Source organism: Heloderma suspectum, chromosome 5 (genome assembly GCF_057233095.1).
Source record: "Heloderma suspectum isolate Gila_16-S chromosome 5, 16-S_ref, whole genome shotgun sequence".
Classification (NCBI taxonomy): Eukaryota; Metazoa; Chordata; class Lepidosauria; order Squamata; family Helodermatidae; genus Heloderma; species Heloderma suspectum.
In genome coordinates this window covers 59760432-60048789 of record NC_139462.1, presented here as the reverse complement: position 1 = coordinate 60048789, position 288358 = coordinate 59760432, and the positions used below count along the sequence as shown (strand labels likewise).

Genomic DNA, 288358 nt, shown 5'->3' with positions numbered 1-288358 from the left:
ATGTTGGCGATTTGATCTCTAGTTCCTCTGCCTCTTCGAAACCCAGCTTGTACTTCCGGTAGTTCTCGGTTCATGTACTGCTGAAGCCTAGCTTGTAGGATTTTGAGCATAACCTTGCTGGCATGTGGAATGAGCGCAATTGTACAGTAGTTTGAACACTCTTTGGCATTGCCCTTCTTTGGAATTGGAATGTAAACTGACCTTTTCCAGTCTTGTGGCCACTGTTGAGTGTTCCAAATTTGTTGGCATATTGAGTGTAGCACTTTAATAGCATCATCTTTTAGGATTTTAAATAGCTCAGCTGGAATACTGTCATCTCCGCTAGCTTTGACACTAGATCATTGTTTTGTATTATATCATTTAATCAAAAAGTATGTAATATAGTTGAGGTCTAAACTGTATGTGGCATTTCTTGACATTCATGCAGCTTTTTATTCAACTGATAGAAATCTGTTGATGGGCAAACTAGCAGATTTAAGCATTCTTCTGGTTTTGTTGCAACTTCTACATGAAAAGTCTAATATCCAAGTGAGAATCTCCCCTGTAGGTCACATGTCTGATAATATTTCGGTGACTTGCAGTGTCAAACAAGGATGTGTTTTGGCCCCACTCCTCTTTAATCTGTTTGTCAACAACACTGCATAGATTTGAGAGATGACTCTTTTTTCTCTATGAAAATATGTGAAAGAAAGCTATCTTTTCTCCTTTACACTAACAATATGTTTCTCATATCCCATACCCAGATTGGCCTATGTAGATTATTATCAGCAATGGCCAAGTATTCCCCAAATATCCACTGTTTATCAACTACAGGAAGACTAAGGCTATGGTCTTCAGATGTAGGACCTTGCAACATAAGTGGAGAATAGGTACTCAGCGTATTGAGAATGTTTCCTCATATTGATATCTGGGTTTACCATTCTCATCATGTGGTTGCTGGGAGGGCCATTATAAGTCTCTGAAATTAAAGATAAACAGGCAACTAAATGCAATATTAAAGTTCTGGCACACAAGGGCTGGTCATCAAATCCTGCCAATTCAGCATCTATTGAATGCAAAACTCTTATCATGTTTTGCCTATGGAGGAGAGATATGGGGTTTGAAAATCTCCTTGGATATGGAGTTTTTTCAAAACAAATTGTTGAGGATGATCTTTGGCATCTCCAGGGGTACCCCTATGTCTTTCCTCAGAGCAGAACCTGGTGTGATCGTGATGGCAGTAAAATTTATTATTATCATTAGGTCTTTTAATTACTGGCTCAAAGTACTTTCTTTTTCCAGTTCCTGTTTACCCAAGTTATATCTGGAAGAGCAAATGGGAGCCAAGCCAGCCAACGGTACAACCTGGCACCAAGGGCTAGTCCACCAAATCCCTCATTATGACTTTTCTTTGGAGTATTTTTTCACTTTGAACCCCACTCACTGTAAACAGGGTTTTGGCAAATGGGTCTGCCATATTTCCATTCCAACAAGATCGCTCCCTGGAATGCAAGATTTAAATACAAATTTGAATATGAGAGCTATCTAAAACTTATCTCCAATCCTACCCTCATAATTGCCCTGGCCAGACTCAGGATGCAACAAACATTAACTGCCATTTTAGAAGGGCATTTTAACAAAGCTCCATACAATTCTAGATTATGCCCATGTGGCAGTAGGTTCATGGAGAACTTCCTTCATTGTCTATTTAACTGCCCTATTTCCTCCACAGTTCAAATAAGTTTTTAGATCCTATCCTTAGAGGAGAAAATACTTGGTCTGATTTGGAGAAAATAATTTTCTTGTTTACATCAAATAATAAGGTGACTTCATTGGAAATGGCGGACTTTGTTCTTATAGCAACTAAACTTTGAGCCGATGTTTTACTCTTTATGAGGAATGATAAGTATGGTTTACTATTTTTTACTGTTGTTTCTGATATATTTTTCTTTTTCTTATTGTATTGTACTTTTATTGTATTCTTTGTTTTGTCTTGTAACCAATGGTTGTAACAATAAAATTTATTCATTTAATAAACATGGTGAGTAACAATTCCAATTGCCAGACACATTTCAACCTTACTGTCTTCTTCAGCAGCCTGTAACGGTGGCCTAGTGGATTAGCTGCTCCAGAGTAGAGTCAGATTCAGACTCGCCTAAACCAGGAGTCATGTTCTTAAAATGAAAATATTATGTTTCCATTATTCCAAGTATAAATCTTATTTGCAATCTGTGCCGTTAGTGATTTGTGAACTGCTGCTTTAATGCATTAAGTGCAAGTGTTAGCTGCTTTGATGGACCCATATGTGGACAGAATGGCTAGACACAAATACTTTAAAACAAACAGGACCTGCATTGGGAAAGGAAGCATTAATAACACAGGGGCAAGGATTAACAAACAAACAACATCTATTCAGTTTTTATCCCAATCTTTATCCAAGGAGCTCAGGGTGGCATACATGGCGACTTCCCTTTGTCTACACAGCAACCCTGGGAGGTAGGCTAGGCTATAAGTGAGTAACTGGCCCAATGAGAGATTAATGGCCGACAGCGGACGTGAACTCAGGCCTCCCTGGTCCTAGTCTGTTACTCTAAATACTAAACCATGCTGACAATAAAATCCTCCTCCCTCAGAGTTGCAATTCTGATAGCCCCCCTCCCCACCCCTCGTGACTGTTTAATTCAAGTTTAATGCAAAACTAATGGGAGAGCTGATCACAGATCTCCCACTGTCTGGCTGTGTCCTCAGTTTCAAAAGTGCCATGCCATGCAGTGGGGGCAACTGGTAGTGCTTCCAGACAGAGAGCTCCTAGTGCTTCCAATCAAAAGTAATTGTGGGTGCAATCCTATGCATGTTTAGACAGAAAAAAATGTCCTACAACTCCCAGCATGCTGAGTTTTTTCTGTCTAAACACACATAGGATTGTGCCCTGTGCAGTTTTTCCATCTTTCCCTCCTTAACAGATTTTCTCTGTTAAGAAAAAAAGATAGACAAAGTGAGGGGAAAATATGTGAGGGTTATAAATGGAAGACAACAATATCTGGGCCCCCGCATAAAATTCTATGGATTAGACAGGGTGATTGTACAATAAAAGCCTCAGCTGAAACTGGGAGTACCCTGGTTTTCAACAAATACAAAGCCACGGTGGATCTAGTTGTACAAGTCTTTGAATCCTGACTATTGGTTATTCAAGATAATATGGGTTTGTTTGTTTTAATTATTTTACTTTTCATGAATAACATTACATAAGAATTCATGTCCTTGCTAGCTGTTTTCTGAAAATATGTTGTTTGCGGGGTTATTTCCTCTGGCTTCTGCTCATATAGGATAATTCATCCCAATGCAAAATCATCTTGGATGACCAATACTCTTGTAACAAATTTCCATATACTTCTCTTATTTCTTCTGTAAATATTGTGACAGAGGCAGAGACCCTGAAAGAAAACCACAAAGAGGAAAACTCTTTGTTGCTTATTCAGTTAGTACAGTCTAGTAGATTACATGTACACATACATATCTTTGCAGTTGGGAATTTGCTTAGAAAAGCAGGGTTATTTCATGCTTTTAGCAAAACAAGTGTTTTCACACATATATCTTCTGCATAACAATGTTTTCTGACCACGTCTGCCCATTCTAGAGTTTTGGAAAGGGTATGTTTTAACCTGAATTACAACATTTCTCTCGGTATACTTTCTGAAAATTCAAATAAAACCAGCAGTAAACATAAGGAGAAACAGACTGCTTAATTTCCAGAAAAAAACAGATGTCAGGATTAAAGTTCATTGGACTGGAAATTCTTTCCCCAAATACCTGTAGTGTGTGGGGCTTCTGCAGTTCCTCAGTGGTGAAGAAATGCACCCTGCATCTCTTCTAGGCCACTTTCAGCTGTTCTTACTGCTTGTACTCCATGGTGTTGGAGGACTCCACTTTCTCCTGCTAGGAGGCTTACCTCACACTTGGGCCAGATCTACACCTTGTATCATATTATTAGGATTCCATCATGGTAATGCTATATCCCTGTTGTGCATTTATGCCTCGTAGGACACACAATGACATTATTTATTATTATTATTTATTTATTTCATTTCTATACCGCCCAATAGCCGAAGCTCTCTGGGCGGTTCACAAAAATTAAAACCAAACAACACACAATAAAACAATTTAAAATATATAGAACATTAAAACCACAATATAACAATACAACCACAATAAAACCTAGCAGCAGTACAGGAGTTTAAAATACAGATTTAAAACAGCAAAGATAAAAATTTAGAAAGCTAAAATGCCTGGGAAAATAAAAAGGTCTTCACCTGGCGCCGAAAGGAGTACAATGTAGGTGCCAGGCGAACCTCACTAGGGAGTTCATTCCAGAGCCGGGGTGCCACAACTGAAAAAGCCCTCCTCCTAGTAGCCACCCGCCTCACTTCCTTTGGCAGGGGCTCACGGAGAAGGGCCGCTGATGATGATCTTAAGGTCCGGGCAGGCACATATGGGAGGAGGCGATCCTTCAGGTAACCTGGCCCCAAGCCGTTAAGGGCTTTGAATGTTAACACCAGCACTTTGAATCGGGCCCGGAAACGGACTGGCAGCCAGTGCAGCTGGAAAAGTACTGGCGTAATATGAGCTCGCAGGCCAGTCCCTGTTAACAATCTTGCTGCCCTATTTTGGACCAGCTGAAGTTTCCGGACCGTTTTCAAAGGCAGCCCCACGTATAATGCATTGCAGTAATCCAGACGAGAAGTTATCAGAGCATGGATAACTGTAGCTAGGCTATCTCTGTCCAGATAAGGGCGTAGTTGGTATACCAGCCTAAGCTGATAAAAAGTGCTCCGTGCCACTGAGTTCACCTGTGCCTCAAGTGACAGTTCTGGATCCAAGAGCACCCCCAAACTACGAACCTGATCCTTTAGGGGGAGTGCAACCCCCTCCAGAACAGGTTGAATATCACCTAGCCGGGCAGACGAACCACCCACTAACAGTACCTCCGTCTTGTCTGGATTGAGTTTCAGTTTATTAGCCCTCATCCAGTCCATTACCGTGCCCAGGCACTGGTTCAGAACAGCCACTGCCTCACCTGGTTTTGATGAGAAAGAGAGGTAGAGCTGGGTGTCATCCGCATATTGATGGCACCTCAGCCCACACCTCCGGATAACCTCCCCCAGCGGTTTCATGTAGATGTTAAACAGCATGGGGGATAGAATAGAGCCCTGTGGAACCCCATGGCACAATTGCCATGGCACAGAGCAATAATCCCCCAGCACCACCTTCTGGAATCGGCCATCCAAGTAGGAGCGGAACCACTGTAGTGCAGTGCCTCCAACTCCCAACCCAGACAACCTATCCAGAAGGATACCATGGTCGATGGTATTGAAAGCCGCTGAGAGGTCCAGGAGAATCAACAGGGTCGCACTCCCCCTGTCCCTCTCCCGGCAGAGGTCATCCCACAGGGCAACCAAGGCAGTTTCCGTTCCAAAACCAGGCCTGAAGCCCGATTGAAATGGATCTAGATAATCCGTTTCATTCAAGAGTGCCTGGAGCTGTCCTACAACCACCCGCTCAAGCACCTTGCCCAGGAAGGGGATGTTGGCCACTGGCCTATAATTGTTAACATCCTCTGGGTCCAGGTTAGGCTTTTTCAGGAGTGGTCTAATTACTGCCTCTTTTAAAGCAGCAGACACCACTCCCTCTCTCAAGGAGAAATTTACAACCTCCTGGACCCAGCCGGACAACCCCTCCTTGTTTGATTTAATAAGCCATGAAGGGCAAGGGTCAAGCACACAAGTGGTCGATCGGACTTGGCCAAGCACCTTGTCCGCATCCTCAGGCCTCAGTAACTGAAACTCATCCAATAAAATTGGACCAGATGGTGCTCTGAGCGCCTCTACCAATGGAACTGCATTAATGGTGGTGTCCAATTCATGACGAATCTGAGCGACTTTATCCTCAAAGTGCCGCGCAAACTCGTCACAGCGTGCTACCGAGGGTTCCACCGTCTCTCTCCCTGGCCCAGAATGTAACAGGCCGTGAACCACTCGGAAAAGCTCCGCCAGACGACACTGAGAAGATGCAATGCTGGTGGAAAAGAACTGCCTCTTTGCCACCCTCACCGCCACAGAGTAGGCTCGATAGTGGGCTCTTACCTGTGTTCGGTCAGACTCAGCACGAGTTTTCCTCCACCTGCGTTCTAGCCGTCTCCCCTCTTGCTTCATTGCCCTCAGCTCAGGTGTATACCAAGGAGCTGGCCGGGCTCTGCTCAGAGGGAGAGGGCGCTTGGGTGCGATCGTGTCAACCGCCCGAGTCATCTCTGCATTCCACAGAGCGACCTTGGCTTCGACAGGAGCACCAGCCATACCAGCAGGAAAATCCCCCAGAGCCCTCTGGAATCCATCGGAATCCATTAATCTCCAGGGGCAGACCATTTTAATAGGTCCCCCACCCTTGCAGAGGGGAAAGGCCGCCAGGAGTCTAAACCTCAGCAGGAAGTGATCTGACCATGACAAAGGGACAGATGTTAATTCCTCTACTTTCAGATCACCATCCACCTGCCCAGTCGAGAAAACCAGATCAAGCGTGTGTCCTTTTATATGCGTTGGGCTGATGACATGTTGGGACAGCCCCATGGTTGTCATGGCGGCCATGAAGTCCTGAGCCGCCCCGGATACAGCGGCCTCGGCATGGAAGTTGAGATCCCCCAGGACCATCATCCTGGGGGTCCTCAACACCAAGTCCGAGACCACCTCCGTCAGCTCAGGCAGGGAGTCCGATTGGCAGCGGGGTGGGCGGTACACCAACAGAATCCCTAATCTGTCCCGGGTACCCAACACAAGGTACAGACACTCAAGATCTGCACTCGAATGAGCAGGAAGCCTGGAGAGGGAGATTGAATTCCTATAGACCACGGCAACCCCCCCTCCCCGACCCTCAAGTCGGTGTTGGTGCTGCACCGAGTACCCAGGAGGGCACAGCTGGGAGAGAGTGACCCCTCCCAGTTCCCCCACCCAGGTCTCAGTAATACATGCCAGGTCAGCCCCCTCATCCACAATCAAATCATGGATGAGGGAGGTCTTATTTTGGGCCGACCTGGCATTCAGCAGCAGCACCACCAGACCCGAGGGCAGACTGGTAAGGCTGCCAGGAACCATCAGGTTGGGGGAAGAACCAGAAGAGGGGACAGCTGTAAGGTGTCTAGCCCCTCTTCTCGTCAGCTGGCCTGTTAATCCCCCAACGCCATACCTCCCCCTGCCCGTGACCACAGTTATGGTGGCACCTCCCCCACCCCTTGAGTTGTCCAATAGTCCTCCCAGGCACATATTAAAATATTAAGATATAAAATTTGTTCCAGCATATTGGATAATGTGGGATAAAAAACTGGAAATAACACTACAAAAGCGCTATATCCAATATGTAATGTGCCACAACCGTTATCAGTGCACTTCAGTACCGCTATAAAGCAGTAGTGTAGATCTAGCCTTGATGTGGTAGGGCCTCAACCTTTGGCATTAGATAGGTAGGCACTTTTTCCCTGGAATACAGCTGGTTCCTTTGGGCAGGAGAGTTCACATCGTCATTGTCCATGTGGATTCAAGTCTCAGATGTGTGTAAGTAGTAGGGATGGTGGAGAATTCCGCCACGGATCTCAGTGAGGCTGAATGCCAATGCATTCGGCCCCCTGAAATCCGTGGCGGAACAAAGCCCCCCCGCCCCCCGTGAAAGGCGCACGAAACAGAGCACCTACCTGGTGCCGTTCACGCTGCTTTGCGAACGGTGGCTGCGTCTGCGGCCACCATTCGCTTCACGATTTTTCCCGTGATAGGCTACGTATGTATTTACGTAGCCTATCAGGTGAAAAAAAGGGAGGCAAATGGTGGCGGCTACGGCAGCTGCCATTTGCGTCCCTGCGCAGCCCAGCAGCGGTCGGATACGGGTGGCCCTGGACGGCAGCTCCGTGGAGTCGCCGCGGAGCTGGCCAGCGAGGATTTGGGGGGGAGGGACAGAGCACCTGCCCCCCCCACCGCGGATGTCACGAAATGAAACAGGTGAGTCATTTCGTATATCTCTAGTAAGTAGGCACTTGTGAAGGTTCCCACATACACAGTCCCACCAAAGCCCAGTAACACTGTTGGGCTTTTATCCAAACAGTTTTCTACCCAATGTGATAAATGTATCTGCTTTCCTTGTCCCTTAATCTCCAGTGCCACCAACCTCTTCTCGTTATACCTTATTCCCCTTATCACATACGCACAGTAGCTGGATTTAGGCTATAGGCATAAGACAAATATGCCAGGAGATGTACTTTAAAGATGAAACAAATATAGTATTATTTATTTAAAATTTATTCACACTGTAGGATAATTTATGGTTTGTCAGGTTACATATGCATTGTTTGTTGCTTACTTAAATGGCACTGTTACTTTAAGGAAATAGCTGCACTTCCCTAATGAAGACAAACAGCGAGTTGCCTCCTTCTACTTTTTCCCAGTTAGCATTCACAGAGTTCTAAACCAGGGGTCCCCAACAGGGCTTCTGAGGGCACAGGTGTGCCCTTGAGGCCTTTAAGTGCACCCTCATGATGATTTTTAATGTCTACAAGGCATGTCTGCTAACATCCTGATTGCTCTATATTGTAAGTCTATAGACCTGGTTTCTTTATATTTGAAGTCTATGTACCTCAACTTGCTGTTTTGACATGCCCCCTTGCTCCCTAATTGGCCAATTTAATAGGTGACAAACCCATGTCCTTAATCCCATTCTGTGTCTGCTAGGTGCAGGAGTGAGCAGTCGGTGGTTGTGTCAGAAGAGAAAGGAAACTGTTCCTCTTGAATGCAAACTGGCAGTACAGGGATGGGACCAAGTGGGCTGGAGGGGGTTCCATCTGAGATGGGAGCACAAGCAAAGGGAGGGCATTTCTCACCTGCCCTACTATCTGCATTTTGGGGGGTTATGGGGATGGTGCTTGGTCTCCACCCCTTTATTTGTGTGTGTTGGGAAGTGCAGTGCTTGTCCTCTGTGCCCTTCCATTTGTTTGTTGGGGGGGGGGGTAAAGCAATGGAATTTCCAGCATGTTCACTTATCTACCTACATTGCTTTACCTCCAGGCTTTTTTGTTTGAAGTGGTGCTGATGTAGGGGCATTTCCCATTTGCCCCCATGGCCACCTGCCTTGGGTTTGCTGTGGCACTCTGGAAGTTGTTTGGTGCATGTGGGCAGCACATGCAAAGTTAAGGATTTTGCCACAAGCTCACTCACATGCCTGCACTATTTTTCTTCATTGTGCGTTGTGATTTCTAGGCTCACTGGTTGCCCCAACCAGCCATGTCTGTTTTCTTCTCTTTTTTTGGTGGTGTGTGGCAGCAGAAGTCATTTATGGGGGAAGGGAGAAGCTAGAGCCTTTCCCTGCTTCCTTGCCAATCTGACTCCTTCCTGACCTCCCCCCCCCCACATTGGTCATTTTTGTGAGTAGCCATGCCCCCACAGTGGCCATTTTGTGAGTAGCCACACACCCCATGGGCACCATTTTGTGAGTGGCCATGCCCCCTCCATGGCAGCCGCTTTGTTACTAGTGCCCATGGCACTTTGTCAGGATTCCAAATGTGCCTACAGGCTGAAAAAGATTAGGGACCCCTGGCCTAAACCATCTGGTCAGGGACTCACTGGTAAGGATATAGCACAGAAGCCTCTCCCTGAAGACTTACAGCTTCTTGCAAATCAATGTAGCTCAGCTTTCCTGTAGAACTGCTGCTAGAGTTTTCCTCACACAGTGTTGTGCTTGGCCTTTTATTCTCTCTGGCTGGTACCCTCTAACCAAACACATTTTACCAGGTGGCAGTCCATTGGATAAAAATATACATAAGGGCCAATGAGTGAAGATAAAATGCTTGCATATGGCCCTATTACTGCCTGACCCAGGGCCGGCCCTACCATTATGCAGGCTCATGCGCCTGCATCAGATAGTGCAGTGGGAACAGCGTCAAACTGTGCCACTCCCCCCCCCCCACCAGGAGGGCCCACAGCTGCCTCCCCGCCACCTCAAGCAGGTGCTCTGGAGAGCTCTGCCAGCCGCTCCCCCGCTGTGGCATTTGGCACTGCAAGAGAACAGCTGTGGGGTTCTCTGGAGTAACCCGCTGTCATGTGCTGCCACTTTTCCTTACCATGGCTGCAGGGGCCTCATGAGAGCTCACCTGAACTCTTGTGACCTCTTGTGAGAGTTTGGCCAATATCTTGTGGGAGCGCCACAGCTGGAAAGGGGCAAAAGGCGGGAGCAAGTGAGCAGGTGAGTGTGGGGAAAAGCAGCAGGGCAGCAGTGGAGGCTGCCTTGCTTGAGGTGGCAAGATACATTGGGCTGGGCTGGGCCAGGCCTGAGCTTTGCTCTCTTTTTAAAAAATCCACGGTCCAGTATAAAAGCAATGGTAAACCTCCTAAGACACACAGTCTCCCTAAGATACACAGTCACTTCTTTGGTAACTCTAACAGCTCTGCCGTTTATGTAGCAGCAGCTACATATACAATGCATCTTTCTTTTAGGCCTCAGTTAGAAGTAAACTGCCAACCTTTTCACCTCACACGGTTAACCATTCACAATACAAACAGCGCTTCCATAAAACATTCTTATTTATTAGACTACACTATGTTTAGGTAACATTTCTCCTCAGGGTTTATTGATTTTCCACAGTGCCTCCGGGATGTTTTCTCCCCATGAGTTCTCCTTCCTGTCCTCTCACGACTTTCCGGCTTCTTCATCCAACTTCTTTTTATTGCCTGCCTTAGGAGGGGTAGGAAAAAGCCAAGCAACTATTGCACAGGTCCCTGTGGCTCGCAACCCAGGGCTAATCCCTGGCAATGCAAACAACTTTCAGGACTGAGCCCTGCCACAAATTAAGCCCTGGAGGTAAAAGAGAAAAGTAGTTCAAGCTGAATTATAAATGGCATTTTCCACTGCCCTCAGCTAACTATGCATAAATAGATACATTTTTGAATATCTTGCCTGGACACATTTTCCAACTGAGAAGATAACATGGTGGGGGTGACTGACAATGCTCAGTTTGTTCCGTCATTTGTTTCCTCCAGGTTTTGGTCTCAGGCATTTTGACTTACTTAGGTACAAGTAGGTGCTGGCTGGAGAATGCTGGGGGTTGTAGGACTTTCTGTCTCTCTAAATGCACATAGGATTGCACATTAAAATATGTAGATTCTCAATGCAATCCTAGACGTGTTTACGCGGAAGTAAATCTTGTTGCACTGAAGGTAGCTTATTCCCTAGTAAGTGTGCTTTAGGACTGCAGCCGGAGTGCAGCCAAAACTAACCAAAACTAAGCACCTTTCTGATGGGGGGCGGGGGCGGGTGCAGAGTGAAGGCAAATGGGGGGGTAGGAGCAGAATCACAGAGGGAAACTCTGCCTCAACCTATGTGTGTTTGTTTGAAGGCCATAGAAGTCATCCTCCATGTGAATTCTGAGCCACATACCATATCCCCCGCACCCCAAATCCTTCCAGATCAATTCTGTGAGTACAAATCAATTCTGTGGCTTTGTTCACTCATGCCACATGGAGTAGCAGACACTAAGGAGCATGCATGTGTAGGCTCAGCAGCCTCACTTAGAGCAAAGCAAAGACTGGGGCAGGGGGGAGAAGGAGGCTCCAAAAGGGATTTGTGCACACCAAAGATGCTTCCCCTTCCCAGGGGGGAAGATGTACGAGTGGCTAGGTTCACAGGCACAGGCCCTTTTAGAGTGACAGAGGAAGCCTTGGGCTGAATTCCCATGGCTAAACTAGATGAGCTGTTGGAGGTCTTTGATCATTTCCCATCTCTTTAAACCACAAGTGTTAAATCTCAGGCCTGGGGTCCAAATCGGGCCCTCTGGGATTCCCCAGAGGCCCATGGGCCTTCCCCATCTTACCAGCTGGTTCCTACCCACCAGCTGACCACTTATCATTTGGTGGTTTCCTGGCTTTGGTGTGATTTCTTCCCCAGTCTAAAAGGTTGAAATGCCTTTCCTAAGGCTTAGCTGACAAGAAGAATTTTAGGGCACAATCTTATTGGGATAGGCGGCTGCCTCTGAACTTGGAGGTGACTGCCTATCCAATGCAGGGCAGGAGAAGCACGGAGGGGATCATTCCCTCTGCGCTACTCCTGCCCTGCATTTGTCATTACTCCTGCCAATTTCGGCAGTCTAGCCACGGGAAGGCAGAGTGGAGGAGGCTGCCGGATGTCACATAGGATATGTTGTACTGGCATTTCCGCCTTCCCCACCCCGGAACGCCCCTTGGAACACCCAATTTTAGCTGCTCCCTGCTCCTCTTCGAAGTGCGGAGCACGGGGCTGTTCCGCGCTGCCTGTGAGGCAGTGCAGAATGGGAGGAAGGTCAGTTTTCCAGGAAAACCACATATCCTATGGCTACCTAGCTGCTGACTAGCGGGCATAGGATTGCTCCCTTAGGGCGCAATCCTAACTAGATAGGCGGCCGCGTCTGACCTCAGAGGAGACTGCCTATCCAAAGCCAGGCAGGAGAGGCATGGGGGGATTGTTTCCCCCGCACCTCTCCTGCCTTGCTCTTTTTCGCTAGCCAGCTGCTTTCAGCTGTCTAGTGGCGTGGGGCCGACCAGGAGAGGAAGCTGCCATACGACACATTGGATGTTTTGGGTGCGCAGCTCCCCTCTCCCCGCCCCAGAATGCACCCCAGCCCCACTCCTTTTCAGTTGCTCCATGCTCCTCTTGCGAGTCCAGAGAACGGGGCTTCTCCGCGCTGCCTCTGAGGTAGGGATGTACGAAAGTCCCTTACCTGAACCCGAAACTTGATTCGCGGTGGGGGGGAGGCACTCCGTCCCTCCCCCCAAAATTCTGGCCGGGGGGGATGCGCCCTGTCCCTCCCCCCCTGAAATTCTGGCCGGGGGGGAGGCGCCCCATCCCTCCCGCCGCGAATCCTGGCCGGCCGGGACGCAAATGGCAGCAGCTGTAGCCGCCGCCACCGTTTGCGTCCCTGCAGTCAGCCGTGATAGGCTACGTAAATGTTTACGTAGCCTATCACGGCTTAGTGAAAAAACAAAAACAAAAAATCGCGCGTACGCAAATGGCGGCACCCATGGGCGCCGCCATTTGCATTCCTTATTTTGGCACGTGTAGTCTACGTAAACATTTACGTAGACTACGGCGAAAATAAGGGGAACGCTATTTGTGTTCCCCTTATTTTCGCCATAGTCTACGTAAATGTTTACATAGACTACACGTGCCAAAATAAGGAACGCAAATGGCGGTGCCCACGGGCGCCGCCATTTGCGTATGCGCGGGTTTGGTTTTTCTTTTCACTCAGCCGTGATAGGCTATGTAAACATTTATGTAGCCTATCATGGTGTTTTTTTAAAATCTAGCCGTGATAGGCTACGTAAATCTTTACGTAGCCTATCACTTTTTTTTTTTTAACTTGGAAATGGCGGTGGCGGCAGCCGGTCGGAAGACCGGCCGCCGCCGCCGCGCCGCCGCCGCCGCACTGCCGCTGCACCGCCGCTGGAGCTGCCGCCGCCAGGGACATTTGCACAAGGTAAGTCCCATCCCGGGGGGGGGGGGGCAGACCGTTTCGCTACCAATTTCAGGGGGCCGAATGCGCTGACATTCGGCCTCCCCGAGATTCGTGGCGAAATTCTCTGACATCCCTACTCTGAGGCAGCACAGACAAGACAGGCAGGCCGTTTTCCGGGAACTGACCTCGGAGCGCATGCTTCAAGAGTGGTTCCTGGAAATGAGCATATCCTATGGCCCGCTAGACAGTGTCTAGCGGCCATAGGATTGCTCTCTTAAGCTACTAACCCCCACTGAAAGCAGTCTGCTGGCAGAGCTTCTTACCAAACATAAAGACACCTCACTATTTATCTTTGTAATATGTGGTACACAGCAGCATGTTAGGCAAAACAAAGAATTGTGTCAATTTTAGAGAAGGTGTTGACAAACTATTCTACACATGCAACAGGATTCCTTGACCCTCTTAATAAATTGCAGCAGGAGGAGGAGCCACATAGATATTCTATTTACAAACCAGGAAGGCAACAGCAAATATCTTTCATCACTGTCTGTAATCTTTCCAGCATTTTATTGCTCCAAAGACACTGAATATAATTCTTTTATTATTTCCCAAATTATAGTATACTAAGCATGCCAATTCAGCATGCTACTGGCTAGAAAAAAGTCATTTATTTTGGATGGACAAATATTGCCATATATATATAAATAATATATTTATTTATTATATATATATAAATAATATATATTATTAATATATATAAAATATATATAAATAATATATTTATTTTGGATGGACAAAGTGGGTGGAAAAGTCAGTGGCTTTGCAACAGAGGCAACCAGTTTTGGTGACAATGATACAGGACTGCACAATGGAAACTGAGAAAATCTCCTCTGAGCGTACAGCCTGTGATTGTAATAATGCCAATTTATTTTCAGTAGCGGAGATACTAAAAAGACACATGAGCTATGTGCTGTGTTTAATTCACAAAACGTATTGTTCCTCTAACTCAGCCTTCCCCAACCTAGCGCCCTCCAGATGTTTTGGAGTACAATTGCAGTCATTCCTGACCATTGGCTATGATGGCTTGGGCTGATAGGAATTGGAGTCCAAAACATCCAGAGGGGCCAGATTGGGGAAGGCTGCTCTAAATGTTTACAGGAGGAAAATTAATTGAGGAAAACACCAAGTTCATAAAAAGTTCACAAGGAAAGGGAAGAGGTGATCCCATCCATTGTTGCAGAGGGAACATTCCAGCAACAGCCAACTTACACATCCCAATTTGTACAGAGTTTGGCACGGCCATGTGCTCCCCCCCCCCCGCCCCGCTACCAGCTATGCTGCAAGTTGCAATCATGAAAAGAGTCATGTGCAGCCTGAACTTCCATGGTCAATGAAGGCTTTTAATTTAAAGCTGGAAGTTCAGACTGTGTGGGGTTCTGCATAAATGTGGGCCTGTGAATTGGTGAACTTTACAGCAACTGATGTTATCCACTTTTTCTTTTCTTTTTCTGTCTCCTTTTTTGGTGAACTTGACTGTCCCCTCCATTAATTTTTGCTTCCTGTAAAACAAAAAGGTTTAGAGATCCACAATAAATTAAGTGCACCAAACAGAGGACCCATCTTATGTGGCTTTTAAATATCTGTGACATGGAAAATCAATGGGTTGCATGCTCAGAGGAGAGACTCTCAATTTTAGCACTATGAAGTTGTACAAATTGGTGTCACTCCATCCCTTCTGGCCACCAGTCCACTGAATACCAGAGGTGCCATGTAGCACTGAAGACGACTGTACCCTCTTGACGGCAACAGTGTCTACTGCTGTGTGGTGCTGTAGTGGAGCCAGAGCTCACAGAGGTGCAGCACCAGCACTTTATTAGCAGGGGTGCTGACAGCATCTGCCTCAGGCTTCCCTGTTCCCTCTCAGCTTAGCTGCAGTCCTCACAGCAGCTGGGAGGAAATGTATTTTCCCAGCAAGAATATATGTAATGTAAAGAATTTTGGAATGGCTTGGTCTGGAATGGAATTTAGACACATTAGCTGTACGAAAGACCTGTTGGTAGAGCTGGCTTGTTGATATGGATGAACTCAGCTGCCTGAATGTTTGGACCCTCCTTGGGGGTGTGGCTATGGGGACTGTCATGATGAGTGCCTGCACTTCAAAACTTACCGCTACACCACTATATCTGTGTTACACTGAACAGCTGAGTCTCATGGGGTATCCTTACATTGGCCTAGCTTCTGTGTGTGTCTTGCAATCTACCCTACAGTGGCTGATAGTGCAAACTAAAATGACTGGGCTCATGATGATAAAAATAAATAAAGCAGACTAGCTACACCCGTTGAGAAAAAATTTGCAACTGTGTGTGTGTTAACTTACGATTTAGTAACTTCATTCATCCGCTATTTTATCCGATCTTCAGATTTCACAAGTTCGTATTAAATTGCTTCATGTTTTAATATATGTCACGTGGTGAAAGATTTCATAATGGAGGTGCATTTAAAGATTCAAAGTGCTAATTCAAGTAGTGAATGTTGATTTTACCATTATTTATTTATCTCTAAACATGTTTGACATTCCGCATCTTCAGTTAGTAAGTTACATGCTTGAGCTGCTTCTTTAAAAGTATCATATACTACCCCATTATGTTCTGATATCTTCATAACTGGTGGCACCAACAATGTGTAGTAATAGTAACCTAAGAAAATATCTTTTTGTATTTGAAGGAGATACGCCATACATTCTCCCCAGACAGGGACAGCTCAAGGCACTGGGGACTGCCCAGGGGCCAAACCCAGCTCACTTGGGGTCCCAATCCAGCCCTTCAGGGTTGTGCAGATGGCCAAATATCCTTTCCCCAAACCACTGATTGTTTGGTAGTTTCCTGGCTTCTGTGCAGTTTTCTCCCCATTCTAAAAGGTCAAAATGTGTCTCCTAAGGCTTAGTGACTGGCAGTTAAGAGCTTTAAGCTACAATAGGGTGGTATTTTTGGTCCTTTGGGACCTCCCCTTTGCCTTTGGCTCTGCCCACCACTGGAATGCAGCCCCCAAGAGCTTTTCTGGAATGGCATTTGGCCCTTGGGCTGTAAGAGGTTCAACACCCCTGGCATACTGTACATCCTATAGCATGCAGTAGAGTTAGGGATGTGGAACCTCGAATCCATGGGCCAAATGCGGACCTCCAGGCCTCCCAGTCCAGACCTCCAGGCTCTTCTGAGGCCACACCCCTTCACTGGATCCACTCCAGGATACTAATATTATTTACTCCAATGACAACTATTGATTCCTTTCAACTACAAAGGGGGGCTCACATACATTGGGAAGGAGAATGCCTGGATGCAAATGTCTTGTTCCCCTGGATCAAATTAAGAGTCACTTCTGTGGCCCTGCCCACTTTTGGCTCTGGCCCCGCCCAGTGCTGGAATGTGGTCAGGGAAAACCCTGGACAGGTTTTCACTGAAGTAATGTGGACCTCAACAGGAAAAAGGTCTCCCACCCCATCCATACAGTAAGTACAGTGTGGGAGTTAAAATTGGGAGGTACCAGTCTATGTACTCAGTGGAGTACATACCCCCAAGCTTTCTTGAATGTAATATTAAATGAATATTACTGTTCATACTGAGCACGACCTGCAGTAGCAATAGTCAGGAGCATTAGCAATTGTAGGTAGCATACGTAGATCAGCATTGCAAGGTAATTGCAGTGAGAAGGGAGACCGTGTCTAAATTTAAAAGTTTAACATTTAATTATCGACATTTCCACTAATTTTAAAGAATGGGATTATTTTTCTGCAATTCTGGATGGAGTTTTATTATTTATTTATTTATTTATTTCATTTCTATACCACCCAATAGCCGAAGCTCTCTGGGCGGTTCACAAAAATTAAAACCAAACAACACACAATAAAACAATTTAAAATATATAGAACATTAAAACCACAATATAACAATACAACCGCAATAAAACCTAGCAGCAGTACAGGAGTTTAAAATACAGATTTAAAACAGCAAAGATAAAAATTTAGAAAGCTAAAATGCCTGGGAAAATAAAAAGGTCTTCACCTGGCGCCGAAAGGAGTACAATGTAGGCACCAGGCGAACCTCACTAGGGAGCTCATTTGGAGCTCACATGGAGTTCAACAGCAAATGCATGCAATTTTGTATTGCGTACCTGTTTGGCTCTGCAATACAAATTATTATAAACATTAACAATTAATTGCAAAGCTCTCAATTTTCAGGAGTGCAATTATTTTTCTGCAATACTCAACTTAATTTGTGACCATTCCAAACTCAATTGGATAATATTTAGGGGTTGAAATGGAGTGAACAAAAAGTCATGCTCTGTATTATACATTGCATGTCCACATGATGCTGTTATTGTGTACTGTGCATACTGGCAGAAGATATATTCAGTCTGCAGCAATTCCCATAAGTGTCATGACTCAAAAATGCCACCTCAGTTGCAAAAACTGCCATGTATTCATGTAATGCTGTCATGATCCCCTGATCTTTTGAGCTGCGCTCTGGAACTTTTGAGATGCCCCAATGACATCACCTGCCTTAATACAAGGTTGCCTCTTCCCCTATTCCTCTGAAGTGCCACCTCTCTGAAAAGAGCTACTTGGCTTGGGGAGTTCTCCCTCTCCCCACTCCATTTTCCTTATCATTCTTTTTTTCTCTTCTCCCTGGCCCCCCACCCCTCCCCACCTGTAGCCTATCCTGGCCATTCTTTCTCTTCTTTTTTCCATCCACAGCAAGTCTTGGCATTCTTAAGAGGGGAGGGTGGTAGGTAAGAGATGTTCTGAATTGTATTGCACTTTATACAAATTAACAATTGGATTTATGTTTCTCCTTCTCCTCATCCAACTCTTTGGGGAAAATGGGTTCACATGGTTTCAGAGCAAGGAATCTGGGGCTATTTTTTGTTTGTCAGTTGCCATTATCCAGCAATGGAATGACAGGCTTTAATGAAAACAGGAGTTAATAAGGGAGAGCGGACAGATAAATACTGCTCACTTATACAGTCCTGTATATGTCTACTCAGAACTAAATCCCGTTATGTTCAATGGCGCTTTCTCCTAGGAAAGTGTACAAAGTACTGCAGCTCAGATTAGTTTTTGCAGACTGATCGTCTGCATGTTTATTCAGAAATAAGTCCTGAGTTGTGAACATAGTACTGCAGGTTTAATGAACTGCCCACCCCATGCCACTCCACTGACTTGGCTACCCTTTCCACTCAATGCTGTGCATGTTTTGTCATTTGTGTTTGTCATGGACTCTAGCTTCTGTGGTGAGGGAAAGACACTTTGTACATGCACAGAACTACTTTCTCCATACCTTAGTCCTAGTATTGAAAACAGACTCCTTGGCTGAATTATGGTGAAGTCTTGGCACAAATTAAGTTATGGGGAGAAAGCAACAAAGAGAGCTTACCCATATGAAGCATTGTTGGGGGATGGAAAAATGAGGAAGGATTGTTATTGGAGGGGAACAGAATGTATATGATCTGGTTGGAATTTTCCTTCAACAGTGTGGGTGGTGCTTAAAATCTAAAAAGGGTATGCTGAGTCTTTAATGTGTGTGGGATATATTCCATCACTACTAAGTGTATGGGGCGGGGTAAGCTGCAATTTCTCAGTAGTGAGAGAACAACATTCTGCATATGCTCAGAGACAGTCTTTATTTCATGGTTATTTTTTGCTAACATTAGCAAAACATTAACATCCAGTTAACATCCAGTTTCCTGAGAGCAAGCCCCGTTGAACCCAGTGGGACTTACTTTTGAGTAGACAGACGATTGAGCTGTAAGTTTGTGAAATACCTCATCTATTAACAGCTGTAATCTACAGACTGGGTTTTTCCCGTCATGCCCACCAAATCATCTCTTCCCTCCACAAAGCCACAGACACATTAGTTTGTTTTTGCTGAACGTCAAGCCTGAAGAAGAGGTCTAGTGAACTCAGAAGCTTGTTCACTACATTGCACATTTCAGTCACTCAATACTGCTATCTGCAGTTGTTAACAACTCTTATTTGTTAGTAGCTAGGAAGAAAAAAAAATGAATAAAAACCAATGCAACACTTGTGGTACTTTCTTCAAGTTAGTACTGTGGAAGTGACATTGATCACAAGCAAATTTTCACTGGGAGAAGGGGAAGCTTTCTCCCCTCCCTGGCCAATCAAACCCATGCAAAGAAGCAGAACTGCCACAATTCCAGATAAGCCGCATCATTTGAATCATTTCATGGTTCAACTCATCACCATACAGCTAGATGTAAAGATGTCATGGAATTTCTGGTTAGAAGTATGTGTCTGATTTCTGAACACAGGGCTGCTGTTGTCACATGTACACACCCTGCCTCCGGAGATGGACAGTGCTGCCCTAGCTTAAAATTCAAACAGTTTTAGTTTGTGGCATTTAGGTTTAAGCAAAAAAAAAAAAAAATAACAAAACCCAATTTTCCTGCATTTCTCTACCTCCTGTTGGGAGACATCCTCATCCCTCATATATCTCATCACAATCAGTTTAAAATTCAAAAGCGCTTAGTTAGCAATCAAAATAATCTAATGCAAATTTCAGGGAGTAGATATAGATCTAAGCACTTCTGCCATTTTAAAATCTCTGCATGATCAGTATATAACATGTAGCTTGTACTTCAAAGAAAAGCAGAGCTGAAGTTTTAATAAGAGAATTGCTTGAAAGTTTGGGGAAGGCAGGGGTGGAGGAAAAGAGAAACTCATCAGTCCCCCAAAGCAGATGAATTTTATTTCCTCGTAAACACTCAAGACTAGGAGCCACGAATTTGCAAGCAATGAGCCGCTCTTTTTCATTAACTTCTTGTCAGACCCTGTTTTCAAAGATCCTCATTTGTCCTCGGAGAGGTTTAACTTTACATGATGCAGATCCTCTCTTGGCAAATCCAACCTCCTCCAAGCCACCTTCTGGCTGAGCTTAGACTGAATTGGTAAGAAAGAGAGACATCTAAAGGCTTGTCTAGGAAATGAGCGTTGTAGTTACCATACGCACACCCGTCTCTCTGTTTCTGGCAGCCCCTTTTAAATGATAATGGGAGTAGGCATCATTGTTTCACTAGAAATGAAGCAGCTACAAACAAAATGAGCATCGTGTACCTTGTAAGGAGAAGACAAGGAGGACAGACGTATGCAACTTTTTAACATCTGCAAAGCACAGAATCAATTCTATAATGATCTCCTATCATGATCTCATTATCATAGAGCTATCAGTGGCATCTTCTATTCTTTCTAGCTGCGATCTGCAAGGCAGGCCCTGCTGTTAGACAGAGTGAAGTGGCTGCCTCATGCAGCAGATTATGGGTGTCCTGAAAGGGCAGCAAATTTGTTATTATATTTTTGCTGCCAAGGAGATGTACTTGTGGAATGTTCTGCCTCATGTGCCAAAATAAGTTGCTTGGCACTGGATATTACACACCTTGACTTGGGCGGGTGGGGCAGCACCATTTCCTATTCTGGTGATCCACTTTTCCTTTTATATCTAGTGCTCACCATACAGAGCCTTACCTCATTCATCCTCACAAAATCTCAGTGAGATGAGTCAGAATTGCCCCCACTTGGCAATCAGAAAAACTGGGATTGAGTTACTGCAATTTGCTCAAAACCATCAAAGGAAATAATGCCAATCTTTCTTTTGGAAACTATTCCAGCATCCATACAAACTGGAACATCTTCTTGGCCGACCTTAAACTTCAGAGGTGTATGTGCAGGGTCCACAGGGGACGAGGGAACCTCTGTAAGAATACAGCTGCAAGTGCAGAGGGACAGTGCCGGCTCTGGATTTTGGAGGGCCCTTGGGCAAGACACCCTCAATGGGCCCCCTCCCTCAGTGAGTCTACCTTCTCACCACCATTGTCACTAGCTGCTATTGCCCCTCATCCTTTTCTCATCACTGCTACAACTTGCTTGCGTGACAGTCAGAGAGCAAGTAGGCAGTGGCATCTACTGCTCTTGCAGTGGTGAAGAAGAAATGGGGTCGACTGGGGTGTGGGCCCTCAGCAGCTGCCCAACCATGCCTATCCTTGATGCTGACCCTGCATAGGGCTTCCATGCAGTCCAGAATCCTGTGCCTTCAAGGTTCCAGATGCACGGAAGTCCCGCTGGGGGATGCCAGGGAGTTGTAGGGTTTTTTTCTGTGCAATTTGCATTTCAGTTTAGGTCAGGCCTCTCCAACCTTTTTGGGTCCTTAAAGGTGATGTGCACATCATTTTAAATAAATAAATGTGGAAATTGCACAAAATGGCTGCCATGGGGGCAAGGCTAATCACAAAGGATGAGTCACTTGCCCAAGAAACTGAGTATAAGGCAAAGGTTGCATCTGAGATCCAAATGCCAAGCCATATAGTTCATTCCATGTATCACAATAAAATACCAATTTCTCTCTTTTCAGGATCACTCCACAATCTCTCCCTCTCTCCCTCACACACAATCCATCCATTCACACACACGCGCATGTACCTCATTCCTGCTGCCTCTACCTTGGTCAGTCCACAGCCCTACCCAGTCCCTTTCTCCTGACCACCCCAATCACACGCAAGCGCACACACACCAGCTTACCAGGTACCCGTCGGAAAGGGTTCCTTCCCCATCTTTTTCCCCCCTATTTTTTTTTCAAGGGCAGCTGGGTGCACTTAATTTTGCCCTCCCCCACCCCTGTGCCTCTGGGCTCATGTGGGATCCCATGTGGGCCCCAGAGTAGAAATTAAGAGCCTCAGCTGGTGCTGTGCTTTTCAGCACATCCATAAAAAAAGAAAAAGTTCCAAGGGTAAGGTGCGATGCAGGGCAGGGCAGCCTTGGTCACAGCAGGGCTCCAAAGGTGCCTTGGTGCCTTCAGGCACCACACAGGGGAAGCCCTTTTTAGATGGGGAGAGAGAGCTGGGAATTTAGGTGGATTTGGCTAAACTAGAGAACAGCTTTAGGTCAACAAAGTGCGCCTTGACTTATAGTTTTCCTGGGAGCTTGAGTATTCAGTGACCTGGTTCACACCTCACAAGAAGCCACTGTGGGTGAATTTCCCTGTCGGGTTTTTGTCGAGGCAGTCACCACCATTTTGAATATTCGGGGTGCCGCAAGGGCACACTGTAGCTTGCCGTTACATAGGAACCTGGCAAGGATGGCTTGTGGTGGGGGTTGGATTACCAACCTGGAGCCCATGGGTGCTGCACCCCACCATGGCTAATAAGCCATATTGGGCTGCGGTGATTGTGTGAACCAGGTCAATAGAGACATCAAGTTCTGGAGCCTGGTACATCGACATGAGCATGCTGAGCAGTGTCCCAGGTACAAGAAGCCCTTTGACATGTATTTTCTAGTGCACTTGTTGTCTGTATGGAGCAGTTAGGGAACATGCAGCCTTCCAGATGTTGCTGGACTACAAGTTCTGTCATTGCTGACTGTGGAAGAAAAAGCCATTAGCTTTCACTGACCCTGCATGTAACCAAGCAAACACACAGGATATGTGGATGAAAGGGAATTTGTCCTGCCTATGTAATGTTCTGTCTCCAGTGTTAGCCACGACTGTGCTTCATTCATTCAGCGTATAAAAGCTTTGTTTGAACTGTAAACGGGAGAACCTCCTTACAAGATTCTTGTAGGAATCTCTGCATACATATGCTTCCTTTCTTCTTTTGTTTTCTTTCAATAAAGAAGTGAATGCTCAAAAAGCTGTGAAGATTTCTTTGACATGACCATTAGCCATGCTGGCTGAGGTTGGTGGGAGTTGAAGTCCAACATCATTCAGAGGGCCACAGTTCCCTTCCCCTGATTTAGGGAGCAATCCTATTGAGATAGGCGGCCGCCCCCAAACTCGGAGGTGACCGCCTATCCAAAGCAGGGCACGAGAAGCACGGAGGAGATCGTTCCCTCCATGCTTCTCCTGCCTTGCTTTTTCAGCTAGACAGCCGACTGCAGCTGTCTAGCCGCGGGAGCGCGGAGCGGGGAAGGAGGCTACTGTATGACACATAGGATGTGTCGTACAAGCAGCTACGCTCTCCCCGCCCCAGAACCCCCCCAGCCACGTCCCTTTCCAGCTGCTCTGCACTCCTCTTGCAAGCACGGAGGATGGGGCTGTTCCGTGCTGCCCCGCAGGAAGCGTGGAAGTTGGGGGAAGTCAGTTCTCCGGGAACTGACCTTGGCGCGTGGGCTCTGAGGTCAGTTCCCAGAAAACACCATATCCTATGGCCGTCTAGATGCTGTCTAGCGGCCATAGGATTGCTCCCTCTGGCACTCAAAAACTACAGGCCCCAGGTTTCCTGTTTCAATATCCTAGTTATCAGGTAGGAACTGAGGCCTAACAGAAAGGCTCCCATTCAGTGCAGCTGCTACTGCCACTATGGCTGCCAGGCGAGAAGGAGGCAGTGAAAAGAAGCACAGAGGAGACATCCCCTATGGGCTTGTGGATGGGAGATTTGGGGGCTCACAGGAGAGTTTTGGGAGCTTACGGGGCAGCTGAGGTATTTGGGCCTCATTGTGCTCCCAATTCTGTCACTCAAAGCACAACAGGATTTCCACATTTCAGAGTTGGGGTGGGAAAAATGAATTTTACCTTGTGTTAGACAAGTCCTAATTGAACTGAGAAGAGTTTGCCCGTGTGTCAGCTGTGAAGGACTGAACTGGGCAGAACAAGCAGAATCCAGACAAAATGGAAATAGCGTTGGTGGGATTGTCTGACTCAGGTTTTGGTGTGAGGGCTGGCTGAAGACATTTTGCTGCCTGAAGTAGAGCAACAAATGCCCTGCCCCCACGCCCAGCGCAGCGCAGCCCAGCCCAGCGCATCCCAGCCCCAGCAGCTGGTAAAAAAAACTTGACTGTAAAAAACATATAGCTGGTTGGGTTTTGATCTTTTTCCAGGGTTGGGGGGAGTTATTGATCTACAAAAATGGTAACTATTTAATTATATTAAATACGCAGTTTTAAAATGATTTTCATTGTTAGGGATGAGGGGTGGGATATGAGGATTTAAAATATTATGTGGTGTTGCCTTGAGTTCTTCTTTGGAAACAAGACAGGACATAAGTTTTTAAAAAAACAGCATAATTAAAAGTAAAGCAAACAGAAACTTTGTAAGCTTCCAGCACCCAAGTAAACTATACTCTGTAGCAGTCAGAATGGGAGGGAGGGGGAGGAAATCTAATCTAAAGAACTATATCACAGCACTTTAGAAATAATTAAAATGTAAAATTCTCATACTTGCTGAAGCTATTACACTCCTTAAAGGTTTGTTGTATTTTTAGCAAAGCAGCTTGAACTGTAATGGATAATTTAGTTTCAAATGTTCTCGGAGAAAGGAAAAATGTAAAGACCAAACAAAAAGAAAGGGCATTTGTTTGAGCATTCATGTGTTCCCAAATTTTATTCTAATTGACTTTTGGAAAACACTGTATATTCCTTTGTTTAAAAAGGCAAACGGAAGCATTATAAAGCAGCAAATGAGTGGTCACAAGTCATCCAAATCCTCTTTCTCTGTCTCAAAAAAAAATGGGGGAGGACAAAATCATAGCAGTGGGGCCTCAACTCATTCAGTGTGCTCCCTAAACTGCTAAATTGGCTTTTATTTTATTTATTATTGTATTAATTTAGATCATGCCATCTATGTTCACACTACTTTACAAAATATGAGAGGACAGGTCCCTGCACCAAGGAGCTAACAATCTAAAAAACAGACACAAGGGAAACAGAGGAAGGGAACAGAAATTGAGACAAGGGAAAACAGAGAAGAATATGTAAGTATTTCAGTTACACATACGTAGGCTTCGTTAGCATACAGCAGGGATGGGACTGTGGACTTCCAGATGTCATTCGACTGCAACTCCCATCATTGCTCGCCATTGGTTGTGCTGGCTAGGGTTGGTGGGAGTTGCAGTCCAACATCTGGAGGGCCACATGTTCCCCACCTCTGCAATAGGGTATTGGGTCTAGTGAGTTACTCCAAAGGCTTAATGGAAGAGATGAGTTTTGAGAAGGGATTTGAGAGCAGTGATGGAGCTGGTCTCACGCAGCTATTCTAGGGCAGCAAGGGAGAAAAGTCTTTCCAGGAGCAGAAGATTTGCAGGCATCTTTGGGTGCTTGCTCTGAGCCCCATAACTCTACTGTTTTGCAAGATTATGCAGGCTGGTATGAGAGTTTTATCTTCCTGTTAAATCTGTGATGGCCGATTCATACATGTAAGTCATTACTTGATGTTGCAGCCAACAAGTGATGAACGTACACGCATGAACCCACATTGGATTGTATCTAGAAATGTTTATCTTCTCATTCCCATTTCTTGTCTACCTGATTACTGAATTTAAGGCTCAATCCTATGTTTGGCTGGCTGGGGATGCTGGGAGTTGTAGACCTTTTTTCTGTCTAGACATGCATAGGATTGCACCCTTAATTAATCTACCTGAAGGAGTGCCTTCTCCCATATGTTCCTGCCTGGTTGCTAAGATTGTTTTTGGAAGCTCTTCCCTGGGGGCCACCATCCACAGCGTACAACAGGTGGCTAGCAGGAAAAGAGCTTTCTGTGTAGTGGCCCTTGTCTGTGGAATGCCCTTCCCAAGGAGATCTCCCTGGTGTCTTCACTGTATAAATTTAGTTGACACATTAAGAGCTTCCTCTTCTAGCAGACATTTAATCTTTAATATGTTGATCTGAGTATTTTTTACTCAGTACTATATTACTGCTGGCTCCTTAGGGTGCAATCCTGTCTGGATAGTCAGCCGCCTCCAAACTTGGAGGCGGGCAACTATCCAATGCAGGGCAGGTAGAGCATGGAGGGGATCCTCTCCTCCGTGCTCTGGCCACTCTGCTTTTGTGACTAGACAGCCAATTTTGGCTGTCTAGCTAGGGATGTCAGAGTGGGAGAAGGGGAGGCTGGACAGCGCATAGGAAGCCTCATAACAATGCTTCGGCGGTCTCCTCCTCTCCCTGCCCCTGGGAGTGCCCCCTTTTCACCTGCTCTGAATTGCAGTGACGAGCACAGAGATGGGGAAGAACAGTGCTACCTGGAGAGCTAGTACCTGTAGGAAAGCCACCATCCAGGAAGAGGGAGTGCTTGCTGCTGCAGCCGCTGCCACCATCTCCGCTCTTCCTGTGGGCTTCTGCCTGGCAGACTGCCACTCCCTGCAGGACCAGGCCCCCAGGTACTGAGCCAGCTGCTGCTGACTGCCGCCACCTGTTCCTCCTGGAGGGACCATATAAGCTGGCTGGCTGGCTTGGGAGACCCAGTATTAGTAAAGGAGATGTTTTGTTTTTTGTTCAATGGGGGTGTGTGTGGGATTCTGTTGTGTTCTTGGGGGTGGGTAGCCTGCCTGATAGGTGGGAGTGAGGGGGCATGTGTCCACCTGACGGAGGCAGTGGGGGGAGAGTTGGGGGCCACACTATACAGAGGCTGGGCAGCAGGTGCTGGCAGAGTGCTAGGGGCAGGCCATGCCAGGTAAGGGGAACAAGGGAGAGATGTGTAATATCTGTCCTCTGTTCTGGGCCTGTCCAGAGCCAAAGGATGGCTGGGGGAGGCGTGACTCCATCTTCTGGCCTTTGTTTGCTGCTCTGCAATGCCAGGTCTGTTACCCAGAAAACATCCCTCATCCACGACATGATCCTGGATGAGGGTGCAGACCTGGCATGTATTACAGGGACCTGGCTGGCTGAGGCCGCTGCTCCAACTCTGGCAGCCATGTGCCCAGCCGGATTTTCGTATGCACAGCCACCGAGGGCTGGGGATCAGGGAAGGGCTGTTATCTACCAGGAGTCCTTGGTCTTCACCAGAACCCCTCTCCAGGAGACTAAGGTTGCTGAGTGCATGTACTGGAGGTTGGGCCCAAAGGGCAGTCTGGGGATTCTGCTCGGGTACTGTCCACCCCGCTGCACCACTGACTCCCTGGCCGAGGTGCTTGAGGTGGTCTCTGATGTGCGTGTGCAGTCCCCTAATTTATTGGGGTTGGGGGACTTCAATGTACATTCAGAGGCCGTCCTCACAGGGGCACCTCGGGACTTCATGGAGACCATAGCTTCTTGGGAACTGTATCCTATTCTAACTGGGCCAGTCATGCACTAGACCTTATATTTGTTTCTGGAGAAGTGGGGAGTGATCTGGAAGTCGGGTATATCCACCACCCCCTTGTCATGGTCAGATCACTATCTGGTGATGTTGGACTTCTCGGTTCCACAACCCCTCTGCAGGGGTGGAGGACCCATTAAAATGGTCCGCCCCAGGCATCTTATGGATCTGAATGGATTCCTGAATGCGCTCGGGGATTCTCTAGAGCATGCAAATTGCCACTCAGTCGAGACCCGGGTGGGTGGATAGAATGCTGCAATCACTGGGGCATTAGATCGGGTGGCTCCGAAATGCCCTCTCCCCCTGAACAGAGTTTGAACTGCACCATGGTTCAATCCGCAGTTACAAGCCCTGAAACAGGAGGTGAGACGGCTAGAGCGCCATTGGCAGAAGTCTTGTTCCAAAGACGATCAGACATGGGCTAGAGCTGTATCTTCAGCCTATCACGTGGTGATGAAGGCAGTAAAAAAGGAATACTATGCTGCCTCTATCGTGTCCGCAAAGTGCTGTCCCAGGAGGCTGTTCCAAGTGGTCCAGAGCCTGGTTGGTCCAGTTGCTCCGGAACTGCTGGAGCATTCTAAGGCCTCCTGTGAGGTCTTGGCAAGGCACTTTGTAGATAAAATTGATTGGATCAGGAGTGTTATTCTGTGCGCCGTGGATACAGTTAGCAAGCGAGAGGCAGCCTGTGGCAAACTGGTTTTGTGGGATCGGTTCCAGCTTCTTCCTTCTGAGAGATTGGGTGAGGGGATCAGGGTGGTAGTGAATGCCTCCCTTGAAGAGGGAGTGATGCCATCAGCCCTCAAGGACACAGTGATAAGACCACTCTTAAAGAAGCGCTCCTTGGATCCTCAAGTTTTGAACAACTTTCCCCCAGTCTTGAATCTGCCAGTTTTGGGCAAGATCATTGAGTGGGTGGTGGCGATGCAGTTGAAGGCACACTTGGAAGAAGCCGATTATCTAGATCCATTTCAATCGGGCTTCAGGCATGGGCATGGGACAGAAATGGCCTTGGTTGCTTTGGTGGATTATATGAGGAGGGCTTTGGATAGGAGTGAATGCTCCCTCCTTGTTCTCCTCGACCTCTCAGCTGCTTTTGATACCGTTGACCACTGTATCCTCCTGGACCGCCTGGAGGGGTTGGGCATTGGAGACATCGTATTACGGTAGTTCCTGTTCTTCCTCTCCGGCAGGTACCAGAGGGTAGCACTGGGAGAGGAGGTGTCGGAACCGTGGCTGCTCACGTGTGGGGTGCCACAGAGTTCCATCCTCTCCCCGATGCTATTTAACATCTATGTGAAGCCACTGGGGGCTATCATCAGGAGGTTTGGGGTGCGGTGTCATCAATATGCGGATGGCACGCAGCTCTGCCTCTTGTTTAAATCTTCACCAGGGTTTGCTATGGAATCCCTGTCTAAATGTCTGGAGACGGTGAGTATCTGGATGGGGAGGAATAAGCTGAACCCTGATAAGACTGAGGTACTTTTGTTAGGAAACAAGAGTAGGTTGAGGGATGTTGACCTGGTGTTGAATGGAGTACAGCTACCCTTGAAAGACCAGGTCTGCAGCCTGGGTGTCATTTTAGATTCCCAGCTATCCATGGAGGCTCAGGCGTCAGCCGTGAGCCAGACAGCGTTGTACCAACTCCATCAGATATGGCAGCTGCACCCCTACCTTCCCAACCATCTGCTCCCATCGGTAGAACATGCCCTGGTCTCCTCTCGTCTAGATTAATGTAATGTGCTCTACGTGGGGTTACCCTTGAAGATGGTTCAGAAGCTGCAAGTGGTGCAGAACACGGCAGGTTGCCTAATTAAAGGCAGCCACTGGTGTGATCACATTACTCCAGTGCTGAAGGAGTTGCACTGGTTACCAGTTGTTTTCCAGGCCAAATTCAAGGTGTTGGTTTTGACCTTTAAAACCCTATATGGTTCTGGCCCAGCCTATCTCAAGGAGCACCTCCAGCAACACCAGACAGGCCACTTAACAAGATCAGCCTCGGATGGCCTTCTCTCTGTCCCATCAGCCAGGACAGCTAAGCTGGTGAGGATGAAGGATGAGGCTTTCTCTGTGGTGGCCCCCACTCTGTGGAACTCCCTCCCTAGGGAACTCCGCCATGCCCCCTCTTTAATGAGCTTCCGCCACGCACTGAAAACTTATTCAGGCAGGCATTTGGGGTGGGTTAGGGTATTTTTAAATAATGTTTTAATGTATAATTTTATTTTTTTAAATTGTACTATTGGGCCCAGCTCTTTTGCCTTCAGCTGCACCCACTACTGGAATGTGGTCCCTGAGAGCTTCTCTGAAATGGAATTTGGCCTTCGGTGTGAAAGAAGTTCTGCACCGCTGCTGTAAACTGCCAAACATGGCTGCTGAATGCCAGCTCAAATAAGGTTTGGGATAGTCCTGAAGATATTCAGGCTCACCTTTAGGGAGTCAGCAGAGGAAGTGAGTTCTAGAATCATAGAGTAGCCACCCATTAATGCTCTCAGTCAATATAGGAAGACAGTGCAGAATATGGAGAGGAGAAGCAGTCTCTTGAGTACAGATTTCTTTAATTAAAACTCCACCTTCTCAAGGAGAATACCTTCTGGATTAAGTAAGTATAAGAATAACACTGAAAAGTTGTCGAAATTCTGCCATCTAGGTATATCGATCACATGTTGCAGCTTGGTTCTTTTTAATACCCCTTTTTCAGGTTAAGCAATATTGGCATGTCAATAAAGACAACCAAATGCTTGCCTTTAATACTTCAAAAGTCTGTTGCCTTTATTGACTTTGCACCTGTCATTCTCAGACAAGAAAAATAGTCCCAAGCTGTGTGCTTTGAACTAAATTATATTACTAGAACAGCCAAAACAATTCATCCGGTGTTCCTGCACTATTTTACGTTTTATTAGTTTTGTATTCTGTTGTTACTTCTGAGCTATCTACAAAGTAAGTCAATTGAATCTGAACATGTATCTTAACCTGAGTTCCCATTTAATCATCTGGCTGCCTTCCAAACCCAACTTAAAGTACTGCTACTCATTATAAGCCAGTTATATACTTATTAAGTAAGTGTCTTTTCCCATGACAAATAAAGAACAGAATCTTAGTTAGTAAAAGAAAACAATTCTGATATTTCAGAATTCTGTATACAAAACAGCACCTGTTCTGGGCATGGAATCTCCAGTGTGTATAAAATATATGGAAGTATTCCAGTTGTAATACCATGCCCTTTTTTTCAGGAGAAGCCAACCCATACTCTAATTCTCTGGAATTACTGAATATTATACTATACTGAAACTCTGAACACAACCCAGATGGTGTTGTCTTCCCCAATCCTCAGCCAAGCTGGCTAGGGATGATAGGAGTTGTAGTCCTACACATCTAGAGGGCACCAGGTTGGGAAGGTTTAAGGCATGGCTGTGTCCTACTGAAAGGAGCAGGTTGTGTTCAGATGAAAGGTTCCTGAACCTCCAAACCAGCCTTCCCCAACCTGGTGCCCTCCAGAACTTCCATCAGCCCCAGACAGCTTGGCCAATGCTCAGGAATGCTGGGAGTTGTAGTCCAAAATATCTGGAAGGCACCAAGTTGGAGAGGGCCGGTCCAAACCATCAGCTCACAGACAACCTCCTTCCCCTTCCCTTTTGTCCTCCACTCATTTATTCAGCTTTAGTTAGTTGCTTCTTTTATAGCACAAACTATGGTTTGCCATTACATTTAAAGCAGAAAATTGGATCAGCACATGCTGAGATGCTTTAGATGCTAAGTAAAAACCTTGCTGTTTTTCTGGACTTTAATGTGACTTAGATCCTGCTACTTTTTTTACTTATCTGCTTTTGGATTTGATATGCCATATTTTAGTTTATATAATATACATAATTAGTATTATATATACCATACAACACTACATATTAGTACATATTTTATAGTATTTTAATTAAATTTATTACTTTATACGATAGTGATTTTAAATTGTTGTAAGCCACCCTGAATGGTGCCCTTATGTCAGGGGTAGGGAACTGCTTTCAGCCCAAGGGCCAAATCCCATTTCAGAGAAACTCTTGGGGGCCACATTCCAGGGGCGGGCAGGGGCGAAGGCAAAAGGAGCGGGGCCAAAACATTTAAAAATGCCAGGATGTTTTAGCTTAAAGCTTTTATTGTGAGTAACAGAGTCTTAGGAGAAGCATTACAACCTTTTAGAATGAGGGCAAAAAACTGCACAAAAGCCGGGAAACCACCCAATGATCAATGGCCAGGGGAAAGGGGCTGGGGCCAGGGGAAGGGCACATGGCCATCCAGGAAACCCAGAAGGCTGGATTGGGACCTCCGTAGGGCCAGTTTGGCCCTGGGCTTCAGTCAGCCAGAAAGCAATCAGTGGTTGGGGGAAGGGGAGCATGGCAATTTGGGGAATTCTACAGGGCCAAATTTGGTACCAGGACAGCCGCATTTGGTCTCCAGCCAGAGGTTCTACACCCCTGGCATAGGTACTAAAAGATAGAAATACCCATACACACACACACACACACACACACACACACACTACATTTTAGATTGTTTTTATACTTCACTGTTCTTAAATGCACTGGAAGCCAACAACCATGATTTATGACTGAAAGGCAGAATTAAATAAAATACACTACCAAGACCAGCAAAGAACTAATGGTAAGAAAAATGCTGAGAGAAAAACTCTGAAGGGGAACCAGGCAAAAAGAGGTCAAGGCCCAAGGGCAAGCAGCCAAGATCAAGAAAGGGAGATCTCTCTGAAAGACATAATCTATTAAACTATTCTGCTCATTATTTTATTATTTGTTATTATTTAGTACATTTCTATTCTGCCCAATAAATAATGTTCTCTGGGTGAATTACAACCAGTCAGTGGAGGCTGGTGGCTCCAACTTCTGTGGGCAATGAATCTGCTCTGGGTTTCAGTCAGAACTCTAAAGGAGCTATCCAAAGTGTGAAGCACTTTGGATAGCTCCTTTAGAGTTCTGACTGAAACCCAGAGCAGATTCACCACCCACTGACATCGGAGCCTCCAGCCTCCACTGCAACCAGTTAAAAAAAATAAAATGCCATTTTAAAACAGAATTAAAAATATAATACAAATATTTAAAAGAATAAAATACAATATAACACTCATAGCTTCTTCCTGTTTTAATTAATAGGCGCTTCAGAGTATGGTGGCCACTTAAGTATATCCAAAAAGGAGTAAAGGCATCACCAAAAAAGGCAATTAGGTTTGCATAAAAATCAGGTAGGCTAATTTATATGTTTAGATGAAAATTTAGAAAGAATTACTATGAGTAGAAAACCATAGCGGGTGTGACCTGTGTGTCTTCTGCTCAGTCTGATATCCGGGTGCACACTGTTGATGGGTACTTTCAAGGCCCCTGGCTGCTCTCCCCTATGGTTCTTTATCTTTGCAAGAGAATTGGACTGGACAGCCCTTCAAAGAGGGCACTTTCAAATACAGGACTGTCCTCTTTAAAGTGGCCACTCTACTACAGATGCTTTGTCTAATGAAACCAAGACAACCAAATTAGACCCTTTCTTGCCTCATGTCATGTCTGCAAAGCAGAGCAGAGAAGAATGTTCTAGCAACAGGGCCAGCCCAAGGCATTTTGTTGCTTGAGGCAGAGCAGCAAATCCACCCCCACTCCCCAATCCAAGTCTGGGTGCATAGTACCCAAAGCCAGCTAAGTTAATTTGGCATGTGAGGCAGAAAATCCTACAAGCACCTTTCCCTATACCTGGTAGTAAAAATACAATAATAAACTGAATGACTAACAACATTAGTTGTCATGAGACTCAAAATTTGGTGCCTGAGGCAGTAGCTTCATGGCTTCATGACAGAGGCAGCCCTGTATGGCAAAAGCTAGCTTGCATTTGCCAAATACAGGGTGCCTTCCTCCTTGAAGAATGCTTCAGAGGGATGGTTGCTTCTGAACTGATGCGATCGCAAGCAAATAGAAATAGGATAACCATATTCTAGCAGCAAGCTCCCACACATCTGCGCACAACCAAAACAGCAATAAGCTTTATTACAGCTCAGCAGGATCAAGTTGGCATGAGAATAGAAGGTGTGTTTCCTCCCTACCTACATATTTATTTCTATCCACACAATGTTTTGGCCACCTATCAAACAAAAAGCAAAAAGTGCCTAAGCTAACCGAAATTAAGGGCCTTCAGTGTGCTCAGCTAGATGCTGGAGTGCGGCCTTTAGAGGTTTTGCAAACTCATCAGCATGACTTATTTATGTCACAAAGGGAACAATGTCACCCTGTTGCTCATCTTGCTTTACTTCTGACACTTCCTCAGGCATTGGTGGCAGGTCAGGATTAATTAGCTCAGTGATATATTGATGCTGTAGTTCCTTAGGCTATCCCTAGTTCAATTTGCTGCGCTACAGAGCAGAAAGTGCCAGCTATTGAAATTAAACGAGATGTCACTTTTGTCTCCTATGCTGCTTGAACAATTTTGTAAAAAAGAAGTGCTGAATCACAAATAAATAATTTGCAATTGATTTACTATTGATTAACATGAATGTCAATATTAATAGTCTCTAGTTACCTCAGCATCTAATATCATAATTAAGAGATGTGTCAGCTGTCCTTTGAAATATGTTCCACCATGCATCCTCCTCCTCCTTTCAAGCCTATTGGCATTAGCTCCCACACTGAGATCAAGCCAGAGCGATGCACATGCTGAAACAGAGTTCTATATAGACACATGTTTATTTACCTTTTTATATAAGAACTTAATATGAAATTCAGGACTTGCAGATAAAGCCACCAGACACTATAAGGTGGCAGAAAGAGTATCAATCTCTGCAGCTTCCTGGAAATGCTTGCTGGATATCGAAGACAGAGGAAATATCATTTGAAAAGCTTGACCTACATCTCTGTAAAACAGTATCCACCATTGTAGATGTGTTCAGACATCATGCAATAAGAACTTTGTGTCAAATAGACTGAGGCTTTATTGCTTAGTTGCTCTCCCCCCGCCGGTAACTCTACAGCCTCCATTGTCAGAATGCACTACAAGAGCGTCATATAAAAATGAAAAACAACAAGATGCTAGGAAATGGGGACATGTGGCCATAGGGAATATGCTTCCTTGTCCAAGTCACATCAATAGCTTTTTAATGGAGCTACAGTGAACAAAGACAACAGGACTTCACCTGCATGTTTCCTGCATCTTAATGCAAGTACATCTTCAGGTATATTTCCCCATGAAAGCAAAGTGCTAACTACCATTTTCTGCAAGAAACTGATGCCTGATGTTAAGAAATCTAAGCATAAGCAAAGAAAGTAAAAATTAAGTGGCTACCGTTGCTGATTGGGAGAGGTTTCATAAGCTGAGAAGCTTCACAAGAGTAGCAACAGATATGGTGAAAGAATATAGGATAATAAACAGTAGTGCAGTGGCAAATTCAGAGGTGCAGGGTCCCTTCATGACAGACACAGCCACGCCCCCTTCTAAGATTGTATGACCTTGTAAGATATACAGCCTTCAACTGGGATCCAGACACAGTGCAGCTGAGAATGAGGCAGTGGTATTTCAACTGGATGTCTGAGAAAAAAAATGCAGGGTCGTTAATCTTTTTCACCCACTCACTCAAACACAAACATTTTAGGTTTTCAAAATATGATACTCTATGGAAGCTTCACCCTCTCAACTCAGCCCTCATGGACAGATCCCTTCTCATTTAAACAGCCCCCTTGCACATTCCCTTGGCACCCCATCATTCCCCATTAGCCTTTCCTAAGCTCCTTCATTATATCTCTCCCATCCCACAACAGAAAGGTCCACACACCCAGCTGGATTGAACCACACACACACACACACACACACCTTCTTTCTCCTCTCCCCCCAGCTGATTTTTTTTTCTGTTTCCCTTCCCTCCACCAGGTTTTGTTTGCCCAGATACATGCCAACCTTGTACCAAAAAGTGTAGCTGACAGAGCAGGTTGCATTCAGCAATTGTGCTTACTGTAGAAATTAATGTTCAAGAATTAACAGTGCAATCTTATTCCAAATTAAATTTACAGAGATCTTGGGAAGGCAGGGAAGGCTGCAGTCCTGTGCACACTTACCTGGGAGAAAGCCCAATTCGCAACTGAGCATAGTGGGACTGACTTCTGAGGAAACATGCATAGGATTGTGTGATAAATCCTAAAAACTGGCACAAACCAGCCACCTGCCCTGCCCCGTAAGTAAATAATGGTGGTGGCAGAGCCCCCCCACCCCTGCTGCTGCTGCTGCTGCTGCTGCTGTGGCCAGCAGAAGCAGCAGCCCTGAACGGGTGGCCAGTGCTGCAGGAGACAAGGGCAGCGGAGGGCGCGCAGGCACAGAGCAGGGACGGGTGGAGAAGCCAAGAGCTGAGGAGGAGAAGGGGGGCCAGAGGAGGCTGCAGAGCTCCCTCAGGCTCCCTCTCTCACTCCCTCGGTCTGGCCAGCAGCCAAGAGGCAGCCGCCCGCACTCCCTCTGCTCCCTCCTCCTTCTCTAGCAGATTGCAACCCGGCTGGGAGGTGATTTCAAAATAAGTGCCTGAGCAAAGCCCCCGCGCAACCCGCCACCACTACACCACTGATAATAAAGCATATTGGAAAGAGGTTAAAAGGGTGAGGCATTTACCATTTCACCCAAGAAATGGACAAAAAATATTCCCCCTCCCCAGCCCCATCAGTGCAGTTAATTCTACGGATGAATAATTGGCCACCAGCTGCAGTGATAACAAATACTACAAATAAGTTCACTAATAGGCTATCAGTGGCTACTAGTCACAGCTATATAATATTGCCTCCAGTACTGGCAGCAGGATGCCTCTGTGTAGCAGTTGCTGGGGAACATCTGCAGGAGATGCTACTGCACTCATGTCCTGCTTGTGGGTTTTCTATGGGCATCTGGTGGTCACTTGTGGGAACAGAATGCTGGACTAGATAGGCCTTTGGTCTGATCCAGCACAGCTCTTCTTTTCTACTTAATAGGCTATGAGTCTTCCATGGGACAGTGGGAGGCAGTGGGAGAATAAATGGCTGTTAAGTAGAGCCGGGTCATAATGCAAACGAGTGAGTTGGGGAGAAACCTGGAGCAATGCAGTGGTTTAGAGGAGGGGTGGGCAGAAAGTAGATCTCCAGATGTTTTGGATCAAGAATTATAATGGTAAATAGCCTAATTTAGCAGGGAAAATCCTTTTTTTAGTTGCTGTTGTTGAGTAATTGTGAAGTGGAAACACCAATCTACAGCAAACCACCCAGCAATCTCTCTCTCTGTCCCTCCCTTCTTTAAAAACAGCCAGAAACAAGAAGCAAGGGTTAAGGAACATAATGCTACTAGTATCCTGTGCTGTGAGAACTTTCTGGAGCATTCTTATCTGACTAAAGTCAAAGTTAGATCCAAAGTGTCTTTACACATGTAGAAGGAATGCTGGCATTGCGCTTGTCACTCAAATGTTGCTTTAGAAAAGTGAAATGAAACCTAAAGATGTTCTTCCTTGCACAACAGGTTCTGGAAGAGCTGGCGCAACCTCTTGCACAAGCAGAAGTGTGAGAACTATTCAGAAGCATAGGAACTAATACCCTCCTGGCTTTTAGAAAGGGTGTGAAGACAGCTTTTTAATTTTGCCTGTCAAATTATGTCGTTTTAACATTTTACTGGGTTTTTTAAAATTGTTTTATTGTTTTGTACTATTGCACACTGCCTTGATGGCTTTTTAGCAAATAAGGTGGCATATAAATGGTAACAATATAAAATAAGCTATTTCAGAACTTGTGTTATAGCACCACAAACATGTACAAACTACTTCTAACAGCTTTGTCCCTTCCACTCACAGTTCTTTGAAACGACCCCTTGCCACATCAGGTTGTTGATCTACATCAGCTTTCCCCAACCTGGAGTCCTCCAGATGGGTTGGTCTGCAACTTCCATAATTCTGGGACAAGATGGTGCCCCCTCTCTATTCCTCATACAGAAGCCAAATGGACTTCCAGTTAACGGGATAGTATCCTCCATGACACCTAAGGCAGCAAGCTAGTTTAGTGTCACCAGAACAGGCCTGGTAGAATCTGCAGTTCTACCCTCCAAAAGATGGGAATGGCTGGGGGACTCAGGAGGAACAGCTGGGGAGCTGCTGTTGCCACCTCCCTGCATCTGCTACCTGAAGCAGTTGCCACACATTGCCTAATGGTAGGGCTGGCCCTGTCTTTACTATTTGTTTTGTCACAATTTTAAGGAAAACATACAAGTTACAAAGATTTCCCGCTCCATCAGTGTTCACAGAGTACCCTTTTATTTATAAAGTACTCTCTCCAATCATTACTATAGCAACAATTCAAAGGATCTTAAGTTTGTTTCCCCTTAATATTTGTACTGTTGCTATCGTCAATATTCCATACTCAACCCCCCCCCCAAAAAAAAGAGCGAGCAAGTTATTGCTTAGATATTGAGCGGAGACTTTTGTAACCGCCTTAAATTTGCACTTTCACTTCCTGATGCAGCCTATAAATAGGATGTGTTGAGCTATGGCTTCAGCTCATTTTGTTTGTGCTCCTATCTTGCTCTACAAACAGCTAAGAAGGATTTATTCTACAGAGAGGTCATCAATGCAAGACTATCTCAGAAAAAAATGCAACAATATTTTACACTGATTGGGATGATTACGTTCTTTTATTATCAGCAGCCCCTGACACAACCAATGACAAAAACGGATTTCATAACTGGAATATTTGGGTATTGAATATTAAGTGGAAATTTAGTTCCACTGATAGAGTGGAAAAAACATGTAACAGTAAAAGACTTTAAAACTAATTAGCACTTTAAAGATAAATCAGTAATTATTGGATGTGAATGTACATGTACCTAGTAAAAGTTTTTTTTAAGTATAGTGGTTTTACTGAATAGTATGTCTCAACATGCTGGAACAAAGATTTTATTTGTAAAAAAGGCCAACGCATTTCAGCCTATTTTTATTTTTAAACCTTTCTTCAAGGGGTTGTAAAAACGTCTGCAGAAATTCCTGTAATAAATGCCTTGGGCTTTTTTACAAATAAAATCTTTGTTCCAGCATCTTGAGACGTCTCTTCCATTTGTGGGTCCATTTTGGATGCTCTCTCACTTTTGCACCTTTCCTGAATAGTAAGCAAGATCTGCTTTTGTCATCCTATGCTACAAAGGTTAGCCCATCAGTACTTTAAATCAATGGGGCCTAATTTGCACATGATATTTATCCCTCAGTTCTTGCCTTCTTTTGCCTGAGTCCACTCTTCCTTTGTTTTTTTCTGAGGGTCCAGAAGGAAAATATATTAATCTCAGACAAGGAGGAAAGGAAGATGACAGTCAAGAGATCATATTGAAAGCCAGACCAATTATGTAGAACAGTGGTGGGAACCTGTGGCCCTCCAGATGTCAGTGGGCTCCATCTTCACTGACTATTAGTTATGCAGGCTGGGACTAATGGAAGTTGGGAGTCCAACATCTGGAAGGTCCCCACCCTGACCTAGAACCACCATGTGTTATGCAAATCAATTTCCTATCCAGTGCATTGTTGTACACCAGCCTTCCCCAAGCTGGTGCCCTCCAGATGTTCTGGACTTCAATTCCCATCAGCCCCAGCCAGCATGGTCAATAATCAGTCATCCTGGGACTTGTAGTCCAAAACATTTGGAGGGCACCAGGCTGGGGAAGGCTGTTGTACTCCTAAAGCATCATCAAACATCATAGTGTTTGTGCCATAGGACTTCCCAAGTGGTGGGGTGAGAACATTCTACTCTTCATATTGGATCAGCCTGGCTCCAAGGAAGCGAAGAATATTTTCCTTGTGAATCAAAACAAAAGAAGTCAAGACATTGGACTTGTGTGTTAAAATATTTAGCAGTCCCTCCATCCCCTTGTTGCTTTCTTAATGAATAAATAAAACCAACAGTTACTGTCCCCAATTGCCTTATATGGCCATTTTAATAAACACACAATGCACCATGGTTTACAGTAAGGAATTGTCCAAGTCTTTAGTGGAAGCCTTTCTCAAATAAACATAGTTAGCCTTCCCTATTCTACAAGAGTTCTTTTCTGAATTATAGCCTCTCGCCCCAGATCTGCTCCCTTTTTAAATATAATTTGTACCCTGCTTTTCTATCAAAAATGGCACTCAAGGCAGGATACAAATTAAATTTTACATTAAAATGAAACAAACTCTAGGTGAAGATAGGAAGGTATGATATAATGTAGAGTTTCCATAAACCAAATTGCTCCTATGTAATGTATGGACTGTTTCTCCCGTGTTCAGCCCAGAATTCATCCACATTTGCAGGAAAGAAATGCAGTGGGATCAAGGCAATAGAAATCTACACTTGATATAACTTTTGCGGCTTAGATAGACAGTCTTATTCATTTGCACAACTGATCACTGTTTTTAATTGAGACTGCTTCGGTTTACTGAACCCTGTGATCAAAACTAAATGCAAGATACCAGAAGGGAAGGGCCTTAACACCATAGCAGACTGCATGCATTCCTGTGCAAAAGGTCTAAGGTTCAATTCCTGGCATCTCCAGATAGGGCAGGGAAGGAGCCCTCTTTGAAACCCTGGTTAAGCTTTCATCAGCTATTGTTTGTGCAGAGGGCAATTATGTATAATTCCTTGCCGTTGCTTTAATGGAGTAGAGCAGATCAAGGAAACAAGGAAGCAAGCATGCCAGAAAGAGCACGTTCAACCCATATTGAGATAAACCTGGTTTGCCTTATTCTTAAATACATGTAACACTCTCCCATTTTAAACAGATACACTCAGTGGTTAATTGCATTGGTTAATTGTCAGACCCCTTCATGGATCACTGCCTTGTTGTGGCGAAGGGGCTTGCGTAACTCAGTGAAGCCGTAAGCTATGCCGTGCAGGGCCACCCAAGACGGACAGGTCATGACAGAGAGTTCTGACAAAATGTGGTCCACTGGAGAAGGAAATGGCAATCCACTCCAGTATTCTTGCCAAGAAAACCCCATGGAACGTATCACAAGGCTAAAAGAGACGACGCCGGAAGATGAGCCCCTCAGGTCGGAAGGTGTCCAATATACTACTGGGGAAGAGCAGAGGGTATTTCCAAGTAGCGCCAGAAAGAGTGAAGCGGCTGGGCCAAAGCCGAAAGGACACTCAGCTGTGGATGTGTCTGGTGGTGAAAAGAAAATCCGATGCTGTAAAGAACAATATTGTTTAGGAACCTGGAATGTCAGATCAATGAATCAAGGTAAGCTGGAGGTGGTCAAACATGAGATGGCAAGATTGAACATGGACATCTTGGGAATCAGTGAACTAAAATGGACAGGCATGGGTGAATTTAATTCAGGTGACCATCATATCTACTATTGTGGGCAAGAATCCCTGAGAAGAAATGGAGTAGCACTCATAGTCAACAAAAGGGTGGGAAAAGCAGTACTGGGGTACAATCTTAAAAATGATAGAATGATCTCAGTATGAATCCAAGGCAAACCATTCAACATCACAGTAATTCAAGTCTATGCCCCAACCACTGAGGCCGAAGAAGCTGAAGTTGATCGGTTCTATGAAGACCTACAACACCTTCTAGAACTAACACCAAAAAAAGATGTCCTCTTCATCATAGGGGATTGGAATGCTAAAGTAGGAAGTCAAGAAATCACCAGGATAACAGGCAGGCATGGCCTTGGTGTACAAAATGAAGCAGGACAAAAGCTAATAGAGTTTTGCCAAGAGAACACACTGATCATAGCAAACACTCTTTTCCAACAGCACAAGAGACGACTCTACACATGGACATCACCAGATGGTCAATATCGAAATCAGATTGATTATGTCCTTTGCAGCCAAAGATGGAGAAGCTCTATACAGTCAGTAAAAACAAGACCTGGAGCTGACTGTGGCTCAGATCGTGAGCTTCTTGTTGCAAAATTTCGGCTGAAATTGAAGAACGTAGGGAAAACCACTAAACCATTCAGGTATGACCTCAATCATATCCCTTATGAATATACAGTGGAGGTGAGGAATAGATTTCAGGGATTAGACCTGATAGACAGAATGCCTGAGGAACTATGGACGGAGGTCCGTAACATTGTTCAGGAGGCAGCAACGAAATCCATGCCAAAGAAAAAGAAATGCAAGAAAGCCAAGTGGCTGTCTGATGAGGCTTTACAAGTAGCTGAGGAAAGAAGGGAAGCGAAAAGCAAGGGAGAAAGGGGAAGATATACCCAACTGAATGCAGAGTTCCAGAGAATCGCAAGGAGAGACAAGAAGGCCTTCTTAAATGAACAATGCAAAGAAATCGAGGAAAACAACAGAATGGGAAAGACTAGAGATCTCTTCAAGAAAATCGGAGATCTCAAGGGAACGTTTTGTGCAAAGACAGGCATGATAAAGGACAAAGAAGGCAGGGACTTAACAGATGCAGATGAGATTAAGAAGAGGTGGAAAGAATACACAGAAGAACTATACAGGAAAGATCTGAATGTCCCTGATAGCCATGATAGTGCGGTCACTGAACTGGAGCCAGACATCCTCGAGAGTGAAGTCAAGTGGGCCTTAGGAAGCATTAGTAACAACAAAGCTAGCGGAGATGACAGTCTTCCAGCTGAGCTATTTAAAATCCTAAAAGATGATGCTGGTAAAGAGCTGCATTCAATATGCCAACAAATTTGGAACACTCAACAATGGCCGCAAGACTGGAAAAGGTCAGTTTACATTCCAATTCCAAAGAAGGGCAACACCAAAGAGTGTTCAAACTACCGCACAATTGCGCTCGTTTCACATGCCAGCAAGGTGATGCTCAAAATCCTACAAGCTAGGCTTCAGCAGTATGCGAACCGAGAACTACCGGAAGTACAAGCTGGGTTTCGAAGAGGCAGAGGAACTAGAGATCAAATCGCCAACATTCGCTGCATCATGGAGAAAGCAAGAGAATTCCAGAAAAACGTCTATTTCTGCTTCATTGACTACGCTAAAGCCTTTGATTGTGTGGATCACAACAAACTGTGGCAAATTCTTAAAGTGATGGGAGTACCAGACCACCTTACCTGTCTCCTGAGAAACCTGTACGAGGGTCAAGAAGCAACAGTAAGAACCAGACATGGAACAACCGAGTGGTTCCAAATTGGGAAAGGAGTACGACAAGGCTGCATATTGTCACCCTGCTTATTTAACTTATATGCAGAGTACATCATGAGAAATGCCGGGTTGGATGAATCAGAGGTCGGAATTAAGATTGCTGGGAGAATTATCAACAACCTCCGATATGCAGACGATACCACCCTAATGGCAGAAAGCGAAGAGGATCTCAAGAGCCTCTTGTTGAGGGTGAAAGTGGAGAGTGCAAAAGCTGGTTTGAAACTCAACATTAAAAAAACTAAGATCATGGCATCTGGCCCTATCACTTCCTGGCATATAGAAGGGGAAGAAATGGAAGCAGTGACAGATTTTACTTTCTTGGGCTCCAAGATCACCGCAGACGGTGACTGTAGCCATGAAATTAAAAGACGCTTGCTCCTTGGGAGGAAAGCTATGGCAAACCTAGACAGCATAGTAAGAAGCAGAGACATCACCTTGCTGACAAAGGTCCGTCTAATCAAAGCGATGGTTTTCCCAGTAGTAATGTATGGCTGTGAGAGCTGGACTATAAGGAAGGCTGAGCGCCGAAGAATTGATGCTTTCGAACTGTGGTGCTGGAGAAGACTCTTACGAGTCCCCTGGACTGCAAGGAGGTCAAATCAGTCCATCCTAAAGGAAATCAACCCCGAGTGCTCATTGGAAGGACAGATACTGAAGCTGAAGCTCAAATATTTTGGCCACCTAATGCGAAGAGAAAACTCTCTGGAAAAGACCCTGATGCTGGGAAAGACTGAAGGCAAAAGGAGAAGGGGACGGCAGAGGATGAGATGGCTAGATAGCATCACCGATGCAATGAATATGAACTTGAGCGCACTCCGGGAGAGAGCGCAGGACAGGAAGGCCTGGCGTGCTATGGTCCATGGGGTCACGAAGAGTCGGACACGACTGAACAACAATTGTCAGACTCAGTCTGGGGAGCCCAAGGTTCAAATCCACTTAGTCACAAAGCTGTGTGAACTTGGGCCAGGCAATTATCTATCAGCTTGGTATGAGACTATAGGTACATATAGGCTACCTGGAGCTCCTTTGGGAAGGGCAAAAACATTATTTGGAGGAAATAATACTAACAGCTATGCATACCTGGCAAAAAGTTGTCAATGTGTACAAGAAAGGAATGGGTATGACTTAAACCAGGGATGGGAAGTCTCCAGCTCACAAAACCTCCTTGGATTCCTCCAGGGGGCGGGGCTTGGCCTCCAAATGAGGAATCCCCATTGTTATCTACAATTTCAGACTGGAGATAACAGCGGTGGGGCAGGGCAAGTTGCAGGGGACTCGCCCAGCACTGGGAGGAGGAGGTCCTCCCAGCCAAGTCCGTTTGTGTGGTACCCCCCATGGGGACGTTGCATGCCACGTGATGCTGGGGACTCATCTTAAGCACACATACAGCTTGCTCTTTGTTCAGGGTCATGTCCCAGTAGACTCTCCAGAACTCTCAATCTCACTTATTTCAGGAGCTCTTTGTAGGGAGATATTCTGCTGGTTTGTGCCCCTTATTTCCACTGACTTCTCTGACCGTGTATCCATTGATACTGCCCTACCCCCAACAGCAAAACACAAGGATTCAGGATTGAAGAGCGCTACGGACTTTATTCAGGTAAGGAGCGTGCAGTGATATTTTTATGGTGACAAATAGAAGATCAAAAATTTATTTCAGTCACTCTGCAACTGGTTGTGAACTCTACAACTACTGTATAGCATTCAAAAAGGCACGAACTGATAATGCTCCAGAAGTGTGTTGTAAGAGAATATATTGATCAGTCTTGCTTACACAAAATGTCAAAGTACATTTAATTTCAATTTTTTTTTTTTTTTTTAGTACAACTGCTTGTAGCAAAAGCATTTCCCCAAAGTGCTCAAGCTGGATCAATACTTATGAAAAAGAGATCTAGTTTTCACAGGAGATAGCTTTCAATATATAAAAATAGTAGATGTCCCATTGCCACCAATACTTCTATAATTTATGAAACATGATGACACAACCCACCATCAAAATATTCAAGAGAAATAACTTCATTTCTGATGAACACATGGAAAGAAAAATGGCCATATTCTCCTCACACTTCTGACTCATGCTGTGGAGGGAGCATTAAATTCCCTGGACCAATGTTAGCCCACAGCCATTTTACTCTCCAAACTTTCTAATATCTTTACATATCTTTTCTTGATCTCCTGCAACTGTTCCATTCCCTTTGATTTCTAATAAGCTTTGCTACTTGAAAGCCTTGTTGAGTTATTCCAGTGCGAAACATAACATTCACTAAGCACACACAGAGTTCCTCTCAAATGCTAGTTCCACCATAAGCATGGCTTACAGTCAGCTCCTGAGCATGTTTACTGGGAAGTTAAGCACCACTATGCTCAAGGGGACTTACTTCCATTAACTGTGTTTAGGGCTGCAGCCTTAGTCAGCGGCCTCCTCGTAGTGTGCATAGCCACTAGCGTAGGTCCTTCCTAAATTCAAGTTACTGAACACATCAGCTGTCTCTGTTTCCGAATCCTTCCCTCCTTCCTCGTTGTCATCCTCTTCTTCATCATCCTCTGCTTCATATTCATCGTATTCTTCATCGCGGTCACCTGTATCTTTGCCAGCTGAAAGGTTCTTCCAATAAGCATCATAGCCAGAAGCGCCATCTGCTTCATCACCTCCCGTCTGACGGCCAAACCTCAGAGAGCGCGCTGGAGAAAGGAAAAAAGATACAGAAGTTCTCATGCTGACATATTGTCTTTTTCACAACTTTTACTCTGTATCAAGGAAGGTGGGTGTTAAATACCCCATACAAAATGATGACAAGCTCATAAAACTGTTTCTACATATCTAATTTTGATGGTTGCGCCAACAAATATTCTAAATGTAGATCACAATTTGTAGCTGTCATACAAAGTTATGAGTGTAAATCCAAAAGAAATAGATTAATTCAGTAGATGCCAGAAGAGATCCAATATCAATACTCGCTCTCTCTCTTTTTAAGTATCGGTTCTGAATTACTTAGTCCAGTAGACTCCAGAGTTGTCCCGAGGAAGTAAGGCATAGGGCAAGGGTGGGCAACACATGGCCTGTGGGCTGCATTTGGCTCCCTGCTTCCACCCACATTAAAAAAGGGTTTTTAACAAACAAAATGACACTCCGTAGTGGCTATGGAGAGTTAAAAGGGTCAAATGAAATAAACAAATCTAGCTTGCAAACAAGTTAAATTTAACCCTTTCAACACTACTGAGTGCTATGCAGTGGTTTGCTGCCAAATTTCAATGACAGCAACTGGTTTCTTTAAAAAAAAAAAATTCCTAGTTAGCTGTGGAGGGGAGAGGGTGAAACTTGCCCATGAACTTCCTGCAGTTAGCACAGGGGCTTCTCTGCAGGCTGCTCCCAGCCTGACCTACATGGGTTCATCCTCATCGAGTCACACTACTTACCAGAGGCAGGGCGCGGGTACTTCAGAATGGATTCCCAGGTTGCTAAGAAGCTTCAATTGCCCCCCCCCACACACACACATGTGCAGTTAAGTCTGAAGGATCTGGCATCACGGAGACCTATGGAGTTGTATCCAATGTTAGTACTACTTAGATTAGACCCATTAAAGTGGCTGGGACTTAAGTTAGACTAACATCGGACCCAACCCACAGCAGCCCTTCCTGAACAAAAATAGGCTGCTCCAAATCTGATGGGTTCATCTGAATCCAATCAAAAGCTGTCCTATCACTTACAAAATTTCATACGATTATGAAATGGGGAGAAATGTCCAGAAAAGCAGAATTGGACATAGTCATCACCAAATTAATCTTTGGAGTTCATTAAAAAGAGTGGTGAAATGCACGTCACAACAGTAATGTACTTTACATAGCCATGTAAGTTTTTCTTCAGTTTTTAGCTTGGTAGATCTAGCATTCCAATATTCTGGCATGACAAATCAGGGATGAGCAGCTCAACATGCTAACTGGGCATTCCCATGGTGGCTGTATCAGCTTCAACTTGGCTACAGGACCTGGTTCTTTGGGTGAAAACTCGCACTTGCAAGATCCAAGAGCTCCTTGCAGAATATGACCGCCTGGCCGCACTGAAAGCTTGTCCATGGAAGCCATGGATATGTAATGAGGGCTGCATATTGGGGCAAGGAGGGAGCTGCAGTCTGCATTACACCAGTAAAAAGGCAGCTATGCCTAGCACCTCATAATGGCAAACCAGTAAACCACACATACGATGCCCAATACAAGGCATACCATGCCCAATACAAAAGCCATACGATTCCCGCTCAGACATTAAGACAGGGGTTTGCAGACTGTCTGGAGAACTCTTCTGTTTTTAGCTTGATATCTCCAGCACTCCTGTAGTGCCAGGTCAGGGATGAGCAACTCAGCATGCCATCTGGCATGTTGATAATGGCAGCTTGTCCACCACTGAGCTTCCCTTGCATTTGCTGGGGCATTCAGCGTTTTGAAAGTCACATTCCCAGCTCAAGCAGGGTAACAGTGAAGCCCAACAGGTCTTGCCAGTGCTCCACATGAACCAGGTGCATTCACTAAAACATGCCCCAGAATCCTTTGCAATATCAAACCAAAGTGTTATGGAAGGAGAGAGGTCAGATTAGGTCAAAACTATTGCTCCTGTCTTGCGGATAGTGAGCATTAGTTTAGGATTCTTGAGTTTTTTTAAAGATAGATTGAAGTTCCACAAAACTCTTATTTTACACAGAGCGGCGTTCCGTGCACCTCGGTGTTCAGTCATGCCGGCCACATGACCACGGAAGCGTCTTCGGACAGCGCTGGCTCTTCGGCTTAGAAACGGGGATGAGCACCGCGCCCTAGAGTCGGACACGACTGGTTGGGGACACCTTTATCTTTACCTTTACCTTTCAAAAACAGTATTAGAGGCATTTGAAGTTAAGACTTTGAAATAAACATTCCAGCAGTTCTCATGTTTTGACAGAGTTTTCATCCTGGCATTATAATAGTCCTGTTTTTTATCTTCACTCAGTTTGAGGAGAGCTGGCCCATTGCAGTAGGCTTCTCAGCAGGGAAGTCGATCTGAGAAAGATTCCCGATAGGTAGGAAGTTTGAAAACCACTGTTTTAAGGCAGCTGTCTTTCATCTGGTACCCACCAGATGGCCATTGCTGGCTGGGAATGACAGGCGTTGCAGTCCAACACATCTTGGGAGCACCAGATTAAGGAAGGCTGATCTTAAGGTCATGAGAGCATTTCCAACCCACTGACTATGCTCTGTGCCACACGCTCTGCTTTCTTAACCAAGTGTCCATGCCAACATGAACCTTCCAGCCAGTGCCAGCTCCAGGTTTTGGAGCCACTCTTTCTCAGTAAGTCTACTTTCTCGCTGGTATTGCCACCTCCTCCTCCTCACCACTGTTACCATCTGCTTGCTTGCCAGGCAGAGAACTAATAAGCATGCAGGCAGTGCCATCTGCTGAGGCTTCTTCCCACTACCACTGTTGTCTGGGCCAGAGCGAGAAGTGGATGAACAAGCAGGATGCAATGGAGAGGAGGAGGAGCAAGTCCAGGGATTCTTGTCGAGGGCCCTCGGCAGGTACCCAACCACTCCCACCCCTGATGCCAGCCCTGCTCCCAGTCCATGGGTTAGAGCAGGCCTTTGGAGGACAAACTTACTGGACATGCTCAGGTCCTTGGTCTCCTGTGTTTCATGCCCACACTTAGGGCAGGGAGGCTCCCTTCCCTTTTCATGTTTGAAAACCTTGCTCCGTGTGTGATCATCACAGAAGCAGGCCTGCAGGGTAGAAAAGGGAGATGCACACTGTTTTAATCAGAAGGGAATACACTGCAGCCAGAAAAAGATCAGAAAACATGACCAACTGCCCAAGATGAGCGATGACAGGATACATACACTACCCATCTAGCAAATGTCAGAATGCAAGAGCCTTGCCAGATCAGACCAAAGGCCTCTCTAGTCCAGTATTCTGCTTCCACAGGAAGCCCACAGGCAGGAGGTGATGACAATATCCCACTCCTACAGTTATTCCCCAGTTCAACGCATCTGAAGTGTTATTCAGACGATTGCTACCTCCAGGATCAGAAACAACATAGAGCTGTGATGACTAGGTGCTTCTGGTATCCTTGTCCTCCGTGAATTTGCCTAATCCTCTTTTACAGCTCGTCATGTTGGCAGCCATCACCACATCCTGAGCAAGCCAAATCCATAGTGTATTTGTTTGTTTATTTAATTTGTGAATCAGCCTATGGCCAAAGCTCTCAGGGCAACATACTTAATAAAAACAAATACAATAAAACCCATAATAAAACCCATTTACAAAATTAAAGTAATTTAAACTATACATATTGCACAGTTTAACTGGGTCAAGATGTACTTTCTTTGGTTTGTCCTGAACCTCCCACCATTCAGCTTTATTGGATGGGACTCCAGTTATTATGAGAAAAGGAGAAAAACTACTCTCTGTCACTTTCCCTGCACCAGGCATAATCTTATAGACCTCTATCATGTCCCTGCATACTTGCCTCCCCCACCCCTAAAATAACCGCATATATCCTGCAGTTTGCACCAAAGGCGTTTCAAGACAGTTAATGATATTAAGGGAGAGAATAATTCTGCCTCTAGAGTATTGACAATTGAGTTAAAAAAAATTCTAGTGTAGCTGGCTATGAAAGACTCTGCATAAATCAGTAAATAGGGAGTGACTGACCTGGTCACATGATGGCCAGGTGGTTAATAAGCCACAGTAGCTTGATAACCACCCTGCCCCTTCCAGTTGCGTGCCAGTGAGAATTACCCTTGTCGGAGCAGCCTGTTGTGACATCTGAACCTGGTGAGGGTGGGTGGTTAACAACCCAACCAGAATCCATGGCCTGTTTTTAGGGTTGCTGGGTGGTTTGTTAACCACCCCAACCACCCACTCTCGCCAGGTTTGGACATCACAAGAAGCTGTGCTGGCAAGGGTAATTATGCACAAGGTGGCATGCACAAGGTGGTTAACAAAACACCTTAGCTTGTTAACCACTCTGTGATGATGCAACCCAGTCACATGTGCATGTGTGCATTAGATGCTTTTGCACAAGGGCCCAACTACAGCCGAGGTGTGAGCAACTGCTAGGGTAAGTAGGAATCCTTGACACCTTCATATCAAGGGTACCTGTATATGTGTGCATGCACACAAACAGAGGATCCCCACTGTATCCCACAGCACAATCCTAACAACAAATCAAAGGTTAACTCTGGGTTGTTTAATATATAAACAATCCAGAGTGTCTGAATTCGGATGTCATGCTAACAAGCTACGAACGATGCATTTGTAGGTTCATTATGCAAACCGGAAACGGCTCGCATGCAGTACACATGCCAGCAAATGGTAGGTTAATCTGCAAACTGGCCCATTATATGATTTGGCTGACTGATAGAACAGGGATGGAGGGAATAAATCCTTTATCAGAACCATGTGCAAGATAATGCCTGCAGAAACAGAGACAGTGCTGCATAATGAGGTATGATCTCAGCAATGCAGGTGGAAGCCGACTGGTGCTGGAAATATCCAGGCAAAGATGAAATATTTTGCCGTTTGAATAAAAAGGAAACCAGCAGAGGGAAAAGACAGCAGCAGCAGCAGCGCTGTGGCTGGAACAATGAGCAAGGAAGGCATTTTAGCTGCTGTGGTTGAGAAGGACTGGAGGGAAAGAATGTTAAGCATCTAGGAACACAGCGCGGAAGTTACATTAATCAAAGTGTGATAGGAACAGCACACAGATAGCTTCTGTGGAAAAATCAGAAGAGAATTTTGATGTATTGTGGAAAAGGACATGACAAGAACTGCCAGCAGCTTTAAAGTATAGGAATAGCAAAGTCAATACATCTCCTTTAAAATATTTTTGCTTTTACCTTACAACGGAGACATGAATGCTGCCCAAGTCGATTACAGGAAACACCTATTAGGCGAGATAAAAAGGCACGGCTGAATAATGAGATCTTGTGGCTTTGCACTTTTCCTTTTGCCTTCTCAACAAAGGTCAACTATTCAGTTCAATGGACAGCCTCAGGCTTTTCCTGACTGTGCCTCTTCCAAGCACAAGGAAAATGAACACTTGGCCTCAGCCTAAGAGAGTGAACAGGCATTTTTAATGATGTCCCCAGATCACATTCTCCCCCACCCACTCCCACCCCCCCCCCTTTGGGAAGCTGAGGGAGCCCTTGTGGGTTTGTACCACGAGAGAAAGCAGTAAGACTGGACTACAACAAAAAAAAGGTGGAGGGAGTACATAGGCAACACTAGAAGAGATGCACAAAAGGCATGTTGATTAAGATAAACCTGGCGCTAGCGCAAGGAGTACCTGCACATACTGGTGATCCCAAACCTGGAGGAAGGCATGGGTACAAGGAGCTGCCTTGCACAGAGATTCATGCAAATGGCTTACTGAGCCTAGCTCACATACATTGGCAGCGGCTCTCCTTCTTTCTCAGGCAGGGGTCTTTTCTGGCCTTCCCACTATGACCCATTATCAAAGAAACTAGAAACTGAGACACATAAAGCATGCACCCCATCAGAAAAAAAAACTTTTTCCTTCCCATGCTGGACAACACTGCCAGGATCCATGCAATGTCCTGAAGAGGTAGAGGCCAAGGAAGGTGCCATGCATTGGGCAAGCGACAGCGAAGACTCCAAGAGGTTTTACAGTTTTGCTTTTCCTATGCTTCTTGTATAGAACAGTGGGGTTATGGGGTCACTCTATTGAACAGGATACTTAGATCCTAATAAACACATCTCACTAATTGGTTTCTCTTACTGCCTTCCTACTTTTTTTGTTCATAAACAAGCTACACATTTTAGAACTTGAAGAAAGGTCATGGCCATATGCGTCAACTTGGCTGTAATGAAACTGTGCCACTAGGGACCAGAAAAAACAGCTGTAAGGCTGGAAACCAAAGTAAAAAAAGAAACAGTCTTCTGAAAAGTCTTATTTGAAAGAAGTAAGGGAGAGGGAATCCTCCAAAAGAATCTCTAAGAGTTTTCCCCTTGATAAAGGTCAAGTGTCGAAACGCGCTGGGAATTCGATTAGTGCAGCTGTATCTTTTTTGACTTTGGCTGTAATGAAATTGAAGATGGAAGCCAAGAAGAGGAAATGACAGAATCTACCATTAGCTGGACATAAATTTGAATCTCCCAATTCTTAATGGAGCCTGGCTGCCTTGAATCCCATCAGGTTGTGTTGCCTGCTTAGACCTCTCGGTCTTTCTGCAAATGACTGTTTTTCATTATACCCCCTCCATAAACTCGTATAAAAGCTGGCTTTTATCAATGCAGAGGACACACTGAAAATGTTAAAGAGGAAATTGTGCCCACTGCCGAGAGCACAACAGGACCTCTGATCTTCCATTTCACTCTGCAAAATGCCAACTTTGATGGAGGGCGGCAGGCTGCCATTCTCAATCCCTCAAGCCCAGCTCCATTCCATAAGCCACCAACTTCAGTAGTTATCTTACTGAATTAGAGGTCTAAAATTCACTGCAGGGCTGCCCCTCTGGACTTGAGCTGTATTCCAGAAACAGTTAAAGCTGGTTCACCTTTGATAAAAGAGGTTTTAGCGGAATAGCTTACATTTAAAGGTCTCGGCTTCCAGAACCTGGCAACTGGCCTGATGTTCAAACTGATCATCTTCACAGAGGAAATTATGGCAAAACGAGCAGCTGAATATTCTGCCTCCTATAATATTCAGTGAGAAAGAATATAACTTATTAAAAAAATCAAAACCAGTCTCTGCACCTACCAAAAAGTGATTAGGCACTATGAAAACTTGACTTGCCCATAAAGAAAACACAAATTTTTAATTTGCAGAGTAATTCTATTGCAGTTTACTCAGAAGTAAGTCTCAATGTGTTCAGTGGTGTTTACTCCCAGGTAAATGTGCATAGGATTGCAACTTTATTTCTGTCCGGGCCCAAGGAATTGAGAGGACCAGTTTGGTCTCTGTTCATTGCGCCCAGGCTGCTATGTATAGCAAAGCTCTCTTGCAGAGCTTTAAGAAATGCAAGTAAAACAGGGGGGAACTCACCATGATCCCAGACACCTCTCTCACACTCGATACATTCTGCGTCGGCAAGAGGACAAATACAAGCATGGGTGCTGAGGCATTTCCTGCCATGGCAAACCCAAGCTTCACAGAAATCACATATAGCCCCCTGCAAAAGAAGACAGAACAGATTACTGCATACCTTGGCTGACCTCTGTTGAAAGAAATTCTGCTTAATGGGGGGACTATGTGCACATTCTAAGCAGCAACTGGTTGGAATTATTCTGAGGGACAGGACTACATCCCTAACGTTTCCCAATGTGTTCCATATTCTCAGTGCCCATTTTTGCAAGACTGCTGAATCTCCAATCCTAAAATAATCACATGAAATTGAATCCTGTTGATTTTTTGGAATCCTACACCCCACTTTGGACATGCCGCTCACCAGCAAAAAGTGCTCAGAACAAAATCCGGTGGAGCTTAACCAGCTCCAACCTGGACCAAACACCCCAAAGTTCACCAACAGTCCTGCACTTCACTGGTCACCTTCCCCAATGGATGAGCCCCTCCTATACTGCCTGCCTAACCCAACTGACCATAAGCTTGGTGAGAACAGGCCTGATATAGGCCAGTTTCCAACTTCTTGCCTGGTCTCTAGGCCCAAATCCTAGTCTCTGGGTCTCACAGGACTGAGGGTCTACCCAAGGCTGCAGGCCTCGCTACATGAGGCCAAGGAAGCTACGTCTTTTCCCACCTATTGACCTGCAATAATGGCTGGGTTTACACATGACAACCACATCCAAGGATGAGTATGGGTAGCGTGTCGGTTGTTGTTGAGCCATGGGTTGCTGTTGAACGGTAGGTTGTTGTGTTGTGTGAACCCAGTCATGCTAACAAACCATAGCTTATTAACCACAAACAACCCACAGTTCACAACCCAACAACAAGCAGTGGGTTCTCTTCATGGGTTGTTCATGGTTAACAAACCATGGTTTGTTGGCACAGCTGGGTTCACACAATACAACAACCCATGGTGCAACAACAACCCATGCTCAACCTTGAGTGTCGTTTGTCGTGTTGTGTGAACCTAGCTGGTCTCTCTTACTGCAGGCTATGCTGTGAGGGTGAGGAGACCTCTACTTAGCATTTTGCCCCTAGTCTGACCAAATACAGCTGTTGAGCTAGTTTAAAAAACATCTCAAAAAGCAATGTTATCTACCCATATTTGCGGCATTCAGATATTCTGGCTTCATAAACCATGGCTTACAACAGGGGTGGGCAGAAGGTGTATCTACAGATATTTGGGACTTCACCCCCCAGAAGACCATGCCAGCATGGTCAACAGTTAGAAATGCTGTGGGTTAACACCCAAAATATCTGGAGATCTACTTTTTGCCCACCCCTGTCCTACACAGTTAGAGACTAGCACCCTGGCCACATGCTTTCCCCATTCCCCTTCCTGTGCTTCAGAATGGAGAACCAAGAATTTTATTTCATTGATTACATTTCTACACTACCCAATAGCCAGAGCTCTCTGGCTGGTTTACAAAGATTAAAACCCTAAAAATACATAATATAAAACCAATGTACAAAAATATAACAATTTTAAAACAATCAACAATAAATCCCAGGACCCATTAAAAACCTTATCATATCCTGTCAAATGCCTGGGAGTAGAGGAAAGTCTTAGCCTGGCACTGAAAAGATGACAATGTTGGCTCCAGGTGGGCCTCATTGGGGAAAGCATTCCAATCAGAGGGCCACCACAGAGAAAGCCTTCTCTCCCTTGTTGCCATCCTCCTGGTAGGTTCATACCAGGAGGGGTGCTCCATTAGGTACTGTGGTCCCGAGCTATGTACAGCTTTATAGGTCAAAACCAGCACCTTGACTTGGGCTCAGAGATGTACAGGCAGACAGTGCAAGTGGCTCAGAATCAGTGTTATACGTTCCAACCTTCTGGTCCCTGCTATCAATCTAGCCACTGAATTCTGCACATGCTGCGGCTTCTGAACCATCTTTAATGGCAGCACCATGTAGAGTGCATTACAGTAGTCTAACTCGGAGGTTACCAAAGCATAAACTACCAAAGCCAGGTTATCCCTATCCAGATAGGAGTATAGCTGAGCCATCAAACGAAGCTGGTAGAAGACGCTCTGTGCCACTGAGGCCACCTGAGCCTGACAATGATGAATCCAGGAGCACCCCCAAGCTATGAACCTGCTCTTTCATGGGAAGTGAAACTCCTCCAGAAAAGGTTGAACACTCTCAATCAAGAACGACCCACCAACAGCATCTCAGTCTTGTCTAGACTGAACGTCAGTTTATTAGCCCTCATCCAGTCTATTGTCGCAGCCAGGCACGGATTTAGCATATCCACAGGCTCACCCAATGAAGATGAAAAGGAGAAATAGAGCTACATGTCATCAGCATACTGATTTGATGTCAGTTAACAAACCAGGATAATAAATAGCCATGGTTTACAAACCTGGGGATGAATATCCAAACCCGGCCACTGTGTTTGCGTGAGTGCATGTGTGTGTACAACAGATGCCCAAAGCCAGAGTCAATTTCAGGAAACTTTTACTTATTTGTGATTTTGAATTTTAGCCAACAACATGCTAGAATAATTACTCAAAACGGCAAAGACCACACACACACACACACACTTTTAAAGTTACACAAAGAGAAATTCCAAAATCCAACTTAGTGCCCTCCAAATGTGTTTGAGAACAACTCCCATCATCTCCAGCCAGCACAGCTATGCTGGCTGGGAATGATGGGTGTTGTAGTCAAACCCATCGGGGGGGGGATTGGGTTGAGGAAGGCTGCCTTGGAATATGGGATTATGCTTTTAGGTTGAGGTGTTGGAGGCCTACCCTGTTACTCTTCTCTTCCTAGTTTATTCCTTCATGATTCCAGGTTCAGCTGTTACAGTCTCACAGAACTAATATGCTATCTTTCTTGAAGTCCAAGATCTGGATTTTTGTGACTTGGGTTGCAATCTAGCACCCAGCCAGCCATGGTTCGGCCTCACTGGATTTTAACTTTAATTAAGCACACACAATTATCTGTGCAAACATTACGATTTCTGCATTTTGCTATAGCACAGAATAGACAGGTATCATAGCAAGGGCCAGGAAAGCTGCCAGGCAAGTCCTAGCAGTTATTAATGTTTTCAGATACATACCACCATTGCAAGGCCAGTGCTGTACACACCAGCATGTTTTATGACACAGTCTGAAGATTTCATCATACACTTTGTCTTCCCTATTACAGAAGAAAAAGATATAGAGAGTTAGGACTGTCATCCGTTTAAGAACTCCCAATAAGTCATTTGAGTTTCAATTGCTAAAATCTACATATATCCGATTAAGGTAGCTTTGAAGAAAAAAGTTAACTTCCCTTGTTTTTAGATGGTGCATACATGTCCACCTGTCTGTATTTAACCAAGCATCCCCTTCTCGTCAATGTCCTCCTCTCTGGTGCTTCACTTGCTTGTGAGCGCCTTTTTTTAAAGGATCGTTCACGTTACACTGAAGCAAGCTCCCCGCCACCCGCCATCCGTGCGCCTTCTCTTCTGCAGCCACCAGCTTGGTTGCTAGCGGTCAGATGTACATGAGGGTCACAGAGCAGTGAGTGGGACCACAAAAATTATGCCACATTTATGGCCAAGTAGTAGAATGGAGAGGAAATGGGCACAGATTTCGTGGCAGGAAAAATAAAGTAAGTTTGCAAACACCTTCCCATGTTCAGAAGGGCTCAGAAAATTATTTCGTTTTTGCAATATGATTGGGGGGGGGGGATTTCCCTTGTCAGCTGGCAGCCCCAGTGGACCAATTGCAGAAAGGGTGCTGATGGACAAAACGAGGATTTCTGCTGCAGAGGCCCCTGGAATACGTGCAGGCGTCTAGAAGGACTGAGAGGGACTGAGGGAGAAACAAGCCACGGGAAGCTGCCAAGCAGGCGATCGTCTGTTGGGAGTAAGGGACAAGCCACCTACTCACTGTGGCTTATCAAGGTGGTTTAACATGACATGCAAACACACCCAGTGCCCTGACATCTTTTAAAAAACAAAAACAAAAAACAAGTCATTCCATAGGAAGGAAGAAATTTAGAGCACAGAAGCAGGGGGTTGGGCAAGAATGTTGCATATCCCCTTTCCCCACTTCAAATTATCCCCACCCTGGACAGATAAAAATGATCCCTTCCCTGTTGTTTTACCATTCTAACCACTTTCAAGGCAGCTTTGCTTTTTAAAAGATGGCGCTGCATCAACTTTCATAATGCCTACAGAATCAACAGAACCAAAATATGAATCACCATGCTGAATGTTTATTATAGACACAGACCTATTGTAGTAACAAATAAGTTAAGATTAAGAGAAATTCACCTTTAAAGCAGGTAACACTTACCACACTGTGCGCAAATGGGTAACTTCTGAACAGAGCTACAAAAGTAGCAAAAAGCTCTGTTTTTCTGCCGTCTGTCAAAATAGAAAACAGGTGAAACAAATCATTGCTCAAAATGTATTTTAAATGGTGCCAAAAATGTTGCATTGAAGAGAAATACTGAAAATGTGTATTTACCTTTGACATTTATCACATTCCTGCAAGAGAACGACAGAGTAATTTTTATTTATTTATTTATTTGGAATTCCTATTTAAATTTAGAGTTGACAAATTTGTGAATTAAACCAACATTTTACAGGATCATGTACATGAAAATAAAGTTACACTTCTCTTTGTAACAATACAACACAGCTAGAGTATCAGTCATCTACAATTTTCTTATACCTTGTCCAACCTGGTGCCCTCCAATGTTTTGGACTTCAAGCATCCCTGACCATTAACCATGCTGTCTGGGGATGATGGGAGTTGATGTCCAAAACATCTGGAGGGCACCTGGTTGGGGAAGGCTAGCATATACCATTCTGCACTTTGATAGGATTTGAACTATCTTCTCCATATTTGGTGCAGAACATGGTATTTCCCACACTGCTGTTTCACTTCTATTAATGTAGTTCAGTGGCCCTTTGTCCCTCTCTAGGGCCCCATCCCAGTCAAACACATCACGAAGGTGGAAAGGTCCATGCTGCTACAGGTAGAATACCTGCTTTGCCTTAACATCCCAGCTTCAATTCTAGCATCTCCGATTAAAGCAGGGGGGAGTAATGTTGTCATGACTGCAACTTCCCATCAGCCCTGGCCAGCATAGCCAATGATGAGGGATGATGGTTGAAATCCAACAATATCTGGAAAGTTGCACATTCCCCTTCCTTGAGGTAACAGACCTCAGCAAGGGTCCACAAACTTTGGCTTGGACCAGTACCCAGCTATTATTTGAACTTGCCACTGACCTTCCCTTTCCTCAAGTCCTCTGTACATGCCAGAGAACTTGGAAGGTTGTGGCGGTGGGGTCTTCCTTTTTGTACCCTGCTAGGCTTTAGAAGAAGTTTTCCCTGCTCTTTTTTGTGATGTTACTTACATTGTTTCAGAAGATCTGGTAACATCCAGGGTGTTTTGCAAGATCTCAAGGTTACACACTTAGGAGCTAGCTTTGTTCATTTTATTCCAATAAAGAGTTTGAAACTTGAAAACGTGCAGAGGAATTTTAAAGCCAAGGTTTATGTTTCAGTTTTATTATACACTGTCATAGAAAGATAAGAAATGCATCTTCATAATTTACCATTGAAGCATTGCAGGGATGTTTAGCCAGATCAATGTTGCCCCTTGATGCTCTAATCTGTTTCTCGCGTTCTTTACGACTTTCAGCCTTCTTGCGAGCGCCTGTCTTTTTCTTAGGCATCCTTCACTTTCTGGAAGACAATATATTATCAAAGTTTGTGGGAAAAGTGATTAGCATCCTCCAAAATGCATTCTTCTCCTCATTTTTTAACCATAACATATCCCCCCCTTTCGGAATTTAATTAACATATCCATAAATATGTTCAAATAGGAAACCTAATTCTTATCCGAGTTACGTCAGGGGTAGTCAACCTTTTTGGCCATGAGCACATTTGGCAGTCTGAGAAACTGTCCTGGCCACCATCACATGGGACACATAGCAAAGGATAAGCAGCCTGCCCAAAAGTCTGCATGTGAGGCAGAAGTGGGGTCTAAGCGGCAGGCTTAACCTGGAGCTGTGGCACAGAGTAACACACAATGCTTGCTCCCTACCCTTTAGTTTGCACAGCCCTCTGAAGACGCATATGCTCCATGACTGTGGCCTGGGCAAGTTGGGATGGAGTGGGTTGGCTATATCCAACAGGCCATATATGCTGCCCAACGCTGGATTAAAGAGTTGCCATCAGAGGATAAAACTAGTGTGTAAGCAAGACTGCAGTTTGTGTCTTCAATTTGTTCTCTTAATTGGAGAGAGAGAGAGAGAGAGAGAGACCAACTACCTTTGAGGGGATTGCATTCTTATACTTAAGAAAAAGATGAACTAGACAGCATTATTATAGCTTTAATTATAATGACAGAATCTAATTTTCAAAAAGGTAGTTTCCTCAAAAGGGAGTCATGTGCACCCTACTAAAGAAAGTCATATATTTTTTGTTGTTACTAACATTGTTTTTTGGGATAACCCATATAAATTGGTTACCTTGCTCCTTACCTTCTCACATTGTGTTTAAATTGCATTAAAAAGTCATATTTTATATTCAGAATTGCATACTGAGATGCCTGCTGGCAACAATCATTATTCTGTAGAGTGACATTTATGACACTGAATACCCAATATCACATTATAAACTAGGTTTTCTTCCTGTTTAATGTCAATTTAGCAATACGAACTTCAATCTTTAGTATTTATACATATAATTCTAGGCATTTATTACATACGTTGAAGCACTGTCATGGTAATTTGTGAAAAATTGGACACTTCAAAAAACCTTGAGTCAGACAGTAAGCAACATTAACGTCTAAAATGCTTTCCTCTGTCATCTACTCAGGGAATTGTACAAACATTAGGACTTGTTAGTTAGGCAATAGTGGCTGCTAGAATCCTTTATGCAAAAAAAATGAAAGACACCAAATGTACCCAATCTAGAAGAATGGATGACAAAATTATGAAATTATGCTACAGTGGTGGGGAGAACAATCCTTTGGGGCCACTGGATAGTTCAGATCTCTGGATCTGAGGTTGGAGCCCTGCCCAGAAGTCTGAGCTCTCCATCCCATCCCCCTCGCAGCCGGTGTGGAGAGAACCACGCTAGCTGCCTTTCTGCACAAACAGCATTGAAGAGGACAGAAAGGGGGCGTTTCTCTGGGCAGGGAGGGGACTGTGGAAGTGGGGATACGAACTCACCCCAACCCTCCCCAGCCTCCTTTCTTCCCCCTCCCCAGAGCTCTAGCCAGATGGGCAAAAAACACCTGTCTAGCAAAAATGCAGAGTGGGAGAAGAGCAGAGGTGATGATTGCCTCCATGCTCCTTCCACTCTGCAACTGGCTATGTTTGCACCCGAAATTAACTAAGTGCGCAATCCTATGCATGTTTAGACAGAAAAAGGTCCCAAAGTCCTACAAAAAGCCATAAATGGTAACCAATTAACAATGTAGTCATTCCATCTTTGCCTTTCCCCCTGCAGTCTTATGAACATATCTTTATCAAAGGATCCCATATCAGGGGATGCTGATCAAACTTGCAGATAACACAAAATTGGGCAGGATAGCTAATACCTTGGAAGACAGAAACAAAATTCAAAGTAATCTTAATAGACTGGAGCACTGGGCAGAAAACAACAGAATGAAATTTAATACGGATAAATGCCAAGTTCTGCACCTAGGAAAAAGAAACCAACTGCACACTTACAAGATGGGGGATACGTGGCTCAACCACACTACAAGCGAGAAGGATCTTGGAATTGTTGTAGATCACAAGCTGAATATGAGCCAACAATGTGATGTGTCTGCAAAAAAAGGCAAATGCTCTTTTGGGCTTCATTAATAGAAGCATACCTTCCAAATCCCAGGAAGTACTAGTTTCCCTCTACTCAGCACTGGTTAGGCCTCATCTGGAGTACTGTGTCCAGTTCTGGGCACTGCACTTTAAGAAGGATGGAGAGGGTTCAGAGGAGGGCAACAAAGATGATCAGGGACTGGAAACAAAGCCCTATGAAGAGAGACTGAAAGAACTGGGCATGTTTAGCCTTGAGAAGAGAAGACTGAGGGGAGATATGATAGCGCTCTTCAAGTACTTGAAAGGTTGTCACAGTGAGGAAGGCCAGGATCTCTTCTCGATCATCCCAGAATGCAGGACACGGAATAATTCTGAATTCAGATTCTGGCTGAACATCAGGAGAAACTTCCATTGCTGTTAGAGCAATACGACAATGGAACCCATTACCTAGAGAGGTAGTGGGCTCTCCCACACTGGAGGCACTCAAGATGAGGCTGAACAGCCATCTGTCAGGGATGCTCTGACTTGGATTCCTGCATTGAGCAGTGGGTTGGACTCGATGGTCTTGTAGGCCCCTTCCAGCCCTGCTATTTTATGATTCTATGAACTTAGGGGCATTCCTATGCATGTTTCAACAGAAAAAAAATTCCTACAAAAAGTCCTACAACTCCCATCTTGTAGGACTTTTTTCTGTCCAAACTGTTGTAGGACTTTTTTCTGTCTGAGCACTTTTTTTACTACAGTTGTAGGACTCTGTCCTATCTAAACATTACACCATTAGGGTGCAATCCTATACCTGTTTAGACAGAAAAAAAGTCCTACAACTCCCAGCATTCCCGAGCCAGCCATGCTGGCTCGGGAATGCTGGGAATTGTAGGAGTTTTTTCTGTCTAAACATACATAGGATTGCGCCTTTAGTGACTGAGGACCTGGGGTCAGAGGCTGCCTGGGGCGATTAGGGGCAAGAGCTCATTGCCCTAACAGTTTTTTTATCTTCTCCTTTTTCTGTAGTGGACTGGACTAGCCCCACATCTCATAAGTTCCTGTGAGTAGTTTCTAACACAAAAAGATGCAAGTATGTGTCTAATCTGTGTGTGAGAGCCAGTGTGGCATAGTGGCTAGAGTGTTGGACTGGGAGCCAGGAGGTCCGGGTTCTAGTCCCCACTCGGCCATGGAAGCTCACTGGGTGACTTTGGGCCTGTCACAGACTCTTGGTACAACCTACCTCACAGGGTTGTTGCTGTGAGGCTAAAATGGAGAGGAGGAGGATTATGTACGCCACCTTGGGTTCCTTAAAGAGGAAAAAAGGCAGGATATAAATGTAATAAATAAATAAATAAATAAATAAATAAATAAATAACCAACCTCACTGCTGGCTGGGGAATGCTGGGAGGTGTAGGACATTTTTCCTATCCAAACATGCATGGGATTGCACCTTAAGTACTTAAGAGTGCAGGGGGAAAGGCAAAGGAATAATTACATTGATAATTGGTTACCATTTATGTTTTTGTGTACTTAATAATATTCTAGATACTTTTATCTGTATCAGTCATCTCAGGACTACTATGTTTAACCCTGAAGGCTGATAGATTTTATCCTTCATATAGATATATTGGGCTGGACACAGGACCTGCCTTCTGCAAGGGCATGGGCTCTGCTCATGGCAACGCCCTCTGTCTGATTTATGGGGATCCCCCTGCCCCCCACACCTCGCCCCATTCAGCAGTGTCTGCAGATTCTGTGTGGCATTTTCAGGGAACTGGATAGGCTGCTGCAGGAAGAAGAGGGTGGGGAAGTCCACTTCCGCCAGCACAGTAATCCAGTGTAAATCTGAATCCAATGCAGTATACTTGTCAAACTTATATTAATGTATTATGTATTATTATTGATGTTATTTTGTAAGGAATGTACTTACATTGTTATTGGTATAGCTAGTTGTGATGCGCACAGAACAGAACAGACCAGTGATTGCTTTTATAGTGGCTTACTGCCAGGAGAAAGAGCACCCAAAGGAACTGGAAAATACACAGCAAAACAGCCCAGTGTCCTCTACAGAGGGGTTTTGTTATCCAGAACCAAAAAAAAAAATCATGGATTTAATAACTGCATTTCTCCTGTGTCTTTTTAGGAGTTGGTCCCTGACATTTAGTCTTTGCCCTAAACACATACATTATGACTTTGTTCAGATTCATTGACACAATCCTGGTTATGTATCATTAAGAAATGCTATTAGAGAAGATTAACAATAATAATGTATTCCAATAGAAAGGCCTAGAAGCATTTTAACAAATCATTCAGGTATCACTGTGAAAACTAAATTCATCCATTAATCACTTCTGGGTAGGAATCACTGGATTATGTCTATTATCAGAATCTAATTCCTACTTTGAATTTGGCAGTCCAGAAGTTACAACATACCTACAGTTTAAAGGGACAACTCAAGGCACCCAATGGCATGATTGCTGTGGACACCTTATTAATAAGAAGGAAGTCAGGGCTAACCACAAATCTCTTTGAGTTCTGTATAAATATGAAAGTGCAAAGTTTCCTGCTGGTCCTCCTGGATCATAGAAATGAAGGTAAGAAGGCCATTGTGCCTGTGTTCCTGTATCTGCTTCACACACAAAAAAACAGTACAGCTACCAAACTATTTATATGCTAGCCACCATGGCTTTGTCTCAGGACAGAACACATAATGAGTGCCAAATTTCAGTTCTGAAACATAAAATGACCCTTTCCCAACCTGAAGATGTTCTGGAATACAATTGTCAGGATTCCTGAACATTGGCCATGCTTGCTGGGGCTGATGAAGTCCAAAACATAAGGAGGGCACCAGGTTGGAGAAAGCTAATCTAAAGTAATAAATGAGAGAAAACCCATGAGGGTGACGTAAGTAACTATTGACAACCCACAGCTAACCTCCATACATCTGGGATTCGCAGGAAGGCACTTTCAGATAATTGTTAACCAGGGTGTATTTCACAATAAGGGCACGTAGACAAAGGGGAAGGGTGCATTGTTTTGTTAGTACTCAGGGTAAATCTACTGCACATAAGCTGTAAGGGTAAGCTCAGTGGTACAGCACATTCTTGCATGCAAACGCCCCAGAATTCTCCACCTGTGAAGCCATTGTCCGTCAGCAGCGTAGAGACAATACTGAGTTAGATAGACTAATTATTGTTTTTATTGTAGAATTTTATTGTTTTAAACTGTTTTTATTGTATGTTGTACATCGCCCAGAGTGGCTGGGTGACCAGCCAGATGGACGATTAATAAATTTAATAATAAATAAATAAATAAAGGTCTGACAGTGACTCCATGTAAGGCAGCTTCCTACATTCCTAACTGTAAAGCCCCAGCAACCACTTTGGAGGTTTAACTGCAGCCAGCATAAGCATACAGACACCCTGCTTTCAGTTGAAGATACACCTCACTCCAATAAATAAATAACCCTGCTATGTAATTTATAAACACAAGGGCAGAACTGTTGGGGTTTAGAAGAGCAACCTAGATTAGTCCCAACTCCTATAATTCCCAGCCAGCTGGAGGGCACCAAGGTTGGGGAAGGCTGATCTAGATCATGAGTTGCCTGGCTCCTTCCAACCCCTGTCAAACCCAGAAACAGGCTCAAGAACTGGGCTCTGCCAGTGCCACAGAGCAATGGGATATTCTTCAGATGCAGCTAGCTGCAAACGTGCATGGAATTTCCAGAACTGCCCAATATTCAGGCAAGGTTTTGATGTGTTTCTTTTAAGGCCTAGCTTACTGACACAACCAGTCGAAGCCACGCACCAGACTGAATGAAGGTCATCATTTAAGCCTATGGGGGGAAAAACTCTCGGGAGGAGGAGAAGAAAGAAAGGGGGGGAAAGGGAGGGGTAAGCTGAAACATCTCTTCTGGAGGCAGCTGGTCCACCACGTTGCAGTAACAGCCAGACAACAAATACCCCCGAGATCCCGAGTGGCTACAAGTTAGTTGCAAGGCTCGCTTTCCAGCAATGACTGACCCTCCTAACACATCGGCGGGGAGGCCCCCAGATCCCTTTCCCTGCCCCCCATGAGTCTACCCCACTGGAGCCCCCCCCCCGGTTAACTGAGAAACCACTACGCGTGACAGCCGGTCCGTGGAGATCCCCGGCTCGAGAGGCGGCGCCCTGCGTTCTCCGCCTCTCGCTCACCTCGAGTTGCTTCGGCGGCCACTAGCCAGCACCAGGAGGGAGCACGAAAGCCGGCGCGGCGAGTTCTACCACCTCCTCCAAAACTCATACCTTGGCTCTGCGGAGCATGCTCGGAGGACGTGAGCGTGCTCGCTAGTAGCAGCTGAAGCTTCCTGCCTTCGTTTTGCCCTCAGTTCGTTGAAAGAGCGAGGTACGAGAGCTGGAGGCGTCGCAAGGGCTGAGCATGCTCAATGCGCCTGCCAGGTCTCTCTTTCTCTCGGAGCCCCCGCCCTCTCCCCTCTCCCGAGCAAAATCTGGCAGTCGTTATCTACGACAAATCACGGCTTGGCTGTCCTGCATAGCACAGAAGCAAACGTAGCGGAGGAACCAACGACCTGGATCATAGCAAGAAAGAGGGACAGTCCGCCCCTGTGCATGTTTACTCGGAAGAAAGCGCCACGGTGTTCGCCGAGGGCTGCCCCCAACCCAAAATGTGCAGAGGATTGCAGCCGTACCTTTTTGCTAAGAGCACAGACGTGTCTCATGCACAACACAGTGCTTTGTTTTAAAACAAACAATGTTTTACATTTCTAGAACAGTCTTTCCCAGCCTGGTGCCCTCCAGATGTGTTGGACTACAACTCCCAGAATCCCCCAGCCAGTAGAGCTGGGAAAAACTGATTAGATGCTCCACTTTAGGTTAATTCCCATCCGCGACATTGTAAGTTTCAAGACCTGCTCTTTTGCTTCTAGATCGTTGTGGGATGGGTGTAGATAGTTGTACCCACCTCTCGCAGTGACACTGAGCTGTAGCTTTCCTCGTGTGTGCTCGCATTATTTGTACACTGTGTGATCCAGTTATATTATTCTACAGATAGTCACAAGGAAAGCACTTCCACGTTGTTCTGTGTAAACACACAACTGGAAATGACCTTCTAGGTTTCTTGCAGGAAACTACTGGGTTCACAGCCAGCATTATGTGGCCCTGTGTATCAAAAAACAAAACAAACCCCAAAAGAACCGCACATTCAGCATTCACAGTTATACAAAGTATACTTTCAAACATACACTTTGCATTCATTCTTCTATTTCTAAAGTTACAGTTTTCAAAGTATTTAGGATTATTTATAAAACCATATGTGACAGAAGATAAAGGAGTGGAGTTTGGGAATGGCATGGAAATTGCTGTGTAGCCAGTAAGCAGGACAGAGAACAAGTGAACCACCACTGGAGAAATCTGGGAAATTTAACAGTGTGGGTCCTCATCATGACAGCCCCCATAGCCATGCCCCTACAAAGATTATACAACAAACAATGAACTTTATATTTCTTATCTTACAGAGAGACTTGTTGGGCCCAGTTCCGACACCACCCAGAGGGAGAGCATAGGCAGATGGATGAAGTGGCTGCTCATGACCAACCCTCTGTGCTGCAAGGTAAGTGAGAGGACAGAGAGCCTTTCTATGTGAGGCTTTTATTGTGTGCTTGTGCTTCCTCACTCATGGTAGTTTTGCAGGTCTTTTACATGACATTCTCATCCTCCAGGATGTGCTTTGCAACCATTATGGCAGGTTTTTTCCTAATGGGGAAAGTCTAGTTTTTTTGGTCAATGGTGTTATAGAACCCCTGTGTAAATTGCACAGTACTGCTATACCACAGTGCCACCCAGTGGTTGTGTAATGGAACATATAGGAAGGCAGGGAAATACACACCCTTCCCAGGAAAACATCATGTGTAAGGGAGCTGATTTTATCCCGCAAAGAATCCAGAAGCAGAAGCCTTGGTAAAGGTGTGGGGTAAAAGCCTCATGTAGAAAAGCCCAGAGGCAGCTGCTTGCACTTTCTCTCTAGGCAGCACACATGCCTAATCATTGCGTCCCCCCACCCCAGAGGGTTAGCAAAAGAGAGGAGACAGGATTGGCCCCTACCTTCTCTTGCTTGCACACTTCCCTATCTCTTCTTCAATGCAGCAGAACTCAGAGGAGAAGCTGCTGCTGCATGTGTATTCCAGGGGCTCTTCCTCACCTCTTTTGTGGCCTCTGCTGCAGACAGAGTGAGGAAGGAGAGCTTGCTATTGACTGTTTTCTTGATTGCCTTTCCTCACTACCAGCAACAGCTGCTGATCGGCTGCTTTTCCATCCAAATAAAAGAACTGTGTGGCCTTTGGCTGTGCACACTAATGTAACCTACTTAAACAAGCTGGAAATTGGGATGCTTTAAAGGACATTTTCATTCAGTAGTACAGCCAGGGCTGGATCTTTGGGCCAAAGTTCAGGGCCCTGCAGCTCAGGGACCCCCAAATGCCTGCCCAGTGAGTGACAGGTGAGTGGGACAGCAGAAGCAATCTCCATTTTATCTTTTGTTTATTGCTCTCACATATCAGGAATATAGAAGCAGTATGATGGTCGTGGGGGGCAGGAAGAGAAATGTTAGTTGTGTGCTTCACGACTGAAGAAATACACATGGCCATCTAAAGCCACCCCCACCCCTTGCCATTAGACCATGAAGTTCAGGGTCTAAAATAAAGCTAGTACCTAGCTGCACTACTACTTTCATTCACTTATTACTCTGGGGATTAATTTATTTATTTTATTTATTAAATTTATTAATCACTCATCTGGCTGGTCACCCAGCCACTCTGGGCGATGTACAAGCATATAATAAAACAGTTTAAAACAATAAAATTCTACAATAAAAACATTTTCTAAAGTACCCTAACCCACCCCAAATGACTGCCTGAACATCCACGTTTTTAATGCACGGCGGAAGCTCATTAAAGAGGGGGCATGGCCGAGTTCCCTAGGGAGGGAGTTCCACAGAGTGGGGGCCACCACAGAGAAGGCCCTCTCCCTCGTCCCCACCAGTCTAGCTGTCCTGGCTGATGGGACAGAGAGAAGGCCATCCGAGGCTGATCTTGTTAAGCGGCCTGTCTGATGTTGCTGGAGGCGCTCCTTAAGATAGGCTGGGCTGGAACCATTAAGGATGAGCAACAGGATTGCAGGGGGCAGTGAGGCAGAGGTGAGGGTAAGAACTTGCTCTGGAGGCTCAGGGAATATTTACAGACCCAACTACAATGCCTTTAAAAAGCTAAAAACTGTGCCTGTGAACCAATAAGATGAAGGCTTCACTGATGATCCCTTCCCTCACTTTTCTACCCAGTCCCCACTGGAATCCTGTTTTTCGATATATCATGGGTAAGAAAGCTCGCGAGAGCTAACCTGCTGATAATGCTTGTTCCAAGCTGCCACAATCCAGACTTCACCTCAGAACACAAGGTTGGGGAATAATTTGACGAGCTTCCTATCAAATATTTGTGTATAGTGGGGCTATTGGTAGGTTGACCCTGAGGTAATACCTGGCCAGAATCACAAACTTGACAGAAGAAAAGAATGATTTCATAGCTGTATGCTGTGTTTCAGTGGGCACCGATTTAAGGTGTCTCTACATGAGTGATTTACTGCATGCTCATGACTGGTCACTCATGGAATTTTGCAGATCCTTTACATGACGTTGTCAATCTCCATTGGAAAATGTGCCTTGCGCACATTTTCCCATTTATCGCACTTTCAAAAAGATCAGAGATAAACTAGTAATAAAAGTTAATGGCACCATATCAGCAGTGTGTAATGCTGGCTTAGCACCATGAACTTCCCAAGGAAGGACTTTCCTCGATTCAAACCACATGTCCCTCTATCGCCAATCAGAGGGAGAACAGAGTAAAATGTCTCCCTGCAACGAAAGGAGACAGATCTGATCCCCCACCTCACCAAGCTCAGAATCAGTGTCCTCTGTTGATTAAGAGTACCCCATTAAATTCCATGGGGCTTACTCCCAAGTAAGTGTGCCAAGGGTTCCAGACCTACAGCATGATCTTATGTCTACTCAGAAGTAAGTCCCATTTACTTCACTGGGGCTAACTCCCAAGTCAGAGTGCCTAGGGCTGCAGGGAAACAGTACAGCCCAAGTTAAGCTATGAAAGCAAGACTCTTGCCACCTCCACCCTCCCATTTCCACACATGCCAGGGAGGAAGGGAGGCACTTCCTCTATGCACACCACATGTCTGCTGTGTAAAGAAGCACATTGTAATCCCACAAAGAAAGTGAAAGCAGAAAGCCCAGGAAAGGATGCAGGGTTTTTTGCTTAATGTAGCGACACCCTTAGACCCAATAAATCTCTCTCTTCCTCTGCTAAACTTATTCAGTGGTTTCTCTCCATTCCTAGTGTCACTCTTGTGAAAAGGTTTGTTCCTAGAGGGCCACAGTAGAGTGGAGGCAGAGACAAGAGTGGCAGACAGAGGGAGAGAGGGAGAAGCAAGGAGGAAATGAGCAGAAGGGAAAACACAGCAAACAGGATTTTCAAAATAAAGTGAAGTTCTGTTTACATTCAAACCTTGTTTCTGGGTCCTCCTTACTGTGAAGAAAACACAAAAGTCATCTAGCTGCCTGCCTAGATGAGCAGCAGGCAGAAGGCAGATCAGATTCTACTGGTAGATCTCTGAGTGATTTGCAGTAGATCAGCAAGGCTTTCTGACTTCCAAATGTCCAACAATAGCAACAACTAAAAGGTCCTTCCATGCTAAATTAGTCTACTGAAACAAAGCTGGAGTGGGCGGAGCGGATTTTTGTCCTGGCCTGAGCATCTGCTCAGAGGCACTCTGTCCATTCTTATTATATCCCCACCCTGCTGAGCCACTATTTTTCACCTGGTGCTGGTGACAGATTTCAGAGACCTAGTAAAATAAACAAACAAACAAACAAAATCCCACAAACCTAAAGTCTGCCCACCCTGGGCTAGAGTATAAGCATATTTATTTGACAAGCAGAGGATTGGTAAATAGCACTCCAGGGATGATATCATGACCCTACAGTGAAAAACTTAGGGAATGTAAGGCAGGTCACAGCTCTCTCCTCCAACACTTTTCTGCCACCTCACAGCATCTGCTGCCTGAGGCGACTGCCCCACTCTGCCTAATGGTAGGGCCAGCCCTGGATACTATCCACATGTGTTTGAAGTTTTCTTCACAGCCATAGGAAACAGAAACATGCTTTAAAAAAAAAGAAAAGAATGAAAACTGAGCTTCTCTGGATACAGATTCTGCATGTCAATGGTTGCATGCAATTTTAGTCTAACGTAAGCCCCATTCATTTCAGTGGATCTACTCTAAGTAAGACTAACATTGGATGTAACCCAAAATATACACAACCCTATTTATAGCTTATTTCACTTTTGCATCAGTACATAGTCCCCAATGTATTTCTCTCTCTTGCACTTTTTGTTTTCATGCCTGCAATTAAAGCTCAGTTCCATGTGTGTCAATGCATGGTAAAACAGATTATCACCCAATTATGCTAGGGTCAATGAGGCATCATTAATGCTTCTTACTGTAAATTTTCTCAAACATTAAAAAAGTGGTAAGCCTTGATAAACCGCAGTTGAAATAACAACAACTGTTGACCTCAATTTGTTTATAATTAAGTACACTTTTCCCATTTTTCCTAAACAAGGTATGTTCCCATCTACACTAAACCTATAATTAATTTCATTATAGCAGCACTTCTTTCATCATTCAGCAAGTTTGGGCCTGGAGAATTATACAGGTGCTGAATGTACCTTACTAGCTGACCTTTGAAGCAGCATCCATCACATGTAATTTGCTTTTCAGCAGGTGACCTTAAAAGCGATGCCACTGTTTATTTGCTGGAAAGGTCTCTTTGTCCAAGATGTTTATCTCAGTTGGTCCACCTATTACAACACAAAAGCAAATAAGAGTAGAACATCTCAGGCTACACATTTCAAATCAACTGATAAAGGTGAGGTGCCAATAGCATGTTTAGAGCAACATACATCAATAAAGCATGTTTGACTGTATAGCAACTTACATCAGTAACTGGGTGCAGCAAAGGAGGGCTGCATACTGAGGCCAGGCGTCTTCTGCCTCCAAATTCTCTTCAGGATTGGGTCCTACACATGCAAAAGGGTTTCATATTTCAGAGCCCCAATCATTTTCGATGATCAGCACCATCCATCCTGTAGGACACCCTTACCCAACCTGGTGCCCTCCAGGTGTTTTGGACTACACATCCCTTCAGCCCCAGCCAATATGGCCAGTTTTTGGAGATGATGGGGGGTTGTAGTTCAAAGCATCTGGAAGGCACCAGGTGGGGGAAGGCTGCTGTAGGAAGAGCCATTGGAGAGCACATGGCCTGCATACATAAAATCCCAGGTTCAGTCCCTTGTATCTCTCACATAGCAGGGTTGGGACTTTGCCAGCCACTGCAGTTAGAGAAAATAATACTAAGGGCCCATAGCTGACTCAGCATCTTCATATCTTCAGAACTGACACTGCCAAATGTGTTTTCATCATTACACTTACAAACATCTGCTTACAAAATAAGGACATAATTCAGCCAACTTTTACAGTGCACTCCTGTACATGTCTACCAGAAGTAAGTCCCATTGTGTAAGGATGTATAACATTGCAGCCTTAAATCTCATTGGGTTTGATAGGAGACACTTAGGGCTTCTCCACATGGGGCTTTTATCCTGCTACTGAGATTGGTTCCTCACGGAAGTTTGTGGGTCCTTTACATGATGTTGTCAACCTCCAGGGTGTCTCCTGCACTAAATGACCTTGATTCCATTTTTTAAAAGATCGGAGATAATGAGCTATCAAATTACAGCATGTCGAGTTCCCTCTGAAAAGAGGAAATCCCCCAATAAGATGAGCTAGACCACTGCACTATCTAGTTGCTATATAATGAAACATATAGAATGCAGATAAGGGGGAGGAAAGGAAGCGCTATTTATTTATTTCATTTCATTTCTATACTGCCCAATAGCTGAAGCTCTCTGGGTGGTTCACAAAGATTAAACCCCAAAAGCGCAGGATAAAACAATATAAATATCAAAGCTTTAAAACCACAACATAACAATTGTTGTTCTTTATTCGTTCAGTCACTTCCGACTCTTCGTGACTTCATGGACCAGCCCATGCCAGAGCTTCCTGTTGGCCGTCGACACCCCCAGCTCCCCCAAGCTCGAGTCCGTCACCTCCAGAATATCATCCATCCATCTTGCCCTTGGTCGGCCCCTCTTCCTTTTGCCTGCCACTTTCCCTAGCATCAGCATCTTCTCCAGGGTATCCTGTCTTCTCATGATGTGGCCAAAGTACTTCAGTTTTGCCTTTAATATCATTCCCTCAAGTGAGCAGTCTGGCTTTATTTCCTGGAGTATGGACTGGTTTGATCCCCTTGCAGTCCAAGGCACTCTCAGAATTTTCCTCCGACACCACAGTTCAAAAGCATCTATCTTCCTTTGCTCAGCCTTCCTTATGGTCCAGCTGTCACAGCCATAGGTTACTACGGGGAATACCATTGCTTTAACTATGTGGACCTTTGTTGTCAGTGTGATGTCTCTGCTCTTAACTACTTTATCAAGATTTGTCATTGCTCTCCTCCCAAGAAGTAAATGTCTTCTGATTTCCTGGCTGCAGTCAGCATCTGCAGTAATCTTTGCACCTAGAAAGACAAAGTCTGTCACTGCCTCCATGTTTTTCCCCTCTATTTGCTAGTTATCAATCAAGCTGGTTGCCATAATCTTGGTTTTTTTGAGGTTTAACTGCAACCCAGCTTTTGCACTTTCTTCTTTCACCTTCGTCATGAGGTTCCTCAGCTCCTCCTCGCTTTCAGCCATCAAAGTGGTATCATCTGCATATCTGAGATCATTAATGTTTCTTCCAGCGATTTTAACTCCAGCCTTGGATTCATCAAGCCCAGCATGTCACATGATGTGTTCTGCGTACAGGTTGAATAGGTAGGGTGAGAGTATACAACCCTGCCATACTCCTTTCCCAATCTTAAACCAGTCCGTTGTGGCGTGGTCTGTTCTTACCGTTGCTACTTGGTCGTTATACAGATACTCCTTTCCCAATCTTAAACCAGTCCGTTGTGGCGTGGTCTGTTCTTACCGTTGCTACTTGGTCGTTATACAGATTCCTCAGGAGGCAGACAAGATGGCTTGGTATCCCCATACCACCAAGAACTTGCCACAATTTGTTATGATCCACACAGTCAAAGGCTTTAGAATAGTTAATAAAACAGAAATAGATGTTTTTCTGAAACTCCCTGGCTTTCTGCATTATCCAGCGGATATTGGCAATTTGGTCTCTAGTTCCTCTGCCTTTTCTAAACCCAGCTTGTACATCTGGCAATTCTTGTTCCATGAATTGCTGGAGTCTACCTTGCAAGATCTTGAGTATTACCTTACTGGCATGGGAAATAAGGGCCACTGTTTGATAGTTTGAACATTCTTTGGTGCTTCCCTTTTTTGGTATGGGGATATAAGTTGATTTTTTCCAATTTGTTGGCCATTCTTGTGTTTTCCAAATTTGCTGGCATATGGCATGCATCACCTTGACAGCATCATCTTGTAAGATTTTAAACAATTCAGCTGGGATACCGTCATCTCCTGCTGCCTTGTTATTAGCAATGCTTCTTAAGGCCCATTCAACCTCACTCTTCAGGATATCTGGCTCTAACTCACTGACCACACTGTCAGATCTATCCCCAATATTATTATCCTTCCTATACAGACCTTCCCTATATTCTTGCCACCTTTTCTTGCTCTCTTCTGCTTCTGTTAGGTCCTTGCCATCTTTGTTTTTGATCATACCCATTTTTGCCTGGAATTTACCTCCAACGTTTCTAATTTTCTGGAAGAGGTCTCTTGTCCTTCCTATTCTATTATCTTCTTCCACTTCTGCGCATTGCTTGTTTAAAAATAATTCCAGCTAACCTCTGGAATTTTGCATTTAATTGGGCATATCTCCCCTTATCGCTGTTGCCTTTTGCTTTCCTTCTTTCTTGGGCTACTTCTAGTGTCTCAGCAGAGCCATCTTGCCTTCTTCGTTTTCTTTTTCTCTGGGACGTTTTTTGTTGCCGCCTCCTGAATAATGTTGCGAACTTCTGTCCATAGTTCTTCCGGGACCCTATCTACTAAATCTAGACCCTTAAATCTATTCTTCACCTCCACTGCATATTCATTAGGAATATTAGTGAGCTCATATCTAACTGATCTGTGGGTCTTCCCTATTCTCTTGAGTCTGATTCTAAATTATGCAATAAGAAGTTCATGATCTGAACTACAATCATCTCCAGGTCTTGTTTTTACCAACTGCATAGATGTCCGCCACCTTTGGCTACAAAGGATGTAGTCAATCTGATTTCAATGTCGACCATCTGGTGAAGTCCATGTATAAAGTCGTCTTTTAGGTTGTTGGAAGAGAGTGTTCATTATGCACAGTGAGTTGTCTTGGCAAAATTCTATCAGCCAATGTCCCCCTTCATTTTGTTCTCCCAGACCATGCTTGCCTGTAATTCCAAGTATCGTTTGATTACCCACCTTAGCATTCCAGTCTCCTGTAATGAAAATACATCTCTTTTTGGTGTATTATCCAGTAGGTGCTACAGATCCTCATAGAACTGATCTACTTCTGCTTCTTCAGCATCTGTGGTTGGGGCGTATATTTGGATCACTGTGACGTTAAATGGCTTACCCTGAATTCAAATTGAGATAATTCTATCGTTTTTTGGATTGTATCCAAGCTCTGCTTTAGCCACGTTATTATTAATTATGAAGGCTACTCCATTTCTTCTGTGGTCCTCTTGTCCACAGTAGTAGATCTGGTGGTCATTTGATGTGAAGTGGCCCATTCCAGTCCATTTCAGTTCAATGACACCCAAAATGTCTATATTTAATCTTGACATCTCCCCAATAACCACATCCAATTTGCCCTGGCTCATGGATCTTACATTCCAGGTTCCTATGGTGTGTTGATCTTTAGAACATGGGATTCGTTGTTCACCACCAGCCCCGTCGGCCACTAGCCGTCCTTTCAGCTTTGAGCTAGCTGCGTCATCACATCTGGGGCTAGTTGAACTTATCCTCTGTTCCTCCCCAGTAGCATTTTGACCATCTTCTGACCTGGGAGTCCCATCTTCCGATGGTATACCGACATATCTCTGGTTGTACTGATCCATTTAGTTTTCACAGCAAGAATACTGGGGTGGGTTGCTGTTACCTTCCCCAGGGATCGTATTTAGTCTGACCTCTCTGCCATGACCTTCTCGTCTTGGGTGTCCCTTCATGGTTTAGCTCATGGTGTCATTGAGGTGCTCAAGCTCCAGCACCACGACAAGGTAACTATCTCCTTTGCTGGAGCAATATAACAATACAACCAGAATAAAACCTAGCAGCAATGCAGAGATGTAAAATACAGATTTAAAACACCAAAGCTAAAAGACTAGGAAGCAAAAATGCCTGGCAGAATAAAAAGGTCTTCACCTGGCGCCGGAAGGAATACAACATAGGTGCCAGGCGAAGCTCTCTACAGAGCTCATTCGACAGCTGGGGTGCCATAGCAGAAAAGGCCCTTTTCCTGGTGGCCACCCACCTCACTTCTTTTGGCAGGGGCTCATAGAGAAGGACTGCTGAGGATGATCTTAGGGTCTGGGCAGGCACATATGGGAGGGGGCGATCCTTCAGATAACCTGGCCCCAAGCCGTTAAGGGCATTAAATGTTAATACCAGCACTTTGAATCGGGCCCGGAAATTGACTGGTAGCCAGCACAGCTGGAAAAGTACTGGCATAATGTGATCTCATTGGCCAGTCCCTGTTAACAATCTTGCTGCCCTATTTTGGACTAGCTGAAGTTTCTGGACTGTTTTCAAAGGCAGCCCCACGTTCCAGTAATCCAGATGAGAAGTTATCAGAGCATGGGTAATGGTGGCTAGGCTATCTCTGTTTGGATATACCAGCATAAGCTGATAAAAAGTGCTCCATGCTACTGAGTTCACCTGTGCCTCAAGTGACAGTTCTGGGTCCAAGAGCATCCCCAAACTACGAACGTGATCCTTTAGGGGGAGTGCAACCCTCTCCAGAACAGGTCGAATATCACCTAGCTGGGCAGACGAACCACCCACTAACAGTACCTCTGTCTTCTCTGGATTGAGTTTCAGTTTATTGGCCCTCATCCAGTGCATTACCGTGCCCAGGCACTGATTCAGAACAGCCACTGCCTCACCTGGGTTTGATGAGAAAGAGAGGTAGAGCTGGGTGTCATCCACATATTGATGGCACCTCAGCCCACACCTCTGGATAACCTTCCCCAGCGATTTCATGTAGATGCTGAACAGCATGGGGGATAAAATATAGCCCTGTGGGACACCTTGGCATAACTGCCATGGCGCAGAGCAATAATCCCCCAGCATAAAGGGAGCCCATTGTGATCCTGCATTTAAAATGGAAGCAGAAAGGCCTGGTAAAGTTGCAGGATTTTAGCCTGGTCTAGAAATGCTCTTAGGCTGTTATCTTATAGATACTTACTTGGGATTAAGGCCTATTGAAGTCGATGGGATTTACTTCTAAGCAAGAACTGCAGCACCCAAAATAGGGTTGTGCTGTGCATCATGTGCTTCGTTTCCCCACTGAAGTTGTTAGGGCTTTTAAAAGCTTACATTTGGCTATTTGTGCCTAAAATTTTTAGTTAGACCATTCAGTATTTTTCATTGCAACCATGGGGAGGGGTGGGGGAACAGCATGCACACTTCACATAATATACTTACACTGTGACTTGGACAAAATATATAGATTTCTATAGTTGCGTCATATTAATAGAAAATCAAATTCATACATTGTAATGTTAAGTGCCTTCAGGGCGGCTCTGTCTCTTTAGCACTGGTGTGACATTATGTTGGTAAAATACTCTGTGTTAAATTCTATGCTGTTCACTACATATGTGGAACAGAATGCTACTTTCAATTCCATGTTTTACCTTCCAAAAATCAACACAGTGGCCAACCAGCTATCGACCAGGAACCCACAAGCATGGCATGAGTGCAACAACACCCTCCCACCCATGTTCTCCAGCAACTGGTGTACATAGGCTCACTGCTTCTGGTACTGGAGGTAGCACATAGCCATCAGGACTAGTAGCCATTTATAGCATTTTCCTCCAGGAATTTGTCTAACCCCCTTTTAAAGCCATCCAGACTGGTGGCCATCACTACTTCCTGTGGTAGCAAATTCCACTATGTGCTGTGTGAATGCAGTCAGGAGACTTCCACCTCTTAATCTTATGAATTACTTTCAATAATTGAGTGAAGTGCCATACTGTATTTATCCAATTCCAGCTTATAAGAATCATAGTATTTCTCCATGTTTAGCAATAACTACATTTGTAGTTTTAACAGATTAGAAACCATTGGCTGATTTCTAATACCCCCTTTCTTGAATGAAAGACTTCCAATAACATTGTTTTTTAATCAAATATTAATTCTCTTATTATCTCTTTTGACTTTTTCCCCAAAATATTTGAATATATATCATCCTTCTTCCAGAATATCCTAATATCGAACAATTTTATGTTTTACCTACAGAGTCTATACTGGCAATAGAAATTTATTCATTATAAATAAAGGCACTTAACAGTAAAATCCTATGCATGTCTACTTGGAAGTATGTCTCACTGAGTTCAGTGGAACTTACTCCCAGGTAAGTATCTATAGGATTGCAACCTAAAGGTGATATTGATAGACTTAAAACATTTCTCAAAGTAAACCATGTTTGCATTACTGCTGTAATGATTAGAGTATCCTGTTTAATTATCTTCTTTTTATTTGTTATTAAAACTCTGTTATGTCCAAAAAATTCCAGAAAGAGATAATTTGCAACTATTTTGTTCTGAAATATATCAAGGATTTGAAATATCAGAAAATGTCCACTTTGGAATCTCCTTTAGCTTCATGGCTTGGTAATATTTTAGTGTATTTGGACAAATAATACCCGCTTAAATACATTGGGACTTACTTCTGAGTAGAAGTGCATAGGCTTGAGCTGACAGCCATGTAGAAACATTACCACATCCTCTCATCTGAACTGAAAGGAGAACAGACTATTGTAGTATAACTCAAAACAGTTGACTTAATCTAAGAATTGTTATTGCTCCCAGAGGTTGATGAAATGACAGCGCAATCCATCACATAGAGTTTGATACAATATCTGTTGGATGACAAATACTATCTGCTTGACAAATAACATGTCTGAAGGTAGGCAAGGTAGACAATTATACACTTAAAGAACTAGAATGACAAACTTGGGACAATTTTTGAGGAGTTTTCCAGAATTTCTTAGCATTAATATCTACTGTCCAGTTCATTTTCAGAATTGGTATTATTATGTTTTGCTGCAGCTTAGGCCTAATACATTCCCACTGTATTTTGGCTTGGATCCAAGCTATGTTAGTTGCACTTACAGTGTAATCCTAAGCATGTCAGTTCATAAGTAAGTCCCACTATATACATTTCTCATATACCTTTAAGCTCGCTGTTATTGTCAGTGGGCATCACAGTTGGTTTCTGTGCAAAACCAACTATTCACTGGAGTTGACAGGGATGTTGGCCATAAGTCAGCCTTCCCCAACCAAACTGGTGCCCTCCGGTTGTTTCAGGCGTCACCTCCCATCAGTCCTAGCCAGGAGGGCTGATGGTCAGGAATGCTGGGAGTAGTAGTCCAAAACATCTCGACAGCACCAGGTTAGGGAAGGCTGCCATAAATTATCTCCTCTACAGCCCGATCTTATCAATGGATTCCACGCCTATCCAGCTACAAACAATGGAGGCTGGTGGCTCCGATGTCAGGGTGTGTGTGTGAATCCACTCTGGGTTTCAGTCAAAACCAGTCAGAACTCTAAAAAGGTTATCCAAGGTGCACCTTGGATAGCTCGTTTAGAGTTCTGACTGGTTGTGACTGAAACTCAGAGCAGATTCACCAACCCACTGACATTGAAGCCACCAGCCTCCACTAGCTACAAGCCATCATATCTTGTCTTTAGTGGAAAGCATTTTTCCTCCCAGCCCTATTGGGAAAGGGGGACACTACTGTCCTAATCTCTCCCCCATGCACTCCACTCCAATGTTATTCCCTCCCCATTAAGTAGTTACAGCCACTCACCCCCATCTGGGATTTGGAGGAAGGGCTTTGTGGAAACATCACCTGGGTAGCTTTCCTCTTAGAAATTAACTACAGTGCGAAACATACTGCTTGCAAAGTACTTACAGTACGTTGTCCCATATATGAGGATGGTTGCCTATTCCTTGCTGTGAAGAAAAGTAAAGTGCTGCATTTGGGGATACTGTTGTGGTGAATGGCAAAACATGCCCCCACCCCCAGGCCATAAAATTGGAGGACCCACCTTCATTGGCAGGGATCTTGGGGAAGGGTATGCACAGTGAATGGCATCTCTCCAGGGATCTCTGGAAAAATATAAGCGTCCCATCTGCAAATGCAAATTATGGGAGGTCTCAGATGAAGTGGAATAAGACACATCTTTTTACAAGCATGTGATTTAAGTATAGACCTGTAGTTAACTCTTTCTTTTAAAATATGCTTTGGACAAACAAGGTTTAGTGGGAATCAACTAGAACTAACTGAAAGCAGGCGTGTGACCCCTACATGTCCACAAAGTTTGAGATATTTTAAAGAATGGCGGAAGGGCACTCTGAGCACTCTGAGAATCCTGTTATGGAACAACTGCACCCTCCAGTGGCTGCTGTGACATTAGCATGATTTTTCTTTCATTGTTTTATACTAAAATTTTTGGCTGAGAAATATACATCTCCCCCTTACCACTCACTCTTTGCTGCATTTGTAGACCTTCGAGCAGCCTTTGATTCTATATCTATCTATCTATCTATCTATCTATCTATCTATCTATCTATCTATCTATCTATTTCATTTATATCCCGCCTTTTTTCCCCTTGCAAGGAACCCAAGGCGGCTTACATTATCCTCCTCCTCTCCATTTTATCCTCACAACAACAACCCTTTGAGGTGGGTTGGGCTGAGAGTCTGTGACTGGCCCAAAGTCACCCAGTGAGCTTCCATGTCTGAGTGGGGACTAGAACCTGGATCTCCCAGTTCCCAGTCCAACACTCTTGCCACTAAACCACACTGGCTCTCTAGACCACCACACTGGTCTCTATCTAGACCCCGTCTTTGGCAGAAGCTTAACATTTTAAATATTGATCACAAATCGCTTAGGAGAGTACAAGGGCTGTATGAGAACTCTATCTTGCGTGTGAGAGTGTCTTCAGGTGATCTTTCAGATCCCATTATCGTTAACAAAGGAGTGCACCAGGGATGTTGGCTTGCACCTCTTTTATTCAATCTATATCTTAATGATATAGTTCCCTACTTATCTAGCCCAGACTTCTTCCCACCTCTTTTAAAGGACAGGTGTACTTCAGTGTTACTATATGCAGATGACGCTGTCCTCCTATCATACACCCAGGTGGGGATGCGAAGGCTCTTAAGAGCCTAATATTGCATGAGAGAAGACCTTCAAGTCAATTATGAAAAAACTAAAAATTTTGTCTTTGGCAATAGGAGGAAAAAATACCGATGGCAGCTGGATAACCACCTGCTTGATCAGGTTAACAAATATAAATACCTAGGAGTGACATTTCAAAGTTCAGGATCTTGGTCTGAACATTTGAAGGAAATAGTTTGGACAACTAATGTAACAAGTAATGCTAAACTTCGGTTTGCTACAGGACCAGGTGGTAAGATGGTGGCCCCGTTAATAGAGCTATATAAGGGTAAATTACTTCCCCAAATATTATATGGGGCACCTGCCTGGACCCCTGCAAATGCAGCTTCACTGGAGTCAGTGCAGCATAAATTTCTTTCTAGAGTACTTGGGGTTCCTAGATCAACATGTAGGGCCATTGTACGACTAGAAACAGCTTGTCACTCAGTGGGAATGCTTGTCCAAACAGCTGCCATCTTCTTCTGGTTAAAGATAATGTTTCAGCTGCCCCCCCCTCTTGGTTCTATTAGCATATGAAGCAATGGGAAGGAGATTGTGGGCAGACAAGATAATTACATCTATCTCTGAGTTGGGCTTTTCACAATCATATTTGCTAGCAAGGGGATATGATAGAGCTAGGGATGAGATCTTAAAGAGATTACAAGATGTGGATATCCAAATGGCTGGTGCTGCTGGATATCCAAATGGCTGGTGCTGCTGAAAGCCACTCAAATAAAATCTATAAAAGTCTCATGACCTCTCCGGGGAAGATTCCCCCGTATCTAATATCTATCACCTCACATGAATTGAGATGGCTCATGACTAGGTGCAGACTGAACTCACTCCAGTTGATGGAGGTGAAGGTACGTTACAAGACCTATCATGGTATGAATGCAGATTGCCCAGCTGGCTGCCCCAAGAAAGGGGACTTGATACACTTCCTAGCAGAATGCCCACTATACACTGATTTGAGGAAGCAATACCTCGAACCTCTATTAGCTGTGCCTGAGGATACCTCCGGTGTAAGCATAACCCGATTATTATTAGCCAGAACACATCATTATATATCATATAGGACTGCTAAGTTTGTCAGCCGAGCCCTGGAGAGGCGAAAGACGTTAACTGTTATAAAAGAACAAAATCTGTAAATATGGTAACAACGTGCCGGCAAATATAGTTTTAGGAGTTTAAAAATTGTTTTTAATTTGTTTTTATTAGCTATTTATTAATAATTTGCATCCTGGTTTTCCCTCTGGATGTTATGGAAAATTGTGCCTGTTTCTCCATGCAGATGGCCTGGTTGGCTAAAAAGCAATAAACTATGTATGTATGTATTTTTCTTTTAGATATTGACAAAGAGAAATTTGTTCTTCAAGGATTAGTAGAATGCTAACTATGCTGGATATGATAGGCGAGGTAATGCATGGCAAGAGCCATTTGAATCCGGTACAGAAATTTACACCAAACTAAACGCTTATTATTTTATTTATTTGTAACATTTGTATACCACTCCCCAGATTCCGGAACAGGGAACACACAAAGTACAATAGTAAAAAAGATTAAAGATTAAAACACCATATTAAAATTATTATAAACAGAACACCAATAAAAATCATAGCTGGTCATTTAAGAAATGCTTCCTGGAATAGAACTGTTTTCAGGAGGCACCAGAAACAATACAGTGTTGGTGCCTGCCTGACCTCCAGGGGCAAGGAGTTCCAGAGGAAGGGGGCTGCCACACTGAAGGCTCTTCTCCTGGTAACAATAAGCACATTATTAGATGTGCTTTGGAAAATACCGTATTTAGCCATTGAGGGCAGAACCTACCACCAGACCAGAGGAAGATTTTCTATAACCTTAAGAAGAACTGAGGTTTCCATTCCCTCGAATGACTTGGTAATGCTCACAATTTTGCATCAATTGACTTTTTATCTTAGTGCACCATCTAAGTTTAATCTCTGCCTGTGCTAATATAAGAGCTGTCATGTTGTCCTGTAATTCCGCTCCATGCCAACTCAAGAACCTATGTGTTTTGCCCAAGGCAAGGGACAGATCAGAGTTACAGTTGTTGTTGTTATTCAGTCGTTCAGTCGTGTCTGGCAGCTCTAATGCTTTCAGAAACAGAAGAGCAGCACTTTCATATCTCTCCTCTCCCAGAATACATCATTAGGTATTAGGTAGTTAGGTAGTAATCTGATACTTGCTATACCTTGTTGTTGTTGTTGTTGTTGTTCAGTCGTGTCCGACTCTTCGTGACCCCATGGACCATAGCACGCCAGGCCTTCCTGTCCTGCGCTCTCTCCCGGAGTGTGCTCAAGTCCATATTCGTTGCATCAGTGATGCTATCTAGCCATCTTATCCTCTGCCGTCCCCTTCTCCTTTTGCCTTCAATCTTTCCCAGCATCAGGGTCTTTTCCAGGGAGTTTTCTCTTCGCATTAGGTGGCCAAAATATTTGAGCTTCAGCTTCAGTATCTGTCCTTCCAATGAGCACTCAGGGTTGATTTCCTTTAGGATTGACTGATTTGACCTCCTTGCAGTCCAGGGGACTCGTAGGAGTCTTCTCCAGCACCACAGTTCGAAGGAATCGATTCTTCGGCGCTCAGCCTTCCTTATAGTCCTCAGGCACTCTTGTCTATCAGGTCTAATCCCTTAAATCCATTCCTCACCTCCACTGTATATTCATAAGGGATATGATTGAGGTCATACCTGAATGCTTTAGTGGTTTTCCCTACGTTCTTCAATTTAAGCCTAAATTTTGCAATAAGAAGCTCATGATCTGAGCCACAGTCAGCTCCAGGTCTTCTTTTTACTGACTGTATAGAGCTTCTCCATCTTTGGCTGCAAAGGACATAACCAATCTGATTTCGATATTGACCATCTGGTGATGTCCATGTGTAGAGTCGCCTCTTGTGCTGTTGGAAAAGCGTGTTTGCTATGATCAGCGTGTTCTCTTGGCAAAACTCTATTAGCCTTTGTCCTGCTTCATTTTGTACACCAAGGCCATGCCTGCCCATTATCCCCGTTATTTCTTGACTTCCTACTTTAGCATTCCAATCCCCTATGATGAAGAGGACATATTTTTTTGGTGTTAGTTCTAGAAGGTGTTGTAGGTCTTCATAGAACCGATCAGCCTCAGCTTCTTCGGCATCAGTGGTTGGGGCATAGACTTGAATTACTGTGATGTTGAATGGTTTGCCTTGGATTCGTACTGAGATCATTCTATCGTTTTTAAGATTGTACCCCAGTACTGCTTTTCCCACCCTTTTGTTGACTGTGGGTGCTACTCCATTTCTTCTAAGGGATTCTTGCCCACAGTAGTAGACATAATGGTCACCTGAATTAAATTCACCCATGCTTGTCCATTTTAGCTCGCTGATTCCCAAGATGTCGATGTTCAATCTTGCCATCTCATGTTTGACCACCTCCAGCTTACCTTGATTCATTGATCTGACATTCCAGGTTCCTAAACAACATTGTTCTTTACAGCATCGGACTTTCTTTTCACCACCAGACACATCCACAGCTGAGTGTCCTTTCGGCTTGGCCCAGCCGGTTCACTCGTTCTGGTGTGACTTGGAAATTCCCTTTGCTCTTCCCCAGTAGTATACCGGACACCTTCCGACCTGAGGGGCTCATCTTCCGGCGTCATATCTTTTAGCCTTGTGATATGTTCCATGGGGTTTTCTTGGCAAGAATACTGGAGTGGGTTGCCATTTCCTTCTCCAGTGGACCACATTTTGTCAGAACTCTCTGCCATGACCTGTCCGTCTTGGGTGGCCCTGCACGGCATAGCTTATGGCGACACTGAGTTATGCAAGCCCCTTTGCCACAACAAGGCAGTGATCCATGAAGGGGCTTACTATACCTACCAATGACTAATTCATTCAGTCTGCAAATCTCTATTTTGAGACTTGGTCTAAAACTGCACACTTCATGGCTGCAACATCTGGACAAAAGCGTTTTTGCAGTTTACTGTTTCTTCCCACAACTCCTACTTTTTGTACCATCTAACTTGATGAAGAGTTCTAGAGAACTTGAAAGCTTACACACTGTTGTGGGATTTTGTTTGGTCCTGGTAAAGTTATTTGCCCAACTATGGATTTTGGATTAAGTTCAGCTAACTTAGCCTTGTTAACCATGCAGTGTGGCTTATTTTTCTCAAACAAGCCACCTTGAGAACCCATGGTTTGTTGTTGGGTTGTTCAGAGTGGTTAACGAGGCATATGGTATGGCTAACAAGCCACCCTGTTGAAAATATCCTGGGTTCAGACAATATGCCAACCCACGGTTCAACAAACAACCCATGGTTCAACAACAACCCACACTCAGCCACCGAGTGTGGGTTAGCATGCTGTGTGAACAGTCCCAATGTGATGTTTTTCTAAAGATAACCTAATTAAGACAATTGGATCCAATTGTTAGCTGGTTGGCCACTGTGTGAACAGAATGCTGGACTAGATGGACCTTGGTCTGATCCACCACAGCTACTCTTGTGTTCTTAAGTAATTAATAGTACCTGGGGAAACTGGGAGAAATTCCACTGGAACCTTTTAATATTGAATGGAATTCATGGCTGGTTAATTAGTAAAAGAAATTTCCCATGAAATTTCCCTGAAGAGTTTCACATTTCTCTATTATAAATGTAATGGGAGGAGGGGGGACCCATTTGCTCCATTTTCATAATTGCAACACTTCCCCTTGTAACATACAAGTCAATGAACTTGTGAAGTTAACTGAACTGATTCATGAGCATCCTAAGAGAATTATCTTGGAGGAAAAACAGTAACAGATGCTTGATCTTCTGCTGGAGAAAGGAACTGTTCATTATCCAAAGAAACATTGATTTTATAAATATGGGATTTATCCAGGCTTAGTTATACATAGAGCAGATTCACTGAAACCCATGAGAGTTATACCAGTCCTGACTAATTTAAGATCCATTGATTTCAGTGGGTCTAAGTATGACCAAGACTGGATCCAACCCATTAAGGCTATCCTGGATTATTTATTTATTTATTTATTTATTTAAAACATTTGTATCCCACCCTATATCAATAAGATCTCAGGCGGCGTACAGATAAAATCAATTTAAACAGTATAAAACAATAAATAATTTAAACAGCTAAAAGCTAGGGCTATGCACCACTACAGCCTGAGGCCCAAAGCCAGAGTCGAAGCAGGTTGCTTCGGGTCACTTCGAGCCCCTTCCGAGGTGAAGCGGAGGGGCATGAAGTGACCTGGAGCGGGTCGGGGGCTCTCTGAAGCACCTCGGTGCGCTTCACAGCTTCAGCACCCCCGGCCCAGCTGCACCGGCACCTCCAGTTCCTTACCTGAGAGCCACCCGTCATCGGCACTGCCGCCACTACCTCCACCACCGCGCCGCCACCATCACCTGGAACTTCCAGGATGTTGCCATTTTAAAAATGGTGACCCCCTGCAATAAGAGCCAGAGCACATCCAGGCCTCAGGAGCTGGCAGCGGTGATGACAGTGGCAGTGGAGGTGGCGGCGACAGAGGCGGCGGCGGTGGTGGCAGCAAGGTGAGGAGCTGGGGGTTTGCACGGGGCCTTCAGGGTCCCCTCCCCGAAGTGGGATTTGGCCATCCAAATCCCACTTCGGGTTCAGGGCCAAGTCAGGTTGGGGGGCCCCCAAATCAGCCTGATCTGAATCAGGCCCGCCTCCGAAGCCATGAAGCGGCTTCCAAGACAGATCGGGCAGTCCCTGCAGAGCCCTACTAAAAGCATATTAAACCATTAAACAAGCTAATACCAATGACAAAATCTAAAACAATAGAACAGTTAAAACAGTGTGCAACTTTAGGGAATTCAATTAGCCCTCAAAGGCTTTGGTGAAAAGCCATGTTTTAACTTGGCGCCGAAACAAAACCAATGTCTGCACCAATCAGGCCTCCAAGGGGAGGGTATTCCATTCCATAACCGGGGTGCCACAGGAGAGAAGGCCCTTTCCCACATCCTACTATACTGTATGTCTCCCACTTGTGGGATGCGGAGGAGGGCCCCCCCAGCAGATCTCAATCCTCAGGTAGGCATATATAGGGAGAGACGCTCCCTCAGATATTGAGGTCCCAAGCCACTTAGGGCTTTAAATGTCATCACCAGCACTTTGCATTCCGACCGGAAGCATATTGGCAGCCAATGCAATTCCTTTAAAACTGGTGTTATATGATTTTTATTAGATGTTCCAGTCAGCAGTCTAGCTGCTGCATTTTGCACTAGCTATGACCTCCGAACTGTCTTCAAGGACAGCCCCATGTAAAGTGCATTGCAGTAATCTAATTGGGAAGTTACCAGCGCATGCACTACTGTGGCCAGGTTATCCCTGTCCAGGAAAGGCCATAGTTGGCAGATCAGCTGAAGCTGGCCACAAGTGCTCCCACGGAGTCCACCTGGATGCCTTCATCCAGCCCATTAGAGCCTCCAGGCACTGGTCTAGCACATTTGCCACCCCAGCTGACTCTGCTGACAAGGAGAGCTGAGCATCATCAGTGTACAGGTGACACCCCACCCCAAAACTCCTAATGACCTTACCCAAAGGCTTCATATAGACACTGAACATCATGGGGGATAGAATAGAACCCTGTGGCACCCCACTGCTTAATAGCCATGGGTAGAACAGGAATCCCCCAATACCACTCTCTGGAATCAGCCCTGCAGGTAGGAGTGGAACCACTGCAGCACAGTGCCCCCAACACCCACCTTGCAGAGCCTATCCAGTAGGATATCGTGTTCGATGGTGTCAAAAGCCACTGAGAGATCCAGGAGGAGCAACAGGGTAGCACTCCTCCTGTCTTTCACCTGGAGTAGGTTGTCAATCAAAGCAACCAAGGCCTTGTCATTGCCGTACCCTGGCCTGAAACCAGACTGAAATGGGTCCAGATAATCAGTTTCTTCTAAGAATGTCTGAAGTTGCCCAGCCACCACACGCTCAAGCACCTTGCCCCCAAAGGGGATATTAGTGATGGGGGCGGGGGGGATAGAATTTTTCGGATTACTGGATCCAAGGCCGGAGACAGCGCTCTAACCTCAGACCCAGGAGTCCGAGCTCCCCACCCCTTGCCCTCCCCCTCCCAGCTGGCGCATAGAGAACCACACTGGCTGTGAGCTTGCAAACGTGAGTTTGGAGAGGAGGGAAAGGGGGCATGCGGGGCAGGGAGGGGACTGGGGAAGTGGGGATGTGAGCTTTCCTCATCCTCCCATAGCCTTCATCCCTCCCCCTCCCCGATGCCTCATCTAGAAGGGCAAAACACCCGTCTAGCTCAATCGCAGAGTGGGAGGCGCGGCAGGCCTCCCGCTCTGCTTCAGATACTCGAAATCCTCCGAGTTCAGGGTCTTATGAGTACCCAGGGCGGATCTGACAGGACTGTGGCCTTAGTGCACCTTGTGCTTTGTAACTGTTGCTTTAAGAGACTAGAATGCTTGCTGCAGATCTGCTTGTTTAACTGTCTTTTTAGTCTCAAGGCCTCCAATTCCACTTAAAGCATCTGAGGAAGTGAGTTGCAGCCCACAAATGTTCATGCAAATTTGTTAAAACATATGAACGAGTAAAATAGTTGGTCTATATGTGTGCTACACATAACCCTTTAATTTGTAAACTAACACAGTTATACTATACATCTAGAAAAGGTGGTAAAGGACACATCTAGATCTAGGAGTATGCAAAGTGTTTCAGTGCCACGGAGATTTTCACTGAACAATTGCAGGTGGATGATCTGTTTCCATTCCCCAGTGCCTATGGCTTGAATGGTGCAGGGGTTTTCCTCCTCACTGTCTAAGGGTGTCAAGCATCCTGTGTCCAACTGGGCTGCTGCCGGTAGGCCGGACAGAGTGACAGAGCTGATTTCCACCTCCCCGTTGTTGTTGTTCAGTCGTGTCCGACTCTTCGTGACCCCATGGACCATAGCACACGAGGCCTTCCTGTCCTGTGCTCTCTCCCGGAGTGTGCTCAAGTCCATATTCGTTGCATCAGTGATGCTATCTAGCCATCTCATCCTCTGTCATCCCCTTCTCCTTTTGCCTTCAGTCTTTCCCAGCATCAGGGTCTTTTCCAGAGAGTTTTCTCTTCGCATTAGGTGGCCAAAATAGTTGAGCTTCAGCTTCAGTATCTGTCCTTCCAATGAGCACTCAGGGTTGATTTCCTTTAGGATGGACTGATTTGACCTCCTTGCAGTCCAGGGGACTCGTTAAGAGTCTTCTCCAGCACCACAATTTGAAAGCATCAATTCTTCGGCGCTCAGCCTTCCATATAGTCCAGCTCTCACAGCCATACATTACTACTGGGAAAACCATAGCTTTGATTAGACGGACCTTTGTCGGCAAGGTGATGTCTCTGCTTCTTACTATGCTGTCTAGGTTTGCCATAGCTTTCCTCCCAAGGAGCAAGCGTCTTTTAATTTCATGGCTACAGTCACCGTCTGCGGTGATCTTGGAGCCCAAGAAAGTAAAATCTGTCACTGCTTCCATTTCTTCCCCTTCTATATGCCAGGAAGTGATGGGGCCAGATGCCATGATCTTAGTTTTTTTAATGTTGAGTTTCAAACCAGCTTTTGCACTCTCCCCTTTCACCCTCAACAAGAGGCTCTTTAGATCCTCTTCACTTTCTGCCATTAGGGTGGTATCATCTGCATATCGGAGGTTGTTGATAATTCTCCTGGCAATCTTAATTCCGACCTGTGATTCATCCAACCCGGCGTTTCTCATGATGTACTCTGCATATAAGTTAAATAAGCAGGGTGACAATATGCAGACTTGTCGTACTCCTTTCCCAATTTGGAACCACTCGGTTGTTCCATGTCTGGTTCTTACTGTTGCTTCTTGACCCTTGTACAGGTTTCTCAGGAGACAGGTAAGGTGGTCTGGTACTCCCATCACTTTAAGAATTTGCCACAGTTTGTTGTGATCCACACAATCAAAGGCTTTAGCGTAGTCAATGAAGCAGAAATAGATGTTTTTCTGGAATTCTCTTGCTTTCTCCATGATCCAGCGAACGTTGGCGATTGGATCTCTAGTTCCTCTGCCTCTTCGAAACCCCGCTTGTACTTCCGGTAGTTCTCGGTTCGCATACTGCTGAAGCCTAGCTTGTAGGATTTTGAGCATCACCTTGCTGGCATGTGAAATGAGCGCAATTGTGCGGTAGTTTGAACACTCTTTGGCGTTGCCCTTCTTTGGAATTGGAATGTAAACTGACCTTTTCCAGTCTTGTGGCCACTGTTGAGTGTTCCAGATTTGTTGGCATATTGAATGCAGCACTTTACCAGCATCATCTTTTAGGATTTTAAATAGCTCAGCTGGAATACTGTCATCTCCGCTAGCTTTGTTGTTAGTAATGCTTCCTAAGGCCCACTTGACTTCACTCTCGAGGATGTCCGGCTCAAGTTCAGTGACCGCACTATCATGGCTATCAGGGACATTCAGATCTTTCCTGTATAGTTCTTCTGTGTATTCTTTCTACCTCTTCTTAATCTCATCTGCTTCTGTTAGGTCCCTGCCTTCTTTGTCCTTTATCATGCCTGTCTTTGCACAAAACGTTCCCTTGAGATCTCCAATTTTCTTGAAGAGATCTCTAGTCTTTCCCATTCTGCTGTTTTCCTCGATTTCTTTGCATTGTTCATTTAAGAAGGCCTTCTTGTCTCTCCTTGCTATTCTCTGGAACTCTGCATTCAGTTGGATATATCTTCCCCTTTCTCCCTTCCTTTTCGCTTCCCTTCTTTCTTCAGCTACTTGTAAAGCCTCCTCAGACAGCCACTTGGCTTTCTTGCATTTCTTTTTCTTTGGGATGGATTTCGTTGCTGCCTCCTGAACAATGTTACGGACCTCTGTCCATAGTTCCTCAGGCACTCTGTCTATCAGGTCTAATCCCTGAAATCTATTCCTCACCTCCACTGTATATTCATAAGGGATATGATTTAGGTCATACCTGAATGGTTTAGTGGTTTTCCCTACGTTCTTCAATTTAAGCTGAAATTTTGCAACAAGAAGCTCATGATCTGAGCCACAGTCAGCTCCAGGTCTTGTTTTTACTGACTGTATAGAGCTTCTCCATCTTTGGCTGCAAAGGACATAATCAATCTGATTTCGATATTGATCATCTGGTGATGTCCATTTGTAGATTCGCCTCTTGTGCTGTTGGAAAAGCGTGTTTGCTATGATCAGCGTGTTCTCTTGGCAAAACTCTATTAGCTTTTGTCCTGCTTCATTTTGTACACCAAGGCCATGCCTGCCCGTTATCCCGGTGATTTCTTGACTTTCTACTTTAGCATTCCAATCCCCTATGATGAAGAGGACATATTTTTTTGGTGTTAGTTCTAGAAGGTGTTGTAGGTCTTCATAGAACCGATCAGCCTCAGCTTCTTCGGCCTCAGTGGTTGGGGCATAGACCTGAATTACTGTGATGTTGAATGGTTTGCCTTGGATTCGTACTGAGATCATTCTATCGTTTTTAAGATTGTACCCCAGTACTGCTTTTCCCACCCTTTTGTTGACTATGAGTGCTACTCCATTTCTTCTAAGGGATTCTTGCCCACAGTAGTAGATATGATGGTCACCTGAATTAAATTCGCCCATGCCTGTCCATTTTAGTTCGCTGATTCCCAAGATGTCAATGTTCAATCTTGCCATCTCATGTTTGACCACCTCCAGCTTACCTTGATTCATTGATCTGACATTCCAGGTTCCTAAACAATATTGTTCTTTACAGCATCGGATTTTCTTTTCACTGCCAGACACATCCACAGCTGAGTGTCCTTTTGGGTTTGGCCCAGCCGCTTCACTCTTTCTGGCGCTACTTGGAAATACCCTCTGCTCTTCCCCAGTAGCATATTGGACACCTTCCGACCTGAGGGGCTCATCTTCCGGCGTCATATCTTTTAGCCTTGTGGTACGTTCCATGGGGTTTTCTTGGCAAGAATACTGGAGTGGGTTGCCATTTCCTTCTCCAGTGGACCACATTTTGTCAGAACTCTCTGCCATGACCTGTCCATCTTGGGTGGCCCTGCACGGCATAGCTTATGGCTTCACTGAGTTACGCAAGCCCCTTCGCCACAACAAGGCAGTGATCCATGAAGGGATCCACCTCCCCACCCTCCTGTTAAATATTTCCCACTAGATGTGCCCCTGAGCCCACCTAGAGGAGTTGCACTGGTGGGGGCAGCCACAGGGCTGGAGATGCCACACAATGCAGTACATCCTGCCCCCCCCCCCAGCACACCCTCCTTTTCCTCTCCCTGAGGTCATGACACAGACTTTGGAAGAGAAGCCACTGCAGAACTTTCTGCATTGGCTGGGAGGGGTGTGGGGGTGTAGATCCAAGCAGGGATTTTCACCTCCAAGGTCATAGCTCTGTCTGCAGCCTTGGATATGAAAATCCCCAGTATCCTATGGCCCCTCAGACAATGTCTAGGAGCCATAGGATTGCGCCCTAAAGCATTGAGGGTGCAATCCTATGCATGTTTAGACAGAAAAAGTCTTAGAACTCCCAGCATTCCCCCAACCAGCTCTGCTGGCTGGGGAATGCTGGAAGTTGTAGGACTTGTTTTCTGTCTACACATGCATAGGATCACACCCTAAAGAATCTTTGGCATTTGTTCCCCAGTTCTCTGAGAATTCCTATCTCTGTGGGAGTGCCCCTTTACATGGCCCAGGCTGCTGGAAATTTCAAATTGCTACTTTCATTTGTCACATAGGCTGATGTGTGCAACTGATTGTAAAGCAGTTATTTTGATGCTCACAATGTGGTGGATAAAGATCTTATTTCTTAACAAGTTTCCATTCTCAAGGGGCATTTTCACAGTTGCTTTATTCCATAATGGGGTATTCTGCAGACCATACAGCAATTTTGTTTTCAAATTCAAAATTTTGAAATAAAAATGGGCATAACATAATTAAGGCTAGTCACCTGGAACAGCAGGAAATTACCACTGCTAATACTCTGTTGTGTTCCAGAAAGATCAACGTAACTGTTGATCAGTTATGGTTAGCTTGCTTCGCCTAAGAGTCGAGAATGGATGCTTTCTAAATAATATTTTGGGCCTTCTCAGATGATTGGTTTATAATATGACAAACGTACTTCTCTTTCTGGAATGTCACAGTTTTGCAGCACTCACATTGTTGTTGGAGAAGAGTCAGTTCTTTCCCCAGCTAGTCAGGCCATTGTGATTTAAGGGTGTTGTCTGTAATGTGTTTGCATGACCATCACAAGCACCTATTGGGTAGTGTTTGTGCCCTGCCTTGTCCTGTGTGACTCTAACCCCAGATTCTGCTTGCAAAGGGATTTTCTCAGGGGATGAAACTAGCTAATCTCAAAGCAAAGCATGTTCCTTGTCACTTCCCAAACCACACAAAACCTCAACTGAACTGAAGCTTTGAAGCTGTCAAAGAGTTTCTCCACACTTTGCCTTGAGACAGTTTCACTTCCCATAGAATCTCCTTAGAGGGAAGACTATCCCTTCTATCAAACTGCTTAACTACAAGCAAATAATAGGTCTGGGGTGTCAAACCACTTTCAGTCCAAGGCCTTAATCTAATTCTGGAGAATCTCTTGGGGGATGTATTCGAGCGCTGAGTGGGACTGAAAGCAAAACGGGCAGGGCCAAAATAGGAAAAAATTTTAAAAATCCCATTGCTAACAACTTACAGCCAATTTATAGCTGGAAGCAGTTGTGCAAGCTACTCAGTATTAAGCCACAGCAAACCAGTAAACAATTGGTTGGGGTGGGGGGAACCACCTGATGACATGGGGAAGAGGGTGTAGCCGTCTAGGAGAACTTGTGACCCTAGGTGAACTGGATTTGACCTCTGGGCCAGAGGTGCAACAGCCGTGGAAAAGGTGAATCCCATCTTTCATCAGGTATTATTATAGCGAATTAACAAAGGGCAATGCATATCTGCTGGTATACATGCTCAGTGTTGTTGTTTTTTAAGACTTTGGACAGAAAGAAGTTCACCCACAGTTGTTATATTTGCCATTTTCAATCTTTCAAGTAACTGTTGCAAATTAAGGCTTCAATCCTATACCCACTTACGTGGGAGTAACATGAACTATACCTAAACGTATGGGACTTACTTCTGAACAGACACATGTAAGATTTTGTTGATATTATCCCAGTCTGAGGACACCAAATCATCTTGCTTAGAAAATCTAACATATAAAACCAATTTTAACAGTTACCTCCAGCACCTTTCATCATTTTAAATTAAAAATGTAATTTCTTATTTGCGAAAAGAATTTTTTTTGGTGAAACTCCAGTGGCTAGTTTATTTATACTAGGGTTACAGATTTTAAGAAAGATTGCTCAACAGAAGATATAGTTAGGATATGCAGAATATTGCTGTGTATATTACATTGTACTGAGCAAATGACACCTCCTAATGAAAGTCTTAATATAAGGTTAACTTTCATTGATGTAATGGGATAAAATTCAAATGTGATTTAAAGCCAAGACAGGATGTTGTAAAACAGTCAATGGAGGTAATAGAGGTATGTAAATGTGGATGAAGTATTAAAATAATCATTTGGATTTCACAAGGATTATGGCATAATTAACGCCACTAATGGTGAAAGAGCTTATCCCTCAAAATGCACCCTCTGGATATTTGTTCAAAAGTAATCCCACTGAATTCAATAGATCTTACTCCCAAGTAAGTGTGCACATGATTGCAGATTTCCTGTACATGATTACCTGGGAATAAAGCCCTTTGAATTCAATGGGACAGTCTTCTGATTAGATGTGTTTAGGATTGCACTGCCACCGTGGCAGTATCCAATGAGGCCTGCCTGCAAGCGACCATCATTTGCAAGAAATTTTAACTCACCTGCACGTAGTCTGTCAGATTTACAGTTGCTTCCAACTGAACAAAGGATGCTGACATGCTTGACAGAAAGGAAAACTTCTGGATCTACAGACTCAGAACTCTTAGTCCATATGGCCTTAATCTGGAGGACAATTCATAAGCTTTATATCACTCATACCTCTGTTGTTTTTTGCTCCTTAGGAATTTTCATCTCCCTGCATTCCAAGCTGTCTTGGTATCCATTTAACATCACAGCTACTGAAGAGGGTGGAAGGTGAATCATTTAGTGCTAAATATATTTTGAAATTACTCTGTTGTTAGTCTGTATTTATATATATATATATATATATATATATATATAATCTACACACACACACATATACATATAAACCTTAAGAATAAATGCAAGATATAACTTTATTTCTATCAAATAATTATCAGGAGGGATTAAAATACTTTAAATATTCAAGAATTTTGCATTCCCCCCTTCCTCCCCCATGCATGCCTCAGCTGCCACCAGAAACAGTGAAGACAACCAATGAACCATGACTCAGCTACCTCTTACTGTTGTTACTCCTTCACTCCTCCCACTGTTCAGAGATGACATATGGCAACAAAAGCTATTTCTTTTCCACCCACTTATTTTTTTAAGCCATTTTAGCTTTCTCTTTGTTGGCCATGGCCATTGTGTAAGACGTGTTCTTTCTATCTCCTTTATACTTTGCTATCAGTACAGAGGTATCCAAAATTAGTATTAAAGTACTGTTCATATCCAAGTCAGGGCTGGCCGAGTGAGGCAACTGCCTCAGGCAGGAGATGTCAAGTGTCTTGAAAGGGTAGTAAATTGTTTGTTATTTAGTTTGTTGTCATTGCATTTTTACTGCCAGGGATGGGGAGAAGTGTCTGTGTTGTTGTTTTTTGCCACAGGTACCGAATAAGTTGATTGCTCTTGGGCACTATATGCACCTTGATAGGGGGAGGGAAGGGCTGCCATCTGGTGCTCTGCCTTAGGCAGCCAAATGTTTGAGGCCAGCCCCAAAAGCTTATGACTACATTACCTTAGTGGCATGGCAGCCACACCAAGTTTGGTAATATGAAAAGCCCTGGACCATGTGGAAGGACCCTACACTGTAGTTCCTTCCCACACCAGCATCAAGCCTTGGAAAATTGGGAGTGGCACTGCTCCTGTGCTATAGAGAACCCAGTTTAAAAGGAAACCATCCCTCTAATTATGAAAACATTAGCCCTTCTAAAAAACATCTAATCAATGAATTGTGGGTTATATCCATGCTAGTCCTACTTAAAGCAGACCCACTGAAAAGAATGGGACCTACGTTAGACTAATATTGGATACAGCCCTAACTTTTTGCTCTCTGTGTGTAAGCTGCTTCTATTCACAGAAAGAGAGTTGTGCTCACAGAAGGGGTCCATACACTCACTGTCATCCTCAGGGCATCAGCAGCTTGGCAGCAGCCCAACAATGCTGATCACCAATGCCAGCCCTAGCTGCTGTGGCTAAAGGCACCAATGGGGATTTCTTCCAAATGCAAATACCAGCTTCCAAGGAGGGATTTTCCTCAGGACCACAGTAGGGGAGGAACGGGTTATATTCCTCCTCCATGGCTGCTGTGATCCCAGTGATTTTCAGCCTCCCCAACTGATACTCTTTGTATCTATAAAAAACAAACTTGCATGTCCAATGCAAAGATGCATTTAACACGGGTGGGCAACTTGTGGCCCTCCAGATGTTTTGGCCTACAGCTCCTGTCACCCTCAGGCGGCAGCATAGCAAGTGAGGAAGGATAGTTGTTGAAAACATCTGGAGCGCCACAAGTTGCCCACTCCTGATTTAATGTCACACCTGCGTTGGCCCGAGAGTTTATACACTAGTCTGAAGAACTATCCTGGGGTGAATTCTCTCTCCGTGGAAAGCATGGTCATCTGTATCATCATCCTGGCAAGTAGCAAGAATTTTGCCACACATCAGGTGCAGTTGTGTGGTACAGCGTATGAGGGAATTGTTGGTATCCATTCAAACAGCTAATGTGGATGTTACTTTTGCTAAAGGGATCAGCATCCTATTATAATATAATATTTAATAATAAAATTAATTAATAATAAAACTATTCTATGTTTTATTATTGCAGCTCTTGTTTTAAATATATTGTAAACTGGCCTGAGATAGATATTATGATGGGCAGTATAAAATGCCTTAAAATAAAATACAGCAACCTTTCCCAACCTGGTGCCCCCCAGATGTTTTTGACTTCCACTCCCATCAGCTCCACAGATGTGAACTCCCTCCCCCATTTGCAGAAAAGGTGTGGAGGTCTAGCACATATTGACCTAAGACAAAAGCAGGCAAGAGCTGAGGTTGCATGCAGCAGAGACTACTTTTATTTACAGGTTCCTTCCAGTTCCTTCACTGGGAGCAGTTTCCCTTACTAGGGGAGAATGATTCTCCTTTCTCCCCTTCCTATAAGTCCTATTCCTATTTGTTACGGGACCAGGAGCAGGGAGAGAAGTTTTCCTCCTGGTGGACCCCCTCTTTATGTGGGTTCCCCATGTAAATAATTTCTGATAGGCTGCCACCAGTCAGGATGAACCTCTTGACACACCCTAGTCTAGTCTGTCCAGCTGCTTGGGGAGTTTCTGAGCCCTATTGCCAATGACCCCTCCCTTCAGCTCAGCTCTAAGGAAAAAATAAAAATGGTAGGTAGTTTGGACTTTCTTTCCCCAAACCCAGAAACAAAAAACTTCCCAAAACCCTGTTAAGGAACAATCCTATGCATGTTTAGAATGGCTGGCTGGGACATGCTGGGAATTGTAGGCCATTTGTCTCTTTAAACATGCATAGGATTGTTCCACTTAAAAATCTTAAAACACAAGCAGTAGCTTTGTAACCATGCAGTCTTTCATGTAGAGAAAAGTTCAGTGAGAAATCCCTTTTAAAACAACAGTCAAATATCCAAATATAAAAAAGGAGTTTATTTAGGAAAAAAGGGAAACAAAGGGAAGGCAACAATCACACACATACACAGAATTCCAAATAAAATCAAAAAGCCAGTCTAACTTATCTAATCACATTATCTACTTGAGTACAGTCTTGGGTCCTATAGTGTATATGCTGAGTTTATTGCAGAAAGGATGGTCTGAGAGAGAGTGGGAGAGAGCATGTGTCTTCAAGTTAGATGGTATATAAGAAAGCTTTAGGAGTGAGGGAATCTTTTTTATGAGGATCTCCACTCAGTAAAAGCCAGTCCCTTCGCAGAGACTGATAGCTGGTCTTTCCAAAAACGCAATAGCTTTAATTTCTGATGTCTCTAGTCTATCCAGTAAATCAGAATATTACTCGGTGGCTGGACCCACCTTTTTAATGACTGTAACTTATGTCTCAAAAGCCAAAGGTGGTTGGAAGAACCAGTCAGGCTATCAAGAAAAGGGATTAAGGTTTTGTTCACATTTGGGGGGACAAAGAAGTGATATAAGGCTAGATAAACTATTCAGGTTGTCCAGCAGGGTGCCAAATGACTAGCTCTAGGGGGCACTGTGGATTTATTATTAGAAGTAGTGGTTTGTCATATAGCACTCCACATCAGGCTTTACTTTATAATTTTTCTTGAGCTGCTACTTCTTGCTTCTCTAGAGGACACTTGAAGGATTAGAATCTGCTAGAAAGGGGGCCCCAGTTCCAACATTCCCCTTTCTACTAACCTCTTATTGATAGCCAACACTAGGTGTGGGTCGCTAGTATTCTGGAATTGTGAACAGATAGCTCTCAGATGGCTGCTCTGATAGAAAGGCTATGGCCAGGTTTATTGAAAGTGTCGCTGTGGTTTGTCTGTAATACTCGGATGGCTGAGAGACCTGCAGGGAAACATAGTGACACTGTTCTTGTCTCTCCACAGAGGTCACCCTCTGTGCTGTCCTTTCCTCCAATCTCTTCTCCCTCCCGAATTCCCAAATGAAACACAGGATGCAATTTCATACTTATATGAAATCCCCACTCACAACTGTAAATCTTGTGATTTACAATCTCTGAACAGTTCCCCAATTGTGTACAAAAATAGGTAACTTACAAGATAATAACTTCTCGGAAGTTAAGGCTTCAAAACTAATCATAGATAACAGGCAGTAAGTTCCGGGTGACATTATCTGAGCAAACGTTTTAGCTGAAGATGTATGCATGTGTGCTAAAGAGCCACACACACACACACACACACACACACACACGTTATATACACATATGTACATATACACACACAAAGAAAGAGTGATGTTAACTGTGCAATAGGAGTGATTATGTTTTCTGTGCATAGTAAATAGTCAGATCAAAGAGTTCAATCTGAATCCCAAGACAAAAGACCATAACAGAGGAATAGACGGGACAGTCAGCAGCAGTGGTAGGTCTTTGAGTGACCGCTGCCAATGGTGAGGATGTGGTTAGGGCTGGAAATGGAGCAAGTTTTGGAATCAGGCCAAATATTCTCTCTCAGGGTTTCTCTGCAGCTGTTTAAAATAAGATATTGGCAGCTGATGGGGTTCCTCACGGCTAATCCTAGTCATGTTGTGATTCACTGTGATTTTACGGAATAGTCAGGGGAAATATTTTGCGCATGCTGAGAGGTACCATCTTCATTATTCCTTCCATATTCCAGAGCTGAGTCCTGACAGTCAAAGCCAATTCCAGGGCTGAATCTAGGCTGAAATTAAGTGCTGTCAAGGGCCAATACTGCTACTAGAGGCAGAGCAGAGGGCAAGAAAAAGGTAGATGGGGACACAGCATAGACATTAATGTTTATATTATCAATCATACCATTAAAGTATCATGAGAAGTCTGTCAAGCTGAGAAATATTCTGATTCACACAGAGATATTATAGTGGTAGTGTCTGCAAAGGCAGCTTCTATACAGTCGTCACTGTCCTAACCTTCAACTATAGGTCCCTGCTTGTACATCATCACATAAGAACTGCCTTGCTGTATCAGGCTGAAGGTTGATCTAGCCCTGCTTCCTGTTCCCAGCAGTGGTCAGCCAGGTGGCTCTGGAAGTTTGCAAGGAGGGCACCGAGATGATGGCCATATATTGCCAATGCCCTTTGGAAGGGGTGGGCAACCTGTGGCCCTCCAGATGTTTTGGCCTACAACTCCCATGATCCCTCAGCACCAAGGAGCCTTGGTTATGCCAGCTAGGACAGATGGGTATTGTAGGCCAAAGTATCTAGAGGGCCATGAGTTGTCCGCCCCTGGCCTATAGAGTGGCTGCATGAGATGAGCCTTCTTCAACTGGGCTTCTTTGAGAAGATCAATCAGAAGGATGGGAAATCTCGGGTTCACATACAGTGCAAATGTATATTTAAGGCATCTCTACTCAGAATTAACTCCCACTGAATTGAAAGAGTCTTACTCCTGGGTAAGTATGTCTAGGATTGCAGTCTTAAAGCACAATCCTAATCGTGTTTAGACATGCTGGCTGGGGAATGCTGGGAGTCATAGGACTTTTTCCTGTCTAAACATGGATAAGATTGCACAGTTAGTGACTGAAAGGCTGGAGTCAGAGGCTGTCTGAGGGGATTGAGGGCAGGAGCTCATTGCCTTAACAGATTCTTATCTTCTCCTTCTCCTGTAATGGATTAGACTAGCCCCACATTTCATACGTTCCTGTGAGTAGTTTCTAATACAAGAAGATGCAAGCATGTGTCTAAACTCTTTGCTATAAGGGGGCAAAATGCAATCTTTCGAACTTGAGTTTGGAAGAAAGATCAGCCGAAGTCATGGTTTTGCAGCCTTGACTTACTTTTCCAGTCCTTGACTTACTGCAGAAACTACATGCTGTGCATTTGATAGACTGAATCCTTGAATGCTGCTTCCAAAGGGCTGATTCACACATACATCCTCGCATGACTCACCATTTGATGATTCACAGCCAAATGTGTGAAATGTCTGTATTGAAGACTATTGCTCTAAAGGTGGTGGGAGGCAATAGGAAAGCTTTATTGGTTGGTGACCTGTTGTTTTTCACGATTTGCGTTCTTCCCACTGCATCATAATTCTCTGTTCAAACATGCACAAAGACATGTACAAATGATAGTGTAGGTCTAGTTAACTCTACTGCATGCATCCTCTGCTCCTGTGTGCTTTTGTCTCAGGTCAGATGTGTTAGACGGCCACACCTCTGCTGTAAATTGGGGAGTCCTTTCAAAATCTTTGTGGGTAGACCCCACGCACTCACCATCAACTTAAAAAAAAACACCTTGGAAGCATTTCAATGGAAAAAACAAAACAATAACATTACAGTAGAGGTAAATATTGCAATGTTACTCCAGGTGTAAATGTTTTGGTAAAAAAGTTACCTTTTCTGTGATAGATATGAGTTTTTAAAAACCCCAGCCTTCACCAAAATGTGAAATAATGAATGGAGATCATGGAACAATAAATTAAAACTTGTATGAATAGGTATTGAAACAAAATGAAGAGATGCCAGGCGAAGGCCCCAGTTTTGGACAGGTTGGTACAAACATACCTTTGATGTTGTACTCATTGCGGCCTGGTCTAGCATGCAGGAGAAATGAGGTGGTAGGGTCTTGAGGTGATAAAATGGACTGTACCACTTCAGCCTGCAGGGTTTTAGGGTGGTTGTTTTGCCTTTTTTAAAATGTTTCCCCACCAAACAACAAGTCCCTGCTAGCGAATCGGGTTTAAAAGTTCTAGATTAGCCCTCACTTACTACTATGTCTGTTGGCTTTTGTCAGGGAGCCACAAGTCTCAACACATTGCGGTAGTTTATCTATAATGTGACCACCAACTTTCAGGGGGCGCCAGACAATTAGTAAATAAAAGTACTTCTACATGTGTGGCGCTTAGTTTTCTTCTTGCAACTGATCTTTTATGCCAAGGGAAAAAGAGCCCACCCGCATTCGAAGTGGTACAGTCCTTTCTACCCGCTCAGCACTCTTGCCGCCAAATTCCCTGCTGCCGGAGTAGGCCAGGCTGGCGCGATGATCAGGAGCGTGTGAACTCGCCCCTGGCTTACAGAGCGGGATTACTCTTGGCTCCTTCCCGCCCCACACTCGCCAGCAGCCACCACCCGCCACACCGGCGCGTTTCTCTGCCTACCGGCAGGTGTCCTCACCGCCCTTCCGAGTCGAGCAGCCTCTGAAAAAGCCGAGCAGCGGCAGGAGCTCTTGACATCACGTCTCCAAGCTCCTCCTGCGCACGACCCCTTCCAGCCTCAGGCTCCCTTCTTCCCTTCCCCTTCCACCAGCCGGCCCCCCAAACAAAACATTTCCGCTGGCGAGAGTCGGCTGTAAACCTAGCCGCGCTGGGCTAGGGGAGGAATGAGCGAGAGGTCAAGAGCAGGAGAGCCCGAGGCCGCCACCGCAGCAGCAGCAGCAGCAGCGGGGGGCGGCTGCCGCCTCTCCGGGGCTTTTCCTTCAGCTGCCAAGAAGGCCGCCTTGGCTCGCCTTTTCTTCCAGAAGTCCTGCTGCGGCTGAAGGCACCCGTTTGGCCGTGCGCGCCAGCTAGCTCGCCGCCCGCCCTCCTTCAGCAGCAGCAGGAGGGGGAGGACGAAGCAGCTGCCTGCAGGGTGGAAAGCCAGGCAAACGGGGGGACGGCCGGGCCGGGCCGGGCCGAGGAAAGAGCCTTTTATTTATCTCTCCACACAAAAGCAGTCACTCCAAGCGCACTCGCAGAGGAGTTGAAATGCCGGCCGGGCTGCAAAGGTGAGGCGCTCGGCCGGCCGGGCTCAGCGGCTTCGTGCGGGCTGGCGTGTCCCCACGTACATCCACGCGCGAGCGAGCGCACCCGCACATGCAGACACGCGCGCGGGGGGGCGGGCAGCGGCAGCAGTCAAAGATGGCAATGTCTGTGATCCAAGCGTGCCGCAGTCTGGCTCTCTCAACATGGCTGCTTTCCTTTTGTTTCGTGCATCTGCTGTGCCTGGATTTCACGGTGGCCGAGAAAGAGGAGTGGTACACGGCCTTCGTGAACATCACTTACCCGGATCCTGGAGGCGGCGGCGGCGGCGGCGAGCTGCGCAGCGAGAAGAGCGAGTGCGGCCGCTACGGGGAACACTCGCCCAAGCACGACGTCTGGGGGCAGGTGGCGATGACCTCGGCGGCCGCCGACAGGCAAGCCTGCGACCCCAACGCCAGGTTCGCCGTACCGGGGCCGGGCAAGATCTGGATCGCTCTCATCCCCAAGGGGAATTGCACTTACAAGGATAAGATCCGGCACGCCGCCTCCCAAAACGCCTCGGCCGTGGTCATCTACAACGTGGGCTCCAGCAACGCCAACGAGACCATCACCATGCCCCTCGCAGGTGAGCCCCCTCCCCCCCAACACCCTTTTCTCTTGGAGGGGCCCCCTCCCCATCGCACCCCTTCTGGGTCAGGCCACCAAATCTCCCAGGATGTTCTTAATAGCCCGGCCGTGGTCAGGATTACTATCCTAAACTCCGGCTGGTGGCGTGGAAAGCAGGCAGCTCTGTACGCTTGACTCACCAGGAGGCGAGTTTAGGTTATTTGTTTTTCTCGCTCCCCCCCCCCCTTCCTTGAGTTGTGATGTTGGGAAAAGAGAGACATCCTGAAAACAGGGAGGGGTGGGTGGCTGTAGTTGTGCAAGGGAGGGGGCGCATCTTGGGAGAGCTGGTCATTGAATGAGTTCAAGCTGAATGACAAATGGATTGCAAAGGACTATTCTGAATGCAGAGAAGCAGGAGCGTAATAAGGGCAGGGCAGCTGCAGGTGGGACGGAGAGAGAGAGGCATGCACACGCGGCCTTCTCCACCTGGTGCCATCCAGATGTTTTGATGTTCAATGCCCAGGATTCCCCAGCCAGCATGTCAGTAGTCAGGAATGCTGGGAGGTGTAGCTGAAAACATCTGGAGGCCACCAGGTCAGGCATCTTGTGATGGGCAGAAAAGGGAATGAGTGTATGGAGTGGGAGGTTAGAAGGAGAGTGTGCCTGCCTAGTGGAATGACAACATAGGGGAGTATTCCCAGATCCTGTCCTTTGGCTTCACTCTCAGCTTTTTCAGTGGATGTTCCAGGTATGCCCATTTGCTTTCAGTGGTCCTTCAAATTCAGTGAAGCTGGTTTGGGGCTGCATTTCTTTGTAATTATTGAAGCATTCACTATCCTGATTATTACATCTCTTCTGCCTTGCTGGACTTCTTCACCCAAACTGAAGTATTGCCCCCTACATGCATCATGGTTAACTCATATTGTAAACCTTCCTTTCTAGCTCTGCTGCAGATGGCAGGAAGCAATAAAATAATAGGGCAGTAAGCAGACTGATAAAAAATGATGTCTTTCAATATGACTGGGAAATTTTTGAAAGTTCTGGAGTTTGGGGCTACTTCCTTAGTTCCAGGGAGTTTGTGGTTTCTGTGCAGAGTGGTGGTGGTGGTGGTGTAAGCATTTTAGTGGCTTTGGCTTCAGTTACTCTGGTTGTGGAGCAGCTGTGTTGAGAATGAGCTATTCAGGATGCCAGGAATGCATTTAGGTTAATTGCTGCTACAAGATTTTACAGGGGAGATGCAGTCTTGGTACAGTATCTGTGATCCTGTGGTATGAATTATTATCTTAATTTCATGTAATACACTCATGCAATGACTTCTTTGCATTCTATATCTTTTGCAACATGCATAGTATTGATGTTATGTGATGGTGCCCCTGGAGATAATCTAGTTTGTTGTCAGAGAGGAAAAAATCATTACAAAATGGCAAAGATGGAAAAGCAGTCTCTATGATGGAGTTGTGTTTTTTATTTAATATCACTCTTCGGAAATAATGGATTTAAACACACACACAGAGCTATAGCTTGTTCTTTTTGGCAGGGTCCTTCCTAGTCTGCCAAACGCTACTGGCTTTTTATTCAAAAAGATCTTGCTCTGCAGAATCAAATGCCACTTACTAATTTGGATTGCATGCTTCTCTCTATTGAACCCAGCTGTTTCATGCCAATTTGCAGCACAATAATAAAGATGTTCCTTGGAAGTAAGTGCCACTAATGTCAATGGGGCTTACTCCTACGTAAGTGCACATGAAGTTGCAGTTGTTCTTCAGGTTAGGGAAGAATCTAGAGCCAAGATTGGTAACAAAACCTTAACTTTATTTTTTTAGTAACCATAATCCTTTGCCCCAAATGGAGTAGAATTTAGTTACAAGTGCATGAGATTGGCATAATGGTGTCTTGCAATAAGAAAACCAAAGCTTCCTATGTGATTCAACAGCTACTGTACAGGCCATATTAGACTGTGGGGTTTAGATCCTTGTGATCCGCAATTTTCTGTGGAGAACAATATTGTGCGTTTTAGCTGAGGGGGTTGGGGAAACACTTCTAAAAAAAATTAATTAAACCATGTATAATTGCTTAGATGTGTTTTGATGGCTTCCAGAGATTTCTTGATTTGCTTAAAACTTTTATGTAAGTGCCATTTGGATTTCTCTTTAGATCACTGCCTTCAGGTCCTCAGGCAATGAATGATAGCTTTCCGCACCCTGGTGCCCTCCAGATGTGTTGGACTATGAGTCCCAGAATCCCCATGCTGTGCAACCTTGTAGTCCAGCACACCTGGGGGGCATCAAGGTGAGGAAGGCTTGACTTACAGCATCATATATTTACCACTGGTATGAATTGCTGGTTGCTTTAACAAGAAATGCGACAAGTTTTTATGAAACTGAAATACTGATTCTATTCTTTATTTATTTACAATATTTATATACCCCTCCATATCTAGAACAGATTTCGGAGCAGTGAACACAAGAAATAAAAGATTAAAACACTATGTTAAAATTATACTTGTTTAAAAACACAATGCCAATAAAAACTGTAACTGGTCAATTAAGGAATGCCTTCTGGAACAGTGCTGTATTCAGGAAGCGCTGGAAACAATGCAGTGTTAGTGTCTGCCTGACCTTCAGTGGCAGGGAATTCCAAAGACAGAGGGCCACCATGCTGAAGGCTCTTCTCCTGGTGGACTCCAGTCGGGCCATAGGTCCATGTGGAACCACCAGGAGCAAACCCTCTGACGACCTCAGTGACCAGGCAGGTTGGTAAGGGAGAAGGTGCTCTCTTAGGTATCCTGATCCCTGTGTTTTGGTTTCAGTGTTGGTTTTAGAACACAGTAAACTTTATATTTGTCCCAAACAAATGTTTGTTAGGAAACACTTGGTGGTGATGATATTAACAATATATAGGTTTAAAAATTCAGAATTAAGAAAATACTTTTCCAATTACCTCATGTAGCCTATATTGTAAAAAGTGTTTTTACTGTATCAATTAATATTGAGCGGCCTCATTAAATGCTTTTCACAACATCATAGCTTCTTTGGATGCTTGTCTTTATGGCTGAACTTATTTCTGCTTGGCTTTCTGTTGGTATATGCAGCAATTTGTTTTGAAGTAAAACAACGCATTGATAGTGCCTAAAAGTGCTTAATTTTATTTCAATGGGCTTTACAATAACCCTGGAAGGTAGCCTTGTATTATCTCCATATTGCATATTTTACAGCAGCACATGTCAACATTCTTGATTAGGATCCAGAGGGCCACATGTGGAATTCTGCACACATGATGGGGCTTTTGCGGCCTCTAGCCACTACAGTCTTTCACCCTTCCGCAGCTGTTCCTAAAGATGAGAGGCCCTCCAGAGCACGGGTGGGCAGATGCCAGGCTTGCAGCAACAACTTAGTTTGTTATTAGAACCCAAAGATCCACCAACCAGATCCTGGTACAAAAGAGACATACTTAAAACTAAATAATTCTAAGCCCAGGAGCTTCTTCTGAGTATGAGAACTGAACTGTGCTCACACACTTTCCACATTAAAATCCATTCTTGGTTTCCTCAAGCTTTCTTAATTTCAGCAGTGTAATTTATTGGGGTGGGAGGAGTCATTTTGTTGCTGCTGTTGTTAAACAGTTGGAAGTCAGAAATCCTTAAATGTTCTACTGCAAATCACCCTACCGGCTAGGTATACTTTCTGCCCACCTCTGCTCTAGAGTGAGATTTAATGCAGTTTGAAGGGCTGCAGTTGGAAAGGAAACCTGTTGTGCACACCAAGACCAGATGTATTTCCCTCTTACACATAGGGCGCTTTGGATCCCAGCCATTATCCTCACATTGCAAGGGCTGAGGCTGAAAAACAGTGGCTTGCCATAGGTTATATAGTGATTTCATCATAGCTAAGAGACTTCCTGACTCACACTATTGGCACTCCACCAACAATATGACAGGGATGCACTGCTGCCTTTGGGGGAAAGCTTTCCTTTTAACCTGGGAAAGAGATAGCAACGTTTGGTCCCCACCCCTTTCAAAGGCTGGATTGTGCATGGTCTAGTAGGCAAAAAGCACATAACCTACACAGAGGAGATGGGATCAAATTACATGGTACATCAAATACGTGAATCAATGCATTTGACACATCCATTTTTACTGGTTAAATAGTAGTGAGGGAATGATCAGGAGGAGGCACACATGGCACACATGGAGGAGGGGTTTAACTCTTTTCCCCCTGTGTCCTGATGAAAATTGACCCCTGAAGCTGCTGTTTGCCCCAGAAGAGAAGCTGCCATTGGCACAAATGCACTTCATGCCCTTTCTAGATTGGGTCTCAAGCCTGAGCTGAAACTAGGCAGACTTTCTGGACAAAGTGTGGAGAATTTTCTTGTGAGTTCAGCTAAAGTTTCAAGGGAAAGTTTGCAGGTTTGCTGCTGATCTCCAGTGGAGAACTGGAATGTGATTGACGTTAAGCCCAACATTGCAGGCACATCCCAGAAAAATGCTAAACGCTGTTCTATGCTTTAAAAAAAACCTGTTGGCTTCTGAATTGCCTTCCAAACAAATAGGGGCAGCATTTTGGACCATTCCTAGTATTGCCTTATTTTGAAGCTTGCTCTGTTAACTCCTGTCTTGGCTACTAGCTCGGACATAATGTATTCCACATTTATTTTTCATGTGGGAAGCATTACAATGGAATATTCTAACACATTTTTCCCCATTGCTATGGCTACCTCTCCAGACAAAAACAGTGATGCATTCATGGAAAGCGTCTTGTGAGTGTGGATGTTAAGGGGGTTGGATGAGAGAGCCTATTGCACTGGACAATAGAAATAAGGGCTCCACTGTAGATGTATGTGCATAAAGGTATATGGTGGCTGAGGGAGGAGAAACCTCACCTTCACAGGACGGGATGCTTTAGACTATGTTCTTCAAACTGTGGAGGAGGCCTTTACAAATAGATAGGGCCAGAAAATTAGTAAAATGCAACTTCTACCATGGCCCCAGTCCTAATCCAGATCGCCTACTTATTTTTCTTTTTCAAAGGCTTTGGTGACCTCACACTTTTGTGCATCCCAGTAGAGTTCATTTCCTGTATCTAATAAGGTATGTTTTGGGCTGTTTAATAGTGAAAATTAGTCAGATTCCCATGCACCTGTGGAGAGCAGTATGCACCATCTTCAGAATCTAAGTTTTAATTTTTAAAAGAGTTTCCAGCTTTCTTAGGTGTAGGGGGAAAAAACCCCAGAAGGTGTAACACTTCTGTGATGAAAGGCTTAGTCAGGAAGCTAGACAAGCTATTGCCTCTTCCTGGCAAGAACAGAACAGGAAACTCCTGCCTCCACCCAGACACAATGATGTTCAGTGCCACCTAGTGGCTAAACTATATAATGACACTATCCATACATTTACCCCTTTTGTTTAAAGAAGCAAATAAATCAGCACTGCTGAAATGTTTAATAATTCAGGTAATCATCTCTAAATCTCAAAGGCTTCCAAATAACTTGATCGGAGCAAGTAACAATGTGTCAAGTCTTACAAGATAACTCTGGCAAAGTCTCAGTAGCTGAACTGCACCTTCTCAAGTAGGAAGATGTCAGTTTCTGTTAAGTATTCCACATGTGGTCTCGAGAGAAAATGATCTCAGGTGTTTCAGTCTTTCCTTGTACAGTAGCCATTTATTTTCTTCATCAAGTTTGATATAAACTTTCTCTCCCGTTTCTAACACTGATTGAGCCAGTTATAGGAATGTCCATAATTCCTTTCATCTTGGTAATCTGAAGAAGCAACCTTTTCCAGGTCAGGCTGCCTTGGAATGAACTTATTTTCTAGGATTGGAATGGGTGTCCTGATTTGTCTTCCTGTTAACTATTGGATATAGCCCAGCAGAATTGTTTTCAGTGATGTTGACCTGTAGCTTAAAAGAGCAATTCTGTCTCAAAATTTTCTTTATAGCCTATACTTCTCTCTGCCTTACCATTTGTTTGACGGTAGCTGGGACTAGTGGTAATATGGCAAAAGTTGTAATACGTCCAGAATGACTAGAATTCTGCTGCTGTAAATTGGGTTACATTGTTAGTCACAAGTTCCTCTGGAATGCCAAAGCCAGCAAAGGTATTCTTCATTTGTTCGACAACATTGTGGCAGGTAATGTTAGGGAAGGTAAGTATCCCAGTATATCTTGAACAACCAAATAGCAGATCACGATCTTCTAAGGTCAGCTGCTAGCCTTTTCTAAAGCTTATCAGATAAAGATACAGTAATTAATTATTATTTCCATTGTACTAACCTATTTCTTCTGCAGTAATTACAGGATAAGATTTTGTTATTAATGTTACTTCCAGTGCCAGGCCACCATACTGTGGCCTGGTTCACACACAGCACTAACCCATGGTTCATTTAAGCCATGGTTAATCATCTGCCAGGGTTTGTCTGGAATATGATCAAATAAACCATGGTTTGCTTTCTCAATCCCTGGTTTGTGTGTTTGCTTCCTCCTTCACTTGCTCCCTCCCTGTATCCCAAAAGCCTTTGCAGCGCTTTAATACCGGTATGTAGAGTGACTGGGTTTGTTTTTTTTCTGCTTTCACTTGCCATCTCTGCCAGAACAGCCATTGAACTGAGTGATTCTGAGTTCAAACTTAACAACAACCCATGGTTAAACAACCCAGAGTTCATAATCCAGCAAACCATGGTTTCTTGTTCTGGGTTGGTCATGAACATATTGCCATGCTCACACATCACAAAAACCCAGAATTCAGCAACCCAAACCATGGGTTAGCATTATGTGCGAACCAGGCCTGTATGTTTGGCTCATGCAGAGCATTTAGTCAGACCATGATCTCCTTGGTAGATAACGACTTTTTTTTCTCATAGATTGTGGTACAACCATTTGGTTCACTTTCGTTATTAGGCCTTCCAGTTCACTCAGTTTTCCATAGTCGGCTAAGTACTTTCTAGTCATTTCTGATGGATTACTATTTGGGTGATCATGAGCTGATACAGTGTAAGACTCCTTGGAGTTCTGGCTCTCCATGAGTAGTATTTTGGATGTGATAAAGTTTATTTTTAGATGATAGCAGAAAAGCCTGCATAGCATGAACATAAGTCTTAACATCCTCCTCTACCTTGTAAGAATGTAATTGTGTTGTGAGGCTTCATGATAAGGTGCTATAACCAAGTTTTTTTTCCAGGAACATACTTGGCTACTGGATTGAATCTCATAATTCTTATTAGAAGATGTTGGCATTGTAATGGGACTTTTCCTTTTGTTGAGGTCACGAAGGGTTTGTGGTCTGTGAAGAGCCTGAAAGAAGGTAGACTACATATATATGTTAAAAAGATACCCTGTTTCAGTTTGTTACAGTGTTTTCTGCTTCAGTAAGAATTCTGGAGCAGAATGCAGCTGACATCCATTTTGAACCATGCAGTTCTGGTAGCAGTCCTTATCTGCTTGCATTGGCACTGTCCATTGTGGGCTTGTTAGCATTATTAAACTGTAAGGCTGGAGCATGGAGATGGTGCCTTTTATTTTTTGTAAAGTCAGCCTCCCGATCTGGCCCTCCAGATGGGGATGTGGTAAATTTCAGTAACAGGCATAGCGATTGCGCCTCTGTTCCGCTGTCTTGCAAATATCAACCTAGATAGTTCACCATTCCTAGCAAGCATCTCAGTTCGGTAATGTTATTTGGTGCTTTCAAGTTCTCTGGTGGCGTTTTCTCTGAGCGTGGCTTTGTCCCGTGTTGTCTGATTACTTGCCCCCAGAACTATATTTCACTTTGATGACAATGCTTTTTTCCTTGCCAAGGCAAGGCCCCAACAAATTACTCTACAGTTTCTCCAGGCTCAGGCTACTGAGCTCTTTGATAGAAGCAGGCCCTTTCATAAGCAATATTCTTCATGGGAATGGAATGGGCAGCTAACTTGGTTAGAGCAATACATAGTTGTGCTTAAGGCCCTCTTCAGCAAAGGTGAAGGATTTATAGACATTGGTGGCATGTTTCCCTACAGCATAAAGGAGTGAACTCACTTGTGTTATTCCTTCAGTCATGGGGTGCTTTGTGGTCAGGCAAAAGCAAACGTGTTTTTCTTTCAATTTAGGTTATTCTGAAGGAGTATTAAAAGCTTCTGGTGCAGAGCTCTATGCCATGCAGATAACTATTCCTAAAAAGACAAAGAAATGGGTAGGTTTAAAACCTGACTTTGGATTAGGGATGTACAAAAGTCACTTACCTTTTCGCAGGGGTGATTCGCGGTGGGGGGGAGGCACTTCGCTTCTCCCCCCGAAGTTCAGTCGAGGGGGGGGAGGCGCCCCACCTTGCCCGGCCGAAATTCAGGCCGGGGGGGGAGGCGCCCTACTTCGCCTGGCCGAAATTCAGGCCAGGGGGGGGAGGCGCCCCGTCTCCCCGGCCGCGAAAGAAAAATTAAAAAAAAAACCCGTGATAGGCCACGTAACGGTTAACGTAGCCTATCATGGCTAGATTTCCAAAGTCAGCCGTGATAGGCTACATTAATCGTCACGTAGCCTATCACGGGTGACTTTGGGGGGAAAAAAAAGTGCGTACGCAAATGGCGGCGGCCCATGAGCGCCGCCATTTGCGTTCCTTATTTTAGCATGTCTAGTCTACGTAAAGATTTACGTAGACTACGGCGAAAATAAGGGCAACGGAAATAGCGTTCCCTTATTTTCGCCGTAGTCTACGTAAATCTTTACGTAGACTACCCGGGCCCAAATAAGGAACGCAAATGGCGGCGCCCATGGGCTGCCACCATTTGCGTACGCGCTTCCCCCCCCCCCAAAGTCACCCGTGATAGGCTACATGAAGATTTATGTAGCCTATCACGGCTGACTTTGGAAATCTAGCCGTGATAGGCTACGTAAATTGTCACATAGCCTATCACGGGTGTGTGTGTGGTTTTTTTTTTACTTACTTTTTTATTTTGTAATGGCAGCGGCGGCAGGCGGTCGGGAGACCGGCCGCCGCCCCCGCTCCCACGAAACGTCACCGAACCGCCGCCGGGACCCGCCGCCGAGAGGGACATTCGCTGAAGGTAAGTCCCATCCTGGGGGGCGGCGGGGGGCCGGCAGAGAATTTCCCCAACACTTTCGGGGGGCCGAATGCCTCGGCGCTCGGCCTCCCGAAGATTCGGGGAGAAATTCTCCGCCATCCCTACTTTGGATACTATGTCATGAAAGACCTAGAGGATGCTCCAGTCAGGAAGCTAGGCAAGAGCTTCATTGTGTCTCTCCAGCATGAACAGAAAGCAACAGGAAACTTTTGACTCCATCCACCTACAACAAAGTTTGGTGCCACTTAGTGTTTAATGTATAGTATGTACATTATCCACACTATCTTTCTGTTTCCTCCAATGATAAATGAGTGATGTGGAGGGAAGGAGGACTTCGTTAAACCTCCTTTTGTTTTTGCTATTGTTGGCTTGAATCTTTGGAAGCTTTAAGGAGATAGCAAGATTACTTAAGGCAGCAGTGTATGTGTATACTGCAGCTCAGTAGTGGAGCACATGCTTTGCAGGCAGAAGGTCCCAGATTCAATCCCTGGCATCTCCAGGTAGGGCTAGGAAAGAATCTTGCTGGAAACCCTGGGGAGTTGCTGCTAGTCAGAGTCGACAGTACTGGGCTAGATGGACCAGTGGTCTGTCTAAGTATAAGGCAGCTTCTTATGTTCTAGGGAAAAAATGTACATTTCAGCCTGAGTTTTTATGATTCATACATTTGTCAAATGGCTAAGAAGGTACATAGTATCCCTGCTGTAGCAATGACGCAGCGTGTGAGATGCAGAGCTATAAAAATGCTGGGGAGAAAAAAATGAAGGTATGTGGAGCTAACAAGTAAGTTCATTGCTCAAAGGAGGATTTGCTGGGGCTTCTTCTTTTGTTGTTGTTGTTGTTGCCAAATCTCTGTATTTGCTCCACTAAGCAATTTATTCAGTGAACTGGTTGCTGGCTGTGAGAGAATAATTTATCTAGCCTTGTCACTGCATTTGTTTCAGCTATACACTCTGAACCAACCATATTTAGAATCGAATCATAAAATCATAGGGTTGGAAGGGGCCTACAAGACCATCAAGTCCAACCCCCTGCTGAATGCAGGAAGCCTGATTCCCAGGAGATCTCCCATCCAAGTGCTAACCAGGGCTGACCTGCTTAGCTTCTGAGATCAGACGAGATCACGTGCATCCAGAAAAGCATTTTACTCTCTCAATTTCATGTTGCTTGCACATTCCCTCTCTTTGTAGTTGGGGAAGGTTTTCTGACTGCCAGTTTCTACATCTTGTTTGTGATTAAGCATATATCCTTTACTAGTTTTATTTGGCTTGTACCCTCTGGAGTTTTTTGTGTTTTTTATATTACACTCCATGTGTGAAATAAGCTTTTTCTGTTATTAACCGAGAGAACCAGTGTTCATCAGGTGCAGGAATAATGGCAGGAACACAAAGATAACTACCCCATCTCTAGCAAGCATTCTTGTATGCTAACCCTACTGATTGTCTCTGTCTGAGACTCTGGTCCATGACTTCAGATCAGAAGTGGTGACTTGATGAATTTAAGCATATTAGTCAGTGGAGGAAAAGAAACCAACTGGGATTCCTTCAATAATGCTGGGTTAACAGGGAAAAGTCCAGTGCCAAATCGCTGTCCCACTGTGGAATAAACTCCATCTAAGGCTAAATACTAGCAAGATATTCTTGTCTTAACATAAAAGAAGAAGATGGAAATGGATGGCTTTCTCTGACAGTGGTACCTGACTGGTACTGAGATAAACATCCTGTTGCAAATAACACAAGTGAGAGATGCTACTTAAACATGCATCACTTGCATATTCATAGAATAATTGACCATGCATAATTTGCATAATATGGAAGTTATGGTGCCTGGATCTGTGGATCTGAGAGAGGGCAACTATGAAGTGCTCAATACATCAGTAAACATAGGCTGTAATCATGCATGGTTTTTAGGCTGCTTAACTTGAAGTGAACTTGTACTATACTCTGCTGAGATTTCTATGATACCATTTCAGCACTTATAAAACATGTTGATGTGATCATGAAAATCACAGGGAAGTTAGTTGTTTAGAGATGGTTTGTCATTAGTTAATTATGTTTCTCCAAGTCTTTCCCTATTTAGAAATATGGGGAGGAATCACATGGAGGAAAAATAGTAATTGGCTTGGCAAATGTGATTAGCCCTTGGTCTGCATGTGTTAGTGCAATCCATAATGTTCTGAAGATGTTGTATAGACTCGATTGTGTGCATTTCACTCTGTCTCATGATTTTTTAATTGGTCTCTTGCATGGCTGCAGCTTATAATATCTATTCCCTTAAAGCAGCCTTCCCCAAACTGGCACCCTCCAGATGTTAGACTACATTTCCTATCATTTCCAGCCAGCATGGTCATTGACCTTGTTGGCCAAAGATGATGGGAGTTGTAGTCCAACATGTGTAGAGGGCAGCCAGCATGGCTGGTTGGGCAGTGCTGGGACTTGTCGAACATTTTTCTGTCTAAACATGCATAGTACTGTGGCTTTAAAGGGTTAGTGCTGCCATGATGATATTTATCATCACTTTCTTAACTGTGATCATGATAGCTAAGCGTTACTTCTGTTATGACTGTGTTCTGTTTATGGTGCCCCCCAAAACCTTTACTACAGCCCCCCAAAGGAGCCCTGCCCCCCCACTGGTAAATTCCCCCCAATTTCCTTGCTGTCTGTACTCTTCACTTCCCAGCCCCCAGATTCTCATTTGGATCACTCTTTCCCCAGCACTGCTAGCAACGAGGAAAGATCGATCTGTATCAGAATTGCTGGTGTGTGCATGTGCATATGACTGCCTGTGCACATGTAGATAGCATCACATCTATTCCTTGGGTCTGAACAGCTTGTGCACCCCTGCTTTATATGATCAGTTTTTACAGGGCAATGTTACCACTGAGTTATTTTTTAAATGCTTTATTACAATTTTATCCTGCCTTTCCTCCAAGAATCTCAGGAGGACTTCATTGGTTCCCCTCTCCCATTTTATCCTCGCCACAACAGCATCAACCCTGTGAAGTAGCATGGGCTGGATTGAGCCAAGAAAGCAACTGGCAACCAGTGCAGGTCTTTCAAGACAGGTGTAATATGGTCCCAATACCGTGCACCAACCTAGCTGCCACATTTTGTACCGATTGAAGCCCCATGTAGAGCACATTGCAGTAGTCTAAGCATGATATAACCAAGGCATGGATAACTGTTGCCAAGTCAAACTGAGTCAGGAAAGGTTGTAGCTGGCACACCAAACGTAATTGTGCAAAGGCACTCCTTGCCACCACTGCCATCACCACAACCTGAAGATCCAGGGACAAGGTAGGACTGAGGAGCACTTTCTGCTACAGACCAGATTCCTCAATGAGAGCACAGCCTGTTTCACAACAGGTTGAATCCCAATCCTCAAGTCACTCTTTCCACTGATCAACACCACATCCATCTTATCTGGGTTTAAGCTCAGCTTGTTCACCCTCATCCAGGCCATTATCAAGCCCAGACAACATTCAAGGGTTTCTATTGTGTCTTATAAATGCAGTGCAGTGTGGCAATCATGAGAAATGTTTTCTGTGGATGAATTCACATAGTTGTGTCTTGACCATTTCATGTGGGAGTGTATTTTTCAAGTATTTCCCTTAAAAAATGTTTGTAGTAACTCTTCCTGAATATGTACATTTAGTAGAACTATAGAATCACAGAATGATAGGGTTGGGTAGGATTTGCAGAATGTTAAAGACCAAACTCTCTTTCCACTTCTTGGTAGGACTCATTAAATTGAAACCCTTCTTTGCCAGATGTTTCCCCAAGCTCTCCTTAAAAGCCAAGGTACAGGAAGTTGTTGGAATTTCCAGCCCTAATAGAAGGGTCTTCTTAAAGATTATATTTTTCAGGGAAAAGAAAGAAATGCATTAAAGCCCAGAAAAAAACCAAGCAAAGTTAAAAATATTCAAAGCCAGGGTTTTAATTCTGACTTCACTTATTTTGTGGTAGCTTTTGCATCCCACATAATGTATGGCACCACAATAGCAGGGAGTATCAGTCACAGTCAGTTTGTATGCAAAAAAAAAAAAAAATCTTATATGAAATAATGCCCACATTCAGGTTACTAAACTGAGGTTATTTGGAAGAATCATTATTGTATGAAGTTGCCTGTTGGTATATACATACTGTCATTCTTTGATGCAAATATGTATGTACGCATTTTTGGAAAAGTATGCACACAGGAAAAGATGAAGCTGCATTACCTGGTCGGACTCCTGGTCCATGTAGACCAGTACTGTCTACTCTGATTGGTAGTGGCTCTCCAAGGCCTCAGGCAGAGCATCTTCTCTATTACCTGTTAACCTGATTCTTCTAACTGGAGATGCCAGGGATGGAACCTGGAAACTTCTGCATACAGAGCATATCCTGCATCATAGGATCCCTCCTAGAGATGTGAAGGCCGAGGAGAAAAACAGGGAAAAACACTGTTTTCGTCTTAGGACTGTTTTTTTTTTTCCCCCAAAGAACTGAACAACTTTAGATTATGAAATATTTTCTTTTAGGATTTAAGACAAAGTATTTATATATTGTTACCCAGCCTTTACTCCCCCCAAGATGATTTCTAAAAACTGTGTAATAAGAATACTTTTATAGAAAGACTAGAGATGTAAAATGTCTGGAAATAATGAAGCCATGGAGAAATTTTTTTTAAATCCTCTTTATAAGATTCCCCGCATAGTTATTTCATTCCTCATTAAATTTATTGATGTAAAGTATATTTTACTGATAGACATCTATGCTCAGTTTCCCAACATGTGAGTAGAGTCACCATTGTGCATTCCTGACAGTAAATGTGCATTCTTGACAGTTTGGATTTTGTTCTATAGAGTCCAGTGTTTCTGATGCTGTAGCAGTCATTTAATGTAGTTCTAATCTATTCATACAATAATTAAAAATTTACTGCGTTTACTTTTAAAAGTTTTAAAATATAATGATTTTATGAGCAAACTAAGTTATACATAAAAAACTTTAGGAACAGAAAGGCTGCTTATGTTCCTAAAGCAGCCCTCCCAACCTGGTGCCCTGTTTCAGACTATAGTGCCCAGCATTCCTGACCATTGGCCATCCTGCCTGAGGCCAATGGGAGGTGAAGTCTAAAATATCTGGAGGGCACCAGTTTGGGGAAGGCTGCCTTAAAGCAAGAAAGTGACTTTAGATCTGTAAAGAGCACTTAAAAAAAAAAAAGTATTGCTTATTTTTCCATTTCCCCCCAGATTTCCAGGTTTTTTCCTGGAAAACCCCCCGAAAAAACCATTATTTCCATGGCCTCAACATTTCCAGAAATTTTACATCTCTAGTCCCTCCTTGTGCAATCTGAGAATTGCAGTACTACAATTCATTCTTAATGTTACCCCAGACGAACCACAAACAGGTTAGCATTGCTTTCTGCATTCACCAGGCACTGTCTTTGAAAACCTGCGGGTACATAAAAGGGTAGGATTGTTCAATATGGAGGAGGGGACATATGGAAAGGTATGAGTTAAGTGAAGGCCTCTTTCCGGGGGAGGGAACTTGTGGCCCTCCAGATGTTTTGGGCTGCAGCTTCCATCAGCCCTAGCCAGCATAGCCAGTAATGAGGCTTGATGGGAGTTGCAAGTGAAAACATCTGGAGGGTGACAAGTTGCCCACCCATGGTCTGTTTAGATGTTCTACATTATTTTTAAAAATTATATTTTTGGTCCTTTTTATTGCTGCCTACCAAACACGCACACAATGGATTGCGAGATATTTATTTACTATAAATACATTTATTCTCTTTTGTCCAACTATTTATTCAAGGTGTTTTATAAAAAGCTTTAGAATATCAGTTCCAATATAAAACATGCAGCATAAATTATTATGCTGAACTAAGTTCTAACTTAATATTACCAAAAATATTGAACATCTTGATAAAAGACCATCTGTGTAATTCGTTAGATTTTCACAAAATGTTTCATATTATTACAGGCTCAATCATGTGCATCTTTCTGTTTATAGTATGTATTCTAGCTTTGTTTAGCCAACATATTGTTAAGCAATGCAACAAGTCAAGTCAAAACCCATGGGTTTAAAGATGCATCATATCCAGCTGAAATTTGGGCAGTGTCATATGCTGTTATATTACAGATGAGTCCTCATTTTCTCAATCTGTAGCTGCAGTTGTGTTAATCCTTTGATGTAGGGTTATGCTTCCTACCCCATACATGTAGCAGCAACATTGAGAGTTAGCCATGCCAAGCAGGTACTAAACTATTGTAGTGCTTTTAATCCCAGGTCAAATTGAATGCATGAACAAGTGAACTAGAATAATGTTTAGTAATGATAGTTCTGAATCTGGATCTTAAAGCATCACAAATTATATCTCCGTATTTGACTGTTGTGCATTTCTGTCTTGTATACTTCAACTGTTTACCATATATCAGAAAACTCTTCTTCATTTTGCTTAGGATAAGGCCATGAAAAACTGTACGATCATCAATACGCATCAAACATTGATATTTGTAGTGCCAGTTCAGATAATAGTTTCAAAATCTGGTTTCTTTCCCAGCTATTGCTTGATGTCTGTATTCAGTTTCCAACGTTCAAGTAGTAAACACAGATATTTTATTTCTAATTTTACATTTCAGGAACATGGACTAAAATAATTCTGGATCTGCATGGAAGCATCAGTTGATGTGACAATAGTTTATCATGTATTCTGATCTTGTTATTAACTCAGTACCCCAGTTTAGGAATACTTGGAGATCAGATGCCAATATATAATTACATTAGTAGTTAATTATTATTTGTTCTAGCCCTATTGGTATTTAAGCATCGAAAGAATACCTGCTAGTTAAGGCTATTGCAACATAGTGGTGGTGTATCCTGTCATTATTGTGTTCACACAGTTGCGGCTTGTTGATTTGTGCATATGGACTTCCATGACAGGTCATGCAATATCAGCCTTAGCATCTGAAATGCTTTCAGAAGAGACAAGGAAAATATAGCTGCGTAAAAGCTGATAAGGAAATGGGGTCCCAAAACACCATGAAAAAAGGAACTCTGTTTCCAAAAACAAGGAAAGGGCTGAGTAATACAATTGTTTGGGCCAGGTGCTGATCAGGTGTTCGTATGACCCCCCTCTCCCCTCTTTTTCTCTGCCTGTCTCCTACACCTGGAGCCAGACTGAGGAACACTCCCATCATTATGAAATAATAGCTCAAATGCCTTCTCCACATTCCACTACCTCTTGCATGATCGTGCTGCACAAAGGCAGCATTCAATCCTGACAAGGTGCTTTTTCTGCCCTTTTCAGCTACATTGGATTGCTGATTATTTGGTTGCTGGAGGGCACAATACATTCATTGATTTATTGAAACTAGATATGTAAAAGGTCCATTAATCTGTGTAATTCCATCTCTCTGTTAATGGAGTATCATTCCTGCAGAATACATTCTGGTCGTTTTGTACTACTTCAAAGCATATATATAATTTCTTTGGTAGTAAAATGGGTAGCTAGCATGAGGAAGTGCTTGGCGTCAAAACAGGTGAAGGGAGAAGGCAAGAGTGGGTCCCTAAAAATGCATAGGGGATTTTGAGGGGTGCAAGACCTGTTTTTAAATATCGCTGAACTGTTAGTTATGGAGTAGTAAAACATAAATACATATTAATTTCCACACCACAATTGATCCTCCAGTATGAAAGAAAAGGACTCCAATCTTTACAAGTTTAGGATTTCCATCTTTTAGTCTTACTGTCTCACTGAATTTTAATCATTACACTAATTGGCAAAGCTTACTTATCCAACCTTTAGACCAGACTTCCCCAAGCTTGGGTCCTCCAGATTTTTTGAACTACAACTCCCAGCATTCCAACTCCTTGGCCATGCTGGCTGGGGCTGATGGGAGTTGAAGTCCAAAACATCTGGGGGGCACCAGCTTGGAGAAGGCTGGCTTAAAGGATCATGGAGGAGGGGGACACATCCTCTAGCATTCATTCCCCAAGTACCTTTTCCCGCTGCCATCCTCAAAATTAGGATTCTGTAACCACCCTAATGGCAGAAAGTGAAGAGGATCTAAAGAGCCTCTCATTGAGGGTGAAAGTGGAGAGTGCAAAGGCTAGTTTGAAACTCAACATTAAAAAAACTAAGATCATGGCATCTGGCTCCATCACTTCCTGGCATATAGAAGGGGAAGAAATGGAAGCAGTGACAGATTTTATTTTCTTGGGCTCCAAGATCACCGCAGACGGTGACTGTAGCCATGAAATTAAAAGACACTTGCTCCTTGGGAGGAAAGCAATGGCAAACCTAGACAGCATAGTAAGAAGCAGAGACATCACCTTGCCGACAAAGGTCTGCATAATCAAAGCTATGGTTTTCGCAGTAGTAACATATGGCTGTGAGAGCTGGACTATAAGGAAGGCTGAGCACCGAAGAATCGATGCCTTCGAACTGTGGTGCTGGAGAAGACTCTTACGAGTCCCCTGGACTGCAAGGAGGTCAAATCAGTCAATCCTAAAGGAAATCAACCCTGAGTGCTCATTGGAAGGACAGACACTGAAGCTGAAGCTCAAATATTTTAGCCACCAAATGTGAAGAGAAAACTCCCTGGAAAAGTCACTGATGCTGGGAAAGATTGAAGGCAAAAGGAGGAGGGGACGGCAGAGGATGAGATGGCTAGATAGCATCACCGATGTAATGAATATGAACTTGAGCACGCTCCGGGAGAGAGCGGAGGACAGGAAGGCCTGGCATGCTATGGTCCATGGGGTCACGAAGAGTCGGACACGACTTAACGACTGAACAACAACAACAACAACAACTGATGATGAAGTTTTTATCACTGTTAAATGGATCCTGGGAAGGGAGGAAATGGACCTCAAGGAGTGCATCCTCCAAGCCTAATTTCATCTCCCTCCACAGTAGAACTACCACAGCCCATTCGCTTGTATGAGGTGCTACCATGAAGCTGACTCAGGGGAGCTGGGAGCTCTAACAGATAGCAGGTGGTGATAGCTGCAGCCTCCCAGAGCTGGCTGCACAGACACAAAGCCAAGGTAACCAGGTACTTCCTAGCCTGAAGAAAGGGTCTGTAGGTCCATGGAAATGAGCCTAGGGAAATTAGTTACAGTCACTCTGCTTGAGCTGGTACTTCCTGCCTGGAAGTATGGGAGAGAATGCCAGAAGGATAAAAGGAGGAAAATGTCCTCCTCTTTGCCCTGTCCTTCTCCCAGTTTATGACACCATTGCAGGTCCTCAACTTTGTAAGTACATGAAAATAAATATATAACATTTGCTGAACCTCCTATCGGAGAGTCGTGATAAAACACTTCAAAGCCTATACTTTGTAATAGGTGGCAGTAGGGGGATTCACATGTTGTTTCTTCTGCAGTGTGGTATTTGTGCCATGAGTTTATCTTCTGCTCATTCTGATATATAGGGCTGGGTCTTATGAAAGATCCAGAACTTGCAGTGCAATCTTATACATATCTACTCAGAAGTAAATTGCACTGAATTCAAGGGAATTTACTCATAAGTAAATGGGTGTAGGATTTTGCAGGTTTGTAGTATTTTACTTTTCCTGGTGCTTTCCTGAAGATGCGGCTACTTTGGAAAGCCAGCACACCAGGTGGCTTTGAAAACTAAGCACCCACACAGTTGGTTTGAAAATTAAGCACCTCTCAGATAGTTCCATGAGGGTTGATCTTTAGAAATAGGAAAGAAGTCGGTGCCTGAAAATACTATATTTACCTTGATGAAATATGTGTCATAGGTATGGTCATAAGCCACAATGGTTTATTTTTCTGAATTAACCATGATGGCTTAGCGTGTCATCTGCAGGGTGGTTTTCCCAACCACGGTGGGAAAGCCACCCTGGTAAGCCACCGTCTGTGGTGAGTTTTATTTTAATTGTTGTGGCTTATCGTGTTGTCTGGTGCTCCAGCATGGTTTAAGCACATCGCCTGCAGATTGCCTGGCAAGAGCGTTCAAAAGTGCTGCTGCCGCTCTGCTTCTCTCAGGCAATCTCTGTTTCCAAGATCTGCCTAGCAACTAATTGTGCTACCGCCTGACTACACTCTTCCTCCCTCCTTCAAAGATGCGCTCTGCAAACTTTCAAAGTCTCCTTCATCCACACCTCGCCAAGACTTTCACATGCAGTAGTTTCCCACAGAGAGGCATAGTCGCACAGGGTTTTAGTTGTGCATTGGCTGCCTCCCCATGAGGGGAGCCTGTGTATGAATTTTCATCCCATTCCTGCAAATATTCAAGGGTTTAGAACCCCCACTCCCTTTTGGTGCAAAGGTGTTTTCACTTGCATATGTTTGTAATCGCACAGTTTTCATTGTGTATCAAGTGCCTCCCCATGAGGGGAGGCTGTGTATTAAATTTTGTCCCATTCCTGCAAACTTTCAAGGGTTTAGAACCCCCACCCCCTTTTGGTGCATGTGGCTGGAGATAAGAGAGAGGCTTGGGAAGCATGGCAGCAGCGCAAAGCATGGCAGGATATGATTTTGACTGCAAAGGAAGCTGGGATACCATCCAGGCTGAGAGGGAGGACTATACAGAGAGGAGGGGTGAGGAGGGAATAAACCATGCTGCATAGTTTAATTATCCAATCATGTGAGGGATCACAGTAGCTAATTTTCAAAATAAGGTACTATGAGTAGCTTATAAATCACCATGGCTTAAAGTGACATGCGAACTTGTCCAGTAAGATGAATTTCAAATCTTACATGCTTCTGTTATTCTGAAATGACTCTTTTCTGTATAGTTTGTGTGTATGTGCAATGTATTGACAGTTTGGAGGCTTTGCCTCTAAAAGTTTAGGAACAATTTATTCTGCTCTTGTTCATCAAGGATGTGCTACTTACATCATTATAAATGAAGTTCTTGTAATTCAAACCCAGCCATAATGTTGTCCAGTTATACATATTGTTCCTATGGGCCAATCAAAGCTTCTAAGATACTTATTGCTAGATTTAACTACACTTTGGGATCAATGGGTAAGCAGTCTAATGCCACAGGAGTTGTGTTAGTCAAATATGGGTGACTCTTCTGTACATAGTCCCTAACACGCCCCAAAAGCCATTCCTGAAGGTTTAGGGGCACTCTTGAGCTGGATTCAATTGTCTACAAGGGGATGCAGCTGGAAAAAAAAAACATCAAGAGCTTCCTTCTATGTGCATGCAGAAGTGCTTCCACTCACATATGTACACAATTCTTTAGATCATAGTGTTCAGATACATTATGGGCAATGCAAGCTGAGAAGGGGCTCTTTAAAACTGATACTAGAAAATGTAACAAAGAAATAAGCAGATTTGACAGTTACTACATTACATATCTCTATTTTAATAGAGGTAATACAGGGGCAGGCAGACTTGAGCCTTGCAATATCTTTTTTATTTTTTACTAGAATCCCTAGGTCCGTCAACCAGCGCCAGGTACAAAATAGTGGCACAAGCAGGTGTACGCTTAAGAAATAAGGACTGATCAAATGCTCAGGTCTGAAATTTGTGATCAGTACCAGAACCTAGCTCATAAGTCCTTCCACACAAAAATCCACTCCCAATTCTTTTTCAGCAACCTAATTTAGGAGGGAAATACTTCTTAGTTATTGCTATAGTTAGACAGTTAGGAGTCAGAAACCCATGCTAATCTACTGCAAATCACACAGAGATCTCCAAGAAGATCTAGTTCTACCTTCTGCCCACCCTTGGTTTAATAGAACCGAGAGATTAAGTTTTGAAACACAAAAACTATATTTCTGTTTTTAGGCCCCTTTTTAGTCGGTTTCTAAGATCAGTGTCTACAGATCTCACCATCATAAAACAAAAGTCAGTGTTGCTTTTTTGAAAGAAAAAAAAACCGGGTCACTGACCTGGTTTTCAAGACAGCCCACCGTAGCTTAATTTACCTGCAGGGGCTTTTGCATCATGCTAGGTGCCATTTTTGTATGGCACCTGTGGGTACCCAGCTTGCTGTGGCTTGTCATGTCATGCAAACCCAGGCAGTATGGGTTGTTTGAGGTTTAGACAATCCTTAAATAACCCATGGCTTGTTTTAGGGTTACTTGTCAAACCCTCAAACAACTCCTGCCACTTGGTTCAGACAAAGTTACAAGCCATGGGCAAATGGGGCACCTGCAGGCACCTTACAAAAATGGTACCTGTAGATAAATTAACCCACAATGGACTGTCGTGATGTGCAAACAGGCCCACTGTCTTAAATTAGATTCATAGAAAAGTAGTTCAATCCAGTCCCAAGATTTCTAAGAACATTTTCAAAATAACTGCAGCTTAATCTTAAGACTCCCCTTCATGGATCACTGCCTTGTTGTGGCAAAGGGGCTTGCAGTGAACCCATAAGCTATGCCGTGCAGGGCCACCCAAGATGGACAGGTCATGGCAGAGAGTTCTGACAAAATGTGGTCCACTGGAGAAGGAAATGGCAACCCACTCCAGTATTCTTGCCAAGAAAACCCCATGGAACGTATCACATGGGGTCACGAAGAGTCGGACACGACTTAACGACTGAACAACAACAACAACGAATCTGTTGATTGTTTCACTATGGCTGTTCTCCAGCAATGCTGACTCTAGTTAATCACTTGAAAAACTCATGCTTGATCATAAATCATTTCTTTAGATTCAGTAAATATCAAAATTGACAATTTTTATAAAGGAAATACTTTAGAAGAGAAAAACCCCCACTCGTAACAAAAGAAGGAGCGGATTATATAACACTGGTGTTTGTAGAAGCCTACTAGATTGCAAATCCAGGAATGAAATGTCTTTTCTTTCTTCCTACCCTGTCATAATCTAATATAAATAGTAAAGATGAAGAAATTGACCCATGTCCTAGCTTTTATAAGACCCCTTAATTAAGAGAAATTTTGTGATAAACCTTTAACCTCAGTGGAGACCTCTCTGCTCTCATTAGCACAAAAATCTCACATCATAGCACATTGTTCTGCAAAGCCCCGGAAGTATTAAGATGGAGCGGCAATGGGACAATAGCTGATGTATGACAAAGTCAGAACAGCATTCTACAGTTTTGAAAATTAACAATTGGCCCTTGATGAGGTGGCAACCTAGATGTGATATATTTGAACTGTCTAACTGAGGATATTCTGAACTTCATGTTCCTATGAGTTTAATAAGTACTTGATCTGCTGTTTTTTTTACCACAGGTCTGTTAACACTTCAGTCTGCACCATGCAGTAGGATTGCCCCCAAGTTCTACAATGAAATTTTACCCTGAGATCACCTCATGGCATTGAGTTTCGGTGCTTTCCAAAAATGAGACATAAAATACTCATTTTTAAAAAATTGAAATCAATTTGGGGGCCATTAGGCAGAGAGAGAGATTCTCTTCCTTAGATTCTGTCTCTATTATTCCACTCAAAATCTAAGCAATTAAAATCCCTCATGAGCACAATTCTTGCTGTTTTACAGGATTCACTTATCTGGAACTGTGTTTTCCTAATCTTCTGTTATAGCTTTATAGAGGGAGGTCTGTAGTAACATCTGTGTGTATGTGGGGGTGGGGGTGGGAAACATGCTGTTGCTGTGCTAACTGGGCCAAATCTGCAGGCCAGATTTTGACAATCATTTGAGTGTCCACAAACCATGGTTTATGAAACGGTGAACAAGCCTTGGGGCCAAGTATTCCCCCCTCCAACCCCATCGCACATGAGCTTCTCTGCAAATATCCTGGTTTGTATTAAGCCAAACTTTCCAGTTTGGATGTAACAAATCCAGAGGAAACTCTGGCTTATGACAAGCCAGGAACCTCAGGCAGAGGCCAGTACGCAATAGCAGAATGTGTTGTGCAATAGCACTTTTTCCTTGATAAACACAATGTGGCTACATGACTGGTGTTAGGCAGTTGCATCATTATTTTTTTCCAGTTGAGTAGCTATTGATCTGCTCTTCACTGGTCAGCGAGCAATTACTTTCAGACATCATTGTTTGCGTACACCAGCCTTCACCAACCTGGCCCTCTCTAGATGTTTTGGACTACAACTCCTGTAATCCATGAGCATTGGCCATACTGGCCAGGGTTGATGGGAGTTGTCATTCAAAACATCTGGAGAACACCTGGTTGGGGAAGGCTGGTGTATGCATTACAGCAGCAAGTGTGGCATCTCCTCTTCCATGGGTTCATCCCATGGTGTGTTGTATCATTTAAAGGCCCATAAGCACATGGCCTTGGCCAATCCTGCAGGCCTGTTCTATCAAATCAATACCCAGCTGGGAAATGGCACAGAATTTAGGTCCTTACTTAGAGAAGAGAGTGATCCTGTGTTTAGAAGTGTACTTTTCATTATAATCTCTTACACTTTTTTCTTGGGTTCTTGTGTTTTTTCTTTCTCTTCCCCCCACCCCCATTTATTTTATTTTTATTTGTTTAAGGTATTTTCCATACCACCATTCATAAATATTTATCTCAGGTCAGTTTACAATGTAGTTTAAAATCCAAAGGAATATATAAATAAAACAATTAACATCAATGAATGATAATATCGTTAAACAGTCAACCAGATAAAATAGCTGAGTGGAACTCACCTCTCCACTGTTGGTGCGTACATATTGGCCCAGTCTCTTCAATACAGCTGGTGGATCAGGAGCAAGCTGAGGGAAAGGGTAGTCTTTCCCTAATGCGCCTCCCCACCTTAGCCAAGATTAAGGGATACAATAAGCGGATGGATACAGTAAGCTGGTTCACACAATCAAACAAGCCACTGTGACTTCTTTAAATTGGCAGCACATGCTGGCATGTGCTGGGCATCATTAGCCAGATTACCCACCCAGGCACAGCTTTTTGTGTCATCCAAACCTGGTTGGCATGGCTTGTTTGAGGGGAAAACAACCCTCAAATAACCCAATGACAGGCTAGGCTTTATGTGTGGGTTCCTGCCCCCCTCAAACAAGCCATGTGAACCCAGTCATTGGCTCCATTAATATTAACCATGTTGCATGCTGGTTACCAGATAGGTTCTTAAAGTAAGAACCTGTTTAGCTTTCACTACAGTAGGATGGGCTGCTCCTCTTTCTGGGATGAAGAATGTTTGTAGGCAAGGAGTGTGTCTTCCTGCAGCCAATTCCCAGTCTCTTAATTACCATTAAAAGATCAGTACCGTTACATGTACACTGGCCATTAGTGGTCCTTCCTTTCATTTTGATCCTTTCTGTTTGTGAATCTTCATTCCTATCTATTTTATGTTTCTTTTCATGTGTCTTCATTGAGTATGCACATACATATACATCTGTATTACTAGATCTACGTACATCTAGTATGTGTTGTGAACTGTATAATAAAGTCCTTTATTCCTCCAAGTTTTTTTATATATATTTGTTCTTCAGCTTTTCACAATTATAAGCTGTTTGGAACATTTTCCCTTGCCTAGAACTTTGCAATCAAGCGTATATGAATCAAGGCAGCAATCCGTTACAACATCAATAACAAGTGCTAATCCGGTCTGAGTTTGGGCATAATTGAACATAGCCTGCCTACTAAGTTAAGTGCCTGCAGTTTATATAGTTTGGCCGTGAAGGAGAAGTGCTGTTTTTTCTTCAACTGAACATACCAACTTTTCCAAAATAACCAGAATGGTGTTTCTAAAAGTTAATTCTGTAATAGTGCATGTCCCCAGCCATTCCATGTTCTCATGGTTGTTTTGGATGGTTTCCAATATTATCATAGCCATATCAGTCCCTGGTCTTGCGGAGTCTAGAAAGCATCTTGTTAGGGTCAAAAGAGGGAGAAAGAAATACGTCCTATGAGATTTCATTCAAAAAGGAATTAATTCTGTCACTGCTTATCTTTATCACTTGTATTTGCTCTGCTTCTATTATTTCCATATTGAGATCACCAAACTCATGTTCTACACACATTTCTCATTCAATAAGAGGGTCTGGCATTCTCAGGTTATGTCTGCACAGCAAATTAACAATTCTGGCAACAGTTATCCACATATAAGTACCCTGACGTCAATAAGACTTGTGCGCAGGCAAATATTTGCAGATTTACAACCTTCGACCATATAAAATGGATGTTTGCATTTCTTTGCCCCGATATAAGCTGCACCTGTATCTGGTCATTTACAGTTTAAACATAGTAGAGGAGACAGGAAGCATGAGTCATTCGTACTTCCTGTTCCTCCCTGTATCTCCATTGTGTCCAAAAGGGTTCTGTCGTGGTTTCTTCCAAAGAACCCGTGAAACTGCATTTTGCTGAGAATTCTGTGTTTGGGATGGGCCATCAGAATTGGAAGGAACTGAAGCACCATCTTATCCAACTTTCTATCCAAAGATGTAGTTGTCTACCTGTCTACACAATCTAGATCACAGAGTGCCACAAGCAGAGAGCAGATGCACTGCAAGAAAGTGCTTTCAAGGACAACAGGCTTCAAATGATTCTTGCAATGTACATCTTGGTTAATTATTTTCAAGGGAAGCTGGGAAGGACTGTAGCTCAGTGACAAAGCCCTTGATGTGCATGAAAAGAGTCCCAGTTCAGTTCCTGGCATTCCCAAGTAGAGCTGGTGAAGATTCCAGCCTGAAACCTAGATAACTGCTGATAGTTCAGTGACTGTCAGGGAGCTTTTTCAAACCATGGAGACATTTGGAATTTTGAGAAAGTGTCATGGGTGCCATCACAAAATGGCTGCCATGGGGGCAAGTCTAGTCACAAAAACATCAGTTTCACAGAAGGCAAACTGAGACTGAAAAACAAGTAATTTGCCTAAGTAATTGAGCACAAGGCAGAGATGGGGTCGGAGCCCCAAAATATAAAACCACTCCTTTGAACCCAGAATTTTCTGCTCCAACAGAACACCCATTTCACAGAAGGTAAACAGTTTCCCCAAACCACCTGTAAATACTTCTAAAGTTAAATTTACACCAAATTAATAGGAAGATCACAGTCAAATTAATTTCTCCCAATTTACTGCTCGCCCAGATTGTGCCCTAAATAAATTCCTGTTCAATTAACTCTAAATCTATTCATTTCCCCCTGCTAGCCAACTTGCACCCCCGCTCTCCTAGTCAACCCACCTCATCTCTTTTTTATTCCCCCACCCCCATGGTTGCTCTGTTCCCCTGCCCTCAGTAACTTACTAGATGCCAACTGGAACAAACCAAACCATTTTTTACAGGGTGGCTGAGTGTACTGGGAAGTACTTTACCGGCTGAAACTCCAGCTATGTGCCATCTTAATTTTCCCAGAGTGCCTCTGGGCTGTCGTGTTTGTGTTTTTTTCAAAAATTGGGTTGCAAGGGGAAGGGGCAGGAGAGCCTCCCAGGTGCCACAGCCACTGCGTTGGAGAGGCCTGGTGTAGGCAGTACTGAGTAGGATGGACTAATGAACTGACTTGCTATAAGAAAGCTTCCTGTGATAAGGAAAGCTTGTTCGCTTTGAAATCTTTAATTACAAGGTGGTGTTGATAGGACTCTGGGACCTGGCAGGTGTTGTAAGGCTTAATTTATCTTAATTCCTGGAGGGAACACCAAATGTGATTATAGAAGAAAGCCTTTATGGAGCCATACGGTTCCTTACCTTGTATCTTCTCATGCTCAGTGGAAACCTGAGGCCACAAAGGGAGATCAATCTGAAGTAAGATTCCAACAGAACACAGATGACACCTAGCTCTTGCTGATCTTTGGCACCAGACCTTCCGTCTCTGGTTTTAAAGTGTCTGGCTTGGGCTGGAGACTAGGACTTAAACCCAACATTGTGCTAGCGGATGTCTACTAGTGCAAAGGGACTTCCTTCCCCTCTTCTCCTCTCCTCCCTGCACCCTTTTGCACTGCCCAAAAGCCTGCTCCAGAGGATGACCTGTCTTCCAGAGAAGGTTTTGATGGGTGGGCTATGGGGGGAGGGGGATGGAATTGCCTTGCTTGCAGTTCTGCTCCCATAAGCAGTCCCATCAGTGGAATGACAGTGGCTGGGTTCGCACAATCAGCAGATCATTAACAAGCCACGGTGGCTTGTTAACTATGCTGCATGTGCCAATTGCGTGCTAGGGGGATTTGCATAATTACCCTTGGCAGCGCAGCTTGTCATGTGAATCTGGCCTGGGTGGCTTGTTGCCATAGATAACAAACCAGCCAGAACCCATGGGCTGTTGTAGGGTTCTGTGTGACTTGTTACCCTGCTGAGGGTAATTATGCAAATCCCCCCCGGGACATGCACAGCATAGTTAACAAGCTATCTGGCTTGTTAACTGTCTGTTGATTGTACAAACTGGTGCATTGTTGGATCCCACCCTAGAGGGAGATAAATTGACATCTATTCAAGCAAGTGTGGAGGTAATGGTGAGCGAGACCTGCCTTCCCTGCTCACTTGGGCTTTCCAGCTCAGTTTTGCAGCCAGTCACTAAGACTGCAATAGTAGCGAAGTGGGCTTTCCACCAGCTCCATCTTCTGAGAAGACTGTAACTCTCTTTATGTCGTGTTCAGTTCCCTTCTTAACTCTGCAGTGATTGTCACATTGTATTGTCTCACCTTCTCCCTTCTGCCATGTCTTTTAGCCTATTGCCTCCCTCTCCACCCCACCCACCACCCCCATTCACTTTATCCTAGGTACTTCTTAAGAGATTCTGCCTACCAGCGGGCATTCCTTGCTGTTGATCAGGATATAAAATTTCATGTACGCTTCCGCTGCTATTTAATAGAGCTGCAAGTGCTGCTGGACCAGTGCCCTTTCATTTTGCCTGTAGTGTGGAGAGCAGTGCTTTGATAGTGCTGGACGCAACTCAGTATGCTGGACCATATCCAGAGAGAACAGCTGATAGTAGCAAAGGAATTCCCATCGCAGAGATTAAAGGTAATTTTACAAAAGCTAGAAACTTTTGTTGGGGAATCCCTAATAATGGATCCTCTTGGAATTGTTTCTCCTATCTGCCCTTCTATGTCTCTTTATCAGCAGCAATCATTTGCAATATCTATTTAATACTTGCTTTTCCTGGATGATAAATTAGTAGAAAGATGCTGTCTCTTACGTATTGGAAACTCAAATGCCCTGATGATACCGATCCATACGCTTTCTACACACTTACCAGACATGGTTGTGTATTTGAATAAAGGCGAAGGACTTGTCACAACTTGCCACATGCTCATCCTGGCTAGTAAAGGCCCATGAGGAGGCTTTAGTCATGGTCCCCAAGAGATCTTTATCAGAGAACATATGCCAACTTCTCTCAAGTAGGTGTTTTGTTAGATACCTCTTCAAAAAACCAAAAAAACACCCTTGTTCGATCCTCCTGATGAGGAATGATTGGCCACTTTCCAATCTGCCTTTTTGGGCAAGGCACTTGAGAGAATGGTGACTGGTCAGCTCACGATACTTTTAGATGAGGATGATTATCTGGATCTGTTTTGATCTTTGGGACCAAAGGCTGTCTCTTTGCCAAGAGAGATATGGAGTGTGGCCCTTTTCATTCTCCTTGAGCTCTTAGTCTCTTTTGATACCATCAGCCATAGTATCCTTATGGACTACCTTCTGGGATTAGGGGTCGGATATGCCTCTTTGCAGAGGTTGCATTCCTTCCTGGAGGGTAGGTTGCAGAAGGTGGTACTGGGGGGACTGATTCTTGGTGGTTCCTGAAGGATTGATATCATTAGCAATGCTATTTAACATCTACATGAAACTGCTGGGAGAGGTTGTCCGGGTGTGTGCAGCTTGGTGTCCTCAGTGCACTAATGACACCCAGCTTTTTATCAAAATGAGGTAAGGAAGTCTGGTTCTGCATGAGTTAAGGAAGTCTGGAAGTCTGCAAATACACTTTGCAGCTGATGGACTAGAATGAGGGTAAATAAGCTTCAACTCAATCCAGCATTGATGATAGTCATGGACTCCGTATGTAGACTGATTGGCTACAGACATATGCCTGTTCTGGATGGGGCCACACTCCCATAAGGACCAGGTTTGTAGCTTGAAGATTCTGCTGGAGCAGCATTGCTCCTGAACTCTCAGCTGGCAGCTGTGGCCTAAAGTGCCTTTTATTATTTTTGACTGAATAGGCCAGCTACACCTCCTGCTAGAAGATAGACTTGGCTACTGTCATCTGTGCTTTGGGGGTCTCTGGATAAAAATATTGTATTGCACTCTGCATAGATCTTCCTTTGAAGGTGGTTGAGAAACTCAGTATAGAATGAGGCAGCGTGCTTGTTAACAAGGGTAGACCAATGTTAACATATATTTCCAGTTTTGAAGCTCCAGCACTGGCTGACAGCTTGTTTCTGAGCCCAACTCAAAAGTGCTGGTTCTTCTTACTTATAAAACCCTAAACAGCTTGGATCCAGGACCAGGGCCTTTTCCATAAAGGTCTTGGTTTCTAATATTGGCAGGCAACCTGGGACCCTCCAGATGTTTTGGACTACAACTCCCATCAGCCCCAGTCACTGGGGCCAACAGTCAGGGATTATGGGAGTTGTAGTATAAAGCATCTGGAGGGCACAAGGTTACTACCCCCGGATTATAACAACAAAGGCTACTCAACAACGCTTCTTCTCGAGCTGGACAGATGTATCTTGGTGCTGTGGAACTTGCTTCCAAGAGAAGTTTGAACGCCATCCTGCCTGCTTGCCTTTTGAAGGCAGGTAAAAGATTTCTGTTTCAGCTGGTCTTTGAAAATCAGCTGCTTGCGGGGGGGGGGGTGTCACCTATGTTAGTTTTTGCTGTGCTATTTTCTTGTCTCTTTTTTAAAAAAATCAAATGCGTTTTTATTGTATGCTTTTAGTTGTGTGTGTTGTTGCTTTTTAACCCTGTAAATTGCTGTGTGTGTTTTTAGTGTAAAAATAGTTGTAAATAAATTACATTTTAATTAAAATCATTTAGCATCCCTTAAAAATAACCTCATTTATGTGCAATATCAAAATGCAATATAAACAAACATGTTAAAATCTATACACATCATCTCTTCTACTTTAATCCATGTCCTTCTGTGATACATTGAATTAAAGCCTTCTTTTGTGTGTAAAAGAATGAACCAGGATCAAAACTGTGACTCTTGATGCCATACACTAGAAATAGGACGCATATGAATTGTAGTCTAGTGTGGGCTGTATGGCCAAAGATTCTGGATTATGCTTCTTGGTAGTATAAAGGCTGTATTTAGTTGCAAACAGATATGTTGTATTTGTTATAGAAACCAATTGGTATGCATGCTTGTTCAGAAAAAAAGTATTAATTAGAAAGATGGAAAGTTGATTTAAATCTGTGAGTTAAATTGGCCGTTTCCCTTTGTGTTTTAAATCATTATTTAACAGTGCAGTCATATACATATCTACTCATAAGTAAGTACAATTGAGTTCAGTGGGGCTACTCACTGAATAATGAGTACAGGTTTGCAGCCTAAATCATTTTGCTCCAAATCAGTTCATTTGGTTCAGGAACATTTAAAAATGGACACCTTTGTTCTAAAACTGCTTTGTGGGTCTTTTGAACTTTTGAATGTGGTAAAAGGAGGACATGCCCTAGAACAAGGCAGTGGACACTTGAAGATGGTTTATAAACATCAGGAATGTTATGAACGATGTACATGATGATATTCTGTAGGTGGAAGGAAAGGACAGTGCCACATTCCCAAAGCATAATAGACACATTCCTAAAGCCACATTCTCAAGGGCCTGGTTTGCACATAATGCTAAACCATGGTTCGTTTAACCGTTGGTTAACCCGTGGTTTATTGCCCTACCCAGGGTTTGTCTGGCAGACAATTGAACAAACCATGGTTTGCTTTCTCACTCCCTAGGTTGTTTCCTACCTCGTTTGCCTGCTCCCTCCCTGTATTCCAAATGCATTTGTTGTTGTTGTTCAGTCGTTCAGTCATGTCCGACTCTTCGTGACCCCATGGACCATAGCACGCCAGGCCTTCCTGTCCTGCACACTCTCCCGGAGTGTGCTCAACTTCATATTCATTGCATCGGTGATGCTATCTAGCCATCTCATCCTCTGCCGTCCCCTTCTCCTTTTGCCTTCAGTCTTTCCCAGCATCAGGGTCTTTTCCAGAGAGTTTTCTCTTCGCATTAGGTGGCCAAAATAGTTGAGCTTCAGCTTCAGTATCTGTCCTTCCAATGAGCACTCAGGGTTGATTTCCTTTAGTATTGACTGATCTGACCTCCTTGCAGTCCAGGGGACTCGTAAGAGTCTTCTCCAGCACCACAGTTCGAAAGCATCAATTCTTCGGCGCTCAGCCTTCCTTATAGTCCAGCTCTCACAGCCATACATTACTACTGGGAAAACCATAGCTTTGATTAGACGGACCTTTGTTGGCAAGGTGATGTCTCTGCTTCTTACTATGCTGTCTAGGTTTGCCATAGCTTTCCTCCCAAGGAGCAAGCGTCTTTTAATTTCATGGCTACAGTCACCGTCTGCGGTGATCTTGGAGCCCAAGAAAGTAAAATCTGTCACTGCTTCCATTTCTTCCCCTTCTATATGCCAGGAAGTGATAGGGCCAGATGCCATGATCTTAGTTTTTTTAATGTTGAGTTTCAAACCAGCTTTTGTACTCTCCTCTTTCACCCTCAACAAGAGGCTCTTGAGATCCTCTTCGCTTTTTGCCATTAGGGTGGTATCGTCTGCATATTGGAGGTTGTTGATAATTCTCCCAGCAATCTTAATTCCGACCTGTGATTCATCCAGCCCGGCATTTCTCATGATGTACTTTGCATATAAGTTAAATAAGCAGGGTGACAATATGCAGCCTTGTCATACTCCTTTCCCAACTTGGAACCACTCGGTTGTTCCATGTCTGGTTCTTACTGTTGCTTCTTGACCCTCGTACAGGTTTCTCAGGAGACAGGTAAGGTGGTCTGGTACTCCCATCACTTTAAGAATTTGCCACAGTTCGTTGTGATCTACACAATCAAAGGCTTTAGCATAGTCAATGAAGCAGAAATAGATGTTTTTCTGGAATTCTCTTGCTTTCTGCATGATTCAGCGAATGTTGGTGATTTGATCTCTAGTTCCTCTGCCTCTTCGAAACCCAGCTTGTACTTCCGGTAGTTCTCGGTTCGCATACTGCTGAAGCCTAGCTTGTAGGATTTTGAGCATCACCTTGCTGGCATGTGAAATGAGCGCAATTGTGCGGTAGTTTGAACACTCTTTGGCGTTGCCCTTCTTTGGAATTGGAATGTAAACTGACCTTTTCCAGTCTTGTGGCCACTGTTGAGTGTTCCAAATTTGTTGGCATATTGAGTGCAGCACTTTCACAGCATCATCTTTTACGATTTTAAATAGCTCAGCTGAAAGACTGTCATCTCTGCTAGCTTTGTTGTTAGTAATGCTTCCTAAGACCCACTTGACTTCACTCTCGAGGATGTCCGGCTCAAGTTCAGTGAGCGCACTATCATGGCTATCAGGGACATTCAGATCTTTCCTGTATAGTTCTTCTGTGTATTCTTTCCACCTCTTCTTAATCTCATCTGCTTCTGTTAGGTCCCTGCCTTCTTTGTGCTTTATCATACCCGTCTTTGCACAAAACGTTCCCTTGATATCTTGATTTTCTTGAAGAGCTCTCTGGTCTTTCCCATTCTGTTGTTTTCCTCGATTTCCTTGCATTGTTCATTTAAGAAGGCCCTCTTGTCTCTCCTTGCTATTCTCTGGAACTCTGCATTCAGTTGGATATATCTTCCCCTTTCTCCCTTGCTTTTCGCTTCCCTTCTTTCCTCAGCTACTTGTAAAGCCTCATCAGACAGCCACTTGGCTTTCTTGCATTTCTTTTTCTTTGGGATGGATTTCGTTGCTGCCTCCTGAACAATGTTACGGACCTCCGTCCATAGTTCCTCAGGCACTCTGTCTATCAGGTCTAATCCCTGAAATCTATTCCTCACCTCCACTGTATATTCATAAGGGATATGATTTAGGTCATACCTGAATGGTTTAGTGGTTTTCCCTACGTTCTTCAATTTCAGCCGAAATTTTGCAAGAAGCAGCTCATGATCTGAGCCACAGTCAGCTCCAGGTCTTCTTTTTACTGACTGTATGGAGCTTCTCCATCTTTGGCTGCAAAGGACATAATCAATCTGGTTTCGATATTGACCATCTGGTGATGTCCATGTGTAGAGTCGTCTCTTGTGCTGTTGGAAAAGAGTGTTTGCTATGATCAGTGTGTTCTCTTGGCAAAACTCTATTAGCTTTTGTCCTGCTTCATTTTGTACACCAAGGCCATGCCTGCCTGTTATCCCGGTGATTTCTTGACTTCCTACTTTAGCATTCCAATCCCCTATGATGAAGAGGACATCTTTTTTTGGTGTTAGTTCTAGAAGGTGTTGTAGGTCTTCATAGAACCGATCAACCTCAGCTTCTTCAGCATCAGTGGTTGGGGCATAGACTTGAATTACTGTGATGTTGAATGGTTTGCCTTGGATTCGTACTGAGATCATTCTATCGTTTTTAAGATTGTACCCCAGTACTGCTTTTCCCACCCTTTTGTTGACTATGAGTGCTACTCCATATTTTCTAAGGGATTCTTGCCCACAATAGTAGATATGATGGTCACCTGAATTAAATTTGCCCATGCCTGTCCATTTTAGTTCGCTGATTCCCAAGATGTCGATGTTCAATCTTGCCATCTCATGTTTGACCACCTCCAACTTACCTTGATTCATTGATCTGACATTCCAGGTTCCTAAACAATATTGTTCTTTACAGCATCCGATTTTCTTTTCACCACCAGACACATCCACAGCTGAGTGTCCTTTCGGTTTTGGCCCAGCCGCTTCAGTCTTTCTGGCGCTACTTGGAAATACCCTCTGCTCTTCCCCAGTAGTATATTGGACACCTTCCGACCTGAGGGGCTCATCTTCCGGCCTCATCTCTTTTAGCCTTGTGATACGTTCCATGGGGTTTTCTTGGCAAGAATACTGGAGTGGGTTGCCATTTCCTTCTCCAGTGGACCACATTTTGTCAGAACTCTCTGCCATGACCTGTCCGTCTTGGGTAGCCCTGCACAGCATAGCTTATGGCTTCACTGAGTTACGCAAGCCCCTTCGCCACAACAAGGCAGTGATCCATGAAGGGGAATGCATTTGTAGCACTGTAGTATTGGCATGAAGAACAGCTGGGTTTTTTTTTTACCACTCTTGCCTACCACTGCTGTAGCCTGTAGCCATGAACAACCCACAATTCAAGCAACCCATGCTCAGTCTTTCTCTGGATTGTCATTACATGTGAACCATGTGGTAATGACAACCCATGGTTTAAACAACCTAGAGTTCACAATCCAACAACAAACCATGTTTTTTCTGTAATTAACAAACCATGGTTTGTTAGCATTGCTGAGTTCACACATCACGACAACACAGAATTCAACCACCCATGGGTGTGAACCAGTCAAACTGGAAAAGTAAATCTCATTAAAGTCTCTTTGGCTTCTTAGACAGAAGCATGAGAAAAGGTGAAGACCAATGACAGGAAAGGATGGGGAGAACAGATAGGAGACAGATCTCATTTCCACATAACAATAAGCCATGGTTTATTTAATTTATTTTAGGGTTTGACCTGGTTCACATGTAATGACAATGCAGAGTACGGGTTTAATTGTGAGTTGTTGGTTTAACTGTGGATTGTTAACCACAAACAATGCAGAGTTCACAATCCAACAACAAACCATGGGCTCTCTTCTTGGGTTGTTTGTGGTTAACAAGCTATAGTTAAACCTTAGTGCAGGATTTGGATATAACGGCAACCCACGATTCAACAACAATCCATACTCAACCTATACTGTGGGTGGTTGTTATGTATGAACCAGGACACAGTCTTGCAGGTGATCAAACAAAACATGGTTTGTTTTCTCAATCCCTGGGTTTATTTCTCTCCTCCGTCTGCTCCCTCCATGTATCCCAAAGGACTTTGCAGCACAGTACTACTGGCATGTAGAATAGCTGGGGGGGGGGGTACCACTCTTGCTCACCACCTCTGTAGCCTGGCAAAACATCCCACAGATCTGGGTTCACACACAACGACAACCCATGGTTTAAACAACTCAGAGTTCATAACCCAACAACAACCCATGGGTTATCTTTCTTGGTTGTTCGTGTTTAGCAAACCATGGTTTGTTAGTATGGCTGGGTTCACACATCATGAAATCCCAGAATTCAACAACCCATACCATGGATTAGCGTTATGTGCAAACCCAGAGTGAAAATAAACAATAAAGGCAAAGTAAATGGCCTGTTCACGGCTCCTATGAGTTCATGTCATAGGTCTAATAGTACTGATAGTATTAGGAACTGATAGTATTAGGAATGTTCTGCGCAGCCCCATCAAACTCCAGGCATTTAGGGCTTTCCATTACAATCTCTCTAATCTGATTTGGTCTTGCTTTCTGTGATGGAAGAGGATTTATAATGCTGGTAATATATTTATACCCATGTTAACTATATTGGAAAAGTATTTAGGTATTCAAATGGACTAGCTTCACAGTGGATTCTATCTTACTGTGAAATCACACCCTACTTTCCTGATACTTTTCCTTTGCGCTCAGCACACTTCCTTTTTGTTTTTTGAAAATACGAGTGAACTGGACTTCATCGTCATAACATTTCCACACTTTGGGTGTTAGTTTTGGTCTGGATGCCAGTAGTTGAATATCCTTACTGACTTGTCAGCCATTAATGGTGGCTTTCACCTCCAAAGTACCAGATGTCCAATTATCTAGCTTCATTTTACTCATTTGCATGTTAAAATGTGTCTTAAACTAATAGAAAATGAGGTTTAGACTGTAATCCTAAGCATAGCATAGAGTAAGCTGCATTGAACATGGTGACTCAGAAGTTGAGTCCTACTGTGTATAAGATTAAGCATCTTACTTCTTTATGTGACTGAGATTTGTCTGTATATATGTTTATGCTTCAACCCCTTTGGAAACTTGAGATGGTTAGCCTAAGTTTGTTTATTTAATACCTGACTTTGTGATATCAATAAAGTAACCTCTATATTTAGTTCAACTCATACTACTCTTGATCTAAGCCACTACCCATGAAGCCTATTTAACCAATATCACTATGTTATGATTGACTTCAAGAGGCAACACATATCAAGAATGATTCCCCCTCCACTGCACTCTTGCTGAAACTTTACTTAGAAAATGTATTTCAGAACAGCTTGATTTCTACATAGCGTAGTGTATGTGTAAAACACAATGTATCTTTCAATGTGAATGGTATTAGGTAGAAAATAAAGAAAACTGTACAAATAATTGCCATTTCACTTAGGCATCCACACCATTTAAAAATGGCCTATTAGAAAGAGGGTGTAAGAACATAATACTTACAAATAGTTGTAAATCAGTGAATCACCAGAAGTGGAATTTATTCAGATACTGTGAGAATATTCAGAACAAGTTTTAGTATCTGCAGTAGTGATCGTGTAATAAATGGATTCTCATGAAAATAGCTTTAGCAAGAGAGGAGGAGGAGTGGTTAATATTTTGGCAACAACGAGAGATGGTCTGCACACCTCTTGGGTGGCCAGGATGTTTGTCTTGCCCAGGCAATACTTAATTTGAGTCAGAGGTGGTTAGTAAGTTATATGTTGTATACCTAGTATGCTAGTATATCTGGTCCTCTAACAACATGATCCTATTCATAGGAACATGTATACATAGGAACTCAGACCTAGCAAGCTGTCTTATAACAAGTTCAGACCATTGGTCTGTCTAGCTCAATACTGACACCAGGTCTCATGGGCTTTAGACAGGAATCTTTCCCAGTCCTACCTAGAGATGTGAGGGATTGAACCTGAGACCTTCTGCATGTACAGCATGTGCGCTACTACTGAGTTATAGCCCTTTCCCCAATGGACTCTCAGGTTAGTGGGTATAGGACTGCATGTAAAATAACTTTTTATTTATAGTGCAAGAAGTTTTTCCAATATTGTTACGCATTATCATTATCACCAATGCTCACCATCGTATGGGTCAATGCATTTATTGTGTAGTAACTGCTATTATAGCATGATGATTTCCTGCTATAGTGATCCGCCCACATACACAATTTTAGCACATGATAACAACTCTCTTGTGAAAACGACTAGTGTTTGTTGTGTATAAAAAGTATAGCACCTATGATTATCATACTGTTGATGTCCTGGCCTATTTAAATACTTGGTGCTGAAGGCTGCATACAGTTGTTAATTCCCATCTATTTCAACTGTCTGTACTTGTGAGTAATTGTATAGCCCTGTTTTGTTTGGTAACAAGGCAGAGATTTGCATGAACACCACTTAGCGCCTCTTAGTGGTTTTCATTTGGAACTATGATACCCAAGGTTGGAATCTCTTGTAAAGCAAAGGTTGTGTGTTCCATAGAGATCCATGGTTGCATCAGACTAAAGGAGATGAGGTTTTTCACCTGAAGTGCTGTTAAATGAAGATGTTAAAAGAGTTCTGCTTGTACAAACCTGCCATGGGACCAAGATGGTGAGAGAGAGCAGTAGACCTGAGAACAGCTGCAAACCATAAGTCATCCTTCAAATAAGAGCTTACAAAATGTCAAGCAGGTGTTAGTTGAGTGCTCTGGAAAGAAAATATACCATATTTGAAGGGCGATCAGATAGCAGAATAGCTTCCTCACCGTTCCTTTCCGAGTGATCCAAAAAGCAGGAATTGCTAGGAAAAGGATTACACCGGAGGATGTGTAATACAATGAAAGCTCGGGATCTAACAAATACAAAAATCTTTGAAATGGGGAACAAAGCGGGCAGTGGCTGCTAACCAGATCCAGGAATGAGTTTGCTGGCCATATGTGATGAAAGCTAAGACTCAGGATACTAAACCTTACGTGTTCGTGTGGCAAAATCATGCCTGTTCTGAATACATATGATCTTAAGACCACTGGAATGCATGCTCATGGTTTAATTACTGTCATTCATCTAGCACTTTTCCTTCCCACCCCCTTTCCTCCTTTTAAATCTCAAATGAGAACACTCCACTTCTTAGCTCTTTCCCCCTATACTGATTGATGCAAGGTAGGTTAGCTAGCTGCACAGGGCACTGATGGAAAAGGGGTAATCCAGACGTCTTTTAAAAAGCTAATTAGTCACTTGCTATATTCATACATTTTGGAATGTATGGTTATACAGATTTCCTTCAATCCCATGTTCCCTACAATCCCTACAGACTAATGATCTGTAAATGACCATTAGTATAACCATATTGGAAACTATGGAATCATCACACTGTTAGAACTCTGAGAGAGGATGTTGAGAACCTCAGAAGAGAGGCTGGAAATGTCCTTGTCATCTGTAAGGTTAAAGCTCCAACAGAATACAAAATACCTTTTTAGACACTCTTAATTTTGAAACATTGTTCCATAGCTGCCTTGTGGAACCGATGTAATTTGGCAGAAGAAATAGAGGGCAGTCTCCAATGCTACCTGTGAGAAGCGGGACCCATCAGCCTTCTGCAAGCTCCACTGACCTGCCCCATTCCAGAAATGAGAGTTTCCGCTCATTTTGGGTTGCCCTTGGAAGTGCTAAATCACCATTGCACAAGTGGTGGGCATAGCTTGCACAATAGAATCTGGGGCTGGCCACTCACAGGCGATCACCAATAGATACTGCCCAGAATTTATATTGAATTCCTTTTTTATGAGAGCGGGTGTTAGGAGCCTAACTCTGTATAGGTATTGATATCAAGGGTTACAGACTGAATAATAATGATTTCCTCTGCCAAAACAGAACATGTCCCCTGACAACAAAATAGTCTTTGGGGAACCTCTTCCTGTAATGATGAGTCATTACACAAATGTTTATTTTAAGTACTGCATATATTATTTGGTGCCTAAAATAAATTTTGTACAAGCTAAGTATTTCTGCTGCGAAGCAGTAACTTTTATTTTATTTCTAGCTCCTGGTTAATATTTTTAACAAACCATATTGCTTGCCTATTTTTGTAATTTTTGTTTCACAGAAACTTCAATACTTTGCAGGCACAATGTTAATATTCTGAAAAGTATACCTTTAAGAACTAGAGCTAAGGAAAGATTACATTTAGATCATTTAGAAAGCATGTTGTGCTGAGGTATATTAATGCTTTATTTCATGGTTAGGCAACCTGGGATGAAATCCAATGTTAGTCCTACTTAGACTATATCCATTAATTTCAATGAGTCGAAGTAGGACTGACATTGGATTCAACACATATTGTCATTGAGATGTTTGGACTACAACTTGCATAATCCCAGACTATTAGCCATTCTGACTGAGACTGATGGGAGTTGTAATCCAAAACATATGGAGAATACCAGGTGGCTTACCTCTGCAGATGATTATGAAGATTTGCTCAGTCATTGGAGTCCTGCTCCAAGAACGAGTGTGCATACAGCTAAATAAGGCCACAGAAATTACTACCTTGCAGAAATCTTTGCTGGTTTACTAGCTACATACCTGTTGCATAGCACAACACTATGCACTTTGGAGTTGCTTCTTCCAAAGTAAGTGTGCATAGGATTGCAACCCAAGTCAAATCCCCAGAGGAAGAAAAGTGCTAAAACTTGCCTGCCAGGCTCTCCAGACCATTTTTCCTTGCTACAAGTGACCAAGTGAGTAGTTGTCTGCATTCTTCACTAGGATAATTTTGTTTTTCTTTCTTTGCCTCTGATTATAATGTGTATTCATGAGCGTCTAGGATTCTGAATAACTTTATTTTACCATTTCTTTGTTGTTTTCCATGGTCAAGACAGTTAAGGTTCATCTAGCAAAATGGTATAACCAGGTTTATATCTTATTTATTTATTTATTTATTTATTTATTACATTTTTATACTGCCTAATGGCCGGGGCTCCCTGGGCAGTTCACATTTAGAACCATAAAATACAACTTGATAAGACATAATATAACACTTTTAAAAGTCTAAAAGTACCACGTAAAACCAAAGTAAAACCTAGCAGCAGTTACAGTCAGGGAACGTCAGTGTAAAAAGGTGTGTTTTTAGCAGGTGTTTAAAAGATGTTATATTTTCTGCCTTCCGAACTTGGTCTGGCCTTCAAGTCTTTTACACTCAAATCCTATAAATATATCTGGCAGGAATGGAGACAACATGCTTTGGCTGGAGACCATTTGACAGGAGCTGTGCTCCAGAGTCGTCTTGGGCTCTTGGGCACAGGGCTTATATCATTTCAGTGTTCTACGTCAGGGGTCCTCAACCTTTTTGGACCCATGGCCACATTTGGGAATTTGAGACCATGCTGTGGGCACCACCACAAAATGCCTAATCAGCAGATTGCCACTTTGGCTCTACCTGTCGCTTCTGTGGATCTTAGGCTGCATCTTATTCAGCAAAAACTTTTCTTTTGTGTCTATTGGACACTGCAATGTTTCTTTAATAAGGGATTGTCTAGTTTGGCTAATTGTGGGTGGTGCAGTACAGCTAATGCTTCTTTTAAACATATGTTTTCACAATGTCCGGTAGTTGCTTCTTTTTGGGAAGAGGTTATTACACAGATAAATTTTGTAATGGAACACTGATTTTAATATTCACTGATATACACACTCCTTTAAATTATTTACCTGCTTCATGGACATTAACAAATGGTCACCGTAAATGGATTCTCTGCACCCTTTTGACAGCTAAAAGACTGATATTACAACATATCCTGAGCCTCTCAAAAATTCAAGTGCAGCTGCCCATGAGATCAGGCTCTTAGACCCCTAAATAAATTCACAAAGTATTAAAATCTCTTCTTAATGTGTACTAAACTTAAATTTTACAATACCATAGTAGGAAATAGACAGTTAAGAACTATATTGTTTGGGCAGGATAATGAACAAACGTGCCAAAATCCATTTTCTGACTGAGATCCTCTGAACTATTGTTTTAATCTTTTTGAGGACTTCGGTGGGAATCCAAACATATCAGTATGCTACAGCAGACTCCCTGTTATAATTAGTAGCTAAAAAAACAACAAAATAAGTTTAGTAATTTCATTAGTGCCATGAGAGATGTGAGCCATAAATTAAAACTGACAGGCTATAATGGCAGTATACTGATGGAGGCTGGAAACCATCACTGCCAAGTATTTGATTGGCTGTCATTTTCCTTGGTTATGATACTTTGAGTCTCCTACAAAATAGCCTGATCTAATAATTAACAGATATTTAAATGAGGCAGTGGCACGCACACTTTATGGTCTCGATTTTGAACAGCTTCACTAGTCTGAAATTCTATTCATAAAATAGCTGCTTGTTTAAAGATCCTATCTTGATGGCTCTTGCTCTCATACTCCTTTGGTTACTTGTTTTTTGAAATAAAGGCAAAGATGTTTCGGATAACACAGTAATAATTATGACAATATGGCACAATTTTTTCCTCACATTAATTCTGCTGAGATACATTTTAGGGTATCAAAACAATGCGGCAAAGTTTTTGTTAGTCACCTCAACCCAAGAATTAATTTGGACCGATTCCTAATGCTTTGGGTTTGTATCAGCAACCAGTGGAATGGACTCTTTCAGATATACAGTTCTGGATACTCTTAGGGCTGCTTCATGTGTGATAGTTTTCCTACACAGAGATGATTTCCATTTTGACGAAGGGCCAGGTACATCATTATGTTTGAAGTGGTGCATGTGTTGCAGTATATGAATCAGGAAGCCGGTGCAGAAGCTGATCCAGGAACTTAAAACAAGTAAGCACCCATGCTTTAGAAGGGACAGTGTACATGTCTTGTTATGCTGAGTGTACTTGGCTTGTTATTCTATGTAGAAAAACATCATGTTTGAAGCAGCCATATGAAGGAACCTTGGACAGGGAAGGAGATGCTAACAACACTGAGATGCAGTCATCTGTTTTTCCATACACCGTATTGTGCCAATGTAGACCTTCTTGAAAGTTGTGTATAATTTCAGCAATATAGATCACATGTACCTTTATTTTACTTATTTATTAAATTTACATACCTCCCAGCTGGCAGATGCCCTCAGGCTGATTTATAATAATCAAAAAGCCAAAGCAACTAGAACAATTAATACAGCAATTACAGTATCAAAAATATTTAAGAGCCAGCAGTAAAGTTAACAACAAAATAAAGAGTAAATGCCTGCTGGAAGAGAAAGGTCTTAACCTGGCTTCTAAACATATACTGTGAATATACCTTATTTTGGCATAGTGTGTTTTTAAAATACACCAATGCTTATGCAATTTCATTACCTTGCTGCTTTCATCTTTGGAGATGGAAATTGTTGTTATTCATCACGTTACAAATGGAAATCTCTGGCACAAAGATAGATGATCGGCATTCCCAGGATCGCACAGCAAATCTGTGAAAGAACTCTTAGTTCTAGGCCAAGGCCATCCTTGAAATGTTCATAGCATCAAGGAGCTAGAGCTGCATGAATAACCTATTCCAAGCCTGGACATCTTGTAACCTCCTAACTGAATGCAGCCGACCAGAGGCTGAGGCTGAATCTATACATAGCAGTTATACTGTTATCATACCGTTATCATAACTATTGGTACGCATGACACCAATGGGCACCGATAGTTATGATAACGGTATAACTGCTATGTGTAGATTCAGCCTTTGGCTTTTGCTATCTGCCTGGGGCTGCAGGTATCAAGTCAGGCTGCTAGTAGGCTACAGTGCATGTCTTCTGGGCTGCATTTGGCTTGATGGGTCACAACATGAGGATGCCTGAGCTGTTCCAATCTATAGTCCTACGTCAGAACACTCTAACATACTTAACCTTGACAGATGACTTTCAACTATGCCAGAAGGACATAGTTAGACTAATGTGCCCAAGTACGTCTTGTTGCTTCCCCCAAACAGTGGATTTTGGGAAGCACTTCCATTGATATTATTTTTACACATATAGTTCTGTTTCATTACCAAAAGTAGTTATCTGTTTGACATTCCATTGTAAGTTGTTGTTTTTGGTGTAAACTGAAGGGTCTGCACCAACCCTGTTGTGCCTTACCAAGTTACAACGTTCTGAATGCTTTGAATCTTTAGCTGCTAGGTAGGGCAGACTGATTCCATCTTGCAGTAAGGAGGTACAGGATGGAAAGTGTTTTAATTATTTACACGAAATTGACAATTCTTCACTTTGGATATGTGGAACCAACTGCTAAATGGATGTACTTGATTTAAGTATAGCTCTGAGATCTCAGTAGTCCAACAATTTATTAAAGCTGCAGAGTGCTAATTTAAAGAAATAATCCATTTGGATACATGTTTCTTTTATAGGCTAGTTTTTGATGATGTTCACAAATTGACTTGCAATTAGTTTGACTATTAGAAATGACTGCTCTCCAGCAGAGACAATCTGAATATTATGTCTGCTATGGCATCTGTTATGGGAAGGAGAAAGACCTTTGCAGTTGTATATCTTTCTCTTCAGTAGCCAACAATAGAAAAGCTCTAAATTATGGGCCATGTGTTTCTTCCCAAAATGAGAACAAATATTGCATGACGAAATCTACAGAAAAACCGTAATCATCTTCACTAAAGGGAAATTTTGAGAGAAATGGCTTGAACACCAATAAGTTTTGTTTTGGTATAGAGAAACCATCACTCACGACTTCTATTATTTTTCATTTTCAGTAGGCATTTGACCTAGTAAGTGTTAATCTCCCTGGTGTATTATTTTGAACTATGTTGATATGCTATTTTTATATTAGTAATTTTGTATCTTTATTTTCTATGTTGTTAAAATCCTTGGGGATTTTTAATGGAAAAGCAGGATAAAAATATTGTTAATAAATAAAATTATTTCATTTATTTAGTTTCATTTACTTTATTTATTTATTTATTTATTTCATTTCTATACCGCCCAATAGCCGAAGCTCTCTGGTCCTTTATGGTCACATTATGGTCCTTTCAACAAACGTAGGCATCTTTCTCTTCTTCCTTTTACCCAGAGGTCCATCCTTGGATTCATGTCCAGGAATAGATCAGATCTTTTAAAAATACAGCACAGTTTCCCATTGGTTCATACATGATTTGCGCATTATAGAAGGACAGTATAAGCAATAGCCTTAATTTTTCTTTGCCAGATGATAACCAGGTTGTGTTTGTGTTTTTGGCAAATATAAGCATCTGCCCTTGGCAAGCATATATTGTACAAAAACAGTGCATTGAATTGTGATTAAATCAGATCCCCTTTCTGGAGATGCATTATTCAAAGTATAAAAATGTCAAGAAACATATTATTGCTTTTTAACACACCACAGTGTAGAAAGACAGGATAAAAAAAATCATTTAAATATTTTTTTAAAATCTAGATCTGTGGTGAAGTGCTTTCTTTTATTTTTAATGTGATTCTAGGCTGATTTTTTGCAAAGTTTACATTTTGTTACTGCATTACCAGGCTCATTGAAGGATCTGTGTAATTTTAATGAACATTTTAGCAGTGGGGAGTAGCCCAGATCACCAGGGTAAGCATATCTATTATGAGGAAGGACCATAGCTCAGTGGAAGAGCACATGCTTTTCATGCAGAAGGTCCCAGGTTAAATTCCTGGCATGTCTAGGTAGTGCTGGGAAATGCTCCCATCTGAAAACCTGGAGAGCTGCTGCTCAGTAGGCAATACTGAGCAAGAAGAAGCAGTGGTAGGCAGGTTAGGAACATCAAGCTTCCTTCCTATCCTGACAACTTCATAAATATATTTGAAACAGAAATCCAATCCACTGCTTCACTGGAACTGATTGCAGACATAATTATCTCAGTTTAAGAAACCATGGTTTATTTGATTGTTATCTTAGATTATAAACCATAATAAAATCATAGTTTCATAGTATGTTTTTTAACCCATGATTAAACCATGGTATGCTTGTTCAGATGTAACGGCAAACTGTGGTTTAAACAAACTATGGCAGAAACACCAAAGCTGGTATGTAAGGGGAGAGAGAAGCACATGGGCACAGTGCTCATTTTCAGCCTCATAAATCATGGTTTATTAAGTTGAGATTGTAATTTCTGAACTGGATTTATGTATCTCAAATTCTGGATTGGTGAGGTTTTTTTCTATTGTAGAAGCTTTATTCATTTGGTTCCCTTGCAATATTGATAGCCGAATTAGCAGAGATTTAGTTTTCTCAGTGGGAAGAGAGCTAGTAATAGGAAGGGGAACAGAGATACCTCATCAGATAATTCATATCACAGGGATGCTGCCGTGGAATATAAAACTTCTGCCACCACCAAGTATCTATGGATCTTAGGCTATGCCTTATTCAGCAGAAAATATTGTTTCAGGTTTATTGCACTCCACAACATCTTTTTAATAAGGGGTTGTCTAATTCTCATAATTATTGGATATGTAGTACACCTACTGCTTCTCTTATCCATATATTTTGGCAATGCCCAGTAGTTGCCTCCTTTTGGGAGGAGGTCATAATACAGATAAACTTTGTACTGGAACACTCTTTAATATTGAATGATGTACATGTACTCCTAAACTATTTACCGGTTTCTTGGAATTTAACATATGGTTAGTGCAAATGGATTTTCTGAGCCCTTTTGACAACCAAAAACATTGGCAGGATAAATGTTCACCTTCTATAATGCAATGAACACTAACAACACTATCAATATTTGAACAGGTGCTATATAGGCACCACCCATGGATAAATATATTGATATTTGGTTTGCTTTTCTTGAAGCTTATGCATAATCTCCTGGTTGGGGGGGGGGCATTAAAATGTTTTATTTAATGGAATATTGATATTTCTACATGTGTAATTTCTTGTTTTACTTTTTTCATGAGTTTTTCTTTTTTCACGAGTTTTTCTTTTTTCACGATTTGTTTTTTCACCGTTAAAAAGATTAATAGGAAAAATAACCGCCACCACAAGCATCTGCTTTTCCCTAGTCTCAATTAGGGTAGGGCTGAAGAGGGTGTAATGGAAGTTGTGTCAGTTAAAGAATGGTAAAAGAAAGTGAATGAGAATTAGTTGCTGCGAAAGGGAGAGGAAGTGCTATAGAAGGGAAGATGGAAATGATGGGTATACTAAGACTGATTCTCACTTTAAGTTACCTTTTCATGTTATGGCCTGAATATGGAGGCTGCTGAAAACCACTTTCATATGGTAATGCTCCATACAGTAGCTAACCCATGAGGAAAAAAGCTTTTAAATATCTCAGTGTAAAATGCTACAATGTGGAAACAATTTTTAGACTTTGGGGATAGGAGGGAAGGCTGTAATGCTTGAATCCGTTCTTAATATCACTTCTATGAAGGAACTCTTGCTGAAAACAACTTGCCCATATGAGCCAACTCCGGCAGTTGAGTTGATGGAACTGGCTCCCATGTTCTGTAGTTCCCAGATATGTCAGAAAGGTTATTCTGCATTTACTCCTTCGCATAGAATACCTGAAAGCTTGCAGAAGTCACTAAGGGACATAGTAATGGATGAGATCTTCATCCATAGTAATGGATGAAATCCTCAGGTTCAGGGCAACCTCCAACACAAAAATTCTGGAATAGCCCTATGTCTTCCATCTCAGTAAGCAGAAGGCCAAATGGGTGGGGCCCAAAATAAAAAAGATACCTACATATTTGAGCTTAAAGCTCTTACGACCAGCAACTAAGCCTTAGGAAGGGCATTTCAATCTTTTAGAATGGGGGAAAAACCGCACAAAAGCCACTAAATGACTGGTGGTTGGGGGGAAGGGTTTGGGGCTTGGGGAAGGGGGCATGGCCATTTAGGGAATCCTGGAGGAGCAGATTTGGCCCCCAGGCGGGCCAGATTTGGCCCCCAGGCCTGAGGTTCTTCACTCCTCTGTCTTTGTCACTTCCTAAAATCAGAGAATTGACTGTTATATTAGCTTTTGCTCATCTAGTCTTGCCACCTTCAATAGCTGGATTCTCTAGGCTTAAATGATACCAGCTTAAAAAGGAGGGAGGAAGCAGGAGGACTGTTAAATGGTTCACTACAATAATAGTTTCCTGTGTTGAATGAAATAATTTTTAAAGGAACTGGATTTTAGGCTTTAGTAAAATTAATCTAGGGTGCATTGCTTCATTTTCTCCTACATTCCCCTTGAATTGGCAAAAGCAAAGCAAGAGAATCGTGCAGCCGCTGTGTCTGGCATCTGTACTGCATAAACATACAATCTATTTTTGTCACTCTCTTGATCATCTGCATTGAAGAGAAATGGAATTGTTTTAGCTGGAATTTGGCTCATGTTATATATCCCTGTTCGAAGGAGGAAAACAAGGACTGACTTTGTCTTGCAAAGTTACTGTGATGTTATCCAAGACATTGGCTTTTAAAAAAATGTAAATATTGTTATAACACCTTTATTATATTAGGTAATCTTAAAAGATTAGTCCCATGTGTCAATTCCTAGTACAAATTTAGCATCAGTTTGTCAACATTTCTGTGAATTCAGTAAATCCAAAGTTCTAATATTGCAGATCCTTAACATGAGCAAAATTTATATATTGTGATTTGAAACCCTACCGCAAGAATAATACATTGCTTGTCCAGAATCAAAAAGAGAAGTTATTATTTTGGTATCATATTTAATAATTGCCCTCAGGGTTCATTTCCTTTTTATTCCTAGTGTAATTAGTTAGATCGCCTTTATCGCATTTTTACAGAAGTTGTTGGCTGCAATCTTTACATAAGGTGCTACATTCCCATTGATATCAATGATATATTTGCCAGTTTGAAGTCTTTTTTATATAATTCTAACAACGATGGTTCTGGCTGTATCATATATTGAGGTTCAATTTCAGGGCTAAGCCTAGAATAAATAGTGCCCTGGCTGAGGAACACCATCGGTGCCCCACTGCCCAGGTCAATTTCTTCTCTCATTATCTGTAGTCCTTTATAGTATTCGTAGTTTTAGTAGTGCTTGGTAATGTTGTCTCAAAGTAAAGCCATGTTCTGCTGATTTTTATCTAAAATAAATGACATTAAAATGGAAGTTGAAAAAGGGACATACTTTAAAGCTAATTGATGGAAGTTCATTTTTATAGTTAGTACCAAACAATCTGGGGAACTTTGGGGGAGCAAAAGGTTAAAGACTTACTGCTTTCGCTGGCTGTAGCTCACTGCATACAGTATACTCAACAAACACCAACTCACCAAGCTCAGCTCAGCGCCCCCTTCAACTTGGCACCCTGGGCGAACATCCAGGGAGCTCACTCCTAAGGACGGCCCTGCTCAATTTATACAAGATGGCTGTAAAAGTTAAAGTGCTTACCATGTAAGCGTTCCATGTGTCCTGTCACAATTAAATGCACTTTACATGTGCATTGGACTTTTTGCTTCTAGTATTAGCATACTGGCAGCATTTCTGCCTAGGCTATCTGTTGTTTGTATGTTAACAGTACAGTGATGCACAGTGCATTTAAACATGACAGGACACATATAGAACTCTTACACCAATATGTACTTTCCCAGTAGACTCCATTGTGTATAGGCTGGGCCGCAGGTGCTACATGATCATTTTATTTTAGCCATTTGGAGACATTCTGATGAATATTAATAAGTATTGCTAAAATAAAAATGGATAGAAGATGATTTCTGTTCAAAACCCCCATATTCAATAGCATTGTTATGAAGAGTGGGCTTAAAGCTAGTCATGTACTTCCAGAAATTTCTTAATCAAATTCTAAAATGTATTTTTTTTTAATAAATTCATTTGAATTGAGTATCTTTCCACCCAAGCCTTCATCTCCTCACTCATGCACAGTGTCTAGCAATGACATCAGCATTCACTCACCCTTTTAACCAGAAAGGCAGCCTTGGCTTAAATTTTATTACTCTCACTGCTTTTCTCCCTGTATTCAGTCTGTTGCCAAGTCATGTTTCTTCTCTTCATAGAATATTGAAAAAATCTACCAATTCCTCTCTGCCTCCTCAGCTACATCTCCAGGTCTTGCGCCCATCACCACCTGCCTTGACTACTGCAACCCTTTTGTTCTCTGGGTCCTTTCACACCTCAATCCTTTTACCTCTGTCCAGAACTCCACTGCCAAAATCAAGCACCATTCACATAGCTCAGACCATGTGACTCCCTCAAATCCCTTCATTGGCTTCCCATCTCCTCCTGTGTCTAGCACAAATGCCTTGACATTTTACCTTGCAACAGTCTTGATAGCCTTGCCCTATATTGCCTTTTGGCCCTGGTTACTCCTTATATCCCCTGCCCATGACCTTCACTCATCTATTTGCTACCCTTAACTATTCAAAGGTCTCTTGTGCTCATTCTGCTTGACTCCACCCATTCTGCTTGACTTCACCCATTCTCCCTTGCTCCCCTTCCTGAACATGTATATGATGCCACCTCCATCCCTTCCTTCCTATCCCGCCTTAAAATCTACCTTTTCTTTTTAGCTTAATCCGGGGATGGGAAACCCATGGCCCTTGAGATGTTGTTGGAGTTCAGCTCCCATCAGCTCCAGCCAGCATGGGTTAATAGGACATGTGGTCCAACATCCTCTGGAAGGCTTCAGGTTACCCACTAGTAGCTTAATCCTTTGATCCTCATTCCTGACTTCATTCCCAAATTTTAAGTAAATTTACTGTTCATGTTCATCCCTTGCTACCCTTGTCTCTTCCTCCTGTGCCTCTGTTGTTGTTTTTCCCCATTGTTTAATTTAGGTTCCAAGTTCCTTGGCCACAGGACTCTCTTATTTTTTGCCTATGAAACTGTGTAAGGTGCCATGCACACTGACTATGCTGTACAAATAAGAATAAAAGTCCATCCTGCCAGAAAGCAACTAGTTTTGCTGTGGTAAAAGGCTTGCATTTTGGCAAATTGTATATGTTGTTCTGCATAGTTTCTCCAGCTCTTCGAAGGCTTTCTGGCAACTCTCTGCTTTGTCTTTATACTGCCAGGAAAATAATCTAATGAAATGGTATGTAGTACAAATTGCAGAGCTGTTCCTCACTCCAAAAAGGGTGTGCACAAACAAGAAAGGAGAATGGGACAGGGAGATAGATACCTGTTAGAAAACTAATTAAAGCTCCAGGGCATAATATTTGAGAGAGGCTCTAGGCTGTGGTGGTGGTGGTGGTGGTGTGGTGAACAGCATATAAAAGCAGTCAACTGGACTCAGCTTCTTTATGTTCTCAGTTCTGGAGCAGAAAAGAAAAGGGAATAATGGGATTATTGCTGCATGTAACGGTCATTTGCAGAATGTACTTTTTAAAAACAAAGGTTGTCAATTAGTTTTTATCTTCCACCAACTTTTAATAAAGGATTGATGATAAGGCAGTGTTAAACTTCTGAGTGCCCCAGTAAAGGAGGGAGCCAAGACCAGGAGAAATGACCAAGCAGGAGATGAAACGTGCTCATGCATTCAAATCTGAAAGTGCACGTGTTGTCTGCCCCCTATAGGATGCTAATACTCCAGGTCTCCAGAATGGTCTCCTTGAGTCTGAAGTGGGCACTCTGCCACCTCTCTGTCTTCATATGGGAATAATGGGATTATTGCTGCATGAGAGCCAGTGTGGTATAGTGGCTAGAGTGTTGGACTGGGAGCCAGGAGATCTGGGTTCTAGTCCCCACTCAGCCATGGAAGCTCATTGGGTGGCTTTGGGCCAGTCACAGACTCTCAGCCCAACCTACCTCACAGGGTTGTTGTGAGGCTAAAATGGCGAGGAGGAGGAGGATTATGTACGCCACCTTCGGTTCCTCCAAGAGGAAAAAAGGTGGGATATAAATGTAATTAATTAAGGCAGTGGCATTAGTGACCTGCTCTAAGGAGCAAAAGAAAGGCTTTATTACAGCAATGCCTTGGCCTGTGAAGCTTTACTTGCAGACTGTTCAGTGGTAGAGGTGGCCTTGGTGGCCTTTTCACCTCTTCTACCTCTCTGGTTCTGGTGCATAAAAAGTCTCAATTCCCTGATAGTTACATTTGCGACCAGAGTGGCCTCATCAACAAGCCTGCTTTCATTGTGGCTTGAAATATCTCTCTGCTGATGCTCTCAAGTTCATTTGCATTAAGGAATGGTACGTGAAGTCAAAAGCAGGTTAGCTGTGCAATGAAAAGACAAAGATTTTTTTAAAAAAACCCAAATTAAATCAAATCGTAATCCATTGTGTTCCTTTTGAGGAAGAGCTGCATTTGGGTAATAAGGCTTTCGTAGGAGAAAGTGCTGAGGTAAGCAGTTCCACTGTTCAAAGCAACTGTTCTCAATGCCACATTTACCACAAAAATATAAAATTATAGGGGGGGGGCAGGGTGTGCCTTCCAGTAATTTATCCTGGTTTGTCCTCCTTCCCTGGCTGCTTTGCTCCCAGCCAGGCTTATTTCTTGTTTTGGGGCTTGACCAAGGAGGAAAATAATATTGGAAATTACTTGAGTGACATTTCCAGGAGAAATTTGTGGGTGGAGGAAAGGTTAAGCAGCCGAATACATTGGGGGTGGGGGGAACAGGACACTGGGTTGGGAATCCCATTTTCCTAGGTAACATGCCATTCCTCCTTTAAACGGCCCAGAGAGCTTTGGCTATTGGGCGGTATAGAAATATAATAAATAAAGAAAAATAAATTAATTAAAGACAGATATAGAGACATTTAAAATTGTGCTACTTGATGTTTGTTTGTTTCTTTTGTGTGTGGATGAACAAACTGAGAACAGTTTGATCACTTTCCCCCTGTTGCTCTAATGCAACCTTTCCCGACCTTGTGCCCTCGAGATGTTTTGACCTACAACTCCCATCAGCCCCAGCCAACATGACCAGTGGTCAGGAATGTTAGGATTTGTAGTCCAAAGCATCTGGAGGGCACAAGGTTGGAGAAGGCTGCTCTGATGCACCATGCAATGTGTATGGCTTTCACACAGCTTTTGATAAAAACAGAAGAAACTGTAGTTTGGCTATCTTAAAAACTGGCCCTTGTAAATAAGTACTGCATTTTTATTAATTGCCGGGAGGTCCAGTGAAATGGCAAAAGAACCACAAACTATGGCAACCCATTAATACCATGCTCTGAAATGCTTTCCCTAATGTTGTAGCAGATCTACCCTTCCTGAAATATCACACTGCCAGATTTAATGTGGTGGGATGGGTTTCCATTTTGGATGAACAAGAACTCCAATTACATTCTGTTTTCATTTCAATTACTGCAGTCTGGGTGAGTGTGTGAGATGACAACTGAGTGTGCCCCATTAAAATTAGTCTGTTTCACATTGCCTAGCATTATCCTGCTAATTTTAATGTCATACTACAGTTTAAAGCCTTTGTGCAGCACTGGATTAAAGTACATGGATTTCAAATGCTTATCCCAGGGGTAGGCAACCTCATGTCCTCCAGATGATTTGCGGAGGTGAAGAGGGAACAAGCACCGTAAATAACGGTGAAAAAAGGGGGAGACGACCTCCAGTGCTCGTGAAAACAATATTTATTACGCTCAATGTGTTTCGGAAGGTTTCCTTCCTTTGTCAGGAGCTATTGGAGCCCATTTGTTTTCTTACTCTGGAGTGAACGAGTGTCCTTGCTTCTGAGTGCTTGTACATGCTGTAGCTCAAATCTGCTCGTTCACTCCAGAGGAAGAAAACAAACGGCTTCCAATAGCTCCTGATGAAGGAAGGAAACCTTCCAAAATGTGTCGAGCATAATAAATATTGTTTTCCTGAGCACTGGAGCTCATCTCTCTCTTCTTTTCACCTTGAGATGATTTGACCTACAACTCCCAGCAGCAGCTCCAGCCAGCATGGCCAATAATTATGAGTTGTCAGCCAAAACATCTGGAAGGCACGAGATCGCCTGCCCCTTGCTTACCCAGTATATGGGTGGGAGGACCACTCTTCCTTTGCATGCACTCATATACACAGCGGAGGCTGGGGGCCCAATGTCAGTGGGCCTGTCAATCTGACCTGGGTTTCAGTCAGAACCAGTCAGAATTCTAAAGGAGCTAATCAAGGTGCAGACCCCTATCCTCAAAACGGGTTCAGAACCCTGGATAGCTCCTTAGAGTTCTGACTGGTTCTGAGTGAAGCCAGAACAGATTTACAACACCACTGACATCAGACCCACCAGCCTCCACTGTATATACACATATTATATTAGTGTTTATACTTTTCATGAACCTGATTTTCTCAGTTTATGTACTCTAATATATAAACAAGGACTAGGCAGCATGGCACCAGTGGCCGACAGTGCACGTTTGGACATCTTTCTTGGCATCCACCATGGTCCCTGTTCCTCATACTTTTAATTTTTAAAAAAATTAAATTTCTCACCGGCAGCCGGGATTGCTTCAAAGCAAAGGGAGGGCCTCTAGCTGCGCCCATGCTCTTTTCCTCTGAATGCCTCTGGGCCCCACATGGGGCTCAGAGAAATTCTTAGGAAATGAAGATGGGAGGTGACTGCAGGGCGATAATTTCATCTGCAACACACCCATTTTGTGGTGGTGCGCGGGACAGTTTCTCAAATTGCCAAATGTGCCCATGGGCCCAAAAATGTTGCCTCGTCCTGATATATACTATGCAGCCATTCTAATGTCTTTAGACTTTAGTTCTGATTTCTGTCCCACAACTCATACTGCCTGCCTACAACTTGTAAAGACCTATGTATATTGTCTGAACTGGGGCTTCTATTGCAGGCATAAGGCTGTTCTGTGGGCCTTTCGTAGTAGTACTGCAGAGGTGGCCTTCTGCCCTACTAAGCTATGACTAGTGCTATATTAGGAGCGCAAGTGTTTGACATCAAAATTTTCACAGTCCATCTGAACAACAGCAGTAAACCTGAATTGAAACAAAACTGGGCACTGTAATTTCGTGATGGTGATTCCTTCAAACCCGTTTTCTGTTGGTTCAAACAAAAAGCTTTAGAGGAGGGGGAAAACTGTATTGAAAGAGGAAGTAGCATTTAAGAGATATTCAGCCTTTAATTCCAGATTAAGCTTTGCTGTCGGAATGCCAATGCACTCACTTCCTCGCCATAAAAAGATCCTGTCTCCTCATTTCAGTTGATTGTTGGAATGGAGGGGAGAGCTTGCGGTGGGGGGGGGGAGTTAAGTGCTACAGATTAGAACAATTTGAGTTGATAGTGAATGAAGACATGCATTTGGATCAGATTAATTCCCATTCTTAAAAGATTAGTATGTCCACATAGTACAGAGGTTGTGAAGAGGGTTTTTTGGGGGGTATTTGTTTCTGTCTCTCTCTCTCTCTCTCTCTCTCTCTCTCTCACACACACACACACACACACACACACACACACAGAGAGAGAGAGAGAGAGAGAGAGAGAGAGTTTTGAATGTACAATCATTCCAGGATTTTAAAGTGAGTCTGTCTCTGGATTGAATGGATTCTTCTACTATGGTCATTTACTGTTTTGCTGTATTGACACTGTAATTTTTCTCCCAAGTGAACACAACCAAGTGATGGACTGTAGGAGAGGTGAACATTTTGAAGCAGAGAATTAAAGGACTTTAAACAGGTTTTCCCCCTACTTATGTCCCCTTGTTTTATGCACACTTTATCTCTCATAGCATTGCTTTAATACTGCTCAGTCTAAACTCTCACTGTCCTAGGGCACAAATCAGGGAATATAGAACATACTGGTTATGAGAAGTGAGGTTGGACTTCATTATCTCAAATTCACAATATGTAGCACATTAATCCTTTATTGGCTGAAAATACAATATATGCAGGCAAGTAGGTTACTGGAATAAGTAGGTGATCTAGAGTAAATGGCTGATAGTGCCAGTAACACCTGATTCGTTATATCATCATCATCAATATTATTTATTACATTTTTTCATCAGGTTATAAACCCAGATGAGTTGCTCTGCTCTGCTCCTAGCTGAGCAGAGCAGAGGAAGCTGCTCAAGCTGGTCTAGGGACTATAGAAGCAAGCAAGCTCCCAGAGAGCGAGTGAACAGGGAGAGCAAACAGGAGTTGGCCAGGGGAGTTCGGCAGGGGAGGTCAAGGGAGAGGCCCCTAACATTTTTTAAAAACATTTTAAAAATTATTTCTCTTGTAACACACACTTCCATACCAGTGGGACTCTGGTTTTAACCTCCAGTGAGTAGAGGACCAAGCACAGGCTACTCTAGAACAATCAGAAAGCTAGACACAAAAAGGGGAAAGAGGCTATGGAAGGACAAGACTCTCCAGTGGTGGTGACCTGCAAGGTGTGTGCAATGTTTGTTTTCTTGCCTGAGAACAACATGGCCCACACCTGCAACAACTGCAAGTTGATCACACTGCTGGAAGAAAAAGTAAGAGGACTGGAGTGGCGACTGTCGACCCTCCAGGGAATAAGAGGACACAAAGAGTTATTGGACAGAATGGTGGAACTACAGCAGCTAAGTGAAGACCAGAAACTTGAAGAGCAACAGCAAGCTGAGACAGAAGAGGGAAATGCTGAGGTGAGGAAAAATGCAGTAGAGGATACTCCTTGGAAAAGGGTGACAGTTAGGAACAGAAGAACTAGAAGCCACTCTACACCAGTGGAAGCAGTGGAACTATGGAACCATTTCCAGGTACATGAGGATGAGACTGGAGGACAGCCTGCAGAGGAAGAATTATAGGGGAACCTGCATGAGAGTGAGCAAGATCAGTCAAGCAGAGGCGATGAAACCAAGGCCTACAACAACAAGAAGAGTAGTAGTAGTGAGAGACTCCTTGCTTCGTGGGATCGAAACCCAAGTATGTCGCGAAGACCCATGGACTCACCAAGTGTGCTGTCTCCCAGGAGGACGGATTGGAGACGTGACTGAAAGGTTGTCTGCACTCATAAAGCCCACTGACAGGTATCCCTTTCTTCTCATCCATGTGGGAACAAATGATACCGCCAAGCGGAGCAACGAAGAAATCACGTCAGACTTTGAAGCTTTGGGAAGGAAACTCAAGAACTTTGGGGCCCAGATAGTTTTCTCATCCATCCTTCCAGTAGTTAGAAGAGGGATAGAAAGGGAACGAAAAATACTCTGGGTGAATGACTGGCTATGAAGGTGGTGCAAACGAGAGAGATTTGGATTCTGGGACCACGGACTATACTTCCTGGAAGATGGACTGTTGGCAAGGGACAGGTTGCACCTCACAAAGGCTGGGAAGAATGTGTTTGGCCACAGCATGAAGAACTTCATCAGGAGGGCTTTCAACTGAATCCTACGGGGAAGGGAGATGTAAAGTTGGGGGTAACAATGGACGTAGGCTCATGCACTGCAACGGAGAGAACAGCTCTAATAGTGCCCAATAATAGTCTTCAGACATATGTAGGAAGAAAGCCAGACTATGAAACACATAGTCTTCTGTGTCTACATACTAATGCCCAGAGTATGGGAAACAAACAGAATGAACTTGAACTCTTAATACAGGAGGGAAATTATGACTTGATAGGTGTAACTGAGACTTGGTGGGATGACGCTAATGACTGGAATACAGTAATTGAAGGATATAACTTGTTAAAAAAATAGAAGGAACAGAGAGGGAGGTGGAGTTGCACTATATGTGAAAAATACATATCTCTGCACAGAAATACAGGAGGATGAGCTTGGTAGCCCCATCGAGAGCATCTGGGTTAAAATAAATGGAGCAAAGAATAAAAGGAACATGGTGGTTCCATGTCCATGGTTCTACTACCAGCCACCCAGTCAAGGAGAAGACGAGGATGAAACTTTTGAAAAGCAAATAGCCAATGTTTCAAGGAAGCATGATGTAGTAGTAATGGGGGACTTCAGTTTCCCCGATATTTGTTGGGAGACAAATTCTGCAAAACATGACCCCTGCAAGAAACTCCTGACTTGTGTTGCGGATAACTTCCTTCCACAGAAAGTAGAGGAAGGAACTAGAGGATCAGCTATCCTTGACTTGATCCTAACCAACAGAGATGACTTAGTGGATAAAGAAGCAGTTACAGGAACTCTGGGGGAAAGCGACCATGTTATACCTGAGTTCTTGGTTCTAAAGGAAGCAAAAGCCGAGCGTAGCCAAACGCGTATCCTGGATTTTAGGAAAGCCGATTTGAATCAACTCAGAACAGTGATAAGTAAGGTCCCATGGCAAGCAACTCTAACGAGAAAAGGAGCCCAAGACAGGTGGGAGTTTTTAAAAAAGGAAATTCTAAAGGCACAATTGCAAACAATTCCAACAAGGAAAAAAGGTGGAAAGCAACAGAAGAAGCCAATGTGGCTTCACAACAAGCTTAGAGATGACCTGAAAACAAAAAAGCATACACATAGGAAGTGGAAGGAAGGACAAGCAACAAAGAAAGAGTACAGGCAGGTAGCACAGAATTGCAGGGATGGCAACAGGAAGGCTAAAGTTGAGAATGAGCTGAGGTTAGCGAGGGATGCTAAAAGCAACAAAAAGGCTTTCTTCAGATACATGCATAGTAAAAGACAGAGGAAAGAAATGGTGATTCAACTACTAAATAAAGATGGTAAAATGATAACCGATGACAAACAAAAGGCAGAAGTGCTCAATTCCTACTTTGGTTCAGTCTTCTCCCGAAAGAGGGTCTGTGACCTTCCTGACATCAATCCCTGGGAAAATTCTGGAGCAGATTATAAAGCAATCCATCTGTAAGCACCTTGAAAACAATGCAGTGATTACTCGAAGCCAACATGAATTTGTCAAGAACAAATACTGCCAGATGAATCTGATCTCATTTTTTGATCAGGTAACCTCCCTTGTGGACTGTGGGAATGCTGTGGACATCATAGACCTTGACTTCAGCAAAGCTTTTGACAAAGTGCCCCATGATAATCCTGATGAGCAAACTAGCTCAAAGTGGGCTAGATGAAACAACTATTAGGTGGATCCACAGTTGGCTACAGAATCGGACTGAAAGAGTGTTTATCAATGGGATCTTCTCAAACTGGGGAGAGGTAATGAGTGGGGTACCGCAAGGCTCAGTCCTGGGCCCGGTGCTCTTCAACATTTGTATTAATGACTTGGAGGTGGTCTCGGACTTGGTGTTGAGGACCCCCAGGATGATGGTCCTGGGGGATCTCAACTTCCATGCCGAGGCCGCTGTATCCGGGGCGGCTCAGGACTTCATGGCCGCCATGACAACCATGGGGCTGTCCCAACATGTCATCGGCCCAACGCATATAAAAGGACACACGCTTGATCTGGTTTTCTCGACTGGGCAGGAGGATGGTGATCTGAAAGTAGAGGAATTAACATCTGTCCCTTTGTCATGGTCAGATCACTTCCTGCTGAGGTTTAGACTTCTGGCGGCCTTTCCCCTCTGCAAGGGTGGGGGACCTATTAAAATGGTCCGCCCCCGGAGATTAATGGATTCCGATGGATTCCAGAGGGCTCTGGGGGATTTTCCTGCTGGTATGGCTGGTGCTCCTGTCGAAGCCCAGGTCACTCTGTGGAATGCAGAGATGACTCGGGTGGTTGACACGATCGCGCCCAAGCGCCCTCTCCCTCTGAGCAGAGCCCGGCCAGCTCCTTGGTATACACCTGTGCTGAGGGCAATGAAGCAAGAGGGGAGACGGCTAGAACGCAGGTGGAGGAAAACTTGTGCTGAGTCTGACCGAACACAGGTAAGAGCCCACTATCGAGCCTACTCTGTGGCGGTGAGGGTGGCAAAGAGGCAGTTCTTTTCCACCAGCATTGCATCTTCTCAGTGTCGTCCGGCGGAGCTTTTCCGAGTGGTTCGCGGCCTGTTACATTCTGGGCCAGGGAGAGAGACGGTGGAACCCTCGGTAGCACGCTGTGACGAGTTTGCGCGGCACTTTGAGGATAAAGTCGCTCAGATTCGTCATGAATTGGACACAACCATTAATGCAGTTCCATTGGTAGAGGCGTTCAGAGCACCGTCTGGTCCAGTTTTATTGGATGAGTTTCAGTTACTGAGGCCTGAGGATGCGGACAAGGTGCTTGGCCAAGTCCGATCGACCACTTGTGTGCTTGACCCTTGCCCTTCATGGCTTATTAAATCAAACAAGGAGGGGTTGTCCGGCTGGGTCCAGGAGGTTGTAAATTCCTCCTTGAGAGAGGGAGTGGTGCCTGCTGCTTTAAAAGAGGCAGTAATTAGACCACTCCTGAAAAAGCCTAACCTGGACCCAGAGGATGTTAACAATTATAGGCCAGTGGCCAACATCCCCTTCCTGGGCAAGGTGCTTGAGCGGGTGGTTGTAGGACAGCTCCAGGCACTCTTGAATGAAACGGATTATCTAGATCCATTTCAATCGGGCTTCAGGCCTGGTTTTGGAACGGAAACTGCCTTGGTTGCCCTGTGGGATGACCTCTGCCGGGAGAGGGACAGGGGGAGTGCGACCCTGTTGATTCTCCTGGACCTCTCAGCAGCTTTCGATACCATCGACCATGGTATCCTTCTGGATAGGTTGTCTGGGTTGGGAGTTGGAGGCACTGCACTACAGTGGTTCCGCTCCTACTTGGATGGCCGATTCCAGAAGGTGGTGCTGGGGGATTATTGCTCTGTGCCATGGCAATTGTGCCATGGGGTTCCACAGGGCTCTATTCTATCCCCCGTGCTGTTTAACATCTACATGAAACCGCTGGGGGAGGTTATCCGGAGGTGTGGGCTGAGGTGCCATCAATATGCGGATGACACCCAGCTCTACCTCTCTTTCTCATCAAAACCAGGTGAGGCAGTGGCTGTTCTGAACCAGTGCCTGGGCACAGTAATGGACTGGATGAGGGCTAATAAACTGAAACTCAATCCAGACAAGACGGAGGTACTGTTAGTGGGTGGTTCGTCTGCCCAGCTAGGTGATATTCAACCTGTTCTGGAGGGGGTTGCACTCCCCCTAAAGGATCAGGTTCGTAGTTTGGGGGTGCTCTTGGATCCAGAACTGTCACTTGAGGCACAGGTGAACTCAGTGGCACGGAGCACTTTTTATCAGCTTAGGCTGGTATACCAACTACGCCCTTATCTGGACAGAGATAGCCTAGCTACAGTTATCCATGCTCTGATAACTTCTCGTCTGGATTACTGCAATGCGTTATACGTGGGGCTGCCTTTGAAAACGGTCCGGAAACTTCAGCTGGTCCAAAATAGGGCAGCAAGATTGTTAACAGGGACTGGCCTGCGAGCTCATATTACGCCAGTACTTTTCCAGCTGCACTGGCTGCCAGTCCATTTCCGGGCCCGATTCAAAGTGCTAGTGTTAACATTCAAAGCCCTTAACGGCTTGGGGCCAGGTTACCTGAAGGATCGCCTCCTCCCATATGTGCCTGCCCGGACCTTAAGATCATCATCAGCGGCCCTTCTCCGTGAGCCCCTGCCGAAGGAAGTAAGGCGGGTGGCTACTAGGAGGAGGGCTTTTTCTGTTGTGGCACCCCGGCTCTGGAATGAGCTCCCTAGTGAGGTTCGCCTGGCGCCTACATTGTACTCCTTTCGGTGCCAGGTGAAGACCTTTTTATTTTCCCAGGCATTTTAGCTTTCTAAATTTTTATCTTTGCTGTTTTAAATCTGTATTTTAAACTCCTGTACTGCTGCTAGGTTTTATTGTGGTTGTATTGTTATATTGTGGTTTTAATGTTCTATATATTTTAAATTGTTTTATTGTGTGTTGTTTGGTTTTAGTTTTTGTGAACCGCCCAGAGAGCTTCGGCTATTGGGCGGTATAGAAATGAAATAAATAAATAAATAAATAAAATTGGAGGAGGAGGTGCAGGGAATGCTGATCAGATTTGCAGATGACACAAAATTGGGCGGGATAGCTAATACTTTGGAAGACAGAAACAAAATTCAAAGTGATCTTGATAGATTGGAGCACTGGGCAGAAAACAACAGAATGCAGTTTAGTAGGGATGAATGCCAAGTTCTGCACCTAGGAAAAAGAAACCAAATGCACACTTACAAGATGGGAGATACGTGGCTCAACAACACTACAAGTGAGAAGGATCTTGGAACTGTGGTTGATCACAAGCAGAATATGAGCCAACAATGTGATGTGGCTGCAAAAAAGGCAAATGCTCTTTTGGGCTGCATTAATAGAAGCATAGCTTCCAAATCCCGTGAAGTACTAGTTCCCCTCTACTCAGCAGTTGTTAGGCCTCATCTGGAGTACTGTGTCCAGTTCTGGGCACTACAGTTTTAGAAGGATGCAGACAAGCTGGAGAGGGTTCAGGGGAAGGCAACAAAGATGATCAGGGGACTGGAAACAAAGCCCTATGAAGAGAGACTGAAAGAACTGGGAATGTTTAGCCTTGAGAAGAGAAGACTGAGGGGAGTTATGATAGCGCTCTTCAAGTACTTGAAAGGTTGTTACAGAGAGGAAGGCCAGGATCTCTTCTCGATCATCCCAGAATGCAGGACACGGAATAGTGGGCTCAACTTACAGAAAGCCAGATTCCGGCTGAACATCAGGAAAAACGTCCTGACTGTTAGAGCAATATGACAATGGAACCCATTACCTAGGGAGGTGGTGGGCTCTCCCACACTAGAGGCATTCAAGATGAGGCTGGACAGCCATCTGTCAGGGATGCTCTGGCTTGGATTCCTGCATTGAGCAGGGGGTTGGACTCGATGATCTAATAGGCCCCTTCCAACCATACTATTGTATGATTCTATGAAGGATGTGACCTTGAAAATTGTAAGCAAGCAAATTAATTATAAGATCAAGAAATTAAACTTTCAGGAAGATAGAGACTACATTAACAATATGAAGTTATCCTAATATTATTTTATTAAAACTAATTAAGCAACTGCAACATATATGGGAGGGGCTGCATAAGCCAGAGGTACATAACATGGTCCCAGGTTCAATCTCTAACACTAACCATCTCAGAGAGCAAAGACCTCCACCTGAACCCTGGCGAACATCTGCCAGTTGGAGCAGATACCTGGCACTGGGCTCAGTACACCAATGGGTCTATTGACTATGGACCATAGTCTGACTCAATTTAAGGCAGCTATAAGGATGCCACAATAACAGTGCTGGAGGTATCAGCAGCCTGAAACTACAAAACTGGTCCTTATGAACCTACTAACAGAATCTCCATCTTGTCTCCACTGAGGTTTAATTTTTTGTGCCACATTCTGATCTGCCACTGAATCCAGGTATCAATTCAGTTCATCCGCTACCTCTCCCCCACCTCACCGTCAGCCACCATTGCAGTCCCTCCCAGATATTCTGGCCCTTGGCAAGAATATCCCCTTATCCCCTTTTTCTTAGTTGGCTTATGTCTCTTCCCCGGTTCTTAGTTTGTGTTTACTTTCTATGTTCTTGAAAGTGTGAAAAGGAGTGGTACATGTTCTTTAATGTAGATACGAGCATAAATGGTTGCAATCTCTCTGTTGCCTTTCTGCTGGCAAGCAGAGACATTTTTCTCTTAGGTAGGCCTTTGACATAATCTGGTCTGTTGCTAAAGAGATTTTTAAGTGGTTGGGTTGGGTGTTTATTTCTTTTATTGTTGTGTTTTTAATTGTGTTTTTAATTTATTTGTTCTTATGTTATGTTTTAATTAAGATTTTGTTTTTAATCTGTACTTTATTGTTAGCCACCTTGTTGTTGTTCAGTTGTGTCTGTCTCTTCGTGACCCCATGGACCATAGCACGCCAGGCCTTCCTGTCCTGCGCTCTCTCCTGGAGCGTGCTCAAGTCCATATTCATTGCATCAGTGATGCTATCTAGCCATCTCATCCTCTGCCATCCCCTTCTCCTTTTGCCTTCAGTCTTTCCCAGAATCAGGGTCTTTTCTAGGGAGTTTTCTCTTCACATTAGGTGGCCAAAATATTTGAGCTTCAGCTTCAGTATCTGTCCTTCCAATGAGCACTCAGGGTTGATTTCCTTTAGGATTGACTGATTTGACCTCCTTGCAGTCCAGGGGACTCGTAAGAGTCTTCTCCAGCACCACAGTTCGAAAGCATCAATTCTTCGGCGCTCAGCCTTCCTTAAAGTCCAGCTCTCACAGCCATACGTTACTACTGGGAAAACCATAGCTTTGATTAGACGGACCTTTGTCGCCAAGGTGATGTCTCTGCTTCTTACTATGCTGTCTAGGTTTGCCATAGCTTTCCTCCCAAGGAGCAAGCGTCTTTTAATTTCATGGCTACAGTCACCATCTGCGGTGATCTTGGAGCCCAAGAAAATAAAATCTGTCACTGCTTCCATTTCTTCCCCTTCCATATGCCAGGAAGTGATAGGGCCAGATGCCATGATCTTCGTTTTTTTAATGCTGAGTTTCAAACCAGCTTTTGTACTCTCCTCTTTCACCCTCAACAAGAGGCTCTTGAGATCCTCTTCGCTTTCTGCCATTAGGGTGGTATCATCTGCATATCGGAGGTTGTTGATAATTTTCCCGGCAATCTTAATTCTGACCTGCGATTCATCCAATCCAGCGTTTCTCATGATGTACTCTGCATATAAGTTAAATAAGCAGGGTGACAATATGCAGCCTTGTCGTACTCCTTTCCCAATTTGGAACCAATCGGTTGTTCCATGTCTGGTTCTTACTGCTGCTTCTTGACCCTCGTCCAGGTTTCTCAGGAGACAGGTAAGGTGGTCTGGTACCCCCATCTCTTTAAGAATTTGCCAGAGTTGGTTGTGATCCACACAATCAAAGGCTTTAGCGTAGTCAATGAAGCAGAAATAGACATTTTTCTGGAATTCTCTTGTTTTCTCCATGATCCAGCGAAAGTTGGTGATTTGATCTCTAGTTCCTCTGCCTCTTCGAAACCCCGCTTGTACTTCCGGTAGTTCTCGGTTCGCATACTGCTGAAGCCTAGCTTGTAGGATTTTGAGCATCACCTTGCTGGCATGTGAAATGAGCGTAATTGTGCGGTAGTTTGAACACTCTTTGGCGTTGCCCTTCTTTGGAATTGGAATGTAAACTGACCTTTTCCAGTCTTGTGGCCACTGTTGAGTGTTCCAAATTTGTTGGCATATTGAGTGCAGCACTTTCACAGCATCATCTTTTAGGATTTTAAATAGCTCAGCTGGAAGACTGTCATCTCTGCTAGCTTTGTTGTTACTAATGCTTCCTAAGGCCCACTTGACTTCACTCTCGAGGATGTCCGGCTCAAGTTCAGTGAGCGCACTATCATGGCTATCAGGGACATTAAGATCTTTCCTGTATAGTTCTTCTGTGTATTCTTTCCACCTCTTCTTAATCTCATCTGCTTCTGTTAGGTCCCTGCCTTCTTTGTGCTTTATCATACCCGTCTTTGCACAAAACGTTCCCTTGATATCTCGATTTTCTTGAAGAGCTCTCTGGTCTTTCCCATTCTGTTGTTTTCTTCGATTTCTTTGCATTGTTCATTTAAAAAGGCTTTCTTGTCTCTCCTTGCTATTCTCTGGAACTCTGCATTCAGTTGGATATATCTTCCCCTTTCTCCCTTGCTTTTTGCTTCCTTTCTTTCCTCAGCTACTTGTAAAGCCTCATTAGACAGCCACTTTGCTTTCTTGCATTTCTTTTTCTTTGGGATGGATTTCGTTGCTGCCTCCTGAACAATGTTACAGACCTCCGTCCATAGTTCCTCAGGCACTCTGTCTATCAGGTCTAATCCCTGAAATCTATTCCTCACCTCCACTGTATATTCATAAGGGATATGATTGAGGTCATACCTGAATGGTTTAGTGGTTTTCCCTAAGTTCTTCAATTTAAGCCGAAATTTTGCAAGAAGCAGCTCATGATCTGAGCCACAGTCAGCTCCAGGTCTTGTTTTGACTGACTGTATAGAGCTTCTCCATCTTTGGCTGCAAAGGACATAATCAATCTGATTTCGATATTGACCATCTGGTGATGTCCATGTGTAGAGTCGCCTCTTGTGCTGTTGGAAAAGAGTGTTTGCTATGATCAGCGTGCTCTCTTGGCAAAACTCTATTAGCCTTTGTCCTGCTTCATTTTGTACACCAAGGCCATGCCTGCCTGTTATCCTGGTGATTTCTTGACTTCCTCCTTTAGCATTCCAATCCCCTATGATGAAGAGGACATCTTTTTTTGGTGTTAGTTCTAGAAGGTGTTGTAGGTCTTCATAGAACCAATCAACCTCAGCTTCTTCGGCATCAGTGGTTGGGGCATAGACTTGAATTACTGTGATGTTGAATGGTTTGCCTTGGATTCGTACTGAGATCATTCTATCGTTTTTAAGATGGTACCCCAGTACTGCTTTTCCCACCCTTTTGTTGACTATGAGTGCTACTCCATTTCTTCTAAGGGATTCTTGCCCACAGTAGTAGATATAATGGTCACCTGAATTAAATTTGCCCATGCCTGTCCATTTTAGTTCGCTGATTCCCTAGATGTCGATGTTCAGTCTTGCCATCTCATGTTTGACCACCTCCAGCTTACCTTGATTCATTGATCTGACATTCCAGGTTCCTAAACAATATTGTTCTTTACAGCATCGGATTTTCTTTTCACCACCAGACACATCCACAGCTGAGTGTCCTTTCGGCTTTGGCCCAGCCGCTTCACTGTTTCTGGCGCTACTTGGAAATACCCTCTGCTCTTCTCCAGTAGTATATTGGACACCTTCCGACCTGAGGGGCTCATCTTCTGGCGTCATCTCTTTTAGCCTTGTGATACGTTCCATGGGGTTTTCTTGGCAAGAATACTGGAGTGGGTTGCCATTTCCTTCTCCAGTGGACCACATTTTGTCAGAACTCACTGCCATGACCTGTCTGTCTTGGGTGGCCCTGCACGGAATAGCTTATGGGTTCACTGAGTTACGCAAGCCCCTTCGCCACAACAAGGCAGTGATCCATGAAGGGGAGCCACCTTGAGTTCCATTTTAAAAAATCAAGACTGCCCTCCTGCAAGGGTTTTCATATGTGCACCTGGTCTTCTCACTTATGTGTTTTTAACATCAGGTATTCATGCAGCATTGGGAACCATTTGAAAACTCCTTTGAATCTCAAGAGCTTCTTTTCAAGTGGCATGTTGACCTTTTAGGAAGAAAGACTTGCACACAACCCCTGATATACATAGATTTCACCATGCATCTTTATATATCATTGCCAGAGTTACTTGCATTTTCTTCAGTCTCTCATAACTTATAAACATAATAAATATGTGTGTGGTTAACAAAGGATTGTCTATTTTTTTAAAATCCTAGGGAATGAATGCCATACTTGTTAGATGACCGGCTCTGACAACAGTTGAGGATAATTTTTCCTTCATCTGAGCCGTCCTTGAAGTTAAAATGAAGTTGTCTTATTAAGATTTCTTTTTAGTATTTTGGTTTTATTCATAAGTGCTTACCTCTTTCTTTAAAAATATTTATTCTACTTGAGTAATAATTCAGGGTTTGCTAATTAGGTGGAAAATATGCTGTTAAACTTTTAAACTAAAAGAATGTTATTGGCTTTGCTTTTAGGGGTGGCTCCCACCTACATATTCATCAATTAATTACAGTACCTTACACTGTAGAGAGAATTTTAATTAAGACTGTGTTTGGACAGGCATATCTTGACTTTAAAAGCTGAGATATGCACAAGTCTTTTGCCTGTTGGCTCCATCCTCAGGCTGCCCCTTTCCTTCTTGCAGGCCCGGCGCCAGCTTCCAGTGGGCCTTTGATGTAGTGATGCCGGTGGCCCCACTTACATAGCAGCTGAGGCCCCTCCCTTCTGCTGCCAGCCCTCCCTCCTTTTTTTCCTTTTTAAAACCTTGGAGCAGGGCGGCAGCAGCAGCAGCTCTTCCTCCTTGCCCTCCCAGCCCCGAAGGCAAAAGGAAGTGCCATGGCAGCTGGCCAGGCAAGCCTGCCGGGCCTGTACTGCTCCTTTTGAAAGCAAAATGTTTTTGTCCCCTTAAGTCTTGAGTAGGAGTGTTCTGGACCAATCAGACACTGCCTTTGGGAGTGACAGCCCACAAGGTCACAGGAGCGGTGCCCTCATTTCTCTCCTCCTGTGCCTTCATTGGCCATCCCGCCCCCTGCCAGTGTCCGATTGGTTCATATCACTGCTTCCAGTCAAGGCATAATACAAAAAAATGTGAAAGTAAAAAAGGGAGCGGTGCAGGCCCTGCAGCCATGGTGTTTCCTTTTGCCTCTGCTGTCTCGGGCAGTACCGCAGCTGCAGCAGTAGCAGTCCCAGTCTGGCCCTGGCAGCAACTGTGGCAGGATCAGGGCTGGTCTGAGCCCTTCTGGTCATCTGGGCCCCAGGCAGCTGCCCGCCCATGTCGCCCCCTGCTCTGATCTGGGCTACCAGAGGAGGCTTTGCAGTTCATGAACGGTAAGGTGGGTGGGGAAGATGAGAATGCTGGAGCAATCATCCAATTAACTGTGGTGGGGGAGGAGGCCAAGAGAAAGTTAATTGGCTAGCTGCAGTGGTGCACTATGCAGGTGCTGGAAGTGGAGAGGAAATTCAATGTACAGGTGAGAGAGAGAGAGAGAGAGAGAGAGAGCGCAATGTGGACCTGGGCTGGAAGATTTTGTAGCACTGAGTAGAGCAGAGCACTCTTTCACTTATGAGAAAAAGATCCATCCCAAGGACCAAGCAAGCCTGTAGGAATTTGTGTGCCTGTTGACTTACTAATGAGGCCTTGCTTGGACAAAGTGGATGGGGATGGAGAGCAAAGGCCTCTGAACGAAGTCCAGTGCACAGTGATGTTGCTTGGCTGGGGAAGGGAGAGGAGAGGCCCCCAACGGTTTGGGAAAGGCTCCCAAATGGCCTCGGTGGTGGTGCCTGGAGCCGAAGTGTCTCCTGCTTGAAGAATAGGGAAGTTCACTAGCCTAGGGAATTGAAGATGGGAAGGTGGGATACAAATTCTGATGATCATGATCGTTATAGAACCAGCATAGGTGAAAGAACTTCAAAGATAGCTCTGATTCAGGGGTGAGCTACTTGTGTCCCTCCAGATGGTTTGGCCTACAGCTCCCATCATCCCTCACCATTGGCTATGCTTGCTAGATTTGATGGGAGTTGTATGCCAAAAGATCTGAAGGGCCACAAGTCATCCACTCCTGCTCTAATTAAATTTATGTGATGATGCTCCCTTTTGTGGTTCTGAACACCTCCATTCAGCTGGATGTTACTAATGCAGGGTATACATCAGGAACAAACAAACAAAAGATGAAAAGGGTGTATCCAGTGATGCCACCCGTATAACTGAAGAAGTCCCTTGATTTGGAGAGCAGGTCTTTTATAGGTGCGGAAGAGACTAGGGAAATTGTGTACCTCCTTAGTGTGGGAGTCCACCTGAACGCATGACTTCTCTGTTTAGCTGTTCTTTGAGAAGTGGCTATAGCCTGATTTAATTAAAGTAATTAGAAGTTAAACTAGTCCTGTTTTCCCCAAGTATTTGAAACATTTTACTAGCGATTGCCGTTATTTTTATTTACTTGATTTTGCTCACTTTATGTTCTAATTTGTTTTACCAATTAGAAAAGAACATGGAAAGTTGTAACAGATTCAGAAGTGAACATCCTATCATATTTGTTGTTGAACTGTGCCCTGCATTTTCTGATAGCATCCCTTTTGTTCAAACCAGATATTCGTTCTTTAGCTAAACATTTAAGAACAAAGTTAATGTAAAAAAAAAAAAAGGAATAATATGCTGAGAAGCAAAAAATAAAACACCTACCAACAGAGAATCAAGGCATGGTTATATTCAAGAGATGCATTTGTGCATACACAGTGGGCCTGTTCACATGATCACAGAGGGGAAAATAAGCCACGGTGCCTTTCTTATTTTCCTCTCCATTATCGTGTGAACCTGGTCAATGTTTAAGGGAGCTGGAAATAAGTATGAGGAAAGTGGAGGGGACTGGCTGCCTGTTAGCATCATAACTATAATTGATGTGTATGTGCATCATAACTATAATTGATGTGTATGTGCTACGACTCTTTAATTGACTTTCCTAATGAGGACTCTTGGGTAGATCTAAATCTTAAGGGGTTTGCCTAATCTCTGTTGTGGGTTTGTTTATACGCTTGTAAGATCAGAAACGTTTGTGGCCATTTAGAAATTTAAAAACAATATAGATGTTAAAATACTGGATTTGAGGGGGCATTTTGGACCTTTGTTTTAGAAGTTGCTGCCATTCCCACTTGAAAATAAAATAAAATACTGGATAAAGATTAGAAGGACCAAAGAAATCTCATATATCCAAAACAGTAGTGGGCAGAAGATATAGTGGGATCTATTGATCAATCTCTGGGTGATTTGAAGTAGGTCAACAAAGATTTCTGATTCCCAATTATTTAACAATGGCAACAACAAAATCCACCCTCCCGCCCCCCCACAAATACTTCTGAAAAGGAAGCTAAGCATGGGGGAAATCAGGATGTTTGTTGAAACATTTTAATTTAAGAGGATGAAAATCTTCGATCCAACAAAACCCCCAGCAGTTCACATGATATGAAACAGTATCATCCATTCTTCTCACTCCTCTGGGGTTCTGTGTATTGAATTATGACCAAATGAGTCCTTCCTATGCATTCCTTTAAGAGAGGGGTAGGAAACAAGCATAACAATAACAATAAAAAATTGTGATTCCAAAAAAAGTCATAAATACAGGATTGGTCACCCAGAAATTACATTTATGAGGTGGATGGTATTTTAATGATAGTTTGAGATGATTCAAAATCAGCCATCATTCATTAGTGTCACTCAACTTGGAGGTACTGGCTACTCATTCTTGGGATGGAGCGAGCACTATACACAGTGCTGCTTCTTAGACCAACAGGTGGATGCATCAGGCTTTGCATTTTAATTGAAATCTGTGTTCTTTTCAAATGTAGCCCTGCCATGTAATTGTGGCTGATCCATTTGGTAATCTTTCATCATGCATCAAAGGTTTTCGCATGAATTATGGGATGATGTGTGTACGTTTGTTTGTTTTTGCTAGATAACATAATTAGGTTGGTTGTTCAGATTCACTTATAACTGAAAGGTACAGCAATTATGATGCTACCAGCAGACAAGCTTGTTTAAAAACAGGTACTGTGATAATAGATAGATTAACATTTTCATGGTTTATTCAGCAAATACATTTAATCCAAGGAATATTTTCTTTGCCAAACGTAATATGATTTCTAGTCAGCCAGGGAGATAGTCCATCTTTCAATATAAAATCATTAGTCTTCATGGTAAGGTTATTGGAAAACAAAACAAAAAACTATGAAGTGATTCCACATTTTACATATATGAAATAGTACATCAATTATTTGTTACTATAGTATTGCATGTTTATCTATTACATTAAGTAATATTAAATAAAATAGTATATGAATTTTGGTGAGGCACCTTTGATGAGCCATTTTTCTTCGTAGAGTAAGATTTAAGTAAGCTGACATCGAGACCTTCTTTATTATTGGACATAGCTATACAGCTGATGCATCATTCAGTTAGTTGGCCATTGTTTTCTATTTAGATGTACTAGAAGGATTGAAGGGACAACACCTGCCTTACCAAAGTTTATCTCTTCTAGTTAAGAAACGCACTCACCCACCGAATGCAAGATTGCCATTTAAATATAAACCTGTATATTTTATCCCCTGTGGGATGACGGGAGCACAGCCCTTTTTGGACCTCAGGAGCTGCTGTAGGGGACTGAAAGTTTTTCTGAAGAGTTTCTGGAACATTCTTTTCCTTTTCATGTTAAATCCTAGTTCTTGTTTTTCCTCTTCTGTTAAGTTGAGAACTGGGTTTTTCTGTTATTTCCTTTCAGGAAATAATGTTTTTACTTCTGTATTCCTAGCTTTAACCTCACTTCTTCTGATATTGTACTTTATTGTGCATCCCATTTTAAGCATGTATGCTTGAGAGAAGCTCTTCAAATCTTTGGCAATTTCATTTACTTAATATTTATTTAATATTTTATTTAATGTAACCATACCCTGCCTTATCAAAACAAAAACAAAAAAAGAACTGGCTTATATGTTATAAAAGCAATTGAAATAAATCAATAAATACTGATAAAAGAAATAAACAGACATAGCCAAGCAAAACAAAAAAGAAGACCAGAACCAACAGGAAATAAAATGATCCCGCTAAGTGCAATGCTATATGTGTTTACTCAAAAGTAAGCCCCATTGACTTCAATGGGATTTACTTTCAGGTAAGAGTATATAAGAGCCTCGTGTGGCGCAGAGTAGTAGGCGGCTATATAGCAACCGAAGCTCTCCCCATGACCTGAGTTCAATCCCAGCGGAAGCTGGGTCTCGGGTAGCCAGCTTAGGTTGACTCAGCCTTCCGAGGTCGGTAAAATGAGGACCCAGCTTGCTGGGGGAAAGGTAGCCATGACTGGGGACAGCAATGGCAAACCACCCCTCTACAGTCTGCCACAAAAACGCTAGCGCCAGCGGTGTCCCTCTAGGAGTCAGTAATGACCTGGTGCTTGCACAGGAGGAACCTTTCCTTTGGGCCGCGGTGGCTTAGTGGTTAAGATGCTGAACTGCAGACCGAAAGGTCGGCAGGACAGCAGTTCAAGAGCCGAGTGCTGCGTGACGGAGTGAGCTCCCGTCTTCAGTCCCAGAGCAAGCTGGGTCCTCATTTTACCGACCTCGGAAGGCTGAGTCGACCTAAGCTGGCTACCCGAGACCCAGCTTCCGCTGGGATTGAACTCAGGCCGTGGGGAGAGCTTCGGTTGCTATATAGCCGCCTACTACTCTGCGCCACATGAGGCTCTTATAACTGCCAACCTAGCAGTTTGAAAGCAAGAAATTGCAAGTAGATAAATAGGTACTGCTTCGGTGGGAAAGGTAACAGCGTTCTGTGCACCTCGGTGTTCAGTCATGCCGGCCACATGACCACGGAAGCGTCTTCGGACAGCGCTGGCTCTTTGGCTTAGAAATGGAGATGAGCACCACACCCTAGAGTCGGACACGACTGTTTGGGGACACCTTTACCTTTACCTTTTTAAGAGTATATAGGACTGCACAGTAACATTCTAAAATTGTAGATGGAGCAACCAATAAAATAGTTATATACCGAGTTAAAATGCAAGGACAAAATTAAAAATGTTTACCTGGTGCCTAAAACTCCACTGCAGTAGACTCGTGAGGCACAGGCTTGGGCCAAACTAAATGTTCATCATTATTTACTTCAGTGTAAGCATGCACAGCCCGAATTCAGATTGGGACCATGACACTTCAGGGGGGGTGTTAAACTTTCCACTCCCATTTTTGTCCCAATATTCCAAACCCCACCCCCATCCCTACCCCACCGAGGGCTTAAAAAGAAACACATCTCCATTGATGTTTGACTGAAGAATTGATGCTTTCGAACTGTGGTGCTGGAGAAGACTCTTACGAGTCCCCTGGACTGCGAGGAGGTCAAGTCAATCAATCCTAAAGGAAATCAACCCTGAGTGCTCATTGGAAGGACAGATACTGAAACTGAAGCTCCAATATTTTGGCCACCAAATGCGAAGAGAAAAGTCACTGGAAAAGACCCTGATGCTGGGAAGGATTGAAGGCAAAAGGAGAAGGGGACGGCAGAGGATGAGATGGCTAGATAGCATCACCGATGCAATGAATATGAACTTGAGCACACTCCGGGAGAGAGCGGAGGACAGTAAGGCCTGGCGTGCTATGGTCCATGGGGTCGCGAAGAGTCGGACACGACTTAACGACTGAACAACAACAACAGGCTATCTAATCAGGAAGAATTAATATCAAAGTAGCTATGAATCCTTTTGCAGAGATTGACAGGTGGTTGTGCTACTGTGGACTTGTCTACCTCTCAAGTAGTTTCAGAAAACTAGCCTTCTGCGTGGACACTAAATTACGCTGCTTTCACTCATCATATATCCTAACACATAAAACACCCCCTTTCTATAAATAGCATGCTGCAATTCTCACTCATCTTAGTTATTAGATTAATAGCAACATATCAAGTCATTTCTACACCAGCTCTTTTGAAATATTTATTTAAAATTATTTTTTAGGTCGCCTTTAAGGGTTAAACCTTTCACAGTCATGTAATGATAGGTCTATCAACTTTATTTCCACTGGTCCACCTTCTGTGCTTTTAACAGCAGCCTGATACAGAGAAGCTTTTCCTAATATGGAGATCTAGTGATAGGAAAAGCATAACCTGCTTTTCAAGGGTGGAATCCATTTCACTTCTTCTGCTGATAGACCTGTTTCCATCAGTAGAATGGTGAGGGTATGTGTGATTTCCCCTCCCCACTGCAGCCCTCCTCTGGGGCACCCTACAGAGTAGATTTTGGAAGAGTACATGGGGAGGAGAAAGCCCGCTTGAACAACTTTGGATCCTTCTCCTAGTATGTTAGAGTACTCCATCACTACTGGATGCACAGGAGCAAAGCTGGTGTAAGAAATGGCAAATCAGTGTCCTGAAATATGTTTTAAGAACAGAAATAAAACAATGGAAATAAAACAAAGTACATGTTTTCATAAAGGCACTTTTAAACAGATCCCCTCCCATGTCTCTATTTTCACATGACAACAATAAACAAATATTCTAAAAGATTTAAATGATTCAAAATAACTACAGAAATGGTTTAAATTAAGAAGAGAGATTACAGTAGTTGCTATTTTTCAATCCTTGCCATTACAGAGAACATTTATTCCTGTGACTTGGGGTCATTGCAATACCACGGCAACATTTAAGTTCAAATACAAGTGATTCACAGGTTCTATGCTGATCAGTGCCCCTAACTGCAAAACCACTGAATTTAAGTGCTATTTCCTGGGGTTATTTCTTAACTGAAAGTCACACGGGCTAAACTCTTGGATAACCATGTTCTGCAAAGATCTGTTTCCATCATACATGCAGTTGCTGAACTGGAGCACTGAGTTTCTTAGCAGTGCAACCCTAAACATGAATACTCAAAAGATTAGGGGTATAAGATGTTAGGATTAAAGTATTTTTTACCCCTTTTGACTTGCAGTAGGAAGATCCTTTTACATAGTTTTTGCATCTCACAATCTTTGGCCCCACTGTTTACATTTTTTATCTACACCCATGTAATACATACAATTGCCAACTGAGAATAACACTTCATGCATCTGATGGAATGGGCTTTAGTCCATAAAAGCTTATGCCATAATAAATCTGTTAGTCTTTAAGGTGCTACAGAGCTTTTCTACACAAGGCTGTTAATCCATTGCATCTTTTGGTTTCATCGCAGAATTGAGATCCAAGCACTGCATGAGGAGTTTCCTTACCTGCTTTTCTACTACATAACCTCTAGATGGTACTGTGGTATAGCAGAACAGCACAAATACACAAGAGGAAATTGCACTTCCTTTTGCCATTAGCAATAATGTCCCATTTTCCCTGTTCTAAAAAAACTTGCGGAAAATGCTGTTTACAAACAGAAGTGGAACTGGAGGATGATGACATCATCTAAAGCACCTATAAATAACCTTGAATAGGGAATGACAAGTGCACAACAAATGCCTCGTGTAGAAAAGCTCTTAGCAGTTTGTTGCAGTGCACTAGCATGTGCTGCAACACTAGTTGCACACCAGCAGGCTACTCCCCTGGAATTTATTTTGTTAGCATCTACAGCCAGATCGGACTGATGTGTAAAGAAATAAATCCTCTTTCTTTAATGCCCATGTTCACAATATCATATTTTTAGAGAAATAATTTCAATACCTTTAAATGGGTACATAATTGTCCTGCTTTTAGGAGATGGCTTGCCAAATGGGTCATCAAAATAATGTAAGACATTAGAGAAAGGCTGATTTATTGAATATCTGGGATCCCTAGATAATGGCATCCCACTCTCTACACAATGTACGGAGAGCATTACATAACAAGGGACAAAAGACAGGATGGTGAATGAATCACACACTGTTCAGTATTCTGTGTAATCCCCTGTATCATATCATTACTGTAATGTGGATAGAAAAAAAACCCAATAGGTGCACATTTGTTACATGTTTGTAGTGGGTGTTTCAGAATCCTGCAGGGAGCAATCCTATGACTGCTAGTCAGCAGCTAGACAGCCATAGGATATCTTTTTTTCCGGGAACCGAACTTTGAGCCCATGCTCCGAGGTCGGTTCCCGGAGAACCGACTTTCCTCCCCTTCTGCACTGCCTCGCAGGCAGTGCGAAGCCCCGTGCTCACAAGAGGAGTGCGGAGTGGCCGAAATGGGGCTTTCCGGGGCGGGAAGGGCAAAAATGCTGGTACGACACATCCAATGTGTCGTCTGGCAGCCTCTTCCCCCACTCTGCCGTCCTGTGGCTAGACAGCCGAAAGCAGCTATCTAGCCAAAAATGCAGGGCAGGAGAAACACGGAAGGAATGATCCCCTCTGTGCTTCTCCTGCCTTGCATTGGATAGGCGGTCGCCTCAGAGTTTGGAGGCGGCCACCTATCTGCATAGGATTGCGCCCTAAATATTGGTGTATGACAATGGTTGTGATTGTTCAGTAATGGAGGCTGCCATCTTATGCACATGGGCAGAATAATCCTGTAGGGAGGGGGGAGTGCACACAAGAGAAGAGGTGAATTATAGGGTAGGGTGTGTGTGGTCTTTCCTTTTTTTTTTTTTAATAACATGGGTTCTGCTGCCCTCCACTGGTTTCAAAGGAAGGGAAAATACCTGTGTCTAGGTTGATGTAAATGACAGGCCCTACCCTGGGGCCTGTCAGGGAAACAAAGGGGTCTTGGATCCAGGGAATGCAAGGCTGCCTCCACCCAGAATGCCTCATTTTAGGAATGCCCTATCATCAGAAGAAACACTGCCAGAAATCAAGGCCCCATCCTAATCCCCTTTAGCCAGCAGATCCTGAGATCAGGATTGTTCTCTTACTTTGGGTAATCCCCGTTAAACTCAACAGGGTTTACTTCTGCATGTTTGTAATTAATATGAATGGTTTGCTCTTCTGGCTAACATAACTTGGCAAAGCCAATATTGTCTTAAATCAGTTGACAAAATATCAGTGTACCGTGCTTCTTGCAAAACACTGACCAACAATATTGTGTTGTATTCATTATTAGAAACAACCCTCAAAGACACAACACTCTTCCTAAACCTTTGAGATGATTATCTTGTGCTATGCTGGCTCTCAGGAATGTTGAAATACAGTGACTGGGTTTACAAAACATGAAATCCCATTCTCAAGGGTTGAATATGGGTGGATTGTGGGATGTTGCTGAGATGTGAGTAATCATGTTGTTTTAACCCAGCCATGATAACAAACCATGGTTTTTTTAACCACGAACAACCCACAGTTTACAACCCAACAATAAACTATGGGTTCTCCTCATGGGTTGTTTGTGGTTAACAAACCATGGTTTATTAACATGGCTAGCTTCAGACAGCACAATAACCCACATTTCAACAACAACCCATGGCTCAAGGACAACCCACAGCCAACCCTTACTCAACCCCTGAGTGTGGGTTAGCGTGTTGTCTGATCCCAGACAGTATCTCAAGGACCACTTATTTATTTATTTATTTATTTATTTATTTATTTTTATTCCATTCTTCAGTCAAAAGGCTCCTAGAGCAGTTTTACAGCAATCAATAATATACAGTTCCTGTCCTCAGGCTTATAATCTAAAAAGACATGAGAAACAAGGAAAAGGCTTGGGAGGGGAGAGGAAGAAAGCATCATGGTAATGGTTGATTCAGTTGCTCGGATGAACTGTATTCAGTATAGGTATGTATTCAGCTTTGCACTGCATCTGATGACCTTCTGGGCTGGCTTGTTCTTCGTTGACCTGTACTAATCTCTTTCTTCTCTTCTCCTTTTGAGTTCAAGATTAATCTGTTTCTTCTCCCATCCCCTCAAGGCAAGATGTTTCCACAGATGTCCTTCTGGTGGAAGCTGGGTGAGGGAGTGGTCACCACTGGGTACTAGATGGTGGCCGCTCACCAAGTTGTATTGTCTTCTTTTCCCTTCTGGTGGCACTTACTGCTGCATGAACCTGCTCACACACCAAGATAATCTGGGGAGCCCCTTATCTAGGTTCCTCGACCTGGTGAGTTTAGGCAGGTAGGAATGGGAAAATGGAACTTTTGTAGTGGCACTGTATCTTTGGAATGCCCTAAGGGTCAAACTAAATGTTCATCAATTCACCCATAGCAGAGCTATTTACTTTAGTGTAAGTGCGTGTGGCCCTGATTTGGATCAGGACCATGGCATTCTGGGAGAGGGGATTTAAGCTTTCCCCCCTCCTATATTCATCCCGAAATTCCACACCTCACTTCCAGCATCCACTTCCGGCGTCATATCCGTTAGTCTTGTGATACGTTCCATGGGGTTTTCTTGGCGAGAATACTGGAGTGGGTTGCCATTTCCTTCTCCAATGGACCACATTTTGTCAGAACTCTCTGCCATGACCTGTCCATCTTGGGTGGCACTGCATGGCATAGCTTATGGCTTCACTGAGTTATGCAAGCCCCTTCGCCACAACAAGGCAGTGATCCATGAAGGGGTTCATGGATCATCAAACCTGAAGAAGCCTCAATATACATCTGAAAACATGTTACCTTGTATTTTCTTTCACTCTGAGCACATTACTTGTCGTAAATTCACCCAAAGTCATATAAAGGAGCATGTGGGTGCATGTTGCAGTTGCAAATTTGGGTGTTGACCTCTGAAACTGTCATTTTTGTTTCATCCCCGCCCCCACCTCAAAATCTATTGGAGGCAAAGCACTAGTAATGTTGTTTTTAATGATATTTCGATTCACCATTCAGTTGTTTGAGGCTGGAACTAGGCATTCATTTATGTGTATATTTGTACAGCATTTAATGCCCCAGTCCTCCAGTGTTTGATTAGTTTAGTTGCTTGAGCTAATGTTACTACTGCAGCTGCTAAAGTTTGCAGAGGCATGGAGTAGAAACTTGTCAAAAACCACATGGCAATGGCAAGTCTCTTTATGTACATGGTTGCCTTGTGAAGCAACTTTCATGTATTTTAAATGGCCACCACATCACTATTGGCATGCATAAATTGCATATCAATACACTCTTCAGTAGGAGTGACAAGGAGCAGCTGGTGTTTGCGTGTTCTTTCCTGCATCCGTACTAGAAGGCGCTTTGTCATTTAAATTTTCTTCTCCAGAGGATTGTCTATTATTTCCTTGTATTGATCTTTTGAGTGTGTACAGCTGCTAGAGCTTTAGTTAGCAAAGGTAAAATTTTCCCACTCCACCCCAAATAGATGCACTGGTATAATTGTCTTCTATATTTTAAGAAAGAGATATTTAATTTAAGATTGCAAAACATGGGATAAGCATAATACTGATTTTCCATTCATTAGTTTTAATTAAAGTTGCTTTTATCACAACATGGAACAACTGGGCTTGGGTTAGCCTTTGTTTTGTATGGGGCCAGATGTAGGCCACAGAGGGCATCTCTACATCAGCATAAAGTCTTGCATTTAAAACGGGGCTTTCTGCTTCCATTTTAAATGCAGGATCACAACGACTGCCTTTTTCACCTGCTTCCTTTCCCCCCTCCTTCTCCCTGTATCTGAGTCTTCCATTATCTTTCATTGATCTTCCCTCTTTTCCTCTTTCCATGGAGGAAACGCAAGCGGAACACAATGGGTAATTTGATAGCTCATTATCTGTGATCTGTTTAAAAATGGAACAAAGGGCATTTAGTGCAGGAGACACCTTGGATGATCACGGCGTCATGTAAAGAGCCTGCAAACTTCCGTGAAGGAGCAATCTCAATCGCAGGATAAAAGCTCCATGTGAAGAAAGCCAGAGCCTCCCCATCCAGCCCGCCAGCCTCTTTCCCAGGCCCACTTTTCCCTCTGCCGTTCCCTGTTGCGCAGTGACAGAGGGAGCTACAGCATGGAAAGATAAGAGATAGCAGTGTTTTAGTCCTTTATCGAGTCACTGTACAGCAGTAAAAAGCTATTAACTCTGATCATCTGCTGATCGGAAATAACAACCTTTCCGTGCTGCAGGGTGACAAAGGGGCTCACTTTGTCACCCTGCAGCACAGAATGGCAGCAAACTGCCCAAGAAAGGAGCGATTGCTCTTTCCCTCCATGGGCAGTTCACTGCCTTTCTGTGCTGCAGTGCTTTGTCAGCCAGCAGCATGGAAAGGCACTGATTGTGCACTGCCCATGGGAGAAGAGAACAATCTCTTCCTCCTTGGGGGATCACTGCCTTTCCATATGTGTGAGTGCATGTATCATTGAAAACAGCTGAGGCATGCCAGCAGTGGGGGTAGCCCCACTCGCTTTGGGCTGTGGCTGTGCCAAATGCTGGCCTGTAGTCCCTGATCTGTTTGCCCAGAGCCAATTCAGCCCCCCCGCCCCTGTTCTATTAGGTAACCTAACTGTTTATCTGCTTTGTGTCTGGATACAGTGCCTCATTTAGAAACAGATTAATTAAAAACAAAATTAAAAACAAATCTTTAAAAAGGTCGGGAGAGCTGGGAGAGAAAGCTGTTTCAATCAAATGCTTTTCTTTTATGGATTCATAAGATGTCATTTCAGAACACGGTCCGTGGATTCATTGTTTCTTAACTCCAGCTTCCATCAAATCAATTCTTTTCCAGTTGCCCTTTCAAAAGAAAAATAGTAATATAAGTTAATCTAACTAAGGCTGCAATCCTATGCATGTTCAGACAGAAAAAAAGTCCCACAACTCCTCGCATTTCCCAGCCAGTGTGGCTGGCTGGAAGATGCTGGGAACTGTAAGACTTTTTCTGTCTAAACATGCATAGGATTGTGACCTAAATTGCTTATGCTGTGACTGTGATTATTCTCTCACCATCTTTCCAGTAAGGAAAGATTTCAGTTGTGCTGATAGAATTTTAAAATGCCTTTCAACTTCTTCACATTCACCATATAGTCAATAACTCTGTAAAGTATCTAGAGCTGTTGCTGTTTGATTTCTATTTTGTACTGATTGCATACACAGGGTTGGATACAGAGGAAATTTGTCACTGTTTAGTTCTATTGAAATCATGGAACAAATTAATATAACGAATTTAAATCCCATAGATTTCAGTGGGACTAAACCATGACTAACGGCCTCTGGATTCATCTCATGCTTTGCTAAGATTCCATTTTTTTAACAGAACCAGTGAGAGAGGATAAGTCTGGTTCGCAGTGGAATTCCTGTCTCTGACCATGGATCCATGTGTGAACCTGTTAAATGTGAAGATTTTGACTATGTTTAAAAAAAAAAAGCAAAACTTGCACATGATGGAGAAAGCTAGACTAGAGCATTTTCCCCTGACATTCTAGCCTTCACATGCATTGGATGTGTCTGGTGGTGAAAAGAAAATCCGATGCTGTAAAGAACAATATTGTTTAGGAACCTGGAATGTCAGATCAATGAATCAAGGTAAATTGGAGGTGGTCAAACATGAGATGGCAAGACTGAACATCGACATCTTGGGAATCAGTGAACTAAAATGGACAGGCATGGGCGAATTTAATTCAGGTGACCATCATATCTACTATTGTGGGCAAGAATCCCTTAGAAGAAATGGAGTAGCACTCATAGTCAACAAAAGGGTGGGAAAAGCAGTACTGGGGTACAATCTTAAAAACGATAGAATGATCTCAGTACGAATCCAAGGCAAACCATTCAACATCACAGTAATTCAAGTCTATGCCCCAACCACTGATGCCCGAAGAAGCTGAGGTTGATCGGTTCTATGAAGACCTACAACACCTTCTAGAACTAACACCAAAAAAAGATGTCCTCTTCATCATAGGGGATTGGAATGCTAAAGTAGGAAGTCAAGAAATCACCGGGATAACAGGCAAGCATGGCCTTGGTGTACAGAATGAAGCAGGACAAAAGCTAATAGAGTTTTGCCAAGAGAACACGCTGATCATAGCAAACACTCTTTTCCAACAGCACAAGAGATGACTCTACACATGGACATCACCAGATGGTCAATATCGAAATCAGATTGATTATGTCCTTTGCAGCCAAAGATGGAGAAGCTCTATACAGTCAGTCAAAACAAGACCTGGAGCTGACTGTGGCTCAGATCATGAGCTTCTTGTTGCAAAATTTCGGCTGAAATTGAAGAACGTAGGGAAAACCACTAAACCATTCAGGTATGACCTAAATCATATCCCTGATGAATACACAGTGGAGGTGAGGAATAGATTTCAGGGATTAGACCTGATAGACAGAGTGCCTGAGGAACTATGGACGGAGGTCCGTAACATGGTTCAGGAGGCAGCAACTCAATCCATCCCAAAGAAAAAGAAATGCAAGAAAGCCAAGTGACTGTCTGATGAGGCTTTACAAGTAGCTGAGGAAAGAAGGGAAGCGAAAAGCAAGGGAGAAAGGGGAAGATATATCCAACTGAATGCAGAGTTCCAGAGAATAGCAAGGAGAGACAAGAAGGCCTTCTTAAATGAACAATGCAAAGAAATCGAGGAAAAGAACAGAATGGGAAAGACTAGAGATCTCTTCAAGAAAATCGGAGATCTCAAGGGAACGTTTTGTGCAAAGACTGGCATGATAAAGGACAAAGAAGGCAGGGACCTAACAGAAGCAGATGAGATTAAGAAGAGGTGGAAAGAATACACAGAAGAACTATACAGGAAAGATCTGAATGTCCCTGATAGCCATGATAGTGCGGTCACTGAACTTGAGCCGGACATCCTAGAGAGTGAAGTCAAGTGGGCCTTAGGAAGCATTACTAACAACAAAGCTAGTGGAGATGACAGTCTTCCAGCTGAGCTATTTAAAATCCTAAAAGATGATGCTGTTAAAGTGCTGCATTCAATATGCCAACAAATTTGGAACACTCAACAATGGCCGCAAGACTGGAAAAGGTCAGTTTACATTCTAATTCCAAAGAAGGGCAACGCCAAAGAGTGTTCAAACTACCGCACCATTGCGCTCATTTCACATGCCAGCAAGGTGATGCTCAAAATCCTACAAGCTAGGCTTCAGCAGTATGCAATCCGAGAACTACCGGAAGTACAAGCTGGGTTTCGAAGAGGCAGAGGAACTAGAGATCAAATTGCCAACATTCGCTGCATCATGGAGAAAGCAAGAGAATTCCAGAAAAACGTCTATTTCTGCTTCATTGACTACGCTAAAGCCTTTGATTGTGTGGATCACAACAAACTGTGGCAAATTCTTAAAGTGATGGGAGTACCAGACCACCTTACCTGTCTCCTGAGAAACCTGTATGAGGGTCAAGAAGCAACAGTAAGAACCAGACATGGAACAACCGATTGGTTCAAAATTGGGAAAGGAGTACGACAAGGCTGCATATTGTCACCCTGCTTATTTAACTTATATGCAGAGTACATCATGAGAAATGCCGGGTTGGATGAATCAGAGATCGGAATTAAGATTGCTGGGAGAATTATCAACAACCTCTGTTATGCAGACGATACCACCCTAATGGCAGAAAGCGAAGAGGATCTCAAGAGCCTCTTGTTGAGGGTGAAAGAGGAGAGTGCAAAAGCTGGTTTGAAACTCAACATTAAAAAAATCATGGCATCTGGCCCCATCACTTCCTGGCATATAGAAGGGGAAGAAATGGAAGCAGTGACAGATTTTACTTTCTTGGGCTCCAAGATCACCGCAGACGGTGACTGTAGCCATGAAATTAAAAGACGCTTGCTCCTTGGGAGGAACGCTATGGCAAACCTAGACAGCATAGTAAGAAGCAGAGACATCACCTTGCCAACAAAGGTCCGTCTAATCAAAGCTATGGTTTTCCCAGTAGTAATGTATGGCTGTGAGAGCTGGACTATAAGGAAGGCTGAGCGCCGAAGAATTGATGCTTTCGAACTGTGGTGCTGGAGAAGACTCTTACGAGTCCCCTGGACTGCAAGGTGGTCAAATCAGTCCATACTAAAGGAAATCAACCCTGAGTGCTCATTGGAAGGACAGATACTGAAGCTGAAGCTCAAATATTTTGGCCACCTAATGCGAAGCGAAAACTCTCTGGAAAAGACCCTGATGCTGAGAAAGACTGAAGGCAAAAGGAGAAGGGGACGGCAGAGGATGAAATGGCTAGATAGCATCACCGATGCAATGAATATGAACTTGAGCATGCTCCGGGAGAGAGCGCAGGACAGGAAGGCCTGGCGTGCTATGGTCCATGGGGTCACGAAGAGTCGGACACGACTGAACGACTCAACAACAACAACAGAGGCTGGGAGGAAGGCAAAAGGGCAGAGAAAGAGCTAGAAGTGAAGAGGGGGACAAACATTGAGCTAATGAGGTTGTGCGTGGGGGGGGTAGAAATAGCAAGGCTAGAAAGGGAGAGAAAGAAGACAAAGCTAACATTTTCCAAGATTTTCATTAAAAAAACATTTTTTTTTGAAGGGGGAAGGGAGTGGAGAGCTTCATGGGCACCATGGTGCCCATGAGCACCGTATTGGAGACCCCTGGGAGGGAAGAATCTTCATGACAATGAAATGAGAAGCACATTGAAGTATTACCTAGATTTTCATGGAATCTGCTTTGGTCCATCAAGGACACATGAAGTAAGAAAAGCTGAGTGTACTGTACCTTTAAAATCTGGTTTTCACAGGTCACACAGTGCTTGAAAGGAACGTACTTATGGGGGCGGGGTGAGTAGAACTGAACTTCATCAAACTGGCAGGGCTGCTCAACCAATGAGAGAGGCTTGTTTGCTGCCCCTGTCCAGGCTCCCCCTTGCTACTATGTTATTCTGAATGAAGAGCAATTAATCCACAATTCTGAAGGCTCCTCCCTGCTACTACATTATCTCACCCACCCACCCTTTACCCAGTGTGCGCACTTTTGCCTTGAGAAGCCCATATCCCCAATTCTCAAGGGCAGCATCTGAAGGGTCCCGCTGAGAGCATCCCAGCCCCCAAATTTTGCCCCATTCCAGCAAACTGTTGGGGAGTTATTGCTCCCACCCCATTTTCCCTATGTGCCCAGCTTTCCGTGAAGAAGCCAAAATCCTGGATTCTCCAGTGCAGCATCTGAAGGCTCCCCTGAGAGCATCTCACCCCCCCCCAATTTCACCACATTCCAGCACTGTGCCGTAGAGTTATTGCTTCCACCCCACCTTTCTCCTCCTCCTTACTCAATTAGAAGCTCCCTGATCACCAAAAGATGTGATAAAACTCTTCACATCCCATGGGAGGAGGAACTTTACATAACAACAGAGACAGGACTTTACAAAGCATTGGAGAAACTCTAGGGCTTTCCCATGTTGGGAAACTAAAGCTAGCCTTTAACCCTTTAACGCTTTAGCGTGGCTCTGTATGCATTGATATACAGTACAGTGCAAAAGTCTTAGGCCACCACCAGCTTTGTTTTAGCAAAGTTTTAATAACCATCCATAATTATTTTTCGGTCTCTGTATTAAGATACAAACAGAAAATACAGGAAATATGTACAGGCAACAGTATTTAGTGTGACCTCCCTTGGCTCTAAGCACATCTTGAACTCTTTTGGGGAGACTGTCCGGAAGTTTTCAGAAGTAATCTTCTGGTATATTATACCAGGCTTCTTTCAGCACTTCCCAGAGTTCTTCTTTAGATGTAGGTTGTCCTTTATTTCTTTCTCTGTCCAGATGATCCCATACCGCCTCTATAATATTCAGGACTGGAGTCTGTGGAGGCCAGTCCATGACTGTGTTTTATCAGCTGTTTTCCTCACTAAATATGATTTCACTGCATTAGCAGTGTGCTTGGGATCGTTATCTGCTGAAAAATGAAACCATTCCCAATCAGGCGCTTTCCAGAAGGAATGGCATGATGAATTAAAAACTTGTCTGTACTTTTCAGCATTCATGATCCCATCAATACAGACAAGATCGCCAACACCACTGGCAGAAATGCAGCCCCAAACCAGGACAGACCCCCCACGATGTTTTACTGAAGGCTGCAAGCACTTATTCGTCCATCTCTCTCCAACTCTTCTTCTCACATAATGTCAACGATTGGACCCCAAAATTTCAAACTTGGATTCATCACTCCATAGTACTCTTTTCCACTGATCCTCATTCCAATCTTTGTGAGCTTTAGTATATCTTAGCCTTTTCACCCTGTTCCCCTTCTGCAAAAGTGGTTTCTTGGCTGCTACCCTTCCACGAAGACCATTCCTGGCCAGGTGCCTGCTGTTAGTCTAGTGTAAGGGGAGGTCACACTAAATACTTGCCACTTTAGCCTATGGAAGCTGTTTTTTTCTGATTTTTTTTCTATTGTTGAATACTGCATACAAATTTCCTGTATTTTCAGGTTGTATTCTAATGAAGAGACTGAGAAATAATTATATATGGTCATTATAGAGAGCCAGTGTAGTGTAGTGGTGAGAGTGACGGACTGGGAGCCGGGAGATCCGGGTTCTAGTCCCCACTTGGCCATGGAAGCTCACTGGGTGACTTTGGGCCAGTCACAGACTCTCAGCCCAACCTACCTCACAGGGTTGTTGTTGTGAGGATACAACGGTGAGGAGGAGGATAATGTAAGCCGCCTTGAGTTCCTTGCGAGAGGGAGAAAGGCGGGGTATAAATGCAATAAATAAATAAATAAATAAATTATACCATTGCTAAAACAACAAATCTAATGGTGGCCTAAGACTTTTGCATAGTACTGTATGTTACAGACTCAATGCAGGGGAGCAACATTCCTTACTTGGGAGTAAACATGCACAGAAGGGTGGGTGCTTTATAAAGACTTTCATCTAGCATTGGGATATGTTAAAGATTCACTGTGGGGGAGCGAGGTTTAGTTCTTCTGAGTAAACATGCACAGAAGGGGAGATATGTTAAAGCTTAAAAGCAGGTTACCTAAGGTGAATGAGTGTTCCCCTACTGCGGTATTGTGAGGGGTCGCTGCTGCGCTTCTGGGGATTTTTTCAATGGGAAAAACTACTTAGATTGAGGAAACAAGAGGGAATGGGCTGTTCCACCTCCTTGACCACATCACTGCCAGGTCACAAAGGCACGCCCAGGATTTAATGCAGGGGGACATGGCACACTGTGGCAAAACCATGTGTGAGCCACATTTTAGGGAAAAGACACAGTAAAAGGACTTTCAGAAACTGCACCTTTTCAAAAGGGAAGCAGCAGCTTTGATGTGGATTGGCAGCGATGTCATGTGTCGCAAACAACCTCAAAGTGCTGCTCTTCTGAAGTAAGTCCTCCATGAAGATTGGCCCTGGTTTAATGGGTAACAGTGGGGTGTTGTTTTAATGTATGATGGTCACTACTGTCTGCTGGCCCAGGTGTTGGGTGCCTCCGTGCTGAATCAGAAATCTTTGGGGTAGGAACCTTCCAATGCCTCCACCTGTTGTTGCTATAAACCATGCTCATTGTTTCAAATTTCCTTCTTGTTCCAAGCAGTGACAAATTCCAGGGAGGTTTTCTACAGTGAGACTTATTTAGAGGAGGAACCACTGGGATGTTTTGGTATTTGATCATATCTGTTCATTTAAAGAGATACAATGCTCACAGCAGACCGCAGCGCTACCCTCACAATGGCAGTGACTCTTATGGAGCATCAAGACTGAAAGTTTAGTCAGAAAGTTTAGCCCATAACAATGACACATTCCAGAAGCCTGGATTACGTAGTGGCCAACTTATTGGGTCCTTCTAATGGCCAGCTTAATGCATCACATTATACCGAGCCTACTGAGAAACTACTTGCATACGGCATCATGTCTGTAGCAATATTCTAGCCCTGAAAATGGATAGCGACAGTATACATGGTTATGTTTTTATTTGAGACATTATGCCCACTTTGGGGCAGCTGTGGGTCTTGATTATATGCTCAGCTCAGAAGCTTGGCTTGGTGCAGCTGACTTGGAGATAATTGCATGTGATTTCCCTGTGAGACTCTGGAAAAAGCTTCCCTTAAAAAAAAAAAAGTGTGTGTGTACTCCAGCTCCTGTTAAGGATCATCAAAAATAATCTCCGTCCTGACCTTTCTTTCTTATTGTGAACAAATGTGCTGTTGATTTGTGTGTTCATTCTCCTCCAAGGGCATGGAATAGTAAGATTTCAAGTGAGCATTTATAGAAGACAAGATTGTCCTGTGGTTAAAATATAGTCCTCTGACTTGGCCTCCTTGCTCTACCAAATAAGTAGTATTTTGTAACCTTTGAATATTTCAGTTTGATTAAGTTTATTTGGTTTGCCCTTTTTGTTTCCTTAGCTTTTACAAGACTTCTGATGAGTTGTATGAGAATATATTCTTGAATGTTTCTCTGCAAGAGGAGGCAATAAATAATGGCATCATCATCCCACCGCCCCACTACTGCCTAATATTAATCATAGGCTACTGTGCAGTGTATGTTATGTTAGAAAGTGTTGGAGAATAAAAGGGAAAGGGCGTCAAGTTGTTGATACAGAGAGATCATGCAACTTGTGTCCTCAGAGTTTATCAAAAAGCTGAAAAAATACATGGGATTCAAAATGCAGGATTGGGGTTGCATAATGAAATGCTAGCCGCACCAGGCTAAAGACCTTTTCCCGGGCATGCTAGCTTTAGGAACATAGGAAGTTGCCTTATACTGAGTCAGATCCTTGGTCCATCTAGCCTAGTATTGTCGACACTGACTGGTAGCAGCTTTCCAAGGTTTCAGGCAGGATTCTTCTCTAGCCCTACCTGGAGATGCCAGGAATTGAACCTGGGACCTTCTGCATGCAAAGTTGCCATATCACTGCAGTCATCTGCAGTGGGGTGGGCAACATTTCTTCTGTCAAGGGTTGCATTGCTTCATGGGTAATCTGACAGGAGGCCGCCTGTTGGCGGTGGGCTGGGCCAGAGCCAAATGTTGGTGGGTCACTCCTTTTCTCTTTCTGCCATCCCCCTTTCCCTTTTTGTCACCCCATTTCCTCTCCCTGCCGCCTTTTCCACCCAGCAAGCTGCCAGGGAAGGGACTAATAACTCTTTCCAGAGATCTGAACTGATTGCATGCAGGGGGCTTTTGAAATTAGGCCTAGGACCATACATTGCCCACCCCTGATTCATACAGGGAGTTGTTTGGCGTAGGGGAGAAGTCAGATATGTGATTTAAGTGGTACAATCCTTTTTGCTTTTTTTCCTGAATCTTTGTATCTGCTCTGAGGCCCAGTTACTCCAGTGTATTGTTGCCTCTGAGAAGTCAGACTGAGTGGGTCCCCAATTCCAGAGGGTTTTCCTGGTGTTCCTGAAAATCGCCCAGACCACATAGGTGCTATTTAACTCAGCCTGCCGCATAGATCAGAGCCAACAGTGTGATTTTAAAAAATCATAGTAATATATACATTGGGCCAGTGTGTGTTTATTGTAGGTAGCAATCTAGATAGCTCAAGAAAGTTACTGATGAAAACTGTTGGTCAGATGTTTAGACAAGATTAGCAGACTGACATGAGCAATAATCCCACCCCATAGCTGATTTCAAAGGGAGTACTAAGCACTTGGTGCTTTCCAAATTGACTATCTCTTGCATTTTCCAAAATGCTCTAATATTAAAATAATATTTAGGCCGGAATTCTAAACCCATTTACAAGAGAAGAAGTTTCAGTGAATGCACATAAATATACTTCTAGTAAACATGCATATGATGGTGCTGGTAGTATAGTATAAATGCAGATTTTCTGTTCTATCTTTACGCATACCTCTTTGTATTGAAATAAATGAAATATTTTTAGAGAGTGAGAATTGCATTACTGCTGTAAGGGGTGGTATTTTGAGCTATGAATCTGAGTCTTGTTTATTTGTTTTGCTGCATTTATATCCTACTTTTCCACTCTTAACAGACCACTGAAGACAACTTATAACAATACAAGACATTAAAGTAACAGTAACAACAATGATGATGATGATAATGATGATGTAATAAAACTATGGTCTAATAGCATGAGGGTTAGGGGTCCTGGGTTAAAATCCTGAATAGGTGCTCTCTGGGCAAGGGTGGAAGGAGAAGTATGGCTGTACCTTTGAGGGAACAGCATTACCTCAGTAGTAGAGAATGTGCTTTGCATGCAAAACGTTGTAGGTTCAATCCATGATATCTCCAGGTACGACTGGGGAAAATTACTGTCTAAAACCCTAGGGAGTTCTTGTCAGTCAGTGCAACCAGTACTGAGGTAGATAGACCAGTCGTCTGACAGTAAGGAAGCTTCTTATGTCCCTAATGGAATAGAAAGGAAAGAAAAAGACAGAGAACATGGGAGATGGAGATGGAGCAGGGCCGGCCCTATCATTAGGCAGAGTGAGGCAACTGCCTCAGGTGGCAGTTGCTAGGAGGAGCAATGGCAGTCCCCCGGCCATTTACTCTCCTAGAAGGACAAAGCTGTGTGTGTGCCTCACAGCTTGTCCTACATCCTCTAAACTAGTCTGTTTCCCTAAGGTGTGATGGAGGACTCTATCCTGTTGCCGGTGTTGAAGTAAGGTTCAAGTGCCAGTCCAGTTGATTTCTCTACCTGCAATGGAAGGGGGCACCATCTTGTCCTTTCCCTCAGGCAGCAAAATATCTTGGGCCAGCCCTGGGATGAAGTGTCCATGGGATTTATAAGCCTCAGGTCTAAAGATCTGAAGGCCCAGAAAAATCTGGAAAGAAACTTTTTTTTCTGTGTGTTTTTTTCCCCGAGGACCATTTTTGTGTCTCCCCCCCCCCCCGAAATTGGAAAAATTGAACAGCTTTGGATTATGAAATATTTTCTTTTAGAATTTAAGACAAAAGAATTTTATATTGTTACCCAACCTTTACTCCCCCCCCCATGATTTCTAAAAACTGTAATAAGAACACTTTTATAGAAAGACTAGAAATGTAAAATGTCTGGAAATAATGAAGTCATGGGGAAAACATTTTTAATCCTCTCTGTAAGATTCCCAGCATAGTTATTTCTTTCATTCCTTATTAAATTATTGATCTAAAGTATATTTTACAGATAGACATTTATTCTCAGTTTCCCAGTGTGTGAGTAGAGTCACCATTGTGCATTCTTAACAGTTTGGGTTTTGTTCTATAGAGTTCTATGTTTCTGATGCTGTAGCAGTCATTTAATATAGTTCTAATCTATTCAGACAACAATTAAAAAAATACTGCATTTACTTTAATTTTTTAAAAATATAATGATATTTTATGATCAAATTAAGTTATATGTAAAATAACTTCTCCTGGCATATAGAAGGGGAAGAAATGGAAGCAGTGACAGATTTTACTTTCTTGGGCTCCAAGATCACCGCAGACGGTGACTGTAGCCATGAAATTAAAAGACGCTTGCTCCTTGGGAGGAAAGCTATGGCCAACCTAGACAGCATAGTAAGAAGCAGAGACATCACCTTGCCGACAAAGGTCCATCTAATCAAAGCTATGGTTTTCCCAGTAGTAATGTATGGATGTGAGAGCTGGACTATAAGGAAGGCTGAGCGCCGAAGAATTGATGCTTTCGAACTGTGGTGCTGGAGAAGACTCCTACGAGTCCCCTGGACTGCAAGGAGGTCAAATCAGTCCATCCTAAAGGAAATCAACCCTGAGTGCTCATTGGAAGGACAGATAATGAAGGTGAAGCTCCAATATTTTGGCCACCTAATGCGAAGAGAAAACTCCCTGGAAAAGACCCTGATGCTGGGAAAGACTGAAGGCAAAAGGAGAAGGGGACGGCAGAGGATGAGATGGCTAGATAGCATCACGGATGCAATGAATATGAACTTGAGCACGCTCCGGGAGAGAGCGCAGGACAGGAAGGCCTGGCGTGCTATGGTCCATGGGGTCACGAAGAGTCGGACACGACTGAACGACTGAACAACAACAACAACAACAAAATAACTTCAGTAACAGAAAGGCTGTTTTATGTTCCTAAAATAGCCCTCCCCAACCTGGTGCCCCCCAGATGTTTTGGACCACAGTGCCCAGCAATACTGACCATTGGCCGTGCTGCCTGAGGCTGATGGGAGCTGGAGTCCAAAATATCTGGAAGGCACCGGGTTGGGGAAGCCTGTCTTAAAGCAACTAAATGACTTTAGATCTGTAAAGAGAGTTTTTTTTAAAAAAAGTATTGCTTATTTTTCAATTTTTCCCAAAATTTAACCCTCCCCCAAACAGAAAAACATGGGGGGGGGGTATGTTTCCAGGACCTCAAAATTTCCAGAAATGTTACATCTCTATTCAGGTCTTGAGTTCTTGAGGAGCATACATCTCCAACAGAACATTCCAAGAGTGTTACAGTATTTACAGTCAGGGCCAGAAATATTGGAACAAGGATAACTGTTTTGGCAGTTGGCCTCTGTACACCACCACATTGAAGTTGAAACCCAGATGGGAGCAAAGTCAGGACTTTCAGCTGTAATTCAAGGGGTTTGACAAAAGTGGGGCACTAACCATTCAGGAAGGACAGCCAGTGGCATATACACACTCCCATCGTTGGGGGCTCGTAAGTAATGGAACGAATGGCAGACAAGCAGCTGCATGGCCAGGTGTGGCCTGTTTCCTGGGTACCCCATGACCAATCAAGCAGATAAAGGCCTGGAGGTGGTTCTGAGTGTTACATTTGCATTTGGTAGCTGTTCACTGGAACTCAACATGAGGTCCAAAGAGGTGTCCATGCGAGTGAAGGAAGCCATCATTAGGGTGAGGAAACAAAATAGACCCATCAGAGAGATAGCAAAAACAGTGGGAGTGGCCAATACAACAGTTTGGAACATCCTGAAAAAGAAGGAATTAATTGGAACAGCAAAAGGCCTGGCAGACCACGGAAGACAACTAAAGTGGATGACCACAGAATTCTGCTCATGGTGAAGAGGAACCCTTTCACAACATCTAGCCAGGTCAAAAACGCTCTTGAGGAGGTAGGCATGTCATTGTCAACATCTACAGTCAAGAGATGGCTTTATGAATGTAAATACAGAGGCTTCACAACAAAGTGCAAACCACTGGTAACGCTCAAGAACCAAAAGGCCAGATTAGCCTTTGCCAGCAAACACCTAAACAGGCCTGCCCAGTTCTGGAATAAGATTCTTTGAACGGATTAAACCAAGATTAACTTGTACCAGAATGATGGGAAGAGAAAAGTATGGAGAAGGAAAGGAACAGGTCATGATCCAAAGCATACCACATCATCTGTCAAACACGGTGGAGGCGGTGTTATGGCATGGGCATGTATGGCTGCCAATGGAACTGGGTCACTGGTGTTTATTGATGGCCTGACTGCTGATAAAAGCAGCAGGATGAATTCTGAAGTGTATAGGGCTATACTTTCTGCTCAGATTCAGCCGAATGCTGCCAAACTGATAGGACGCCGCTTCATATTGCAGATGGATCATGACCCAAAACATACAGCAAAAGCTACCCAAGAGTTTCTGAAGGCAAAGAAGTGGGATGTTCTTCAATGGCCAAGTCAGTCACCCGATCTCAACCCAATAGAGCATGCTTTTCACTTCCTGAAGACAAGACAGAAAGACCCACAAACAAGCAGCAGCTGAAGGTAGCTGCAGTAAAGGCCTGGCAAAGCATCTTGAGGGAGGAAACTCTGCATTTGGTCATGTCCATGGGTTCCAGACTTCAAGAAATCATTGACTGCAAAGGATTTTCATCCAGGTATTAAAGGTGATCCTTAAGTTTGAAATGATGTTGTTTTGTTCCATTACTTCTAAGCCACCAACGATGGGTGTGTGTGTATGCCACTGGCTGTCCTTTCTGAATGGTTAGTGCACCACTTTTGTCAAACCCTTTGAATTACAGCTGAAAATCCTGACTTTGCTCCCATTTGGGTGTGTTTCCTTTCAACTTCAATGTGGTGGTGTACAGAGGCCAACTGCCAAAACAGTTATCCTTGTTCCATTATTTCTGGCCCTGACTGTGTATTGGGTACCAGTTTCTTTAGTCCTCTAGTCAGTGAAAAAAATGTTGTATTGCTCTCACACCCTCAAATATGGCCATCCCTGATCTGAGGTTTAACACTGTTGGCATCAGCTGAGAACGTAAATATTACATATTTATTGTTAATTAATACAACCCCCCCACACACACCATTTTTCTTTTTTATTAAGAAAAAACCTTCACATTCTATCATTCACACTTATATTCCGGTATTAAGAACTAACATCATAGTACATACTTGCCTTGATTTTGATTTATTTTTAATAGCAGTTCCCATTTTGTTATTACCACAAATATGTTTGCAAAATATTGTTTTTTTAAGATGTACAGGAAAATATGGAAAAGCTGTGTATGCACAATTAGTCAAAATTAATTTTATATGTGTTATTTAGAGAAGTAGGACATTTAATCCATATGGTATATGTTGTACTTTGTTCTGTAGAAAGATTGCATGCTAGAAAGTACTTTGCTAGTGTAGGGTATGTTTTGTTTTTGTTTTTTTCCAAATATGAATGCATGTACAAAATGCAAGTTTGAGGTTTGTCATCTCTGGCAGCTATGTTTTTGAGTTCACACGGTTTATCCATCTGTTAATACTTCCTCTATGTAATTTAAGTCATCAAGTTTTCATTCTTAAGGGTTTCAGGATTTGTTTCTTTTTAAAAATCAGACTTCCTCTCCAAAACAAAGCTCAAAATTGCTATGCTCTGGTACTGGCTAAGAAGCCGGTCTCAGTTGGTTTGGCCTGAAGACACACAGTGCAGCAACCTTGCTGAAACTAAGAAGGTCTGTGCCTGGTTGCTTCCTGGATGGGAGAACACATGGGAACCATCTGTATTGTACCCTGAGTTTTATCATGGAACAAAAGGAGAAAATAGCTAATGAGCTGAACTTGGAAAATACAATACAGGACAATTTGGGGAGCACCAAGGGTCTAGTAATCTCCTCTAAATTGGTGATGGTCAGACATTTAGAGAAGATTAGCAAATGGGTATAAGGACTGATAATCCAGTCCAAAGAGATTGCCACAGTGACTTTCCTAACCTATCCATATCTGTACCTATGATAACTCACCAACAAGCATGACTCAGATTGAATTCCTGTTGTTGTTGTTGTTGTTGTTATGGTAGCAGCATTGATGCCAAAAATTCACACCTTGCTGGCTCTGATCCACGTGGTACCTGAATAAACTTCCCAGTTGTTGAAATTGCAGGAAACTCTGCAGGTATGTATGTACCGCTGGCAAATGCAGCATTATCTTTCTCCATATAAGCATGTGCCCAGAGACGATTGCTTTGATGTTAATGTTGCAAGGGGAGAAAGGGCAGCATGAACCAGCACTATGTGAATGTCCCATTCAAGAGCCATGTTGCTCAATACACGTTTGAATTATTCACTCTGCAGGAACTACAAAATAGTTCCAAGGCTGATCCTTCGTGTGTTGTTGCCCCTGAGCAACAATGGAGCAGCAAGGCACTGAACAACTCATGCTAAAAGCAAAATGGAATCAAAGTAAAATTCATTTAGCATTTGCTTCACAACACATGAGCTACTGGGTTTTATTATTAGAATAATTACAAATCACTTCTAGACTTATGCAGTCATGGTTATGCTATGTTGAAGCCTGTCTGTGAGGTGAGCTAAAAGCTTCATGGGGAACAAATGTAGATGGTTCTAGAAGGGATAACATCCTAAGAATGGGCTTGCAGCTTGGGAGTGCTCTAGGAGCCCACTTTGCTCCTGGATGGTCAGACAGCAGCCAGGGCTGGGAGTGTGTTTTGTTCATTTTGGCTGATATATCAGTTTTGCCCCTTCCTGGAAAGTAAGGATATGACCACTCTCATATATGCTCAACCAGACTACAGTAACACATTTATTTAGGACTGCTCTTGAAAGTGGTCTAGAAACCAGTTGGTCTAGAATGCAGCAGTATGACTTTTGGCAAGTTTTGGCCTCTGGGAACATGCAATTTAAACTTTAGGTGAGTTCTGTTGGTTGCCAGTTTGCTTCCAAGCTAAATTCAAGGTGCTGGTTTTGACTCTTAAAGCCTTAAACTGTCCCAGGATACTTTATGGAGCATATATATATTCTCACAACTCTAAATTCTTTTAGATACCTACTGAAAACACATTTGTTCTGCCTGGCTTTTGTATAAATCTATTTTAAGCTGGCAAAGAGCAAACTCTCTGGAAAAGACCCTGATGCTGGGAAAGACTGAAGACAAAAGGAGAAGGGGATGGCAGAGGATGAGATGGCTAGATAGCATCACTGATCGACTGATGCAATTGAATATGAACTTGAGCACGCTCCGAGAGAGAGCGCAGGACAGGAAGGCCTGACGTGCTATGGTCCATGGGGTCACGAAGAGTCGGACACGACTGAACGACTGAACAACAACAAAAATTTTAAGCTGGAGTTGCCTCTTGATCCACTATTTTAGTTGTTGTTCGTTAATGGAGTTGTTTTTTATATTATTTTGTGATGGTTAGTTGTATGGTGACGGTAAGACACTTTGAGAACCATTTGTTGGGAAAGCAGATTATACATTTAAATATGAAAAACAAATTTCGGGTGCAATTTTAGCAGAGGCAAGTTTTTACATAGATATTTTCTAAAACATGTCACCTTCTAAACCAAACTTCACTAGCTCTAGGCCACTTGTGGCAGCAGCCATAAAAAGGTTTGGGAAGTCACCTACAAAATGACAGCAGATGCGTATGTAACCCTATGTACAGATTTCAGGACTTAGAGCAACTGCTGTAGAAAGCCTATGCACATGTCTTGTGACGTCCTGGAGGTACTTCAGCAGCACTGGATCCAAGTTTTTGAGGGCTCTTGGACAACACACCCTCAGTGAGTCTACATTCTCATCACCATTGTCACTAGATACTATTGCTCCTCACCCTCTTTGTTGTCGCTTGCTTGACAGGCACAGAGACAGTGAGCAAGTAGGCAGTGGCATCTACTGCTCCACCTTCTCACCATTACCATTGTCTGGGCCAGAGCGAGAGGCTTGTAAACAGGCATGTTGCAATGATGAAGAGAAGGAGCAACTCCAGGAGGCTGTTGTCAGTGGGCCCCTGCTGGGGAGTGGGCCCTCAGCAGGTTCCTAACCATGCTAACCCTTGATGCTGGTCCTGCACTTCTCTTCTTTACAGCTGCAGAAGGACGAGGCAGACAGTAAGGGGTACGTGTGAAAAAGAAGACAAACTGGGGATGGATGCACAGGGACAGATTTTTCTCTTTGTCCAGGAAAAGAACTGCAGCTAGCCCTGTTTGTGCTATATTTTTCCTTGTCCTATAGTTATTGTGCTGTGGTACACCTTGCTCTCAGCTTGCTTTCAAATGGTTCCATGCTGCTTGTGGTATACTGCAACTTTTCTTGTAGGGCTGTGACCAGAAGTGGGTTGGAAATCAGGCAAAATGAATTCACGCATTGCTAACTGACGCATCACCAGTGACAATGTGTTTGACTTATAACAAATGGTAAAACAAGAGAGAAAATAAGGCACACAGGATTGTGTGTTGTCAAAATGCTTGAATCAGATTCTGCAATTTGTATTATTTCCCAATCTATTCTTCCTAGAACATGATTTTCAAGAAAAAGGAAGTGCCTTTATCATTCTGTGCTCTGGCGTTAAAAGGAGATGTTGCTTAGAGATATGAGATTTAGAGCTGAGAATCAGGCATTTTGTTCTTGGCACTTTCTTACTGCTTTTTCTCATGTCATACTTGGGGCAAGACACCTTCCTCCCTTCTCAAGGATATATAGTTATTCACTGATTTACAGCCTGTAGGTATATCAAGCAGTGCCATCCTTGTGCTGGGAAAATATTTTGCAGAGCTTTCTGTTAGATGAAATCAGCCATTTCTCATGAAGATAAAGTGCTGAACAGTAGCCATTTTTGCTCTAATCACTGTATAGTCTGGCCTAGTAGATAATTGACAGACTCAGCCTATGAATAACATTCACTTCCTTTCACTCTTGCTACCAGACAGTTTCTTTAATGTGAACTTAGGGGTGTGTGTGTGTGTGTGGGGGGGGCTAAACTGCTTATGCTGCCTAGATACAGACAAGATTCTGTTATCACAGAGCTACTCTACAGACCTAACACTGGATTGGAGATATATGTGGGATTCCTCAAAATTGCTTCGTTTAAGAATGTTGGAAAACATCCAAGAATAAGCAGGATTTGTATTTTATTTCATATTTTAAATAAACATTAATTTTTTCCTATTCCTTTTTAAAAATTCTCCTTTTTAAAGAATTGTTCAGTACATTTTAAAGAACACAGTCCCATTTATAAAGGATGCAATTTAGAATAACAGATATGCAAATTAAATATCAAGGAAAGAAATCAGAATAAGTAGAAATAGTAAAAAGTCTAACAAATGTTTCCTTTGATAGATGTATGAAAGTATTCAGTAACCAATAGATACCTTGTATTCAGTAAAGAATCTGAGAGGCCTTTTGTATTTCCAGTTAGTCGAGTTGATTACATTTAGAACCGGGCTCCATTTTTCTATAAAAGCATAATTAATTTTGGGATTAGCTGTAGCCTTTAGTTGATGTGAAGTGTTATCCATAGTTAATATTTCTAATATTTTTGTATGCCATCCTTGGATAGGAGGAGAATTTTTATTTCTCAATTTTGCTGTAGTTCCAGCTTTGCTGTTACTAAAAGAAGGGGAATCAGCTCCCTTCTAAGTTTGGGTATTGCTTCCCTGTCCATAACCCTAAACAAGACTGTTACAAGATTTGTTGTTCAGTCGTTCAGTCATGTCCGACTCTTCATGACCCCATGTACCATAGCACGCCAGGCCTTCCAATAATTGCAGGTATCCTTGCCTAGTGTCTTTGTATCTGAGAATACCCTTGCCTATCCTTTTAAAATGCTGGGATCTAAAGCACCACACCTGTTCAGGTGGCAATCCCCTGCACACCCCACAAAGGTTGTTGGATCCTCTGCAGTGGCATTCCATGATGAACTACTGGTGGAAGGGAGGATAAGCAACTCTCATGCATCCTTCTTACATACATCCAGAGCTAGTATGGTGTAGTGGGTGGAATGTTGGACTAGGACTGGGGAGACCTGAGTTCAAATTCCCACTCAGGCATGATGCTTCCTTGGTGTCCTTGGGCTCGTCACTGACCAGGTTCACATGTCACAGCGGCAAATTGTGGGTTATCCGCTGAGTGGTTTCCTGCAAGCCACTTCTACGTTCTGTAAATAAGCACTAGTCGGCCTAGTCAGAGGTTGTGGAATGTGATGTGCAAACCTGGTTAACTCTTTGTTGTTGTTGGGTCCCTGCTGGGTTGTTTATGCCCTAAACAACCCTTTAGTCCAGGTTCACACATCACACTAACAATTTCCAATCAGGTCCATCAGAGGTTGTTTATAGAAAGTGGAAGTGGCTCACAAGCAAGCTGTGCACATCCCGGCAAATTGTGGGATAATTATCCTACAATTTACCATCCTGGCATGCAAACCGTTCCACTATCGCATTCTAGCCTACCTCACAGGGTGGTTGTGAGGATAAAAGAAGGGAAGATAACTTTGTATGCCACCCTGAGCTCCTTGAAGGAAGGGTGAGATAGAAATGTAATTTTAAGAACAGCAGTGAATGGACGTGTTTGGCAAGCATGCACTGGCTGAAGTAGTTTCCAGCCAAAGGCTGTGCAGATCCTCAAATGTAGCTGTCAAACCTTGCTCAAGAAGAACAAAGGAACAATTGTGGCACTGGACTGCTGTGAGAAGAAGCTGGGTAAATAGTCCTAATGATCATTCATCTGTTCTAAACATAAGCAGTGCCGAGTCAGATAGGTGTGTGGGTTGGGAAACAGAGGAATCTCTCGCGAAACGTTGCAAGGAAAGACAAGACTTCAAGCAATGTGAAATGGGGGAAAGTTCAAGTAAAGAGCAGGCTGTGAGCACCATACGAAAAGGTCTGATTGCTCAGCCCAGGACATAAACATGATCAGCTAAAATTTATAGCAGTGCAACAATCAGATTTGGGGAAAGAAGTAGTAGTAGCAGCATTTATTTATTTATTTATTTAGGAATTTATGGTAGGTGCTTTGGTGATGGAGGGGGAGGCAAAAAGTATGCTGGAAGGGAATTCTATGGCAGTTACCCTAAATCCTAACCTGTGGCTAGGGTTGTGAGAAGTCTCTTTCTGGACTTTGAGGACCAGGCTCTGAAGAACTGAGGTAAAATTCCACAGGGATTTGCAAAATCAAAGCAGAGTGTCAGTTTAAGACTTCAGTAGAATTCAATGAGATTGTTTTAATAAAACCATGCATGGATTTAAAAAAGAAAGCAACAGTAACACAGGCAGTTTAGAGAAATGCTCAGAGTAATCTGCCAGCACCCAAAAAATAAAGTGTTTTTGGAGCCCAAAGAAGCAGCTTATAGAAAGCTTTTAATGGTGTCTGATGACGCTGTTAATGCCTAGATGTTTTATGACATTTTCAGTCTAACAAAAATAAATAACAGTATCATAATTCATGTAATATTTTCGTCTCTCTTGTTGATTGATGGACTGATTTTTTTTTTATCAAGGAAAGTTGGGGAGTTGAGCACAGAATGCAACTCTTCAGCTGGTCATTTTCACGGTGTGTTCTGTTTGCCGCAGTGTCTGCATACAATTAAAGAAAGCCGGCAAGTTCTGAGCTCATAGGGGCCTTGGCACAACTGACATTGATTGCAGCAACATGAGAAGAAATGTCTTGGCCTCCCTGCACAATGATAAACACTGGCCTCGTTTATGCTGTATTGGAAGGATCACAGCTAGCTGTATCTTGTCTTGTGTCTGGTCTGAATTTTGAAAGGAGACCTAATTAGCATTCAGACAGGTTCAGTGGAGGTCTGACTCATTCAGCTAATATCTGATCAGAAGATTCTCGTTTTAATTGCTTCATATTAATTTCCAGCCATTACATGACCGGTGTTAAAAGAGAGTGGGATGGGAGGGAGAGCTCCAATGGCTTTAATTATCCTATTAAATTGTTATGCTTCAGCCATGGAGTGCAGTTCATAGGCAAAGGATGGAATCATCAGTTCCATTGGTATTTTCAGGAAGAGATTATCTCCTTTTAAGAATCTTTCATATTAATTTATTGCCTATCACCACAAAATTCTTTGCATGGATGATACGCACACTCAAACATTAGTAGAGAAAGTAATAGAAATGGAGACTGGGGGAAGGGAAGAAAGAAAAGTTTTGCTTTTGAAGGAGAAGTAACTATCCAAAGAAAGACACGCCCTCCAGCTTTTCACAGGCAAATCAAAATAGAACACTCAATATTGCTTCCTTGATTTTGATACTAAAAATAATTTTGGTTATTTTTTATTTAAAATGTAAATATAAAGTTAAAAGAAATTAGGGATGCTCTTGAATACTTTTTACACTCATACTCTCACGACAAGGATTAGTGCCTAGGCTGATCCCGCGTCCATGTCGACCACTATATATTATTGAAAGTTCATCTCTGCCTGTTGTATGCCGGATTTTACCAAAAGATGTGGTGATGGCCACCAACCTAGATGACTTTAAAGGGAGATTAGATAAATAATTGGAGGATAAAGCTATCAATGGCTCCTAGTCATGATTACTAAATGCTCCCTCCTGTGTCAGAGGCACCATGCCTTTGAATACCGGTTGCTGGGGAACACAAACATGCTCTCATGTCCTGCTTCTGGGCTTCCCTTAGACATCAGATTTGTCACTGGGAGCAGCATGCAAGGCTACATACACCTTTGGTCTGATACAGCACAACTCTCCTTATTTTCTTATGACCAATGGCCATGCCTGCTGGGTCTGATGGGAGTTGTAGGTCAACAAATTTTAGAGACTTTTATTCAAGAATAGATACGTTAAGATTTCTTGAGATTCAGTCCAAAGGTTGATAAGGTGCTCTCCTATCAAAGATAAATGTATTTTGTTGCAAGGGGAAGGTTTCATTCATGTTTTAAATGGCCAGTAGCCCATGGTGAATAGGAAATGTCTCCACGTGGCCAAGGAAGACAACTTTTGTAAACGGAGATCATCATCTGAGATGCTGCCTTTGGAAGTTATGTGGGTTCCTACTGGGGGGGGCTTCTCTGTGGTGGTTTCCCAATTCTCGAAATCCCTTCCCAGTCACAGTTACCTGGTGCCAAGACTGCTATTCTTCAGGCACCAGATTACAAGTATCTTGTTCTCCAGACCTTTTGATGGCAAACAATATTTGTTTGCTTATTCAGTTTCAGCAGCTGCTTATCTTTGCTGTTTTACAGGGTTAGGTTTTTAGACTGTGTTTTTCTTTCAGTTTTGTTTGCTGTGGCATATTATATTTATTTATTTTCTTCGTTTATGTAAATGATTCAGAAGCTACCGTATAGGGAAAGCCCTCCCAAGACAGCGTAAAAAAATTAAAACCAAAAAGCACAATAATACAATTATAACAACAACAATAAAACAACAATAACATCGAAATTAACAATTAAAACCAGTTAAAACTCAGTTATAGGCTAACGTAAAGTCTCTGAGAAGGCCTGTAATAAGAACATAAGAAGAGCCGTGCTGGATCAGACCAAGGTCCATCTAGTCCAAGTATTCTGTTCACATAGTGGCCTACCAGCTGCCCATGGAAAACCCACAAGTAGGACATGAGTGCAACAGAATGCTCCTGCCCATGTTCCCCAGCAACTAGTGTAGATAACCATACTTCCTCTGATACTGGAGCTAGCATACAGTCATGAGGACTAATAGCCACTGATACCCCTATCCTCCATGAATTTATTCAGCCCCCCTTTAAAGCCATCCAAATTTGCGGCCATCATTCCATCTTGTAGTAGTGAATTCCATAGTTTAACTATGTGCTGTGTGAAGAAGTACTTCCTTTTATATGTCCCGAATCTCCTACTAATCAGCTTCATGGGATGACCCCATGTCCTAGTATTATGAAAGAGGGAGAAAAATGTCTCCCTATTCATTTTATCCACGCCATGAATAATTTTCTACACCTTTATTATGTCTCCTCTCACTCCTTTTCTCTAAGCTAAACAGTGCCAGATGTTGTAACCCTTCCTGACAGTGGAGTTGCTCCAGCCTCTTGGTCATTGTAGTTACTCTTCTGTACTTTTTCCAACTCTACAATATCTCTTTTTAGGTTCAGTAACTAGAACTGTGCAAGGTATTCTAAGTGTGGTCACACCATAGATTTTTATAACGGAAGTATGATCTTGGTAGTTTTATTTTTGAATCCTTTCGTAATTATGCCTAACATGGCATTTTCCTTTTTCACAGAATCTGTACACTGGGTCAGCATTTATCAAGCTGTCAACCGCAACCCCAATATATTTTTCTTGGTCAGTCACTGCTAGCTCAGATCCCATCAGCATAGATGTGAACATGCATCATTTTACACTTGTTTAAATTGAAGTGCATTTGCCATTTTGATGCCCATTCTCCCAATCTGAAGACATCCTTTTGGAGCTCTTTGCAATCCCTTTTTGTTTTAACCACCCTAAATAATTTGGTGTCATCAGCAAACATGGCCACCTCACTGCTCACTCCTAATTCCAGATCATTTATGAACAAGTTGAAAGCATTGGTCCCATTACAGAACCCTGTGGGACCCCACTGTTTACTTCCCTCCATTTGGAGAATTTACCATTTATTCCTACTCTTTGCTTTCTGTTCTTTAACCAGTTACTGATCAATAAAATAACCTCCCCTTTTAATCCATGACTGTTCTTGCTTAGGAGTCTTTGGTGAGGGACTTTGTCAAAAGCCTTTTGACTGTCCAAGTAAAAAATGTCTACCAGATCACCCCTGTCTACATATTTATTGACACTGTCAAAGAACTCTAAAAAGTTAGTGGGTGTATTCAGATGATCGCAACAGGAAAAAAAGCCATCATGGCTTCTCCCTCTGCCCCCGCATGTGTTGCAGGTGATCACTCTTTGCATAATCCCCTGCGATGAAGCGCGGGTTGGTGTGTCATCTGAACCCAGTGCGTGGCTCGTCATGGGTGGCTTTGTACCCACCCTGCAACTTCTACTGCACATCGTGGGCTTTAGGGCCAGGTACAAAGCCACCACCAGCGCAGTGCATGCTGGGTTCGGACAGCATACCAACCCATCTGCATCATGGAGGATTATGCAAATGGTGGTGGCCCATGGGGGGGTGGGGGAGAGAAGCCATGATGGCTTCTTCTCCCTATGCAATTGTCCAAACCCAGTCAGTGAGACAGAACTTACCTTTGAGGAAGCCATGTTGATTCTTTATCAGCAGGGCTTGTCCTTCTATATGCTTATTGATTTTATCTTTAATAATGCTTTCAACTAATTTACCCAGACATTAAGCTAACCGGCTTGTAATTTCCTAGATCTCTCCCCCCTACACACCATTTTTTAAAAATTGGAATTACTTTGGCCATTCTCCAGTCCTCTGGTACAGGGGCTGATGTTAGGGACATGAAGGCCTGTAAGGATGATGGGCCCTGGTGGACATCGTTGGAACAGAGTTCCACAAGCAGTGGGCCACTGCCAAGAAGGCCCTGTCACTTGTGCCTGCCAACCTAATAGCTTTGACAGGTAGGCACACAAGCAGGGCTTTCAGTGTTGATCTCAGAGTGTGGGCAAGTTGGTATAGATGAAGGTTGTCTTTCAAGTAACATGGACCCAAACAATTTATGGGGAAAAAACAGTGGTGATAGTTGCCCACTCAGGCACTCCATCACCAGCACCTGGCTAGCTGGCCAGCCACTGGCATACCAGACTGATCAGTGGCTACCCACAGACTGAGGCTGGGGCATGTGGGTAAGGCCTTATGTAGCACCTGCATACTTGAGAAGACCTCAGGTAAACCTTCAAGGTCATTGAGGCTGGGGGAGTGAAGCATAAAAGGGAACGGCACAAAGGTGTCTAAACTGCTATCATTGCAACAGATATTTTTGCCCCCCCCTGCCCATCGCCACCGCTATACCCTCTGCCCACACTACTCATAATGGCCTAACCTTCTTTGTGGCTCCCCAAAGCTCCTTCTTGTCCTCCATAGGCCCTCATCCTGCTGTCTCACTAGTGAGCCTATTTCTCCATAAACAGGCCCTTGCCACTCTCTAAAGGGATGACCCCCTTTTGAGTTGCACCTTTGGTGGAGAACCCTTAAGAATGTAAGAAGAGCCCTGCTGGATCAGACCAAAGGCTTATCTAGTCTAGCTTTCTGTTCCCACAGTGACCAATGAGATGCCCACAAGCAGGACGTGAGCGCTGCAGCTCCCTCCTGCTCGTGTTCCCCAGCAACTGGTAAATGGAAGCTTACTGAGGGTAATATTTAGCCTTATCTTCCATGAATTTATCTAATCTCCTTTTAAAGCCATCCAAGTTGGTGGCCATCATGACATCTTGTGGTCATTTAACTATGTGCTGCATGAAGAACACTAAGCAGTGTTCTTTGTTCCCCTGCCCCAGAAGATTGATGCAGTCTGGCAGGGGCTCCTACTATCTGCTGAGTCCTATGCAAGGCTACAAAGCCATTCAAGTAAATTGTTCAGTTCAATGCTTTTTGAAAATATTCTTGAAGTTTTCAGTAGGTGCAGCATTTTGTGCTGACTGAAATGACAGACATGGTCATTCCCATATGTGTTGCAGGAACAGATACCCTTATACATTTTGGCCCCAGTCCAATGGGACTTGAGTTAGTCATCCCTAAAACTGTTCTATTAGCTTCCATAGGACTTCATCATAGGTTACTCTAGCGAGATTGGGGCTGGTTTAATGGAGTGGTCCAAAAATTGTGGAATATGTTTAATCTCTGTGGTAACATTAATAAGTATGGTCCAGTGAAACCCCGTGGTTGGTAGAGGAGACTCACTTGCAAAACAATCCACAGATTATGATGTTGAATTTAAAAAAGGGAAAACTTTTTTTTTTTTTTAATGGACTGGAAATACTCTAATAAAGTAGATTACTACTGATGAATGGACATGATTGATTCTGTCTTTGTAAGCAATGAAATGAAAAATATCAATGAGTGATTGTGAATACAGAGCCAAAAAAGTGAAGATAGGAAGTATCTTAGTTTCTGACACACAAGCTTCTAAGAAGAGGTCTGTTGATTACCTATTATTATAGAGTCATCAACAATCTTGTGAAATCCAAAATTAAAGACTGCTGCAAAACAAAAGAGCCACTCAAAAGTCACTGGCGCATCTTGCAGACTTTCCATAGCTCAAACAAAAGGTTAGCTAAATGTCTCTTGGCAAGTGAATAGATTTTGATGACCTCGCAAAACTCCAAATTCTTCCTCTCATTGTTAAATAATAAAGAAAAATGGAATGATCAAATGTTTAATGAAAAGACTCCTGAAAAGACTACCCATTCATTGCAGTTTGACACCTTTGATTCATGATTCAGTGTGATTCATCCTGTCAGCTGCTTAAAAATTCATGGCAAACTCTGCATTAATGTCATCCAGAAATAGAAGAAGGGAAAGAAGGATGTAAGCAATAAAGTGAGCTGAGATAGTATTGTTACCTCTGAAGACATAGCCAACAACCCACGGCATGATTTACATTTAGATATTTTATATGCTCGTAGGACCTGCATACTGTTTGATCTTAAATAATAGTTTTAAATACAAGTGGTCAAATATGAATGTAGCTTGGCACTGTTGAGCTGTTAGTCAGTCCTCCAGCTGCTGCTGTTCAAATAGGCTTCCCACAAGCTGAGCCCTGCTGTATGTAATGTAATTGAATCTTGAAACTACCAAACATTTTAATAAGGGTTGGAATGTAAGCATTGGTCTTTGTTTAATTTTTCCTTCCTTTCAGTTATATTTTGGATTTAATCAAGTCCTATGTCTTAGAGCAGGAGTGAGCAACTGCAGGATGTTTGGGGACCATTTTTACTTTCCAGAGCACCCGTGGGCTGCACTCTGCGGGGTGCCCCCCCCCAAGTTAAAAGGGCGACAAATTCAGCACAAACCACTTCATAGTACTACAGAGTTCTACAACTTGTTTCCAAGTTAAATTTAACCCTTTTGGCACTCCATAGCAGCTATGGATGCCCTGTTTTATTTTGGAGGGACAGCAGGGGCCGCACCAGGGAAGAGGCAAACAATTATTTGCTTAGGTGAGCAATGTAGGAAATCACAGAGATATCTTAGGAGTATTGTTATTTCTTCTAGAACATACAGTTTTTCACTTCTATTTTTATTACATTATTTTACTTTCCATCTTCAGGCTATAAGTGAAAGTAGACCAAACTCATGAGCCAGAAATTATTTCTTATTTGTTATGCTCCAGAAAATGTGTTAGGGTTATACAACGTATTCATGTTTATATACCACTCCAGCTGGCTATAAAAAATATGGCTGGAGGTTAAATCCTACTGTGATCAATTATTAACTTGTTAACTTGGTTTATCCTCCACTATCCCTCAGCTTTTGTTACCCAAGTTCACTTTTGAAGTAGGCAGTTTTGAAGAAAGTAGATATACCTATGAAAGTTCATATCCCAATAAGTCAGTTGATTTCTAAGATGCCACTGCACTTTTTGTGCCTCAATTTTTTCACTGTTTCTAATTTCCACAATACCTTTTTTCAGTTCCATTTGTCCCTGGGCTAACTATTTGTGCCCCTTACCAGGGAAAGGAAAATAGTTTGTCAACTCTTGAAGAAAAATAGGAGGATAAATCTGGCTTTAGGATTACTTTCAAAGATATCCCATAAGGATGAGGCTCCAACTCTCACCCACTTTAAAATAAGAGCGTAAATATGTTGTGCAAGGGCAGTTATTAACTAGATGTGGGAGCCCTTCTTTTGAGGATGCATTTGATTTAACATGTTTGCATTCATATCTTGGTAAAAAATAAGTCTGTACTGTAGTAGTTTTCCTTCCATACACTTACATGAGCATCCCAACTGCTTTGTGGAGCTTTTTTGCCAATACAATACAATGACTTGGATATAGACTAAGTTGGTTAGTCTGACTGAAATCGGTAGGACAAGTTAGTCATGGCTTAAATTCCATCAATTTCAGGGAACTAAATGCAACTAACTTAGTTTGTATCCAAGCCAATGCCTCTTAATCAAGGCTTGCACTCCAGATACGTTTTAGGGCCTCAATATTGCAACAAGACAAAGTTCAAACAATCATTTTAGTTTAACTGCATATAGATTTCTGATGACCCATCCGTAAGAAACTGCTGTAGTGAATGTCAAGCATGTTTTGTGAAGAATAACGTGATCCCTATCAAAACAAAATGAGACAGGATTGGTTCACTGCCAACAGCCAAGATTCTCTACCGTTACTCCCTACCACCACTACTCAATCCTTTCCCATTTCAGACGTTGGGTAAAGCTGACATGTCCAGGAAGAGTGCCAGTGTAGGAAGACTTAATTATCTGTTAAATATCTATTAAATTATGCTATTTAATCTCTATATGAAGCTGTTGGGTGTGATTATTAGAGAATTTGGAGTGAAGTGCCATCAACATGCTGATGACATCCAGCTCTGTTCCTCCATTACATCTGAATCAGGAGATCCCATGCACAACGTAGTTCAGTGCTTGAACATAGTGGTAGACTATATGAGGGCCAATAAGCTGAATCACAATAAGATGAAGGTACTGTGGGTGAGTGGTTCCCAGATCCAGGAATTAGGGGAATTACCAACTCTGGATGGGGTTGTACTCCCCTGGAATAGAATAGGTTCACAGGTTGCAGGTGCTCCTGGATCCATCGCTGTCATCGACAGCCTAAGTTACCTCCATGTCTAGTAGCACCTACTACCAATTTAGGCTGATATGCCAGCTGCGCTCATTCCTAGGCACTGTGATCAATGCATTGGTAACCTCAGAATTGGATTACTGTAATAAATAGGGCTGTGCACTGCCTCGGTTTGAAGCCCAAATAATGAGTCGAAGCGGGCTGTTTCAGTGGTGCCTCTGTGTAGTACGAGGTGGAGCAGAATAGCAACGAAGCATCCCAGAGCGAAGCAGCTTGTATACAAAGTGCCTTGTCCAACTCGGTGATTCGTTCTAAGCAACCCAGACAGCTTGGCGCCAAAACTATCAACTTCAGAAAGTTCAGCAAATGGTGGAGGAGGAGGGAGGGAGGGAGCTTTGGTGAATGGAAACTCTAGTTGCCAAATCAGGGCTGAATGTAACCCAGCAATCTCCAATCAGAGACGGTGGAGGAGGGGAGAAGATTGAATAACTGGAGAAAAACAGCTGCATTTCAGAGACAGAGATTATTCTGGTGGTGTTATTTAGGGATATAAGAAGTGAGAAAGCCCCCGCAGCCTCTGCTCTGCTCGCTGGTTCCTCCGTCTCTGACTTGATTGCCATGTTCTTAAAAAAAATGGCGATTGGAAGTCTATGTGCACATAGACTTATATGCAAAAAGCGCTGTGAATCGCCCAGGCAGGCGGTAGAGGTGAAGCACACGTCCCTGCCACTTGCTAGCTGTCTCCTCCTCGTGAGCAGGAGACTTCTAGCAGTCCTTGGGGGTGTTTCCATCAGCTGAATTGACAAGGCACAGCGCCCCTTCGTTATAGAAATCCTGAGGGTTAAAATGGGGGCTAGTTTCCGTCTTTGCGTTGGAAGGAAGTAAAACAAAGATCCATAAAATCAAAAAGTGATTGTCGTGATTTCATAAGATTTTTAAAGGGGACACTCCCCAAACCACCATCCAATCACAGAGCATATCTGCCTCCACGGACTGAAGCAGAAAAATCACGGACCTGCCACTTGTGGGCGCAGTCATGGTGCACAGACAGGGATCCAAGACAGGGATCCTCTTGATTTCATATGATATTTTTCACACTATTTGAGGTGAAGCAGAAGATCTGGGATCTGCTGGGAGGCAGCAGATCTGGGATTCTTAGTGTGCATACTTGGACAAAGATGAGTTCTGTATTTTGATGGGGGGGTTGGGCAGGGAGGACCCAATGTAAAAATTCAGAAGATCCATATTGAATTGGGCGTCTTATCCATGGCTTTGCAACATGACGGTGCTATGAGGCCCCAAAATCTATGTTTTTTGTCACTCAATCTGTGGGCATACAGTAGATGTGCTCTGTGATATGACGATGTTTGGGGGTATCTTCCTTGTAAAAAAAAATCATGAGGATCCCTGCCTCGAATCCAATTTTTCCACCGTGGCTGCACACATGAGTGGCGGATCCATGATTTTTCTGCTTCAGTATGTGGAGGCAGATGTGTTTTGTAATTGGATGGTGATTTTGTGGGTCTCCCCTTTAAAAAATCATATGAAATCAGGAGGATCCCTTTTTGATTTTTTGGATCCTCATTTTACCCAGTTCCCTTTGTGTTTACTGCTCTCTTTCCCAGCACAAGCATATGTCTGTCTACTCAGAAGTAACTCCCATTGTTGTAAATGAGGCTTGCTCCTGAAATGCTGGTGCATCTGGACTTCCAGGGGAAAGGGCAAAGGGCGGAGAGGGGGGAAACCTCTTTTATTGGTTGAGCAGCTCCTGCCAGTCAGATGATGCTCACTGCAACCCTCACCCCCACCAGGAAGTATGTTCTGTGAAGTGATTTTTACTGGTGCGGAGAACCAGCTCGTGGAGCCCTACATGGACCACATTGCAGCAAAGTTGGTTCCTTTTAAATTAAAATCCAGTACTCCTCCATTAGCTTCTCCTTCCGTTGTCGTGGAAACACGGCCACAGACAGCTGAGCAGGCAAGGGTGCGCCGAGAGGTATAGCTTTTTGCTTTGAGAGTTCTTGGAAAAACTCAAATTTCAGCTGCACCTAGCACAAAGAGTACTGGGCCAAACTGCCTGAAATTTGGCAGGCGGGATCCCCCCCCCCATGTCAGCAGAGAGGCCCCCAAGTTTCATGTATTTATCATGAAAACTGAAAAAGTTATGGCCATTTGTGTTTTCCAGTGGAAGTCAATAACTTGAGCACACTCCAGGAGAGAGCGGAGGACAGGAAGGCCTGGCGTGCTATGGTCCATGGGGTCACGAACAGTCAGACACGACTTAACGACTGAACAACAACATGCAAGTCAATGGGAAAATGCCCAAACTGAGTGGTTGAGATATCCAAATTTCACTTCAGATCTGGAACCGAGCCGAAGCAGAGGGGGTCTGAATCGGCCCAAGTCGAAATGGGGCTGATTAGGAAGGTCCGAAGTGTTATTCAAAGCGAAGCGCGGTTTCGTGCACAACCCTAGTAATGAACTCTATTTGGGACTGTTCTTAGGACCTTTTTGAAAGCTTCAGCTAGGCTAGAATGCAGTCATTGGGACACCTTAAACCAGTGCTAAAGGATCCACATTGGTTGCTAGTCTGCTACCAAGCTAGGCTAAAGGTGTTGGTATTAGTATACAGCTTCAGCAAAGGAGATCGTTACCTTGTCGTGGTGCTGGAGCTTGAGCACCTCAATGACGTCATGAGCTAAACCGTGAAGGAACACCCAAGACGGGAAGGTCATGGCAGAGAGGTCAGACTAAATACGATCCCTGGGGAAGGAAACAGCAACCCACCCCAGTATTCTTGCCATGAAAACTAAACGGATCAGTACAACCAGAGATATGTCGGTATACCATCGGAAGATGGGACTCCCAGGTTGGAAGATGGTCAAAATGCTACTGGGGAGGAACAGAGGATAAGTTCAACTAGCCCCAGATGTGATGACGCAGCTAGCTCAAAGCCAAAAGGACGGCTAGCAGCCGATGGTGTTGGTGGTGAATGACGAATCAGATGTTCTAAAGACCAACACACCTTAGGAACCTGGAATGTAAGATCTGTGAGCCAGGGCAAATTGGATGTGGTTATTGGGGAGATGTCAAGATTAAATATAGACATTTTGGGTGTCAGTGAACTGAAATGGACTGGAATGGGCCACTTCACATCAAATGACCACCAGATCTACTACTGTGGACAAGAGGACCACAGAAGAAATGGAGTAGCCTTCATAATTAATAATAAAGTGGCTAAAGCTGTGCTTGGATACAATCCAAAAAATGACAGAATGATCTCAATTCGAATTCAGGTAAGCCATTTAACATCACAGTGATCCAAATATACGCCCCAACCACAGATGCTGAAGAAGCAGAAGTAGATCACTTCTGTGAGGATCTGCAGCACCTACTGGATAGTACGCCAAACAAAGATGTTATTTTCATTACAGGAGACTGGAATGCTAAGGTGGGTAGTCAAACGACACCTGGAATTACAGGCAAGCATGGTCTGAGAGAACAAAATGAAGCAGGACATTGGCTGATAGAATTTTGCCAAGACAACTCACTGTGCATAACAAACACTCTCTTCCAACAACCTAAGAGACGACCTTATACATGGACTTCACCAGACGGTCGACACTGAAATCAGATTGACTACATCCTTTGTAGCCAAAGGTGGCGGACATCTATGCAGTTGGTAAAAACAAGACCTGGAGCTGATTGTAGTTCAGATCACGAACTTCTATTGCACAATTTAGAATCAGACTCAAGAGAATAGGGAAGACCCACAGATCAGTTAGATATGAGGTCACTAATATTCCTAATGAATATGCAGTGAAGGTGAAGAATAGATTTAAGGGACTAGATTTAGTAGATAGGGTCCCGGAAGAACTATGGACAGAAGTTTGCAACATTGTTCAGGAGACGGCAACAAAAAACGTCCCAGAGAAAAAGAAAACGAAGAAGGCAAGATGGCTATCTGCTGAGACACTGGAAGCAGCCCAAGAAAGAAGGAAAGCAAAAGGCAACAGTGATAGGGGGAGATATGCCCAATTAAATGCAAAATTCCAGAGGTTAGCCAGAAGAGATAAGGAATTATTTTTAAACAAGCAATGCGCGGAAGCGGAAGAAGATAATAGAATAGGAAGGACAAGAGACCTCTTCCAGAAAATTAGAAACATCGGAGGTAAATTCCAAGCAAAAATGGGTATGATCAAAAACAAAGATGGCAAGGACCTAACAGAAGCAGAAGAGATCAAGAAAAGGTGGCAAGAATATACGGAAGATCTGTATAGGAAGGATAATAATATTGAGGATAGATTTGACGGTGTGGTCAGTGAGCTAGAGCCAGACATCCTGAAGAGTGAGGTTGAATGGGCCTTAAGAAGCATTGCTAATAACAAGGCAGCAGGAGATGACAGTATCCCAGCTGAACTGTTTAAAATCTTGCAAGATGATGCTGTCAAGGTGATGCATGCCATATGCCAGCAAATTTGGAAAACACAGGAATGGCCAACAGATTGGAAAAAATCAACTTATATTCCCATACCAAAAAAGGGAAGCACCAAAGAATGTTCAAACTATCAAACAGTGGCACTTATTTCACATGCCAGTAAGGTAATACTCAAGATCTTGCAAGGTAGACTCCAGCAATTCATGGAACGAGAATTGCCAGATGTACAAGTTGGGTTTAGAAAAGGCAGAGGAACTAGAGACCAAATTGCCAATATCCGCTAGATAATGGAGAAAGCCAGGGAGTTTCAGAAAAACATCTATTTCTGTTTTATTGACTATTCTAAAGCCTTTGACTGTGTGGATCATAACAAATTGTGGCAAGTTCTTGGTGGTATGGGGATACCAAGTCATCTTGTCTGCCTCCTGAGGAATCTGTATAACGACCAAGTAGCAACAGTAAGAACAGACCATGGAACAACGGACTAGTTTAAGATTGGGAAAGGAGTACGGCAGGGTTGTATACTCTCACCTTACCTATTCAACCTGTACACAGAACACATCATGCAACGTGCTGGGCTTGATGAAGCCAAGGCTGGAGTTAAAATCGCTGGAAAAAACATTAACAATCTCAGATATGCAGATGATACCACTTTGATGGCTGAAAGCGAGGAGGAGCTGGGGAACCTTTTGATGAAGGTGAAAGAAGAAAGTGCAAAAGCTGGGTTGCAGTTAAACCTCAAAAAAACCAAGATTATGGCAACCAGCTTGATTGATAACTGGCAAATAGAGGGAGAAAATGTGGAGGCAGTGACAGACTTTGTCTTTCTAGGCGCAAAGATTACTGCAGATGCTGACTGCAGCCAGGAAATCAGAAGACATTTACTTCTTGGGAGGACAGCAATGACAAATCTTGATAAAATAGTTAAGAGCAGAGACATATCACGCTGACAACAAAGGTCCACATAGTTAAAGCAATGGTATTCCCCGTAGTAACCTATGGCTGCGAGAGCTGGACCATAAGGAAGGCTGAGCAAAGGAAGATAGATGCTTTTGAACTGTGATGCTGGAGGAAAATTCTGAGAGTGCCTTGGACTGCAAGAAGATCAAACCAGTCCATACTCCAGGAAATAAAGCCAGACTGCTCACTTGAGGGAGTGATATTAAAGGCAAAACTGAAGTACTTTGGCCATATCATGAGAAGACAGGATACCCTGGAGAAGATGCTGATGCTAGGGAAAGTGGCAGGCAAAAGGAAGAGGGGCCGACCAAGGGCAAGATGGATGGATGATATTCTGGAGGTGACAGACTCGAGCTTGGGGGAGCTGGGGGTGTCGACGGCCGACAGGAAGCTCTGGCGTGGGCTGGTCCATGAAGTCACGAAGAGTTGGAAGCGACTGACCGAATAAACAACAACAATTAGTATGCAAAGCTCTTTACAACTCAAGACCAGGTTACCTCAAGGAGCGTCTCCCGTATACCAACTTCCCAGTCTGTGACGATATTCAGGGGAAGCCCTGTTGTACTTACCACACCCTACAGATTTCCATTTGGCAATGACACAGAGACGGCCTTCTCTGCGGCGTCCCCTCCCTCCTGTGCAATGATCTCCCTTGAACAGTGCAGCAGGTCTCAACGCTGGCATGTTTTAGGCATTTACTGAAAATATATCTTTTTACTTTGGCTTTTTCTCAGCCATGAGTTGTGTTAAACTCTCTCTAAGATTGCATTACTGGGCGCTTTTTTGGGGGGATTATTTTGTTATTTTATGATGCTTTTGTAAACTGCTTCAGGATTTGTGCAAATGAGAAGTGGTATAGAAATATTTCTAATAATAGATAAAAACCTAAATGGAAGTACCTAAAGACTGGGAGAAAATTGCCAGCTTATTCATTTTGTAGGTCCTCTTTGACCATAGCCAACCTTGGCCCTATGGAGTGGTTAGTTACATTCTGCCTAGGTCAGTGCCATGACTGTTGACTAGGGATGTATGGATTTTGTTCCGTGAATGTTTCATGGATTGTCAGGTGTCTTTTGTTCCGTCGCCCACTCATTGAAGGAATTAGGGGGTTTTCCCATTCAGAAAAGTACGCAAAAATGTTTGCCACAATTTACATAGCGTTTCTGGCATGTAACATCTTGTGTATTTTCCTTAGCCCAATGTCCAATCAAAATTCCATTTTGGATTTCTCCAGCATCCCTATAGTTGACACCCAATAGATGTAAGCATAGGGTAGGGTTAGAAATAAGATGAAAGTTTTCATTTCATAGAATCAACTTAACATCTCTGCACTAGGTGGGTCAAAGGCTTAAAACCCCAACAGCAGAATAGCAAAACAGGAAAACTTTGTACAGATATCCGTAAGGGTCGCTTACATTTCGTAAAGCTGTTCTAGCTTTGGGGGTGGAGGAGTGTTTAAATCCATGGCTTACTATGAGCAGCACTTTGTGGCCTAGTAGGGAGTTCCTGGTGGTAGACCAAAGCATTTTGATGCCTGAGGCAAAGAACAAGATGGCACCCCTCCCATTCCATGAACAAAAGCTGACTGGACTGGCAGTTGAATTTTTCTTCAATGCTGGCGAAGGAACAGCATCCTCCACTGCACTTGAAGGCAGCAGGCTAGCATAGGAGGCATAGGCAGGCTGTAAGGCACATAGCTCTCTCATCCAACACCTTGCTGCCACCTCCCAGTATCTGTTGCCTGAGGCAACTGCCTCTCTCTCTCTAATGGTAGGGCCAGCCCTGGAAGCTCCCACCACCTGTCCAGGCTCCCACTATTTCACACAACCAGTGTTGCTCCATGACCCAGTAGGGTGACAGCCTGGCAGCTTCTGGTAACAGGGGTTTGAGCAATGGTGCTACCCTGGACTGACAGCCTGTAGAACACTGCTTTTTCTTTCTTGACTGAAGTGCAGGAATCACTGCACTTTAAACAAAGGGGGGAAACAGCAGCGGTAGCTGCTCAGTTATGCACTCTGTGGCTGGCATCCAGCTAGCCCAGGCAGCAACTGGAGTACCAGAACGAGTAGTGGCCATCTACAAGAATGTCTGGAGCTACCAGGAGACCAGACTGGGTCTGTAAGTTGCCAGCTGACTTTCCTTATAGAATCCTGTATTCTAATAGCAACCTCATTCTCCAAGTGTGGATCCTTACATAGCCATAATGGCACCATCTGTGCACAACAGGGTATCAGCCTTTTTTTTTTTTTTTTTTACTTTAGGGAAAATGTCTAAGGGGGAAAACAAAAACAACCCATTGAGGACTGAACATACTTGGTGGCCATGGAATGCTGACTGACTGTTGGGGGTGGGACAGGGGGACAGAAAGGCATAGATGAAATTTAGTATCTTGGAAAAGGGGCATGACTGACTAGAAGTCTAAACAGGAGCACTGCATGCTGCAACATGTTGTTGTAGATCTCATTAGTAGTCCTTCGTTTCTTTGTCACCCTACCGTAGGTACTGGAACAATGGCATAACTCTTTCTAGATGCAACTAAAATCTTCATAGGGATCAGTTTGTTGTTGTTGTTGTTTTTAATAGTCCTTTTCCCTCCTTTCCAATCTGACAGGTACAGAAGATGTTGTAGCAATAATGATCCCTGAACTAAAGGGGAAAGAGATAGTGAGTCTGCTGGAGCGGAATATTACTGTGATGATGCACATAACGATTGGAACTCGGAACCTGCAGAAGTATGTGAGCCGTACCTCTGTGGTGTTTGTCTCCATCTCCTTCATTGTGCTGATGATCATCTCCTTGGCATGGTTGGTCTTCTACTACATTCAGCGGTTCAGATATGCAAATGCCAGAGACAGAAACCAGGTGAGTAGCTTTGCAGATGGACATTTATTTCCCTCCCCCACATCGTCTTTAAAAGCATTTATGACCTAGTTACTTAATCCTTTGAAGCCTGTCACAATGAATAAACATTTAAATAGAACTGTAATCGTTATGGCCAAGAAGAAAATATTAAATGTGTAGGCAAGGAGGGAGTCAGCTAGGACCAAAAAACAGAGAGAGAGACCGAGAGAGAGGTGCATTAATACAACATAGCACAGTAAGGTGTTCAATATATTTTTCACCTGCCCTGCAGTAGCCAAAAGAATAACAAGACCATGTGCCTTTCAGTAGTCTGTGCTCTGAATGCAGTAAGTGTCAGAAGTTGCCAAGAATGTGTTTATGCTATTTTTTTACTCCAGAGAAAACGTCTATTCAGCATAATAGGAATATGTTCACATTAACACAGTGTTTAAAGTAAAGGAAGAGTATTTTACTCCTGATTAAAGTGGGGCATATAACTCCCAAATAGCCTATGATAGTGGCCAAGTTTCTCCAGTCCCCAAACTTTGTTTTTTTAGTTGTTCACAATATTTTAAAAGGCTGCTGTAATTAATGCCTTACAGAAAGACAACTTGACAACAGCATGTCAGTGTACTGGGTCATGACAAAATAACAAGTTTCTTCATATGGCTTCTCTTGCATTCTCTCCTGCACAATGTTTTTTTCTTAACCGCTCCTTATATCCCTGTCTGCCTTGTTGTACACTTCCTTCTGTTTCTAAGGTTGAGAAATTGGAATTAGAAATAAAGAGCAAAAGACCCATTAGACAGTAGCCAAATCTGGTCTTCATAGCTAGTAGTAAATGGCAGTAAGGTAGAAATAAAAATGCTGTAGACTTCTTTAAAGGTGGGGAAATCTTGTGTAAAATAAGCAGGTAGAAGATGATGTAAATAACTCAAGGGAAAAGGCATTTACTTCAGTAGCTGCACAACTGCTCTATTTTATTTTTTTCTGAGTTTTTTTGGTCTGTTTCCTGCAAGCTTTGTATCAGCACCAAAGTTCAAAGGTCTAGGGTTACCATTTTTCTCCTGCTACCTCCTGGCCGAAGTACCTATCCAGGATGTTTGGGACTCCCTGAGTTGTGTGTCTGCTTCAGAGAAGAGGCCACACCAAAATAGATGCCTAACAGAACAACTGAATTGCTAAGAACAGTATGCTGTGTTTATGCTATGCTTTGCTATGCTATGCTGTGCTTATTTTATTTTATTTATTTCATTTCATTTCTATACCGCCCAATAGCCAAAGCTCTCTGGGCGGTTCACAAAAATTGTGCTATGTTTATGTTTGTGCCATCTTTTGGCCAAAAAGACCATTTAAAAAGTTAATACAAAATTAAAACAATATAATAAAACACAACTGACAAATTTAAAACAGCAGTGTCCCTCCACTAGAATGGTGCATGGACCCACCCCCTTGCCACAGAGACACATGTATACTGAACATGTGGTGGGAGGAGTGGGTCCTTGCTTACTAGTTCCACTCCCAATGTTGGTGCACCACTGGCCTCTGTGCATTTACTGAAAAGCTTGAATGTGGGGTGGCTATGCACATTCAGCTGTGCACATGTAGGCTGTCTGTGTAATCAGGAATCCTCATTGCACACATAACACACATAACACCCCCAGTTGCATTTTGTTCTTCATAGTAAATTCCTGGAAATCTCTCTGCAAATACGTTCTTGCTTGAAGCAACAGATTGGTCATGTTCCCCACCAACTGGAATCTAGAGGCATATCATCTCTGATCCTAGAAATAATCCTTAGACATCATGACTAGTAGCGATTGATAGCCTTATCCTTCATGAATTTGTCTAACCCCCTTTTAAAGCCATCCCAAATTGGTGGCCATCGCTATATCTTGTGCTAGTGAATTCCATAGTATAACCATGCACAAGTTTTATGGACGCCAGAGACTTGGGAAAACAATGTTGTAAATTTATCATGTGGTTTGCTTTGATAGCAATCCAATTCAAAATGGTGACTAAAAATATTCCCCTGCCAATTATGTCAGGAAATACTGGTGATAAAACCTTGAAACAAAAACTGAACAAAAGCTAAGGTTTGTGCATCATAGAAATACTGGCAAAGTTTTAAGTTAAAAATTATAGGGAAATTATTTCCCTTTTGGTCAAACACACATGTCATTTGGAAGGACTTTGAATTCACCAAATATTATTTTAGTAAATGGTTTAAGCGACTATTTTTTTTTCATGTTATGGTCCACTGACTGATACCCGTCTCTGTCTTTTGTGTTTCAGATCTGAACAAGACAATATGGCTGTAACAATTTAGTCCAAATTGCAGAATATTTTTGATGTGAGCTTTGTGTCTTGTGAGAAAAGGACAGCAAACATGCAGTGCAGAAACCAAATGAGATAATTGTTGAAAAAATTATATAGGTTGCTGGACAAAGAAAACCAACACATAATGAAGATGTTCCCAACTATGCATTGACATAAAATGACTGAAATTACTATGCATCATATATTTAGATGTGGGGTTTTGCAATACTGTATTTTAATTTTGTTTCGTATTTTTGTTTATTTTTGTTGGTAATTCCTATTGGCATGCTGATTGGCAGTGCATGATATACATTTTTAAAATAATTAAATAAAATGTTTGATAAGCACAGTATTCAGTGAAGGAACTGTAAATGGCTTCAGCTAAAAGAGATTAACATTACAACAAATGGCTTCCATGGAAGAGACTGAGGGTTAGATCTAGACTTAGTCATGCTTAGTAGAAACTTTCCTACTCATGATCATTCTGTGATAAGGATACCTGAGAATTTTTGATGCAGCAACAACTGTGTCCCTTTCTGCCACTTCTTGCAATCTGTGGTCTACATCTGATGAACTCAATGCTGTTCAAAAAAATCATCACTGACGTATTTGCTTTGGGAAACAAAAATGAAATTTTCTTGCTGTAAGCTTTTAGATGTCCTGTTGTCAGTAGTCCTTGCCTAGTCTTTGCCAGTTTCATTGAGACAATTGAGCACATCATAGAGCTGTTAACGTGAAGGATCTGTTGACAGTTTTCAATCAATCTGTGCCATTAGTTGTTGCAATTCCTTGCTGTAACCATTTTTCTTTCTCCCAACAGCATTGCCTGTCCTAGAAGTGCTTCTATTAAAGTACCCCCTCCTGCCTGGATCACGGTATAAAAACATCAGCAGAGAATATAGCTTCAGCTGTGTGATATGTAGAAATAGATTGAAAATGTCATTTTGTTCTTCACAGCTTATTCTAAGCAATCGTTTGGCCTTTGATTTCACATATTCACTCTTACTTCTGTATCTTCTTGGGCAAAAAGTGCAAAGCTTCATGTCGCATTCACTGATAGTACTGCATGTTTGCATTTTTGACATTTGAAGTATGTAGATTTTCAGTCTTTTCTGCTGAAGGCACTTGTAGACATTTGTCCTTTTTAGCTTGGCTTTTGTCATTTCTTCCACTTGATATTAAGCTCACTGATATATGATGCATAGCAATTTCTGTGATATTTTAGGTCATGCTCATTCTTTCAAATATATTTATAATGTGCTGGTTTTCTTCTTCCAGAAGCCTGCTTTTATCCTTTCAACACTTTCTCTCATTTGGTTTCTCCGCTATGTGTTTGCAACTCTTCTCACACAGGGCATATAAGATCATCTCAAATTTGCTGCAGTTTTGGAAACTGTAGAGGAAGCGATATTGTCTCACTACAGATCTAAAACACAAAAGACAAGTTATAGATTAGTGAACCATAAGATCAGAAAAAAGTAATTCTCTAATAATTTACTGGAATAATATTTTGGTGAATTCAAAGTCCTTCCAAATAATATCCAAAAGTGTTTAACATCTGCTATCTCTGATATTTCTTGCATTGATAGCGGCTGCATTAAATAGCTGAGTGCAGATTATGGTCTGACAGCACACAGTGTAACAACTAAGCAGGGAGCCCTATGCGCAAACTATCAGCTGTATCAACTCCCATCATCGCTAACCATTGGCTATGCTGGCTAGGGCTGATGGAAGTTACAGGCCAAAACATCCGGAGGTCCACAGGTTGCCCTTCCCTGCTGCATACCTGTAAGTCCCATTGTACTTGTTGGGGCTTATGTCTGAATAGATATGTAAAGGATTGCATCTATAATAATAAAGGAGAATGTGTGTCTGTCGGTCTGTCTGTCAGCAGCAAAACCATGAAACCTAGACACCTGAAGCTATTGACTGATTGATTACAATATTTATATACCGCTCCACATCAGAAGATTTCAGGACGGTGAACAACACAGTAAAAGAATAAAACAGCAGGTTAAAAGAGTTAAAACATTTTTTAAAAAGACAAACCCCAATAAAGTGGAATTTAACAAACCACGGCTGGTCATAGGCAAGGAAGGCCTCTTGAAATAATGTCTTCAGGAGGCTCCAGAAGGAACACAATGTTGGCGCCTGCCTGACCTCTAAAGGCAGGGAATTGCACAGGAAGGGGGCCACCACACTGAAGGCTCTTTTCCTGGTGGACTCCAACTGGGCCATAGGTCCATGTGGAACTACCAGGAACATGCCCTCTGATGACCTCAGTGACTGGGCAGGTTGGTAAAGAAGGAGGCATTTTCTCAGGTATCCTGGTCCCATGTTGTTTAGGGCTTTGTACACCTTAAACCTGGCCTGGTAGCAAATAGGCAGCCAGTGCAGTTTCCTCAGCAGAGGAGTTACACGCTGAAAAGGGGCAGCTCCCGACAACAGCTGAGTTGCTGCATTGTGCACTAGCTCCAGCTTCCGAACCAGCCTCAAGGGCAGCCCCACATAGAGTGCATTGCAGTAATCCAGTCTTGAGGTTACTAATGCCTATACTACCATGGTCAAGCTATTCCTGTCCAGGAGAGGCCATAGCTGGTGAACCAGCTGAAGCTGGTAAAAGGCACTCTGAGCTGCTGCAACCACTTGGGCCTCCAGTGACAATGATGGATCTAGGAGTACTCCCACACTACGGACCTGATCTTTCAGAGGGAGTGCAACCCCATCCAGAACAGGCAATGAGCCTATCTCCCAGACCTGGGAACCACTCACCCACAGGGCTTCTGGATACAGTTTCAGTTTATTGGCCCTCATCCAGCCCATTACTGAGTCTGGGCACTGATTCAGGACTTGCACAGCCTCTCCTGATTCAGATGTCACAGGGAGATAGAGCTGCATGTCATCAGCATACTGATGGCATTTAGCTCCAAATTCCTTAATGACCGCTCCCAGTGGCTTCATATAGGTGTTAAACAACATTGGGGACAAGATAGTACCCTGCGGGACCCCATAGCTCAATTGCCAAGGGGCTGAGGAATAGTCACCCAATGTTACTCTCTGAAATCAGCCCCATAAGTAGGACCGGAACCGCTGTAACACAGTGCCTCCAATACCCATTCCACGGAGTTGATCCAGGAGGATACCATGGTTGATGGTATCAAAAGCTGATGAGAGATTGAGCAGACTTAACAGGGTTGCAGTCACCCTGTCCCTCTCTCGATAAAGGTCACCCATCAGGGCGACCAAGGCTGATTCAGTCCCGTAACCAGGATGAAATCCAGACTGAAATGGGTTTAGATAATCAGTATCCTCCAAGAGTGCCTGCAGTTGGTCCATCACAACCCTCTCAAGTACCTTCCCTAGAAAAGGGGTATTTGCAACTGGGCGGTAGTTGTCTAATACTGTTGGGTCTAGAGTAGGCTTCTTCAGTAGTAAAGTGCAGTAGTGGCTGCACTACTGCCTCCTTAAGGACAGCAGGGGCCACCCTTCCTGTAGGGAAGCAGTTATCACTCCCTGGACCCAAACAGTCATACCTCCTTGGCTAGCTTTTATTAACCAAGAGGGACAGGGATCAAGAGGGCATGTGGTTGGTCGCATTATTGCAAGCATCTTGTCCACATCATCAGGCCGTAACAACTGGAACTGATCCCACAAAATTGGGCAGATGGTGGTATCAGACACCTCGACTGGTACTGCACTAACAACAGCATCAAGTTTGCTGTGGAGTCAAGCGATTTGTCCTCAAAGTCCAATGGAAAAAGGTCACAACAGGTCCTCGACAGGGACAGGGCCCCATTTACTGGGGAAGATGTTAACAACTGCTGGTCCACCTGGAAGAGCTCTGCTGGACGGCTACTTGAGGATGCAGGAGGCAGCAAAATAGGTCGGCCCTCTCATCTGTGATTAAATCATAAATGAGTGCGGTCTTATTGCAGACCGATCTGGTGTTAAATAGCAGCACTGCAAGACAGGAAGGCACAGTGGAAGAGCTACCAGGTACATGAGAGCTAGAGGAGGGGGGTAGAAGGGGAACAGTGTATAAACACCTCTGACCCATTCTACTATGATGTCCCAACCCCCTCCTCCTGCCATATCGCCTTCTGCCCCGAGTCACTGGAATAGTGGTGCCCCCTCCACGGGTCCCTGTATCAGAGTTTCCTAGGCACATCCTTACCACCGTAAAAATACCCACAAACTCTCAACAGCCACCCACCATTCAAATATACAATCACCCATTCAACACATACAGTCCACTCATCCAACAATCACTCCCAACCAAACTAACACAATCACAGTTTGTAATTTGTGGTTGTAACCAGCTGCTGGTCACAGTTAAGACATCAGGCTTGTTAATCAACCAAAATAAAGCAGAGAACAAGTAAAGTGCTTATTTCTTAGCCATGTAACCTACATCCATTGGTCCATGCTCATTCTATCTCACCTGGAAGGTGGCAAAGCAGTTCTCTTACCCTCCACCCCCCCCCCGACTCTCACCCAGGGGAAGCTCCATTTCAAACTACTACAGGCTCCCACCCTGGGCAGAGAAGCAGTTCTAGCATATGAAGCCTCTATCCCCTGTCTCTCACCCAGGGCGGGCAACAATAACATATGAAAAACTGCTGCTGTCAGAGGATCCCTGCTCTCACTCAGGGGCACCTCACTCACATAAGGCAGGCAATCAATAGATGACCAATATGTAAGCAGGCCAAAAAGGAAGAGAAGATAGAAGGCACCCTCACCCTTGGGGCAAACTGAAAGGGCATGCCCCATTTGGTATTGCACCCTTTGGGGGCACCCCTATTGGGGCAGCCCACCACCTCGTAGCAGGGCAGTTTTTAAGTCTCCACGATGCCTGAAGGTCTCAAGGCTCAGAGATAGCACTCTGCTCCGATTGGCTGGAGAAAACTTGGGCAGGTGTTTCCACTCACTCAGCGATCAGCACAGGCTGACACAAAGCAGGATACTGGGAGATGGGGGTGGGTGGGTTCCAGGCAGCAAGCGGCCAGCCAGCTAGCTGTAAACGATGGAACAATCCTCTCCCCTCAGTTCTCTTCTCTCACCAGTCCAGCAGTATGGAGTGCCCAGTCCTGTGTCTTCCCTGCCTCGTAGCTGGGCAGTTTTTAAGTCTCCACAATGGCGTGTATACAGGGCTGGCCCTAGCATTAGGCAGAGTGAGGTGGTCACCTCAGGCAACTGATGCTAGGAGATGGAAGTGAGATGTCAGAGGAGAGAGCTGTGTGCCATGTGACCTACCCCCTCCCCCAGTAGGGGGTTGGACTCAATAGTCTTATAGGTCCCTTCCAACCTTACTATTCTATGATACCGTGTTCCCCCTAAGTTAGTCTGCTGCCTTCACACATAGTGGAGGATGCTGTCCCATTGCTAGACAGATTCAACTGCCACTCCAGTTGGCTTCTGTACATAGAATAGGAGGTGGTGCCATCTTTGCCTCAGGAAGCAAAATGTCTTGGGCCGGACCTGCATGTATACTAAGAAGACCCTAGGGGTTATTTTGTATTTAAAATTCTTTCATTAATTTTATTTAATTTTAATGTGTCCATGTGATTAAAACCCACATCTTCAGTCACTTGTGGCAGATTTCTTTATTCTGTACAGAGCTTTGCAGTTGATACAATTTGAAGCCAGGGATATTAGTAGGTCGAGGGACAGAGTTATACATGCTTCTCTGCCTTTTGGCTACCATTCTCTCTCTTGGCTGTGATTGAGCACAGGATCTATTCTTATCAGTTTAGTACATCTTCTCCCTCCCCAATGCTGTGAGGCAGCCCCTCTCAGGGAAATGGAGTGGACAGACCCCTCCCTCAGGGGGCTATAGCGCTGCCCCATGGCAGGGGCTGTGTCAGGAGCACCCTACCTGCCTCTTGCAGTCCCCACCAATAGCCAACTCGGGACACAGACAATGAGGAATTCTTTCCGAGACTTTATTCCTTTATTACTTTATGACTCTTTCAGAATACTAGTTGCTAGCGCCAAAGCAAGGAACAGCCCTGGGGAAAGATAGCTGAGTAGCCTAAGCTCCAAGTAAGGCAGTTGGTCCCCATTTGAAGGAGAATCACGGGAAGACCCTGAACTTATTGTCTAGGGAGAGATCCTCCCTCTTTCCCTTGGGTCCTCAGGACGCGACCGTTGTTTGCGCTCCAAACGAGCACTACGCCTCCTTTCCACACCCTCCATCTGTCATCGCTCCCTGCGTCTGCGCCGAGCATCCAGCAAGCCCCCCTCCAGCGCTCTCTCACTGCCAGGGTCACTATCTATCCCAGGAATGCCAGCAGGAGGAATCTCTGCCAGCTGCTGTGCTTGTGAGAGATGAGCGAGCTCCTCTCCCATGGATTGCTGTTCCTCCTCAGAATCAGAACTGCTCTGGGGCTCTATTGGCTCAGTTTCCACCCTGACAGGCTGTGTCTAGGGGTGCCAGCAGGTGTGATTTCGCTCAGACAGGGTGGGCACACTCTCTCCAACTCTGACAGCCTTGTAAGTTTGTTTGAAGGCTTCACTGTATCAAACTTTTCCAACCAGTGTGAAGCCAGATCTATCTGCTAGTTGTAAATAAACAAAATAAAATATTAAGCCATGTATTGCACTCCACCAGGCATATGATAAAGTAGCATTATTTGCAGCCCCAGGCAGGCTGCAGTTCAAAACTAGTGTAGAACATGAGGCTGGGGGGCGGGGGGTGCATATTCTACAGGCTTGTGTTTTTTTTCTAACACTTTTTTCCTTCCAGGAACATCAGTATTCATAGAGGCAGTGAATGCATCAGCATTTAGTTTAAATGAGAAAAATAATAGGAAAGTAAACAGATCAAAAGCATTTAACCAATCTTTAATCTGTCTTTATTTTTTCTTGAGTATTTAGTGGCTAACACATTATTTTATTTGTAAATGCCTCATAAGATTTCAGAAGCAAATTATAATGGCTCTTGTGCCCTGGTGTATTTTGCACTAGTTGGTATCTTTTCATTTACATTAAAAACTAATAGTTCTCTCGGAAACTTTTCTGCTTTTGTCTTATCCCTCTATTCAGCACAACCTTGAGAAAAATAGTGCCAGAGACAGTGCTATGTTACAAGATAATAGTGACACACATGTCATGATCAAGAACTAAATGCAAATGCTTGTTTTGCTGTCTCTCTTCTGAGGAGGTGTATGAAGTACCTGTTTTACATTGCAAACGCTGGATGTGATCCAGCTGAAGTAAAACAATGTATACATTTAGACACCAGGTTAAGACCTTCGTCTTCCAGCAGCCATTTAATTTTTAATCTGTTGCTCTGATGATTAACTTCAGTGCTCTTTAATATTTCTAATATTTTTAATATTTTACTATTTTACTGTTTTGATATTTTCATAGTATTTATTGTTTTGGTTGTTGTTTTATTGTTCTTTTGGGGTTTTTATAATGGTAAACCACCCTGAAGGTATCTGGCAGTTGGGCAGTATCATTATTATGACTGTTATTATTATTACACAGACTATTATTAGTGCACAGATTAAATGGGGCTGCTGAAGTACTGGTCTCCTGAGGAATACCAGCTGTACACCCCCATCCCCCAGTAGGGATGTCACAAGCATTTGACCAAGGCTCAGCTTGACCAAGGGTGCTCAACTTGTCAAACATCTCTGTTCAGATCATAAAGAGCAAGTCCAAACAAGCCAAGCCCATCCTCCTGACCCTCAGTTGGATTCACACTTACTTGCACCCTCTCTTCCACTGCTCAGCATGGAGCAGAGCGTGCCTCACCTTCATGCTGAGCATCAGAAAAGGAACTCCACTGCCCCAAGAGAGGTCGACTATTCTTTAGGAGCCCTTTCTTTTTTATCCGTTCACTGGCTTCTACACACTGAGTGGCTCAAACAATTAAATGGACGAGCCTATTAGCTCTGTAGTTAATAAATCCCTTTGCTTTTAAAGAAAATGGTAGTGGATGGAGGCTGCCTGACAGTTTGACTTATGTTGATAACCTTGTCATAGTCCCACTACATGGTTTGAAAAAAGAAAATAACGGCAACAAACATTCTTAAAATACCACTGGTATTTTGTAATTTCATCTTGCATATATATGTTTCTCCCTCCGCCCTCCAACTTTGCCTCCCCTTACTGAAACCTGGAATGGTGCCCTGAAAAACAAACAAAAAAGCAAATGGAAACATATGGGTGAGCAATGATTCACATTCCAGACTTCGGATGGGAATATGTGTGGAATAACATTTTCCCTAATTTTCAAGTCTATAACCAGATAGCAAATGTACATTGTTTTGCTCATGCAGTCATGGGGTGAAGTCAGTGTGCATTTATTTTGTCCACTTACCTCCTGCTTCTGTTTTTTTTTTTTAAAGGCCCAGGGTAGCTCACAATAATTAAACCTGAAAAGGTATAGTAGAAAACAAACAGTAAATAACACAACATAAAATTACAAGCACAAAAATAAGGTAAGCTAGAACTTAATATGGTTGTGATCTTCAGTCTGGATCTTTTTATTTATGTCTCCATGCATCTCATGAAGTGGGCACTAGTCCACAGTGGCTTATACAGTAATACAATTTATTAAACTCTTCATTGCTTTTGCTGCAACAGACTAGGACAAAGTATTTTGGCCATCTAGTCCAGTACTGTCTACTCTGATTGCCTGACAGGACCTCTCCAGGGTCTCAAGCAGAGCATCTTTCACATCACCTGCTATTTTATTCCATTATCTGGAGATGCCAAGGATTGCACCTGGGATTTTCTGCCTGCAGATCATGTGCTGTACTACTGAGCTACAGACTCTCCCTCCAGACATGATTGAATCATAACTGTTTTGGCCCTAACTTTTATTATATCCAGTTGTATTTACATGAGTGGTCAACGGTATCTGCATGTTCCCATCCACCTCAGGCTCACTCCTCAGATGTTGCCTCTATATGTATTAATCCACTCCAGACCCATGTGCAAGTCACAGGTTACAATACACATCTAACAAGTAGAAGAAAATGTAAACTCCAAATATATAAAGCACTGAAAGAATTATTTTAAATCTTAAATAAATAGTAAAATTTGAAATGTTTAATCTCCTTCTCTTCCAGTTGTGCCTAGTCCAAGAGATTTAACTTCTTAACAAATTGGTGAGACTTAGATAAACATCCATCCATGCTGTATCAGGTGTTTTGTTGGTTCTGTTCACCACAGCAGTGCCCTCTCTGAATCCTGTAGGTCTCATTTCCATAGCTCTTCGCTGTTCCATTTAAAATGACTTTGGATTATCAGACCACTATTACAGAGACATGTGAGAACGTTGGCGTTCTGAAGGTATACTCTTTTGGTAAAGAGTGATGTTTTGCATTTTCAGCGTCGTCTTGGAGATGCTGCAAAGAAAGCAATCAGCAAATTGCAAGTCAGAACAATAAGGAAAGGAGATAAGGTAATTTTTTCCCCAAGTCATTTCTTTAGCAAAAATAAGTATTTCTTGTAGTATGAAGTGTGCTGGCGGCAAAAAGAAAAAAAATAATTCAGTAACATTGGCGTTGGTTACTTGCTGCCACAAAAGGGTGTTTGTGAGAACCTTGACCAAGCAGACTGGAAGGCAGAATAGTTATATGGAATGCACACACAGGCTTCCCATTCCCATAATGACCTGGCACACTGACTCCCCATTTGCAGTCATCAGTAAAGATTGTCTTGTTATGTCAGGCTCCATCATTCTGAGGCTCAAAGGGTAGCAGCAAGAGAGGGATTTTTTGGTGGTGGCCCCACAGATCTGGAATGCTCTCCTAAGGGACGCTCACCTGGCACACATGCTGCTGTCTTTTTACAACCTCAGGAAGCAGCTGCATCCCAGGGACCATAGTTTTTTTCAGGTTCCCCCTCCTGAGGTCATAGATACTCCTATGACCTCAAGAGGGGAACTGTATCGCAGTCCCTTCACCCTCTCCCTCCCACGTCCCCTTGCAGCTAGCGTGGAAATAACCACACTGGCTGCATCCTGAGGTCATAAAAGCAACTTCAGGGAGATGAAAAAGGGGGCATTCTGGTGGGAGGGGAGAGGCTGAGATCCTCAGTATCCTGTGGCATCTCCATCCCCATCCCTCAGCAGTGCAACCTCCCTAGATGGGCTCAGATGCCCATCTAGAAGAAAAAACGAGGACAAACAGCTGAAATTGCCTCCACCACTGGCAGAGCATTGGATATTCGAACACTCCAACATCTGAATGCTCCTTCAGAGGACATAGGATTGCACCCTTAAAGTCTTCTAAAATATTTTAAAATATTTTAGTATTTTTATTTGATTATTTTAGTCCCTGCAATGTGGTTTTATCTCTCATACCTGATATTGTATTTTATGCTGTGTTGGCAGGTTGATTAATTTTATAGTGTCGATTTTATTGTGATATAATGATGATGATTTAGATTGTAAAGCTCCTAGAGAAATGTATGAGGCATTTAATAAGTTAAATACATAAATAGATGTTGATGTTTAGTGTTTTTCCACTCAATCTGAAGGCTACTCTTAAATTTTATTGTATGGCTTTGTTCCTTGGCTTTTATGTGATGTTTTTATTGTACATCAATACAAGGTGGAGGAACAAATTTCATAAATGTTATAAATAAATAAAATTTTATATGCCCTAAGGGCAGGAGCAAAATGGGCTCTGTTATATCCTAAGGCAGGGGTGGGCAACTTCAGGAGATCCAGGGGTCATTTTTGCCTCTGCGTAGGGCACACGTCCCCACACCTGTGGTGCTGAAATTAAAAAAAGAAATGGCTACCAGAGCGGCTACAGAATACCAAAAGGGTCAAAATTAGCTGGTTTTCTGTAGTAGCTACGGAGCATTAAAAGTGAAAAAATCTTTCAAAATGGCCTTTTCTCAGACCATTTTGTTTTTAAAAAAGATTTGTTTACAATTTTGGTTGGCAGCAGGGTGACACCACAGCCCATGGGCCACATGCTGTCCACCCCTATCTTAACGGGATATTTTTGCACAAGGATGCTGTGCCAACAATGGACTAGATTGCTCCCTCAGAATTTGAAGATATTTCTTTTATTTTTGTTTAAAAAGATTAATTTCAATGTTTTCATAGGAAACTGAGCCTGATTTTGATAACTGTGCAGTATGTATTGAGGGCTACAAACCGAATGATGTTGTCAGGATCTTGCCCTGCCGGTGAGTTACTATAGTATCCAGTCAGAGAGACATAACTTCTTGGTTTTAATAAAGTAATTGATTTTGCTGACAGTCTTTACAGGCCAGAAATATTTCTTTGTCATCTATTAAGAGTAAAGTTTTTTATGTAATGCCTGCCATGTCTACAAGGTACAGAAAAGGATAATTAACATGATAAAGTAGCTGAGCAATTTTGTTATGAGGAAAGTTACAACATTTGAGGCTCTTTTGTTTAGGCAAGTAAGGCAGGAACATGATAGAAATTTATAAAATTATGCATGGTGTAGAGAAATAATACTGAACTTGGGGTCATCCAATGAAGCTAAATGGTGGAAGAATCATGACAGACAAAAGGAAGTATTCCTTCACACAGCATATAGTTAAACTATGGAATTTATTACCACAAGATGTAGTGATGGCCACCAACTTTGATGGAATTAAAATGGGATTAGACTAATTCATGGAGGATACAGTTATCAATGGCTACTAGTCATGATGGCTATGGCAGCATGTCTCTGAATTACCAGTTGCTAGGGAACGCAAGCCACAGAGTGGTATTGCACTCATGCCGTAGTTGTGGGCTTCTGATAGGCATCTGATTGGCCACTGTTGTATGAAATGCAGGTCTAAATAGCCCTTTGCTGATCCAGCATGTCTGTTCTTATGTTATTAAGTACCGTGGCTTTATGCTGGGGGCAGGGGCTACAAAAACCAAATCCATTGATGCTTATAATTGGTAGCAGATACATTTCACTGATCAAAATATTTGTTAACTGTTTGGTAAGGATGGATGAATTAGTCTGTGCATACCTTAGGAGAAATGTATGTACAAAAATAAAAGTATTAGAAATGTGTACAAAAATGCACACATTTTTAATTCGTTTTTCCTAACATATGTATTTTTGTGTGCATTCCCAAACATACACATTTTTGTATGCATTTTTTTGATGAGGGGACAACATCACAAAAGTCAGAGAAGTGTAAAAACTGAAAGATAATTACATTCCAGCTTGCATATTAGTTTGGGAAGTGTGAATTAGGTTGGTTTGTATTAAAATGTGAACCAAACAAATTTCTCCCCCATCCATACCCTTTGGACCACCCTAAAGCAATTTAACTGCAGATTTTCTTAGATAACATATATAGCAATGGGATTATAATTGCCATTTTTTGGCTACCTCATATGGCTGCTTGGTATTGTTGGTAAAAATCCACTTGATAAATCCAGTGTAATACAGTGGATTGGATTCAGAGGTTACTTTGCTCTGATGGAAAGAGTCTTCCTCTAACAGAGGAAGAGAAGCGTTGGATCCAACCCAATGTAATCTGTACAGTCTTTGTGTATATTTAGATATTTGTAACATTAGAAAGCAAACCAAATTCAATAGTTAAAGCTTTACAAAGGCTAACTGTGCATATCATGTGGCAAACTGCATATGTCCTTTTTTCAAATTCTGATGCAAACTTCCCCCATCTCATTCACTAAAGGACTGTTCACAAAACAAATCTATGTACAGTTGTCAGGAACTGCTAGATCCCTGTCTGGCTATCTGGTGTGGTGAACCACTGAACTGCAGATAACAGATTCTTTGTGGATTAACTGCCTATGCAGGCTTGCCATTGTGTCCTCCTTGGCAGGAAGGACTACAAAAGACTTCTTATTCCAGTTAAGGTCTTCCTGAGCTCTGGCGTGTTCTCACATCCTTGGTTATTCTTCAGTCCTGTCTACTGACTGGTCCCACTGCTCCTGGTCTCAGACTTCTGGCTCACCCTAGATTGCTGGCTATAGCCCAAGCCTGACAACAATCATTGCAAAGGGGGCAATCGATGTCCAATGTTCCAAACCTCACCCTACACATGTCGATAGGCTCTTGCACGTACAACTCATACTGTATGTAATGGGTTCTCTCCTTGCAGTTGGGAATCTCGCATTTTGTCACATTTCCAATTGTGCATACAGAGCCAACAAGTACACAGTTTATATATGCATGTTAGTTCTATGCGCACAGAGCTTATAACATGTAGAGGTTGCGATGGGGGCAGCAGACGCAATCCTGCTTCCCCCTTCTGCGTATTGATAGTACTTGGATATGTTTTATGAATAGCCCTTAGGTATAATGGGATGGGAAATATACACAGATAAATAGCGTGGGAAGTGTTGGGGGAATGTCCTCTGGATCATGGACCAGGTTCCTTTTGAACCTTAGTGTTAGAAAACAGGCATTTTACATTTAAGATGTAAAAATGTTATTTGACGTTATTCTGACATAAAAGAACCACATAATTAAGTCAAAAGGCAAAGCTCCTGCTCACTTGAGCAGGCCATGACTTTTTCCTATTATCTTAATCTAATTTCATTTAATTTCTGAAAGTGCAAAAGATATGATCTTAGCAGCTGTTGAGTTGGAGTAACTCAGTACAGGTAGTCTTCTTTTTGAAGCCAAGGATCATTGCAATAGCCAAAGAAGGCTGTATTGTGTTAGAATTCCAAACAACCACTGACTGTGAAACATTATTCTGTGACCAGATACAGTTTGCAATGTTTGGCCTTAAAACAAAGGCAGAGTTTCTAGTATGATTTCACACATTGCACAGCATTTGCATTCCCACTCAGAAACAAATTGGAGGCGTGTGGGTGTTCTTTTTAAAAGTGCAGTGTCGATTTGTGTTTTCTTGTGAACTTACAGTGGTTATGAAAAGTTTCAAAAGGATTTTAAATGTTTATTTGGACATTTATATGCTGCCTACATAATACAAAATAAAACTCAAAGATTGACCCTGGCCAGTGGAGGCTGGTGGCTCTGATGTCAGAGGGGCGGTGAATCTGCTCCGGGTTTCAGTTAGAACTGTAAAGGAGCTATCCAAAGCACCTTGGATAGCTCCTTTAAAGTTCTAACTGGTTTGGACTGAAACCCAGAGCAGATTCACTGCCCCACTGGCATCAGAGCCTCCAGCCTCCACTGGCCTTGGCCATCAGCTTACAGGCCTTTAAACATTGCACCATGGGATGAATCCATGAAATAATAGATGCACACTTGCTGCTGTAACATCTACATCAAGTTCCCCCAGCCTAGTGCCCTCCAGATGGTTTGTTCTTCAACTCCCATCAGGTTGGGGAATGCTGCTCTAGCTTAATGTTTGTAATTGTAAAGCCAGGCTCCATTGACAAAAATGTTTTAAATCTAAAACACTTCCATTTTTCAGCGTAGGCCTTCATTCTTTAGGTTTTCTTTTGACCAAAATATTTCCTGCGCAGATATACCTTTAGCAGTATAGTTCTTAAGCTGCAAGACACTTCTGAGCTTTTTCAAAATAGATTATCTCACCAAATATGGGAAATGGAAAATATTCAAAATCTGAGAGAGAGAGAGAGAGAGAGAGAGAGAGAGAGAAATGAATTTAATGTCATTTTCTCCCCCTTATAGGCATCTCTTTCACAAATCTTGTGTTGATCCATGGCTACTAGACCATCGCACCTGCCCTATGTGTAAAATGAACATCTTAAAAGCACTAGGGATTCCGGTAAGCATATCATGTGGCAGAATACTTAAAACTGTATTTTTGTCCCATTTGTATCCATTTCAGATGAAAATTTCAGTGAAGACATTTCCAAAGCAGGGTTACTGTTTTAGTTGGTGTTTACGAACATCTGGCATAAAAATCAGAGTAAGAATCCTCTTCAAATGGCCATTTCCATTTAGAAGAAAATACAAAGTAATATACAAAGTAATATCGTGATTTTTACTTTTGTTTAAAGAGAAACCAAAATACATACTTGAAAATCTATAATGAGGCAGTGCATGGAGCTACAAATAAAGCCATGGGAGCAAACCTTTTCTTTTGGTAATTCATATCCAAACTTCCATTCAGAATCTTTCCATTCTCATGAGTCTCTTCTTTCTTATTCCTATTAGCCAAATGCAGATTGTGTAGATGACATCCCTCCAGATTTTGAAGCTTCTATAGGGGGGCCACCAGCCAATCAGATTACAGGAGCTAGTGACATAACTGTGAATGAAAGTTCTGTAGCATTGGATCCTCCTGTCCGGACAGTTGGAGTATTACAAGTCATCCAGGATGCAGATCCTCTTCCACAGGCTGGGGAAAGTAATATCACTACAAGCAGTAAGTCCCTGTTTCTTACCTTCTTTGCTTAGAATGAGTATTATAAATGTGATTCATAAAAGCTTCTGTGGCTGTTGTTTTGAAGTATTTTCAGTAGCAATATGGGGAACCTCTGCATTCCATTTGGAAATAGTCCAGCAGAACTGGATTTCTCATTATGGATTCCACTAAACCTCCCAAAATGCATTCTGGAATCCATTCCAAACAATATCTGATTGGTTACATGGCATCATAGCATCATCGTGCTCACTAAATGATCCCTGATTGGTTGGGAGCATACTGTGATGAAGAGGAAAATTGCACTGGAGGGGATGGGAACACAGTGGCTGCAAACAATTCTAAACACACATGGAAGAAGGATTTCTGCGCTCCTGCACATGCTATTTTTATACCAAAGATGTTCACTACTGAATATTCAGTCTGGTCCTAGTTATAAGCCACTTGGTGCATATTCAGAGACCTCCTGCATCAACTGAGTGTCAGTTTGGGGCCCTTGGCAGGAACCTTCTGGGGAAAAAAGTTGTCACTCTCTAATCCTTGAATTGCTGGTCCTGTGCATTGTTGTACTTTTCCTGTTCTCCTCAGGACAGCTCTACAACCAAGTGCAAAAATGTCTGTGGTTTTCAGACTGTAACCATTTTGCATTTGCCTTTCCATTAGCTCCAGTCCTGCAGAAGGCTGCTCTTCCAGCCTTGCTATACATTTACTCTTTATATGTCACTTTTCTACGTCACAACGGGACACAGCAGGGTTGGATTTTTCAGGCCACAATAGCTGGCCTCAAGTTCGGCAAGCATTGCAGTGTCTTATATTTGCTGCCACAGCATATTTGAGTGGCCTCCAGATCTAACAATTAAAAAATGTAATTCCAGCAGCCACAATAACCTCCCCCCACACACACACACTTTATTAATTATCATTTTATCCAGGAACATAAAAAAAATAACCATTACAAGGCAGCAGATCAATACAAAATGTAAGGTAAAGATTACCTCACACAACAAAACAGCTATAACAAAATGCATTTAAAAAGAGTGAAAATTAACAGCAATTAATTCCTTGTTTGTCGTTACTGAACAGATGAAACCAATAACAATCATAAAAGTTTTTAGTACAGAGAGAAATTGAAAGAGGTGTAATTGCTTGTTGGCTTTAGCAAATTCCACAGTACCGCAGTTCCAACCAATCCTGCACATACTGGTGAGTAGGTAAGGTTATGTTCGTTTCAGCACCCACAACAAATACCCAGTCCTTGCCAATATCTGATTATACTACCATTCTAGGTCTTCTGTTTTCCTTTGCCAGATACCAGGTAACTACTCATGCTTTTTGTCCACACATTGTTGTGATCCTTGGCATGCATTCCTAGCAATAGATTCCACTGAAATCAGTACGAGGATAGCACTGCGGTGTCCAACAAGCTTCTACAAAGCCTCTGTTAACCAGCCGTACTTTGGAGGGGTGATGCTGTTGTCCGTATCTGCTTACTCTGGAACCTCTGCTTCACCTGCTTTGATATGACACATGTACCAAATTAAACTACACTAGAGCATTTCCACCACTTTGTCGAGCACTGAAGGTAGAATAGTTACATAAAAGTTGGAATTGTAATTATTTTCCAGTCCTCTTGTGAAACGTTGAGTTCTTCGCTGGACTCAAAGCTTCACACAAATCCGTAGCTTTCTAAGTCCTTTGACAGAATGTGACTTAAGGAGAAAGCAACAGTGCAAGTGGAACCTGATCAACATTCTCTTGAGAGCCTCAAGACAGACAGTGTCAGCTCTCCAGCTAAACAGAACTTTTCACTGACATGAAGTAGTCCCTACAAAAAGAGCAAAAAAAAAAAAAGGAAATCACTTAGTTTAGTCACTATGCCTCGGTGAGAAGAGATTTCTACAAACTGGTAAAAATTGGTGATTATTGTTTGTATTTTGACAGTTAAAACAAAGAGGCTGTGTTTGTGTGTAGCTGGACCATGGCTTAACATTACAAGAACAAGCTGCAACACACCTTGGGCTCACACACTGTCCTCTCTTTCTCCAGTGTGGCTGCAAGGAGGAGTTAGAAGGTTTGGGTTCCATTTTTAACTAAAATGCAGCTAAACTGAAACAAACTGTGGTTAATCTTAACTATGGTTAGTGAAAACAAGCCAATTTCAAGCCATAGTTTATTATTCTGACCTGTTCTAACTACAGCTTGGGGTTGTAAAGCTAAACTGTGACTAATATAAAAGGGAAGTGGAAACTTCCAATCTCTTTGTGGCAGTGCTGGGGAGGGGAGGAGCAGAGCATGGGGGTTTAGCCTTATGTGCAAACTGGGTCATTGTCAGTAGTGTTGAGGGAATTTTCAAACCACGGTTCAGTAAAGTATTCCTTCTACTAGAAACCCTTCTTCAAAATGTAATTAGATTTGTGTACTATACTTCTGTATGAAAAAAGTTGCATGTAATCAGTTCCTGTACAGCAGTAATAAAGTATGGCAAGATTCTGATCTGTGGTTGCTGCTCAATCCCTTAATTGTTATTCTGCAAGTTCAAGAAAGAAGGAGAAACAACTCTGGCGATTTTAGATAAGAACTAAAACAAAATGAAGATGAATATTTTGGAGACGCAAATGATGGATGTATGATTCATCCCTGGGAGATTCAGATATGCTGATGGCACCATTAAATGTTAGCAGTCATACTACAATGCCTGCCTAACATTCACGGGAACTTGTGTTATGACCCCCTATGTGTTCAGCTGTCTGCCCCCTACTCCCAGCATAGATTCATTTAGCCCTGAATAATGTCTGAAAGGAGGTCCACTTGCATTCAAAAATAAGTTAAAGGTAGCTACAGTTAGTAATCTACTGTGGGTTTCCTGCTACATTTTATGTCCCTTTATAATAATTTTTTCTGGTTTTTCTTTCTTTGAAAAAAAATAACTTCTTCTGAGACTTCAGAAACAGGAAGTTGGCAGACTGAGTGACTCACACAGAGTAACCAGGGTAAACAGTTTCAACTTACTGTGCGAAGCTGTAGAAAAGAAAATGTTGCAACGTATGAAAAAGCCCTCTCTCAAATATTCCATTAGTTCTGAGGAGAAGACCTTCACAGTTACTTTGCTTTTGTTGGGGTTGTCAATTAGCGATATTAAAGAAAGTCCAAGTTGTTTTTTACCAACTTAATAAATGAAAGCTACCGCTCACTGGTAGTAAGAAGAAAAGGCCATCTGTAATATTCTTCATTCCTTATTCCAATAATAGGAGAGAACCATAATGACCTAAAGAAACAAGCAACAATGCCCTCATATTGCAGCCCCATCAATTAAAATTGCCCTTTGGCAGTTAATTAATTAAATCTTTAGTTAATTAATCTACTCATTCGACTAGGGATGGGCAATATGTGGCTCTCCAGATGTTTTGGCTTACAACTCCCATCAGCCTTAGCTAGGATAGCCAATGATGAGGGATTATGGGAGTTGTGGGCAAAAACATCTGGAGGGCCACAAATTGCCTACCCCACATAATTTCTGTCAGTCATCAAGTCATATGAGACTATGGAAGGAAAGAAGTAGTCCCAGTATCATAACTTAAAAACAGGACTGTCCAGTCATGAGTTGAGCTGGAAGTCCTGTGTCAAGCTTTGAATTCATGTGCAATTAGGCCCAAAATTGTGCACAAACATTGTCCAAAATATGCCACTGCATGCTCTACTGTCACATCAGTTCCTCTGTATCTTTATTTCATCTGAAAAAGAATTTTCTCCCTTGCCTGGGAGTTGAGCAAATATCTCGGTATCGGGTACGTGGGACCATCTCTGAATGTTCATCAAGCCAGCAGGATAACAAAGTTGTGATGAAAAAGAGATGGGATACTGGTTAAAAAGAGGCAGTGTGTGATGGGAGTTGTTGGGAAATTAACATTAAAAAAGTGTGCCATATTTTTATGGATAGCTCCTTTCTTCACCTCCTGGCTGAGGAAGATCCAATATTTCTAAATCTCTGTTGGAGAAGACAGAAATACATCACCACTTCCTGTTCTCTCTGTAGTAGGGATGTACGAAACACTTAACTTGTTCCGTGCTGGGCAATCCGTGGGGGGGGGGGAGGCATTCCATCCCTTCCCCCCGGAATCCTCCCCGGCCGGCTCCGCTCCGTGGCAGCTCTACGGAGCCGCCGGCCAAGGCCAGCCACAGACAGAGTTCCGGCTGCTGCGGCCGCCATTTGCATGCTTGCAGTCAGCTGTGATAGGCTACATAAGTATTTCCGTAGCCTATCACAGCAAAGAGCAGGGACACAAATGGAGGCCGCTATGCCATTTGCGTCCCTGCTCTTTGCCGTGATAGGCTACGGAAATACTTACGTTGCCTATCACGGCTGACTGCAAGCACACAAATGGCGACCGCTACGACAGCCGCCATTTGTTGCCGCAGCAGCCCAGCAGCGGCCGGCTGGAAGACCAGCCAGAGCCACCAGGTAAGCTCCGTCCCTGGCGGATTCCGGGGGGGGGGGAGGCCGTTCCGCCACGGATTCCAAGGGGGGGGCGAATTCTAAAGAATCCAGCCTCACTGGAGTCTGTGGCAGAATTCTCTGACACCCCTACTCTGTAGTGCTGTTATGTCTGAAGCGAGCAGTTAAGGGAAGCATATTGGACAATGAGAAAATCTTTACCAGAATATATAATTAAAGGGAAAAAAATAATTTACTAGACTCATTAATGCAGGTATTATGTGAAGAACCATTTTGGGAAGAACTGTTGTTTCAATTAAAGATGATGTTCCTCCCAAAGTTGCATATTAGAAATACTGTGTGGTATGCAGTGATTTAGTTTCAACAAGCATTTTAGTCACTACCTGCCAGAGTTTGTCACCTATTTTATATTACTCAGAGTTCATCATAAGTCATTGCCCTTCTAAAATGACATCCGAGGAGCTCATTCACTTTCTATTTCTGCTCATGTCGTCATTGAGTAGATTTCACTCAGTCATAGCAAGACCATAGGAATGTAGGTGTTGCTCTCTCTCTCAGGAGCGCTCCCCCCACCCCCAGTCTACAGCAGTCTAGATGGAGATGTTGAATGGAAGTCAGTTTGCTTCTCTTGAACTAAACAGGATAGAAGGAATTTAAGTCCAAGTACTCCAGGTTAAGTGTTTTGTGGATCAGGTTCTGATTAAGGCCAAAGACCCTTAAAGCTGCAAAATAGGTTGTTTGGTTTTGTTTTTTGAAGGGCATAATCCTGATGAAAGCCCGCTTTGGAGTTTTTGACTCCTGCTGTCACAGCTGTTCACTTAACTAATAACATTTCCATAGAACAGATTTAAAGGGAAGGCCGACAGGAAAAGCTGTGGTGAAGAAAACAAGTATTTTTGTCTCTCAAACAGGACAAACATACTTTACACCTCTGGTGTCTTCTATTTGGCACCAGAAAGATACAGGTTTTCATTTGTGTAAATTATTTCTTTTTTAATTATGCTAAATGTGGCAGATAAACAACATCTCATTACTGAAGATCAGGCTAATGCGTAAATCTCTTTCCCTGTAGAATTCTGGTTAAATAGAAAAATGCTATCACCATTCTCTTTCTTTTATTTCTACATGAAATAATAGCCCTATTCATATATTATCATGAGTAAGCTTTACATGTGAGGAGAGGGCATGGAGACAAGCTCACTAGCTCAGCCCCCTCCCTCTGTTGTCTTCATCCTTTACACATGGAGTTCCAACTGATTACAGAGAAGAGCCTTCCCTTCCTGTGGAGGTTCTCCCTGAGATTTCAGAAATCTGATTTTCCTGGGTTGTTCCTATGAAAATCTGCTATGACATTTAATCTAAAATGGCAACTTGTAGTTGAATATTGAACTACCCAAGAAGTTTTTTCTCTTATTCATTCATATTCTTGCAATGGAAACTGAGAAAAAACTGTTGAAACAGATCCATCTGAAATCATCACCCTATTTTCCTACAGTTCACTTTATTCTGTTCCATTTCCAAAACTTCTTTGTATAAAATTTGAATGAACTTAATGTTGTATTGCTTTAAAATTATAGTATTTTAAATGCCGTAGTAGATGCTGTATTTTGCAGTATTGAGTTTTTAGAGGCCGTGTAGCCGGCAGGCAGAATGCAGTCTCACCTGTATACTTTTGTAGCCTGGCAGGGGTTGCCCCTGCCCTGGTTTTATGCAGCCTGCTAACTGAGGCTATGAAGGAAAGCCGCCTACTCGGGCCTATGTGCAAGCTCAAGTATACAATGACTCACTTCGGGTGTAACAACAACCAATGGGTTGTTTAAACCATGAGTCGTTTGGGCTGCACACAAATGAGTCCATGGCATCCTGCTCACTTTCCACTTCCATTTTGCATTTGCTTCCATCAACTAGCTAGGAACACCCCATTCCTGAGTTGTTTGATGCAACGTGCAAACCCGGAATTCTGGGTTGTTGAGGGACAAATGACCCAGACTTTTAACCCATGGTTTGTTGTTTTGTTCAAACTCTGGGTTGCTTCTCCCTCAACAAACAGCCCACCAATTCATGGGTTAAACAACTCATGAATTGGCATTATGTGCAAACCAGGTCATTGTCTGAAGAAAGTGGTAATATTCACATTCCAGCTACTTCCAACAATGGTGAAAGGGACCACAGCTCAGTGGCAGGGCTGTCCAGAGGGGAGGGCAACTTGCTCCAGGCCTTGCAAAGTAAGGGGGCCCTGCTTCAGCTCTAGTGCATACCACCTGGCGAGGGGGGGGATCTGGATCAGTACCCTGCAGTGCCAATGAGAAGTTTCCTCTTGATGCAAATAGCAGGTGCTGTCATTTCAATATTGATTGGGGCTGCAGCAGGGGAACAAACAGTTAAGGGCCCCACCTCCACACCGCCCCTGTTAGGGCACCAATCTGGATTGGGGAGGGGGATACCTGCTCTTTACTCTAAAACACACACACACCACACACTATTGCGTAATGGTGTCATGTCTAGTTTGGCCCAGAGTGACATGGAGCAAGGATGTGTCATACCATCTGTGAAGATGTTTCCAGTTATCCAGTGTCTCCTCTACTTGCTTTTTTTCATTTTTCTTCAATCCTTTGGGAGACTTCATGGTTTTGACATAATTAATTCCTTCTCCTAGTTCCATACTGTCAGTGATTATTCTCACTTTGCTATCCCTGATTTTAATACCTTTAGCCAGAAATTATCTTACCCATTTTTTAACAAAAGAAAAGCCATAGGCCATGCTGGCTGGAATGATAGGAGTTGTAGTCCAAAACATTTGGAGGTCACCAGGTTTGGGGAGGTTGCACTAGAAGAACAAGCCATATCTGGCTTTCTCCTTTTTTTCGTCCTTCTCTCTTTTCTTATTATTTTACATAAACAACCTCCTCCTTTTTGTGTGACAATGCCTCTGATTAATATTAATAATGCATAAGCCTGTTGTGAAGGATTGTTGGTCTCACCCCAACAAGCCTGCAAGGCAGGCCAGGCCCAACTTGGTCACAAGTTCCCCAAAACTGACCCAGTAGCTCCCTTCCCAGGCCAATAGGCACTGTATTTAGCACTGAAGTTATACAGGACACACCAGACCAACTGGAAGTTGGATAAAAGTTTATTAGGGGAAGGAACAGAGAGGAAGGAAAGGGGAGAGGTGGTAGGTTGCATAAGAAATTACAAGCAAGTTACAATACTCAAAGCAAAACCAGAAACACCAAGGCACACACTCCCAAGAGCAAAACAATAAAGCTAGCTAATCTATCCTATACATACCAAAGTATGGGCCTCCCAGGATAGCCATTGACCAGCAGCACACCCTAGTACCATCAGGGCCAAGAAGAGACACCCACCCCTTCCTTAACCCACCTTTTATTGCCCAACCCTAGCAACTCAGGGCAGATTTGAAACACCCAATCAAAGCCCAGTCCCAGGACACCACACTCCACTCCCCAAAGAGGCTGAATCTTCCCACCAGGCACGGCTGTTATCATTTTCCCAATTAGCCCGAGCAGACCGTGGCCTTGAGCTGCTGGGCTGAGAAATGGCCAAAAGGCAATCAACTTCCAGGTGGCTACTTCATACGTGACTGCCCAAGAGGCCCTCATGGCTCCCGCTTCTACTATCCCATTCTTGACACTGTCTTAAAAAATAACACCATGGCCCATTCTCCCTGTCATGTTCACAGCGTCACTACAATTATGACTACTTGACATTTTTCATACTAGCCTTTAAAATCCAATACATCACCCTTCTGGAAAAAAAATTGTCTAGAGGTTTCCATTGAGGCAGGTTTGACAGTCACTGGCACCCTGCCCAGAGAAGCATATACTGCTCTGAAAGTCTTAAGAATTGGATTGAAAACAAGCTGTTTTCTGTTATGAGGCAAGGAAGAAATTCTTCAGGATCTGACTACAGCAATGGGTTATTTACTTGCCTCAGGAACCTTGGAATGCGCAAGATGAAAGCTAGTCAGCAGCTGTACAGTGTAAAATGCAATGAGACTCAATTTCTAAATTAAGTTTATTCTGAAACTTGCTTCTTTGTGGTGGCCATCTTGTTGAGAGAAGTATAATTTGTGACCTAAACACGAATCTAAAACTGGAGGCATAACTGTTACATTATAACAGCATATCATTGTAGGTTCACGTGCAGTACATGCTTTGTAGCCTCTATTGTATCCGTTGATTGCTCCCAGAGCTGTACTTCCTTCTGTGCAACCTTTGTTTATGGTTGGTGTAGACCTCTGTTGCTATTTAGTCACACAGAACGTTGGATGAACTGCACCTTTCTACTTCATAATATTTTGGAGTGCTAAAGTAATGCCACTGTCTATCTCAAACTGTTTCAAGAAAATAAACCACTTTACTTGGTTTTCATCCATTTGTGATCAGTGTCGTTTTCCTGTGGCCTTTTGTAGTTAGCTTTTCTAACTAACTACATTCTACCAAAGTCACCTTAATGTTCCATGCCCAACATAGGGTCTTTTGAATATCCTTCTCCAACCTGGTGCTCTCCAGTTTTGGACAATTCCCAAGATTCCTGACCATGATGAGGCTAATGGAAGTTGAAGTCCAAAACATCTGGAGGGCACCAGATTGGGAAAGACTGTTTCAAAACATACTAAAATGCCACTCTTTTTTTAGTATTTTCACATGTCAAGAAATTGATTCCAAATACTTTCCAAACAGAGAATTCCATATCTAGCCAGCTTCATAGTATTCATATATATGGAATGTAAAAGCAGTAAACATAGAAAATATCAGTGTGAGTACTTAATGCACCATTTTTATGCCTTGAGGAAATGCAAAATACTTTCACTTTCCTAAGCATTTAGCTTAGGTTACTTGCAGTTCTGTCTTAAATACATTGATTTGGAAATAACTTGCTTTGAAATCAGCGGACGTTTTTTTCCAAGTAAGCATTCTTAGACTCGTGGGCTTAGTAAAATTTAAATCAATGTGCTTTGGAGTTAATCCAGAATCTGTGTTTTACCTCAAAGTTTATTTCTACAAATGTAAATATAAGCTGAAGGTGCCAAAGGCAAGAAAATTAATTTGAAACTAGCAGTGGAAGCTAGTTGAAATCAAATCACATTTGCAGCCAAGGCAACTTTGTAGGAGGCTGTTCTAGAAACTTGTCACATATTTGTTCATGTCAGTGAGGAAGACACTGGCTACCTATTGATACAGTAGCATCACTGAAAAACATGATTATAATGAAGGCAAAGTGAACAAGTTGTATATCAACATATCAACTCCAGTTGCAATTAGAGGGCTAAATGACAAGATTTAGCTCAGCACAGCAGGGATGTAAACATGCAACTAGGACATACCATAAGACCATTAAAATTGCTTGCTGTCCCATTTAGTCTGGTATTGTGTTTCCAATAGCAGACCTCCTCTGAATGCTCATCAAAACAGAACAGTGATCACTACCCTCAGCATCTGGCATGCTGCTTCTGACCATGACGATAACATGTCTAACTGCCATAGATCCATCAATCTTTATTTAATTTGTTTACTTGGTTTAAGTCACCCAAAGGAATTCGATACACCTTGGAGCGTCTGCCCCAAGACCCAACCATAGACACCAGCACACAGGGGCTGCAGGAGGAGCCCTAACAGCCCACATTTTATATGCAGGTGGCCCAGGTTTGAATCCAGGGCTCAACCCCACACTAGGAAAGGTTAGGAGCTCCCCCTGCACCCTGTACAGAGGCACACCTGAGCCAATCAAGAGGAGTGCTACATGGATCAATAGTTTGGCTCCAGCATGGATCAGACAACCCTTTTGCCCCACGCCCTCTCCCTGGCAACCGTGTGACCAGTTCCCTGCCCCCTGGTATTTTTCCTGCAGGCCAGTCTTTTTGTGTAGCATCCCAGCAGGCTTCATTGCTCCTTGCTGTCTTCCCACACTCCACCAACTGACTGCCTCATACACCCTGGCAGCAGTACCCATCCCACTGTGCACTCTGAAAAGTCTTCCCCTTTACAGTCCAGGGAATATGAATGAGCAGCGCGCATAGGGGCCACTGCCCCAGCCCCTCAGCGTCCAACCCTGAGGCCAACTGAAGCCAGATCATTCTAAGGTGTGGGAAAGGGATCCCTATTTACCACTCTCTATGAACAAAGAAACAACGCATGTGGCAAAGCCATAGTCTTCATTGGACAGCATCTGGATGGAATGGATCCTGAAAGGCAGGAGTGGGCAACCAGTATTAAGTAGCTGAATTACTCCCGCTGGGTCCTCTATGGGTTTGATGACATCAGTGGGTGTGGCCACACCCACTGACATTGCCCCGCCTCCACACATTTTCCCTTTTTCCATTCTGAGAGAACAGTGCTCCTCAGTGCCAGCTGAGTTCCCTGCTGCCCATATCCTTGCTGTTGAACGGTGGGGATTCCTCCAGGGAGAATCGAAGGGGGCACCATAGGCGAGATGGGGAACCTCCATGCGCCAGAGGTCCCTCTCCCATGCTGAAAGAGAAAGATACATGTGGAATTGCCAACCTACGGGGCTCCAGTGCCTTGGATGTTGGCTTCACAGACAGCAGGGGAGCAGGTGCGGTGTCCCTTATGGTATCAGCTCCATGTTAGGAGCATCTGTTTCATCATTATCAAGGAGCTTGCATGGCTGCGGAACTCTGCCCGAAGCTAGTAGGTTGTCAACCCTATAGAGGAATAGCTGGGAGCATCCTGATCATCGCTGCTGATCCTGGGATGGGCCTCCGTTGTTGTCTGCACAAAACAGTGTGTGGGATGGATCCTGTACCTGTGGGGCAACAGCCCATGGAGACAGTAGTGTAGTGGCAAATTCAGAAGTGCAGGGTCCCTTCGTGACAGTTACAGCCACGCCCCCTTCTAAGATTATACAACCTTGTAAGATATACAGCCTTCAACTGGGATCCAAAAACAGTACAGCTGAGAGTAAGACAGTGGTATTTCAATTGGGCGTCTGAGAAAAAATGCAGGGGTGTTAAAATCTTTTTCACCCATTCACTCACTAACTCACTCAAACACAAACATTTTAGGTTTTCAAAATATGATACTTTGTGGAAGCTTCACCCTCTCAACTCAGCCCTCATGAACAGATCCCTTCTCATTTAACCAGCCCCCTTGCACACTCCCTTAGCACCCCAACATTACCCATTAGCCTTCCCTAAGCTCCTTCATTATATCTCCCCTTCCCCTCCAACAGAAACATCCACGCACCCAGCTGGATTGAACTACACAGACACAAAACACACACACAGCACTGTGTTGGTAAATTCGGAAATGCAGGAGCTCATTGTGACAGTCTCCAAGGGCAGTCCAAAAATTTCAGGCAACTGTGCCGATCCATATCAACAAATCAGTTCTAGGAGTTTTCATCTCCACCAGGAGCATGTCTTTGGTAAAGCAAATAGGTCTTAATTACCCATTCCAGCCCAAGTCATCCCAAATACTTTGCATTCCAACATGGAACAATAACAATATATTGTTGCTGGGAAAATTCATTCCCCCCACAGCTACAGTGAGGATCGCAGCTAAGCTCAGAGGGAACAGGGAATTCTGTGGGGGGGTGGCAGATGACATCAGAGTCCCTGCTAATGAAAAAGTGCCAGGGCTTCATCCCTGTGAGCCCTGCCTCCACTATACTGCTGCATGGAGCGCAAGGGAGAGAATAATGAGCAATAGTCAATAGTTGAAGCACACAGTCCCTGGACCAGGATGCACAACAGCGGTGATGCTTTTACTCCTAAATAGAAGGGAGTGCTATATGAATTAACACAAATGTAAAGGAAAAGACCCTCACAAGAGTATTCCCCTGCTAGAAGCAGTAGGAAATTGGGGCAGGGCAGGTGGAATGCAGAACAAATGTACAAAAAGGCTTGCTGTGTAGCAAGAATCAATTTGTTACAGAGTCAATTGTGGATATCAAATTATGTTATAGAGTATAAACAAATTGTATCATAGCAATATTTCAAATAGACAAGCCCTTGGCCTTGCAAGGTAACCACAGGGATAGCCAGTTTAAATCTCTGCTAGATTGCATCATTTTTACAGCAGTGTAACTTGGTTGCTTTAATAGGAAACACTGTGCTACCATGGAGCTGTAAGACATGAAGGAGAATCAGTCCCTTATCCTGGGCAATGGTTTTATGAAATAGAGATGCTCATCAAAAACATCTCAAGAATTTATTTTTCTCGATCCATCATTCTGTTGTGTCAGGCCTTGGAAGAGGCATAGCCCATTCATCTTTGTCTGGGCATCCCTTCCCACACAACTCCCTGTAGGACCCCTCCAGATCCATCTATTGACTGACTCCGAAATTCAAGTTGGTTTTTTGTCCTTTGAGGACGTTCGACTTAGATGATTTGGATATGTCCATGAAGGATGTTTTTTAATCCAACCTCTCCTTTCCAAACGATCTATTCTTCACCTTATGGATAGATTCCCTTATTTATATACGTATTATACTTTATGTAACAAATAGCTTTCCCCCATCAGGTGCCCTCCAAATGTTTTGGACTACAATTTCCATCAGTTCTGGGCAGCATGGTTAGTGCTGGAGGGCATCTGATTGGGGGGAGCTAAAAAAAAATTTATGACTTTGATGGCTAAGTGGGAATTTGAACTCATGTCTCCCTGGTCCTAATCTGACGCTCTAACCACATAACTGTCACTCTATCCTCCAGGGTGGTTTCAGGCCATATGAACTTCAGGTGCATCATATTCTTTAAGGAAGATCCTTCTCTATACATTCATCTTTCTTGCTATATACTTCCTACCCTCAAAATGTCTCTGTGCGGGCTTCTCTTTCTCTGCAGTAAAATGTTTTCAGGATGAGGGATCTGAAGCATTTCCCAATCTTTGGCTTTCCCTTTATGGACATACGCACACAGTTCTCTCTCAATTGCTTTTGAGTATAAACTTTAAGCAGCTTACAGTTTTGGTAACATGATTATTATCTGAACAAAGTATCATAATTACTTAGGTGGAACCAAAAACATTTAGATTTAATTATAACATAACTCAGTACAAAGTAAAAGGTATTTGCAGAAGCTTTGAAAAAGCACCCTTGAAAACGAAGGTTATCTTTTTGACATGGCATCAGGCCATACCATGAACAATACAACTTAATGGCAAGCAACCATTGTGATCATTTAAAGTTGGTTTTGGCTATTTTTCTGCCACCTGCCATTGCTAATATATTTAGTTATCCTAGATGTACATTTATCTGATTAATGTATGTCCATGAATCAGTGTCTTCGTCTTTGCCAGAATAAGTGTCTTAGGGCAGTATCCGATGTTATTCTTACATAGAGTGTACCCATTGAAATGAATGAGACTTCAGTTAGTCAAGACTTAGTTGTCCCATTCATTTCAGTAGGTCTACTCTACAAAGGACTAACATTGGATACTTTGTCTTTAACATGCCATAAGACTCTTTGTTGTTTTTACTGCTACCCCTCTGGGAGAAGATACCTGAAGGTTTCAATCTGAGGGGAAAATATCAAGATCTTTATATATTTTTTCCAGATCTACCAGTGCACAGCTCATTTTGTTCACTTTCTGTGAGCTGAGTTTGAAATTCTTGTCATCCACTCTTGCTGACGAATTCCTAGAGTTGCATACTTCTTTCCTCTACTAAAAATAAAAACAGGGACAGGCTGTGAGTTTGAATGAAGAAAGAGTGAGTGGGAAGAGAGTGTTCAACCCTTTCTCCTCCAGTCATTTTCCAGCTCAAAAATCACCCTCTCCCAGCTGCTTTTTCACCCATAGTTAAAAAAGCAGCATGAGGAGGGTAATTTGGAGGGGGAAAGTGATTGGAGAGAAAAATATAAAACAGACTTTGTCCACCCTTCCTCCGCTCAGACTTGCAGCCTGCTCATTTTGCTTTTGAATTTGTTTTCCCCAAAGTTTAAAAAACAATGACAGAGTTCCTTGTAACATCTAGTTTTTCCCACAGTCTCCACTCAGTTGTCTTTAACAATGAATGGTGTTTGGAGCTACAAATTTATTTATTTATTTAAAAACATTCTTGGCCACCTTTCAGGGCAGAAGCCCCTCCAAGGCAGCTCACAGCAGTTAAAATATTAAAAGCGATAAAAACATAAACACAACAAAATAGCAAATAAAAGCAACAATAAAAGCCAATAATAAAACCAACAGCAACAGCAGTCCTATCAAGAGAAAGCCACAGTAAAATAATATTTTAAGGCCTTCCTAAAACCAGTCTGGTAGATAAAATGCCTTTTTAGCAGATGTGCAAAAAAAAAATTCAATTCCAAGTGTCAGAAACCTGAAAAGCAGGATGGTGTCAGCTATTGTGAAGAAACAATGTGCATGGATGAGTGAGCTACTCCCATGCCTTCTTTTTATCCTTCCCATGTAATGCCTGCACAAGGAACACACGCCTCTCCCACATGGTAAGAAGCATCTGCTTCCCACATTCCTCACTTTCACATCTGCATTTGCATCTTTGTACAGATCTTCATAATGTCCAAAGCCTCCCTGAGACCAGATAACAGGAACAGAGCAAGAGGTTCCCATCACCCTGATCATTCCTTTTTCCCTTGTGGGCCATGTTCCTGTAGCATTCTAGCTCTTTTCCTTTCTTTAATGTGCCATCTCTTCTCTGGGCTTCTTCCTAAGAGACTAGTTGGTTAAGAGCCTCTGTCAATCACTGACCTGTCTTGAATGATGGACTGGAAAATCCTTTAATGAGTTTTCAAAGCACCTATCAAAGCTACTGTCTGGATAACAGCTCAATGGTAACACAACAGGGAGTGGAAAAGCCAATTACAGTCTTTAATCATGTTCAGTTCATAGTCCTGTACAGCTTTATCTCCTGATCTTTTACTATGTACGTTAGGCTATGCCTGCACCATTTTAGTATTATGCCCTTTTGAAGTAAGTTGTGTCAGTTTTCTAAAGTGCATTTGATGGGCACAGTAGTTGCTCAACTGGACTTTAGTCCTTATCTTCTGCCACATTATCACATCCCGCCTTGCTAAGCTCTTGAAGTAGACTGCTTTGTTCCTTGACTTAAGTCATGCTATGAGGCTACTGTACAGGTACAGTAACTGTCCAAATAAAACTGATTGTCATCAGCATACTGAAAATCCTGCTATACTGATTTACAACTTAAATCTTGAGGTTCTTCTTAACAAAGGTAACCTTCAGCTAGGGATGGCAGAGAATTCTGCCACAGATTTCAGAGAGGCGAAATGCACTGGCATTCGGCCCCCCGAAACCCGTGGCGAAATGGCCTCCCACCCCCCGCCCCCCCACAGAATCCCCCCCAGGACGAAGCTTACCTGGGGCGGATGTTCTGGTGGCAGCAGTGGCGGCAGCTGGCCTCTTGGCCAGCTGCTGTGGACTCAAATGGCGGCCGCTGTAGCGGCCGCCATTTGCATCCGGCCAAGCTGCTGTGATAGGCTACGTAAGTATTTACGTAGCCTGTCACGGCAACAAAAAGAACAACAACCTGCGTATGCAAATGGCGGCGGCTACGGCAGCCACCATTTGCGTTCCATTTTTTCCGCTGTTTTAGCCTACGTAAATATTTACGTAAGCTATTACGGCAAAAAAAATGGGAACGCAAATAGCGTAGCTGGCGCTATTTGCGTTCCCCTTTTTTTCACCGTAATAGCTTACGTAAATATTTATGTAGGCTAAAACAGCGAAAAGAAAAAGGAACGCAAATAGCGCCCACTACACTATTTGCGTTCCCCTTTTTTCGCCGTAATAGCTTACGTAAATATTTACGTAGGCTAAAACAATGAAAAAAATGGAACGCAAATGGCGGCCGCTGTAGCCGCTGCCATTTGTGTATGCGGGGTTTTTTTTTCCGGAAGGCTGCCCAGCGGCCGGATGTCCGGCTGCGGGTGGCCCCGGCTGGCGGCTGTGCGGAATCTCCGCGGAGTGGAGCCGGCCGGATCAGGATTTCGGGGGGAGGTGTGGAGTGCCTCCCCCCCACCGCGAATCATCCCGTCGAGAAGGTGACTTTCGTACATCCCTACCTTCAGCCTTCTTCTTTTTACTCCTTCCAAGCTGAGCCAAAAATAATGGAACAAACCTATAATCAGAGTCAACAGTCTATGCTTTCCCATTATTCAGATTGTTTTTTTTAAATGTTCCTTTGGTAATTCAGCTGGTCTTGTATTTGCAGCAAGCCATTTACTTTGCAGTTGCACATGAGGAACTCTTCATATGCAATGTGCAAGTGTCAGTGTAAGTACAGCTCTATTATCCTTGTCTCCTTCTTCCACACCTTTAAGAGATGGATGAATAGAGATAGATCAGTCTGTTTTCAGTCCGTGTTCATTTCCATCCTGTTTCTGCATTAATCTACATTTATTTTGGGGGCGGTGAGGGATGGAATCTGCATGAAAATTCATATATCTTTTATGCTTGTTAAAATATGGTTTGTAATCAAATATGCATTCATATTATTTTAGTGTAAATTATGCATTTTATATGTATTGTGATGCATTTTTAAAGCCAAAAATTGCTTCGCATCATCTAGAGAAGAGTGAAATTAGAATGCAGTCTGATCTGCGCATTAGTTCAGGAGGTGCAAATCAGATCGGTTCTCTTCATAACGTGAACTGAACAAAATTCTCGAGCCTCCCTAATGATGAATTGTGAGAGAGCTATTCCGTACCTTTCCAATTTTTTTTACTAAATTTATTTAGAGCATCTGTTCCAGATTAACAGAATATCTTCTTGGTGCTTATGAAAGACCAAATGCTACCCAGCAGCACCATTTGTATTTAAGTGAAGGACAATGCCTTGTTGATTTGTTCTTTTACTTGTTAATATCAAAAATATCTTCAGATTTCACCATCTGTTTAAGAGCTATTATATAGCTTCAGCTTTGTAAAATGAAAGACATTGAAGCAAAAAAGCCAAAATCATCTTTTCTTGGATTTTTTTAAAGCACTTCGCATCTTCAGAGCATTGTTTGTTCTTGAGTAGATTTGAACGTCCTGAACTCTTTAGTATAGCTTTCCCCATCCTGGTGCTTTCCAGATGCATTGGACTGCAACTGCTATGATGCTGGCTTGAAATGATGGGAACTGCAGTCCAACACATCTGGAGGGCGCTAGATTGCAGAAGCTTATTTGGTCTCTGATGTTCCCCACTATATAGAGAGTCACATCTGGAAAACAGGATACCATGCCTATTTTTTAGCAACATACTTCCATTTACAGAAGCATTCTGATAAAAATGGATTTGGCATCCCACTTTGCATGCATTTTTCTGCATGGTGGGGAATGCCAGACACAGACAAAGATGGCTGAAAGTGCCAGTACTGCTGTTAATTGTACAAAGACCTAAGTGCTTTGTAACAATACAAAGGAGATAATTTCAAAACACCTGTACCTGTGAAACAGGGTTTTGTATTTTTTTTTACCCAGTGTGTTCTATAATTGCTGTTGTGATTATTATATCAAAGAGGTATTTATTCCACAAAGAGTTTCATTACAGGACAAAGCTAGAGAAAACTGAAGAGACTTCAAGTAGCTTTGAATGAATAATTGTTTTGAAACCTTGAATTGGGATAGTTATGCTGAACTATAGTGCTCACTACAACTCTGCAGATTTGGTACTGGTTGAATGTGAATTTATTCAATAGATCTTTGGTTTCAGATAAGTTGTTTTACTTTGGACCTCAGGTTGATTTCTGTGGCTTACATTTTCATTCCCGAAATTTAAATTTAAAAAAGCAAGGATGGTGAGAAATATGCTCATGCACAACTGTTGATGGGGCCAACAGGAAATCTAGCTGTTTCAGGCTACAATCCTAATACCCGTTAACCTGAGAGTAAGCCTCACTTAAATCAATGGCATTTGCGTCTAAGACATGCATAGGATTTCTCTGTCAGTGCAGTAACAATTTCATCCATTGTTGCTTAAATAAAGCAGTCACTATTGTTTTGCTGCAGAAGCCATCTGGGCAAAAATATAGTGAGAACTAGGCACCCAGAAGGCCATGGACTGGGTGTGAGAGAGTCTTAAGGATGCTTCACACATTAACGAAATTCCCTCACAGAAGTCACTTCTATGTAGGAAATAATATGTGACACTTTGGTCTTCAAGGAAGACCTGCTTTGTGGTCCAAGACCATCTTCCCCAGCCTTATGGCCTCCAGATGTTTTGGACTGCAACTCCCATCAGCCAGCATGGCCAATGGTCAGGGCTGATAGTTGTCGTCCAAAACATCTGGAGGGCATCAGCTTTGGAAAAGCTTTTCTGAGAAACTACAAATGAAGAACTGAGGCTGAGAGATAGTTAATTGCCCAAGGCCATCCAGGACTCTATTGGCTGGACATGCTGGCATGGGGTAAGGTTTGGGGGAACAGGAACACACACAGTGTCTGTCTGTCTGTCTGTCTGTCTATGCACACATACACACACACACACACAGAGGAAGTGGCTGTAGTTCACTGGTATAACCCATGCTTTGCTTGTAGAAGGTCCCAGGTTCAAGCCCAGGTATCTCCACTTAAAAGCAAGGCTGGGAAAGACCACCATCTTGGACTTTGAAAGCTGCTACCAGTTCGCAGAGACCGGGGTAGACAGACTTTAGGCTTACAGACACTTTTTCCCACCAGAACCCTGAAGACCACCAACTAGAGCCAGGTGCAGAACATTGGCTCAGGAAGCCAGACATATAAGGAACACAGAGCCTCTGAGTACATCCACAGCCAAGGTGTTTCTTTGCAATACCTGAACTGGAGCTTACACAAAAATCCTTTCACACACACATCGACTACTGTTTTCCCCCAAGCTATCTTGATTTCACCAGTCTAGTTTAGAAAGAAAGGCTTTTTGTTGCTATTGTTAAAGCATCAGGAATCAGAAATCTACTGAAAATCACCCCAAAATCTACCTGTAGACCCTGATCTACCTTCTCTCTGCCCCTGGAGTAGATAATATTGCACTAGATGGACCAGTGGTCTCACTCAGTACAAGGCAACCCCTCCAGAATTTGGAGCTGACTTACAAAGAACTGTGGGCAATTAACTTCCACGTTGTTTTCTTCTTTCAGGTGAGCAGGAACCAGCAGTCAGCAGCGATTCAGATATTTCATTGATTATGGCAATGGAGGTTGGACTCTCTGATGTGGAGCTCTCCACTGACCAAGACTGTGAAGAGGTGAAATCCTGAAAAGAAAAGAAAAGAAAATCAGAAGTCCCTTCCACTAAACTCAAGGGCAGTAGTGGGGAGGGGAAGAAACAGAATCAGCTCTGTAAGATTTGGACCAGTGGTGTACACAAGCATCCCCATATTCCCATGTGCACACACACACGTACGCATACACATGCATCCAGAACATCTTGTGAACTCCAGTGCACTCTCCATTCTGGGATGGTCATGAAAAGCAATAGCAACAGACATGTCTGCCTGGATGCAGTTCATCATCAAAAACGTGTGTTTATTTCATTGGCACTGGAAGGTGAAAAAGTACTGTTTCTAACACAAGCACCAGAAGCGTTATGCACCTTCTTCGTAGCTCAGAACTATGTAACTGAAATAATGACAGCTTGAGTGTTTTCTAACTTTCTTCAGTCCTTTTTTTTTTTTTTAAGCAGAAAAACAAACACATACCGCGAAGTGATTATTTATAGCTTACGATGGATGGACAATTTTTCCTTCCTCTCAATGCCCCCAGCTTTTTCCAGAGTTCAACCCAGAAATCTGAATTCTGTTATGCTTCACCAGGATTTATGAGGGCCCAGTCTGTTCTGCGTGAAGGCAGCATGGCTCCAGAAAGAAATGGTGCTTCAGAACCGTGTCTTGACCTGAAGCCTCTTTTCATTAAGGTATTAATGGGGCCTAGAGACTTGTGCTTCCAGGGTCTCCCAAGTAGGAGAATGGGGGCTGGATTGACCGAGGTTGGTGACTTTTAACTTAACTCTGCTGGTTCCCGCTCAGAGCTTTATGACTTGCACATATAAGAGCAAGTGAAAGAAGTTGAAAATCATGATGATAATAATGATAGGATTAAAGGTCAGCCAGTTCGTTCAGCCCTTTGCTATATTTTCTACCACTGCAGACTTCTTGAACCTTAATGGCCTTCCCGTGATTGATTTGAAATTAGATCCACTTTTTAAAATAAGATCAGTATTTCCCTCAAAGTCCTTCCAGCTATCACAGCACGGAGTACAACATTCTTGGGGAAAAGGGAATAGAAATGGTCAAAAGTGGAAAGGAGGGGCTTTGGTGGTGTTGCCCGTCATAGGGAAGTTGCAAATGGACCGATGATGTTTTTCACACAAAGTATATCTTGAAAATCACGCTTTTATCATTACCACTCTAGTTCACTCACATTTCCTCTGTTCACAGGTGAAAGGTTTTCCTTTTTTCAGAGTTCCCAAGATCCAGTGGAGGCTGGTGACTCCGATGTCAGTGGGACAGTGAATCCACTCCGGGTTTCAGTCAGAACCAGTCAGAACTCTTCACACCTTGGATAACTCCTTTAGAGTTTTGACTAGTTCTGACTGAAACCTGGAGTGGATTCACCACCAGCAGCCTCTGCTGCCAAGCTCCCCTTCAGTTAGTATGGAAAAGGACACACACACACCCCCCACAGCCTTTTATTGTATTTATACAGCTCCGTACTAATACTGCTGGACGAAGGACCAATAATCCAATTCAAGTAGAATACTTTTTTTCACAGGTGATGGCAAAAGTGCACAAAAATTGAAATGCTTCCCTGCAAAGCCCTTAGTCAAATGAAAAATTGGGGTTTCACACATTCAGATCCACATGGAAGATATTCAAAAAATATGCATGAATAGCAGAAGAGAGGCTCAAAGGCACTTTTACTGTCATGTGTGAAAATATACTCTAAAGTGTTTTTTTGTTCATGTTCCTGGTGGGGAACATGGAAACAAGAGTTACCTCTTATTCTCTGGTTTCTGGACAAATTTGGAAGTGGCTCTGCAGTAGGCAAAAAGAAGAAAAGGCTCTTCCACTATCTTGTTTTTGAATCCTATTAGAAAACTGAAGCATGCCAAATTGAATTTGCTGACAGATGTGTGTTCTTTCCTGAATGATAAATGTTGGAAAGAGGTGCCGTAGCTGCTGGAATTCAAGTGGGATCTTGTATTATGCTGTGGTTTCAGGGGATGTACTATTTATGGGTGGGGGGAGCAATTTTGTACTTCATTCAAAATACTCAAGTGTTAAGGGGGGGCAGGAGTTCAGCTTATTGTCTGTCCTAAAAGGGACACCATAAAAACAGTGATTTAAATTACAGCAGGTAAATAGACTTTGCACAGTGGGTTATTCTAAACATTCAATAGAGGCAGAATATATTCTCTCCTCCTGTGTTAGAACAGTACTGTAAGAGTTAGTTCAGACATAGTACCAACCCATAGTTTGGTGCTACATGAACGAGCCCTGTGCTCACAAGCTTTTGTATTTCCCCTCCCTCCATGTTTCTTACATTTTAGTAACAAACCATGGATTTGTTATTAACCAGTTTGCAAAATAAGAAAGGAAGTCTGATGAGCATGTGAGGGAGCAGAACTGGCACCAGGCCGCAGCATGTTATGGAAAATGCCAGGGTCCGACACCATCATTCCTTTTTGTGCTTTAATCCTTGTTTTGGCCCTGCACTCAGTAGAGAAGCACCGATGAAGTACAACAGCTGCCACCATCTCTGTTACTCCAGAATGCCTCTGGGCTCTAGTGTACATTGCCTAGAGCTACCTGGCCTGGCAAGCTTTCCAGGTGGCAGCAGCAGGGACGGGCAGCAGTATGCAGCCCAGCACTGAGAAGAGAAGTGCTGAGCCCAGCAGCTGGCCCACCACACCTACTTACATTTCCTCAGGGCATACTGGGGTGTGTGGAGGGCACTTTGCCGAGGGCCCCATCAAACCAGGCATCAGCCCTGTGATGGGACAGGGGTTGGGGGCGGGGGAGAAGTTGGACCACACTCCAATGAAGCTCTTTTACATAATGCCAAACCAAGATGCATCTGAACCACCCGTAAGGGTTGCTGGAAACACTGAAACATCATGAATCCACACAGTCTTCATAAGCAACATTCCTTTCAGGGGGGCGTAAATTGGAACAGCACTTTGAAAGATCAGGCTGCCCCATCTCCTTGAAAGTTAATGAGGGGAAGGTAGGAACCTTTTTTTTTTTAAGGCTGCAAACTTCTATTTACTCCGATGTAGTCCCATTTAAATGGAAAGTAAACCAAAATAAATGTGTTAGGAGCAACCAAAGATCTCTGTGTATTGCTGTTTGAGACAGACTTCAGATTAGGGACAGCCAAGCTTTCAAATGAGGGCTTCTGTAGTGGTTGTGCAGCTTGTAACCTGTCATGTCACAATGCTACCAGGCACTGTAGAGCTGTTCCTGTGAAAATGTACTCACCTACCCAACCATCAAAGATGTAGGAGGCTTCATGAAGAGTTGGCAACCTTTGCTTTGTTATTCAGTTTTCCCAGTTTGTTTGGACCTGAGACTCTCAGGTCCGAACAGCACCAGGTCTTTCAGTTTGATTGTGTTATTTCTATGACATATCAGAAATATATTTTAAGAGGCAAAGGATGGTCCTGGCCTGATTGGTGCTGTGTAGGTTACACCCATACAACTGTAGCAAAATAGTTAAGCAGTATGTGCCCATCTGGCTGTGCTCAGTTGTCCTCCTGTTATAGCTGCTTCCCCCAGGGCTACAGGCCCTTAGGCCTGGGAGCCAGATCAGGCCACCCGGGGTCCCAATCCAGGCTCCAAGGTTCCCCAGATGGCCCCAGCCCCTTCCCTCCAACTACCAATAGCTGGGTGTTTTTTTGGCTTTGAGGCAGTTTTTTCCCCATTCTAAAAGGTTGAAATGCCTCTCCTACGGCCTAGTTACTCACCCTAAGAGCTTTAAGATGAAATATGCTGTTATTTTTGGTATTGGGTCCTGCCCCGTTTGCCTTTGCTCCCACCACTTTTGACTTCAGTCCCATTCACCACTGGAAAGCATCCCCCGACAGCTTCTCTGACATGGAATTCCACCCTTAGGCTGAAAGGGTTCAACACCCCTGGCTCACCACCGTGAATTCAGCACATCAGCACTGGCAAAGCTGGCTGCATGATGATCAAAAGCACTTTATGATGGTATGTGACTCATCTCTGGTCCTGCCTCTGTTCCTCCTCTCCCTCTTCAGCCATTTCCATGCTAGCAAATAGCTGTCAGAATCACAGCTATGCCATTTCAAGCCGCAGAAGCTGTTCCTGGTGCATATGCTAATGGTGACTGTATGGCTGCGAATTGTGGAGTTGCACTAAAGCTGTTGTCTTCGCTGCTGATCCTACCTGTTTGCCAGTGTGGCAAGGGGGAAAGGTCTGATGATCCAGTCGTAACAACACATGCAACCATTTCGGATTTTCTGAAAGCTGTATTTATTTGAATTGGAAATGTAGAACCCTCAAAGAGCACAAATGCTCTTCTAACAACACTGAAACGTCATTTCCTTGACATTCATGCCCTACTTTAGGAAGCTGCCTTAAACCAGGTCAGACTGTTTGTCCATTAGCCCAGTATCTGCTACTCTTCCTGGCAGTCTCCAGGACCTCAAGGCAGAGCATCTTTCCATCACCTGCTACTTGATCCTTCTAACTGGAGATGCCAGGGGTTGAACATGGCACTCTGCATGTAAAGCATGTACTCTGCACCACTGACGTATGGCTCCTTTCTGCGAGGGTCCCTTCCATGATAATCAGTTATTAAAGTGCAGTGGCCAGCCCTTTATCACAGGATGGGAACACAGGAAGCTGCCTTATCCTGAGGCAGACCATTGGTCCATCTAGCCCAGTATTGTCAACACTGACTGGCAGCAGCTCCCCAGGATTTCAGGCAGGGTTCTTTCCTAGCCCTACCTGGAGATGCTGTGGATTGAACCTAGGACCTTGTGAAAGCAAACAGGTGCTCTATCACACTGAGCTATGGCCCCTCCCAAGCCTTTCTCCTGATGATTGATATGGAATGCAATAGAATGGCACAGAAAATAGCTTAAATGTCATGTTCTACACCTGATAGTTTTTCAGATTCATTTTGCCATAAAAGTATATATATATTGGAAATGTGATTAAATTTTCATAGGGATGCTACGGCCTTGTAAACTAGAGTGACCAAACTATAGTCTGGGCAGTTTAAGTATGGAAGTAGAAGTCAATGAGGAAGGCCCACGGTGCTTGGCCCTGCCTTCCTGTGGCATCAAAAGCAAGAAGGAGACGGCTACAGTGATTACAGCAGAATGATTTGAATATGTGTTGGAGCTCTTTGGTATACTGGGACAGCTCTACCATGAGGCAGAGTGGAGTAGATTCTGAAGGGCCGGGCGTGCTAGTGGGGGGTTGGAAGACAGAATTCTGTGTGCCGTGAGGCCTGCCCTGCCTCTCCTGAGCTAGTCTGCTGCCCTTGGGTGCTGTGAAAGACACAGTCCTATTGTCAATGTTGAAGTAAGAATCAACTCCCAGTCTGGTCAAATTTTGTACATGGAATGGGGGAAGGTTCTATATTTTCCTTAGCTTCAGGCAGCAAAACGCCTTTCGCCAGCCCTGTTGCTAAATAAAGATGTTTGTGTGAGAACCTTCCCCTATTATAGGTCATATGATCTTCATCCATTTGATCAAATGTAACAAACCCAGGGTCTGAATGTCCATTCTAATTGCACACACAAGTTCCCTGCCAAAGCACAGCTCTAGTATCTTCACTGGTATTCAGAAAAGGCCCCATTTTAAGTATGACCTTCCAGTAACACTCATACCTTCTCCTTAGTTTTGCCACATGATTGTGGCTAGAGTGGGGGCATAGGGAGAGTGACCCCATTATAAGTGTACACAATATAAAGGCAGTGAATAAGTGGAAGTTTTACCCAATTTTTATGGAGCTCTATTAGGAATCAACCCCCCACCCCCCAAACTCTGCCTCAAGTATTTTTACCATGCCATCAATAGAAAAATCATTCATTAGAAGCAGTGTCACTGCCACTGTCAGTCACCTAGAGTGTGCCTTTGCCTCCCCCCCCAAAAAAAAGTAGGGTGGGCTGAAACTGAAAGCAAGCACCTATGGGAGCCTGCTTGGACCATTCTGAGGCAGTTGGAGGAAAAGCCCTGCTTCTGATCATGCTTCTCTTGGCAGTGGGGGAATCAGCCTAAAGATACTAATTGAATGGGCAGTTCAGGGAATGTAATGTACTCGCCAACAAATGCCCAATATTGCAGCTGGCTGTATTGAATGAGTGTGCCACCCAATCCTACACATCTTTACTGACAAGAAAGCCCTACTGTATGCAGCAGGGCTGATTCCCGAGTATACATGCACAGGGTTGCAGCCAAAAAAGCTTTATAACAGCTTTTCTGCTCATAACAGATGGGCCTGTTATAAGCAAGCAGTAGGGTATAAAAACAACAAACTATTTTAGAAAAATCTGAGCTTTAGCAAATGTGTTTTTTGTTGTTTTTTAATGAGAGCAGTTGATACAAAACAACTTAGGCCCTTTGTTTTGACAAACTGTTGCCTGAACTAATGGATACTGCTGCAGCAGTAAGAATGCGAGATATTTTTTAGTCTGTAAGGTCTTGGCATACCAGATGGTGTTTGGTAATGATTATATAGTAAGGTAGAAGAACGTCCTCTGCTGTATGACTTCCAATCTTCCGATTCCACTTTTAATGTTGCTTGTTGCTTCAGTAAATGGAAATGCTGTCACCGGTAGAAATGTTGGTTCTTTAGTAACTGGGGGAGGTGCGGATAGGATGTTCCCATGGTTATAAAAAAACAGTGAAATGGGAAATGCATTGAGGATGCTAAAGAGACCTGTTAACAGTCTAGTATAATAGCAGCTCATCCACACACACAAAATTCAAAATATTTGCTTTCTGGTAGAAACATCATGCAAGAATTAATGCATAGAAGAAAGGGCAAAAAGAAGAAAAAGAGTGCCCCCCCCCCACACACACACACAGACATTTGCTTATTTTTATATCTTGCCTATTTCTTTTGCAGGCATCAAATGACACACTTCTTTTGCCATGAATGTATGTATATGGTTATTACAGATGAGAAATATCAAAGTGTTTTTTAACATGTACATAGTATCATCTTTTCTTCCTGTTTTCATGGTAAGCAACTTGATAAGGCTATATACCATTTTATAAATAGAATGAAATGTAAAGGTGGGGGTGGGGTGGGAAGGGCTGTTATTTTTATAGCAAAATGTTCCTTGTACCTAGTGAGCGTTTAAAAATGATTTTGTACTTGTCAAACGATGCATTCCATCCATTTCCTGAAAATATTTATTTTTATTTAACGTAGTTTTTAAACAAAGAAAGAAAGAAAGACATCCATTTGATAAGAGGTTCATCAATAAAGCCAAAAGTATTTGGTTTACAGTAATTGCTCCACTGTTCTCTCCTGCTGTCTCATGTAGCAGACTATATACCATACCAGCAAATGCCAATAAAAATAGAAATAAAAACTAGAAAAATAAAAAATGCCTTTTACACAATTATGTTGAAATTATTTCTAGTTACAAAACTGTTTTGCAAAAAAAAAAAAAAAAGCAGTTTATTATACTTTTGCTGAATTTAGGATGTGTCCAGACATATATAAATTGTATGATGAGCCTGCTATGAAAGTGTGTTGCACTCAGACATACAATTTTCTCTGAAAGATCATGCTGAGGAGAAACTTGTTTTTGCTGTTTGTAGATGAGGTTGGCCATGCACAGTGCTGATTGGTTGGCTCTCTGTGATGTCACATGGGCACTTCCCTCTTCGTCTGTCAAGCAATTACTTAATGTTTTTTTAAAGAAAATCGATCGTGTTCCTTTTCTAAAAAAAATGCAAGAAATGAATGCTCAGTTGAGTGAACATGCACACTGTGCTCTAGAAACAATAATAATATAGATATTACCTTGTCTTGCCATTACTGGGGAAAGGCAAGATAATTACTGGGGAAAGGCAAGATGAGGTGTCGGTCATCGGCATTCCAAATGTGAGAGGGAGCTTGGCTCACCCTGCTGAGAAAATATGTGCCGGAACCTTTGGTGCATGTGTAGGTACCCTTAAGGTGCAATCCTATCGGGTTAGGTGGCCACCTCCAAACTCGGAGGCGACTGTCTATCAATGCAGGGCAGGAGCAGCACGAAGGGGATCATCCCCACTGTGCTTCAGCTGCCCTGCATTTGCAGCTAGACAGCTGATTTCGGTGCTCTAGCCGCGGGAAGCTGGAGCAGGGGATGGGGGGCAGACGCAGGACGACATAGGAAACCGTGGAACAGCACTTCTGCCCTCCCTGCCCTGGCCGGCCCCGAGGAACGCCCCATTTTTGCCACTCCGTGCTCCTCTTATGAGCATAGGACTGATCCATGCTGCCTATGAGGTGGTGCATGAGGGGGTGGAGGTTGGTTCTCAGGGAACTGACCTAGTCTATGGCCATCTAGCCACTGACTATCGGCGATAGTCCTTAGATTATTAGCTACTCAAAACAAGGACTGGTCTTTTTAATTATGCTACTCTTGTAAAGTGTTATGTACACGGATGGCACTAAATGATAAAGCTAGAAGTAAAGATGTTGTTTCTCGCCATTAGAAACAGCATAATTTTCTGAGTAAGGCTTCTATTAAAGGTACCTGTTTTTGAAAACTACTCAAAGACAGTATCTTTTTCCCATTTTGACAGTGGAAACAATCCATTCACAATAGAACAGGTCCTATAGCCCCTTCTTCATCCTCGAAATCTCACCTTGATTATAAAATAGTTTATAGCGGAGAGGGGGAAATCATCCAGATTACCCACTGGTATTTGCATAGGCATCAAAAAAATAGCTTTTTTTGCCCGCTGTGAATTGTATGCCTATGCAATGCTGCAGTAGCTTGTGAAGAATTTGTTTTCCTATGCATTCTGTAAAGTATTGCAAATGTATTTCACTTGCTAGTACACTTGCTGTTACTTTATTCCGCATCCTTCTTGTATCTCCCACCCTCCCGTCCAATGCACTTTATATCATTTAGAAAATGTGGGGGTCAGACAACTATAATCTACAAAGGGATTTGCCTGAAACCAAGAGGCACACACATTGATTTTTGGGGTTTTTTGGCTTTATTGTGTCCTATCTGTGCTTTATAGCTTCAACAGTGACTCAACTGAGGGGTGGAAATACAGAGATGCTAAGATGGATATTGAGGAAACATTATTCAGTAGTATAACATGGCTATTTTTGTTATATAGAGGACTATAATGTAAATATGTGATACTGTTATCCTGTATTAGTAAAATATTGGAACTGTAAAAGTTAAAGGGTTGTGAATTCTAAGGAATTTTATTGCAAGTTTTTTTTAATAAAAAATGATCTGATTTGTGTCATACATTCTTCCTAAGAAACATATTAGAATATGCTAGAATGTATTAGAAACAAGGATTTTATTTTAAACTGATGTCCAAGCTGAAATTTGAATTTTGGAGAGCAGCAACACAACATACAACCACCTCACAAATGCTCCCCAGCTGCTGCAAAGGGTTGTGCACTGTTTCTGAACAAATGAAAAACAGAACTGAATGGGGCTCATCTGGTTCATTTTTCATATGCTTTCCCCCCTTCCATTAGTATCGTTTTGTATTTATTATTTATCAATTAATTAATGACGTTTCTATATTGCCTGATATCCAAAGTGCTCCCGGCAGTTCATAAAACATGGGGAGAGGCTTGCCTGTCTCTAGTGGCAGCTGTGGTAGCAGGAACTCTTAGCAGATGCCACTGTTTCCCAGAATGCCCTAGATGTTGTGGCACACTAGCAGGGAAAAGGTGGCTGGCCACCATTTTTTTGTGGCAGTTCCAATTTCCCCCTCCAAAATGCCCCAGAAACAATGGATCAGATCCAGAGATTTGGTCATACTTAAAGTAGAGCCATTGAAATTAGTGGAACTTGTTACTCATGACTAACAGAGTAATCCTGTGGTCCCTGGAAAGCATCCCAGGGATGTCAGAATTTCTCAGATTCCCCCTGCGAAAGCCGTAGATGCTGCTATGAGAAGGGGGACTACATGATCCAATCTCTTACCCATCCCTGCCCCCTTGCAGCCACTGTAGAAAGAACCACAGTGCCTGCTTTCCAAAGTTGCAAAAGTGGCCTTGGGGGAGCTTGTAGAAATTTAAAAGGGGGGGTGAAGTGGGCAGGGAGAGGAGAGGCCCAGCCCAGATACAAGAAATTCTATGGCCTCTCCAACCTCACCTCCACCAGCACACCTCTAGATGGGCTCAAAGTTCCATTTTAAAAAAAATAAAAGGATGGAGAGGCAAAAAGTGCCTTTGTCGTCCGTCCGTCCATCCCCCCGCAGCCCCACAGGGCATAGGACATGCAGAAGCCTGTGAGATTGGAAGCTTCTGTTTAATGGGTGTGAACCAGATGGGGTTGTAGCCTAAAAGTCCCACTGATTCCAATGGCTTTAGAAGGCCACTGAATGTGGCAGAAGTGAGATTTGAAGCTTCAGAGTTTGCTCTTAGCTACTATACTACACCAATCCTTGGGGTTGGAAACTGGCTTATGATGAGATTCTATGTGAAAACTGGCTGTCAAACTGCCTGTTGAAGCCAACCACAGTGATGTTTATCAACATTTTCACTTCAGTAGAGTAGTAAATACGAACTTGCCTCAAGAGGCAGTTCAATCTGTTCATCTTGCCTCAAGATGAGTCAAGAAAAAGGATTTGAAGTTTATCATTTCCAAATTTCTGTTCTGGCTTTGTTGTCATGCCACAGCCCAGCAACTCTGTATCTCTCCCTTGCATGGTGCAAAGGGACCATGATGTCTTTGCATAAATTGAGGAAGTCACAAGAGGAATGATTTCATTTGTTTAGGAACAGGACAGAAGTGAGTCTTGTGACTAGACCCAGCCTTATGATAAGCACTTCTGCTACAGATACTCTTCATGTGATGAGGAAGAGTGCCAGTGAATCAGAAACGGGAAACGACGCATGTTTCCGTGGTGGTGGTGGTGGTTTTTTTGCCAGCAATGCTGGAACTCTCCCAGTACAGCCTTATACACTGTGCAAGGACCAGAGTGATACAACAGAGGCTTCTCCTGCCTTAGCTTATGCTTAGGGTTCCAAGATAACTCAAGAGTAATCTATATATTTTTAATTGCATGTTTATATTTAGCCACACACTGTTTTCTCCTTTGTTCCTCCAGTTTCCCGTTCTTCCTTCCTTTGCTTCTTGTTGCCGTTTACTCTTAACATTCATTTAAAATATAGCCATGGGAGAAGCCAATACCAACGCCAATGTTTTTGGAAGACAGCTGGGCTGAGTTGCTATGTGATCTGCACACACAACACAGCTGTCATTGATATTATAAATCTTAAGGGAGGGAAATTGTCTCAAATATCTGAAGAGGAGTACATTTGGAAGCCAGGGGGAATGGCATTAGCGTCTATAAATAAATACAAAAAGAGGAACTGCTCAGTCCAGAATGAAGGAACAGATTTTGAGAATTAAGTGGGTCTGCCAGGCTTCTACTGTAAAATGTCTGCCGTTCTTGACAGAGACTGCACAAAAAATGGGACTCTCCTGGCTTTAATTTTCTTAAACAAAAAACCGTAAGGGCCAGTTCTGTGCACATCAGCACGAGTGCAGAACTTCTGATGTAAAAAACCAAACCTATTAAAAGCAACATAAGACCTACCACTGACTAGGGAGAGAGGTTCTGGTTCAGGCCCAGGTGAGGGGTTCCCCACCCCACCCCTGCTTCATGCCAGCTGTATCACTACAACTATGCAGATGGGGGAAGCACAGGGGCACCCCTGTTTGAGGGTTGGGAACCTAGTTTGCAGAAGAGAAGCAAAGTGAGAAGCAAAGAAGAAACCTACCATTTGGGAAGCACGGATACATAGCAGCTAATGCAGGAACAGTTTGGCTTACTGCATTGGCAAGCAATGACACCGTTTGTATCATTGGCATAGTTTGCTTCATCCCTCACATGTGGACTTTCTATAAAGGAAGCTGCATATACAGAGAAACCTTTAAAAAGCTGTAACACCAAGGAAGAGGCTCGTCTTTCTGCCTGAGTGCCAAATTAAATTTCAGAGAAGCTCTTGGCGGCCACGTTCAGGGGTGGGCAAAGGGGTGGAGCCAAACTACAAAAAATACCAGCACACCATGCCCTAAGGGTGCAATCCTGTGCATGTTTAGACAGAAAAACATCCTACAACTCCCAGCATTCCCCAGCCAGCTTCAGATTCTGAAGCAGAAATAACCAGTAGTTATCTCCTCTGTGTATATGCAGAGTGCTTTCCCTTTGAATAATTGAAGCCTCCCCTGCCAACATGCTTAGAAACCATAGCTGCTTCCTGAAAACCAGAGTGACAGGGTGCGGTTTGCCTTGGACTGAGCGCTCCAAAAAAGCAACAATCTAAAAACTGGCTATCCTGGAGGGAATGGCAATGGCTAAATAGGTTTTATTTTGCTAAATAGGTTTTATTTACACTTCCTGCATCTAATTTGAATGTAAAATTAGCAAGAATGTAATTTGATTTAGAAGTAGCTCTGTCTGCTTTGCAGCCTGCTTTTAACAAAATCCACAAGTCCCATTTCAGACTAAAAGATGCACTTCCAGCACTTGTCTATAAGCGCCTAGGCATCCAGAGAGAGAGAGAGAGAGAGAGATGCAAATACTGCTAGTGCTGATGCAATTTGCACACACTTTGGCCCCCCAAGAACTTAATGGACATGTTGGTACAGATAGGTTTGTCCATCGCCATCTTGAGCCATTGGAGATGACAATGAAGTATGAAATTAACTTTGTTCAGAATGCAAATGTATCTGCTCATTTCGGCCTTGTTACAGAATTCTGTTTGCTTTCTATAATACACATAGTCCTGGTAATGTATAGACAGCGAATGGGGCCAGGTTACACAATGGGCAGCCAAACTACATGGTGAAACTTTTAATTTTGTTCAATCAAAAGCAAATGTGGCTTTGATGTGAGGAATAGAGGAAGATGGGAAGCACAGCTAAATTCTTTTAGGCTGTTTTGTTTTGTTTTATTACTCATAATCTACCTCTTCAAGCTTCTTTACCACCTGTAAGAGCAAAACTAGAGGCACTTGGCTGCAGTCAGAAGTTGGGAAATTAGTAAAAGGCACTCATCGCTAGGCACTTCATCTAACAGTTAAATCTTAATACATCTAATTCCCAATCTATCCAGTGTCATTTATTTCTTTCAGAATCCTAATCCAGTACTACTATATTTCTGGATAGTTCTGCTACAGCCTTCCTCAAATTGGTGCCCTCCAGATGGCTTGGACCAGAACTCCCATCATGCTAGCTGGGGCTGATGGGGTTGTAATCCAAAACATCAGGAGGGTATCTGGTTGGGGAAGGCTGGTCTACTATATGTGTTGGAAATCTCTCTACATTTGGTTATACTTCTGACATTTATAAACGTCTCTGCTCTCCATATAGTTATCTAATTTATGAGGGGTCAAATACCAATTATAAATTATAATATATATTTTTAATATTAATACATAAGAAGGAATTTTAAAGTATGCTGGTTTGGCTTTGAACACATAGTCTCTGTCCTGGAAAAAACCCAAATGTCTCAGAATGCAGACAGTCTGTTCAAAACCACTTTAACCACACTTGAGAATATTTTGTCTATTCCCACCCCCACCGTGGCTTTACAGGACTTCTAATGAACATTCTGTGCCACTTAGGGCACAATCCTATACTTATGCCAGCTGAGGGGCTATAGGATAGAGCAGAAGCCCTGCTATACTGCGACACACACCACTGCCACAAAAGATACATGGGTGAGACTGCTTGCATACACTGACGGAACACTATGCCAGCCATGGCTGGCCCTAATATTATGCAGAGTGAAGTGGCTGCCTCAGGCAGCAGATTTTGGGTGTCATGAAAGGGCAGCGCATTGTTAATTACTTAATTTGTTATTGTATTTTGTTGTCAGGGATAAGGAAAGGTTCTTGTGGAATTTTCTGCCTCGAGTGCCAAAATCACTTGGCTGGCTTTGGGGACTGTGCATCTTCACTTGGGTGGGGCACCATTTGTTCTGCCACAGGAAGAAAAACGTCTTGGGCTGGCTCTGGTGCCAGCATATCCATTCCTCCAGCAGAACTGTGCTGATAGAACAGTCAAAATGGGTGGGTGGGTGGGTGGGTGGTCATGATGTGGGCAGCACAGGAGAAGAGCAGAGTTATGCCCAGTGCTATACTCCTTCAGGCCCTGAACACGCCCCTCATGATGATGGCGCTTTACTCAAGTGATGGAGCTGGTGCAGAGAAAACCCCTTAATCACCAACATGGCCACAAGAAGGTATAGCAGAGGTGTTGAACCTCAGGCCCAGGGGCCAAATCCCACCCTCTCAGGTTCTCCAGAAGGTCATACCAGTACCAACTGGTGCTGTGGACAGGACCTGTCCCACACTTAATTCCATGCAGACCACAAGGGAGGCCCACCGCTTGACCAGCAGCAGTGACCAGAATGCCTTCACCCAGGCATATCATCAGGCAGACTGAAGTGGCTGCCTCAGGCAGCAGATTTGGGGTGTCATGAAATGCAGTAAATGTGTTATTATTGTATTTTTACTGCCAGGAATGGGGAGGGGTGCTTATAGGATTCTCTGTCTCATGTGCCAAAATAACTTGCCTGAGTTTGGATGCTATGGACCTTGACCTGGGTAGGGGGGGGGGGTGCGCGCATGCCTTTTCCTGCCCTGCCTCAGGCAGAAAAATGCATCGGGCTGACCTTGCCTCCAGTATTCCTCTGGGGGGTTGCCATTGCTAAGCTACTTCCAGACAGGCTTCTGCATGCTGGTTTGGAATTATGAGAGCTGCAGTCCCACACAAGTAGACAAGGCTGTTCCAGAGGGCAAAACTCAAACCGATAGTTTCAAACTACTACTTTCGGTTAAACAGTAAGGACTTCCTGATAGTATGATTTGTTCAACAGTGAAATAGACTGCCTCAGAGGGTGGTGGACTCTCCTTTGTGAGACGTTTTTAAGCGGAGTCTGACTGGCCACCTATAATACAGCACTAACAAGCAGCAAGAAAGGGAGGAAATACATTCTAATGATGAGGTTTACCTTCCAACTGTTATCAGAATCACCAGTAGGGGGCACCGATGCCTTTCAGTTCCTAAAGCGTTTCTGAAACAGGTTGAGCAGGCACGCTACAGGCAAATAGGAGCCACGTTCGTATGGATTTCAGGCTGATACGAGGAACGTACGCAGCTAAGACGTTAATGTCAGCCAAGCGTGATCACTGCAGCACAAAGCGTGGCCCAGGGGAGCAAAGCCTACGGTAGAGACTCAAAATCGCTTTAGCGAACCCAGAGACACAATGATTTATGTTTCATGGATAGCCTCTTCCACCTGTATTAAGAAAGAGGAGCAAGAAACATACCAAAGGGGGAGAAGGCGTAGTATCATTAGCCAGCCGCGCTCTGGCACGCTTCTCTTGTTCTTTCCGGTGTACAACCGCCATAATTCTGGGGGTACTAAGTATCCAAAATTGTTCCTGCTTGGTTAGCATCATCATTAAAATGCTCCAGGGGCAAGTAAGTATCTCAGACTTTCCCGTCTCCACCTAGATAGATGAATTGGCTTGAATCAAGCCAGGATCAGCGGTTTACTTTGTAGAAGTATGCAATGGTATATTCAAGTATAGAATGATTTTGTGTTAGAAGCACAGTATATCTGCCAAGCTACCCCATGGCATCTTCGCTGAGGAGGGTGTACTCTTTCAAGTTACAGACCACCTGTTTTGACTTTCTATCCACTGCTACAGCCATGTCTCTTAACACCGATTAACACCATGGCCATCATTTTAAAAGCAGTATCTGAAGCGACATATTTGTCCATCAGGCAATGAGTTGTGCTAGCAAGAATGTGACTATCAGCCACTTTGCTTTTCAGCCCATATTGCACCATGCTCATGGTGAACTGGGTGAACAAAGGTAGTGCAATGCAGTGGTTAGAGCAGCCTTCCCCAAGCTGGTGCCTGCCAGATGTGTGGGACTGCAACTCCCATCATATCCAGCTAGAAATGATGGGAGTTGAAATGCCCATGCATCTGGAGGGCACCAAGTTGGGAAGGCTGGGTTGTCAGTGGGGCAGTGAATCCACTCCAGATTTCAGTCCAAACCAGTCAGAACTCTAAAGGAGTTTGCACTTGGATAGCTCCTTTAGAGTTCTGACTGAAACCCGGAATGGATTCACTCCCCACTGACATCGGAGCCATCAGCCTCTGCTGCACTAGGCCCAGGAAGATTCCAGAGTCCAATCCCTCCTCACACATGAAGCCCACTGGGTGACCTTGGGCTAATGGCTATTTTTTTAGTCTAGCCTACCCCGGAGGGTTGTTGTGAGGAATTCTTTAAGAAGAGGATAGAACCGTGTACACTGCCCTTAGCTCTTTTGGGAAAGGGTAGAGTATAAATGAAATAAATAAATGTATCATTAGAACAGATCACAGTTTGGAATTCCACCGGCGCGCAACCAAGTTTATGGAAGCTTACTACTGCCATCTAGTGGTTGATCATTTTCTTACATGGAAGGCAATCCTGTGCATGCTTACTCAGTCAGATGTAACTTTCACAGGGTTCAGTGGGGCTTATTCCTAGGTATGTGTGCATAGATAGGGCTGCAGGTTTAATCACTTCACACATTATATTGGTTTGAGTTTCCTATTTCTTCTGTGAGTAGGGCTATTAGTCTGGGTTGCCCGGTGGCAATACCTGCCCAGATCTTTGGACCTCACAAAAGAGTGTCAATTATCTGGTTCACATGTAACAGCAGCAAATCATGGGTGAATTAACCCATGATTTGCAAAAGCATGTGCTGGGTGTGTTCTGTGGCCATTTTGAATATTCAACCCTGGATTGGGCTGATCGGGTGTTGCTACATGACATCTGAACCGGGACACTATAGGTTAATCATGGATTAAATAACTCACAGTTAACCTACAATTAGTAGTTAGGTTAACTGTACATTGTTTAACCCACAATTATCCTATGGACCTGATTTGCATGATCACCGTGGCTTAAACAAGCCATGGTGGCTTGTTTAAGCCATGGTGCATGCTGGTCACATGCCAGGTACAGCTTGTCATGTGGTCAGAACCTGGGTGGCATGGCTTGTTGGGGGGGAGGGAATCCTCAAGCAACCCATGGGCTATTGTTGGGCTCAGAGTTGCTTAACCCTCCAACAAGCCATGCCACCCAGGGTTGGATGACACAACAAACCACACCAAGGGGGTGATTATTCAAATTGCACCCAGCACATGCTATGGCTTAAACAAACCACCCTGGCTTGTTTCATGGTGATTATGCGAACCAGTCCATAGTGTCTGGGTACAGACATCACGTAGCAACCCCCAATCAGGGTTTTTGAATATTTTATTTATTACTACATTTATATCCTGCCTTTTTTCCTCAAATGAACTCAAGGCAGTTTATATTATCCTCTTCATCTCCATTTCATCCTCACAACAACCCTGTAAGGTAAGTTAAGCTGAGAGTCAGTGACTGGCCCAAAATCACCCAGTGCGCTTCATGGCCAAGTGGGGACTAGAACCCAGATCTTCTGAGTCCCAATCCAACACTCTGACCACTACACCACACTGGCTCAAGAGGGCTGCGGAATACACCTGGCACACACTGTGGCAAATCATGGATTAATTAGCCAACGATTTGCCCCTCCATGGTGGTGGCCACTGCCACCATCTTTCTTTTCCAGAGCATCTCCGAGAAAGAAGTTAGTGTGGAGACTCTAGGAAGGAAGGATGGCAGGGGCGAGAGGTTGCCTCCTGCTGCCATACTGTCAAAACTGCCTGCTAGCCAGCCCATGTTATTTAACCTGTTAATAAAAAAAAGAGGAAGGGAGGAAACCTCACCATCCCCATAGTAAGCCCTCTCCCCTTAAACCATTTCTGAGGTAGAATTGCAGCCCCTGAAATGGGGCACTGAAATGGTTGCACCCAGTTTATCACCCATGGTGAGTTTGGACAGTTGTTTCAGCTCAGGCACAGCAAGTTTGCCATCTTCCTTCAGTAATGTTGTGCAGTGGTGTAGCGGTAAGTTTTGAAGTGCAAACACTCATCCCGACAGTTCCCATAGCCACACCCCCGAGTCAAAAAATTAATGTGGCTCTGTTGATCCATATCAACAAACCAGATGTAACAGTTTTCATCTGCACCAGGAGCCCGTCTTTTGTAAAGCTAAGGGTCTTAACTGCCCATTCAAGACCAAGACAGCCCCAAATTCTTGGCATTACAACAGGTAACAATATATTGTTGCTGGGAAAAGTCATTCCGCCCCAGCTGCTGTGAGGATTTCAGCTAAACTCAGGGGGAACAGGGCAGTCTGAGGGGTGACAGATGATGCCAGCATCTTTACTAATAAAAGAAGTGCTGGCACTGCATCTCTTTGAGCCCTGGCTCCACTTCTTTTTTTCTATCTCCTCTGCAAATTGAAGCCCATTCCATGAACTACTCTTGACTTTCCTGCCATTCTAGCTCTTGTCTTTAAATCCTTATCCTGTGAGCCTGAAGATTCCTTCAGCAGCTCAAATTCTTGTTCTCTTACAGAATACCAGTCAAAAAATCTGGGGGGAAAACTTCCACAGGAATCATAACTTAAAATCCATTGCTATGCACCCCATCCATAGCAATTAACAAGAGCTCTTTCTAAAAATTTTCATAGAGTTGAGTCCCTCAGCAAAAGCTGCCCAAAGACTTGACACAGACACAATACGGCATCTATTTCCATAAACACGGAGGTCACTGTGAAGTAACTATAAAAATGTGAAACATGTTTTGTGGTCTTTATTTTTACAAAGAGGTTCCCAATTTTTACAGATGGTTAATGGAGGATGGGAGAGTTATCCAGTGGTTCTTGAACAAGAAGCCTCAGAACAACGTATCTTCATGTGCAGAAGCAGGCTGCACGGGCAAGAATTTTTATACAGGCACAAATAGGCAGCAAGTAGACAGTGAGCCCTGTCAGCTTTGGCAGTATAGCTGGCTTGATATCAAGCCAGAACCTTGGTCCATCTAACTCAGTATTGTCTACACTGACTGGCAGCAGCTCTACCTGGAAATAGTGAGGACTGAACCTGGGACTTTCTTTATGCATAGCATGCGCCCTACCACTGAGCTACCAGCCCTTCCCATTGAGAATTAAGAGTCAGGAAGAGCAGCCTGGATTCCGTACTCTCACACCCACATTCTGATAGACGCACCAGTTCCAAAAAGATCATAGCATGCACAGCCCTGCAGTGCTAGAGATGCGGGCGGGTGGGTATTCTTCATGCATGGAATTCCATTTCCACACAATCTATTTCACATCCACTTGCTTACTTCAATGTCCAAGTCATACAGAGATAGGATGTAGCTCCTTTGCTGAGGTTTTATTTTGCAAAATTTTGTCAAACAAGGAACAATGGTGAAGTAAAAGGGAGAACTAGGAAGCAAGATATGTAATGTTGCAAAATAAAAATAGGTTTAGTTTGATTACTGTTACTTCCAGTGATGCCTTATTTGTCTAATCTGTTCAATCCTTTTATATTTGATGAGTGCTCTCGCTCACTTGCAGGGGTTGTATTATGAAAGGGAAATGAAGTTATCCCTTGGAATGTTTGCCAATCACCCTCTTTGACCCTTTTCCACCTCCCTGCCATAACTGCGTCGTTGCTATTTGCTGCATTCTGCGTATCTGGACTCAAGCCCACAGCAGGTGTTAAACCTGGAGAACATTTGGCAGAGACTGAGCCTATACTCCCCACCGCTCATCTCTGGCCAAAGAAGGGAACTACAAGGAGATTGGCCTACCCAAAAGGAAGCCTTTGAATAGTAGGAGAGAGCAGGTTAGAGGCTCCTTGAAGCCTCTAAAAAAGTTTAAGGCAAGTTTGCTTGTTCACTGGTCTGAGCAACAAGAGAATTACATCATGTTCCCTGCATATGATGTCAGCCTCTTTCTCATCATCTGCCTTCGACCCGCCCTGAATTGACAAGAGCTGGTTCTAACATTGTTTTTGGCATAGTGGCTCAGTGGCTACATAGTTTCCTGGCAGTGCCTGGTAGGTGTGTAGATAGGTCTGTGTGAGTGAGTGCATGCGTGTGTTGTGTGCAAGTAAGAAATTGCACTTTCATGGAATAGAGATTAAGGTTTATATGTTGTCAGTTTAGCCCAGCTTTATTGTCATTACTATTCATTTAGCCCCCTTCATGGATCACTGCCTTGTTGTGGCGAAGGGGCTTGCATAACTCAGTGAAGCCATAAGCTATGCCGTGCAGGGCCACCCAAGACGGACAGGTCATGGCAGAGGGTTCTGACAAAACGTGGTCCACTGGAGAAGGAAATGGCGACCCACCCCAGTATTCTGGCCAAGAAAACCCCATGGAACGTATTACAAGGCTAAAAGATATGACACTGGAAGATGAGCCCCTCAGGTCAGAAGGTGTCCAATATACTACTGGGGAAGAAAAGAGGGTATTTCCAAGTAGCGCCAGAAAGAGTGAAGCGGCTGGGCCAAAGCCGAAAGGACACTCAGCTGTGGATGTGTCTGGTGGTGAAAAGAAAATCCGATGCTGTAAAGAACAATATTGTTTAGGAACCTGGAATGTCAGATCAATGAATCAAGGTAAGCTGGAGGTGGTCAAACATGAGATGGCAAGATTGAACATCGACATCTTGGGAATCAGTGAACTAAAATGGAGAAGCATGGGCAAATTTAATTCAGGTGACCATCATATCTACTACTGTGGGCAAGAATCCCTTAGAAGAAATGGAGTAGCACTCATAGTTAACAAAAGGGTGGGAAAAGCAGTACTGGGGTACAATCTTAAAAATGATAGAATGATCTCAGTACGAATCCAAGGCAAACCATTCAACTTCACAGTAATTCAAGTCTATGCCCCAACCACTGATGCCGAAGAAGCTGAGGTTGATCGGTTCTATGAAGACGTACAACACCTTCTAGAACTAACACCAAAAAAAGATGTCCTCTTCATCATAGGGGATTGGAATGCTAAAGTAGGAAGTCAAGAAATCACCGGGAAATCACCAAGCATGGCGTTGGTGTACAAAATGAAGCAGGACAAAGGCTAATAGAGTTTTGCCAAGAGAACACGCTGATCATAGCAAACACTCTTTTCCAACAGTACAAGAGGCGACTCTACACATGGACATCACCAGATGGTCAATATTGAAATCAGATTGATTATGTCCTTTGCAGCCAAAGATGGAGAAGCTCTATACAGTCAGTAAAAACAAGACCTGGAACTGACTGTGGCTCAGATCATGAGCTGCTTCTTGCAAAATTTCGGCTTAAATTGAAGAACGTAGGGAAAACCACTAAACCATTCAGGTATGACCTAAATCATATCCCTTATAAATATACAGTGGAGGTGATTAATAGATTTAAGGGATTAGATCTGATAGACAGAGTGCCTAAGGAACTATGGTCAGAGGTCGGTACCATTGTTCAGGAGGCAGCAACTCAATCCATCCCAAAGAAAAAGAAATTCAAGAAAGCCAAGTGGCTATCTGATGAGGCTTTACAAGTAGCTGAGGAAAGAAGGGAAGTGAAAAGCAAGGGAGAAAGGGGAAGATATATCCAACTGAATGCAGAGTTCCAGAGAATAGCAAGGAGAGACAAGAAGGCCTTCTTAAATGAACAATGCAAAGAAATAGAGGAAAACAACAGAATGGGAAAGACTAGAGATCTCTTCAAGAAAATCTGAGGTATCAAGGGAACGTTTTGTGCAAAGACAGGCATGATAAAGGACAAAGAAGGCAGGGACCTAACAGAAGCAGATGAGATTAACCTCCGATATGCAGATGATACCACCCTAATGGCAGAAAGCGAAGAGGATCTAAAGAGCCTCTTGTTGAGGGTGAAAGAGGAGAGTGCAAAAGCTGGTCTGAAACTCAACATGAAAAAAACGAAGATCATGGCATCTGGCCCCATCACTTCCTGGCATATGGAAGGGGAAGAAATGGAAGCAGTGACAGATTTTATTTTCTTGGGCTCCAAGATCACCGCAGATGGTGACTGTAGCCATGAAATTAAAAGATGCTTGCTCCTTGGGAGGAAAGCTATCGCAAACCTAGACAGCATAGTAAGAAGCAGAGACATCACCTTGGCGACAAAGGTCCGTCTAATCAAAGCTATGGTTTTCCCAGTAGTAACGTATGGCTGTGAGAGCAGGACTATAAGGAAGGCTGAGCGCCAGGAAGTGATGGGGCCAGATGCCATGATCTTCATTTTTTTCATGTTGAGTTTCAAACCAGCTTTTGCACTCTCCTCTTTCACCCTCAACAAGAGGCTCTTTAGATCCTCTTCGCTTTCTGCCATTAGGGTGATAGCATCAGCGTATCGGAGGTTGTTGATAATTCTCCCGGCAATCTTAATTCCGACCTGTGATTCATCCAGCCCAGCGTTTCTCATGATGTACTCTGCATATAACTGTGGTGCTGGAGAAGACTCTTACGAGTCCCCTGGACTGCAAGGAGGTCAAATCAGTCCATCCTAAAGGAAATCAAACCTGACTGCTCATTGGAAGGACAGATGCTGAAGCTCAAATATTTTGGCCACCCAATGCGAAGAGAAAACTCTCTGGAAAAGACCCTGATGCTGGGAAAGACAAGTGCGGCTCTGACAGCATCACTGAATACAGAACATACATACAGCGGAGGCTGCTGGCTCCAATGACAGTGTGGAGTTGAAGCACTCCAGGGTTCAGTCAGAACTCTAAAGGAGCTATCCAAGTTCTGACTGGTTCTGACTGAAACTTGGAGTGGATTCACCACCCCAGTGACATCAGAGCTGCCAGCCTCCACTGCATACATGATAAACGTCTGACCAAGAATGAAGGGCCAGTTTTTAGGCTACAATAGCGGCAGGGTTGCCTCTTCCACGGCATCTCACATCATTCTAGCAATGTTTGGACAGGGGAGATCACCTGAGAGCAGGCTGTGCTGGTGTAGGAAGCAACCTCTGAAAAGTAAGGGTTCGCTCGAGCCAGCCAGATTAGAGAACGGTAGGAGCAGATGTCAGGGCTAGACAGAGGAAGAGCAAGGCTGAAGCTGTGAAACAGCTGTGGAAGAGGCAGGACATGAGAGAATTTTTTAAACCACCGATTCATTTAATTTGTAGTTCCACATAACGTTAGTTTTAAACATAAAAGAGGTCTGCAACTTTATTCACTTTTCTGTTTGATAATAAAGAAAATAATACTGGAATACACATTTGTTTGTTTACACAACAGTAATGTCATTTTTTAAGAAGCCTCTGTGAAATTCCACAGCGACTGCTTTTCCTCTCTTCATGATTCAGGTTTTATTCCTGCTTAATATTCCCTTTGCCTATCTGAGCTCTTTTGTTAGGGAAAAAAAGGGGGGCATGCAAACAAAGCCTCTGTGCCTTTCTAGCAACAGTGTGCATCAGCTTTATCTAGGTACTCCAGTTTTTTGATGGGCTTTAGCAGAGCTTTACATAAAGCTTCGGTATCAGTCTACAGAGATTCTCAGCAGTTGTAATGCAGAGTGGTTGAGTCATTTCCTAAAATAGCAAAGACGACATCAGCTTAGCCAAAGGCACAGGCTGATTGCTAATTAGGTTTCTTGGTTCTTAACACATCTGGGGAAGTGACATGACATGAAATTGCATATTAAATTTGCAAAACATCGGAATGGCAAAACAGGTAACTTTATTCTGGACACAAACAACAAACTGAGGGCTTTCCAGCTTACTCATGAAGCAATAACGGTCAGAATTAATGACACAGACTGTTGTTGTTTAACCCTCACATAACCCACGCTCACCCGGTTCACACACAACACAATCCCTGTGTGGGGGTTGCATATTCAAAATGGCGGCTGCATGCACTGCAATCTCACTGTGTTGTGCAAACAGTCCAGCATGTTTGTAGTCTAGATATGCCCACACTGTCCACCAGAGTATTTCAAGCCTGTTTGAACTTCCTCTTCTGAAATATGAGTTGTGTGGTGATTCTATGTCTAAACTGATTGTAATCTCAGGGCTGCCTCACAGCACTCCATCAATGATACCCACATCATAAGAACTTAAGAGACCCGATGGATCAGACCAAAGGCCACCCAATTTAGTCCAGCATCCTGTTTCACACAGGGTCCAGCCAGATGCTGCTGTGAAGCCCAAAAGCAGGACATGAGGGTAATAGCCCTCTCCTGCTGTTGTTGCCTAGCAACTGGTTATTCAGAAGCACAATGCTGCCTCTGATCCTGGTGATAGCACCAGCATATAGCCAACATGACTAGATACATTCATGGAGATAAGGCTATCAGTGGCTCCTAGTCATCATAGCCACTGATATCCTTATCTCCATGACTTTGTCTAGCCATGAGGGCTATATGCTATCAGGAGCGATCATGACTAGTAGCCACCGATAGCCTTCTCCTCCATGAATTTGTCTATTGCCCTTTTACAGTCTTCAAGTTATTGGCAATCACCTTTCTTGTGGTAGGAAATCCTATACTTTAACAATGTGGTGTCAAGAAGTACTTCCTTTCGGCTGTCCTCAATCCCACTGTTCTTTATTGAATAACCACAGATTCTAGAATTATGAAGGTGAGAAAAAAAAACCCTTCATATTTGAAAAAGGATGCAGATCATACTGTAATGTGACACCGATCACATTTGAAAGTGGAAACCTACATTTTGTTAACTGCTGCATATGCTAGCCTGTGAATCCTTGCTAGTCTCTTTTGCATGTACCTGCTGACTTTATCTGGCACTGAATATGCATTTCATATTTGCAGAATTTGTACATCACCAGGCATGCATATATTAGTTTATGCATGGAATTTATTAGTTGCCTTTTCATTACCTGCTCAAGGCAAATGCTGTTGTTGTTGTTCAGTCGTGTCCGACTCTTCGTGACCCCATGGACCATAGCACGTCAGGCCTTCCTGTCCTGCGCTCTCTCCCGGAGTGTGCTCAAGTCCATATTCATTGCATCGGTGATACTATCTAGCCATCTCATCCTCTGCCGTCCCCTTCTCCTTTTGCCTTCAATCTTTCCCAGCATCAGGGTCTTTTCCAGTGAATTTTCTCTTCACATTAGGTGGCCAAAGTATTTGAGCTTCAGCTTCAGGAACTGTCCTTCCAATGAGCACTCAGGGTTGATTTCCTTTAGGATTGACTGATTTGACCTTGTCGCAGTCCAGGGGACTCGTAACAGTCTTCTCCAGCATCACAGTTTGAAAGCATCGATTCTTTGGTGCTCAGCCTTCCTTATAGTCCAGCTCTCACAGCCATACGTTGCTACTGGGAAAACCATAGCTTTGATTATACGAACCTTTGTCAGCAAGGTGATGTCTCTGCTTCTTACTATGCTGTCTAGGTGTGCCATAGCTTTCCTCCCAAGGAGAAAGCGTCTTTTAATTTCATGGCTACAGTCATCGTCTGCGGTGATCTTGGAGGCCAAGAAAATAAAATCTGTCATTGCTTCCATTTCTTCCCCTTCTATATGCCAGGAAGTGATGGGGCCAGATGCCATGATTTTAATTTTTTTAATGCTGAGTTTCAAACCAGCTTTTGCACTCTCCACTTTCACCCTCAACAAGAGGCTCTTTAGATCCTCTTCGCTTTCTGCCATTAGGGTGGTATCATCTGCATATCGGAGGTTATTGATAATTCTCCCAGCAATCTTAATTTCGACCTGTGATTCATCCAACCCAGAGTTTCTCATGATGTACTCTGCATATAAATTAAATAAGCAGGGCAACAATATACAGCCTTGTCGTAGTCCTTTCCCAATTTTGAACCAATCGGTTGTTCCATGTCCGGTTCTTACTGTTGCTTCTTGACCCTCATACAGGTTTCTCAGGAGAAAGGTAAAGTGGTCTGGTACTCCCATCTCTTTAAGAATTTGCCACAGTTTGTTGTGATCCACACAATCAAAGGCTTTAGCATAGTCAATGAAGCAGAAATAGACGTTTTTCTGGAATTCCCTTGCTTTCTCCATAATCCAGCGAACGTTGGCGATTTGATCTCTAGTTCCTCTGCCTCTTCAAAACCCAGCTTGTACTTCCGGTAGTTCTCGGTTCACTTACTGCTGAAGCCTAGCTTGTAGGATTTTGAGCATAACCTTGCTGGCATGTGAAATAAGCGCAATTGTACGGTAGTTTGAACACTCTTTGGTGTTGCCCTTCTTTGGAATTGGAATGTAAACTGACCTTTTCCAGTCTTGTGGCCATTGCTGAGTGTTCCAAATTTGTTGGCATATTGAGTGCAGCACTTTCACAGCATCATCTTTTAGGATTTTAAATAGCTCAGCTGGAATACGGTCATCTCCGCTAGCTTTGTTGGTAGTAATGCTTCCTAAGGCCCACTTGACTTCACTCTCTAGGATGTCCGGCTCAAGTTCAGTGAGCGCACTATCATGGCTATCAGGGACATTCAAATCTTTCCTGTATAGTTCTTCTGTGTATTCTTTCCACCTCTCCTTAATCTCATCTGCTTCTGTTAGGTCCCTGCCTTCTTTGTCCTTTATCATGCCCGTCTTTGCACAAAACGTTCCTTTGAGATCTCAGATTTTCTTGAAAAGATTTCTAGTCTTTCCCATTCTATTGTTTTCCTCAATTTCTTTGCACTGTTCATTTAAGAAGGCCTTCTTGTCTCTCCTTGCTATTCTCTGGAAACTGCATTCAGTTGGATATATCTTCCCCTTTTTCCTTTGCTTTTTGCTTCCCTTCTTTCCTCAACTACTTGTAAAGCCTCATCAGACAGCCACTTGGCTTTCTTGAATTTCTTTTTCTTTGGGATGGATTGAGTTGCTGCCTCCTGAACAATGGTACCGACCTCCGACCATAGTTCCTTAGGCACTCTGTCTATCAGATCTAATCCCTTAAATCTATTAATCACCTCCACTGTATATTCATAAGGGATATGATTTAGGTCATACCTGAATAGTTTAGTGGTTTTCCCTACGTTCTTCAATTTCAGCCTAAATTTTGTAATAAGAAGCTCATGATCTGAGCCACAGTCAGCTCCAGGTCTTGTTTTGACTGACTGTATAGAGCTTCTCCATCTTTGGCTGCAAAGGACATAATCAATCTGGTTTCGATATTGACCATCTGGTGATGTCCATGTGTAGAGTCACCTCTTGTGCTGTTGGAAAAGAGTGTTTGCTATGATCAGCGTGTTTTCTTGACAAAACTCTATTAGCCTTTGCCCTGCTTCATTTTGTACACCAAGGCCATGCTTGCCTGTTATCCCGGTGATTTCTTGACTTCCTACTTTAGCATTCCAATCCCCTATGATGAAAAGGACATCTTTTCTTGGTGTTAATTCTAGAAGGTGCTGTAGGTCTTTGTAGAACCGATCAACCTCAGCTTCTTCGGCCTCAGTGGTTAGGGCATAGACTTGGATTACTGTGATGTTGAATGGTTTGCCTTGGATTCGTACTGAGATCATTCTATCATTTTTAAGATTGTACCCCAGTACTGCTTTTCCCACCCTTTTGTTGACTATGAGTGCTACTCCATTTCTTCTAAGGGATTCTTGCCCACAGTAGTAGATATGATGGTCACCTGAATTAAATTCACCCATGCTTCTCCATTTTAGTTCGCCGATTCCCAAGATGTCGATGTTCAATCTTGCCATCTCCTGTTTGACCACCTCCAGCTTACCTTGTTTCACTGATCTTACATTCCAGGTTCCTAAGCAATATTGTTCTTTATAACATCGGACTTTCTTTTCACCACCAGACACATCCATATCTGAGTGTCCTTTCGGCTTTGACCCAGCCACTTCATTCTTTCTGGAGCTACTTGGAAATTCCCTCCACTCTTCCCCAGTAGTATATTGGACGCTCATCTTCCGGCGTCATATCTTTAGCCTATTGATACTTTCCATGGGATTTTCTTGGCACGAATACTGGAGTGGATTGCCATTTCCTTCTCCAGTGGATCACATTTCATCAGAACTCTCCGCTATGACCTGTCCATCTTGGGTGGCCCTGCACAGCATAGCTCATGGCTTCACTGAGTTACACAAGCCCCTTCGCCATAACAAGGCAGTGATCCATGAAGGGGATGGTTATTTTAGCTCCTATATTTACTGGTTATTTTTAGTGCCTGTGCTTTGTCTTATATTTTATTGTGTTGGTATTTGTGTAGTTGGGTTTTTATGCTGGGCTAGATTTTTAGAATTGATTTTGTACAACACCAAGGGAACCTGCACTATAGGCATCTAACAAATATAAATAATAATTAACAGGCCAACTGAACTGGGTGGAGCTTCTGAGTAAACATGCAGAGGTCCAGGCTGCAATCCTGTGCATACCTACATGGAAGTACTTTCCTTTGAACTCCATAGCACCTACTTTCAACTAAACATGTACACAGGTTCACATGGTTCTTGGCCAAATATATTGTATTTTGCTTATACATTGTGTTATCTGTAGAACCCATGATGATGTACAGATGCAGTTGCGTGGCATTAAAACAATTTCAAATGACAGTTCAGTCTCTTTAATCCTTCTGACTTGAGTATGTACATGTTAGCTATCTAAGAGATCAGTCATTGCAATTTCAAAGAAATGTGTTGAAAAGAATTTGCAATTCTTGATGTAATTAGTGTGTTTAACAATGTTATCAGCCTTTGTCTGATATATTGAGAAAGCAGAATTTAGAGTGTTTTTTGTATGACTTGGCAAACACTGAATTTAGCCTTTCAGCAGTGGGACCCTACACTGGAAAAAGAGGATTTTATACCAACTGAAGTTGGTACATCTGAGGGTTCATCCTCTTCAACTATCCAATTTGGCTTCTATTGATTCTTCTTTTTACCTAGTGCAGCATCTAAATTTATCTCCACGTTTATTAATATAAAGACTGCTTAGATGATCTCTACTTCTGTTTTCCACCAACCAAGGCACCTGTCTTGTTCACCCAGGATGGAGACAGTTTTAACAGCTGGATTTTATATTTTCAAAAATGGAGGATCAACACCTGCCTGCTACTTTATTGTTCCCAGTGGTCCCAAGGGCACTTAAACTATCACATCACCCTGCAGAGCCTAATTTGAATGTCTGCAAACCATTCTCCTCCTTATCAACATAAGACTCTGACTATGCAGACATTCTCACTACAACATCCATCCAGTCTGCCTTTCCCTCTCCCACTCCTATCCACTGCCCCCCCCCCCGCCAACCCATTTTTGTAACATCTTTCCTGGAGAACTCAAAAGCTTGCAAGTTTTTTGTGATTTTTCATTGGCCCAATAAAGGTATTGCACTATATGGATTTATAAACACACTTATTCCTTGAGAACTCTTAGGAATGCAGTTCTGAAACGCATTTTGATGTTGCCATATGTTGCAGTCTTTCTTCAGCTAGAGATCTTCAAGTTATGAGTAACACTGAAGCAACAAGCCAGATGGCAAAACCAGATTGGTAAATAGTTATTTGCCTTTGCTATGCTGGTAAAGAGGCTGCTTTCCCTCCTTCGCGAAGTTATCAGTCCATTGCCTCCAACAGCCTTCCTCATTTCTCTGCGGAAATTAAAACTTCTTAAAGATAAAGGAACAGTTCCTTCTTTGGGGCTTTTTAAATCTCCACCAACTTTTTTCTAAGACTGATCTTGAAACGAAGCAGCTTTAGCTATACAGCAGTCTTCTTCATTCTCAAGAAGTATGATCCTGTTCTTTATTTAAAAAATGTATTAAAATAAAAACAGAACAAAAAACTGAAGAAGTAGCTGTATACTGTTGCAGGGAGGGACTAACAAGTAGTTTTGCTCACTATTGTTTTGTTTTTTATATTAAGATTTGCATTCGTTTTAATAGAAATATAAAAACAAACGATAAAGATGATCTAATAACCCACCTCCTTCCCTGACCATGAGAGGATGAGTGATATATTCCTGATGATGCAGCTGGAGAGGCTCTTGCTGGAAGCTGTAGGTGAAGACAAGTGGAGTTCTTTTGATGCTGAGCTGCTAACTTTGGCCTTGTTGATCTATTGTTCACTTTGCCACATGAGTACTGTAGTTTTAAGAAAATCTAGTGTATACCAGAAGGCCAGCTTTCAAATGACTTTCTGCAGTTTTTCCCAAGAACAAAAGGTGATTATCCTAGCAGAAATAGGACTTAGATCTTGCAAACTGACTCTCTCTTGATGGATTAGAGGAGCTTATGAAAAGTCAGTCTACTTAAGATGGGTCTACTTAAGTGGCTCTCAACAGCAAGTAGGTGTATGTGGCATCCCTAGCTTGTTTGTTGGCGGGTTGACATGCGGGAATTAGCAGATGAAGCTTTCCCCCTTATGGAGATAAAGATTATCACCTGCTGATGACTGAAGATCAAACTACTAAGGCTCACCTTCAAGGCCCAATTCAAAAGTTGGCTACCCAACCTATAACTTATCCAAGTCATAACTCTAGAGCAGTGTGTTAGAGGTTCAGGGAACAGAAAGTACACAACTCAATCACATTATAGGGAAGCCAGAAACAGAGGCAGAGGGGCGGGGTGGTGGTGAGGAAGTTTTCAATAAATAGCATTGTCACCTTTTCCCAGGCAAGGATCTTGGTATGAGATTTTCCTCACCCCATCCCTACCTAGAAACCATAGACCAGCTTTCTGTTACCTGTATTGGACTATAACTACCATCAGTGGCAACCAGCATGGTCAATGGATGTAGTCTAACACATCTGGAGGACACCAGGTTGAGTTAGGCTGCTGAAGACACCTGACTCATATAAATCAAACCTCTACAGTTTCCAGCCCACAACTTCTGCTTGCTCATCGCACACCTACACTGTCCCAATAGGCCAATTTGCATGATCACCACAGCCCACCATGGCTTATTTAAGTCACAGTGGGTTGCAGCATGTGCTGGTGTGGGTTGAATATTCAACATTTTGAATATTCAACCCACAGCGGGGTGTTTGTGTGTGCCATGGTTTGTCATATCATCTGAACCTGGATGGCAGGGGTTGTTTGAGGGTTAAAGAACCCTCAAATAATCCTACAACAGACCATGGGTGTAAACAGACCATGGGTGACCAGCCAGATGGGCGATTAATAAATTTAATAAATAAATTTGAGGGTTGCTTAACCCTCAAACAACCCCTTGCCATCCAGGTTTGGATGACATGACAAACCATGGCAACCGCCCACTGGCAGTTGAATAATCAAAATGGCCACTGGAATATGCCGCAACCCAACATGGCTTAAATAAGCAATGGTGGGCTGCAGTGATTGTGCGACCCTGGTCATTGCATATTCATCCTAGTATAACCCAGATAAATAAGAGTGATGACAAAGAGTATCCTTATTCATTTCCTCTGCCTAATTTAAATTCTCCCTGAAGATTTGCATTAGTTAAAATCCATAGCCTTTGGTACAAAACAAAAACTAAGGGCACAATCTTATGCATTTTTAGACAGAAAACAGTCCTACAATACCCAACATGCCCAGCCAGCCATACTGGCAGGGGCATGCTGGCAGTTGTAGGACATTTTCCTGTGTAAACATGCATAGGATTGTATCCTAACACATTGTCTAGCACTAGGGCCCAATCAAAATGTCTGTATTGCTTTCTTTAAATAATGGAGACATTTGGATTGGGTCCTAAAAGCTAGACAATGTATGAAGTGATTATTTAACTCAAAGGTTAGAGATTGGCCAAGTATATTGATTTCGCCTTGTAAAAATTTTTTTTCCACATAAGTTAAATATTAACTACATATTCCACCGTTGCTATTATTTGTCTGTCTGATTAGATGTGTGATCATCTCCTCCCCTTAATGAAAGTATTTTGTTCAATGCCAATATATCATTCCATTCAATCTATTGGCCAGAGTTCTTGCTACAGCTATCCTGTGGTCTTGATTTAATAATGAGACAGGTTTTTATAATTCTGTCTTCAGAGGATGTTTGCAGTCTTCATTTATCAATTTTTAATTAACTACAGACATGCAAAGAGATGTCTTTCATTGTCAGATTATATTATGTCACAGTATTAATACTGAGATGTTGCTTTATATTTTATATAACTCTTTGTATAAGCTATCAAACCTTGGCAGTCCCTCTTTTTAGTCTCTGCATTTCAAGCAAAACTCTTCTGCCATTAAAGGTAGTTCAACTGTTATTTTCCATTTGGGTAAAAACCAAAGATTGAGCTAATGTAAATAACATGCTTATTAGGAGATTCACCTGAGCTATATAATGTGACATACAATTCTTTAAAGTTTTTGCTTCACTGAAGAAATTGGAGAGGAACTAACTCTCCATTGCATAAATCTATACCACAGTGCCCCTGGATACACATACCCTTGGCACCCACCACGGCCCCCTGCCCCTCTCAATTAAACACATTTTTTTAAACATTTGTAATTATTTTTAACCTTGGGTGGCTAGAAAGTACAAAGCTTCAGCGACCCAGCTCTCCTCATTTTCCTTACCCAGAATGCCTCTGGACCCCATGTAGGCTCAGAACATTCTTGCAAGAAAAGGAAGAGGTTGGGGCAGATAGAAGCTGGAGCTCTGCTACTTCTCAGCCAACCAGCCATAACCGAAAAAAGAAAAGCTGATTGGGATAAGCTGAAGGGACTGGGGAGAGCAGCAGGAAGTGACCTGGGGAGACAGAGGAAGAGCAGCAGGGAAGTTAAAGCCAGTAGAGAGCAAGGGATGTATGTATATATTGGTGTGATAAATGAATGGGGTGCATAGTTGTGACTCTGTGAATGGATGTGTTTTGGAGGGAGTGATCCTGAGTATGTGCACACATGCACATTCTGGCATTATAAGGTGGGGGGGCGTCTGTGCATACGCCAGCAGTGTAGGGTTGTGTATGTGTGTTTGGGGAAATGACTGGGGTGATCTCCCTAATTTTAGGGGAACTAATTTTACAAGAATTTATTTAAAGGTGATTTGAGGAAATTGGCTTGCTTTTCTGTGGATTCACAGAAAGCTTCAGCGACCCAGCACAAACCTGTGGATTCAAAGAAGTGTGTCTTCTAGCCTCACCAGTCCGCCTTTCCAGGGGCAGAATCCAACAGGCACTTATGCTCCTACTGATTCCTTTTTGGCCTGCTGATTCCCTTCCGCAAGCAGTGAGTCCCATAAATTCTGTTGTGCAAGTAACAGCCCACCTTGCATGGCAGCCATTTTGTGATTCGCCATCCCACCCCCAGAACCCTTCTGCGGCAGTGCCCCAAACACCTTGGGCACATTTGGATTTTTGCTACAGACCCCACAAGGTGGGAAACTGCTGCCTCAGGGAATTAGTAACACTCTTAATTTACCATTGAGTAATAAGTTCTCATAGGTCTGTTAGGGCTGGCTTTGTTTGAAACATTGTAATAGCACTCAAAGAAATCTTATATCTACCCAGGAAAATTCTCATTGAATTCAGTGGGGTGAATTCCCCATCAGATAAGTAGATATATGACTCTGTTCTGTTGAATCAGTGACATGTGATAGAATTGTGCAAAGAAGGTGAAGGGTGAGCTACACTGGATAAGTTAACTATACTAGACCAGAAGTCATCACAGGGAGGGACACCAAGCAAAAAACAGAATATACAAGCATACGAATGGACAGGGAGGCATTCCTGGGGGGAAAAATACACACACCAACATCTCAAAATACTTAAGAGTAACTAATTCCCAAA

The 288358-nt window shown here is 43.3% G+C and overlaps 2 protein-coding genes across 14 annotated transcripts; one reads left to right on the top strand and one right to left on the bottom strand.

Annotated features, from left to right (window-relative positions):
- Positions 1-34257: 34257 nt before the first annotated feature.
- NOAZFP (nucleolar atypical zinc finger) lies at positions 34258-64901 on the bottom strand. 13 transcript variants are annotated; one of them, XM_084856138.1, is made up of 13 exons: positions 64813-64901; positions 63288-63396; positions 60458-60554; positions 58331-58460; positions 57232-57251; positions 57058-57128; positions 55833-55912; positions 52688-52814; positions 52234-52338; positions 50520-50566; positions 48284-48401; positions 45041-45344; positions 34258-35112 (listed from the first exon to the last, which is right to left on the bottom strand). In XM_084856138.1, the coding sequence occupies exons 4-12, from the start codon at positions 58448-58450 to the stop codon at positions 45070-45072; spliced, it is 963 nt and encodes a 320-aa protein (XP_084712264.1). In that variant the 5' UTR covers positions 58451-58460; positions 60458-60554; positions 63288-63396; positions 64813-64901; the 3' UTR covers positions 34258-35112; positions 45041-45069. The 13 variants fall into 13 exon arrangements, with proteins under 13 accessions (XP_084712264.1, XP_084712263.1, XP_084712262.1 ...); XM_084856135.1 differs by lacking the exon at positions 34258-35112 and having other exon boundaries at positions 44233-45344; XM_084856134.1 differs by lacking the exon at positions 34258-35112 and having other exon boundaries at positions 44233-45344; positions 64723-64823.
- A 36133-nt stretch (positions 64902-101034) lies between these two features.
- RNF150 (ring finger protein 150) lies at positions 101035-257905 on the top strand. Its single transcript, XM_084856125.1, has 8 exons — positions 101035-102188; positions 217377-217627; positions 229272-229343; positions 231003-231085; positions 234511-234607; positions 235000-235210; positions 254719-256079; positions 256185-257905. The coding sequence occupies exons 1-7, from the start codon at positions 101678-101680 to the stop codon at positions 254835-254837; spliced, it is 1344 nt and encodes a 447-aa protein (XP_084712251.1). The 5' UTR covers positions 101035-101677; the 3' UTR covers positions 254838-256079; positions 256185-257905.
- Positions 257906-288358: the final 30453 nt, after the last annotated feature.

Excerpts from the sequence above, each read along its gene's own strand:
- NOAZFP (XM_084856127.1), bottom strand. The coding sequence starts at position 58,450 with ATGCCTAAGAAAAAGACAGGCGCTCGCAAGAAGGCTGAAAGTCGTAAA. Across the intron at positions 55,913-57,057 it reads ACCCATTTGCGCACAGTGTG|GGAAGACAAAGTGTATGATG; the intron begins GTAAGTGTTACC and ends CTTCTGTAATAG. Across the intron at positions 52,339-52,687 it reads GAGAGGTGTCTGGGATCATG|GAGGCAGAATATTCAGCTGC; the intron begins GTGAGTTCCCCC and ends TGAATATTATAG.
- RNF150 (XM_084856125.1), top strand. The coding sequence starts at position 101,678 with ATGCAGACACGCGCGCGGGGGGGCGGGCAGCGGCAGCAGTCAAAGATG. Across the intron at positions 231,086-234,510 it reads GTCAGGATCTTGCCCTGCCG|GCATCTCTTTCACAAATCTT; the intron begins GTGAGTTACTAT and ends TCCCCCTTATAG. Across the intron at positions 235,211-254,718 it reads AAGTAATATCACTACAAGCA|GTGAGCAGGAACCAGCAGTC; the intron begins GTAAGTCCCTGT and ends TTCTTCTTTCAG.